Source organism: Schistocerca piceifrons, chromosome 5 (genome assembly GCF_021461385.2).
Source record: "Schistocerca piceifrons isolate TAMUIC-IGC-003096 chromosome 5, iqSchPice1.1, whole genome shotgun sequence".
NCBI classification, from domain to species: Eukaryota; Metazoa; Arthropoda; class Insecta; order Orthoptera; family Acrididae; genus Schistocerca; species Schistocerca piceifrons.
Window position 1 is genome coordinate 261,615,622 of NC_060142.1, and position 269,721 is coordinate 261,885,342.

General features: G+C 41.8%; 3 protein-coding genes and 1 non-coding gene across 7 annotated transcripts; 2 read left to right on the top strand and 2 right to left on the bottom strand.

The window, feature by feature from the left end:
* Positions 1-4,972: 4,972 nt before the first annotated feature.
* Positions 4,973-6,466, bottom strand: LOC124798289 (tRNA (guanine-N(7)-)-methyltransferase non-catalytic subunit wdr4). The gene has a single exon (XM_047261616.1). It carries the CDS (start codon positions 6,288-6,290, stop codon positions 5,091-5,093), a length of 1,200 nt encoding a protein of 399 aa, XP_047117572.1. The 5' UTR covers positions 6,291-6,466; the 3' UTR covers positions 4,973-5,090.
* A 530-nt stretch (positions 6,467-6,996) lies between these two features.
* Positions 6,997-197,565, top strand: LOC124797962 (protein enabled). Of its 4 annotated transcripts, XM_047261120.1 has the most exons (11): positions 6,997-7,386; positions 153,326-153,388; positions 157,920-158,085; positions 161,404-161,559; positions 165,730-165,842; positions 172,151-172,252; positions 185,689-185,780; positions 188,677-189,140; positions 193,633-193,800; positions 194,529-194,784; positions 194,981-197,565. In XM_047261120.1, the coding sequence occupies exons 1-11, from the start codon at positions 7,382-7,384 to the stop codon at positions 195,007-195,009; spliced, it is 1,614 nt and encodes a 537-aa protein (XP_047117076.1). In that variant the 5' UTR covers positions 6,997-7,381; the 3' UTR covers positions 195,010-197,565. The 4 variants fall into 4 exon arrangements, with proteins under 4 accessions (XP_047117076.1, XP_047117079.1, XP_047117078.1 ...); XM_047261123.1 differs by lacking the exon at positions 172,151-172,252; XM_047261122.1 differs by lacking the exon at positions 153,326-153,388.
* On the top strand, positions 75,356-75,428 carry Trnap-agg. Its single transcript has one exon. It is a non-coding gene; the product is annotated as a tRNA-Pro (tRNA).
* Positions 197,566-219,222: 21,657 nt separating the features above from the next.
* On the bottom strand, positions 219,223-220,651 carry LOC124798933 (dynein axonemal assembly factor 1-like). The gene has a single exon (XM_047262467.1). It carries the CDS (start codon positions 220,649-220,651, stop codon positions 219,290-219,292), a length of 1,362 nt encoding a protein of 453 aa, XP_047118423.1. The 3' UTR covers positions 219,223-219,289.
* Positions 220,652-269,721: the final 49,070 nt, after the last annotated feature.

Here is a 269,721-nt window from a genome sequence, read left to right on the forward strand (position 1 = left end):
CCTGAAATACTTTTTTCCAATGAAACATGGCTTTGTTAATCAGGGTCCATGACATCTCAAAACAATCAATGTTGAAGTTCTGAAAATCCTCGTTAGTGCATCTGCATGATGTGAAAACAGGAGTGTAATCAGCAGTTGATGCAACAGGAATTATAAGACCATAATATCTGACAGATATGCGAACAATACACTGTAATCTTTTTTCAGAGAACTAACAAGTAAAGAAAAGACTTAAAAATTATTTCAAGCATGATAATGCAAAAGCAGACACCCTCAATGTGCCTGTGACAATATTGAGATGTTTTTGATTATACGAACTATCCTTGTAATACTGTCGTAGACCAAAAAAAACATTTTAGGATTAACTTCTCCATCATGCAGACTGCAACAGCCAGGTGTGGTACTGTTGAGCACAGCATCTGAATGTCAGTCAATGCCCAACAGTTTACTTTGTAAGATTAACAATGTTTGGTACTTTTTATTATTGACAATGTAAAGTATTTTACCTCTTGATGGATTTTATGCTACTTAATGCGACAGGTTTAATGTCACAAAGTAAACTGTTTTAAATTCTGTAAGATGTCAATACTTGATGAACAGAGGACTGAAACTGGTTATAATAAAGAATTATTTATTAGCAGCTCTTCATGAAGGAACTATGATGACTCTCTTAATTATTTTGTAAAGTTTCAGTGTGCACAGCTATGTGAGCAGATGTTATTGATACACTAAATGGTGCAATAATTTTCTCAGATTTCTTCCCAATGATGTTCTAAACCTGTTTAATTTATGCCAAACTAAACCCAACATTCCACCTGCCAAGTCCAAGGCACAGCAAGACTGTATGCAGCTATCACAACCTGCCTCCCCATTATTGCTTCCCACATAATGCCACACGTGATCCATATGTGAAACATTTTTACTAACATTTGATGTAGTATGGAGGATGATTTTTAATCTTTCATATATGTTCTTCTCCAGATATGTGCCTCTTCCATTTTTGTTACAACAAACTAGTACACCTAATATCACAGATTATTGCCTCCCTCTAAAGGATTCTATGACAGTGACCTTTAGAAAGGCAAGAAAACCTTGGAGAGTCTTTGATGCTTATAGCATATCCCATGACACGCTGAAGAAGAAAATTTATGAACCCCTAAGCACGGTACATATTAAATATTCATTTTCTAATGATTTTGCAGGCACCATCAGGCACAGTACCCATCTCAATGATAGGTGACACAAGCAAGCACCAATCTGCAGGCTAATGTCCACAACTCCAGGATTTATTGGGTAAATGTGGTGTGTAATGCAAAATTAATTCTGGAGTTACTTTTAACATGATAACCTCTTTCAGGGGAACAGCATTAGTTTTAAGAAATGTTAAAATGTGTGTGAATTCCTAAGGGACCAAACTGCTGAGGTCATCGTTCTCTAGACTTAAACTAACTTACGCTAAGAACAACACACACACCCATGCCTCAGGGAGGACTCGAACCTCCGGTGGGAGGGGCCGTGCAATCCACCACATGGCACGCCAAACTGCGAGGCTAGTTTTAAGACTGCACTACAATACTAGATTTTAAAATGGAGGAACTTCCTTTTCATTGACAAGGGTACATGGCACTAACAGTTGTCATGTTAATAAGGCATTAGATAGTATCTGATAAAAATAAAGAACACCCACAGACTTACATTCAGAGGGCTCCGAACAAACTTATTTATGTGTATAGATAGTTCATCAATCTGTTTTGATGATTGAGTTTTCAAAATATGACACAGATGGCTGTATCTTAAAAAAATAATAATAATGGAGCAAATTAATTGGGCTGTGTTCACTTGGCATGAACACATGAAGTACAAGCAGTAAACTGATACTTTAATGTTTATTTGGTTTACAGATTAAGTTTCTTGGAGCTGCTTATCATTTTTAAGTGTATGTCTGGACTCATTCCACATACTTCAATGTTTTTACTGATAATAGAATGAAAGCTACCAGATGTAATTAACAAAGGAGAAATCTATGAGGGAAAGGACAATCACAGTGAAGTGTAAAAATATGTTGTGGGTCCCTGTTAGTTCAAATTCCTGTTCACAATTTGTGCTATGAACTATTGCATATACTCTATTGATGAGTAAAATCATGTCATCTTAAAGCTGTGGTGAAGATATTGGGGTCAACTGAAAGCTGGGATACCACCTGTTGGCTTTGACTTGTGACATTGTTTTGTGCGACATCATTAAGGAACTCCATGTTTGAAATGGACCGTTTCTGCAGAGGGCATGTTGGAGTAACAGGTGGCATACTCTAGTGTGGACATTTATGATTCAAAGCCGTTTGTGAGTGATGTTAGTGCTGTGTGTTACCGCTGTTTTTTGGGAGTTTGTTTTTGTTCCCCAGTCTGTGAGCTACGTCAGTGTCATCAGTATTGGCTATTGATTTGTTTTCTGTCTTGAAATTATTAGTTCATCTTATTGTTAATGGTTTGGAAACTATTTTTTTGTGTTTTGGTGCATGTGCATACATGCATGCCCTTGCCAAGACCTGTTAGTCACCTGACTTTGGATGGTAAATGTGTTCTTATGTATTTCTCATCTTTATTGCAAGAAGTATAGTTTGTTTCTTAACATGCGTAATTTTCTTTGTGGTGTGGGTATTGAAAAGTATGTCGGAGTAGTTTTTCATGGTTTTGTGGCTGGTGTTGATAACTGAAGTTCATATAAGTTGCGATCAAAATGATACCATTTGAGGGCATTACAGCATACGGTATATGCAGTGTCATGCAACTCTGATGTGGGTATATAAGCAGCAACATGTAAGCAAAGAATTAGTGTGGCATTTGTGTCTTTCAGACATGGGTGCGGTAAATGCAGAAATGTGAACTATGGCAGTATTATTAACAAATGAATCCAACAGGATTCATGTGGTGTTACGTTTTTCTTGGCTGCTGAAGAACAAGAACTGGTAGACATCCACCAGAGACTGAAGAATATTTATGGGGCAGTATGTTTGTCGAAAACCATCATTGTGGAATGGTGTGCGAAGGGGTGCTGCTGCTTCATAATCCAGGTTCTCATATCGTAAATGCTGTAACACAGAGGTTACACCAATTCCGGTGGGAGACACTCACTCAAGCACCTGCCCTATAGTCCTGATCCCTCCTCACGTGATAATCACACCGAACGCCATGAAGGGTCAGTTCCTGTCGCATGAGGAAGTGCAGTAGGCAGTTACAGACTTCTTCAGACAGCAGGACAATGTGTTTTACCAATTGGGTAATTTCAACTTGGTGCATCAGTGGGATAATTGGCTCAATGCTCATGGCCATTTGGCCTGATTGGCATACCGATTCTGGACTATAAGGCCTTCGAACAAAAACTTTTTGATCACCCCTTATACGTAGTAGTTTATAGTGGTGGGCATCATGGAGTGGTTTGTAGTAATTTTGGTCTCTTTAGGTTCTGATAAGAGTTCTGCTAATTCTAAATTCTTGGTATCATGGGCTTCGTTCGAGCTATACAGGTAAATCGAAATTTGTGGCACCAGGTTTTCGAGTTGTACATGGGATCCTGCTATCACTGTCTTTGTTTGAGCTATACAGGTCAAACAAAATTTGCGGTACTGGCTTTTCAAGTTAAATGCGGCACCTGGTATCACTGTCTTAATTTGAGCTAGCACATACAGGTCAAGTGAAATTTGCAAGTTTTCGAGTTGTGTGTGGGTCCTGGTATCACTGTTTTAATTTGAGTTAACATGTGAAGTGAAATGTACCAATAGTTGTCCCCAAGCAACACCCTTTACTTCCTGCAGTTGTCATGTTAATTTCATCCACAATTGAAGTTAAATATTTCCATATTATTGATGTTAATTGTGGGTGTAACAAGTAACATTGTGGTTGCCATACTGAATATGCTTAAAATGAGGTGTCTACCACATTGATGGCGTCACAGTTCAAAACCAATTAGTGGTATCCAAACTTCTGGTAATCCCACATATTGTACAGTTGTAAATATTTAGCAAACAAAATAATGTTCACATTGTGGAACAAGACTGTGTTCTATTCGATGAGGTCGAGTCAACTTCGATGAATAAAATAAAACACAAAACATGTTATGTAGTTATAGTAACATTAATGTAGTTAGCGACGTAGCTTCAGTTATATATATATACATAATTTTTTTAAAGTACTTTTCATACTGATCTGTAGCATAGCCTGCGGTCTAGGTTAGGTTGAAAAGTAACAGCCTGGTTATGAGTTGACAAAGCAGTATTGAACACTTTAACATTCACAGTACTTTCACCCAAGCAAGAAAACAGTATTTCTTTGCAAAACTGAGGAATGTGATAACAATAGTACCTGGTAACAGCATAGGCCTACTACACTTTGTTCCACAGCCATAGCAGTTCGTCTACTTGGGCTGCTCAGTAAAAAGCAGCTGTTACTTCAAATAACAGCCATGGTGATCATTAAACTAACCTGAAAATGGACATGTGCAAATACAAGTACCCTAATGGGAGTTTTCAGTCTGCACATCTTCAACCATCTCACTCACATGAAGCTGACCAAAGTACTGTAAGGTAGTGGCTCTCAAAACAAGGATTTTATGCACAAGATGATCTACTGGCAAAGAGAATGAAAAATATTTTCCTCACTGATGAACTGCAAGCATTTATTGCACTGATTACTACCAGCAAAGTAGTTTGGAAAACAAATGCGGAGACCCAAGGCAGTGTAAAATATATTTGACTGACAATTATTTTTCCAGTGCCATGGCAAGCTGGAACACTTAAAACTGCAATTCTAGAAGGATATTTCTGCATCAATTCATTTTTAATACAGACTTGTAGTGGTAGAGTCTTATCTTAAATGTTATTCCAACAACTGTCTACCAGAGCTTGCATAAATCACTTACAAGAAATCATAGAAATAAGGAAGAAGAATGTTTCCAATAACACATTCAGCACAAATATAACAGGCAAGTATTTAATCAATAGCATCTTACTGTTTAATTAACACTGTTTCACAACATTTCACAAAGTGTGGCCCCTTCACATTTACCTGCATACATTTTAAAATCATCTGAGAAAGCTATAACGATTTATCTGCTAGCCTTTGCCGCTTTCTTTCCTTGTACTCTTGCAGGTCATCAAATCTCCGTTTATGCATGACTGGTTCAATCATTGGTGGTGGTACACTTTTAAACAAATCCCACTTACTGTTAAAAGAATTTGCAAGAAACTCCGATTTACAATCAACAGATTGTCCATTTGGCAAAAATTCTGATGCATTGTCATTATACACGTACACAGAAACAGGGTGTCTTTCGACAGAAGCAAGGCACCACAACTCTCGATTTTCAGTTAGCAAAATATCCCATGGTTCAACATCAAGAGCCAATACATTAAGCAAAACTGAATGCACTGCAGTTATGTTACCTGAAATACTATATAAAATACAACCGCTGAATGTAGCAAGTGTCACAGCTAGTATATTAACACTTTTACTACTCTCCTTGACTGAAAAATGTCTTACTGCCAATGGCTCCTTGGAACCACAATTATCATCAGCTTCACCATTACTTTCTTGGCAGGATTTCATTTTTACATCACTATCACAATATATAATGCCTATCTGCTTTCCTTCTAAGTAATCCCAAAATCTGACTGTCCCATCTCCTGAACCTGAAACCAGAATGTTCCCGTCACCTGGAAAAAATTCTATCCTGGATACAAATTCCTCATGTCCCAAACAGTATGACTGAATGTTATATGCATTTGGGAATCTCGATACTCTTATCTTTTCATCTCTGTCACACGTAACTATAAAATTTTCACACGAAGATATAATCACATCTAATAACATTGAGAGATGTCCCAGTAACAATTGCCCGTTCTCTGTGTTGTTCTGTACAGAAAACAAATATGCATCTCCTGTTTTGTCTGCAACCACAATACCTTGAGCAGTTGGCGTAAATTTTACACTACTTGCTGCTCGGTTCAGTATTCTTACTGACGATAAAGTCCACGACACAGTTCGCCACTGGTACAGTCTTTTGTCACTTGTGCAGGCAGCAAACCAAGTACCACAATCTGAAAGCGATGCGCAAGTGATGCACCTTACTTTGATCTCTTCTTCATTTTCATGACTCTCGTGACACACATGTTGAACACTTTCATTTAATTCTGCAACGTCAATAGTTTTAACTTCATCACAATTTTTAGACGTCAGCACTGTAGAGTCAACTGTTACAACCGTGCATGTTTGGTTCATATGCAACGAGGGCGACATTATCCTTACGATTCAGATTCTTGAATGGGGAAAAATTACCTCATTTTCAGAACTTCAGAATTTTATATTAGCAACCCATCCCTTAACAAAATTAAATAGTTCAAATGTAACAAGTTATGCACTTCACAATCCCGCTCCGTTTACCATTCTTAGCACGTGACTAGCTGACTACTGACTACATAAGCAACCGCACCACAGATGTTGGTTGAGATTGGTGATAAACGTAATATCGAAAGGTATTGTGGAAAAATATTTACGTATGACGACATACCTACCTGGATAGTAATTTTGATTAATTAGGGCACTATATGTTATTTCATATAATAATGTCTAGATCGTGGGAAGCAATTACTGTTCACATTTTTTATTTCAGATTAATGCAAAAGCGTACTGTCATTATTTTCTTTTGTGCACCTGCTACGGTCATCAATAGGAATATGCGTACGCAAAAACGTGATAATCGTTTACTGGATTGTAATTGACTGCTTACTTTACTATTGATTCTCCCTCTGAGTGCTTTTAGTCTTTTAAAGATAATGTTTTATTACCTACCACTACAGAAAAGTAATACTGCATAGTAAAATATTTACTCTTCTATAATTTGGCAGTATCGGAAGTCTGCAAGGTACTTATGATAAAAGACAAACCAAGAGATTATGATAGCTTTCCCCAACACCTCTTTGAAATTAAGTCGATTTTGTGCATTTGTGTTCAAGAGACATGTTTGTGTAACGCGTAAGTACTTCTTTGTGTTTAAGTGAAGAAGTTGTACGGAACAGCGACGTTTCTGAAAGTAAGGCAGCGGTGTGTGGGTAGTGAATGATTTTACGTTATCTTCTCATTGTTCTGCTGGTTGGATACCGGGGAAATTAACCAATCAAACAGAAGAAAGGAATTTAAGGCAAAATGGACCTGGCAGGACAGACGCGAAGAAGGGCGTGATAAATGAGTTTTCAGATGGCGTGTGGTTAAAGAGCTATAGAGTCGCCAATTCGTTTTCTGGGGAAAAGCAGCTGTTCTCTTGTTTCAAACGACTCGCAGATGTTTTGATGCCGTGAATTCTTCTGGAGTATTTATAAAGCCGATCAGATATGAGGTAAGTAAAAAAAAAAAAACATTAGTGACAGTTATGATAAGGACAGTATTTCATTGTGAAAGTGATCAGCAGTTATCATCGCTTACAAGTAGTATATTGATGGCTATATGTGCTAGCAAGGGTTGAACCTTACTAACAGTGTTTTTCGTGAGGTAGATTGTGTCGGCTTGTGTCAGTTCACATTGTGTTACAGGAATGTAAACTTTTTAATTCTGACATGCCTTGCCGCGTCTCATCGTTCTTCATTACAGCAGGCTTATACTGCGTGTGGTAATACAGCACAAAAATGTGACAAGAATGTATCGAGTTGTAGCGGGGCTGATGTGCATAGTGACATCGTACGTTTGCAAGTTTGTGCTTGTAATTGATTTGTAATTTAGACTGTTGATTCACATGGCAGGTCTTCATAGTTTAAGTTCGAAATTAACTAATAAATTAGTATTTCGTAATTTTATCTAAAACTTCGTACAAACTGATTCGTGTCATTGGATATGCTACGTATTATTTAGTGAAAGGGACGAAAAAGCAGCACCAACTTGCAGTACACAATAGGTGCATTGATGTTAAGAGTTGCAGAAATGAAATAGTTTTTCGCCGATCTCTCTTCCATTTCTGACTTTTTTTCTTGTATTACGTACGTATTTTCATGTGATCATGATTGCGGAACGGAAGAGATCAGGGCCATGCATAATGTACTGGCGACACTTTAAATGATTACACATATTTTAAAGTATTGCAAGTTCATTTTATCACATCATCAGATTCCAGCCAGGTTAGCTCATCCTGCATTGTACTGTAAGACAGTAAAAGTACTATAATCTATTTTACCAATCACATTACGTATTTTTTGTATGTAATGGTGGTGGGGAGATTTCTAGAACTGTGAAGTAATAAATGTTGTTCCAAGTTGTACTATTTATTTAAATTTTAAGTGATTCAGATAAATTATCTTAAACGTACAACAGATGCATTTAATTTTGGGACATGTTATTCTAAATCAAAGCAAGTGAGCATTTAGATCAGATTGTTATTTCCAACCCTAAAAGTTTTACAGAAGAACTTCTGTGCAGTTAACATATTGGAAGATAGGTAGTGTGACATTGGAGCTCTGAAGTATGACACTGCATGTAGTCGGTTGTATTTCGTCACCCATGAAAGGGAATGAGAGGGAAAAGCCTGGATATGGGTTCTGTGTGGCATACAAATCTGTTACGTACATAAAATACGTTGCAATACAAATTTGCTTTAGCCGTATGGAAAAAGTAGTCTCTACCTACAGTGCTGTTAGGTGTCACAGAATTCATGTAATGTCATTGACGTGCAAGAACTGTAGTGATTTGCGTATTATAATGTATCTTCACAGTTGTCACCAGTGGCCATTTCAAGGTTTAAAAAGCTTCCTTTCACTTCACTTAAATTAGATACATAAAATAATATAAACTGTCTGTATTGAACTATGGCATTCTATCAAGGATTTAGAGGAAACACATTTCGTTCAACAAAGAGGATCTTTTAAGGATTGGGGGGAAGCCACACACATACACATATTGCTGTGAGTTACCAAGCAATCGAAAATCCAGGGAGAAATAACAGCAATATTATGAAAAGTATAGATTTTAGATTGCTACACACTACATACTGAAGATGTTGAATGACAGACAGGCACAACAAGAAGACTGCTAAATAAGTAAGCTTTCGGCCAAAAGCCTTTTTCTGAATTTGTTGTATGTTGAAACTTCCTGGCAGATTAAAACTGTGTGCCCGACCGAGACTCGAACTCAGGACCTTTGCCTTTCGCGGGCAAGTGCTCTACTAGAGGCGAAAGGCAAAGGTCCTGAGTTCGAGTCTCGGTCGGGCACACAGTTTTAATCTGCCAGGAAGTTTCATATCAGCGCACACTCCGCTGCAGAGTGAAAATCTCATTTTGTTGTATGTTGTCTAATTCAGGAGGTCGTTTTGGCCAAAAGCTTACTTGTTTGGCAGTGTTATTTCTTGTGAGTGTCTGTGACTCAACATCTCTGCTATATGGTGAATAGCAATCTATGCTTTAAATAATACTGCAAGGAAACAAAAATATTACCCTTATGTAGTGTTCCAGTTAATTAGTTGTGAGAGCAGTATAGCATTTAATCAGTGGTAATGGGAAGTACCAGCTTAACACATATTGTTTCTATACCACACTATTTTTATATTTTTTGCTTTATATGTAATTTTTGCCTTTAACTGTGGCACTTGATCCATGTAGTCATAATTATGGACAGAACAAGCTCTTTTTAACGAATCAGATTTCCCTGATAAACTACAGTATTTCCCTAATCAGTGGTCATTTCACTGATGACGTATTTCTAACATGATATAAAAGTTGGTCCAATGCATGAGAGAGTTCTGTCTGTCTAGTAGACCTATTTACAGTGAAAATTACCGTCCAAGAAAACAATCTGAAGTCTCTCTCCCTTATTGCTTGCAATAAGTCTGCTTTCAGAGTTGATCTTATGTGCCGCCTACTTTCTAGTGTTTTGCTCTTTATTGCCAGTGGCATACTTACACTTTTAGTTGAACATTATCTTGCCTTAGGCCAAAAGCCAAATAAATAAAAACGAAACAAAATTGTCAGTCTGTTGGAACTAAAGCACTTGCACCATCTCTTAAACTTTTGTTGTTGCAGGAAATATGATAAGTTTGGGAGTATAATGTTTTTGTCTGAATAGTTGACACCAAAGTGTACGAAGTCTTACTAAAATTTTCACCCAAACCGCGAGGAAAGGCTTGTGTACATAGGGAGCCAGTAGTTTGCTCCTATAATTTTAAAGAGCTGCTCTACAGCGCCTATTCCGAGTAATGCTAAACTGACGAAAATTACTTGAGAATGTCTCTCAAAATGGCACCACACGCATTAACAGTTGCACTGTCACCAACCGCCATGTATGCCCCTGATCTTGCGCCTATTCTCGTAATTGTCTTTTTTTGCTAAGAGAGATGGCTATCTCATAAACGACAGTATCGCCTGCGAATTCTTAGAGCCATCGACATTACTGACTTTCTTATTTGTGTATACAGGAACAGCACTCGACTCTGTTAAATTTTCATGAGGCACACCCAATTGTACCTTTGCATCCTGCGGTGTGTCTGTGTACAGAACAAAATGAGTTGTAACCGACAGAAAGTCTCAATCCAGTAATTGTTTCATAATTCTCCTTTGTTTTAGTTCGCTACTAGTGGAAAACAATAGAGCGATCCTTCTTTCAAATCTTAGGTAATTGCATAGCAGAGGTATAAATCTAAACAAACTAACAATCACCGCTTTGTATCATTTTCATATGAAGTGGATAACAGAAAAGAGTGCTCGCACACTTCAATGCTTGTGGCTGACAACTTTTTTGAACATTAAATTCGTACGCAGTCGCATGTGAACTGTTGCTATATTCCTCACGAATATCGTATTGTTGTTACGTATCTCTATGCAGTACGCCGTCTTTTGTTTGAATCATGCTACATCGCTGTGGTAGTCTTTAAGTCTGTTCTAAAGGTCATCGAGTCATAAAATTCAAAAGAATATCAGTAAATATGAATTGCTGATTTTGGTCACGGTGATACACTCTATGGCGTTCTTCCACACGAATTGTGGATGACAATGTTATTCACTGACGGCTGATATGTTGTGTAGGTACGAAGTAGGAGTCAACGTATGAATCACGCCCTAGGATTTAGCGATCTGCAGGAAAGTGACAGGTTAGATAATGCTAGAAATGAAAACTTATTTGATAATTGTTGTAGCAGTTCAGATGCGACTAGCTTGCGGTTCTTCTTTGCGCCCACATGCTTAATGATGTTGCACGCACATTGGTATAGATAATTCATGTATATTCTGAGCTGCTGCCATTTTAGTATCTAAATTGTTGTTATGAGTACGTTTTTATACTTCAGGATTATTGATTTATATTTTCGTTGGACCCGGTAAAATGTGTTGTTGAAGTCATCATCTTACAAGGATACTGCGTAGGTTGTACTAGAATATCGCTTGCGAACTGAATTCGGCATTCGGATTATGAATGGTGCGTACAATGATCTGTAAATATACGTTATATTACGTATTCTAGTTCTTGTATAGTAATGTATAAATAATAATTCTATAGTATGTGTTAAACAGCACCATTTAATGTTCCTTTTAATTAGGTGCTAAACAGTTTCTTAGGGGAAAAAAAACTACTTCTGTAATGGACTGCCCTCTCAGTTACGTAGATTGTATTTTATTTGCGAAAGTACTGAAAAGAGCGAAAACAATTCACTCGATGGGCTGCTTAGTGGACATCTTTTTTTTTCCCTTTTTTCTGTTACACTGCACCTGTTTTTTCAAGCAATAAGTTGTTTGTATTTTATTGACTATGGGCGTATAATTGCGAAAACATTGAACGGGCAGTAAAAATGCAGCGTTTATAATTGTCATCGAGTTATGACTTGATTGGTCGTTGAATGGATGCATACAATTTATGAATTAGTTTTAAGATTTTTTTAAATGTAACACCCAATGAAGAACTTATGTTCTACCAGTGATGTTGGGTAGCATACATGCACAGTTTCCTGGACACTAAAAGCAACTAATGGACCCTATATTATTGAAGCCACCATATGCTTAGATAGACTGTAAAAAGTGTAGAAGTTAATTCATTCAGAACAAAAACTAGCAGTGTGAATTTGAGCATAATTTCCTTGACGCACTATCGTAAAATGGACTACTGCTGTTGAAATTACCTCACAGTCATCATCAATTTTTTGCGTGGATAGCCGGCCTTTGTGGCCGAGCGGTTCTAGGCGCTTCAGTCTGGAGCCGCGCGACCGCTGCGATCGCGGGTTCGTATCCTACCTCGGGCATGGATGTGTGTGATGTCCTTGGGTAAGGTAGGTTTAAGTAGTTCTAAATTCTAGGGGACTGATGAACTCAGATCTTAAGTCCCATAGAGCTCAGCCATGAAATTGCAGGCTTGCTTGTAACTGGCAATCAGGCGACGAGTTTCTTTGGGAGCATGGTGGGCAGCGATTCATAAGGTCCACATTGTATCGTTGATTCAAGCTGCATCGCGCTATCGTCAGAAGGTTGGAAATTACCAGTCTCTATACCGATTTTCGGTTTGTGTGACTTGGGTTGCAGTCTTTCTGGCAGTGATTTTAATCTCCGGACGATAGCACTCACAGAGGGTTGGTTTTTCCATACCATTATTTTTCGCTAGTTAAATAAATCTATTGTGCCTCCTAGCACGGTGCAAGCCATTCGATTTGACGCCGTTGGATGGGTCGCTTGTCAGTTACGACGCTTATTTGATCCTACAGCTTCGTATTTGGCCTTAAGAGTGAGTGGTCCTCGTTCGAGATCTTATCTTACTACTTGATTTGTCACGAATTATGTATAACGATATCCCCATCGCTTGCCCCTTTCTTCACCATATATTGTGTTCAGCAGTTCGATCACATTTCTTGTCGCAAGCTTTAAGTGAGTCTCAAAATAAACACGCACCAGCAGTAGTAAATAAGTAGTAAAGAGATCTCCAATTTTGCCTTGGCAACGGCAGTTGACACTGAACAGATAACATTTCACCTAACATGACACACACAACACACAGTTCCCAGAATGAGGAGCTTCTGTGAAGTTTGGAAGGTAGGAGACGAGGTACTGGCAGAAGTAAAGCTGTGAGGAAGGGGCGTGAGTCGTGCTTGGGTAGATCAGTTGGTAGAGCACTTGCCCGCGAAAGGAAAGGTCCCGAGTTCGAGTCTCGGTCCGGCACACAGTTTTAATTTGCTAGGAAGTTTCACACACAGTTCATTGCAACCACAAACAAGAGTAGCAGCACCGAAATCAATCATTTTAACGACTCAAAAATATAAGTTCAGAGACATTGGATCCAAATCGAAAGGAGGGCCATTCAGATTGGGGTTTTCTGTGGGATTAAGGCAAAAGAAGAAAGGATCAATTGAAAAGGATGTGGCCGAATTTGTCCACTATCGCCAAATGATCACGTTGTCGACGGGATGAAACCCTGTTTTTTGTGTTGCTGTATGCAGTCAGAAACAGGTTTCCATTATTTTTATAACTGTTTGTTTAAAACTAATTTTAAAGCTGTCAGGAACGTGAAGTTTGGTGTTAACGGCACGCTAATACGTCGGTGTTCGAGTCTGCTCCTCTTTAGGGCAGACCATCACGGATCAGAGTTTCGCCTTCCACACGCAAGTTCTCCAGCTACACATAAGAAACTGTGCCGTGATATACTGGTCTTACGCAAAAATGCTGTTGGCGCCATCTGTGGTAGGAGTCTTTGCAGCTCCAACTTCTGTCATCTGACTTTGTGAAATTTTTTTTCATGTTGTTCGCGGCATAGAATCCACAAGTACAGAGCCAGTTTTAAATTTGCGCCACTGTCACGTTTGTGAACACGCCTAGCGTCTATATAGTGACGTGCAACGTGAACAACCATTCTTTCTCTTTATGCTTCCATAAATGATAGGCACCCAGTTGTTAACCATGAACGTGCAGCACACACGTATTTCTTGCTACAGTCTGTATTTAGGCTGTATGTTCATCTTTGTGAACACGCGGTTTGTGTAAGCCTTTCTAATTGCCAAATAACGTGATATCGTCATTAATCTCTTTTTTATTCTCGAGGAATATCACGGCTGACAGTGCCCTTCTTCGGTAGAGCATAAGTAATATGAAGTGTTGAGGTTCTGAGCTGAACTTCTTTTACTGCGGACATTGAAAACTACTAATACGATCTGTTTATCATGCAGTGTTCACAGATCGACTCCGACAGTGTCACTGGCTGTAATACCTGTATGTTTACTGTCGCGAAGTCACTCACCTATATCTGACACCACATGCGTCATCTACTCAGTTAGAACTCTCTCTCTCTCTCTCTCTCTCTCTCTCTCGTCGCAGATGGCAGATGTTTTGATTATCAAACACCACCCACGGCCCACAGTGTGTATTTGTAAGTAGCTGGTACACAAACGTTTTTTGTCAACCCCATTCAAAGCAGGCAGATGTTCTAGCGTTTGTTTTTGCTCCGCTAATCTGCCAGTTGTTTACGTTGACAATGACTGCCGATTTGCAAACGGGTCCGAAGTTGTGTTATTCCAGAAGTCGCGTTCGTCACGAAGTCCAGCTGAAATATTTTTATTCTTAGATAAACGGCTGTGGACACTTGTTTTCTGTACGTGTTGCGTGCTTTGCATCGTTTCGTGTAATGTTAAACATTTCTTAGGTACGAATTACACTGTAAAAGATCTTTGTTAAATATATTTTATGCAATTTATGGCGTGGTCCTTGCTGTTATAAAAGTTTTGTCAGTGAACTTTGACAGTCTAATAAGGGCCTTACCATGTAAAAACTATTTCCTGTATACGAAATTAATGAATAACACTCGGAACTGCTCCCGTTTCAGCTCCATAACTTTTATTTACTTGTAATCTGTATCGGCGTTCCATTTTATCCGAAAAGCCAATAATGTTACTGTCCTTGGTGTAAAGTCTGAAACCTCAAACTTACTAGTTGATCCATATAGAATTGTTTCACTTCAGTACTTAGTTGGTTGCCGAATTGAGTCACGTACTGGACGTATGAACACAATTATAATATCGGTTAACTAACCCTTCTAGTTAAGCGAGAAATATTCTTACCGATACTGCCGTGTAATTCGAAGGATTTTGTCATCCATGGGTTTGCTAAGGGAAATACGGGGAACTTCAAAACGTAACTTATATCTGTTGTCCCACGCCAAGACAATTTCGCAACAAGAGTGACAAATTGTCAGTAAAAACTACATGTTCTGGGTTTCCTGCAGTTGTGTGTTACTGGTAACACAGGTGCATCACCGTGTGGGAACGAAATTGTACGACCACTGGAAATGTACCCCACGGTTGAACTATGTGAGATAGCAAAATTCTTGTGCGCAAAACGTCTGAATTGCATACACATATGTACTCTGAAATCCTGGGGTTATACGGACCAGATATAATGTCACGTCCAGCCGCAGTGATATGGTGTCAACAATTTTATCAATGCCGCACAGACGTGAGTTGCTGCTGATCGGACAGGAAGAAAAAAGACAACGTCCCCGGGATCGAGGAAATGATTCGCAATTTTCCGATGAGGACGTTCACAAAGTTGTTCTCTAGTGGTTCTGTTAGAACGTTCCGACCGTTTTTTGCAGACTTAGTGACATTGTTGAAAAATGTCAGATATCTGTGTCACTTTGTAATGTAGGGCACGATTCAATAAAAGTTACTTGGCCTGCCATAATAAGGTGTAACTTACTTTTTGAAGTCCCCTCTTTGAAAAATATTCTAATGATATTTTCAGATATAATGATAAAATAACAGATTGAGCTACGGAACATATTCTGCCACCATTCTATTCAATGTAATAGTGATTCTCGCAGTTGCGACTGGACGATTTATTTGATACACAGTGAATACGCCTTCTAATTTACGTTTTCACTCAACACACTTCGGAATCGCGAAATCACTCACACAATAGGTTTTCAATAACTGATAGTAGCACTACTTCTTCCCCGTTGCCAAAAGCAGTTATCTTTAATTGTTCCCGCAGCGTTTTTAACTCCGCACTGATTTACGCTTTAAAGAACACAATTCTTCTGACTTCTCTCATCCACTTGATCAGACAGTTATGTCTTTCAGTTCCACTATTCTACTATTTCCGAAGTCCACACAAAAACAGAAGATACCAATGTCACTGCTCTCCATTTTAACACACATTTTCGGCTCTCCCACTAACCTCTCGTACCTCAACTCTCTCTCTCTCTCTCTCTCTCTCTCTCTCTCTCTCTATCTATCTGTTCTTCATCTCAGAGGTTAGATAGAAGAATTAATTTTATTTTGATGTAAACGCGCAACAGTTTTTGAAATATGCGTGGGCTGTCAGGTTACATCTTATTTTCGAAAATGCGGATAATGTGGACGGAGTGACTTGTTGTGCAGAGAAGAAGCAGAATTATTAGACCGAACATTAGGTCTCTGAGGAGTTTATAGATACTGCGATAAGGAATAGCACAGTAGGCAGTTCGGTTGAAGAGGAATGACATCTCTAAAAAGGGCAACCACAGAGTTTGGAAAGAAAACACAGATACAAAGGAGATAATTGCGAAGAAACCAGGAGTAAAAGAAAATAAAAAATGTTTCAGTTAATCGATGAAAGAATGAAGTACAAGAATGTCCTGGGAAAATCAGGAATATAGAAATAAGTCAGTTAGCAATGGAATAAATACGAAGTGCAGGGAAGGTAAGGTGAAATGTCTGCGTGAAAAATGTGAAGCAATCTAAAAAGAATTGATTGTCGGAGGGTCTGATTCGGCGTACACATAAGTCAAAACAATTTTCTGTGAAATTTAAAGCAAGGGTGGCAACATTAAGAGTGAATTTGGAATTCGAATGTTAAATGTAAATGCGAGAGCGGATAGGTGGAAAAGAGTACATTGAAGGCTTCAGTGAGGGGGAAGACTTGTCAGATTACATGATAGAACAAGAAACAGAAGTCGATAGAGAAGAGAGAGAGCATCCAGTATTAGAATCAGAATTTAAAAGAGCGTTGGAAGACTTAGGATCGAATCGGCCAGGAAGGTTGGATAAAATTTCATCAGAATTTCTAAAATCATTGGGGAATTGGCGACAGAATGACTTATTCATGTTGATGTGTGGAACTTATGAGTCTGCCGATATACCATCTAACTTCCAGAATAATACTATCCACACAACTCCGGAAGTTGCAAGAACCGATAAGTGCAAGAATTATCGCACAATCACCTTAATGCAGTCAAGTTTCTGACAAGAATAATATACAGAAGAAAATAAAATAAAATTGAAGATCTGTTGGATGACGATCATTTTGACTTTAGGAAAGGTAAAGGCACCAGAGCGGCAAGGATTTGTCGGCTTGGAAAAAGCGTTCGATAATGTGAAATGGTGTTCGAAATTCCGAGAAAAATAGGGGTAAGTTATACGGGAAGACGGGTAATATACGATATGTACAAGAGCCAGAGCGGAACAATAATAGTGGAAGATCAAGAACGACGTGCTCAGATTAGAACTAGTGTAACATAGGAATGTAGCCTTTCGTCCCTACTGTTCAACCTATACATCGAAGAAGGAATGACTGAAATAAAGAAAATGGTTCAATAGTGGGATTAAACTTAAAGGTGAAAAGATATCAATGATAAGATTCGCTGGTGACTTTGCCATCCCTAGCGAAAGTGAAGTATTACGGGACCAGCTGAAGGGAATGAACAGCCTAATGAGCACAAATTATGGATTAAGAGTAAACCGAAGAAAGATAAAAGCAAAAGCAGCAGAAATGAGAACAGCGAGAAACTCAACATCGGGATTGGTGATCACGAAGTAGACTAAGTTAAGTAATTTTGCTACCTACGCAGCAAAATAAATCTAGATGGACGGAGCAAGAGGACGTAGAAAGCAGGCTAGCACTGACAAAATGACCAAGAGAAGTCTATTAGTATCAAACATAGGCCTTAATCTGAGGAAGAAATATTTGAGAATATGTGTTTGGAGTGAAATATCAGCTGTGGGAAAACTGGAAAGGAAGAGAATCGGAGCATTTGAGATGTGATGCTAGAGAAGAATGTTGAAAATTAGGTGGACTGATAAGTTAAGGAATTAGGATGTTCTTTGGAGAATCGGCGGGGAAAGCAATACGTGGAAAACATTGACAAGAAGAAGGGACAGTGTGGTAGGTACATCTGTTAAGACATCAGGGAATAACTATCGTTATACTGGAGGGTAAAAACTGTAGAGGAAGACAGAGATTTGAATACATCTAGCAAATAATTAAGGTTGTAGATTGCAAGTGCTACTCATTGTTTATATTCATCTGTATAACTGTTGTTACAACCGGAAGCGCCTGTAGCGCAATAGATTGCAGCAAAATCAAAAAGATGACACCACAGTCGTATCGTTTTCAGGTTTCTTAAGGATCCTGGGAGTTGTGAACTGCTACATTGCAGAACTTTATTCAAGATTTTCTTGTAACCTATAGATATTTACTGAATATCGTCGTTTTCTTTTAAGAACAAAAAATTGCTATATATCTACCGAACAACGTGAAGTTTTCTTGACTCCATTTCCAGTTAAATTACTGATCGTTGAACGTAAGAAACTTGTCTGGTATGCAATACCTGCATTATTTATTTTACCAGATAACCCAGCAAAACTGTAGTCGACGCAAAATCCACACAATCGTGATAATAAATCAACAGAAATATAACTCCTTCCCAACACAGAAGAAGAAAATTCTAAAATTGTTGCTGCATCTAGACCACAAACGGCACATACCTTCAACGCATTCATTTTGAAGCAAAAGTAATTACATTCACAAAAATACTCAAGTATTAGAAAGTAGAGTGAATTGTAAGAAAGTGCGGATAATGAGAGTCCATGCCAAACGGCTGCATGTCAAAAAAGTGCCTCTCATAATGAGAACAGACAACAGGGGTATATCTTCTCGTACATGAAATGTGTTTATATTCTCTTGCTTTCAGCGGAGTAAGCTGCAATTATACACGTATTCGAAAATATTTCTTCACGAGTTAGTTGGAACTTAACGCCATTGAGTCAGTGAGACTCGGCTATTTTTACATTTATTTCACCGTCATTCACGCATCTTGATGATTTACTAATGCTTGGAACGCAAAAATATAGCAACTATTTCGTTAATTGAGTAGAAAAATTATTAAAACCAACATTAATCTTACGGCTGCTTTCTCGCCGCCTGGGGCGCTAGTGTTGTCAGACGGTAACAATTTTCCCAGCAGTGAGGGTAGCGATTGTATGTGTTAGACTGTATCATTAACATTTATATTTTAGATTGATTACGAACTTATCGATTATTCATACATAGAATTATGTGAACTTCGTTACAGCCTACACAGAGTGAGTTCTTTGCAGCGTGGCATAAGATGTAGAAATAAAGTTTGTCAGTTAATAGTAACCAAAAAAGAAAAATGTACTGGGCAGCTAAAACTGGTAACTTCGGTAAGGTCTTACAGTGAAACTTACGGCGAAAAGCGTCAGTAAAGTAGCTGGTTTAGATTGCAGTGAGGTCAGGTTTCACTTGCTTTGAGACATAACAGGCCAGTGTGGCGGCAACTGCGTTGATCCAGCAATCTTGGTATTAACATTTAGTCCTGTTGCGAAAAGTTTCATTGTAAAGAGTAAAAAGCATCCAGCCACTGCCCTACTAATTTTAGAAGTTATTGAGTGCTCTAAAAGTTTTTTTCAGTTGTTAGACACAACTATACGTAACCATCTCTCGGAAGATTTAAATAGTGTTGCGGTTACGCCCAATGAAATGGGGTTATATGGAAGGTAAATGGTATTTTATGGTATTTTGCATAGCGAAGTTGCTGCGCTTTAGTAGCATTGTTGTTACTGTTGCGATCTTCAGTCCGAAGATCAGTTTGATGCAGTTTTCCATCCTGCTCTATCCTCTGCAAACCTCTTCATCACCGAATTACTACTCCAACTTACATCCTTTTGAATTTGATTATTGTATTAATCTCTTGGTGTCCCTTTGCAATTTTTACCTCCTTCTGCCCCCCCCCCCCCCACACACACACACACACACACACACACACACACACACACACACAGAGAGAGAGAGAGAGAGAGAGAGAGAGAGAGAGAGAGAGAGTGAGAGAGTTCCGTGTGGTGATCCCTTGATGTCTCTGAATGAGCCCTGTCAACCGATCCCTTTCTTTTGTCGGTTTGTGTGTCAGAAATTTCTTTCCTCGCCAATCAGTTCAGTACCACCTCATTAGTTACGTGATCTACACATCTAATCATCGGTATTCTTCTATAGCACCACGTTTCTGTTCTTGTCTAAAGTGCTTATTGTCCATGTTTCACTACCATATAAGGCTATATCCCATACAAATATTTTCATGAAAGACTTCTCAGCACTTAAATCTGTATTGAATGTTAACAAGTTTTTCTTTAGAAACACTTTTCTTTCCATTGCCAGTCTACATTTTATATCTTCTCTGCTTCTGCCGTCATCAGTTATTTTGCTGCCCAAATAACAAACCTCATCTACTTTATTTGTCTTGTTTCCTAATCTAATTCCCTAAGCATCACCTGATCTGATCCGGCTACATTACGTTTTCTAGTTCTGCTTTTATTGATGTTTATATTATATCCTCCTTCCAAGACACTGTCCATTCCATTCAACTGCTCTTCCAAGTCCTTTGCTGTCTGTCAGAATTATAATGTCATTGGCAAACATCAAAGTTTTTATTTTCTCTCTCTGAACTTAAATTACAACTTCGGATTTTCTTTAGTTTCGTTTTCTGCTTGCTCAGTGCGCAGCTTGAATAACATTGGGGACATGCTACAACTGTCTCATTCTCTTCTCAATTACTGCTTCCTTTTTAATGCTCTTCAACTCTTATGACTGCCATCTGGTTTCTGTACAAGTTGTGAATATCCCTTCGCTCCCTGTATTTAGTAGCATTACAGAGTGAAAAAGATCTAACTAATATGTTGGCAGGCTGAAAAATTACTTTAAAAAAGCACAAGGAGAGATAGTGAATACATGTTGACGTCAAACGAAGACAATCCCCAGAAAACTAGGAAACTTGAACATGGCTACAGAGAATCAGAAGATGAGATCTAATGTCTTAAGTGGTCAGTTAAGGAGTTGTGTGGTTGGAGGAGTAGGTGGTTGCCGACAGAGAAGGAAATAGAGTTCTACACTGACAATGGAAGCAAAGAGACTCCGCTGGACCAGTAGGCACAAAACGTGAACACACTTGACGAGCAGGCAAAACTATCTACAATCTGTAAATAGGTATGAAAAATTAGGCCGTGAAATATAATCTTATGACCGAGACTTTAATTATGTATCTACTTTACAAAAATCTCTTTCAGGTTTTATGCAAACTTTTTCTGCTATTAATTTTTTTTTTCAAATTTAGTAGTCGGGGTTGCACCATCTAGGTATGCTTCAGCGACGAATAAATTTCTACAGTGAAGAAACAAGGGAGCCAGTATATCCATCGAAGGCTATGAGAAACATTCGCAGTGGAGTATGCACAGCATTCTCAGAAGTAGCGTTGTTCCATACTGGTGTGGATCTTCAACTCATTGCAGGACTGTGGATGCGCATTGTTAAGGAACAGTCGAGCAAGATTCATATACACAAGAAGGTTCGAAACCATTGTAAAGGCAGAGGTGTCTAAAAAGCATCAGAAAGAAATGCAGCTGAAAGTATCAAACCACTGAGAACATGAGGGAACTGGTCAAACAGAAAAAAAATTGCTGTACCAAACAATAGTCGTAACTAAACTGCATAAACTTTGTCGTCGTGTTGGTTTGATGGTGGTGAGCAGGGGGGCACGTGAAGTAGTATGTTTTGACGTTGACGCTGACGTTAGAGGGTGGGACGCTAATATAGACTGCTTACTTCGAAAGATGACCCATTTTTAGAGTGGGTTTTACGATTTTGTGTCTTATTAAAATCTCGTATTTTTTATTTTGTTTTCGTGACAGTTTGCAAAGTTTCCAGGAGGACTTGGACGTTTTTCTTATGAGTATTTTGTTTTCGATCACCTTTGGTACACAGAAAGAAAACTAAAACGCATTGAATAAGGTAAAGAGGCTCTATGTATTGTGTTCTAAATATTGTTGTATCCATATATTTTCCTGACCACATTAATGTCGACGTTTCGCGACGGTTGGATGAAATTTTTTTCACTTCTCGGCAGTGTGGGAAATTTGTCTGCTAAACGTTTGTCAAAAACGTCCGTTATGAAATTTGATTTGGCCATTAATAAACTGTGCTAGTTCCGTAATTCTGGCAACATACTCCCCTTTTAGTGTCGCCGATAGTGTTCATAACCTCAGTTTCACAGTTCGGTATTAGGCAGTGTTACGTTCTCGTTCCGGTTCGTGTGAACACCCCTTCATTTCACAGTAACACTACCTCCCGTTCTGCTGTATTTTCTTGTGAACCGACTTTAAATTTGTCAGTTCATATAAATTACTTAATGCTTTAATACATCCTCTTGTACGTGTATTTGTAATCTATCTTCTGCATAAAAAATATCTGCAGTAAACTGAATACATTAGCGCTACAGCAAACAACTCTGGCTTGCCTAATTGCCTACTGCCTAGATTTCACATCTTGAACGGTTTATGTAATACTTGTCGTGTAGGCTTTATGTGGGACACCCTGCCTATCTCGAAAGAAACCAGTCATGGCTTGTATGAGAGGCTGCAGTGGTCTCCACCGATTGCACTCAAGAGAGCATGTGTGCGCTGCTTACGCAAGATACCACAGTCGGTCCAGCAGGCTGACATTCGCCGGTGCAGCCCTGTTTCGTGTACAAGTCACCAGTCGCGTTCGGTCAGTCGGCTGGCCTGCCCAGAACGGTATTTCCGTTGCTGCGGTCCTTCCGCTGCCTATTATGATGGTACGGGCGCTTCCTGTCACGCCCGCTTTGCGGCCCCATCTGTGTGCCTACCAGTGGCGTGCACACAGGATAACATTGCCAAGGCTGAATGCCTCAGTTACTGTTATTTATACCATTTCGTATCTCATTCATTATAGGGGAGGTGGACGGGGCTAGAGAGAACAATGTGGTGTTGTTTTTTTTTTTTTGCTAGGGTCGTTGTAACAGCGTGAAAGGTAGTTAAGATTTTTGATCGGTAGCGTAGAGTAGAATATTAATTTCTCAACTGATGGCAAGGGTCATTAAGTTAGGGGCATGCTCGAGCAGGAAACAGTATAGATAGAATGCAGCGCAATGCCATATTGTGAAGTGGTACTGTAAGTAGGCAAACGTACAAAGAGGGACGACAGACAGTGGTAGAATGAAGCCGACGACACGTTTCATAATGATGAGAAGCAAAGATGCGACCAACTTTTACGATCACGTGCTGCCAGCGCAGCCGTGTTGTAACGATCCCTGCGAAAATGTATCAGTGCGCGCGCGAAAGTGGGATAAGCCGATAAAGAGTCAGGGTAATACTGAAGGCCGCAGAGTGGAAAATGTACGCCTCAGTAATACTGCAGCCGCTAAATAATGAGACAAGGATCGAAGCTTTCGCTGCTGTGGTGGGTTTGAAAGCGTAGTTCACGACTGAAGAATTTTCAAGAAAAGTTGTCTAGAGTGACAAAGTATGATTCAAACTGAACAGTGCTCTAAACCATAACAATTTTGTGTTGAGCATTTATTGGTAACTACGCATTCACGTGGACAAGAAAGTGAATTGACGGGCGGTGATGTATGGCCATCGCAGTGTTTGATCAGCCCATCCTCCTTTAGGTATAACACTACTCTTCAAACATAGACTTCCGTATCGTTTCAGAACTGTTGGGAGGTAAGTGATTCACGCTCTACCTCCCGCCATGTGGTTGTATGCCCTTAATTGTATGAGGCAGTGCCTGAAAGATGGATAGGTCGAAGTAGTGCTGTTAAGTACGCACCACTCATCATGCCTAAAAACCTCTGCCTTCACTCTTATATGTGGTGACCGTGAAAGATGTAGATTGTTGGCTCAGGACAACTACGCACTACTAGAGCATCCAATCGTCATGTGCTGTTATCGCGCTGTGTGTATTGATAGCCGTAGTTAGCTTAGCAGGTCGGCGGCTTGACACCGCCTAGTCGATGACGGCGGTCGCTTCTAGGTCCCAACCTCTTAATAATAACGCGAGAACGAGATCTAAATTTCTTTTCGCACACCGATTTATATTATGTCATGTAGAAGAGAGAAACAATATTAACGTGAGCAGGCGAGCTACTCTAGTGACTTACTCGTCTTTCTATCGACTGGGATACACTTCTTGCTGTTTCGATGTTATCATTTTAGCGTATTTGTAACAGATCAGGTTTTAACATGTTTGAGCCCAAAACAAGTAGCATGTTGGATAGATCTGGCCATTCTCGTGTCTGGTCCTGGTTGAGCGGAATTACGTGTAACTTTCTTTAAAAATGTGTGGCTATAAAAAATAATTGTCTTACGCGCGAAGACCGGTTTTCAGTTGAACATATTCTCATTTGTTGAATAGCAAAGTACCAATAATAATAATAATAATAATAATAATAATAATAATAATGTAGCCTGTATATTCACAGAATCACGTGACAACATCTGTCCGGAATGCAAGAAATGAAAATCTTTTTACAGTGCATTTTTAATCTAGCATCATATTACTTTTTCCTCACACTGAACTTAATTTTAATGTCTAACACAATTTAATTAATGTTTTATTGTAAACGTGTTCTAACTTTGATTCAGAGACACATCCATTTCAGATGTCGACGTTATTTCATTTATATTCTATGTTGCGTCGGTCTAAGTTGCCGCCAATGGCACATAGTTTTTAGCTTTAATTTCTTATGAAAATCCCCAGAGGTATATAGCAATCTTCTTTGGGAGTTGAGTAACGCTTTGTAACTAGTACTATGTTAATTGTGTTTGTGTTTCGCAGTACTCTTCGCATTTAGTTGTATAATTTCGATAGACCTTTTTAAATAATATTATACAAATATGTCAGGGATTGCATTTCGTTCTGTTTACTGTATTTCCCTTAGGTCAGTTTCCAGCAGTACACGATTCTACTCGTCCTGCTGCCTCGCTCTCCTTTCTCGCATATGTAGCATACCCTTCGACCACTGACAATTCTTTCCTTCGGTTGTTCGATATGCTATTGCTCCATTCCTATCGATGTGGTCGTAAAATGTGTCCCACGAGTTTCTCGTTTATCATTGGATATGCTTTCTGAAGAATTTTGGGGAGAGATCTGGCGACCTTGCTGGTCAAGGTAGGATTTGGCAAGCACGAAAACAAGAAGTAGAAACTCTCGCCATGTGCGGGCGGTCTTTATCTTGCTGAATTGTAAACCCAAGATGGCTTACCATGAATGGCAACAAAACGGGGCGTAGAACATCGTCGACCTACCGCTGTCCGGTAAGGGTACCGTAGAAGACAACCAAAGTGGTCGCGCTATGAAAAGAAATCACACCCTAGACCATCACGAAAAGTCTTTAGCCGTCCTTATGATCTTATTTATTCTGTACGGACCAGTTTCGGCGCTTCAATGTGCCATGTTCAGGCCTTAGTTGATGCTGAATGGGTTATCACGATCCATATATACGTTGCATCAGTAACCAATATAACTGGTTTACGCAGACTATTTGCAACTTTGGTTGGTTGGAGTGCTGATTAGCAGTTACAGATAGTCTGGGTAAACCAGTTATGTTGGCCACTGATGCAGCGTATATATGGATCGTGATAATCCCTTCAGCATCAACTACGGCCTGAAGTTGGCGTATTGAATAAGATCATAAGGACCGCTGTAGGCGTTTCATTTTCTTACAGTAGTGAAACTCCCCAAGACCTCCAGTCAAAGGATGGGCATACAAAAAATCACTGTTGGTTGTCGGGCCATATGGCGGGCCAAAGGTATGACCAGAGACGCTCTGGACATCGGTGGGATACCAACCTGACTGTCGCCCCCCATACGGCCCCAAAGCCGGGAGTGATGGTCTGGGGTGCCGTGTCTTCTCAAAGAAGGACTCCCTTGGTTGTCAACCGCGGCACCCTTACAGCACAGCCGTACCTCGACGATATTCTATGCCCTTCATGGCAATCCATCCTGGGCTTTCATCAAGCTAATGCCTGCCCGCGCAAGACGAGAGTTTCTACCATTTGCTTCGTGCTTGCCAAACCCTGCTTTTGCCAGCAAGGTCGCCTGATCTCTTCCCAATTGAGAAATTTTGGAGCAATATGGGCAGGGCTCTCCAACCATATAACGCGCCAATGACGCGATATCCCTCAGTAGGACATCCAACAACTCTATCAATCAATGCCACGTCGAACAACTGCTTGCTTAAGTGCAAGAGGTGGACCAACGCCTTATCTACTTACTTAATTTATGTAGTTCTTTCTATTGAGTAAATCATCCAATTCTTTTCTGGAATTGTAATGATTTGTCTGTCTTTATATTTACATCACATTACAAATTGTCATCGCATTTGGATAATTCCTTCGTGCTGCATCGGGTCTTTTTTACAGTTACAGACTAAAAATATAGGCAAGAAATAAGAGTAAATTTAAAATTTTGATGTCCAATTGCACCAATTTCAGTTGCTATCCTGTTGGATAAGTGACACAGTTTGCGCCATCTTGCTGCAGTCAGTGCTTGAAGAGCCTCACTATCTAAGCGATTTAGTTTTCACCAAGGGACGTAAGGAAGATTGAAATCAGGAAGTTCGACAATCGTTGGGTTTTCGACCACTTCGATTTCCAGGCAGTCTCCGGGTTGAAAGCACTGGCTATAACAACAAACTCATGGCGTTTCCCCAGGTTGTTTCACGCGTTTTCAGTCGGATTATAGATCCTTGCTGCTTTATAATTTGTGTAGGGAGAGATGGATTCTTCTGCATTCCTGTCCATAACTGAGCGAGATCTTGCGGTGTTCCCGAGTGATATAGCTTAGCACCTGGAGATACTTAACAGATATAAGCAGGAAATTACTAGATAAGCACACTGAAAAAAAAATGGTCACCGACTGGAGACATTAGACTAATATTGTGTAAGACCGCCTGTAACCTTGATAATGGTATCAATTTGGCGAAGAAGAGAACCCACAAGTTTCTTCAGGTACGCCGCATCCAACCGAAGCCGCCATGATTGCATCCCGTAGAACTACCAGATTGATGGAATGTTAATTGCTGCCGGCCGAAGTGGCCGTGCGGTTAAAGGCGCTGCAGTCTGGAACCGCAAGACCGCTACGGTCGCAGGTTCGAATCCTGCCTCGGGCATGGATGTTTGTGATGTCCTTAGATTAGTTAGGTTTAACTAGTTCTAAGTTCTAGGGGACTAATGACCTCAGCAGTTGAGTCCCATAGTGCTCAGAGCCATTTGAACCATTTGTTAATTGCTACGTTTGATTCGCTGTTCCATATAGTCCCAGAAAATTCCTGTGGCATTAAGATCGGATGATGTAGCGGGACAGTCGAGGTGCGATCGTGTGCCTGAGAGTTCGCCATACCAGGTACGTATGTGTGCAACCCTGTGATTACGGGTGTTGTCGTCTTGGAAGACGAGTGTGACCACAGCAAGATCTGCATCGACATGACTACTCTGCAATATATAATTAAGTGCCTAGAAGAGGTTTTATTAAATAGCTTTCACGCTATGGCTCTACCGTTCCACCCTCAAACAGCACACAGGAAAAACGAACACCTGAATCTTTCCGTGCGAGCTCTGATTTGTCGTATTTTTTATTATTATTTTTTCCTTTGGAAATGGCGTCAACAAAATATTATCATTCGGTGGGAGAAAGTCGGAGATTAAAATTTCTTTAAAAGATCTCGCATATGGATGAAAGGGCAGTACTTGGCCACCGAGAATGTCGAAATAAATATCGTTGTTCATGTTCATGTTAATGAGAATGAGAGGCCGCAAGTCACATTACATAAAACACCGTCATAACGCCACAAATCACGTTCGGCTGAACTACACCCACCACATACCGCGGACTAAGCGCCTCATAGGGTCGTCAGTGCGGTCGATGCCTTGCATCGTTTGAAAAGGGTAAAATAGCGAGTCGTCTGCCCACGATTTACGTGCCTCCAGTCATCCACTACCTAGTACAAGACAGCTAGAGAAAATCTGTGACAGCTGTCAACGCTGTTGCCAGTTTCAACTCTGAAGCGCAAACGGCTGCAGGCGAAAATAGTAGTCGACAATAGAAGTGTTGTTGTCGTAGAAATGTACACTGGATTGTAACTGGCTACATTTTTTTATTTTTTATTTATTTTTTCACATTACGCTGGCAACGGGCAGTATTAAAGTAACCCTTCGCACATGTCCACCGATGGTGCATCCTTGCTACGTTAATTTTGACAGCAGGCGAAGAACCTTAGAAAATGACTACAGAATTGTGCTTACATCGTCAAACAGGATATGGAGATCTTTTCTAGAGAAGATTGCATAAAAATTCAATCTATCGCAGACCTCTTCCCCTCCCCCCCTCCAACCGAGTCGTTGTACCAGTATCCGGTGATACACGTCACATGCGGGATAGGCCGCTAAATGGTGTGATGACCGAAAACCATTTGTGACTGTAAACGAAGTTTGTTTTGCAGTAGGCACAGTGAAATTGAAAAATCGTGCACAAGGCAAATTCGACGTTCGTCACACGTGGTCTATGTCGCGGTAATTATTGCTGTCAATGTTTGTACAATCAGGTCATCCTGGTTCTTATAGTGCTCAATAGATTACTTTTTATACTTGGCACAAATATAGATACAGTAATATGAAAGAAATGATTATACTGATTTGGTTGAAATCTATCGTGTATCCTTTTTTTTATTTTCAATGTCCTTACGAAAAAAGTTTTCTCCCTTTTCAGTACAAATGTTAAGTAAATAAAAAAATGAATCATTAAATGCTGATGATTTTCAAACTCGATTTTCTCGAAAAGGGCTGAGAGTTGTCTCTTCGTGTTTACATATGTTTTAGTCCTAATCGTGCCTTACACGCCCTGTCGATGAAATCGGTGTGGAAAAGTTCATACTATCCCCTTGTGAGCCGTCGAAAAAACAAAGGTTAGTGTTGTCGTTCTTAGAGGTTTGGCGTCTGCTACACTTGAAGCTCAGATAACCTATGCAATAAATTATTGTGCGTTTTCACTTTGTCGGTTGCTAAGTGACGCAACCAAAGTAATCCCTTGATATTGCAGTGCTGTTATACCGTAATATATACCGTAAATGTTACCTGCAGATGGTAATTTGCATATTTGTTGGTAAGAGATAATGCTGCAACTTTATCAGTGGGTATTTCCAGACCGATAGTATTGCTGCCAAGTTTCTTCTTGAAATAAATGCGATTTTGGTTCAAATTGGTTAATGCGTGCCATTGTTTGACTGATCACACGGCCTTTGTCTGTTCGCATGCGTGGTGAGTATCACCTCTTTTCGCGAATAGGAATAATGATATTTCGTAGATAGTGTATCGAGGAGTTTTTAGCTAAGACGTCTGTCTATAAAATCACATTATTATATAGTTAATATAAAATTATATATAGTTAATGTATGATTACATTATATAGTCTCACTATTAGTTTGACAATGTAAACTTTCCCGACGTGCGTGTCCGGGAGGCGAAGTTGTCACCTCAGAACCTCCCAGTTAAGACAGCTTCTAATGCGCAGCACTAGCGAGGTGGCGCAGTGATTAGCAGGCTGTACTCGCGTTCCTGAGGACGATGGTTCAAATCCTCGCCCTACCATCCTGATGTAGGTTTTCTATGATATCTTAAATCACTCCAGGCAAATACCGGGATGGTTCTATTGAAAAGGCATGATTGATTTCTTTCCCAATCCTTGTATCAGTCGTCGCTTGTGCTGCGTTTCTAATGGCCTCGATGCCGAGGAGACGTTAAATCCTAATCTTCCTGCCGTCCAACGCGCAGAAAATGTTTGGCGTATTCCTCAGCGCTACGCCGGTGAGTGTCGATAGCCACCGAACCTCTGCCTCTATCCGCGTGTCACTTTGGAGATGACAGCATTTCGTTGAGATGGCACACTTTAAGATTAGCCATTCTACTCTTCTCGTTTTCGCGGGTTCTGTTGTGTTGGTGCGTAGCGTTTGTCCACACGTTTAATAAGTGCAACAGATACACATAATAGAGATTTCATTCATCAATTTGTTCTTACTATTTACAACAGTACGCCAACGCCGGGGTAACTTTTCGGTTCCGCGACGGTAGAAATCACTCGGTTTCGGGGCGAAGAACTCGTCGAGTCGTGTTCGGAGCGTGTTTTCACCCGAAAAGGAAGTTCTTTGAAGGTTGTTCGATAGAGAACAGAAAAGGTGAAAATCTGAGAGCGCAAGATCAGTTGAGTAAGGTGGCTGCGGAAATCCTATATAGAGTTTTTTTGTCAGTGTAGCGGGATGCGGGCGGGCCTTATCGTGAAGTAGCATCATTTCACGCAGTCTTCGTGGTCGTCGTTCTTGGACTGCGCATGGAAGACGTCTCAGTTGTTGAAGTGAATGTCAGCGGTGATGGTTACACCTCAGGAAAACAATTCATAGTACACCGCACCTCCCCTGTTCCACCAGATTTTTAACATATTTTGTTGATCCGCGCAGGTCTTTTTACAGGGATCTGCTGCTTCGTTTGGGCTTAAGCATTTCTTTTTTTCCCCTAATGTTAACATAAAGACACCATTTCTCGTCACCAGTAACGATAGAGGATGGGAGGGGTCGGTGTTGTTCACAAGCCAGTTGATGATGAACAGGCAGTGGTGGACACATGGGCACACGCAGATTTTTTTGGGATTCTTGCTTCGAGCATGTGGTACCCATACACCCGATTTTTGAAGCTTGCCTATTGCATGCAAATGTCGCACGATGGTGGAATTATCGCAGTTCACACGTGATTCTTGCTTCGAGCATGTGGTACCCATACACCCGATTTTTGAAGCTTGCCTATTGCATGCCAATGTCGCACGATGGTGGAATTATCGCGGTTCACACGTTTGCCAGTTCTGGAGTGCATAGACGTGGATTGTTGTGGATTAATGCATTTAAACGATCATCATCAAACCCTGAACGTGGATTGTCATTAATGTCAAAACGAGAACACATTTTTTTGCCGTGCTCTGTGCCTCCGCTACCGCCATCACTATATTGAACTCAAACAGAAGAATATGTCCGAAATGTTCCTATTTCTCCACTTCGCACTCCATATTCTAACGTCCACAGCCGCACTCACTATCTCCAAGTGACAAAAACTCAGATAGCAACAGTGTACTACAAATAAAAACGACAGTCGTTAAATATATCCATAATAACCGGAATACCAACATGCTTAACAAGAGCGCTACGAATAACTTCGATTGGAACGATCACATAGATAATGTTGTGGGTAAAGCAAACCAGACTGCGATTTATTGGTAGAACACTTAGGAAATGCGATAGATCGATTAAAGAGACTGCGTACACCCCGCCCTCTTATGGAGTACTGCTGTGCGGTGTGGGATCCGCATGAATGGAATCGAAGTAGTTCAAAGAAGGGTAGCTCGTTTTGTACTATCGCGAAATAAGGGAGAGAGTGCCATGGATATGATGCGTGAATTAGAGCGGCAATCATTAAAACAAGGCGTTTTTCGTTGCGGCAGAATCTTCTCTTAAAGTTTCGATCACCAGTTCTCTCCACCGAATGCGAAAATATTCTGTTGGCTCCCACCTACATAGCGAGAAATGATCGTCATAGTAAAATCAGGGAAATCAGAGCTCTCACAGAAGTGCTCGTTTTTCCCACGCGCTGTTAGAAAGTGGAACCGTAGAGAAATAGCTTGAAGGTGTGATTCTTGAGTTTCTCCCAGCGTATTTGATTATCAATACGGATCTCCGTACCGGCACGTTCACAGGAGCTCAGACCGTCAGTTCACCTGATGATGGCGACATGTATGATCGCCGAAATATTGTGCCCGTTGGACACTGTAGACCGGCAGTACACCCGTGGATATTTTGATTAGCTTGAAGGTGGGTCGATGGACCGGACCCTCTACCAATCAATTAATTGTGCATTGCAGAGTAATCGTGTAGATGTAGAACTTACGGACCAACCTAATACATAGAGGCCGCGGTTCGTTGCGGGTGGCAGTCGCAGAGTGAGACGCGCGTGTGAGTGGGGTGCGGCGGGCCTGGGGAAGCTGAAGCTCGTGAAGTGATGGTGAGGGTGGCAGGGGGAGGTGCGACAGCGCGTGCCAGCTGTGGGCCGGCGGCTGACTCAGCCCGGCCCGCGCGGTTCGGCTCACCAGGAAGTGCGCTGCGTGGGGCGCGCTGCCTGCTATTCTTGCCGCCGCCACCGCCCCCCTGCCCTACCATACCCTACCCCACCCCACGCCGCTGCCGCTGCCCTCCTGTCGCGGCGCTCCAGCCCCTGCTCCCGTATTTCTGCAAACCTCGAGGGCCGTCTGCATCTTCAGCAGCCCGCTCGTATCTTTACCTGCTCATATCACCAGCACCGGACCTCCACAACTAGCAGCAGCAGAGTGATTTTTCTCTTGGCTGTTGCACGCCACGCAGTAGTAAGCCAAACAGTGTACCAATTTTAATCCTAGAAGGACGAAGTTATTGTAGGTTACATGGAGCACTAACCAAGGACAAAATTTGGCAGTGTTACAATAGGCTAAAAATCTTGTCATACGTGCAGGGTGTACATAAAGTCCGGGAACACTTTCAATTATTTATTGCACAACAACCAAACATTATACAGATATCATACATATGTCATTTAGAAGAGAAACCATGATAGTTTCTTATGTATACCGTCCACAGCGTACTTTGGTAATTTGCCTATAGTCAGCGCTAGTCGCAAACATGGCAAGTTCAGGTGCGGAGTGAGGTGTTTCATGAAATGGCATCCCCGATCTCCAGATCTCATTCCATGTGACTTTTTTCTGTGGGGATATGGCTCTGAGCACTATGGGACTTAACATCTATGGTCATCAGTCCCCTAGAACTACTTAAACCTAACTAACCTAAGGACAGCACACAACACCCAGCCATCACGAGGCAGAGAAAATCCCTGACCCCGCCGGGAATCGAACCCGGGAACCCGGGCGTGGGAAGCGAGAACGCTACCGCACGACCACGAGATGAGGGCTGTGGGGATACATTAAAGATCTGGTGTATGTACCGCCTCTACCACGTGATGTAGCGCAGCTCCGGGAGAGAATACGGGAAGCGACTGCCACAGTCAACGATGCCGTGCTGGGACGGGTATGGCAAGAATTCGATTACCGTATTGACGCCTGCCGGGTCACTTATGGTTCGCATATAGAATGTTTGTAGAAAAAATAAAATAAAATTAAAAAAAATCAGAATTTCTCTTCAAAGTACAATATACCGGGTGATCAAAAAGTCAGTATAAATTTGAAAACTTAATAAACCCCGGAATAATGTAGATAGAGGGATAAAAATTGACACACATGCTTGGAATGACATGGGGTTTTATTAGAACCACCCCATATTGCTAGACGCGTGAAAGATCTCTTGCGGGCGTCGTTTGGTGATGAACGTGTGCTCAGCCGCCACTTTCGTCATGCTTGGCCTCCCGGGTCCCCAGACCTCAGTCCGTGCGATTATTGGCTTTGGGGTTACCTGAAGTCGCAAGTGTATCGTGATCGACCGACATCTCTAGGGATGCTGAAAGACAACATCCGACGCCAATGCCTCACCGTGACTCCGGACATGCTTTACAGTGTCTTCACAACATTATTCCGCGACTACAGCTATTGTTGAGGAGTGATGGTGGACATATTGAGCATTTCCTGTAAAGAACATCATATTTGCTTCGTCTTACTTTGTTATGCTAATTATTGCTATTCTGATCATATGAAGCGCCATCTGTCGGACATTTTTTGAAGTTTTGTATTTTTTTGGTTCTAATAAAACCCCATGTCATTCCAAGCATGTGTGTCAATTTGTACCTCTCTATCTACATTATTCCGTGATTTATTCAGTTGTCAAATTTATACTGACTTCTTGATCACCCGGTATATGACATCTTTACAATGTTTAGTCCTTATGCAATAAATAATTTCAAAGTGTTCTCGGACTTTATGTACACCCTGTATTTATGTAATTGTTTTTCCAATGTGAGATAAGTTTAAAAGTGCCCAGTAACATTATGACTAAAACCGTAATGTTTGGAGGATGTTCAAAAATGTGTTAATTTAATATACCTTTGATCAGAGAAAAATGGTATAACAGGTAGTAGTGGTCAAAACTTAGACAAGGAAAGTTTGTATATTAGAAGGATAAAGTCTGAACTTGAACAACCAGGCTGTCCAAAATTTCTTTGCACTCTTTGATCTAATAACTGAACAATACATTTATGTCCTTGACGGGAAGTTTCAAAAACAGTAATAAAAACACTTGCAGAAATATAGGTTACAGTATCTTGAAAACTTTCAAGAAACACTCTTCAATTGTAGAGAATTGTATGTTGCCCATCCGAAGTAGAGCGCTTCAGTTCACTATATGTATGAAGCTCATAGATAGTAACGAAACTCTTGAAATTACTCATGTTATGTAGTTTTATCGTAATTCATTTGAAAAGAAACATCAGTAAAAGGTGCTACCGTGCAAGTTATTGTAATACGAGGGGCGTTCAATGAGTAATGTCACGAACTTTTTTTTTTTTGAAAGCAGGTTGGTTTTATTCAGGATTCCAATACACCGTATGCCCACTCTTTTGATTAGAAAAGTCGTATCTTTCAACATAATCTTTCTCCGCGACGGCCTTACGTGGACCTTACCGGGAGGGCCTGGATACCCGCATGGTACCACTCTACTGGTCGACGTCGGAGCCAACGCCTTGCTGTATCTCCCCATCGTCCAAGCACTGCTTCCCGCGGAGTAGGAATCGGACCAAACAGATGGAAGTCGGAGAAGGTGCGAGATCTGGCCTGTAGGGTGGATAAGGAATAAAAGTACAGTGAAGTTTTGTTAGCTCCTCTCGCTGCGCAAACTTGTATGAGGCCTTGCATTATCATGAAAAAGGAGAAATTTTTTTGTGGCGACAAACGCGCTGAAGCTCTTTCTCCAATGTCAGGAGGATGTGTCGGCCGGCCGACACGTGGGAGATCGGACAGGTCTGCGCGACTGTGTTGTCATGATGGCAAACGCTTCGCCCAACGACTCAACGTGCTTTTGTTGCCGTAGAAATTCTGCAAGCGCCTATGAAAATCTGCAGTACTCTGGTTTCCGCCAAAAGAAACTCAATGACAGCTCTCTGCTTGGAACCCACGTCCGTTATAGAAGACTTTTTGAAGACTATGAAACTATACGCTCTGAATATTCCTCAATGTTCCATAACAAATCCCGCATTCGTTTCAACCGAAGTTGGCTGGGGGAAAAGAGTGTGCTATTTTTTGAACACCTCTCGTATATGCCCTGAACCAGAAAATTATATGAAATGTATTAAATGTCTCTAAATATCCACCTACTCCCCAAATATCCAAAATACACAAATACATATTCAGTATACACTGATCAGCCAGAACATTGTACTACCGACCTACTGTCGATATAAACCCGTCTAGGAGATAGCAGCGTCACCTGACGAGGAATGACAGACACGCACGGTGAGTGTGCTGTCAGTATGTAGGCTGCGGTCTATCTGAGTTTGATTGTGATGACCCAGAGGCTCGGTACGAGCATTTCGGAAACTGCACGACTCGTCGGGTGTTCGAAGAGTGCCCTGTTAACTGTCTTCAACACGTGGCGAATCCAACGTGAAACCGAGTCCAGACGTCGTGGAGTTGGGCGGCCACCCCTCATAGATGTCGGCTGTCGTAGGCTGAGCAGACTGACAAACGAGGACAGGCGGCGACCTGTGACGGAACTAGCATCAGACTTTAATGCTTGGCAGAGTAAAATTGTGTCTGAACGCACCGAACACTCCTAACGGTGGACCTCTGCAGCCGACGACCTACGTATGTGCCAATGTTGACACCATGAAATCGCCAACTACGACTGAAATGGGAACGTTACCATCGGCACTGGACGCTGGCGCAGTGGCAGACCGTTGAGTGGTCTGATAAATCCCGATCCCTTCATCACCATGGCGATGGGAGAGAACGAATCCGACGTCTTCCAGGGGAACAGCTCCTTGACGCCTGTACTGCGAGTCTGAGACAAGCTGGCAGCGACTCAGTTATGCTCTGGGGAACATTCACGCGGCGATCCGTGCGTCCAGTGGAGCTCGTGCAAGGCACCATGACGGCCAAGGAGTATCCTACACTGGTTGCGCTCTATGTACATCATGACGATCATGTTTCCCGACGGCATTTTTCGACTGTATAACACACCATGTCACAAGGCCAGGAGTGTGACTGAGTGGTTCGAGGATCACGGTGGGGAGTTCCTATTGATGTGCTGCCTACCCCTCACCACCCAACTCGCCAAATGTGAACTCAGTCGCACACATCTCGGCTGTGATTGAACGTGCCGTCAGAGCTCAATGGTCCCCCTCCCCGAAATTTACGGAAATTACGTGACTAGGGTGTGTAGATGCGGTGCCAACATCCTCCAGCTACCTACCAACGCCTCAATGCTTCCAGGCCACAACGCGTCGCCGCTTTTTCCGTGCGAAAGGTGAACAGACGAGCTGTTAGGCAGGTGGTCATAATGTTCTGGCTAATCAGTGTAGATACTGCGATAAAGAGTACCTCGGCAGGCAGTTCAGTTAATGAGGAATGGAGATCTCTATAAGGGGCAGTCGCAGAAGTCGGAGAGGAAAAACATAGGTACAAGGACAGTAACTGCGAAGAAACTATGGGTAACAGAAATATTTCAGCTGATCGACGAAAGAAGGAAGTACAAAAATGTTCAGAGGAATACGGGAATACAAGTCGGAGCAGTGTAAATTTGCGTAGAAATCATGGTTGCACATGTAATGGTCAGTTTTCTTGTCATGCAATAATTTTGTATGGCATGTAATGTTTTTTACATCCTTAACTTCAATCGATTTTACACTAGATTAATTTTATTCAGTCTAGCTGCTTCATTTTTAACGGATGTCTGCTTGATGATTCCAAAATTGGTTGGTATGTTATAGCAAGATTGCGAAATTTTATTCCGGGTAAATAGAGGAGCTGACATCTGACACGAGTTATCCAACTGTGTTGTCGACGCATTATAGGCACCTCCCATTGTGGAAGGGCACTTAAAGTAGTTCACGGTATTGAATTCACGATCCACGCTCTGAAAGGCAGTCGATGAGGGGACAATACTATCTTGAAGTACATTGTGAAATAATCAACACAGTAAAATAATAAATACAGCTGCAAGGAAATTAGCTATAAGTAAGAATACATAAATAACAGATGACTGGCTTGTGGATATAAGGTTGTTTAAGAAAACATTAATGGACTTTGTTTCTTCTGCGACAGCAAAAAGTGTTACTCCATTATTATCAAGCCTGTGTTGCAGTTTTCTCGCCGGTGACATTTGTGCCGGCGTATTTGGTACCTAAATAATGTAGGTACTGCATCTTGTGTCAGTTTCCCATTTTCCGTATTTATAAACTGGTTTGGCTCGAAGTACAGTGAGCAAAACTTCACGTTGTTGTGCAGAGACATCTACTACAGAACGTCATGTCTTCTGCTGCGTACTAGCCCTTTATTGCTCCTTTATAGATAGTTAATCTTCACTAAATGAATGTAGGTTACAGGAAAATCGTGGATAAACTGTCCTATAACGTAACTTTTAATACCTCTGAGTCCACAGTGAACCCAAGAATGACAAATACTATGCCTTCTTTTTGTTACTATTTGCAACTTAATTACGATACTGTTCGCATTCACCGCATATCGTTATTCAACAGTGGCACTTGATGCGCTGCTGTCGTAGTGCATAACAAAAACAAGCTGGAGTCTGCGACAGTATTTAGCCACTACGGACCAAGGGGAGGACTGACGCTATGCCTCCCTACAGTGTAAGAGGGTGAGCGGTTTATTAAGGTTGTGGCATGGCACTGGAAGGATACTCACAATACACTACAACTCCGAGCTAAGTATTCCACCAACAGAACATCCTTTTTGTCCCAGGAAATTGAATCGATTAGTTTTTGGCCGATTTCTGGATGCGAAACTTGTGGGGGTCCATGCTGACGTCATCCATTGTCTGTCCCTTAGTTGCGGGAACGTAGATGTGGAGCCATATACCAATCTGTCACTGATCTATCCTAAAAGTCCTTTGGGCCGAAACAGTTCTGGATGTTTCAACGCGTGCCTTACTCTGTTCATCAAAGGAACAGTTTCCTGCTTTGTCTGCTTTTCATATCCACTTTATTTTCGATAAAATAACTTCCCTGTTTGGGAGCCATTTTTAAGCAGCTGCTTACATATCGGAACAACACGATCGGAATGCAAAGTACAAAGCAACCACTGGTTATAGACACCATAATAAAAAGAGCACGCTCGATGTTTAACCCATTAAAACACAAATGTGTCGGTCACAGTCATGCAATTTCATGGGCGGTGCATGATTGGCCTGTTCTGCAATAAAGTAAAATAACAATTAAAATCAAGTAAATACGGAGAGGAACTGAAGTCGGCAATAGTTGAAAACATCGTTATTGGATACGAGGTCTCGCAACCCATTTTATTACAAGAAATCTTCAATTATTGGCAACTTACCATTTTTACGTATACTTAAATTGTAATTTTTTATTTAGGTTTATTACAAATCAGCCCAACCAAGCTCCATCCATAAAAACCAGGATAGTGCAGTCACTGGTGTGGCCTTGAGTCGCAAGTCGACTAGGCAATGGTTGTCTCACCCGTTCCATCACAACTTTTACTTTCGTAAACAACCACAGAAGGGCACCTCTACAACCCAGATCGCAGACAGCGTGAAGCGGAGATGTTTACAACCTTCCATATTAGTTTCTGCAGCTGAAAAATGATTACATGAGACCTCGAGTGTCCATAATAGAATGACACTTTGTCAAAGCCTGTTGAGCATGTGAACTGATCGTATTGAAATCCGTCCTTGATATTTAGAAGCAATCGTAGATACGCTAAAATTGCTGTGAAGTGCAGTTTTGTCGATGTTTAGCATTGGACATAGGTCTCACCAGACGCTTAAGACCTGGGAAACTGGTGTACCGTGGCTAGGATTGTCGGACGCCACGTAACAGTCTGTATAGTCCGTCAGAATTGATCGCTATACGTCATGTGAAGTCGGTTTCTTTCCTTATCGTAGGTAAACTGAAGATTGATAGTTATTAATAATAGTAACACATCTCTTACGATTTTTGCAACCCTAAAGGTGTACAAATACATAAAATTTATAGTCCTGTCCTCTCTGTTAAGTTCATTATAGATAGTAGATACCCATTATCAGATGGTAACATTAGTATGTTTGTTGATTAAGAAAGAAAGTTGTTTTCGATAGTTAACTTTTTACCCCAGTATTTTTGAGTTTTACTGTGAATGAAGACGTACTTAGTTTGCTCCCCTACTTCCCTTCCTCAGTCTTTACTGACCAGCAGGTAACGTTCAGATGCATGCGAATACTTTCTATATTCAATTTTTTAGGGGTTTTCGACAATGGCTGGTAACACGAGAGAGAAAACATAGTAATTTGAAGGTACAACATACTGGGAGTTTCTAGAATCCAGAACCATTGCATTTTTCAGCTGCAAGAAGAAAAGTGAAGGACGGCGAAAAGTATAGTTGAGATTCTACAATAAATGTTCTAAGTTTCCTGTGCTTAACACGTTCTGGCTTTCTTCAGGCAGATACTGAACTGATGTTTCTGTATATGGCGCGGTGCTGTTTTTGGAGATCAGGATTTTAATTTTCTCGGGAGAGGGTGGGGGACGAGGTAGTAACTGGATACGCCTTATAATAGCAATTATTTCCCTTATTAGGCAAATGGACGAAAAAATTGTTTGGTGTGCTGTGGATGAAAAAAAATTTTTCCTGATTGTGAAATTCGGGCCTAAGTGCACTCAAAAAATCATTTCGGCGTAAGATAGGTCACATGTATCAATTATCGATAGAAGCCTTAAGAATACAGATTAGACCTGCGCTACCCACAACTGACAGATATGAAGTTGGGTATTCGACTGTGACAGTAATAAAAACAAAGGAGATGAAACATCATCTGAGAATGACTTACGACTTGCGGCCAACATCAAACCAAATACACTCCTGGAAATTGAAATAAGAACACCGTGAATTCATTGTCCCAGGAAGGGGAAACTTTATTGACACATTCCTGGGGTCAGATACATCACATGATCACACTGACAGAACCACAGGCACATAGACACAGGCAACAGAGCATGCAGAATGTCGGCACTAGTACAGTGTATATCCACCTTTCGCAGCAACGCAGGCTGCTATTCTCCCATGGAGACGATCGTAGAGATGCTGGATGTAGTCCTGTGGAACGGCTTGCCATGCCATTTCCACCTGGCGCCTCAGTTGGACCAGCGTTCGTGCTGGACGTGCAGACCGCGTGAGACGACGCTTCATCCAGTCCCAAACATTCTCAATGGGGGACAGATCCGGAGATCTTGCTGGCCAGGGTAGTTGACTTACACCTTCTAGAGCACGTTGGGTGGCACGGGATACATGCGGACGTGCATTGTCCTGTTGGAACAGCAAGTTCCCTTGCCGGTCTAGGAATGGTAGAACGATGGGTTCGATGACGGTTTGGATGTACCGTGCACTATTCAGTGCCCCCTCGACGATCACCAGTGGTGTACGGCCAGTGTAGGAGATCGCTCCCCACACCATGATGCCGGGTGTTGGCCCTGTGTGCCTCGGTCGTATGCAGTCCTGATTGTGGCGCTCACCCGCACGGCGCCAAACACGCATACGACCATCATTGGCACCAAGGCAGAAGCGACTCTCATCGCTGAAGACGACACGTCTCCATTCGTCCCTCCATTCACGCCTGTCGCGACACCACTGGAGGCGGGCTGCACGATGTTGAGGCGTGAGCGGAAGACGGCCTAACGGTGTGCGGGACCGTAGCCCAGCTTCATGGAGACGGTTGCGAATGGTCCTCGCCGATACCCCAGGAGCAACAGTGTCCCTAATTTGCTGGGAAGTGGCGGTGCGGTCCCCTACGGCACTGCGTAGGATCCTACGGTCTTGGCGTGCATCCGTGCGTCGCTGCGGTCCGATCCCAGGTCGACGGGCACGTGCACCTTCCGCCGACCACTGGCGACAACATCGATGTACTGTGGAGACCTGACGCCCCACGTGTTGAGCAATTCGGCGGTACGTCCACCCGGCCTCCCGCATGCCCACTATACGCCCTCGCTCAAAGTCCGTCAACTGCACATACGGTTCACGTCCACGCTGTCGCGGCATGCTACCAGTGTTAAAGACTGCGATGGAGCTCCGTATGCCACGGGAAACTGGCTGACACTGACGACGGCGGTGCACAAATGCTGCGCAGCTAGCGCCATTCGACGGCCAACACCGCGGTTCCTGGTGTGTCCGCTGTGCCGTGCGTGTGATCATTGCTTGTTCAGCCCTCTCGCAGTGTCCGGAGCAAGTATGGTGGGTCTGACACACCGGTGTCAATGTGTTCTTTTTTCCATTTCCAGGAGTGTAGAACAGAAAAGATGGTTTTAAATAAACAGTACCGAGCATCTCACTGTCTCGTCAATTCTTGGTTAATCGTGAGGACATAGTACAGGCAACAAAGGACGAATAACCTTACTTAGTAAATTCTGAAAATGACGAATTCAAAGGAGAAACATAATGCTACAGTATTTTGTCCTTGCTTGAAATGTTATGGTCCTGATTCGGTGCGATCTATTGTACTTACACCTTTCAGTGCGTTTCATAATTTTTGCTATCAAAATGTAAAAATATCATGAGCGTTTTTGGGTCACAAGAGTCTCATTATTTGAGAAAAACGTCGATTTTCTGTCGCCTCTCTCAGCTTGGCGTCCCCAGTGGCTGCTTCTGTCGCTAGGGCCTCAAACTAGCCCTGGAAATAGTACATGTTTGTGCCCCAACAATCTCTCTCTCTCTGATGACGTTTTGAAGATATTTGTGAGGAGTTACAAGAACCGTTAAACAGAAGTAATTCACACAAAATTTTAAGGGCCAACTTTAATACAAAATTGAGGGGGAAATTGGAAATGAGTCTTGAGTAGGAAAGTTAAGGCGTTGATACCGGGGGCGAAAGAGAAGTAAGGAGGTCGAAGTTAATTGCGAAATGCTGAAGCTCACAAATCTTGTATTTTAAACAACATTTGAAGAAGTCGGAAGAGGAAGAGGCAGTGGATGATAATTGGCTGATAAAGTATGTATGTCTTATATGTGGCGATTCCAATGAGCGCGACGATATTTCCCACAATAGCAAGGATAGTGCCTCTGTCATATGCGTTCTTGAGAGTGAGTTTCCTGCGACGTCGGATGGGTGCTTGGTGAGAGGGGGAGGGGGGACTGCATACAACGTTCCCACGTGCTCAGAATGTAATAGCAGACGGATGATGGTGTTAGGATTGGTGTCAGAGTACTATAAACAGTGACTCGTTGTGCTCTACACATGTCAGGCTGCAGATGGCAAAACGGTATTGCACACCGAGACAATATTTCTCAAGAGCGAGAAGTTGGATGCCGAGTTAATGGAAAAAGCTTTCCCAACTTAAAAAAAATTAATGGGGAAATTACTACAAAAGTTTATAAGAATCAGCCTTTCTAACCTTTATGGTGATTTTGTTTTCAGCTCGTTTGTAAGGGCCGGTCGGAATATGTAAATGTGACGTTCGTAATTAATGTCAGGTAAGAATATCAAAATCTTAATTGCGGAAGTCTGATGGAAAGCGCGCGTCATTCGCAGCAACTACAGTAAACATCGGCAGCGGATTTAATTTGAAACAAATTCCGCAATCCGCGCACGGAGAGCGAACGACATGATGTACAGATAAATCAGGTAACATGTAACTTTAAGTGTCATACTGCAGATATAAAGGAATGTCTACTGTTCGAAATCGTTCCCATTTGTTTCTTGCATGACACTGCGAAAGAATGCGCTACTGCTGCCTCTTGGGTGCAGAAAGTTCATTTCTTTTGGCGTCCTTTTTATGTACGTGGCCTAGAGTTCTAGTTTGTAGTGACCAAGCCATGGCGGACGTCGTTCAGACCATGGTTCTACGAATATCTTGATTTAGATTAAGCTTATCCGTTACGGATCTTTTAGAATCCGTGACTGTTAACTGAATGTAAATACAAAAAGCTGTAACCGGTTTTCGAGCCTTTTTAGGTTCATCTTGAGAAGGTTTTCTGGAAGTTACATCACTATCTGTAGCATAATGCTAGGTGCTAGCTTGCGACATTATGGGCGGCTTTTTCTGTTAGTGTCCATCTGTCTGCTTCCATATTGACGGGCACTTGGTACATCACACACCTTTATCAAATGTGTATTCATTTACACTGTGATAGTTGTTTTTTTCGATATTTCGGCAATACTTTTCGGTTTTGTTTTTTAAGAAATTTCTAATGCCCGTTTGGAGCACAGCATTGTATGCTAATGAAATCTGGACTGTGAGAACATCGGAACAGAAGAGACGCGAAGCATTTGAGATGTGGTGCTACAGACGAATGTTGAAAATTACGTGGACTGATACGGAATGAGGAGTTCTGCGCAGAATCGGATAGAAAAGGAATATATGGAAAACACTGACAAGAAAAAGGACAGGATGATAGGACATCTGTTAAGACGTCAGGGAATAACTTCCTTGGTACTAGAGGGAGTGTAGATGGTAAAAACAGTAGAGGAAGACAGAGATTGGAATACATCCAGCAAATGACTGAGGACGTAGCTTGCAAATGCTACTCCTGAGATGATGAGGTTGGCGCAAGAGAGGAATACTTCGCGGGCCATACCGTGATCTCTGACAGACGATAAAGAGCCTTGATGTTACATAGTTGTAAATAACGTAAGAGATGTGTTACTAATATTATTAGATTCATATTTAGAGTCTAAGGGATTGGGAGTACTGTATGTGTCAAAGGCAAAACGAGGAGTCACGGGACGTCGGTTGCCCACTGAGGTGACACAAGTCATGGGATACCTTCTAATATAGTGTCGGACCTGCTTTTGTCCGGCCTAGTGCTCAACTCGACGTAGCGTGGACTCAACAAGTCGTTGGAGTTCCCTGCAGAAATATTGAGCCACGCTGCCTCTATAGCTGTCCATAATTGCGAGAGTGTTGCCGGTGTAGGATGTTGTTCACGAACTGACCTCTCGGTTATGTCCTGTAAGTGTTCGATGAAATTCATGTCGGGCGATCTGGGTGGCCAGATCATTCGCTCGAATTGTACAGAACGTTTTTCCAGCCAGTTCGCGAACAATTATGACGCGGTGATATGCGGCATTGTCATCCATACAAATTCCATCGTACTTTGGGAACATGAAGTCCATGAATGGCTGCAAATGGTCTCCAAGTAACCGGACATAACCATTTCCAGTCAGTAGTCGTTCATAAGGACCAGAGGACCCATTCCATTTCGTGTAAACGCAGCCTACAGCGTTATGGAGCCATCACCAGCATCCACAGTGCATTGTTGACATCTTGAATCCATGGCTTCGTGAGGTCTGCGCTATCAGCTCCTACCAACTGAAATCGGGACTCATCTGATCAGGTCACGGTTTTCCAGTGGTCTAGGGCCCAACCGATCTGGTCACGAGACCAGAAGGAGCGCTGCAAGCGATGTCGTGCTGTTAGCAAATGTGCTGGCGTCGGTTTTCTGATGCCATAGACCATTAAAGCCTAATTTCGCTACACTGCCCAAACGGATACGTCCGTCGTACGTCCCACATTAATTTCCGCTGTTATTTCAAGTAGTGTTGTTTGTTAGCACTGACAACTCGACGCAAATACCGTTGTTCTCGGTCGTTAAGTGAAGGCAGTCGGCCACTGCGTTGCTCGTGGCGAGAGGTAATACCTGAAGTCTGGTGTTCTCGTGACACTCTTAACAATGAGGATCTCGGAATATTGATTTCCCTATTTCCGAAATGGAATGTTCCATGCGTCTAGCTCCAACTACCATCTCGCGTTCAAAGCTGTGCGGCCGTAATCACGTGTGACACCTTTTCACAAGAATCACTTGAGTACAAATGACAGCTCTGCTAATACACTGCCCTCTTATACCTTGTGTACGAGATACTACTGCCATCTGTATATGTGCATATCGCTATCCCATGACTTTTTGTCACCTCAGTGTACAACACGCGATGTATGAATGAGCCAGGGGTGAATTCGTAGCATTCCGGAATACTGACTGAGAGGCAGATTGTATGAATGTATTGTCAATAATTGTAACTAGCTTGGTTGTGTATGGCATTTAAAGGGAATTTTTTTTGCATTTTTGTGTTCCTCATTTTCTGAACTTATTTGAAAGTTTTGTACAATAGAAATTGAATTATTGTAAAATACGGATTTAAAAAATTGGGTGTCATTCTACAAATCCGAAAAAGTTTCGGTATTTAACCCTCGTAGGTCCTATCGTATTTCGTCACTTTCAGCTCTGCCGGTGTTTGGTATATGTAAAAATATGCGAAGTTGCTTCATGCTTCCAAGTCGTGCATTCCCTGTATGTAGCGCCTAAGCCATTTCATAGGTCGGAAGAAGACAAACAAATACTACTTCAGTAGCACCTTTTGTAGGAATACACTGTGACAGTCGCGTCAACATTCGAGTTTTTAATAACTTTAGTCAAATAATTGTGTTACCGTTGTAGGATAGGGATTCGGATTGTCCTCATCTTGATAACTGTTTTCCTTTTGCACACAACAGACTTGTAGAAGCTGTGTATGTAACGTTGTATTTTTGAACGTATTAGTTTCTCGTATAATCACTTAGGGTTGAAGCGACCGAATGACCGACTTGATTTGATAAACGTTGTGTTTTCATCGTGATTTCTTCATCTCAGACATTTAGAAATATCTAGCCTCACCCAATTCCATAAATCATGCTGCATTCAAGAGGATACTTCACGGTGCTCCTTATATCAATGTCGGAGCTCCTCTATCGGCATATTCCCGATTTCTTCCTCCTAACAGCAAACCAGTATCGCTGTCACTTTACTCCCAGCTCGTCTCATCCCAATTTTGTTTTTTTCTTGCTTCCATCTCCACTGATTCTCTTTCATTGTGTCTACTGCAAACGTGTTCCTGTTCTTTGCTACTCCCCGGATCTATCAGATTTGATTGTTTCAGGAACTGCTACATGCCGTTCCGTTGATATATCTGTTCGCATCCGAAAGCAGAGGTGTATTCGTTACAACGACCATCATCATCATCATTAGTAGTATGAAAATAATAATGTAAAGAACTGATAACTACCACGAGTTTAAGCGCATCGTTTCCCTTGAAGTGTTAATAACGAAATAAAAACTAATTTAATATTAGTAGTAAGCATAAGTAGTCCATTATCCATTTTGCTGTTGTAGTTGTAACCTCTAATTATGTGTGTTAAGATTTAAGATAGACTTTGAAAGCCATAATCATTCCATGTACAATGTAAAAATAAATAGTTTTGATTTCTTCCCGGCCCTCGGTAGATGGCGCACTTCAGCTGTTACTATCACTGGACTGTGTCATTAAGCGTAAACCACATTACTAACTACACGCTGTTGCTCTAGAATATGCCGATCGTGGGTCCAGACAACGGTGCACGAATTACACTGATAAGATACAGAACTTAACCAAGAATCGGCTGGATTGTTACCTGAACGTTGATATACCGATATGCTGTACTTAGTGTGTGTAACTGGTTCAACTGAACTAGTCGATTGCTTGGCATGCAAAACAGAGTCTGAAAGTGACACGTAAATTGTCTCCTGAAATCTTCCGTAAAATCCATTTTCTTGATCTTTGGTACCAACCAAAGTAATAAGGGATCCAGAGAATGCACTCTCAAAACACACACACACACACACACACACACACACACACACACACACACACACACACACACACACACATCTTCGTTTCATCGAAATATCTTCCCTCTGCCAGAGGTAGTTGCAGGGGGTAGAGAAAAACGTGGAAATATTACAACGTTTCCAGTCATCTCGTGATAGAGAAATATAGGTCTTATATTGTTTTCAACGGAGTCTTGTACTATTCTACCTGCAAAATAGTGGCAAGCTCAGGTAACTATGATGGAGGAAAGAGATCACGCACCCTTGTCTCCAATGTAGACCACAAAGGCTCAATAATATTGAGATCTAGTGACGATGGTAGTGAGAGGAGATGCGACCATGTTAACAATGGCGTCTGTCGTCTTGGAATACAGCATCACCATTTGGGATCAAAAAAATTTTGCCATTGGATGGACCTGATCAGCCAGAACTGTCACATAACCATAACAGAAATGCGACCTCGCAAGGTAAGCGTGGAATACCACGACATGGCTGCCCAGATCGTCACCGAACCCTCGCCATATTTCTCACGTGGCAGCAAGTACACTCTGTTGTAGGCTTGGGACGGCGTACGCTGGACATAAACTCAACCGAAAGTTGGAAACAGTCATCCGACCAATTGACTTTATTCCGTTGGTCCATAGTCTATGTTTCATGGCTCGGTACCACGTTTTCCTGTTACGTGCATTTGCATCACTGATGTATGGTTTTGGAATTCCAGCTCGCCGTGTAATTCCCAGCTTATGGAACACGCTTCTTGTTTTGGTGTTGAAGGGTGACGGGGTTCGCAAGTGCGACATTCAGTTCTGCAGTGACTTTTGCAGCTGTCTTCCTCTTTTTTTCGGTACAATCCTTTTCTATGACAGTTTGTCACGATCATTCAACACACACTTTCATCCGCGCTGTGACATACCTGATGTTTTTCCGCTTTCCCTGTATGTTGTGTAAATCTTCAATATGGTGCTTCTTGAAACACCAAACAGTTCGCGGCTACCGTGGTTACGAAGCACCCACCATACGAATACAAGCAATTTGCCCACGTTCGAATTCATTTAGCTCCGACGTAATGCACTCACAGCTACACAAAATACTATTCTGACTACAACGGACACAATGTATGGAGGACACTGCACAGGTGGTTCGCGGTCAAATACAGCAGTGCAACATCAGGCCTGACTAGCGTCTGCATTTATGTTCAAACATGCATTTCTCGAGATATTTCTATATTTTTGTCCAACTCGTGTGCGCTGTGTCCGTTACACATGATCTGTGACAGAAAGAAAGTATGAATGTGACAGCTTCGGCAGAAGCAATAAAACCTAAAACGAAAGTAAAAAAAGTTCACAACACGAGGCGTGCTAGATTCCTGCGTTTATTGCCGCTCTGCTACGCAAACAGTGTGGCATAGAAGTCGAGGCAGTTTCAGAGGGCAAACGTAGAAAAGATAAGAACAGTGGCTGTAAATTTGCAATAATCTGAAAACGAATGATTGCAGTGTTTACAAGGAAACGAAATAACACTTTGATAAGAGAATACAGTATGTAAGTTAAAAACGATGGAGATACATTATGGATCCTAAGGAAAGTTCTGGCACCTAAATGCAGTGAACAGAATTGTAGCTTTTCAAAAAGGGTCCTGAAAGATATGTGCGATACTTTATGAAAGGGTAGCATTGAAGAAAGGAAACTATACAGGGTACAGATTACACAATTTCAAATGAAAACTGGGTTATTGGGAAATTTGTATTTGTGGGAGCGCACTGCACGTAGCTTTTGAACTGTTGCGATCCACCGTATCAGGTCGCTGTCGATTGAAAGCCTTTGCGATAACATTCAGAATTAGGTACAACTCTCCGTTCAGCATCCTTTTTATTAAAACGTCTTTCCTTCGATCAGCAGTTAATGTTATCACACTGTTCAGGTTCTCATGGCTGCTAAAATGAACTAGTCACAGTTTTAGCTCGATTTTTGCGTGTTTTCAGTTGCCAAGCTGTGACGTTGAGACTTGGCAATTCTTCCCTTGCCTCAAGCGAAAAGTCATGCACTTAGAACTAGAATTATCATTCTGCGGATTACGTTTATGGTCGACAGTTGGTTTAATTCCATTGCACGTCAAATTTTCCTGTAGGCCGATAGTCCTTTCGAGTGTATAGCATATATTTGCCGTAGGATGCTTGGCAAACACCGTGATGAAATGTAAATATATTAAAATACTCTGTCGTGACGTTGATGGGGGTACGCTAATCATGCTTCTGTATCTATATTGTCAGTAACGTCTTGTATAATGTCATACGGTGTTGTGCGAGGTGCTTTCTGCGTCGACGAATGTCTGTGATTTTTTTTAAATTAAGATATTTTCTAACGGGTGCTTTGAACATCACTCATTTAACCATCTTCAGCAAGTATATCTATTGTATAGGACAGAGTAAATTTTAATTTTGTTTAGAAACTCCTTTTCGTTTGTGCTCAACTATCATTCACATGCAGGCATTTGTATAGTTTGATGTCTCAGTTCTGTTGGACACGAACACCAAAGGGGACATCCTAAACGCATTCTCATACCTATGACAGGCGGAATTCGTACTGGCTACACGTGCCTGAATAGCCGAATGTGTTAACGTGCTGCTTCCGGGCTCAGGGAGACGAGCCCGAAAACTGGGCCGGCATACAAGTCCCCTCAGACAGTTGTAACGCAAACATTTAGAACACATCCCACACTTGCTCATAGGATTACCTCGTGGGCGCAGACAGGTGGGATACATTGATTCCATCCTTGTGGTTAAGAGGCTGATGACCATGCGAGTTTAATCCCTTCAACTCTTAATCAACAGCAGCGAATTGGTTACATCCTCTTTACAAGGCATTAATAAGAGACTGTTTTGATAAGTCCGGTTAAAAAAGCAAGGAAAAAATGCTCAAAATTGCTTTCTTTGATGGATAGAGACTTGGTCCAGCGACCCTCCAGCGGGACGGCAACTATAACTTTCTCATTTGATGAAAATTTCTTCCCGCCAAGTAGGGTGAATAGGGTGGTTGAGGAACAAATTCAAAGCCCAATTCATCCACTTTCGCCGTTGTTACCGCTGATGTGTGGCTTGGCGCATTTCCTGATGAAAGAGCACATTATTGCGTGCCAACCTTGATCGTAAGATAGATTTAAGCTGACGCAGGTTTCAGACAATCCAACAGCGACGCATGATGGGGTCCAGTTATGGTTCTGCCTTTTTCCAAATAATCAGTGAGGATTATTCCTTGGGAATAAAAACAAGGAGGGGGGGGGGGGGACCGGGCATCGCCTTACCAGCAGACAAAATGGTCTTGGATCCAGGTTTCATCAAGTCACAAATCGGCGCTAAAGTCTTGCGGATTGCTATTAAACATCAACAGACATTTTGTTGAAATTTGCAGGATTTGCTTTTGGTTGACTGTGAGCAATCGCGGCAACCACCTCTACACAGCTTCTTCAGGATATTATTCACTCGCTCAGTTGAGATGCCTACAAGTCTCACGAATTTTTATTCGGCGGTCATGCGTTGCCATATCACGGATTTTGTCAATGATTTCATGTGTGGTGACCGGAGTTGGAGGGCCGGAGCGCGCTTCGTTTTTTCGGTGCTTGTTCGACAACGTTTAATCTCTTTACTCAAAAAATAAATAGTCTTTAGTTATTGTGCGGAGTCCGCGTAAACATCATTGTGGTCTATTTCTACCCTACCCCAAATTAGTTCGGGTTTGCTTATTAGTTTCTCACATAGATATTTCATTTCGTCTATATCTGATCCTCCTCCTTCTACAATCGTTTTCGTGTTACTGAAACACTAAATAGTGCAAACGATACGTTAATTTCAAGGAAGATATTTCGGAACATTTTGAAATTAAAACAGGAATGAGAAAAGATAATGGACTCCTTATCACCTTTTTCTTTGAAAAACAAAACCGGATGTGGCGAAAACTAAAAACGGTGCTCAGAATCGACGAACCAGTCAAATTAGAAAGAACCAATATTAGGAGAGACTGCTTAGCATTTGCAACCGACCTGGCAATTTCCTGTCACAACATTCGAACAACACGAAACTAAATTCTGAAAGGAACAGCAAAAAAAGTAAATCTCTAACATCTTTTGTCAAGAAAAACGCGTGTCTAACAACAATCTGGCACCCTAAATCTAAAAACTAAGGACAGGAAAAATCGAGAGTTTCTCAGTTCACGTAATTAGGCAAAACTATTCCGAAAGTAGTCCGTAGAAGAATAGTTATGAAATCCACGGCCTTGAAACTTCTACAAGAGATGCCTGAGCAAAAATATATGCAACACCAAACGCACAACACAGTCATGAAATCACAGTATCTTTTTGGGAGCTGAAATACTCATTTAAACAAAGAAAGAGAGACACTGAAGAAACCCAAAAGAGGATCCGTGGTATATTAGGTCGAAAGTTTACCGAAGAAAGGAGCTTATAGACCAAGAACAGAAAAGAAAATTGGAAAGTACGCCAAAGTTTATTCGGATATGAACAAACGTAGCCTGAAATTCTGTGCGCATATTAAAAGAATGGTACCAAACAGATTAACTAGACAGGTTGTGGAATTGCACGAAAGTGGTAGTAAAGCTAAAATTGAAACAATAGAATGGATCGGCGGAATAGAAGACGTGAAGGAAGCTGCGGTAAGTATATGTAGATGGTAACGGAAAGAGAGAGGCAACGAGGCGAACAGGAAGGACACTTTTATTCAAAGACAGTAATTACGTTGAAGACACCGCGATTCTTAAGAATCGCGGTTGCTTGGACATGACAAAAGGCGGAACATGGTTCTTAATAGGGTGTGTTATCACCACGGAAGACAATGCATGCTCTGCAATGTGCTTCCATTCTTCTTACGGTAGTGCGTAGTGCGTTCAATTCCTCCACCAGCGCGAGTAAGTGCCGCAGAATGGTCGTTGATGCATAGGGACGTGCTGTAATATGTTTGCAACGTATCCAATATGTGGTCGATGGAATTTAAGTCGGGGAATGAGAAGGCCAGTCCATTCGCTGAGTGTCCTCTCATTATAAGAGCTGCTCCACCTGCCCTGTTCGCATATTGTCATCTGTACAAAGTAAATCAGAATCGAATGCACCCCTGAAAAGACGCACATGGGGAAGCAACATAGTGTCACAGTCACAGTAACGGTGACCGGTGAATGTGCAGAGTTCAAAGATGTGCAGGTCAGCACGCCCATGCAGCATTATACCTCTCCACACTCTAATCGGTCCACCAAAACGATGATGTTATGACGATAAGTGGAAACACGTAATGCATCCACGAACGCTCAGCTATAACTCCTAACCAGCGTTGTGACCAGCATGGAAGTCTGTTGCAAAGCGTGCATTGCCGTCTGTGCTGATCTCGCGCGCTATTGAGAACCGTTTCCTGTCTTTTGTAACCTCCCTGGGACCGTCATAAATCGCGATTACTGCAGTGTAATTATTATCTTTGAATAAAATTTTGATTTCGTTTGTCTAATTGCCTATTTCTTTCAGTTACCGTATGTACCTACACTTTAGCAGTTCTTTATGTGTGTGGTGCAAGTTTGATCGACCTTAGCAGTGACACAGCACGCGAAAGCTACTTTCGTCTTTAAGTTTCTTACACAAGCGACAAATATTGTTGCGCCTGGAACCTACAACTGCTCTAGAGCGTGGTCAGTAATATCCTCAGTAGATTGCCTGTTTCTGAAACCATATTCAGCTTAATTGAAACTTTCTCTTCGGTGAACATGAAGCCTCTTATTCAGCACTTCGTCAGAAATTTTGCCGAAAACTTGTAGTAGTCAGATGGGGTATAAGATTTTGTCTGGATGGCACCCTTATTGTCTCCCTTTTGCACGATTATGACCTCCGGTGATTTCAAAGTGTTTGGAAATTACCGTTGGGCAAGGAACTCATCGAACAGCCCATATACAGAGGTAACAGTGACTGGCTAATACTTAAAAACGCTGATGGTCTGCAGTACCGCTTTATCATCAACTGTTCGCTGGAGCGTCAGCGTCCTCTGATAGCTGGTGTCTACTTACCTGACCTCTTTGAAAAGTGCTCTCAGTAATTAACGAGATTCTATAATCGCACAATTAAGAAATGATTCTTGTGATATTGCTCTTTTCTTCCTTGGGCTGTTAGTGTGGGTATCGTATTATCAGCGATACAGTATTTTTCATTTGTTTTTTTTTAACTGATAAAAACAGGTCAAATCCTGATTAATTGAAATCAACTTTTATTCATATTATAAAGCTTAAGTCATATGCATTTCGTCGTGTGTTTGTTATTCCAGTTTGTATCAAATACATCAAGCGTGAACACTAGCTTCTCTAGGACGTGGAGAATTCTAATATCTTCACAGCATGGTGATGTGTTTCTATACTTAAATTATGGTGTTTGGTAATGAGCCTGTGTGGGCGTCTAACTCTCTTACACTGAATAAACTAGATCACAATAACAACTCTTTCGTAGTGCTCATATGTTGACTTTCAATAATACTCGTAGGAATAAAACTTTTTATTTATGTTTGGCCTCCATTCATCATTCAGCTAGCTTCTAATACCATACATCTGCTGCCCCCCCCCACTCCCTCCCTCCTGCCTCCCCCACCCCACCCCAACCCTCCCCACCCCCCACACACACACGGCATGTGTACTCTAGAATCTTGAATTATAGTAAAAAATAAGGTGCAACTTTGTATTCTTTCCGCAGTGGCAAATGTATTTTTAGAGTTCGCACAAAATAACTTGGCCGTTGGGCAGGAACGCGTTACCTAAACATTGTGTGATGAACAGGTTGTCAGGTGACGGATACGTGGTTTCGATTTATATATTTTGTACTGTCAGTGTCGTCGTAAGTGGCGTTGTCCCCAACGGTTCATTTTAACCCTTTTTCGGTTTATGAGGCTTCCTTCTAGCCGCACATGGTCAAAGTTGGTTCGCTTTGGTTGATCCTTTTTTTTTATGTAACTACTTCTTTTTCGTTAATGTAGTGAGAAACTACTGACTTTGAACGTCTGTACTTGTTGATTTATTTTTTATTCTGACGTAACCTGTTAAAACGATCGTTTGCAAACTCGCTAGCTGCAACTTACAACTAATACGAAGTACACTTTTTTACGCAAGCTTCAGCTGTCGAACCGCACCTCGCCCTCGCCCACCGCGCGTTGGCCGTTCACAGCAGAGTCCCGTCCCGTCCGCCCCCCCCCCCCCCCCCCCCCCAACTACGAGTGTTGTCACACATACCCGCTGTCTGTGCTAGGTACTGGCGAAGTTATTTTGCGCGCACTTTGTATTACCACAGCATCAGTTGCTAACAGTGTCTAAACACTCCAGTCGAGTGATAGCTCTCACAGCAGCAGTAGCAGCAGCCGCAGCAGCAGCTCATCAGCGTACTGTGAGTTGACACAGCTTCTCATAAAATGCAACTTGATTTACTTGTTGTTTAGCTTCAACTCTTATATTTCGTGCGTGTTCGTGTATTAATCAGGAACGCTTTATTAACTGTGTAGTGCATAGAACCGCTGTCAGCATCGCGCCAAGCATTTGTTTTCTGTTTCAAGAGCCACTTCTTGTTGTTAGAGCCCCCAGTCGGCTGATAGCTCTCATTGCTGCAGTAGCAGCAGCTCCTCATCAGAGTACTGTCAGTTGACACAGCTTCTCATAAAAAGCGACTTACGTTACATTTAGTCAGTCTTCTTTAGCTTTAACTTCTGTATCTCATGTGTGTGTATATACTCGTATTTATCAGACCATGTAGTATGGATAGGAACTATGATTGCAGTGTTCAGATGGGAACCGAATTTGTGACCCTTCGCTCACAACTCCAAGAGGTGTTGGCTTCAGTCACGCAGCTCGAGGCAGTTGCCAATGGGCACCACTGTGGAGAGCCGGGCGGGGCGATCCGAGGGATGTCCAGCACGACTCACGTGTCCCTTGATCGGACCACTAATGTGGCCGCCTAGCGCCCTGCCCGCACTGACGTTGATACCTCACCCATGCTATGGCCGGTAGCGAAAGACTTCTGTTTGTCCGACGAACTGGTATCGGGCGCTATATGTGGCTGACATAATCCCTGAGCCAGATGAAGTCGCTCGCCCTGTTCCAGAGGAACCCTGTCGGCCTGCAATGTTTGGGTATTAACAAATTTCCAGATAAGGAATTGGTGCTTTCAGATGCCATGAAGAGTATAGATTGGAGCCAACTGCATGTGATGGCTCATGTTGGTTCTAACGATGTGTGTCGCTTTAGACTGAAAGAGATTGGTTTTGGGCGGCTAGTTGGAGTAATAAAGATAGCCAGTCTTGGTTGCGAGATGGAGACGGAGCTCAACATCTGTAGCATCGTCGATAGAACCCACTGTGGTCCTTTGGTACGGAGCCTAGTTGAGGGTCTGAATCAGAGGCTCCGACAGTTGTGCGACCGTGTAGGTTGCAGATTCTTCTACTTGCGCCTTAGGGTGGTGAGTTTCCAGGTTCCGCTAAATACACTATGTGATCAAAAGTATCTGGACACATGGCTGAAAATGACTTAAAAGTTCGTGGCGCCCTCCGTCAGTAATATTGGAATTCAGTGTGGTGGGTCCACGCTTAACCTTGATCACAGCTTCCACTCTCTGAGGCATACGTTCAGTCAGGTGCTCGAATGTTTCTTGGAGAATGGCAGCCCATTCTTTACGGAGTGCTGCACTGAGGAGAGGTATCGACGTCGGTCGATGAGGCCTAGCGCGAAGTCGACCTTCCAAAACATCCCAGAGATGCTCTATGGATTCAGGTCAGGACTCTGTGCAGGCCAGTCCATTACAGGGATGTTATTGTCGTGTAACCACTCCGCCACAGGCCGTGCTCGATCGTGTTGAAAGATGCAATCGCCATCCTCGAATTGCTCTTCAACAGTGGGAAGCAAGAAGGTGCTTAAAACATCAATGAAGGCCTGTGCTGTGCTACTGCCACGCAAAACAAGAGGTGCAAGTCCCCTCCACGAAAAACACGACCACACCATAACACCACCACCTCCGAATTTTACTGTTGGCACTACACACGCTGGCAGATGACGTTCACCGGGCATTCGCCATACCGACAGCCTGCTATCGGATCGCCACATTGTATACCGTGATTCGTCACTCCACACGACGTTTTTCCACTGTTCAATCGTCCAATGTTTATGTTCTTAAACCAAACGAGGCGTCGTTTTTGGCATTTACAGGCGTGATGTGTGGCTTATGAGCAGCCGCTCGACCATGAAATCCAAGTTTCCTCACCTACCGCCTAACTGTCATAGTACTTGCAGTGGATCCTGATGCAGTTTGGAAGTCCTGTGTGATGGTCTGGGTAGATGTCTGCCTATTACACATCACGACCCTCTTCAACTGTTGGCGGTCTCTTGTCAGTCAACAGACGAGGACGGCCTGTACGCGTTAGTGCTGTACGTGTCCCTTCATGTTTTTGCTTCACTATCTCATCGGAAACAGTGGACGTAGGAATGTGTAGGAGTGTGAAAATCTCGCGTACACACGTATGACACAAGTGACACCTAGTCACCTGACCACGTTCGGAGTTCGTGAGTTCCGCGGAGCTTCTCTCTCACGATGTCTAATGACTACTGAGGTCGCTGATATGGAATACCTGGCAGTAGGTGGCAGCACAATGCACCTAATATGAAAAACTTATGTTTTTGGTGGTGTCTGGTACTTTTGATTACATAGTGTAGGTGAAGAGTCCACTAGACTCAGCAAGCGACTACACGGGTAGTGGGGACTGAGTGGAGAGGACTGGGCCGTTTTTTTTGTTTTTTTTTTTGTTAGAGGGTCTAGGGAAAGTGCAAGACGAACACAGGAAGAGCGTAAACATAGGAACAATCAGTACTGTTGTTGTAAACTGTCGTAGCTTAGTTGGAAAGAGCCAGAGCTCCAAGCGCTAAAGGAAAGCACTGAATCTCAAGTCGTTATTGTGTACGGAAAACTGGCTAAAAAGCTAAAAATAAGTTCAGCCAAAATTTTTACGAAGGAAGTAACCATGTTCAAAAAGGATAGATTTAGTACAGTTGGTGGTAGTGTGTTTATTGCTGCCAGAAATAGCTTACCTTATAGTGAAATTCCCGCGCTGGATTAGCCGAGCGGTCTAGGGCGCTGCAGTCATGGACTGTGCGGCTGATCCCGGCGGGCGTTCGCGTTCTCCCTCGGGCATAGGTGTGTGTGTTTGTCCTTATGATAATTTATGTTAAGTAGTGTGTAAGCTTATGGACTGATGACCTTAGCAGTTAAGTTCTATAAGATTTCACACACATTTTTTTGTAGTGAAATTGAAGTAAATAGTTCTTGTGATTTGGTATGGGTAGAGGATGTACTGTGCAATCGGAATAAATTAATAATAATTGGTTCCTTTTGCCGATCCTCCTTCCCCCGTCTCAGATGATACGGTTGTTGAACAGTTTAAAGTATCAAATAGGTACCCCACTCACATGCTTATAGTTGGTGGCGATTTCAATCTACTCTCGAAACGTTGGCGAAAATACATGTTTAACGTCGGTGGTATGCATTAAACCGCGTCCGAAAACGTACTGGATCCCTTCTGAGAAAATTATTTCGAACGACTAAGTGAGGTGTTCACTCGAAGTGTGAATGGTTGCGAAAACACGCTTGATCACTTAGCAACAGATAATCCTGACCAGATAAGGAGCACCATGACAGATACAGGGATTAGTGACCACGAAGTTGTAGATTGACTGAATACCGTAACATCCATACCCATCAAAAATAAATGCAGCATACATCTATTTAAAAAAGCAGATAAAAATTCGCTTGACAACTTTGCAAGAGATAGTTTCCATTCCTTTCAATCTGACTGTGTAACCGTAGACCAGATGTGGTTGAAATTCAAGGAAATAGTATCTACGGCAGTTGAGAGATATATACCAAATAAATTAATAAGAGATGCTACTGATCCCTTAAGGTACACCAAATAAGTCAGAATACTGTCGCAGAAGCAACGAAAAAAAGCGTGTCAAATTTTAAAAAAACGCAAAATCCCCAAGATTGACGAAGTTTTACAGAAACTCTAAATTAAACGCAAATTTCAGTGCGAGATGATTTTAAGTTTCCACAACGAAAATCTGTCTCGAAATGTGGCAAAAACCTGAAGACATTCTGAAATGTGGCAAAAACCTGAAGACATTCTGATCGTATGTAATTCATACAAGTAGCAAGACGCAGTCAATACTTTCACTGCACGAAAACAGTGGTATGATGTTGATGACAGTGCCACTAAGGCAGAGTTACTAAAAACGGTTTTCCGAAAATCTCTCACAAAAGATGTCGAAGTAAATATTCCAGAATTCGAATCAAGAACAACTGCCAAAACGAGTTACTTAGAAGTAGATAACCTCGGTGTAGCTAAGTAGCTTAAAATACTTATAGAAATGCAAGGCTTGACGGTTCAGATTGTATACCAGTGGGATTCATGTCTGAATACGCTGGTACAGTAGCTCCATACTTAGCAATTATTTGCAACCGCTCCCTCGTAGAAAGAACCGTACCCAAAGACTGGAAAGTTGCAGAAGTCACGCTAGTACCATAGAAAGGAAATAGAAATAATCCGCTGAATTACAGACCCATATAACGTCGATTTGCAGTAGTATTTTCGAACATATACTGTGTTCAAACATTGTGTCACTTCGAAGAAAACAAATTATTGGACAAACAGCCAACACGGGTTCAGAAAATGTTCTTGTGAAACACAATTAACTCTTTATTCTCACGAAGTCATGAGTGCCACATGGGACGTCAAATTGATCCATATTTTTAGATTTTCAGAAGGTTTTTGACACCATTCCTCACAAGCGACTTCTAATCAAATTGCGTGCCTGTAGAGTTGTGTAACTAGATTCAGGATTTCCTGTCAGAAAGGACACAGTTCGTAATAATTGATGGGAAGTCATCGAGTAAAACAGAAACAATATCTGGCATTCCCCAATAAAGTGTTATAAGTCCTCTATTGTTCCTGATCTACATAAACGATTTGAGAGACAGTGTTAGCAGCCCTCTTAGATTTTTTTGCAGATGATGCTGTCATTTACCGTCATGTAAAGTCATCAGATGATCAAAATGGTTGCAAAATGATTTAGACGAGCTATCTGTATAGTACAGAAAGTGGCAGTTGTCTCTAAATCATGATAGATGTGATGTCACCCACACGAACATTAAAAAGAATCCGCTAAATTTCATAAGCAAATGTGAAATGCTGGCAAATAACCGATGTAACCGCCAGAACGTTAATTGCAAGCATGTAAAGGTGCCGGTTGTCAGCTTGTGGGCTAGAGTTCCACGTCTGTTTCTCTTGGTCGGTCAGTACAAGCACGATTAAGGGTGTTTGTGATTGACGCTGGAGTTGTCGCCCGATCTCCCATATGTGCTCGATTGGAGACAAATTTTGTGCTCGAGGCAACATATTGACACTCCGTAGAACATGTTGGGTTACAACAGCGGTTGTTTTCCTGTTGGAAAAAACTCTATAATGATTTTCCTGAATGGCAGTGCAGCCGTCGAATCACGAGACTGACTCACAGATTGGCAGTCAGAGTGCGTGCGATAATGACAAGAGGGCTCTCGCTGTCATACGAAATCGCAGCCAGACCATAACTCCAGGTGTAGGTCGAGTGCGTAGCACGCCGACAGACTGGTTGCAGATACTCAACTGGCCTCTTGTTGACCGAAACACGGGTATCAGTGTCACCGAGGCAGAACTGGATTTCATCAGAAAACACAACAGACCTTGACCCTTCCCTCCAGTGAGCTCTCACTTCACACCACTGAAGTCGCAAAAGGCGGTGGCTTGGGGTCAGTGGAATGCACGCTGCAGTGTGTTCGGCGCGGAGCTGTCCTTGAAGTAACCGATTTGTAACAGGTCGTTATGTCAATGTGGTGCCAACTGCTGCCCAGATCGCTGCTGCAGATGCAGTACGATGCGCCAGAGGCATACGCCGAACACGACGGTATTCCCTCTCGGTAGGGCCACTTGGCCGTTCGGAGCCCGGTGTTCTTGAGACCGTACATTCTCGTGGTCACCGTTGAAAGAAATCATGTACAGTGGCTACATTCCTGCCAGTCTTTCTGCAGTATCGAGAAGGAACATCCAACTTCGCATAGCCGTATTTCACGACCTCCTACAAAGTCAGTGCGGTGTTAATAGTGTCTTTGTCGCTCTAAAGGCGTTCTTGACTAACATCAACTCACCACGTCCAGTCTCAAAGGTTCCTAACGCTCACGACAGTTACAACGTATATTTAAAGCAAACCTGATTCGCATCCTCGTAGTGGCTCTACTAGCGACAGTCTTCTGCCACTGGCGTGAAATTTGAATACGAGGGTGGTCTGAAAAGTTCTCGGAACGAAATAGAAAAAAATGTACTTACATCACTGAAACTTTTTTATTTTTCAGTGTAGTCTCCTTGTAGATTAATGCACTCGGTCCACGATGTTCCATTGCCTTGATCCCATTATGAAAATCGCTTTCCTACAGGCCTGCAAAATAATTGTCAGCTCCGGCTATCAATTCTTCGTTTGAATTGAATCTTCATCCACCAAGAAAAATTTTCAATTTTGGGAAGAGATGGAAGTTTGACGGAGCCATATCAGAGGAATAAGGCGGACGTGGCAACAATTCATATCTTAGTTCGTGTAATTTTGCCATGGCGACGGCACATGTGTGCAGGCGCGCATTGTCTTGATGGAAGATTGATTTCTTCCTTGCTAAACCTGGCCTTTTTTCGCGTATCTTTTGTTGCAATTTGTCCAGGAGGTTAGCATAGTATTCTCGAGTAATTGTTTGCCCAGTGGAGAGATAATCTACGAACAGAATCCCCTTCGCATCCCAGAACACAGATGTCACGACCTTTCTGGCCGAAGGAATTGTCTTTTCTTTGGGGGCGGAGAATCAGCATGTTTCCACGACTTTGAGTGTTATTTTGTCACTGGTGTATAGTAGTGCACCAGAGTTTCATCTGTGGTCACAAACCAGCGCAAAAAAATTTGTTCGTTTCCCCTAAAACGGGCCAAACGTTGTTCCAATATGTCCATTCTCATGCTTTTTTGATCCAGCGTCAAGACTCGCGGCACCATCTTGCAGATACTTTTTTCATTTCTAATTCGTCAGTTAAAATGTGATACACGCTTTTAGATGACATCTGGCAAGCGTGAGTAATTTCACGCACGTTTAATCGGCGATCCTCCATGACCCTTTTGTGCACTTTTGCAATGATTTCTGGAGTGGTGACACATCTTGGTCGACCACTGCGTGGATCATCATCGAAGTTCTCCCGACCAAATTTAAATTCATCTATTCACTTGGCAACAGTTGAATACGAAGGAGCAGAGTCCCCCAGTGTATTCTGGAAATCGGTATAAATGTCCTTTGCATTCATACCTTTCTTTACGAAGTACTTAATCATTGCTCGAATCTCGATTTTTTCCGTCTTCGCAAATCACTACGCGGGAACAACAACGGAGCCACGTCACCTCCACAGCTCTCTTCCAAGAGCACTGACGTGGCACATGTTCGCAGGTAACAGTCCAGTGAATACCACGTGAACAACTCGTTGCGCTAGCGCTGATCTCTCGTGGTGATTCCGAGAACTTTTAAAATCACTCATGTAACTATTATCATTGATGTAGAAACACGCCTACCAACTTTTCGTTCATGTCGCACTACTTCTCCTTGGTGTTGCATTCTTTTCGGCAGCACATTTCATCATGGATTTGGATGCTTACAATTTCTGTACAAAATACCTAAGGCAGAAACGAAGAATTAGCGTAGCATTTGTGTAAATAATCCCCGAGACTTTTGTAAAATCCTCCTGGCTAGCTTGTGAAGCAGACTCGCCAGGCGTGTGGATTCGATCCGTCTGACTCATCTCCCTGCGTGGAAAGCTGACGCTCGGAGAGTGCTTTACGCCGTAGGGACAGGTCATCCAGTTCCTCATGCTGCTGAGATATAAGTACAAACTTCCACTGAAACCTTGAACGCAGCCGTAAATTCAGTTTTTTACTTTTGCGTCAGATGTTACTTTTGCATCTTTTTTATTATTATTATTATTATTATTATTATTATTCGCGTTGCCTAGTTTCCGATTTTTGTTGTTCTAGTGATAGAGACATTAATGCGATCGAGGCTTTCAAAATCGTAAAATCTGAAGTTTGCTCCGTTAGCTCTCATTAATACAGAAATAATGATATTCATAAACTATTAGATATGCCTATATTCTCTGAAATTCTATAAACTGCACCAACGCAATTACTGGAATGAGCTGAAACCAGACTCACAGTGTCTAATAATTTCCTGGCACAAATATTTTCATACTGTTACCAGTTTACAGTCCAAATAGGCACGGTGCAAAATGCAGTTTCTTTCGTTTATGCGGACAGTTAGCGCCAGAGAATAAACTCATGTTGGAGGGGCTCTACAGTGAGAAAAGATTTCTACTCGATCATCCTCCTTAATGCCTGGCAGGCGTAAGAAAGCGACCTTGAATGCTGGCGCGACAAGTGGCGAGAACCTGTTAGCTTCTGAAAGCAGCCGTGCCCGTTATTTCTTATGAAGCCTAGCATGGGCATGGTGTAACGGGGTTTTATATTTTTGTCAAAACTTTTGTACATAATTTGCCGCCGAGTTAAAATTTCCGTACGTTGTGATATGAGTATCATAGAGACACCATTGACGACACAGCACCTTACTAGTGCTTATTGATTAAATTGTACGCACGCTACTGCAGGTCGTAATGTTTTAGCATTCATTTCACTGAAGCCGTCCTGATGTTATTAGTTTAACATTTCTGTAACTTTAACTGAATTGCCTGTCAGTGCTTGACAGAACACGACGACATAAAAAGTTAAACATTCTGTCGATGTTCTGCAGTTATTACGCGGTTAACATTTATTTTTTGAAAATTACTTATAATCCATGTAAAAATTTGTCACCGAGCTACCTTTAATTGTTGTTTATCATCGGAAATACGAATCATTTAGAGACCTCAGTTTTCACTTGTAAATCACCTATGTTCAAAGTTCTTTGTTTTTTCACGAGTGAGGATCTGCATTTTATATTTTGTCATAGTTCCAAACACAATAATCTCGACGGTACAGGGTTTTATCGAGTATAGTATCGTCACAGAAACATAAAAGAAATTCAGTCATGTATGGCGGCGATATAAAAATGTAGTGCACACGAAACAGTTACTACAATGCCTTTAGTGTAATGTGTGTAAAAGTATGGCCAAGCTTAAGACGCAGATATTTTCCATGAAAAAAGTACACATTACGTAGAAATAATACCGTATTGTAATGCCAACTTTTATACATAAAGAATGTCAGTTGATTTCGTAAAATCTCGTGTACGCCTTTGGGTATCAACTTTGACAGTATTTACGGTATTAGAGATGATGCGGTGCAAACGCAACGAATGAGTAGCAAGGCAGGTTTTTTTATTATTTACGAAATTTAGTAGCACCTGATGACAGGAAGAGGAAAATTATGATTCTGGTGAGGAATAAATAATAATAATAATAATTATTATTATTATTATTATTATTATTGGTTTTAACGTCCCGTCGACGAGGTCATTAGCGAGAACTCATTCAGATTGGACGACATTGAAATGGAAAATGGTCACCGCCTTTTTCAAGGAACTATAACTGCTTTCATCTAAATGACTTAACGAAGAAAGAAAGGAAAAGAACCTAAAATATGAACGAATGAGCGGAGCTTTGAATTCAACTGCTCCCGCGTGCGAATCCAGTTACTCTCCGCGGCACCTCAGTAAACATTCGCCTAAATTACAGACAGATACAACTGAGATTAACAAAACTGTCAATAACGTGTTCATTAAGATGTCAGAAATAAAACCGCAGCCAATTAAGTCGGATCAACTTTCTCACGGCGAGAAGGAATATGTTTTCTGCGTAAGTTCTTGTAAGCCGAGTACCTGGCTGTTACGAGTACTCAGTGCAACTGTTAAAATGGTTGGTTACAGTGACGTATTACAGCGAGCAAATCGACCGACATTTTCGGAGTGCCAGAACAGGGGGAGGGAGCGAGGGGACAGCCAGCGATCGGTCTTTGGTAGATGAGCCGTGGGGAAGCCCACGAGCGACGCACTGCTCGCTGGGGTGACGTTAAGCGCCAGCCTGAGCTGAAGAAAGTGTAGTACGTCTGTGTGGTAAGAACATGCTCACGACGACTAATATTGACTCACTTGTTCTCTCTCCCACTCTCCCTCACACTCCCACTCTCCCTCTCTCCCTCCCTCCCTCTCTCCCTCTCCCACTCTCCCTCCCTCTGTTTCTCGCTCTCCGCATTTTTCTTCCCTTGTCAGCACATCTGGGCTTTCGAGTTAGTGCATTTGTCTTAACGAGGACACAAGGCTTCGTCGGACGCAACAGCTGTTTCACGATGTTACGCTAAAGGACACTATCTACCCTGACTAACCGACGTTGGGCGTATTTGTGTGCATTAACCCCCTCACGCCCCATCTCTCTCTCTCTCTCTCTCTCTCTCTCTCTCTCTCTCTCTCTCTCTCTCTACCCTTGCGACAGTCTTAAACGCTGCCGTTGTTATTATTTAAAGTACCTTTGGTATCTCGTGTCTACAAAGTGCAGTTACCATCTGACGGTTTTCCGTGAATCGACCCAAATATGCATGGTCCTCTGGGTTCTCGAGCAGGATTTAATTAACTATAGGTCGAGAAAATCCCTGTTGTTTTTGACTCACCCTTGGTGCAGAACTCATTTGCAGTTCTCACAGACATTAACGGTTGCTGAGTTTGCCCTTATTCTAGTCACACATTACATGTATCAGAATGGCAAAATATCTGAGAAGTAGTGTAGTACGAGTAAGTGCCGTAATTTTCAGATAGATGCACTCGTATCCTTGTCGAGACCCAAGAGAAAGACAGGCCGCGGTGCGTGCGTCACGAACGTAGGCATGAGTTCGCTCAGCTCAGTAGATGGAACTGCGTTTCTAAACCGTTACTGATAACTGGGTATTATCGAACAAATGAGACTTGCACCTTCTACTGGAATCCACCATTTTGGAATCTTAGAGATTTCTAGTACCACTACAATGATCGAAAGCCCATGGACCGACTCCTAAATTGTTGCGGCTGTACTAGGTACAATAAAACTAAAACCGTGCCAAAATGATCATCGTTTGCATGAGGCACCGCATCTTGTACGAAATGAAGAATGTTAAGCAGAAGAGAATGAATGCTGTAAACAAGCCTGTAGACATCTATGGCGAGCACAGATCTTAAATTATAGCTTAGTGCAAAGTTGTTTTGAAGTAGTAGTAGTAGTAGTTATCAGTAAGACTCCATAGTAGCGAATTCCAGTAGAAGATGCAATTCTAGTTTGTGTGTAAATACCCAATTACGAGTAAATAGGTTTAGAAACGCGGTTCGCCTGCTGAACTGAGCGAGGGCACTCACGCGTACCCTTGTGACGTACGCGCGCGATGCACGCCGCGCCGCGAAGGGCCTCGATCTTTGTATAGTTGCATTGAGATGATGTGCGTTCTAACATCGAATGAACAATGGATTTTTTCTGAAATTGTAATTTGCCAGAACTCTTAAAGTGATCAGCAGCCTGAATATCCGATTAAACACCACCTTACTTCGCTAATCGTCATCCTGTTGGTGGTGTGCCTTTCCGTTTTCCATCACGAGGACACCTGTATTTACTTTCAATCTTACGTGGGAACCGAACCACCTAGGCATTTTTCGCATATGCGCCGCATTACCAAACACAAAACTCATGGCAGGCGCAAAAATGAGAAAAAGAAGGGGTGCAAATAGGCAACGGGCCTTAAACTTTCTATTAATATTGTTCACTTATCCACTTAGCTACCAGGCCCTTAAATTGATATTAGCACTGATTGCTAGGGAAAATGGCCTGTTGCAATGACTATGTTAGTGTACGCCTCAGTAGCCGAGTAGTCAGCGCTACAGGCCTTCATGCGGGGGACCGGTGTTCGATTCCCGGTACTGCCATGGATTTTCCCTCGATGGGAGGACTGAACCGGAATGCGCTCAGCCTCGTGATGCCACCTGGGGAGCTAACCGACTGAGAGGTAGCGGCTCCAACGTCAACAACGGCTGGGAATGTGGCGTGCTGGCCTCTTGCCCCTCCATAGCGCATCCGGTGAGGAATGACTTGGGATGGCATGGCGATCGGTCGGCAATCGTATATTATTCAGGATCTCATCACGGGTTTCCTTTTCTTCATGGTAGTGGTCGTATGTTTCAAGAACGCGCAGACGGTGGGTAAGCATGTCCAAGATCTATGCTCAAACATTTTTCGGGAGGGAAGAGAAAGAAGAGTGTGACACTAGCCTGCGCAGTGCAGTTTAGGTAGTGTACACACACACACACACACACACACACACACACACACACACACACACACACACACAGACAGAGAGAGAGAGAGAGAGAGAGAGAGAGAGAGAGAGAGAGGATATGGGTTGATGAACCTTGAGGAGTGTAGTCGAGACGCGTAAAGGCGGGTCCACACTGAGCGCGCCACGCCGCGCTGCTGCAGCCCGCGCACAGCTGCAACAGAGAGGAGTGCGCGTTCCGCGCCCCGCCGCGCCGCTCCGAGACGCGCACAGTGTTCCAGTTGGAGAGTGCGCATGGTCAGAAGATGGAGCGAGCCGAAGCCCCGTGTAAACTGAGCGCGCGCAAAAGCGCCACTTCCTTTGATGTGCCGACAACAGCCGGAACACTGCGCGGCACGGCGCAGCGCAGCGCGTTTCGCCGTCCACACGGAGCGCGCAGAGCCGCGCACAGCCGTTTTGCGCAGCGCGGCACGGCGCACTCAGTGTGGACCCGCCTTAAGATGATCCCCGACAGCTCGCAGAGCTGTTGCCAATACTGAGGCGTTACCATAGAGACGCTTACAAAACAGCGTTATATTGTTAGTTCAAGTAGCTATGCGAAGCTGCCGCGTCCAGCCCGCTGCAGCTGTCAGGATCAACACTCAACTATAGGTTCAGCAACCTGACTGGACTTTCTTTCCCTTATTCGCTCTGTATCGTACCTTTACTTCACATATGAAGTTTAGTTTAGATGATAGATGACTGTAGGACTATCGTGTGTATTTTTGTTATTGACTATGATGAAGAGAGAGACTGTGATGAAACTCTGTGCCACCGCATGAATAATGTTAAAATGGAAAATGAAGTAGACCTAGACACAGAGTGTGGTGAAACCATGTTTTGGGGTCGGCCAAGTCCTCCATGATGTTCACGGTAGTTCTGCTGGACAACAGTTTGTACTTGATCAACAAACTCAATCAGTAGTGGCCAGTGATTCAAGTAAGAGCTTGTCATCGCTTCGGATACGCCAATTTTTTTTTGGAACCAAGCTATGTGTTTTGTCATCTCTGACGTATTGTCTCGCAGAGATGTCTCCTTTCTTTCCACTTCCTTTTGACTTTTTGTCTCTTCTATAACCTCACTTGCTATCTGTAAGGTTGGGGAAAGAAATCAGTGGTGTAGTGGATTTCGTCTGAAACTACCCTACCAGGTTGGATTAATTGAGAAGGTGATGATTTAACGTAGAGCTCCGCGTTTCGTCACAGGATCGTTTAGTCGGTAAGAGAGCATTACGGAGATGCTCCACAAACTAAAGTGGCAGACGCTACAAGAGAGGTTCATTACAGAAATTCCGGGAGAGTACGTTCCAGGAAGTGTCGGGCATCCTATTACTTCTTCCCACATACGTCTCGCAAACTGACAACGAGAAAATTCGAGAAATATGAGCGGAAACGGAGGTTTACTGACAATCATTCTTCCCATGACATTGGAGCAGGGAGGGGTGGGAGAGGTAGTGTTACGGAAGGTACCCTCCGCCACACACCGTAAGATGGCTTGCAGAGTATAGATGTAGATGTAGATTCAGATATAATTTGAGACCAGCTGCATCAGTGAGATACGTTTTATCGGAAACGACGTCATCGTCGAAGGGTGCGCAACTGTTTGTCACTGTAGAAGACAGAGGTGGTATTTATGTAATTATCGTGACTAAATAACAGCACTGTCTAAAATTATTTACACAATAAAATTAGTTCAATCGTAAATTATCTATGTGATAAACTACGGTATTACAATATACACTAAAGAGCCAAAGAAACTGGTAGAATTGCCAAATGTCGTCTAGGGCCCCTGTGAGCACGCAGAAGTGCCGCCACACGACGTGGCATGGACTCGACTAATGCCTGAAGTAGTGCTGGAGGAAAGTGACACGATGAATCCTGCAGGGCCGTTCATAAATCCGTAGGAGGAAGACGGGGTGGAGATCTCTTCTGAACAGCACGATGCAAGGCATCCCAGATATACTCAATAATGTTCATGTCATGGGAGCTTGGTGCCAAGCGTAAGTGTTTAAACTCAGAGTTTTCCTGGAGCCACTGTGTAGCAATTCTGGACATGTGGGGTGTTGCATTGTCCTGCTGGAATTGCCTAATTCCGTCGGAATGCACAAAGGTTATGAATGGATGCATGTGATCAGACAGGAAGCTTACGTACGTTTCACTAGTCAGAGTTGTATCTAGACGTATTAAGGGTCCCATATCACTCCAACCGCGCACGCCCCACACCATTATAGAGCCTCCACCAGCCTGACATGCAGGGTCCATGGATTCATGAGGTTGTCTCAAAATGGTTCAAATGGCTCTGAGCACTATGGGACTTAACTTCTGAGGTTATCAGTCCCCTAGAACTTAGAACTACTTAAACCTAACTAACCCAAGAACATCACACACATCCATGCCCGAGGCAGGATTCGAACCTGCGATCGTGGCGGTCGCGCGGTTCCAGACTGAAGCGCCTAGAACCGCTCGGCCACTCCGGCCGGCGAGGTTGTCTCCATACCCTTACACGTCCATCCGCTCGGTACAATTTGAAACAAGACTCTTCCGACCAGGCAACATGTTTCCAGTCATCAACAGTCCAATGTCGGTGTTTGGTGGCCCAGGCGAGGCGTAAAGCTTCGTGTCGTGCAGTCATCAAGGATACACGAGTGGGACTTCGGCTCCGATAGCCCATATCGGTAATTTTTCATTGAATGGTTTGCTCGCTGACACTTTTTGAAGGCCCAGCATTGAAATCTGCAGCAATTTGCGAAAGGGTTGTACTTCTGTCCCGTTCAACGATTCTCTTCGGTCGTCGTTGGCCCCGTTCTTGCATAATCTGTTTCCGGCCGCAGCGATGTCGGAGATTCGGTGTTTAACGGATTCCTGATATTCGCGGGACCTCTCGTGAAATGATCGTACAGGAAAATCCCCACTTCATCGATACCTCGGAGATGCTGTGTCCCATCGCTCGTGTGCTGACTATAACACCACGTTTAAATTCACTTGAACCTTGATAATTTACCATTGTAGCAGCAGTAACCGATCTAATAACTGCGCCAGACAGTTGTTGTCTTATATAGGCGTTGCCAACCGCAGCGCCGTGTTCTGCCTGTTTACATATCTCTGTATTTGAAAATGCATCCCTACGCCAATTTCCTTGGCGCTTCAGTGTATAATGGACATACACGTACTGAAAGTAAGAGAAATGGGATCACCTCAGTTGATTGTGTGGCGTGACACATTGGATTAAACGTTGAAATCATAGACCCGCCACGAAATTAAACTATAAGTCTTGAAGGATAATTGTTCCACAATACAGCTTGTCGTTTAATTTTATTTAGGGTTCGGCGTATCCTGTTTTCTTTTTCTCAGCAAGGATTCTTTCAAAGTTAATGTGTTCCTTAGCTTCCCGTGACGCGGCTGAAGAGGAGAAATGCGAGGTAAACCTTTTTTCATATTAGAGTTTCCTGCATACTTCGTCTCCAGTGGTGTTTAAAGAATGTAAATATCCTTTTAAAAAACCATCTGTTACTCCATTTGTGGATTAGCTTTCCTCACAAATTTTACACTTGCTAGCAAGTTCCTGAAGTAACACAAGATCACACACTTTTCTTTATGAGTACTTTTCAGGTTCAGGAGCTGACGATAAAGGCCGATTGCTTCGCACATGAAGTAACTAAACTGTGCATGAAATATGCATTACAGAAGGTGCCACTAATTCTGCATTGTGGACGTACCTAAGGCGATTCGTAAACAGCCGTATTCCTTTGTGCCAGATCTAGGCACCACGGGAGACCGCAACCGCCCCCCCCCCCTCCCCCCAGGCGAACAGATTGGTACGTAGCTGGCAAACGTGCTGCTACCATTTTAAGTTCGAAGATCAAATTTTGAACTTTCACCTTCGATAAAATCAGTGACTCAAAACTACCAAAGCTAGAGACGGAGGTGAACCACTGCGACTTTTCCGAGGCATCTAGAGAGGTTCCCAATCTCTCTTGGATCATTACCCCTGAGTGCAATTAAGAAATTAGCTAGAACCTCAGCTCTTCCCCCCCCCCCCCCTTAGTGTCGTCTGTTGCCACCCCCCTCCCCGACCTCCATCACACTATCACCAATCTTAGCAGCTAACTAAATTCTAGAATGAAAAACTATTTTTGGAACACAGGTTTAAAACAATGAAAGATGAATGATATTGTGCGTGCGCGCGCGCGCTTGTGTGTGTGTGTGTGTGTGTGTGTGTGTGTGTGTGTGTTTTGTGAGAGGACGAATGACGGAAGAAATTCGAGCTGCTTCGCAAGTGGTACGAACTACTAACCATCCACAGTCAGGTACACACCTGTTATAAAATGTACTTCCTCTCTCCATATACTTCTCCTATTCATTGCGGCACTTGCTTGACCTGCAGACCGCAACCCCACTTAAAATGAACCAAGTTGAAAGGTGTGCACTATACTTATTGTAAAAAGACTTCAGACTGTTAACGCTTTGTCTGACCACAGCCACTAGTAGTAATATAATAATAATAATAATAATAATAATAATAATAATATACAGCACTCTAGTAGACCATATGTAGTTGCTGCTGTGTATTGCTGTCAGTTAATTCGTTTATCTGCATGTTGTTGTGGTCTTCAGTCCAGAGAGTTTGATGCAGCTCCCCATGCTACTCTATCCTGTGCAAGCTTCATCATCTCCCAGTACCTACTGCAACCTACATCCTTCTGAATCTGTTTAGTGTATTCATCTCTTGGTCTCCCTCCACTATTTTTACCCTCCACGTTGCCCTCCAATACTAAATTGGTGATCCCTTGACGCCTCAGAACACGTCCTACCAACCGATCCCTTCTTCTAGCCAAGTTGTGCCACAAACTTTTCTCCCCAATCCTATTCAATACCTCCTCATTAGTTATGTGATCTACCCATCTAATCTTCAGCATTCTTCTGAAGCACCGCATTTTGAAAGCTTCTATTCTCTTCTTGTCCAAACTAGTTATCGTCCATGTTTCACTTCCATACATGGCTACGCTCCATACAAATACTTTCAGAAACGATTTCCTGACACTTAAATCTACACTCAATGTTAACAAATTTCTCTTCTTCAAAAACGCTTTCCTTGCCATTGCCAGTCTACATTTTATATCCTCTCTACTTCGACCATCGTCAGTTATTTTGCTCCCCAAATAGCAAAACTTCTGTACTACTTTAAGTGTCTCATTTCCTAATGCAATTCCCTCAGCATCAGCCGACTTAATTCGACTACATTCCATTATCCTCGTTTTGCTTTTGTTGATGTTCCTCTAATATCCTCCTTTCAAGACACTCCATTCCGTTCAACTGCTCTTCTATGTCCTTTGATGTATCTGTCAAAATTACAGTGTCATCGGCAAACCTCAAAGTTTTTCTTCTCCATGGATTTTAATACCTACTCCAATTTTTTCTTTTATTTCCTGCACTGCTTGCTCAGTATACAGATTGAATAACATCGGGGAGAGGCTACAACACTGTCTCACTCCCTTCCCAACAACTGCTTTCCTTTCATGTCCAGAAGCGAGTAATGAAGCAATTTGTGGACTACTGCAGTTACTATGTACAATTTGTAGAAGACATTTTCTTGAGATGTTTAGCGTTCTTTACGTATGTGTCACACTTTTATCATCAGTGATGTACGGGAAAAAGCACAGCATAAGTGTGTAGTGGGTGGAATATGTGAGGTTCCTGTAACCTCCACCACATTAATACTACTGATTGAGAAAAAGTAATTATTGATATCTTATATAATCAATTTTAGTCTCTCACAAAATTGTTATAATAGTAATGATCTTTAGAAAAAAATTAGTATCGTGACTGAAACAGTATTTTTGTGCATCCGTGGGTATCCACAGCCTCGAAGTGTTTAATTAAAGAATACATTGTCCGCTGTAGGATCTATTCTGCTTTATTAAAATCGTGCTTTTAGCTGATTTGAGCCATGAGTCATTGTCAAGCACATTTGCTGTGTGATGTATTACATATCGTGCTCATTGTGTGATGAGCACGATATGTAATACATGTCATAGCAAATGAGCTTGATAATGGCTAACTGCCGAAATTAGCTTATAGCACGTGGACGATAAAACACAATACAGCCTACAACGGCCAACGTATTCTTTTTGAGACAGAATCGAATCGTTTTGTTTTTACCCCTCGTAAAATTTCATTTTATCCTTCAGGTGGTAATTACCGCATGTTGGGAATCACTGGTTTAGGGGAATACTGGGATGGTGCCTTGAAAAAGGTCACGGTCGATTTCCTGCCATGTTTTTGTCAAAGTCTAGCCTGTGGTTTCTATCTGCATCTCCGCTACTCTCTTAACATTTTTTAAAAAAATTACCTGTGCTATATTTATTCGGTAATCAGCATATGCTGACCCACTTACCAAAGACGATGAAGTAAATACTCCAGAATTCGAATGAAGAACAACTGCCAATATGCATAACTTGGATGTATATAACCACAGTGTAGCGAAGCATTTTTAAATCACATAATAAAAGCAAGGCCTCCGGTCCAGATTGTATACCAGTTAGGTTCATTTCGGTGTAGGCTGAGACAATAGTCCATACTTAGCAGTCACATACAACCGCTCACTCGTCGAAAGGTCCGTACGCAAAGACTGGAAAGTTGTACAAGTCGCACCTATACCGTAGAAGGGAAATAAAAGTAATCCCCGTAATTACAGACCTATATAACTCGATTTGCAGTAGTATTTTCAAACAAATATTGTGCTCGAACATTATGAATCACCTCGAAGGAAACGAATTATTGACAAACAACAAACACGGATTCAGAAAAAGTTTCACAGGTCACCGTATTACTAAACAAAGGAGACAGTCCCATCGAGTTGCGTTAGGATTTTTAAATACTGTGTTTGAACGTTATGAATTACCACCAAGAAAACGAACTATTGACAAATAGCCAAAAAGGGATGGAAATATCATTGTAGCTCTTTATTCTCATGAAATGATGAGTGCTACCGACAGGGAACGTCAGATTATTTCCATATTTTTAGATTTCCAGAAGGCTTTTGAAACCATTCCTCACAACCAACTTCTTATCAAATCGCGTGCTTACGGAATACCGTCTCAGTTGTGTAACTGTATTCGTGATTTCTTGTCAGAAAGATCACAGTTTGTAATAACTGACGGGAAGTCATGTGTGGCATTCCCCAAGGAAGCGTTTTGGTCCTCTGCTGTTCCTGAAGATTTAGGAGACAATCTGAGCAGCACTCTTACATTGTCTGCTGATGTTGCTGTCATTTACCGTCTTGTGAAGCCATCGGATGATCAAAGCCAATTACAAAATGAATTAGACACGATATATGTTTGGTGCAAAAAGTGGCAATTGACTCTAAACAACGAAAAGTGTGAAGTCATTCACATGAGTAATAAAAGGAATCTGCTAAATTTCGGTTACATGATAAATCACACAAATCTAAAGGCTGTAAGCTCAACTAAATACTTAGGGATTGCAATTACGAATAAATTAAATTGGAACGATCACATAGATAATGTTGTGGGGAAAGCGAACCAGAGACTGCGATTTATTGGCAGAACACTTAGAAAGTGCAACTGGTCTTCTAAAGAGACTGCCTACACTACGCTTTTCCGCCCTCTTCTGGAGTATTGCTGAGCGGTGTGGCGTTCGCATCGGGTATGATTGACGGAGGACACCGAAAAAGTTCAGAGGACGACAGCTCGTCTTGCATTATTGCGAAAGAAGGAAGAGAGTGCCACGTACATGATATGCGGATTGAAGTGGCAGTCATTAAAACAGAGGCGTTTTTTGTTGCGTTAGGGTCTTCTCATGAAATTTTAATCACTAAATTTCTGCTCTGAATACGAAAATATTTTATTGGCGCCCACCTACACAGGGAGAAATGATCGTCATAATGAAATAAGAAAAATCAGAGCTCGCACGGAAAGATTTAAGTGTTCTTTTTTCCCGCGCGGTATTCGAGAGTGGAACGGCAGAGAAATAACTTGAAGGCAGTTCGATGAACCCCCTACCAGTCACTTAATTGCGAATTGCAGGATAATCACACAGATGTAGATGTCTTCTCTCTTTGATCGTGTGTTTTATGGATAATGGACATATTGAACAGTTGTATCCGACATATTAAAAAGAAAAGTTTTCGACACCTATTGAGGAATTTTGTCATAATTGGGAAATAGGCCAATATCTGAGCTTGACGATCAATTCCGTCCAATCCCTTATGGTATTCAAGGATGCATGTAGTCGTTTTTATTTTTATAAACTGTTTGTATATTTATTCAACCATAACTACACTTTCGTGTTTTGTTGATATCATGTGCATGTCACCCTTGTCTTTTCATTTCAGAGCCAACATGTTATCACAACTTCTCCATGAACATTCTCATTTCTTTAAAGTTTATTTTTGTGTAGTTTGGCATATTTATTTGTGTTTTCGTGGTGTAATTTTAAAAATACGTTAGGCGAGTATTGCCGGTTGACAAGGAATAAAATATACTTATTCAGTATGGATTGTGACAAGTCCATGACAGCACTCTCAGATGCACTGTTATATCTATCGGTTTTGTCCTGGCCAGTATATATTTTGAAACCGTAACAATTACCGGCACTTATCTCACATAGTTTATAGCTTTTATTCCAATTTTCAACGGTGTGCAACTATCTTTAAATTTTATAATTAAATGTTTCCCTGAGACATTTAAGTCTCTTCATTATCTACGACAATGATCGAAGCAGAAGAAATGAATTAAAATTTGTGCTGCAGCCGGGACTCAAACCTGTCTCTTCTTCCTTGCTAAGCAGGTAATGAAGAGGCTTAAATGTCGCAGGGAAACATTTAATTATAAGATCTCCTATGGTACCGGACTTTCCCATTATGTCCAACGTTGTGTTGCTATTCCAATGTCGGAGAGCCCTGGCAGTAGTGACAATGTAAGGGAAAATAAGCAGAAGATATGAATTGAAGTTTATGTTGGGAAGGGCAATCAATTGGTACTTTGTCCAGCAATGTTGACCATTGTACTGCGGTGGTGTAATGGTTAGCATTTCTGCCTAGGAAGCAAGAAGCCCCGGGTTCGAGTCACGGCTGCAGCACAAATTTTAGTTAATTTCTTCTGCTTCGATCATTATCGTATATTTAAGTTTCTTTCCTAATGTCTTTGTCTTAACGAAGCCGGCCAGTACTGTCTCATATTGCAAAAGTGAAGAAAATGTAATTTGTTTAAATCTTTTTAAGACATTACTTAAAAAATTGGCATTTCTACCACTGGTCTTTTAGACCAATTCATGTGGATAGTTAGTATTCTGACTTGAGCCATCAAAATGCACAGTGCAATAATAGGCCTTCGTTTTGTGGAAAGTAACTGGGTACCAAGTGTCATACACTTTTTTTTTCCTTCGTTGTTTATTATCTGACGTGCGAAGAGATTTATTGTTGTAACAAGTATTTCCCACAATTTGACATCAAACATATTAGAAAATCCCTCTAATAATGATGGGTATTCACTTAAATGATTTGAAATAGATACTTTTCTGTCATTGGCTTCAGAATATTTGCTAAAGTTGGTGTATTTTTCGCTTTCCGCCAAATGCATGATACACATGATTTAGATATTGTATTTTGCTCTTCACTATAGTAATTTAAATTTAAGTTTTACCCGCATTCCTTTTCTGCAGTCACGTCGCTATCACTGTATTCTTTATCACTACTTCCACGGAACCCACCTCCCCCCCCCCCTCTCTTGTAAGGCTTAATTAATTTTTTCTTCACAAACAAAGGTACAAAATCACTAGCATGCTTGCTTTGTAACGCAGATTTAACGAATTATGACCAGTTATCGCGGCGTGACGATAACTAAGCTCAGATTGTAACGGATAAGTGTTTGTCTCATGGGTTAGACTCATGGTGTTTGTAACTTGGCTCGACTTTCATTTCCGCGCGTGTGACTCGCGATGTTTACGTTTGCCTCGCACTTGACTTCTGGAGTCTGACGAGATATTCATGTTTGGTCCAAAATTGTTATCACGAGGCAGTCTTGTCAAAGTACGGCAAGCGGTAGTGCGGTTTACCGCTATCTGCCTACGAGCAGTTATGAGGCACCACCATGAGAAGCCAGCGGTTGTACAAGCCTTTTGGAATAGTGCTCGACTTCATGCCGCATTCAGTTCGTGGCTGTAGCGAACGAAGAATGATGCTACTTTACAGTGCGTGCTCGGGACGCACCCTAATCTGCCTTACCTTCGTCTGTCCACCCCTGATGATCTCATCGCTGATGACATTAAACAGTAATCTTTCTTTCTTCAACATCGCTCATTGAAATTGTTGGGTATTACAGGACTGTAACGGAAAATCTTTCACACAACAACATATAATTTTATCTTAACGTGAAAGATTTTTCGTGCTCAAATGTCAAGCTATTTCGGCATTATCTTGGGCAATATTTTCTGCTCTGTAATTCCTTGGATTAAGGCTTCGTATACGATGAAAAATATTTGTATTTATCTCGCTGCTGATAGCTGCGAGTTGATAGTCTGCTCTGACTGGAAATTTCGCTACACACATTCATACATTTTTTATGTTGACTGTCTCGAAGGTACATATTCTGCTTCTTCCGGTAATTTCTAAGAAACTTTCATCATACATAAGAGCATCGTATTATCGTTTCATCTTTCTAAGAGATTTTCAGGTTTCTTTCTTTCTAAGACTTCGTAAAGAATTTTGCCATACTTAGTCATCGTCTCGATAATACTGCGAATTCTTACTTTTAGAATGCAGTCATAGGAGCAAATACCGATGACAAGAATTATTTATTTATATATTTATTTATTACTGTCTAAAACACTTGTCTGTCCTTCTATAATAGGTTTTGGATAGAGGATGCTTATAATTTATTGCATGAGTAGCAGACGCCCCGTGTTCGTTGCATGCCTACTTTTCTTTCTAAGTAGGTACACATATATAAAGCACACAGATTTACACGTACAAAATAAATGAAATACAATATTTTTGTGCATTAAATTACGTTAGGAAAGGTTTATTAAGGTGCTTGAGCGAATAAAATATACTGGGTCTTTCCATTTTCTGTAAAAAGAATTTTCAGTTGTTCCACTCGTGAGCATGCAACATACAATTGACCATGTAAAACAATGGGTCCTCCACATTTAATCCTCACACTTCAAGCGAATGACCTTGTGCTTTTTGGTAGTCATTGAGAATGCAAGGCGAACGGGGGATTGCAGTCGTTAGAAATCAAATGGCATGTAGATAGCTATTGCCGCTTCGATGGCGTCTGCCATCAGTTTTTTGACAGGGAGCCGGGTTCCATTGCACGATCGTGATGGATTAATGTCGCATAAAAGAATTATTGGTGTGCCGACTTTTATTGGTAATCCGTGCGGTGACATGGAAACGATGCCGCTGTCTCTGTTGCAAGGCTGCAGTCCCCGTACCTGCTGCCCTCTGGGTCTTCATTCCGTCCATTGATCTCTTATGTTGCCGTCTGTCAGCAGATGGTGTCACTTGGCATCGCCACTGGTCCTCCCTTCATGGGAACAAGCTCTGGGGAATTGAGCCTCTCTCATCGGCTTGGACGACCTCCTGTCGGCCCTCTCGCCACGAGGAGATCATTTTAGCTGGTTTTTCGTTGGGGACTGCCCTTTTAACCATCGCCATTTGTTAAATGGTGCTCCCCCAACACTGTTGTCTTCAACCTATGACAGTTCGTCATTTCTTGACCGAATGCCCTTTTTTTAAAACCACTTACGTTCTCATTTATGTTTGCCGTCTGAGTTATCGGACGTTTTAGCGAAGGACACTCGGGCTGTCAACCGCGTTTTACTTTTTGTCCGTTTCAGCAATATGGCGACGAACATTTAATCATTAGTTAAAGACATCCGTGTCTCTATGGCATGTTTTATGGACCTTTCCAAGACCGTGTTTGTAGCTGATTTTCCTTACGTCGATTGGCCATAACGTGTAGTCGTTTTCAACTCCCTTTTCCCCCCTTTGTGTTCTATGGTTCTGACGTAGGTGCGTATGACCCTAGTTGTTTTTGCGCCCTAAAACAAAACAAACAATGCTTGGTGGCGCACCAGAAGGGTCCAACGAATGTATAAACTCATTTGACAGTGTAGAATTTCGTCCGCAGACATAGCGACGTCAATCGATTTGTAGGTGTCAGAATCGCCGGCAACTGACTACATTGACGTCCGTGCTTTTTGCTGCTAAAATAGCACGTTCGCAATGCCAATGTAGTTTTTGAATGGATGGAAATTTGTGGGAAAACTTTTTGAATTGATCGATCGATGGAACAATGACACTAAAGTTTAATTTCCATTTAATGTACACTGCCGGAAGAAAAAAAAATGCAACACCACCAAGGAACAGGTCATTTTATTGACATTTGAGTTGATAGGTAGTTAATCATTGTAAGAGGATACAACAAACGCAGACCAAACACACATGTCACGGTACAGGATGCCTAAACAGTCGCATCAATACACAGTGCTACCCCTCTACCGTCAACGCAGAGGGGGTACCCCTCATGCAATCTTTCTTAAAAGTACCGAATGGCATCCTCCGATAGAATATTCGAAGCATCTTGCGCCTTTTGTTGCAATTCGGCAGTGGTTCTTGCACGCCCTGGAGAACGAGTAAGTTCCCATCTCATCGTGTTCCAGTGATGACAGATCTGGTGATCTTACTGGCCAGGCGGTAGCGTGCATCACGAAGAGCACGTTGCGCCACAGCCGTCGTACGTGGACGTACATTGCCTACTGAAACAGCACATCAGCTTCGTGTCGAAGAAATTCCATTAGCACGGGGATCTTACCCCCGCAGGAACACCAAATATGATCGCGATTTTGACCTGATGTCTACACCCCCCCCCCCCCTCCACACACACACACACACACACACACACACACACACACACACACACACGTGCGCGCGCGCGGCATCGGAAGTGTGTGTCGTGAGCGAATGCATTCCAGAATATGCTGTACTCCAGGTCTATGACATACACGTATAAATTTAGTCCATACAGACTGAACCTGCTGTCGTCACTGAAGACAACAGAACGCCAATCCATTCTCCAGTCAAGTCTTTCGCCACACTAGAGTAGCCATACATGGCCGTGTCGTGGTGTCAGTGGTAGCCTTGTCACACATACACGTGATTTTAACAATCGGACCATTCCGACTGGTGTCTGATGACACTGCAGGTGCAACAGATGTCCAGAAGTCTTCCCTGAATGGTATTCGGTCGGTCAACGCTACTCGTACGAAGCGTCGTTTTGACGTGCGTCTGTACTACGCGAACGTCCAGAACTTGGTCCAGACGCAGACCACTGTTGAAAGCAACGACACACAACCGATACAATGTGTCGAACATGTTGAGCAATCCGCCGATACGTCTATCCAACATCCTGGAGTCCCACAATGCGACCCCTTTCAGATAGCTGAAGGTTTTCTACAAGAGTACATACTCGTCGATGGGGCATTGTTTTACCCAGAATGAATCTTGCAAACACAATTTGCCTCTAATCTGAGCACAGTTACTGTCTACAGGGTCAAAACAGACGGTGCACACACAGGCCTCCCGGGCGCAATGTGTCACCAAGGATCGTGACAAATGAATCACACCGAGCGAGGTGGCGTTGTGGTTAGCACACTGGACTCGCATTCGTGAGGGCTTTGGTTCAAACCTGCGTCCGGCCCTCCTGATTTAAGTTTTCCGTAATTTCCCTAAATGGCTTCAGGCAATGCCGGGATCTTTCCTTTGAAGGGGCAAGGCAGACTTCCTTCCCCATCCTTCCCTAATCTGATGGGACCGATGACCTAGCTGTTTGGTCCCCTCTACGAAATCAATCAATCAATCAATCAAATGAACCACCAACACTACAACCCCTCAGAATGCAATCCTTGAGTGCGTTGCTTTTTTCCTTGGCAGTGTCAGTATCAACTGATAGTTCTCCGTTACCAGTGCCGAATAGTTGTCTCGAAAATATGATTGGCGCATTGCGCTGAAGATGTGCGTGCATATTGGTCTTAAATGTTTCTGGACATGCCTCCAAAGATGCGATGCTTTGAGGGAAGTGATGAGTTCATCAGCTGATGTTGATTTTGATATGCATGATACAGACTGTCGTAAATCGTTAGCTCCACTGAATGGGTTTTCATTTGCCAGTAGAACTTGAAGAGTTCGATAAAACGCTTCAAGCGTTTCTTGTATTCATTCATCCAGGGAAATCAGTTTGCTAGTGTCAGATCCTTCGGAAATATTAAATGTTCGCGCTTCGGCAAATTGTATATTCACTGGTAATACGAGCGCTGTTCGTCCACTGTCCAGTGATGTAGCCGCAATATCTGATGGCGCAAGGACTAAAGCGACACTCTTGTGAGAACAAATTTGAGTTGATAGCAAACTGACAAGGAACGTTCTCCTGCGCCAACGGTCGTATAACTGTCTTTTTAGCTCGCCTCTACCACTGGCCATTTGATCTGCAACAAATTATTTGCTTCGACAAATGCACTCAGGTCATCAGCATTGAATTGTTTGTTCTCTCAATAAATATGTATCAAAAAGTTCATACTCAGAACGCTTTGGTGCAACCGTGAAAAGTCGAACAAATGTTTCGTTATTGATGGTTTCGTGGATGCCCCATTTATATCCGCCCTTCACTGAAAATGATGTCCGAAAATGGAATGGTGTTACTGTTGCTAACGTTTCGAATACGGAGTAAAATGTCTTCGCTCAAGTACTCCCTGAATTTTTCCCGCCGATATTTAGGATTGGATGGCGAACATATTGTCAAGATGATAGAGAATTGTGTTCGTATTGGTCGCGGATGACTGCTGACAGAGGCGTCCATCAATGTAATTTCCCAATATTGCCATTTTGGATAAATGAAATTTTTGGCGAGTTTCTCTGTATGTCTGGGATTCTACGCCGCCGATCATTCTCAAATTTGCAAATGCTGTTCGATCTTTTGACATCAATTAGCAGCATTGCCAATCAGTAGACTAATTTCTGAGAAAGTACGTTTGTAGCACACCATTGCATGGTAGGAAACATGGAACAGAAGAGAATCGAAGCATTTGAGATGTGGTGTTGCAGACGAATGTTGAAAATTAGGTAGACTGATAAGGTAAAGAATGAGGAAATTCTGCGCAGAATCGAAGAGGAAAGGAATATCTGGAAACCACTGACAGTTGAAGGGACAGGATGATAGGACATCTGCCAAGACATGAGGGAATGACTTCTTTGGCACTAGGGGGAGCTGCAGAGGGTGAGAACTGTAGAGGAAGACAGAAAATGGAATATATCCAGCAAATAATTGTAGGTTGCAAGTGTTACTCTGAGATGAAGAGCTTGGCACAGGAGAGGAATTCGTAGCGGGCAGCATCAGACGAGTCAGGAGACTGATGACTCAGAAAAAGTCGGCGTTATTTGGTTGCACTTTATAAATATTGCCCAATGCTTCAGCCGAACACAGATTCTTCAACTCGCCTGCCTTGTTTAAGTCGTTGGAATTTTTTCTATGTGGTATTCTTGTAGATCCGCGTATGGTAATGTTTTAGCACATACACCTTCGCAGAGAGCAAAAAAAAAAATACTATCAGTGTTTGTGTGTGCTGGGGCAGTAGCAACATTTCGTGCAACCTCTTCCGTGATATAGAATCTTTGTCCACTTTCAGATTGAACACTGAGGTGAACAGCGTTGAGATGCCGACTGACTTTGCAAACTCTAAATGCGCACCCCGCCTCACTACTGCTGATACATCGACCTGTCTGCAATCGAATAGCTTCATCCGTTCGCGCACCTGGATTATCATTTTTTAATACTGCCATATCGCTGTCCTTGTTGATTTTATGGAATTGCATTACTTCATGTTGTTAAGCGCTTTAAATGTTTATGATAAGAGGCGAATAAGGCACAATCCATTTGTTGTCGATTCCAGTATCGGCATTTCTTATTCTGATTGTAGCTGTGCGACCTCTGTCATCTGATTTACGGTGTATGTCTGGAGGATAGCCGTTATCACCGGTGCGAGCTTCATGAATGAATTCTCTGGGATACTTTTTCGTGCATTTGTTGTCTGCCACGCATGGTTCATAGCAACGAATGGTCCATGCACTGTATTTTCGGTGGTAATATCGAACGGCAGTCGACCTCATTCAAGATCTGGCATTTCTGCACAAATGACGTCATCAGTTTAATCTGAGTGTATTTTCGTTATGCGCCATATTTGAATATAGGCATGAGGAAGGCCTCTCTTGGTCTTTCAATGGAAACATCCAGCATTGAGTTTCAGCGTGAACGTGATGTTTCACAATAAAATCCATCAGTAGCGTGGGTTTTTGGTTAAAAATTCGTGCAGCCAAATCTTGCCGATCGGTTAGAGCCAGACCGGGTAGTAGAAGCTCTTTTATTACTCGCGCAAATGAAGTAGACACTCCGCGCGGTGACTGATGGGAGTTCCTGTAAATGGAAAATTCCTTTACGGTCGCTCTCATCAGCCACCGTGACGAGTGTCAACTTTGTTTGCGCGTATATCTCGTCCCATTCTGGGTTGCATGTGAATGTCATGAAAAAGTCAGCATGCCTTGTGCGTATTCGTTTATTTGTCGCGGACTGCCTGTAAACGTTGTTGGAAGTATGACCATTTTGCCACTGTCGCTGATTCTTCCATCGTTCACAGTCGCATGTCGCAAATGAGAGTTCTCCTCTGAGCGCAACGATTTTAGATTTAATGGAATGAAGAGGAAACGTCATATCGGTTTTCGCATAATTTCTATCACGTATTGGTGAAACAGTTTGATATTCCACAATATAATTTGTTCCATTGTGAGGGATCATTATGCTGTTTGAATAACACTTGGTAGCTGATACTTTTTTATTGCAAGAAGAAATAAAATTAAACAAGCGATAAGGTAAATGTAACTCGGATTTACGAATGCGTGAAGGGTGATCATTTTTTTAAATGATAGAACGCGTGGATAACTGCCGTTTGGCAGCACATTCCTGATATTTCATTGTTGAATTTGTATCCACAGCAGTGCCCACACACCTTACGTATTTTGCCGATGTCTTCGCTCGGTGCATTCTACAACAATGTCGGTTAAGATTAAAGCCTGCATCCAAGATCCAAATGCACAGTTCGGGAGATGGAGTACCTCGTAAACCTTCTGTTTTGAGTCTTACTGTCCATTGCTCTTTTGATTCTGATGCACACAATAGACCAACTCGTAAACGACGTGCTTCATTGCATGCTTGTCGTTTATCTCTTGTTTGAGAAGCTCGTAATCGCTTTTTGTTTCGTGCTCCGCTGATAGAGCAGTCAACTGATGGCGCGTTTAGAAAGCGTGATTATTTTGACGGAGAATGCAACAACCACGGCAAGCAAAGTAACAAGTAATTTAGAATTTAACAGTGTTTAACCCTTTTAGTGCCAAATACGATCTGATCGTGATCCAGATTTTCGGCGAAAAATGCCAGTAACGATCTGATCGTGATGCCTTTCTCATTCATTTTTTCCGTGCTTGAAGGCAAAGTTGTTAGTATTTCCTAGCGAATGAGAAAGGCATCACGATCAGATCGTTACTGGCATTTTTCGCCGAAAATCTGGATCACGATCAGATCGTATTTGGCACTAAAAGGGTTAAACAAACAGCGTCATTTAACCACATTAAAACACAATGTTTTTACAATTTAAACTAATTAATGACTGTCAGCGGTTCGGGCCGCAATGACAAAATTAATTTTTATCTGTTATTATAGGTTGTGTGTCTTGAGCTGCCTGCAATGTAATTAAAAAGAATTACACTAGACGCGTTTCGCTTTTATTTACAAAGCATCTTCTGTTGTATTCTGTAAATTGGATACACACTTTTGTACATTTATTTGATTCTTTTAAGTTAAAAACAGCCTTTTCTTTATTAAGTTGGTCTGCAAGCTACTTACGGTGTTTCTTTACATAGTCTGCACTTTCCCCTTTTGCTAGCAGTGGTTGATGTCGACAGGTTTCATTTCACAACTGCAGTTTTTGGCAACACTCACAACGTGAACGACAACAAACGAATAGGCGTAAACACTTTTGGAGTGATGAATGAAAAACAGTTAAGAAAGTCAATTATAAATAGCGCAGCGCAGGAAATAACGCAAAATGCCAAAAACTGCAGATGTGAAATGAAAACTGTCATCAACCACTGCTAGCAAGAGGGGAAGGTGCAGACTATGTAAAGAAACACCGTAAGTAGCTTGCAGACCAACTTAATAAAGAAAAGGCTGTTTTTAACCTAAAAGAATCAAATAAATGTACAAACGTGTGTATCAAATGGTTCAAGTAGCTCTGAGCATTATGGGACTTATCTTCTGAGGTCATCAGTCCCCCGTGTGTTTCCAATTTACAGAAAACCACAGAAGATGCTTTGTAAATAAATGCGAAATGGTGCAATTCTTTTTAATTACATTGCAGTCAGCTCAAGAAAAATAACCTATAATAACACATGTTAACACTGCTGCGGAAGATGGCCTCACAAACAAACGTGTAACTTTTTTTAAATTTTGGCACAAATTATGGCTCACTGGTATTCTCGACATGGTTAAAATATTACGATATAGCCTAAGATGCAAGGAAGACGACGAACGAACGAACATTCGTTATTACATTGCAGCGTTGGCTTAGTAGCAGTAATAGTAATAGGGGTGATAATAGCAAATGGTGGTGGTGGTGACGACGACGTCGAAAGAGTAGTAAAGATGTTGTGTGTTAGGAGTACATTGAAATACATGTAGGAAAACTAAAAGATCAGTCAATTGTAAATGGATGAAATTTAACAATACGGAGCACTATAAAAATAGTTAAACATGAAACGAACTACCTAAATGCACTGAAGTTTACTAACGTTTTTACACACGAAAGTACATTAGTACCTTTGTTGTCAACTTCTCCTAGCGGTACTAATAGAAGTGTGTACCAAACAATAGCGGCTGGTTTGACTGTTTTTGTTGAAATCTGTAGCTGTTAAAGGACTTCAGGACTAACTGGAAATGTAACCGTAGGAAGTATATCATGTTGTTGCCACCCTGGAGAAAATATTATTTTTCGCGAGTAGATCCACGTTTTCAGCAATATTGTAGTACTGATACTGCAGGTGCGCAGCTGTTGCCTGGGGCGAGTGTCTTTCATGCTTTGTGGTTTGACCACTTCCTGAAACGAATGCGACACGAAGAGTACAGTAGCCATGTAAGTGTAGCGTGTTCCTGGGAAAGGCCGAATGTTTCTTCGCATTTTCTTGGGGGACGTTTTAAGAGTGGTTTATTTTAAAGGTTAACTAGATATTCTCACTGAGAAATACATGAAATTAAGACTATGTCAGTTAGTTCAAACAATAAGTTCTCTTCTCCTGGACATATGTAATTTTTTTTGTCCTTTTTTAGTTTTTGGGCTCTGCGGAAAATGTAATGAGATTGAATGTACGGTTCCGCGGCAGCTGCTGGGCACAGCGCGCGGCGTTATCTGTTGCGGAATTCCATTGTGGAGTTATCTTGCAGACTCGCCGTGGTGCACCTTTCATTACACAGCGGCGTAGCCCCATACCTGTCGGCCTTGCGTGCTGGTTTATTTGTAAAACACCAACTCTCTGCTTGTTGCCAATTAAGGAGTAAATGAAAATCACCGTGTACAGCACAAAACGAATATTTGTGTGCTCTGATACCGTATAACAAGCCGCATGGAATGAAAACAACGAAATCTGACCAATTTCTTGTTTGGAGAGTAAGTGAATTTTTTTATGAAGAAGAAGAAGAAGAAGAAGAAGAAACTAGTGTAAAAGCAGGACGAAATGCGCAGTGAACAATAATCTAGTCACGACAAAGTGCAGTAAAATCAGGTCATGCGCCCTCCACATGAACCTCCATATGGCGCTTCCGCAGTTCCGTCTTTACACGCCGCCTGTTAAACATCCAGTGCTCGCGCCGGCGGTGGTAAGTGCAGTCTCTTGCCGTCTGGCTTTGCAGTGCGTTGCTTTCTGCCGATTGAATTGTTTAAGTACGACACGATATTCAGTTTCATGCTAAGCCTAAAAATAGTTTTATATGGGATTTTTTGGGGGAATGAACCACAATTTGACTGAATAATTGGGGCTTTTACCAGTATGTTTTTCAATCCTTTTTATGTAAATGAGGGACTGGTGCTGCTCAACTGTACATAGAGGGTGTACATAAAGTCCGGGAACACTTTCAATTATTTATTGCACAAGAACCTTTTTTTTTTATACAAACATTCGTTATGCTAACCGTGAGTGACCCGGCAGACGTCAGTACAGTAATCGAATTCTTGCCATACCAGTCCCAGCATGGCATCGTCGTCATTAAGCTTCTGCACTAGCTCCAATTTGAATGGTTTCATAGACTCATTTTGTAGCCGGACACTGTCATTGGAGCCATTTAGAGTTCACGGGATGCACGACACACCGATTTCTTTGGACTTCTTATGAATGTCCCTCGCAGGCGCTCCACATGCACTTCACTCACACTGGGACGTCCGCTTCTCATTGCTGGCCACAAGCGATCCGTCGTAACGAATTTGTTGTGCCAGTGGTAAATGGCCTTCTTTGTTGGTGGCTTCTTACCGTACTTTGTTCTCAACATCCGGTGAACAGCTGTAGCACACTTGTTTTTGTCGAACTCCAACACACAGAAAGCTCTTTCCGCAACTAAACTCTCCATCTTTGCGACTGGGCGCTACAATCGGCAAATTACCAAACTACGCTGTGGCAGTATACCTGAAAAAAACTTTCAGAGTTGCTCTTGAAAATGACATACGTATGTTATCGCTACAATGTTTAGTTCTTGTGCAGTAAATAATTGAAAGTGTTCCCGGACTTAACTCTGTAATATTAGATGCTCATATGTGGTCGGTTTTTGATCGCATTTTCGGTGTTATAGGACGCGTTAGCTGACCATATACTGGTACTCATGGCACCACAAGAACATGTATGTTGTTTTATGCTATTTTATAATTGAGCGAAAAATTGACGACTATGAACGCTAGGTTAACCCATTCTCTTTTGTGGTCAGAAAAGACTTGATTTTATTGCACCTGATGATGCAGCAAAAATGCTGCAAAACCGGCCGTGCTTATAAATAAGTACTTAACAGCTGAAGCGGTTTTATCTTCCGAATGATATTATGAGTTTATGGCTGCCCCTGACTACAAAGTTGTCTGTGCAATATTGTTTTTATTCGATGCTTAGATTGACTATTATTTTTTATTGTAACACTTCATGAAAAAAGTTCCCAGCCCTAATAATGCTCTAACCAAGTTATTAAAACAGACTACATATTACTGGAAGGAATTATTTTGAACATTTCAAATCACTCAATGATTACAGTGCTGAAATGTCTAGCCACAATCGCTCTGTACCCCTGCGAGCCACACTATGTGCCCTTGTAACTTCAGCAGCAGCACTCCGTCTTCAGGCCACAAGTGGCCCATCGGGACCATCCGACCGCCTTGTCTTCCTTGGCTGAAGATGCGGATAGGAGGGGCGTGTGGTCAGCACACCGCTCTCCCGGTCGTTATGGTGGTTTTCTTTGACTGGGGCCGCTACTATTCGGTCGAGTAGCACCTCAGTTGGCATCACGAGGCTGAGTGCACCCCGGAAAATGGCAACAGCGCACTGCGGCCAGGATGGTCTCCCATCCAAGAGTCGGCCACGCCCGACAGCGCTTAACTTCGGTGATCAGACGGGAACCGGTATATCCACTGCGGCAAGGCCGTTGTTCCCTTGTAACTTACATATGCAATAAAGCAAAGTACAGAAAATGGTCGGGCACTTTCTTAAGAATATCGAGAAAAATTCCACGGCTGCAAATACACCACAGGTCAAAAAAAAAAAAAAAAAAAAAAAAAAAAAAAAAAAAAAAAAAAAAAAATGGTTCAAATGGTTCTAAGCACTATGGGACTTAACATCTGAGGTCATCAGTCCGCTAGACTTACAACTACATAAACCTAACTAACCTAAGGACATCACACACATCCATGCCCGAGGCAGGATTCGAACCTGCGACCGTAGCAGCAGTGTGGTTCCGGACTGAAGCGCATAGAACCGCTCGGCCACAGCGGCCGGCACCACAGGTCAGTCGAGGCTATATATGACCGGTATCAATCAGCATTTAAGTTTAGAAGTTGAGTAGTTTTGGATCATTAGCAACTACTACAGAAGTAGCTCTATCGTTAGCCGCCTGAAGCGATCGTGGTGCTAGATATTCCCAAAATATAACTCTCCTAAGTTCATCATTAGGCGTGAATTTTGCAATGAAGAATGATCTGTATCCATATTTTTAAGTCGTGCCCGAATTCTTTCTGTCAATTATGAAACTTGCTTCTTGTGGAGTGGTGGCTGAGTGATTAACTGTTAATTTACAAATTTAGAAGTTACGTGATTATATCCGTTCTCGGCCCAGGAAACATACATGCTGTGTGTTCAGAGAGATTTAGGGGGCTGTGAGCACAATTAAAAGTAGACTTATCTGAACGAGAGATACATCTCATAACAAAAATTACAGCTTTCTTGCTGGTCTCTTTTAAAGTTTCATAACTCTCGTCTAGGGTATGAGTCTCGCATTCACTTGGAAATTTCGTCGTCCCTCGGAAATGTTTAATTTTCTTGGATGTTCAAGAAAAACAGCGAATTATGTCAGAGGAACAGCCTCCATACGCATCTGAGCTGAGTGAACTATTCGTCACAAACCAGTTGTTTACTTGCACAACGTCTGACGTTTGTTTGCTAACGGTAGTGAAAGCGCGCTTAAAACTGATAGTTTTTGTTCTGATAAAGGTTTGGTTATTCTCCGTATATTGTAGTCGCGGAATTTTTATTTCACACTCTTCATGATCGCGCCTCATAATTGCTTTAGGCAAATGGCGATAAACCACGCCCCTTAAGTTCTAAGTGGACAGTACTCTAGGTGTGGCGCATTTAGTGAATATATATAGTACTTTGACAGTAAGGTACTTACATCGTAACCAGGCATGTGTGTCTTATTTGAATCGCGTAGAAATTTTTGTATTGGAATATTTCTTAAATGCAATGTTTTAACCAGGAGAAGTAACCACCTTTTTTGATTTGGACTGGTAAAATTGTATGTGACTCACATAATCAAGCATTTAGTCACGCTCTTACTGCTTGGGCGCTACCAATGCACAAATCAAACTGTGACGGAAGCACACAGACATGTTCTTTATCGACTACGAGGTGTACTGACCTTAACAAAGAGCTTCTCAGTCAACAGGCAGGTCGTTAGTCAATGAGTCACAGAGACAGCTAAGCGGCTAAGAAAGCTTTTGTGCCGCCAACGAGAAGTAGATGTACAGGGTGTTTCAAAAATGACCGGTATATTTGAAACGGCAATAAAAACTAAACGAGCAGCGATAGAAATACACCGTTTGTTGCAATATGCTTGGGACAACAGTACATTTTCAGGCAGACAAACTTTCGAAATTACAGTAGTTACAATTTTCAACAACAGATGGCGCTGCCGTCCGGGAAACTCTATAGTACGATATTTTCCACATATCCACCATGCGTAGCAATAATATGGCGTAGTCTCTGAATGAAATTACCCCAAACCTTTGACAACGTGTCTGGCGGAATGGCTTCACATGCAGATGAGATGTACTGCTTCAGCTGTTCAATGGTTTCTGGATTCTGGCGGTACACCTGGTCTTTCAAGTGTCCTCACAGAAAGAAGTCACAGGGGTTCATGTCTGGCGAATAGGGAGGCCAATCCATGCCGCCTCCTGTATGTTTCGGATAGCCCAAAGCAATCACACGATCATCGAAATATTCATTCAGGAAATTAAAGACGTCGACCGTGCGATGTGGCCGGGCACCATCTTGCATAAACCACGAGGTGTTCGCAGTGTCGTCTAAGGCAGTTTGTACCGCCACAAATTCACGAATAATGTCCAGATAGCGTGATGCAGTAATCGTTTCGGATCTGAAAAATGGGCCAATGATTCCTTTGGAAGAAATGGCGGCCCAGACCAGTACTTTTTGAGGATGCAGGGACGATGGGACTGCAACATGGGGCTTTTCGGTTCCCCATATGCGCCAGTTCTGTTTATTGACGAAGCCGTCCAGGTAAAAATAAGCTTCGTCGGTAAACCAAATGCTGCCCACATGCATATCGCCGTCATCAATCCTGTGCACTATATCGTTAGCGAATGTCTCTCGTGCAGCAATGGTAGCAGCGCTGAGGGGTTGCCGCGTTTGAATTTTGTATGGATAGAGGTGTAAACTCTGGCGCATGAGACGATACGTGGACGTTGGCGTCATTTGGACCGCAGCTGCAACACGGCGAACGGAAACCCGAGGCCGCTGTTGGATCACCTGCTGCACTAGCTGCGCGTTGCCCTCTGTGGTTGCCGTACGCGGTCGCCCTACCTTTCCAGCACGTTCATCCGTCACGTTCCCAGTCCGTTGAAATTTTTCAAACAGATCCTTTATTGTCTCGCTTTTCGGTCCTTTGGTTACATTAAACCTCCGTTGAAAACTTCGTCTTGTTGCAACAACACTGTGTTCTAGGCGGTGGAATTCCAACACCAGAAAAATCCTCTGTTCTAACAAGGGAACCTCGCCATCGCACCCCCCTCAGATTTAGTTATAAGTTGGCACAGTGGATAGGCCTTGAAAAACTGAACACAGATCAATCGAGAAAACAGGAAGAAGTTCTGTGGCACTATGAAAAAAATAAGCAAAACATACAAACTGAGTAGTCCATGCGCAACATATGTAACATCAAGGATAGTATGTGCTCGGCAGCGCCGTGGTCCCGTGGTTAGCGTGAGCAGCTACGGACCGAAAGGTCATTGGTTCAAGTCTTCTCTTGAGCGAAAATTGTACTATCTTTATTTTCGCAAAGTTATGATCTGTCCATTTGTTCATTGACGTCTCTGTTCACTGTGTTTTGCGACCGCACCGCAAAACCGTGCGATTAGTAGACGAAAGGACGTGCCTCTCCAGTGGGAACCTAAAACATTTGATCGCAAGGTCAGAGGTCAACCGATTCCTCCACAGCAAAACACATCTGAAATGTTATATACGACACTGGTGACGGCATGTGCGTCACATGACAGGAATATGTTGTCGACCCACCTAACTTGTACACTTGGCGAATGGGTAAAAAGATTCTTCTACCTTGCCCGATTTAGGTTTTCTTGTGGATGTGATAATCACTCCCAAAAAGGTGATGAAAACATAAGAGTTTGTCACATAAACCGCATCAAATGAATGCAACTGTTTCACAGTCGCACAAATTTCCCTGTTCTCTGTCAAAACATATGTTTTTAACGTTTTCAAATTTTTCCGTGTGTAGACCGTCAAATCCTGCGTATGTCCAAGCAAATCTGAACATGTCCTGGAATTTTGAAGAGCGAAGTTGATTATGTGCGAGTGCCTGAACTTTGATAATTGTCTGAAAATAAAAAATTAAAATTTTCTCGCGAGGGAAGACTTGAACCAGGGACCTCTCGTTCCGTAGCTGCTCACGCTAACCACGGGACCATGGCTTTCACAGCTACGATTGCCCTTAATATTGCCTATCTTCCGCATGGACTACTCAGTTAGGATATTTTGCTTATTTCTTCATAGTTCCACACAACTTCTTCCTGTTTTCTCGATTGATCTGTGTTCAGTTTTTCAAGGCCTATCCACTGTGCCAACTTAACTAAATCTGAGGGGGGTGCGATGGGGAGGTTCCCTTGTAAGGAATAAACCATGTTGTCTACAGCACACTTGCACGTTGTGAACAGCACACGCTTACAGCAGAAAGACGACGTACAGAATGGCGCACCCACAGACTGCGTTGTCTTCTATATCTTTCACATCACTTGCAGCGCCATCTGTTGTTGAAAATTGTAACTACTGTAATTTCGAAAGTTTGTCCGCCTGAAAATGTACTGTTGTCCCAAGCATATTGCAACAAACGGTGTATTTCTATCGCTGCTTGTTTAGTTTTTATTGCCGTTTCAAATATACCGGTCATTTTTGAAACACCCTGTAAGTAAAAGACCTTTTTTCCTTCGTGTTTCGTTGTAAAATAGTTTTTCTTTTATGCAGTTACGAATAGAAAAGCATGAGTGTTAAGAGAGGGGGATAGCTTGTGAGTGAGTCGTAGGGACCTGTTAAGAAATTCTGGCGCTACAGGTGGGTCCTTCGTGACTTAGCCACGTTTCTGCGCCGTCGTCTTTCTGTACTGGCTAGGGCCTCGGCAATTCTACCCGCGTATATTAAGCGGGCTATTTACTAGAAGGTTGTGTAGGGACGTAAGACGCAGACGATCCGAGTAGCATGAATATATTTGCTGCGTATCGTAACGTTTAGCTCAACGGATCCACAAACAAGAAGAAAAATTTCTATTCATAAAAATTGCGTCAAGATGTGGCTGAAGATTTTATTACACCCACCACGAATGAAAATGGAAAGTTCTCTGAAAGGCGCTATATCTCAGGTATAAAATGAACTATTTTGACGTACTCTCCCTTTAGGACAGTGCTTGTCGACGCGAGGTGGTTTCAACCGGGAAATTAGGTTCTGGAAAGTTTGCAAAATACCAGTCTATTGCAACGATAAACCTCGTTATTGAATTCGAAATGTTTTCCAGATGGAAATTTCGTGCCGGCCGCGGTGGTCTCGCGGTTCTAGGCGCTCAGTCCGGAATCGCGTGACTGCTACGGTCGCAGGTTCGAATCCTGTCTCGGGCATGGATGTGCGTCATGTCCTTAGGTTAGTTAGGCTTAAGTAGTTCTAAGTTCTAGGGGACTGATGACCACAGATGTTAAGTCCCATAGTGCTCAGAGCAATTTTTGGAAATTTCGTGGGATGTGAGAACGCCCAGTTCTTGAACATGCAATGCCTTTTCGATGATGCCTTAAATTGGGAACATTGTGTACGTAACGAAGTAAACGAGTCAATGTAATTTGTTGAAAACGGGAAGGAAGGCTAGAGTATGACGCTTTATCCACAGCCAGGTGATTAATGATCTCAAGAAAGAAAATCGGCCATATCTTTTCAGAGAAACCATCTCAGCTTTTGCCTTCATCGTTTAGAGAAACCACGAAAAAACCTAAATATGGATGGCATGAAGAGGTTTGGACCCCTTCTCCCTTCTCCTCCTGAATCCAGTGACATGTTGTCGGCACACGCCACGAGGTGGTTAACGTGATTTCGTGCTCGTCAGCTAAAGGTGTCTGTTCGCCAAATCGAACAAACTCACTCCTCACAGAGCGTACTTTCATGTACATAAAATAAATTATTACAGAAATTGTTTCTATTAATTTCAGAGGAAACTCCTATAACCTTTTAGCAGACGTGAACGGGGGGAAAAAAAATGGACACAGCTGGACCTGAATCCTCCTTAACCAATTGCGCTGTATTGAACATCAGCATTTATCGTTCTTATATTTTACATTAGAAACTTCTAAAGGCTTTAATCACAGAAATGTTATTGACATTTAGTTACAACAAATCCTAACAAGAACGTCACTTTTTAGCGAATTTTCAGTGCCTTGAAATGACTTAGTCTCACAACACGCGCATTACAACGTGAATTAAACTAAATTTGAACATTGTTTAACCACTAGTATGGCGCTTCCCTTTATTTTATTACATACCAGTAACGATTCGTGCCTGAGACATTCAATGTCCTGGTGCTTAGAAACTGCATATATTCAGAGGGTGTAACGTATAACATAAAACCAACCGAATATGGGCTTCTCAACACGCCAGTACTCAAACACGCCAAATACAGTATGGCGCCTTGATTTCTGCTTGTGAAACAGGGAGCGTTCATGCTTTCTTTTGTTTCTGCTTTACGTGGCACGTTGCCGAAACATCGAAGAATTTATTTTGAGTTTCACATGACGAAATGGCTCCTAAACGAAAAATAGCAGGAAGTGACGTCACAAAACTCGTAGAACGCCATGTCAGCGTTAACTAATTTGTCCCGTGTGCTGGCTGACGCCTGTAACAATTGCGCCACCTCTCACTGTTCTTTCTTGAAGAATTGCCATATGATTCAAGTACGTGGCAACTGCAACCGCTGCTAGCATGTAGCTGCTTCGTGCTCAACTCCCCAGACTCCAGTAACTTTTTCGTTTCCGAACTAGGAAGACGACCTTGACATTATGAGGCATTTACGAGCGTCATAAAAAAAACTCGTTATAGGAAAAGGGGCTCTTGACAGATTCAGTGGAAGAATCCTAAAGAGTATTTCTCATCAGGATTTGTAGAGGAAATTGGCGAAGATCCAAAGAAGAGCGACGCTTATCGATATGGGTTCCTTTAGTGAGTGAGAGAGTTTCACGATGATGTCCGTCAAAATCCAGATGCAAGATCTATAAGATAGGATTTGTACATCTCGAGGAAATACGCTGTTAAAATACCGAGTTTGTAATTTTCAAGCCGGCCTGGGTGGCCTAGCGGTTCTAGGCGCTACAGTCTGGAACCGCGCGACCGCTACGGACGCAGCTTCGAATCCTGCCTCGGGCATGGATGTGTGTGATGTCCTTAGGTTAGTTAGGTTTAAGTAGTTCTAAGTTCTAGGGGACTGATGACCTCAGATGTTAAGTCCCATAGTGCTCAGAGCCATTTTTTTGTAATTTTCAAACACAGTATATTTTGCGAAATGACATTAACGAGTGTTACTGCGAATTTGCCAATCGTCTTTCTTCCTGCGATTCGAACATGAAAGCGTGTTGCCGAAAGTGTGAATTGTAATTTCCTTTGTGTTACGGGACGTTTACGGGACACAAGTTAATCAAAATAACTTTCCCCTCGCTGTTTTATATGTCGGCTCTTGCAGAGGCGTGATGTTTTATTTTACGGAGATGGCAGCTGCTCAACAGTGAGACGACAGGAAAGTGGGTATGAAAGTGAGAAAGCTTAAATGCATCGCTCAAATTCTGTGACGTGGAACTGAACTGTGATTGCACATTATCCGCCCTAAACAGCAGTTTTGAAATGCTTCTGAATTCAGCCTTCATTTGCGGCTAAGTCGCAATCTTGTACACCATTTCCTGGCTGATTTTCCGAACGCTCTAGTGATGCCTCGTGCCAATAAAACGAAACTTAAGCGCTCCCTCTTTCGAATTGTAGGCGCTTCATTCAACTACTATTACAAGTTTTTAGAGCAAGACATTCGAAATTTTGTGCAGCTTATAGATATGCCCAGAATATTCGAACTGTTTTGAAAGTTTCACCGCCTCTTGTAAACTACGTAATTGGTGTGGAAACGTAATGTCTACATCGCAGGACGCCGGTAATGCTGTTACATTGCGTAGATGGTGACAACGTAAGTTATATTGAAGCCTTATTCATACTCAGAGCGATGTCACCGAAAAGAAATCAAATGAGCCACCGAATGCTTCGCCGCTGCCTTAACGAGGCACCAATAGTATTTCTGAACTACCATTAACTGTAGTAAGCACACGGCAAATCACCCTTCCCTCTGTGTACTACAAAAATGCCGTGCTTCCGTGTATGTTCGCGAAATGTTTGGGATGTGTCCGTAAGTGTCCGGCTTGTCACTTCCTAATTCCCAGTCTGGAGATTAGTTGGCAGCAATTCTTTTTCTCAATTCCTCTCTTTTCCTTGTTTGTCACATTTCTTCGTGTGAACCTGTTTCTACATCACCTCTGATCTCCCCCGAAGTCTCTCTCGACACCTCTTACCGCATGCATCTGTAGTCGCAAGTTTACGACCCAGACAAGACCATGCTCCAGAAGGCGCCCTTAACTTTTTTGTTAAAGTCTTTGATGTGACAGTATCTTTTCCTTGCAGTAATCCGTCTTTGGCTGTGCACATCTACTTTTTGTGTGGGATAAGTTTTTGCCATCTGATGTGGTTTTATTTCCCAAGTAGTTGATGGTATTCGTATTTACTTGCCTGAGTGTTATTCTGTCTACCGCGATATGTTCGCGGTAGACAGAATAACACTCAGGCAAGTAATTTTGGATTACTTTCTATTAATTTTTATTGCTTACTTCTCTTTTCAAGATACTTCTTGCGAACATATTTTTCATTTTTCTTTTCGTTCTCTTCAATGACAGCTCTGTCATCACGCCAAGAAAACTTCTCGTTTTTTTACGCTATATTAAACTTCTTTCCATATCCTCTTCATATTCGTCGACTCCTTCCTTAATAGACATGTGGAACAACACTGGCCAAAAGTTACATCAGTGACGTATTAATTTCTGTATTTAAGCCTCTCGTTCTTGACCATTGATATTATATATTGTGTTTGTGGGGGAGGGGGGGAGTCTTCAGTTAAATTTGGTTCAGTTTTATTGCGTGTTGGATTTTGTATTATTCGTTTCAATAACGACCTGGGTGACAAACTCAGCGTGCGCTTAGAATGCTACTGGGATTATGAGACATGTAGCAAAATCTTATCGAATTTCTCCAGTTTCATAAGTTTAAAAATATAGTATGTGTCATCACCAAATCATTTGTCCAATCACTTCATGACACCGTGTGTATTGAGCTTTATGTACGTTGCAACCTTGTAATTTACCTGCACAGGTGTTTCATTTTTTCTCCCTCTCTTCAAAATTAACTTCTAAAGTAATGCTTACCATTCAGTAACGCTAGTCTTGTTTTACATTGTACTCTCTCATTTACTGTTTTTTTGTATTTTTCGAAAATGAAATATTCTAGAATTAAATAATTGTGTGTAAAAAAATAATTATCACAAACGAATATTTAAAACTCCTTTCACTGTATGGTGTAGTTTGCTCTTTAGAGTCGTGAAAGTTGATAATTCGTGGTTAGATCTTCCAGAATATTTTATGTTCAAGAGATGAGAGTGAACGTTCACTGTGGGAATTAAATGTAGTCTTCGGCATTAACTGTGCAACGCCTTAAAACTGGGGGTTTCACCGATCAGTTGCAAACGAATATTGTGCTATGAGTAGAATCTCGTGTGACTGCGCCAGCTCCAGTCCGAGGATGTAGATGACCGCCTCACAAAAAGAAGAAATTATACAGGCAGTAATACTGTCCACTGGACCAAGTAAATAATGTGACCTTCTGAAAAGAATTTACGTGTAGACCCAGAGTTCCCGATAATTCTCGGGGAAACCATTATATCGATGCCTTCGTTCCGTCGTTTATTTTTGTTTTTCAGTTACAAATAAAACTGACCAATATTCCTGAATGTATTCGTGAAAAATAATTAGTGAATAACAGGTTAAATCTTTATTCGGGGAGAAATTGTGAACAGTTGTGAAATAAACTGGCAGAATCTTACAGAAATTTACACGAAAGATTCGTAGATAATATTGAAGGCTGACAGTTGGCGCTGAGAATGCGAGTAATGTGGCTAACACAGTAAGACGTACCGGTTGGTAATAACTAAAGAGCAGCTACTCACAGAGGTCCAGTATGGGCAGCGAAACGTGGTAGATATGCTAATGCGTTAATGCGGAACCGGTTTGCGCTGGATAAAAATGGTTCCATTCTTGGGCAACAGGCGCTGTGAATGCAGTAAAGTAGTATAGAAATATTTCCATGCGTAACGGACTAGGTACTGGACGTGGGCATAAAAGATCAAACAAGTGAGAAAGTCGTTATGTTGCTTTTAATGTTAACCACCGCTTTCACAATTTGTTCAATATGAGCAACGAAGACGTCGATGATATGCTGCATCCGTAATCAGCAGTTCATCGCAGCAGTTCCGGTGGAATCTTAGCATCAGGTAGAGACCGAACGCGTTCCTGGTAACAAGGTGGGTTTTTAATTTTTTTTTAATATCCCGAGAGTTACAGAACCAAGAGTCACATGAATTCAGATCAGGTGATCTTGCAGGTCTTGTATCTGAGAAACCTCTGGATATAACACATTCGTGGAAGGTTGCGTTAAGCAGATCTTTTACGGGTCGAGCGACATGAGCTGTTGTCCCATATTGTATGAAAATAATGGTTTTCACACAGTTGCGCTGCCCAAAGAAATTACATGCTACACAAGGAGGAATCGATAAAGTGCAGATATCACTTTTACACCTGATAGGTCCCCTGGTTATATTCTCTTCAAACAAAAACGGACTGAGAATAAAGGTGCTTGGGAATCCACACCACTCAGTTACATATGGCGAGTGCAGGGGCCCGTCGTGTACAACAAGCAGTTTAACAGTACCCCTAATACGGCAGTTGGGTGTATTCACGGCGCCCCGCAGTGTAAATTGTGCCTCGTCACTCCATAGAATATTGCCGGATCACGTCATCAGCTTCGATCCATCTTAGAAACAAAGGTGCAAATTCAAAACGTTACTGCGAATCATGAAGTTTCCGTTGCTGTACCGTCTGGATCTTGTACCAGTACCAGCGTAAAACAGACAGCAAAACTCACGTGCTCCATGGTCGGTTACAGCAACAGAAAAGTAATCGGAAACTTCCACGGGGTTGCGACACCTTCCTCTTCTAGGTGCCACACAACGCTCGTCCGTGTTTCGGAATTTCATCATCTACTTTAAACCATTTAATGACATCCGGCCACTCCTCCGGCCTTTCAGTCAGCGATACTCTCTCTATGCAGCACTATAACTGCTGCCGATCACATCAAACAATTTCACTAACAGCGCACGGTGTCTTTTCTCGAAAGCCATACTGCTCACTAACGCTATGCCTAGTCAAATGACAGCCTGGATGTAATACAGTCATACAGTGTACAGCGCCAGTTTTGCACCTCGTGGCTAAAATTGGAAGTAATTTTTTTCAAGTGTAGATCGGTTCCTCATTAACGCATTAGAATATCTATCAAGTTTGGCTGCCATGCGGTAATTACAGCTCACACTCGAACTCCGTGAGTAGCTGCACTTTAATTATAACCACTCGATAGTTAATCCATCCACTGAACTAATAATATTTTGCTTGCTGTCTGGCACAACCATTTTAACAAGGTTCATTTCTCTAAAAAGCTTGGTCATTGATAGTTGCCCAGAATTTTGGTGCGTCGTGGGTAGTATTTTCATACATCAAATATTTTTTTCCTCATTATGGTGTTTCTAAGGTTTTTAATGTCGTAGACCTTGTGTCCTAACACGGACACGTAACTCAAGGTGCGCATGAAGAGTGAAGACCCTGGAGAAGAAAATATTTGCTCAGCGCCTCGTCGTGCTTTGGTCGCGTCCATCGCACGGCGCTGTGTCAACGGGTCGGTTTGCAAAACGCCAGCGGCATGTCACTGCGGTTTTTGTCCGCTCGTGACAAAACAAGCACACCCAGCTGAAGGCGAGCCGAGCCCTAAATACTGCCGCCGAGGGCCTCATCCCGCTCTGCGCGCAGCTGCTGCTGGGGAACTTCCCGTGTACGGTTCGCCCGGAATTCCGTCGCGAACGCACTGCCCGGATATTTATTGCGATCTCGTTACCAGAAGTGGCGGTACCTACTCTGCGGCAGAGACTTGGACTGAAGAACGACGTGGGAGGGTTTAGGCCGTGTCCAGCTAAGTGGCTGGCAGACTAAAAATCCAAAGGTCCAGGGTGCAATCTTCAGGCCGTGCAAGGATTTCTATTTTTCACTTCTGCGTTTTTCCCCCCTGGCAAAGAGTTGTAAATGCGCAAAAATGTCGAGTTGCACCGTGGTAGGAGTCCTTGTTAAAGTGTAGGTTCCCAATCCCATGTGCTGCTAACGCACATAGTTCAGAGATTTCTGCATGTAATTTGCCTTTATTGTTCTATTTTTCATGAGCGAATATAGTGTGCTTTACACTGAGGCGACAAAACTCATAGGATACCTCCTAATATCGTGTCGGACCTCCTTTTGCCCGGCGTAGTATATAGCAACTCGACCTGTCATGGACTCAACATTTCGCTGGAAGTCTCCTGCAGAAATATTAAGCCATGCTGTCTCTATAGCCATCCAAAATTTAGACAGAGCTGCCAGTGCAAGGTTTTGTACGTGAATTGACCTCTCGATGATGTCCCATAAATGTTCAATGGGATTCAGGTCGGGCAATATGGGTGTCCAGAATGCCCTTCAGACCAATTCGCGAACAATTGTGGCCCGGGGACTTGGAGCATCATCGTCCATAAAAATTCCATCGTTGTTTGGGAACATCACTTCCATGAATGGCTGTAAATGGTCTCCAAGTAGCCGAACATAATCATTTCCACAATTGACAAAGCCTCCAAAATAATGCACAAACTAGCAAGACTCAACACAACTCAGTACAGATTACCTATTAAGACGATAAGGACCTACCACATTGCGACATTTGAATCCATCGCATGCTACGCCGCAAGTGCGTGGGCTCGCAGCCTGAACATAACAGGCAATACAAGACAATTGCAAGGACGAAGTCAACGTAGTGTACTCCTGAAAATGAGCGGAGCTTTCAACACCACATCAGTAGAAGCACTTTGCGTTTTGATGGTGACCTTCCCTATAGACAGAACAATAAGCTATAAAGCTGCACTTTACTGGCTTGAGACGGACAGGCTTGATAAGGTCACCGACATTACAGGAACCAACATTACGAACGAAACACTAAAAAGATTACAACTGAAACATGTCGATCCAAGCTGGGGGATTGTCCATTTCCTGACAGGCCACGGGCCGTAATCGGTACATTTGAACCGCATGGGACTAACTAACGATGAAACATGCGTTTTCGGAGAAAGTGGGATACCAGAGCATGTCACACTGCTATGCAACACGCTTGCTTAAGTGAGACCTATACAGAACGACAGTGAGATCACCAGAATAATACGTAATCCTGATGATTGGAACACAATAAATAGCGTAGCCGAAATTGTATCGAACACACTACATGCAGAATACAAGAAGCAAAACCCATATGGAAGGAAACGTAGACAAGCACAAACAACACAACAAACCATGCGGGAAGACACAAGCACAACCACAGGTTCCGAAACTGAGGAAGGAACCAACACAAAAAATGGTTCAAATGGCTCTAAGCACTATGGGACTTACATCTGAGGTCATCAGTCCCCTAGACTTAGAACTACTTAAACCTAACTAACCTAAGGACATCACACACATCCATGCCAGAGGCAGGATTCGAACCTGCGACCGTAGCGGTCGCGCGGTTCCAGACAGAAGCGCCTAGAACCGTTCGGCCACAGCGCCCGGCGAACCAACACACTAAGTGAACATGCCTCAGAAGGGATCAAAACGTAGGGGACGCAAACCAACAATGCATTACACTGTATGCCACAACACAGATACAAACAATACACCAGGCAGTAACAGTCATAAAACAAACAAACAACCGACCCCACATACTGAGACTCTAGTAATAACGTAACGTCGCTTGGGAGGAGAATGTTCGAAGAACTTCTATTCCGAGGCTCGTACTCCCCAACGACATATTGCAGTAGTATATACTCTTCTCTATTTAAAGGTACAATGAATTAATTTTCTACATCAAATGTATTTTCTATATAAAGTACATATAAAACTAAAAATATAATGTATTAACTTATTTAAAGAATAATGCACTCAAGTAGCAATGAATTACAGTCTTTTTCTACTAACAAATTTACAAGCGTAAGTGTATTTCTCATGTAAAGCTAAAATTCATGTATTCTCTGTATCAAATGCTCAGTCAATCTAAGGTATCACATAGAATATACCGCAACTACCGAGAATAGGACAAACAAACAGCTGCCCTGACTTGCAGCCAATAATATACCAATACACACACACACAGTTTATTTACATAGGCACAAACCATTTTAGATGAGAATAGCACGAGGTTCCACCGAGACTTTCTCACCTGAAATAGGCCATTACCAACCAACACGCTACGTAGGCTATACTACACATCCAGATACAGTACATACTACTAATTGTTTCCACCACACTCGTTGTATTAAATTTTTCTTTGGCATTTGCGTGTGTAAATCGTATTCTCATCAGAAATTTTTATTGGGTTAGATAGAGCAGCAATCAGTCGTAGAATTAAGTTGCTTTAACATGACATTTATAGTCACAACACAGATCATATTTCGACCTGTGTCAGGTCATTATCAATGCAGTGCGGAACTGTAGCAGTTGTTGTTGCTCAAGTGAATGCTTACATTCTACCCATCTTAAATTTCAAGGCGGTCGGTTATTCTAATGGTTGAACTGTGTAAGCATTCACTTGAGCAACAACAACTGCTACAATTCCGCACTGCATTGATAATGACCTGACACAGGTAGAAATCTGATCTGCGTTGTGACTATAAATGTCATCTTAAGCAACTTAATTCTACGACTGATTGCTGCTCTATCTAACTCAGTATAACCACAGTCGTTGCGTGCACCCACCCCATGGAGGGCAACCTGAAGAAATTTTTATATTATGTTCTTTATATTATTTAAAAAAGCTTTAACAACTGCATACCAATAACATTGTAATACTGAGAAGTTTTTGCTGTTGGATTCAGAAGCATTCGACCCATCTTACATTTCAAGGCAGTCGGTTATTCTGTATTATTAATGAAATAAATAAATGATTTCCACTGAATGATAGGTTTCATGTAGTATAAACACAGCCCAGACCATTATGGGGCCACCATCACCTTCCACACTGCCTTGTTGACAACCGGGGTTCATTGCTTAGTGGGGTCTGCGCCACACTCGAACCCTATCAACAATTCTTACCAACTCATCTGACCAGGTCACGGCTTTCCAGTTGTCTATGACTCAACCGATAGGATCACGAGCCCAGGAGAGATGCTGCAGAAATGCCATACTGTTAGTAAAGGCATTCATGTCGATCGTCTGCTCCCAAAGTCCAATAATGCCAAATTTCGCGCATTGTCCTTACGGATACTTTCGTCGCACTTCCGCATTGATTTCTGCGGTTATTGCACGCGGTATCGCTTCTCTGTTAGCATTGACAACTCCAAGCTAACGCCGCTGCTCTCGGTCGGTAACAGAAGGCCGACGGCCACTACGTTGTCCGTGGTGAGAGGTAGTGCCTAATATTTGGTGTTCTCGGCACACTCTTGACTCTGTGTACCTCGGAATATTGAATTCCCCAATGGTTTCCGAAATAAATGTTCCATTCCACGTTCCAAGTCCGTTAATTCCCGTCGTGCGGTCACAATCAAGTCGTAAACATTTTCATATGAATCACCTGACTACAAATGACAGCTCCACAATGCACTGCCGTTATACCTTGTGTACGCGATAATACCAGCATTTCTATATGCGCGTATCGCTGTCCGATGACTTTTGTCACTTCAGTGTACTTCAGATCTGTCTGCCTGTTATTTGTCGTTATTGTTCTATTTTTCATGAACTAATATAGTGTTGTATTATATGTGTCATAGCGATTTCGAAGTATTGGATACTGAATGAAATTTTTAACGTGCTGTTCATAATGGCTTTGAGATACAATATATTCGCTGCGTGCTTATATGTAAGAGGGCCTATGTAACTTCGTCCGTAAGTCTAAGGTAGGAGGAAGGCAAGAGCATACGAGGTGTGATCGAGAAGTAACAGGAATTTTTGTTTTTCTAAGTACACTTATTTCCCCTTCAAAGATATCCGCTTAGATACTGTACAGCTGTGCGAGCGCTTTTTCCAATCCTGGAAGCTCATCTGGAACTCACTTTTCGTTATTGTGTTCAGCTCCTTCAGTGACTGTTTTTATCTCCTCATTGGTGGCAAAACGACGGCCTTTCGCGGTTCTCGTCAGCCTCGGGAATAGTAAGAGTGGCAGAGAGCAAAGTTCGACGAATACGGTGGCTGAGGCCTAATGTTTTTGCTGTTTTACGTCACCTGTTTATTATAACCTTCTTAGAAGTTGTGAATTCTTGTCGATTTCATTCAGCTGTTGCTGAGCGATATCCGAGCGATATCGTTTTTGGTCGAAATTCAACCATTTCGGAACAAACTTTGCTGCTATGGTTTTCATAAGCAAAAATTCGAAAAAATTGCTTGGCATGAGTCAAAGTATATGCCGACATCATCAGGAACATATCTGTTGGTGATTCGGCGATTTTCCAGAACAATTTTGTTTATTTCTTCCATATTGTCGCCATCAACTGATGTTCTAGGGCGCCAGGGCGGTCGTCATGATCAACGTCCACTCTACCCTCTTTGAAACTTTTATACCAGTAGTAAACTCTTGTCGTACTCGTAGTAGATTCGCCAAGAGCCACAGTCAACATTTCGAATGCGGCGCTGCTCTTTATTTCATTTTCAAGCAAAATTTAATTCAAGTTCTTTCATCCATCTTTTTCGTAAGTAAAAATTCGTCGAGCACTCGAAAACACGTCCAACATTTCGACTATCATCGATAAACTAAATTTTCAAAGCAGCTGAAAATGCAAACATACATCAAGAATACACGAGGGTTGAAACTTTGTGGCAACTACTTATTCACAACTGATACAAAAGCGTTACACGTTTCCACCTGTTACTGTCCTTCAAAGTAGTCACCAACGTTGTGTAGAACCCATTGCCAGCGATGTGGAAGGCGTAGTATACCGTTAGCAGAGCCTGTCCTGTTGATGGTGCGAATGGAGCGGCCTAAAGTTATGGTGATTCTCGTGTACGACTGTGATGGTGTTATCCTAACACATTAAGTTCGGGAACTGATGACCTCAGATGTTAAGTCCCATAGTGCTTAGAGGTATTTTGAGCATTACGTTCCTCCACGGCAGACCGTCAATACACAGTATTACTGTTTGTTTTTGGGGCATCACCTGCCGCCAGCTTTGCGAAAAAGGTTGCGACACTTCCTTCAAAACCCACCCATCATTTTGACGACGATGCGCGGGCACATACAGCGCAAGCTGTGGCTGCTCTGTTCGGTCGATGGGACTGGGAAGTACTGTACCATCCACCGTACTCCTTATGACTGATTTGATTCCGAATATGAAGGAGCCACTTCCTGGCATTCGCTTCAGAACTCTTCCAGAGATTCGACAGGCAGTAGACCACTCCATTCGCACCATCAACAGAACAGGTTCTGCTAACGGTATACTACGCCATCTACATCGTTGGCAGCGGGTTCTGCAAGACGCTGGTGACTACTTTGAAGGACAGTAACAGGTGCAAACATGCAACCCTTCTGTATCGGTTGTGAATAAATAGTTGCCACTATATAAGTTCCAACCCTCGTATGTACCAACAAGATAAAAAAAATTGAAAATCGGATGTATAAAGCTGGCGAAATTAAAAAATTGCAGTTACTTTTTGAACACACCTCTTTCCCCGACTGGACCATTCCCAGTAAAGGCACGGTGATGGTCTGACCAACCTAAGGATTGACTAAATCTGTACATTTTCCAAGAAACAATCCCGGCATTTGGCATAAACTATTTTAGGGAAACTATAAAAACCTAAATCTGGACGACCGTACGTGTACTTGAACTGGTAAAAGTGGACGTATTTTTAGGGTTCCCACTTATGAACTTAAGACTGAGGCAGACAGGGCAGTAAACCAGGGGAAGTTAGTGTTGAAAAGCAGCGTAACCCGCCAATACTCGAAGGGAAGAAAGAAGATGGGGTTTAACGGCTCGTCGACATCGAGATCTTTAGAGACGGAACACAAGCTCGGATTGTGCGAAGGATTGTGAAGGAAATCGGTCGTGCCATTTCAAAGGAACTATAGCGGTGTTTGTCTGAAACGATTTAGGGGAATCACGGAAAACCTAAATCTGGGTGGCCGGACGCTGGTTTGGCTCCTGAATGCGAGTCCAGTCTGCTAACTACGGCGCCACGTCGCTCGGTCGCGACGTTGGGAGAGACTCCATTGTCCGATAGTGTACGTATACAACGCTCTTCACCATAATGTACAGTAGACTCCTTGAGCTGCCGGCATCTCGTGGTCGTGCGGTAGCGTTCTCGCTTCCCACGCCCGGGTTCGATTCCCGGCGGGGTCAGGGATTTTCTCTGCCTCGTGATGGCTGGGTGTTGTGTGCTGTCCTTAGGTTAGTTAGGTTTAAGTAGTTCTAAGTTCTAGGGGACTGATGACCATAGCTGTTAAGTCCCATAGTGCTCAGAGCCATTTGAACCCCTTGAGCAAAGAGATGTTCCCAGTGATTGGAAAGGAGCACAGGTCATCCATCTGCAGAAAAGGAAGTAGAACTGATCGTTAGAACTACCGTCCTATGTCACATTAATTTTTAGGTCGTATTCTACGTTGGTACGTGACCTTCCTGGAACAAAATATCCTCCCTCGAAATTCCAAGTGTCTATCAGAGCGAGATTGAAGGTCGAGGATTAGACTACCAACCCGCCGCTCCGTGTTCGATTCTTGCTCGTGGCTTTTTTTTCATTCGATATTTTTTTCGATGTACCTGATAATATTCTGATAATCGGATTACATTTCTTTGCCATTTTTTTAAGTAGAACGTCGGTGGGTATGATTAATAATCAAATAAGTATATATTATAATGTATTCTTTTCATCATGATACATAGTTCAAAATGCACCTAAAGTATATTATTGCGTAATCCTAACTGATCGTCTACTCGTGAGCGTTTTCGCAACGAATGGGGTAACACATATGATAGAAACAGGCAAAACATAAATATTTCTCGCACCATGCGAACACACGAACGAAATTTACCGGATTGACATGTTTTCCGGTACATTGTTGAGGGAAAAATATCTGGTTCAAGCTGTTCAAAACATATCTATCAGATATCAGTTTCTGTGGGTACCAAGCTTATAAAAGCATATCTTGAAAGACAGGCGTGAAGTACTGGTTATGGGCCTATGCATGAATTTTGGTAGCATCCGCCCTATCTTTCAATTCACTGCTCTGCCATGATGTCACATGGTTTTGAAGTTGTGCGATGAAATTTCTTACCTGTCGGAAAAAGTAAATATCACACGGTTGACAAGGAAAAGTACATATCGGTAGTATCACTTCCACGTTGCAGGTCGGTTGAGCATCATCAGTGAAAGTCCCATCTAGCGTGTCATGAATCACGAAGAAAACTTTTTTTTACAGATTGTTTGCAGATGATGCTGTCATTTACCGTCATGTAAAGTCATCAGATGATCAAGACGAACTGCAAAATGATTTAGGCAAGATATCTGTGGGGTGGAAAAAGTGGCAGATTCACTCTGAATCATGAAAAGTATGAATTCATTCACATGAACACTATAAAGAATCCGCTTAATTTCAGTTACACGATAAATCACACTTATCTAAATACTTAGGGATTACAATAACTTTAATTGGAACGATCACGTAGATAATGTTGTGGGGAAAGAAAACCAAAGTCTGCGATTTTTTCGCAGAACACTTAGAAAATGTAACAGGTGTACCAAAGAGACAACTTGCACTACGGTTGTGCGCTCTCTTCTGGACTATTGCTGTGCGGTGTAAAATCCGTATCAGATAAGATTGACGGAGGACATCGAGAATGTTCAGACTAGGGCAGCTCGTTTCGTATTATCACGAAATGAGGGAGAGAGTGCCACGGATATGATACACGAAGTGGACTGGCAGTCATTAAATAAATGTTCAAATGTGTGTGAAATCTTATGGGACTTAACTGCTAAGCTTACTCACTACTTAACCTAAATTATCCTAAGGACAAACACACACACCCATGCCCAAGGGAGGACTCGAACCTCCGCCGGGACCAGCCGCACAGTCCATGACTGCAGCGCCTGAGACCGCACGGCTAATCCCGCGCGGCACAGTCATTAAAACAAAGGCGTTTTTTGCTGCGGCAGGACCTTTTCATGAAATTTCAGTCACCAAAATTTCGCCTCAGAGTGTGAAAGTATTTAGTTGACGACGACCTACATTGGGAGAAATGATCCTCATAATAAAATAAGAAAAATCAGACCTCCCACGGAAAGGTTTAAGTGTTCGTTTTCTCGCGCACTGTTCGAGAGTAGAACGGCAGAGAAGTAGCTCAAAAATGGTTCGATGAAACTTCTGCCAGGCACTTGATTCTGAATTGTTGAGTGATAGTGTACATACACATGTAGAAAATAACTGTCAGTAGTCTACGTATATGTATTTGATTATTAATCACACCTCTCAGTGAAAGAAAGGTATTCCCATTATGGAATGGTATTCCCATTATCAGAATATCATCAGATACACCGAAAAAAGTCGAATGAAAAAAAAAAAAAAACGCAATCAATAATCGAACACGGATAAGTTTGGAAGGTAGGGGATGAGGTACTGGTGGAAGTAAAGCTGTGAGGACGGACGGGCAGCTCAGTCGGTAGTTACATAGAATGATTGGGTATCCAAGATACAGCATGAAACCACATAAACGTTAATAGCTAGGACATTATTATCTTTGGACCTCACATTATTTTAATAAAAAATGTTTGTTTTCAGACGAACTTTTAGCGTTGAAAAAACAATTTCTGTTATCCTCTTTGACCTCTATTTTTATCAGTAATTAGAGTTTCTAGCAAATAGCCAAAACCCATGTCTCTTTATTTTCAATATAGAGGGCCGTTGCAAAATTTGATAAAAATCGGCGACCCAAATGTCAGAACCTCCCCTTGTTAATACGAAACACAACCATGTGTAGGTATCGCTTCACTGCACAAGAGTTTTCTGATGAGGCAGCGCCGGATGGAGTGGCCGAGCGGTTCTAGGCGCTACAGTCTGGAACCGTGCGACCGCCACGATCGCAGGTTCGAATCCTGCCTCGGGTATGGATGTGTGTGATGTCCCTAGGTTAGTTAGGTTTAAGTAGTTCTAAGCCCTAGGGGACTGATGACCTCAGAAGTTGAGTCCCATAGTGCTCAGAGCCATTTGAACCATTTTGATGAGGCAGCCTCCTTGTGCACGTTAGTGTCGACCGCTTTCATTAAGAGGTATAATCTTACGTTAAAGTTTTAACACAGTAAGTCAAGTATTATAGTTACGAATTGTTTGTGTCTTGAGGCAATATAACTTATGGCACGCAAGATACCCAGACTAAATTCATCCAGTATTGAGGATGTGAGCAGTTACCGACTTACAACAACCTTTACACAAAATTTCAGTCCATTTCTAAAATTCTTCTCGCTGAAAGTCCCCACAAAACAAAGAAAGGAAAAAAATTGTCGCTTGCTACATTTTCGAGGGATGTCGTTTTAATTTATTACTTCTTTGCTACTAACTCCAGTTATAACACGTTTTGCAATCAGTATCCACCGATACCACAAAATTTACCAGCATAGTTATATGATTGTACGACACACAGTTCAGGAGGTACGAGATTATAAACATTGAGATGCTTGAAGAACTAGCCTTTCTTAAAACAGAGTTCTATTCTTTGAGGAATCGGGGGTCGTGGAGGTCGTCTAGAACTGATGGTGATTAATAACGAGGTATGTCATTCATTTTCAACAATTAAGAAATGGACAATTGAATTCTGCTTCTTTTGAAGGTGGCCTATTCGAAGGATGTCTTAAAAGTGGCATAACGGATGACATCGACTACTAAAGATATACGAAATAGCTAATAACATAGGCATTCATTTTACATGAAACCATAATTACTACGAAAAGTTTGTGCCAATGTGTGCCACATCTGTCGAATGTAGTCCTAAAGTAGACACAAAAACAAAAATCGAAACAGTATCAGGGCCGTTTTGAAACGAATCGAACTAGTTATGTGCGCCAGTTGTTACGATGAATGAGATGCAGGTCCAACTCTTCCTAACAGAAACGAATTTGTTGTCAAAACAGTGGTTGGGAACCGGTGGTGTTTTGCCAGATATTCTTAAGTCAATTTAACATTACGGAAATGGTAAAGACAGTGTTTTCGGATTGGAAGTCAATATTCTTTTTGATTGCCATTTAAAGCTTAAAGTAGAGAATTGTATTCTGCAACAACTGGTTAAAAAATCCTTTGATGAACCATTAGCCTGCAAAAGGAAGTCATCTCTTTTTAGGAAAATGCACCTTAGCAATTGGGAAACTGATGAATTTGAGTTCGTATTGTTGGAACGTCAATGTATCCCTCAGATTTGGTGTCCTGTGACTACCACTTAAATCCAAAAATTTCTGGATTGAAGATGTGTGCAGTTTAATGGAGATAGAATGACTGCCGTTGACTGGTATTTTGCAGACCTTCCAAAGTCGTTCTTGAGAGAGAGACTTTCCTAATCCGAAGAACGTTTTATAAAACTTTTTGGCGTAAAATTATTACATCTAAAAATAAGTGCGTTTTTCACTTGAAAAATAAAAAATAAACCTGTTTTCTGCAGCCACAATAACTTCTTACATTGCTTGCTGATAATCAGTTGCAGCGGTTATAGAAAATTGCCTTACTGTTAAGTTAGACATTGCTTTTACTTCTCTTACTATTGAGGCAAACTCCCTGATTTCAGTTCAATAAGAAGTTTTCTGTCCAGCGGTATAATTGCTCTGTTATTCCGGAAGTGTGTATTTTCTTCTCTAAGGAATAGTGCGATACTTTCGCGGTGCCAAATCGGGCACACATGTGAAGTAGTCATTACCGTCATTGTTCTGGACGCAAAGTTCATTTTACTGCCTAGTGCAGAAGTTGGTTATCCGATTATATAATTGTATCATATGGATGTTTGTGGAACACATACACCTAGAAAGAAAGTGTCTAGTATTTAAAAAAACTTGTTTTCGTTATTGAGCATCAGTGGCAGGCCTCCATAGCTTCTCTGAAATAGGTTCAGCTGTTGGACGTAAAGGCAGGCACTTTGTAATAGTGGGGACTGACGATTACTCTGAATCGCACATCACTCTGCTATCCCTGCCATACGTCAGTCACGACGATCCAAATCTGACAGTTATGGCACATCCAAGTCGTTGTAGGTGTGAAGAAGGCCGATAAGTTGTGGCAGTAGGAGGAGTGAGAGGAAACAAGTAGGTGGTGGCAGTCGCCGGGTGATCCCGAGTGCCCCCGGCATTAATTGCAGAGCGGCGGTCCGGTCGTTGTCCCGCGTAGCTGGCCTTGCTCTCCTAGCGGCTGCGGCTGCGACTGGCGGCCCTGCTGCAACCACTGCCTGTTCACTTGTGGCTGGCTGAAGCTTCACAGTAGCCGTGTGGAACGAGGAATGTTCGATGATCGTCGATATTCTAAAAGATCGATATATTAGTATCGATACTATAATCTTTGAAATTTTGCAACATCAATACTAAGGGAAAACATCGGCCTCCGATGCTGACCCCCCCTCCTGCCCCCCCCCCTAAAAAAAAGTCGGATTTGTTCCCACTGCCGGTAATGTATTCTTCATTTAAACAAATATTTTTCTGAACATTCCTCATAACAACGCGAGTGCATCACGTAATCGACATGTAAACGTCGTCTTTGACGAGGACGGAGACAAATGTTTTCAAACAAATTGAGAGAGGGACATAAGCTGTTGTTATTAATGCCTTTCATTGTTCATTCTGTTCATGTTTCGTGATGGCAAGTAGTGTAGGCAACACATTTATTCACTACTGGGAAACGAGATATCAAATGTGTAGCACAAGGAAAGAGTAAGTTTCGAACTGCTACAGACACAGTCCTACCATTGTCAACAAAATCCATTAGAAGTCTGGAATCACATAATCGGTACTATAAGGGGCGTTCAAATGAAATCTGGTCACTAGTTGTAAAGTAACGGTAACGATTTTACTAACTCAGAAATGTAGTTATACGCAGTACACGTACTCAAAAATAGTCGCCAAAACTGTTGGCACATTTATCCCATTGCAACACTAGCCGGTCGATTCCATCCGTGAAGAAGCTAGGCGGCTACTGTCTGATCCAAGCCTGGACCCAGTAGCACACTACGTCGTCCGTTGCGAATCGATGTCCGCGAATAGCTTGTTTGAGAGGTCCAAGCACATGAAAGTCACACGGTGAAAGGTGGGGACTATACGGTGGATGTTCCAGCGTTTTCCACCGAAACTGCTGCAATGTCCAGGACGAGCATCGTCTTCCAGTGACTCGCGCCCCTCAAGGAATCTTTTGCGACATTCCACAACAGTTGAACGACTCAGACTGTACTCACCGTACACAGCTTTCATCCGTCGATACGTTTCACGGACTCCTACGCCCCCCGCCGCCAAAAATCGAATAAGTCCTCGTTGTTCCTGCTTACTCGCCTGCATGTTCGGTAGTGGACGGTAACTTGTGTGACCACCTTCTCTTCGGCGTGAAACCACACTGGCGCTATGCAGCAGTAAACGGTGCGTACGTGCCACTCTCTCTTGGCTCCATGGTGCCACATTCCTTGTAAGGCAAAGTTAGACGCACTGGCCAGGTTTCATTTGAATGAACCTCATACCTATTCAAAGTTACAAAAAAATTTCCAAAAATATTTGTGCTTTATAGCCCATTCTCTGCCATATAGGCTGCCCTGCACTACAGTCGTGTTTTGTGGTAATAGTGTACCACTTGCCTATCAACTTGTGGCTGCCTACAAGTCAGGGACAAGAAACTGTTTTCCAACCCCCTGACATTTAGGCGCTGCCATGCGTGACAGGTGGAAGTTGTAGTGGCCTGCCTTATCGAGCCAATACCCAGGGCAGCCTATATGTCATGCGCAAAAACATTATTTCAGCCTGCAGCATGTACTCTGTGCTGCACAACAGGTGTGTTGTGGGAGTAGTATTGGCCTGCTTTATGGACCTCTTTTTGCAATGGCTGCATATGCAGATGGGCATGGCTGGAGGAAGATTGAGATGGATAGAGGAGGGAACAGATAAGGAGAGAGGGGGACACATGGGGATGGGGAGATGGTGGGGGAGGAGATGGACAGAAAGATGGGAGGGGACAGAAAGATGGGAGGGGACAGAAAGATGGGAGGGGACAGAAAGATGGGAGGGGACAGAAAGATGGGAGGGGACAGAAAGATGGGAGGGGACAGAAAGATGGGAGGGGACAGAAAGATGGGATAGGTGACATGGACAAAGGAGAGTGAAGGAGATGAGCAGGGAGGCTGTGTGATGAAGATCAAGAGAGGGGGAGGAAGTGGTGTGTGCATTATGTGTGACATACATGTACGCGGCAAAACCGCAGGAACAGACTAGTTGATAAATCAGTATGGGCTGGTGCAAAATCCATTATCCACTTAGGGAATGCATGTCTCTAGATTGGTCCTACATATGTCGATATGGAGTGTGTGTGGGGTTTTTGAGATGTCAGGCATGTAGGCAGCAATCAGAGCTAACATCATGTGATCGCAGCGGTTGCCACATCTATACTGGCAAGGCAGCATAACATTGCTACGCGATGGCAGTGTCAACTATGTATCTTGATATTTCAGACAGGCCAATAAGTAGGTGTGGACGAAGTTGGCGTTAGGCTGCAGAGCATTACTGGGCAACCACAATATATGCACATTAAATATTTCTGGATCCGTTGAAGCAGTAAATACTCTGATGGTACCCTAAGAGCAACGATTTTGCCCTCCGGTCATTAATCACAGCTATACTGCGCAACAGAACTAAATTTTCACTTTTTCGAAACCCCGTAATTGCATCCCGTTGGGCCGCATAAGTTTCAAATTTGCCTCAAAGGTGCCTACAACCTTCCTCTGTAAGGGTGCAAAATTCTCAGGCTCGGCGACACTTCCTATAGCAAGGTGTCGACACATGCGAAAAAAACGCCACAGCTCAAAAGTTCATGTGAGCTGTAAAGTGATTTAATGGTGTCACGTTGGCACCAAATTTCACTAAAATTTTGCCCCACGCCACCGTGAACGTCTCACACGGTGAGTAGGTTGTCACAGCCCCTCTTACCCACATTTCAACCCTTCCTTTGACGTCTCTACGATGGAGGTCAGAAATGCGACACCTAGCGTTGAAATCGCGCGATTTTCTTACGGGTGGCCGAGGAAAACAGTTCGCAGTGCAGTGAGCAACAGAAAGATGTCCTTGACATCCTTTAACATTGCTGACGCCCTCAGAAGTTTCAACCCTTCTCTAAGGACAGTGTGGGGCTACTTCTCCGTTAAACGCTTTGAAGTGCAGCACTACTCAATATTTGCTCTCTTGTACGGGTTGGAACCACTAGCGACCGTTCAAAACCGTTCGATGAAATATGAACGACATCCGAAGCATCAAAGCTTTTTTCACCCCTCCTGTTTTCCGCCGTGCTTGTGGCGTGATCTTGCGAGAGAGCGACATTAACATTTGCGCAAATAACACGGCAAAGTATCCCTCTAAGACCTCTCAGTTCGGCAACACCCTCTCTGCAACCCAACGTGCTCGCCCCGCTTTAAATCGCTCCTTACGTATGCTCCTAGACATTCTATGGATGTGACTGCTTCCACTGATTCTTCTGCAATCGTATAATCGTACATTAATGGGTCTTTCCGCCTATTGATGTGCAGTACATTATATTTTGTTTATGTTGGGAGTCAATTGTCAATCCTTGGGCGAAGCGTCGCTTCTCTTTTAGGTCTGCCTGCATGTCGCTTCAGTTTTCTAGCGGTGTCACTTACCTGTGTACAAGAGCATTATCGGCAAAAAAAAAAAAATGCCTGGAATATTGGACGTCATCCGTTACATCATTTATATAAGTTATGAAAAGTGATGGACCCGTACCACTGCTTTGTAAACTCCGTCCGAAGAGACCTCGGAAGGCCCAATGGTACCGACCGACCGCCATTTCATCGTCAGCCGGTAAGCGTCAGTGGATACGGATGTTTAGGGGCATGTGGTGCTCACACCGCTCTCCCGGCCGTTGTCAGTTTTACATGACTGGAGCCGCTACTTCGCAGTCAAGTAGTTCCCTAATTGGCGTTACGAAGACCGTGTGCATCCTGCTTTCCAACAGCGCTTGGCAGATGCAGACGGTCACCCATTCAATCGCTAGCCACACCCGACAGCGCTTAACTTCGGTGATCTAGCGGGAACTGGTGTTACCACCACGGAAGGCCGTTGGCTAGTCGAGCATAAAACAGATTCCAAAATTCTGCAACGGAAGGATACCAGAGATTGTGTTTTTTCCCCAATCACTAGAAGCGTATCACTCTTCCAGCTACACTGCTAGAAAAGGAGCAAGTTCTTTCACATACTCTAGAATCGTACAGATATCCCATCGATTCCAGTGGGTCTTCCTCTGTTTATCGATTCCATTGCTTTTCTGACCGTGGTCACTTATTTGTGTTGACGTTAGTGCCATGATTTAAGTGCGAACTCTCAGTAGTCTCACAGGAATTCTCAGTGGAGCGTTTTTGTGAAAAGGCATTCAGTACTTCGGCTTTCTCTTTCTGTCATCTTCCTTTTCGATGTCATTGTGGTCACACAGTGTCTGGCTGCATCACTTCGATCTGTTTACTATTTAACAGAAGACCACAAGTTCTTAGGATTTTCTGTCAAGTTGGTGGATAGAATTTCATTTTCGGATTCACCGAACACTTCGCGCATAGCTTTCGTTTCGCCAGTCTTGTTTCGCTCGTTTTTGTTTGTCTGCGAGCTGCAGTGAAGCTCTCTGTGCTTTCGTACCAGCTTTCTAATACGGCTGTCGAACCACGACGAGTCTTTCCCATCCCTCATAGCTTTGCTCGGCACGTACCAGTTTAAGGAGTATTTGAATCTATGTTCCCTCGTACAAGTTGAACACTTTCAACGAGGTGTTCTTCCACCACGGGAATGATACCACTGCAGAGATATGGATGCGAGAGGCTACGCCTCCGTGAACCAAAATTGAACGAAGGTAGATCTGGTTCAAAATGGTTCAAATGGCTCTAAGCGCTATGGGACTTAACATCTGAGGTCATCAGTCCCCTAGACTTAGAACTACTTAAACTAACTAACCTAAGGACGTCACACACATCCTTGCGTGAGGTAGGATTCGAACCTGCGACCGTAGCAGCAGCGCGGTTCCGGACTGAAGCGCCTAGATCCGCTCGGCTACAGCGGCCGGCGGTAAATCTAGAAAATTTGCTGTGAGTAATAGTACTACCACAAGCAAATCACCGATTATGAAAAGTACAGCTCAGATGTTGTTTCTCGCCTATATTTTATTTCTATAAAATGTGAGAAACTGTGCCTTGTCATTCATTTTTCCGAAACACCTGATCCATCATGCCACATCACACATTAATTAAGGAAAAAGACATTCTTCTCACTGGCCAGCGTGGAGTGTTCTGCGGTTATCGATCGTTATTAGATGTGTTAGAGATTTACTTCCATGTAAATGATCTGGCTTCATCGGAAATGGTATTCGCTAACGTACGTCACAATTTGTGTTTAACCGAAGTTAGAATTCACGTTGTGCGGCACTCTGTTCATTGGGTAGGCTTATATGAAATGGGTACTGTATAAGGTAAGCTGTACACGTGTTTGTGAAACATCACAAAGCGCAAAAAATCGATGTGTGCTAGCTACAGGACTACACTGAACGTCAGTAATATGTTGCTCCTCTGCGACATTTCCTTGGACTCATTTAGATGGAATATGCACCGGAGAGCCTGTTGCTTTCGTACAAAGCGTAGTTATAGAGGTATCGATCATGAAAGCGGCAACGATGTTAATCAAAAGCAGCAAGGGCTCTTATTTAGAAGGCATAAGCAAACACCGTGTCAGCAAATGAACAGTTACTTTTCTTTTTCTTTTTTTTTTTTTCAGTAGACCACTGAACAGCGAATTGTGAAGTTCGGAGCAAGAAGAATTGGTGTGTCTGGGGGGGGGGGGGGGGGGGGGTGAGACAAAAAAGATGCCGCTGCCGAAAAAATGTCAATGATGAAATGTGTTTTGTATCGGAAGATTTCAACGTACGTGGCCATTATTGACCTTTTCTCATGACGCATTCTATAGACGAGATTTTTTTAACAGCAGATATCTTGTTTTACCCACTGGCACCTCGTTATTGTGAAAAATGTTTACAGAATATTCCGTTCATAACTTGAACAACTCGCATAGAGATTCAACAGTCTAGGTAAACTAGACGATTCAGACGCTCAGTTGGTCGTTGATAAAGCGACACATACCGATGTGACCAGCAGCTCAGATAAGGACAGTTCAAACACCACATACAAAACCTTCGTACCCGAGCGTACGAATTATCTACTTCCAGGTCTCTTTGTGTCTTACACTGTTCCATAACCCAGATGCTCAAATTTTAATCATATTCTGTTACATTAGTCTTCACTCTAACGAGGTGATACAGTTGAAACACTGCCTAAAACGTGATCTCGAAAGCTAACGTGGTGGGCGTATTAAATTTTCTTTTGTAAAACACCCTCGATTTCTTATTTCTTCCGTTTTCTATTTATTTTTCTTGGTGACATGCCGCACAGGCAAAGTTCTCAAGTTTTTCTTGAGATCCGTAACGTTACGTTTCGTATATTGCTCAAGTGTAAGCTATCGATCTGCGGGTGACTTAGCGCAAGATAAATACGCTCGGCAATTATTTTCTGGCTTACCGAGTTATTGGACGTTCAGCTGAACTGCTGCTTAGCTTGCATTCCACGTGTGGGTAATGTGACCGAAGTATAACGCCTTGTTTCCTCGTGTAAATATCCATTCCGGCGGTGCAATAAGATGCTTTGTTTACAGGGTTCGATCGGGCGCGAAATGTAAACCACAGTGAAAATCAAGACTGTTTCATTTGCAACATTTAGTTAAACCTTTCATGTGCATAGTTGCCGCACATACTTAGACATTTGTGATGGCGTTGTACCAACTTTCTAATACACTCGTCACAGAAGGCAGCCGTGTGTGGTTTGCGCAAATTCTCTACATTGGTCTGAAGCTTCTTGTCAATGCAAAATGCTCTCCTCATAACGAGCGGTTCATGTGAGCAAAGAGAAGGAAATTGTAGGGTGTGTGATCACACTTCCCATCGAAAACGTTGCAGGAGCGTCTTTGCTGCAGCTTCAGTGTGCGACCGAGCATTATAATGGAGGAGGACAGTTCGTGAGGACAACGTTACTATCCGCATGTTCTGATTTGCCTTTCATAGACGATTTACTCGAATCGCCTGATCCATTCGCTGAGCATGATCATCGGCTGATATTGACTTCCTCCCCTGACCGCCTGTATCATGAACGTCTGTATGCCTGCACTGTTGCCGCATTTTGCCGTCGCGCTTGACAATTACGTTATGTGGACTGCATGAAACGAGGTGGAACCCCGCAGCCCGAAGAAATCCAATGACAGAACGCACTTCTCACTTGGCGGGAACTGTGTTGTTGTAGATATCTTCACGTGCTCACTGTGCAGGCGGAACTGAAAAGTGTGACTTGACGCGATCGACGGGAGTACTAGAGGCACCACACAACACATCTGCCCAATGTTACGTTGGATTTTCACTGTAGTTTTAATTTCGCGACCGATCAGACCGTGAGGGGAAAAAAATGGAGTTGGATTCTGAGCAAGTCGATTCTTTAATCTTATTTAATAAGTGTCGGCGCATTTGTAACATACGGAATCTTTATTGTTGTTGTTGTTTTCAGTCCAGAGACTGGTTTGATGCAGCTCTTCATGCTACTCCATCCTGTGCAAGCTTCTTCATCTCCCAGTACTTATTGCAACCTTCTGAATCTGCTTAGTGTATTCATCTCTTGGTCTCCCTCTACGATTTTTACCCTCCATGCTGTCCTCCCATACTAAATTGGTGATGCCGTGATGCCTCAGAACATGTCCTACCAACCGACCCCTTCTTCTTATCAAGTTGTGCCATAAATTTCTCTTCTCCCCTATTCTATTCAACACCTCATTTGTTATGTGATCCACCCATCAGATCTTCAGCATACTTCTGTAGCACCACATTTCAAAAGCTTCTATTCTCTTCTTGTCCAAACTATTTATCTTCCATGTTTCACTTCCATACATGGCTACACTCCATACAAATACTTTCAGTATCAAATTAGGCTCGTTGAAGTGGAACATTACGGTACCGTGGAAAGGCAGGGGACCGTGCAGTATGTTTATCCGTTTCTGATTTTGTGTAGGAAGCTTCCCTGGAAACTCCTGAGGTGCAAATAGGTTCGTCCCTAAATGATTTGAGATAGTAGTCTACCTCCAAAGGCCGGCCAGTGTGGCCGAGCGGTTCTAGGCGCTTCAGTCTGGAACCGCGCGACCGCTACGGTCGCAGGTTCGAATCCTGCCTCGGGCATGGATGTGTGTGATGTCCTTAGGTTAGTTAGGTTTAAGTAGTTCTAAGTTCTAGGGGACTGATGACCTCAGATGTTAAGTCCCATAGTGCTCAGAGCCATTCACATTCTACCTCCAATGCCGTAGAGGAAGCACAACTGCCTTGGGTACCACATACTGCCTCTCACGGAGTGCATCCTTTATTGGACCAAACAGATGGAAGTTGGAAAGTGCGGTATCTGGGCTGCAGGGTGGATAAGGAAGAGCAGTACAGTGAAGTTTTGTGAGCTCGTCTCGAATGCGCCGACTTCTGTGAGCCCTTGCGTTGTCATAGAGAAGGAAAGTTCGTTTACATTTTTGTGGCGACGACCACACTGAGGTTCTTTCTCCAGTTTCCTGAGAGTAGCAAAATACACTTCCGAGTTGATATTTGCTCTATGAGGGAGGACATGAAACAGAAAGAATCCAGACTGTCGCCGTGACTTAACCGGCTGAGTCTACGGCTTTGAACTTTTTCTTCGGACTCTCCATGGCGCCACTCCATGGATTGCCGTTTTTTCCTGTTCGAAGCGATGAATCCATGTTTCATCGCCTGTGACGATGTTTGACAAAAAAATCGTCACGATCGGCCTGCAAACGCGCAAGCAATTACGCGCGCATTGTCCATCGTTGCCCTTTATGTGGTCATCGGTTAGGTGGCGAGGAACACAGCGGGCGCACAACTCCGAGTATCCCAAATGGTGGACAAATGTGTCAGCACTACCAACGGGGACGTCAGGTTGAGCAGCCGGGTGCTTGATTGTGATCCGTCGACCACCTCGAATGAGTGTGCCTGCACGTCCCAACAATACAGGAGTCGCAGCTGTGAGTGGCCGGCCGGCACGCGGGAGATCGGACAGATTTGCTAGAGGCACCCCTAGGTTCACCGTGCTTTTGTTCACTGTAAGGTCTCTGAAGATATTCTGCAAACACCTGTGTGTATCTGTGATCCTCTGGTTTTCTGTCAAAAGAAACTCTATGACATCTCTTTGCTTGGAACGCACCTTAGTTACTGACGGCATTTTGAAGGCTACGTATAGCGCCGCCACTATCGCCACTTCGTGAAACTATAGGGGTTGAAACGGGAGAATTCCACAATATCCCACAACAAATTCCTCATTTCTTCAACTGAAACTGTCCGACAAAAAAAGTGTTGCCTTACTTATTGAACGCCCCTGGTATTTTTCGATCTTGTCTTGTGAAAAGTTTAATCAAAATCTATCTCAGTGGCAGTGTACTAGAAATATGATTTCACACTCAGTAAGAAGGAAAGAACATCCGAAGCTCCAGCACAACCTCACGAAAAGTAAAATGTTATGTTCTGAACATTGGAAGTAACAAATGAAGACCTATTTGAAGTGACCACCATAATTTTATCGTATCAAGTAAGTGCACAAACTCGAACCATCAGTCTCAGTTGTTTTTGTATAGTGTCTGAACATGATTAGCAATACTACGTGACGTCAATAGTGTACCGATTATTTTACATATTCTGCCTCGTCGTGGGGAATTTTAATCTGACCGTGGTTGGTTGTCAGTAATAGACCAATATTATCGGACGCAATTTTATGGTTCTTTATGTTCTCAGTTTTTTGCCCTTGAGTATTTCGTATATGTATTATCCAATATATCTCCTCTGATTTAGTGATTTTAAGATAATTCTTATACATCTGAAAGCAGAATTGAAATGGCACCAGGACAGCACTCGCAATCGATAAAAACAGTGCTCCTTGGACTACCAAAGGCTTAAGAGGTGTCACGTAGCACAGTAATATCTTAACTTAATCTTCTTAACCGTGTAATTTGCGTATTGTGCTTGAATGAAAAGCTTTGAAGTGAACAAATGCTAGAGTATATAGCAGAAACTACTGGGCAGCGCAGGCAGTGAAGCGCTGATATGTTGTTAAACCGGGACTGCTCACATCGCAGTTTCTGCCCTTGGTCATCACTTCAAGAAATGCAAGCTGTGCCTCTATGCAGGATACACTCCACACATAAGGAAACTTGGACAGTAATCATTAGAATCAAAGGATAACCTGTCCTCTATCATAGCGTGAGTGGTTTATAATGAATCTGAAAGCTGGCGTCGTGTATCGATACATCTATTGATTGAAGGCATTTAGTATGCTTCTGCAAAGATGTGTACCTAAACGTTACAGCATGAGATGTAGACACAAAATGTGTTTATCGCTCTGACTCAGCTAAACATAGTCAAACTTAGCTTCAATGACAGATATGGATACGTAATTTCTTGCCGCTTTAGCAGTTTGATGAACTTAGGCAATCATTGTGGGAAGAAATTGGTGGCGTGATGGCGATCGTGGACGACCGAGTAAACAGTGTCTATCCTCTCGGGCGCTAGTCAAGTGCAGCCGTAGAGATCTTCAATGTCGTTAAGTGAGGGCCATAATGGAACGGCGTCTGGCTAGGTCTGTTCACTTCAAAACAAGAAAGATAGTGCAACGTCCCAGTAAAGTGATATGTGTCGGCGGGCCACAAATAATTCGATTATAATCGAATGAACTCACATTCAGTTAGGTGAATGGCCTCCCATCCTGGTGATAGGGTTTCAGATTGTCATCCGGTCATAATTTGTTGGGTTCTGCGCCCGTTCTCCAAATCACTTCCCGCAAATTTCTCCAGGATGGCTTCTTTGTAATGTACACCGTCGAGGCTCCATGGTTTATTGCACAAGATCTTGCACAGGAGCCTTCCAAGAAAGCTTATCTGACCTCATTCTTACTGAACAGAAATGAAGTGTGAAGGTGGGGTTATCGTGTAAGTTCCGTTATTGTCCCTTCGCCGAAATGTAGGGCACGGACGACAGACAGGAAAGGGCGTGGACGGCGGAGCGGTTGCATGCGGAGGCGGCAGGGCGCATCCCGTGGGAGGCGGGTCACTGGCCGCGACGCTCGGCGCCGCCGTCTCGCCGGCGCGCCGTCCCAGTACTGCGGACATACTAATGGTGGAGTCTCTCCTCGCGTCAGTGGCCGTATACTTACACTATCTGATCAAAAGTATCCGGACACTCTTATCTAATGTGTAATTGACCACGGGATGTCACTAGAGGCTGACCCGCCAGTATAAAAGTAGCCGGGGCGAAGTATTGTTCTCAGTAGAGAAGCAATAACGGGGTAGGAGAGGTCAGCGGCTTCGAACGTCGACTAGTCTTCCATGAGGGACATTTCAACCCATGAAAAGCTGCCAAAGTTAACTGTCGGTATGTGTTTATGTAGAAACGCGAAAGAACAACCGCAACTTAAACCGAGACTAGGTAGATCCCATATATTGATGGACACAGCCTGTCGAGCATTGCAAACGGTGGCTGTTAAAAATCGCATGAAATCAGCGGAAGGAATTAGTCTAGAAATCCTGAGTGTTACCTGCCGTCCAGGTAGCACAGTGACCGTGCGTCGGGGTTAAAAAGAATGGGGTACAATGGTCGAGCAGCTCCTAAGTGACGACGTTTCAGGTGGTGTAAAGAGAGATGCTACTGGACATGGATGATTGGAAACGAGTGATTAGCAGTAGTGAATCACGCTATACCCTGTGACAGTCTGATGTAAGGGTGTGGGTTTAGTGAATGTCTGAGAACGTTATCATCATGCACAGTGCCAACAGTGAAGAGCGGAGAAGGTGGTGTGTCGGTATAAGCATGTTTTTCATGGTTAAGGTGTGATCCCCTTACTGCGCTTAAGGAACTGTCAAACGTGGAAGTACACTACTGGCCATTAAAATTGCTACACCAAGAAGAAATGCAGATGATAAACGGGAATTCATTGGACAAATACATCATACTAGAACTGACATGTGATTTCATTTTCACGCAATTTGGGTGCATAGATCCAGAGAAATCAGTACCCAGAACAACCACCTCTGGCCGTAATAAGGGCCTTGATACACTTGGGCATTGAGTCAAACAGAGCTCGATGGCGTGTACAGGTACAGCTGTCCATGCAGCTTCAACACGATACCACAGTTCATCAAGAGTAGTGGCTGGCGTATTGTGACGAGCCACTTGATCGACCACCATTGACCAGACGTTTTCAATTGGTGAGAGATCTGGAGAATGTGCTGGCCAGGGCAGCAGTCGAACATTTTCTGTATTCAGAAAGGACCGTACAGCCTGCACCATGCGGTCGTGCATTATCCTGCTGAAATGTAGGGTTTCGCAGGGATCGAATGAAGGGCAGAGCCACGGGTCGTAACACATCTGAAATGTAACGTCCACTGCTCTTAAAGTGCCGTCAGTGCGAACAAGAGGTGACTGAGACGTGTAACCAATGGCACCCCATACCATCACGCCGGATGATACGCCAGTATGGCGATGACGAATACACGCTTCCAATGTGCGTTCACAGCGATGTCGCCAAACACGGATGCGACCATCATGATCCTGTAAACAGAACCTGGATTCATCCGAAAAATGACGTTTTGCCATTAGTGCGCCCAGGTTCGTCGTTGAGTACACCATCGCAGGCGCTCCTGTCTGTGATGCAGCGTCAAGGGTAACCGCAGCCATGGTCTACGAGCTGATAGTCCTTGCTGCTGCAAACGTCGTCGAACTGTTCGTGCAGATGGTTGTCGTCTTGCAAACGTGCGCATCTGTTGACTCAGGGATAGAGACGTGGCTGCATGATCCGTTACAACCACGCGGATAAGATGCCTATCATCTCGACTGCTAGTGATACGAGGCCGTTGAGATCCAGCACGGCGTTCCGTATTACCCTCCTGAACCCACCGATTCCATATTCTGCTAACAGTCATTGGATCTCGACCAACGCGAGCAGCAATGTCGCCATACGATAAACTGCAATCGCGATAGGCTACAATTCGACCTTTATCAAAGTCGGAAACGTGATGGTACGCATTTCACCTCCTTACACGAGGCATTACAACAACGTTTCACCAGGCAACGCCGGTCAACTGCTGTTTGTGTTTGAGAAATCGGCTGGAAACTTTCCTCATGTCAGCACGTTGTAGGTACCTCAACCGGCGCCAACACTGTGTGAATGCTCTGAAAAGCTAATCATTTGCATATCACAGCATCTTCTTCCTGTCGGTTAAATTTCGCGTCTGTAGCACGTCATCTTCGTGGTGTGGCAATTTTAATGGTCAGTAGTGTTTATGCGTACAGTAGAGGAAGAATTCGGAGACGATGACTGATTGTATTAGAATGACAGTGCACCCTGTCATAATGCAGCATCTGTGAGGCAGTGATTTGTCGACAGTAACGTTTCTGAAATGGACTGACCCGAATCCAGTATAACACGCCTGGGATGAAATAGAACGTTGACTTCGCTGCGGGCCCCAGAGCCCGACATCGCTTTTTTTTCCGGCTCTTGAAGAAGAATGGATTGCCATTGGTCCGCAGACAATGACATCTGTGTAAGACTACAGGCATTAGTAGCCGTTATCATTGAACGTAAAATCTTCTAGCGTGTTAGGCCACGTCAGTTACACTTCAGTTTCTTGTAAACGATCGACGTTTAGATCCCTTTGCTGTAATTTTCAGGATCTTATGGTGTTCACGGTTGGTTGAACACAGCTACATTTTATCTTCGTTCACATACACCATTGGAAGTGTCCCCAGCAGAGTTCAAGGGTGAACATACACTCTTGGAAATGGAAAAAAGAACACACTGACACCGGTGTGTCAGACCCACCATACTTGCTCCGGACACTGCGAGAGGGCTGTACAAGCAATGATCACACGCACGGCACAGCGGACACACCAGGAACCGCGGTGTTGGCCGTCGAATGGCGCTAGCTGCGCAGCATTTGTGCACCGCCGCCGTCAGTGTCAGCCAGTTTGCCGTGGCATACGGAGCTCCATCGCAGTCTTTAACACTGGTAGCATGCCGCGACAGCGTGGACGTGAACCGTATGTGCAGTTGACGGACTTTGAGCGAGGGCGTATAGTGGGCATGCGGGAGGCCGGGTGGACGTACCGCCGAATTGCTCAACACGTGGGTCGTGAGGTCTCCACAGTACATCGATGTTGTCGCCAGTGGTCGGCGGAAGGTGCACGTGCCCGTCGACCTGGGACCGGACCGCAGCGACGCACGGATGCACGCCAAGACCGTAGGATCCTACGCAGTGCCGTAGGGGACCGCACCGCCACTTCCCAGCAAATTAGGGACACTGTTGCTCCTGGGGTATCGGCGAGGACCATTCGCAACCGTCTCCATGAAGCTGGGCTACGGTCCCGCACACCGTTAGACCGTCTTCCGCTCACGCCCCAACATCGTGCAGCCCGCCTCCAGTGGTGTCGCGACAGGCGTGAATGGAGGGACGAATGGAGACGTGTCGTCTTCAGCGATGAGAGTCGCTTCTGCCTTGGTGCCAATGATGGTCGTATGCGTGTTTGGCGCCGTGCAGGTAAGCGCCACAATCAGGACTGCATACGACCGAGGCACACAGGGCCAACACCCGGCATCATGGTGTGGGGAGCGATCTCCTACACTGGCCGTACACCACTGGTGATCGTCGAGGGGACACTGAATAGTGCACGGTACATCCAAACCGTCATCGAACCCATCGTTCTACCATTCCTAGACCGGCAAGGGAACTTGCTGTTCCAACAGGACAATGCACGTCCGCATGTATCCCGTGCCACCCAACGTGCTCTAGAAGGTGTAAGTCAACTACCCTGGCCAGCAAGATCTCCGGATCTGTCCCCCATTGAGCATGTTTGGGACTGGATGAAGCGTCGTCTCACGCGGTCTGCACGTCCAGCACGAACGCTGGTCCAACTGAGGCGCCAGGTGGAAATGGCATGGCAAGCCGTTCCACAGGACTACATTCAGCATATCTACGATCGTCTCCATGGGAGAATAGCAGCCTGCATTGCTGCGAAAGGTGGATATACACTGTACTAGTGCCGACATTGTGCATGCTCTGTTGCCTGTGTCTATGTGCCTGTGGTTCTGTCAGTGTGATCATGTGATGTATCTGACCCCAGGAATGTGTCAATAAAGTTTCCCCTTCCTGGGACAATGAATTCACGGTGTTCTTATTTCAATTTCCAGGAGTATCTCCTCTAATAGGTGTCCTGAATCTTTTTATCAGTTTAAATACCACACACACACACACACACACACACACACACACACACAAAGTTTTGCAGCACCTCGTTTCCGAGAGTTCCGGAACCTCTACAGAAAATTGGAATTGAGATCAACATAAACATAATTTCCGCCCTTTCCATTGCTCATGTAAACCACACATTACATGTTGTACCGCCATACAGTGAGACCTTCAGAGGTAGTGATGCAGATTGCTTTACACACCGGTACCTCTAATACCCATAGCACGTCCTCTTGCATTGATGCATGCCTGTATCCGTCGTGGCATACTATCCACAAGTTCATCAAGGCACTGTTGGTCCGGATTGTCCCACTCCCTCAGAGTGGCTGGTGGGTCACGTCGTCCATAAATAGCCCTTTTCAATCCATCCCAGGCATGTTCGATAGGGTTCATGTGTGGCCACTCTAGTCGAGCGATGTCGTTATTCTGAAGGAAGTCATTCACAGGATGTCCGCGATGGGGGCGCGAATTGTCGTCCATGAAGACGAATGCCTCGCCAATATGCTGCCGATGGCGTTGCACTGTCGGTCGGAGGATGGTATTCACGTATCGCACAGCCGTTACGGCGCCTTCCATGACCACCATTGGCGGATGTCGGCCCCACATAATGCCCTCACCTTGCTGCACTCGCTGGACCGTGTGTCTAAGGCATTCACCTTGACCGGGTTTCCTCCAAACAAGTCTCCGACGATTGTCTGGTTGAAGGCATATCCGACACTCATCGGTGAAGAGAACGTGATGCCAATCCTGAGCGGTCCATTCGGCATGTTGTTGGGCCCATCTGTACCGCGCTGCATGGTACCGTGTTTGCAAAGCTGGACCTAGCCGTGGACGTCGGGAGTGAAGTTGCGCATCATGCAACCTATTGCGCACAGTTTGAGTCTTCATACGACGTCCTGTGGTTGCACGAGAAGTATTATTCAACATGGTGGCGTTGCTGTCAGTATTCCTCCGGCCATAATCTGTAGGTAGTGGTCATCTACAGAAGTAGTAGCCCTTGAGCGGCCTGAGCGAGGCATGTCATCGACAGTTCCTGTCTCTGTGTTTCCTCCATATCCGAACAACACCGCTTTGGTCCACTCCGAGACGCCTGGACACTTCCCTTGTTGAAAGCCCTTCCTTGCACAGAGTAACAATGCGGACGCGATCGAACCGCGGTAGTGACCGTTCAGGCGTGGTTCAGGCGTGGTTGAACTACAGACAACAGGAGCCGTGTACCTCCTTCCTGGTGGAATGACTGGACCTGATCGGCTGTCGGACTCGCTCCGTCTAATAGGCGCTGCTCGTGCATGGTTGTGTACATCTTTGGGCGTTTTTAGTGACATCGCCGAACAGTCAAAGGGACTGTGTCAGTGATAAAATATCCACAGTCAACGTCTATCTTCAGGAATTCTGGGAACCAGGTTGATGCAAAACTTTTTTTGATGTGTGTATATGTCGGCGAGTGACGCTTCTACTGTCGGCGGCAAGAGCTTATACCCAATATCAAAGCTTAGGGGAGGAGGTGGAGGACTCATTAATTTTTTAAAAGCGGGAGTGGTGGAGGAAACGAAACACAATTTCGTAGAAAATAAAACCCAAAAGTATCGGAAACTTATGTTTATTAATCAATATATCTGCTAATGATACCATTTTATATATAGGATTAAAAATTACAACGTCCAGAGAGATAGGACAGAACGAAACTTTACATTCTGTGCATATACGGTGTAATAGAAAGAAGGTCGATCATGTGAGGTATATACAGGGGCGAATTTTGGCTGGGCACGCTCAACTGAACCTGGATGACAGATGTCATTTCATGCTGCTTCAACTCTGTGGATAAGTTCATCAGTAATAATGGGTAGTTGATGGTAGATGCCAGTCTCTCGGCAATCCGTAACCAGATACTTCCAATTGGTGAGGTCTGCAGCATATGCTAGTCACGATAACACCGTAACATCGTCAGTATCGAAGTACGTATGGACACCACGGACAGCTCTCAGAGTAGCACTTGCAACCTACGTCCTCAGTTACTTGCTGGGTGTATTCCAATATCTGTCTTCCTTCATAGTTTTTTGCTCTCTATAGCTCCCTCTAGTACCATAGAAGTCATTCCCTGATGTCTTAACAGCTATCCTATCATCCTGTCCCTTTTTCTTGTCAGTGTTTTCCACACATCCCTTTCCTCTCAGATTCTGCCCGCAACCTCGTCATTCGTTACCTCAACAGGCCACTTAATTTTCTACACTCACCCGTAGCGCCACATCTCAAATGTTTCGATTATTTTCTGCTCCGGTTTTCCCACCGTCCATGATTCACTACCATGCAATGCTGCCCTCCAAAAGTACATTCTCAGGAATTTCTTTGTCAAATTAAGACCTATGTTTCATACTAGTACACTTCTCTTGAGCACGTATGCCCTTTTTGCCAGTACTAGTCTACTTTTTATGTCGTCCTCGCTCCGTTCGTCAAGTATTACTTTGCTGCCTAGGCAGCAGAATTCCTTAACTTCGAGTGCTTTATGATCCCTAATTCTGATTTTAAGTTTCTCACTGTTGTCACTTCTGCTACTTGTCATTACTTTCGTCTTTCTTAGCTTTATTCTCAATCCATATTCTGTACTCATTAGACAGACTGTTCATTCCATTCAACACATTCTGTAATTCTTATTCAATTTCACTGAGGGTAGCAATGTCATCGGCGAATCTTAACATGAGATCATTTCACCTTGCATTTTAATCCCATTCTTGAACTCTTGTTTTTTCCCGACATTGCTTCTTCGTGTATAGATTGAACAAAAGGGGCAAAAGACTACATCCTTGAAACTTCCTGGCAGATTAAAACTGTGTACCGGATCGAGACTCGAACTCCGGACCTTTGCCTTCCGCGGGCAAGTGCTCTACCAACTGAGCTACCCAAGCACGACTCACGCCCCCTCCTCACAGCTTTAATTCTGCCAGTACCTCGTCTCCTATCTTCCTAACTTCGCAGAAGCTCTCCTGCATACCTTGCATAACTAGAACTCCTGGAAGAAAGGATGTTGCGAAGACATGGCTCAGCCACCTCCAAGGGGATGTTTCCAGAATGAGGTTTTCACTCTGCAGTGGAGTGTGCGCTGATATGAAACTACCTCGCAAATTAAAACTGTGCCCTCATAGAGGTCCTCAGTATAGTCTTTCCACCTACCCGCTCTCTCTTTTGCATTCAGCAGTTGAATTCCCATTACGCTCTTAATCTTACCACCCTTGTTTTTAATTTCACTGAAGGCTGATTTTTCTTTTATATATGCGGAGTCAGTCCTTCCCACAATCATTTCTTTTTCAATTTCTTCGCATTTTTCATGTGGCGATATCTCCTTAGTTTCCATGCACATCCAGTTTATTTCACCCCTAAGTGACTTGTCTTCCCGTATTCCTGATATTCTGAACATATTTGTACGTCCTTCTTTCGTCGATTAGCTGAAATATGTTTTCTGTTATCCATAGTTTCTTCGCAGTTACCTTCCTTCTATCTACGTTTTTCCTCTCCGACTTCTGTGACTGCCCTTTCTAGAGATCTCCATTCGTCTTCAACTGAACTGCCTGCTGAGCTATTCCTTATCGCAGTATTTACACTGATCAGCCAGAACTTTATGACCAGCTAACTAATAGCCGTTATGTCCACCTTTGGCACTGATAACAGCGGCGACGCGTCGTAGTATGGAAGCAGTTAGGCCTTGGTAGGTCGCCGAAGGGAGTTAGCACCACATATGCGCATACAAGTCACCTAATTCCGGGAAGGGGGCGTGGCAATTAGCTCTGGCGCCACACTCAATCACATGCGCGATGTGTACGATCGGGTTCAGGACTGGCGACTTGGGAGGGGGGACAGAACATCAATTGGAACTCGCCACTGTGTTCCTCGAACCATTCCATCACACTCCTGATCTTGCGACTAAGCACATTATCTTGTCGAAAAGTGCACTACCGCCGGGAAACATGATCGTCATGAATGGGTGTGCGTGGTCTGCAACCAGTGTACGATACTTCTTGGGCGTCATGATGCCTTGAAGAGTTCCATTGGACCCATGGATGCCCATATGAATGTTGCCCAGAACATCAGGGAGCCGCCGCCAGCTTGTCTCCGTTCTGCCTACAGGTGTAAAGGAACTGTTCCCCTGGAAGAGAACGGATTCGCTCTCTCCCAACGGCATGATGAAGAAGGTATCAGGATTCATCAGATCTTACAACACTGTGCCACTGTGACAACGTCCAGTGCCGTTGATCACGTGTCCATTTATATCGTATTTGGTGATGTCTTGGTGTGAAAATTGGCACATACGTAGGTCGTCGGCTGCGGAGGCCTATCGTTAGAAGTGCTCGGTACACTGTGAGTTCGCACACACTTGTACTCTGCCCGGCATTAGAATCTGATGTTAGCTCCGTCACAGTTCGCCGCCTGTCCTGTTTTACCAGTCTGCCCAGTACCACGCCCGACATCTGTAATGAGGTTGGCCGCCCAACCCCTCCACGTCTGCACGTGGTGTCAACTTGGTCTTGCTATGTGTTGAAAGACACTCACAACAGTACTCCTCGAACACCCGACAAGTATTGCAGTAGACGAAATGCTCGTGTCGAGCCTCTGGGCCATCACAATCTGCCCTAGGTCAAACTCGGATAGATCACAGGCCTTCCCTATTCTACACATGGGACAGCATGTCTGACTAGCTGTCATTCCTAGTCAGGTAACGCTGTTATCTCGTGGACGGGTTTATACTTATTGTAGGTCGGAGTTAATAATGTTCTGGCTGATCAGTGTACAACCTCACAGAACTTCAAGTGTATCTCTTCATTTCTTCGTACTTCCGTGTCCCACTTTTTTGCGCCTTGATTCTTCCTGAGTAGTCTATTAAACTTCAGGCTTCTCTTCTTCACTACTAAAGTATGATATGAGTCTCTATCTGCCCTGGGTACGGCTTACAATCCAATATGTGATTCCGTAATCTCTGCCTGACTATGATGTAATGTAACTGAAATCTTCTTGTATCTCCCGGCCTTTCCCAAGTATACCACCACCTCTTGTGGTTAATGAACAGAGTATTCGCTATTGCCACGTGAAATTAATTGCAGAACTCAATTTGTCTTTCTCTTCTGTCGTTCGTACTACCAATTCCATACTCTCCCGCAGCCCATTCTTCTGCTCCTTCCCCTATAACCGCATACCAATCCCCCATGACTGTTAGATTTTCATCTCACTTTATGCACTAAATTACCCGATCAATATCTTCACATACTTTGTCTCTTATCTTCTGCTAACGGCGTCGGCCTGTATACCTGAACTGTTGTCGATTCTGAAGAGAACTGCCCCATCACCGAACTGTTCGCAGTATCTCAGTCTCTGCCCTACAGCCCTATTCATAAAGAATCCTACTGCCGTTATGTAGTGCTGTTGACATCCGAAAATCGCCTGACCAGAAAAACTTTTCTTCATTTATTTCTCTTCACTGGCCCCCATTACATTATATCTAGATTGAACTTTAGCATTTCCCTTTTCAGATTTTCTAGCTACCCTACAATGTTCAAGCTTAAGACCTTACATGCCCTGACTGGTAGAACATTATCCTTTCGTTGGTTATTCTGTACTTTCGTTGGTTATTCTGTACTTTCGTTGGTTATTCTGTACTTTCGTTGGTTATTCTGTACTTTCGTTGGTTATTCTGTACTTTCGTTGGTTATTCTATCTTTTTCTCTTGGCCGCCTTCCACTAGGCAGTCCCCTGTGGGAGATCCGAATGGGGAACTAGATCGGAATATTTTGCCAATGAAGAGGCCATCATGACACTTTCTCATATACGGGCCATATGCCCTGTGGATACATGTTGTGTGTCTTTAATCCAGTGGTTTCCATTGTCTTCTGCGACCTCATGCTGTTGATCGTTGCTGATTATTCCGACTTTTAGGGGCAGTTTCCCCACCCCAATGGTAAGGGAGTGTCCTGAACCTCTGTCCGCTCATCCGCCGTCTTCAAGGCCGTTGGCAGAATGAGAGTGACTTCATATTCCGAAAGTCTCAGACCGTCGAGTTTTGTTCAAAACTTAAGTAATAGCTAGGTTCGAACTCGGGTCCGGGGACGTTTTGATTACTAATAAAAGATGCTACCGAAGACCACGGATAAACTCGACCGGCAGCAAGAAATCAAAAATGTAACGATTCTGTCCAGATTACCACCTCTAGGAAACAGTACACCGAACTCGGTCTCGTCTTATAAGATGAAGTGCTGCCTCTTCTGTTTCCAGTGAGGCCCTTTGGCCATTTGTAGCCGCGCGTAGCTACTGAGCCAAGGGAAGCGACGACGGTGGGCCTAAAACTATTAGAATTTGTGTGTTCAGCTCATAACCTCTTGTAATAATCTCGTTTCAGAACACACTATTTTGTAGTGTATTTACTGGCAATGACAAAAACGTTCAACCTTGGAAACAAGCTGACTGTGTGACGCTAGACGCTGCTGACGCCACACTGCACCACTTACGAAGTTAACCCATACACATAATTTACTTTAGCACGGAATGAGTAGAAATATCTAGAAATTCCGTGGAATTAAGCACCTGTTTTATAGAGTATTTAATTCCGTATTTAGAGACACACTTTATACGTAAATTACAGAAAATACCAAAACAGCAGTGATATGATGGAGAATGAACAGTTGACACTAATGTTGAATATGAACATGTTGTTACTACAATAGTACTGCAAAAAAATACTGCGTGAAACCTGTGCCCCTGCTATCCCCTTGCGTCATCTGTGCACAGCAGAACAACTTGGTTGAAAGCCGTTGAGGAATCGCTTGCTCTTTGGTATGGGACGGAGAGAGTTTTTTCCCTTCCTGAGAGTGTGGCAACAATTTCCAACCACAGTACGGTATGCGGGAGGTCAGCCAAGGGCTGTGCCATTTGCTTTCGAAGGAAGAGGCTCTTTCTTTAGCCCTGGAAGGGTGACACCTTGGAGTTCTGTGTACATGTAGATTCATGAGTTCATCATATTCGCAGATAAACGCTTGTTTACCCTGAAACGTATTTTGATTTCGTGAACAGCAGAAACCCTTACCATTCATCGAACACCAATGAAAGAACGGCGCACTCTGATAATGGAAAGGTGTATCTTAAGGTTGTGCACAGACCGCCAGATCTCATCCTCGTGTTGGTGTTAACTGTAAGTATTAGAGAGATGACGAACATAGTTATGTAAGCCTTTAGTACTTGTTGATTTTGCCCTACAAGACGACAGCGCTTTATCGCTTTTGGGAGGATATTTTCAGCAGCAAACAATGTAGCCTAGGGCTCGTTCTCCCGAATCGAACGCACCCATGGAACATAAGCTGCATGCTCTCTGGAAGCGTGTTGCTACTCAGTGCGTCACCAGATCCTTGCTGCACCGAGATAGATTTTCAAGTTTGACGTTCGATAAGAGCCTTTACAGACCATTAACGGCTTCCGTATTAATGTTACTTCGCCATATCTGGCATATTCATGTTTTTTTTTATATATCAAACATTGTCTAAGTTCTAAAATAACTTAGTAGAAACAGTAAAGCTGTCCTTAGCTAGAAAGTTGGTTTGAATATCGCAGTACTCTACTAGGAGCCCGTACGTCTAACCGCACTGTCTGACGCTCTGCTACCCGATCGGGAAGGCGTGCCGGTCCCCGGCACGAATCCGCCCGGCGGAGTAATGTCGAGGTCCGGTGTGCCGGCCAGCCTGTGGATGGTTTTTAGGCGGTTTACCACCTGCCTCGGCGAATGCGGGCTGGTTCCCCTTATTCCACCTCAGCTACACTATGTCGGCGATTGCTGCGCAAACACTGTCTCCACGTGCATGTACACCATAATTACTCTACCACGCAAACATTTGGGGTCGCACTCGTCTGGTATGAGTCGTTCCGGGAGGAGGAGGAGGAGGGAGGGGGGGCGAACCGCACAATAACCCTGGTTTCGGTGTGGAGCGGCGGTGAGGTGGGTGGACTGCTGTGGCATGTTGTGGGGCTGTGAACGACTTAGGGCTACGGCGGGACGAAGCCTCTCCGCCGTTACTAGGTCCCCGGTTCAATACACGATACGCGCTCTTATTAGAAACTGTCCTGTTAGAGGTGGTTGTACTCTCCGATCTTTGAACTGGCTGAACAATCCAGTTATAGGGATGGGAAAAACCTACCGGCTAAAACCAATACCGGTATTTTAGTTCTTAATAACCGGTATTTTTCGGTATTTGTTTGGTCTCAGTTATAAAAGGTGTGTGTTTATTTTGTACTCATAACCAGTATTTAAAAAAAATCAGTTAGCCATTGCAGAAGTACTAAAATTTTTTGTTTTTAAATAAACTTTTTTTTTTAGAAATGAGTAGTTTTTATTCGTAAAATTAGCATTGATTTGATATATTGGGTTATTACAGAAGATGGGGATAGCGATCAGTGCTATTTTAATAACAATGCCGACAGAAACGAACAACAAACACATGGCATAAGACTTGCTGAGACAACAAGGCCCCTGTTGCTGTGTGTCGTGGCTTAAGGTACGCGGGTGTATGTCCAGTGTGCAAGGCTTGGACCCCACCTGGTCTATACGGTTATTTAGCAGTTACTGCAGTGAAGTACAATGCTTCATTTCCTTTAAAAGGCTGAAGATTTGTTTGCCATTTCTATAAAATACGAAAAGAGGAAGTAAGTTTACGGTATCAGTGTGTGTGTGGGGGGGGGGGAGGGGAGGGAGAGAGAGAGAGAGAGAGAGAGAGAGAGAGAGAGAGAGAGAGAGAGAGAGAGGGGGGGGGGGGGGGAGAGAGAGAGAGATTTTAGTTTTTAGTTTTCCGTGGTTTCCTTCCACATTATTGCCTAATCCGAGTTCGTCCTGAATCTCTAATGACCTCACTGCCGACGGGATGTTACAGTCTGATCTTTTTTCGTTCCCTTTGACGCACAGCTTAATTCTCACAGAGTGATAACTAAAATGAACTAAAAACTCAACAAGAACAAAAATAGACAGCAGCTGATCGCCTGCCTGCGTCTCCGTAATATACGGAACTGAAGGCTACAGCTTTCAGAATGAAATCCTCACTCTGCAGCTGAGTGTGCACTGATTTGAAACTTCGTGGCGGATTAAAACTGTGTGCCGGCCCGAGACTCGAACTCGGGACCTTTGCCTTTCGAGGGCAAGTGCTCTACCAACCGAGTTACCCAAGCACGACTCGAGACCCGTCCTTCCGGCTTCAATTCTGCCCGTACCTCGTCTCCTACCTTCTAAACTTCACAGAAGTTTTCCTGCGAAACTTGCAGGACTAGCATCACTGGAAGAAAGGATATTGCGGAGACATGGCTTAGTCACAGCTTGGGGGATGTTTCCAGAACGAAATTGTGAGGACGGGTCGTGGGTCGTGCTTTGGTAGCTCAGTTGGTAGAGCACTTGCCACGCGAGGCAAAGGTCCCGAATACGAGTTTCGGTCCGGCACACAGTTCTAATCTGCCAGGAAGTTTCGGCTACAGCTTTCCTCACTTGGCTGTGAATTGTATCTACTGGTTTCACTCCCCGTTTTTCTCAAGAGGAAGCAGTGTGCTCACTTTTTAACCCCCAACACAATAAAATAAAGCTTGTGCTGAAGCAAGTTCCTTGAGTTCGGGAAAGCGCACACTTGGTTGTTGACTTCGAAACCAACCTAAATGTAATGCCAGTGTTGCTATCGTACAATATTGTTTTATGTCGGAATTATTTTATTGTCACGGTTAATTAGTAATTACAGTTATCACCATTATTTGAGATGTCACTGGAATGCAAATTGTATGATATTTGAGGATAAACTCCGGTCTCCAGCCGGGTGACGTCACTGAAATACCGCGACGTTTCGAAGGGTGTCATATTCATCATCCTCTCAACTTGTGGATTCTTTACCTGTGCGTTTAAGCTAAAGAAATCTTTGGATGTGGCTCTTTTGGATCGTGCTGCAAGAATTTCTAACGATCTACCTTGTTAATAAGGTATGCAGTAAGAAGTTTTTGCATTGGAAGCAAAAGCGTAATTTTCACAAACGATAGATGCACACCGTGTGCCACTGATAAGCGCATATTGTACAATATCGAAGTAATCATTGGCTTTGCCTCCTTGCAGATCCATAACATTATTTCTTCTTCCTTTTCAGCCACACTGAGTCAGCCAGCGCGGTTTGTCTGGAACTTTTCTCTTTACGTAGAGACGTAAGCTATTTGAGATACTGTTATCTCTTCCGAGAGGCTTTACTCATCGATACATGGAAGTTGAGCAATACTCGATGACACGAGCATTTAATTTTCTTTGTTGATTTGTCAGACGTAAGTTGTGACAGATGTGGGCGTGAACGTTATCTGCTTATTTGTATGTCAGTGCAATGTTTACCGAGAAACTACAAGGTGGGAACGCTAGACGTACTTAGCGTTCGTTGGCACCATGTGAAGAGGCTTTGTAAAGGTATACTTACAGCTCTGAAACACACTTCCGCTGATATCGTTCTTTCATTCATAGCGTGGTGATGAGGTGGCGGTGGATAAACTAAAATTACTATTTGGAAGGACCGTAATGCAAATCCTCTTCCGTCCAGCATGATTTAGATTTTCCAACGTAACCGAAAACCCCGTGATTCTTAAACAAGCCATGGCCTAACCCAAAATCCCGTGATTCTTAAACAAGCCATGGCCTATGTTGTTTACTGTTCTGCCCGATTTTAGCTAGCACTCTGTGGGAATTAATCTGTGCGTCGACGGGAACTAAGAAGATTAGACTGTAACATCCCGTCGACAATGAGGTCATTAGAGATGCAGGACAGCTCTACACGTAAATAGGACGATATGGACTACCTGGCAGTAGATGGCAGCACAATGCACCTAATATGAAAAACGTATGTTTTTGGGGGTATCCGGATACTTTTGATCACATAGTGTAAGTTGAAGCCTCATCTAACCAAACGTACGATCTGCCATTTGTCAACGGCTGCATTGCTCAAACGTCCGATGTTGTAAGGCCACCGGGAGCAGGCTTTACTTGCTTACGAGAGTATTTCAAAAATAAAGTTACATATTGTTATGGAAGGCCAGTGCTGTATTATACTAAAAAGTGAAACAGACACACGACACAATTTTTCTTCATAGTCACCGTCTCTGTAAACAACAGTTGGAACGTTGTACCAATCGTTCAGTTCCTCGGCGATGAAATCCGCTCTTTGGCCCCGAAACCAATCGGGAACCGCTGTGTGAACGTCCTTATCATCGGAAGATCTGCGATTCTGCGAATTGGTTCCTCGATTCCATGGACGTTGTCATCTGTGGTCGATGTCGATGGTTTTTCTTGCCGAGCAGCTGCGGCATTGGTCAAATTGTTGACACTATTTCACTACGACAGGACGCGACATTGCATTTGGCCCCTTTGCCCCCAGAATTTCACGGTTAATCCGTGTACAATTTAGACGTTTTGCTCTCAAAAATCTTTCCGTTCCACATATTTCCACTGTGGACAACGTTTCCCGTTTATGCGCAATTTCAGTCGCACGCTGTAACGCGCCTGTTCAACTGTACCGGAGCTAAACTGCGTCTGCTGGAAACCTGCAACATCTACCCTCTCCTGACAGTGCACAACTCTTGTTGCGCAATGGTGTTAGCGAAGAACGATATGTACAACTTTGTGAAATTCGCTCGTATTATTATGTATTTTGTTGTTCTAGCAAGAATTGAACAGTGACAAACTAAAGCATCGAAACTCCATTGTACAATAGCTGCCGTAAACAGTAAGGTATAGATTTAGTTCAGCTTTAAGTACTTTCGAAAGGGTATTCAATTTGTAATTTACTTACCATAGTTGTATGTTACATTTACCCGACCTGATAGCCGAGCGCGTTAATGCATCGCTTTCGGGATTCGGGGGCCTAGCTTTTTTAGACGGTTTTCCACGTCCAACTAGGTTACCGCGCTGTTACCCACTCAGATACAGGCTACACAAACATTTAGAAGCTGTTCTCACATCTGAACACGAGACATATCCTTCTAGACGCAGACATATGGGAATTCTGTCCGGGGTGAGGGCAGGAAGGGCATCCGACCACCAACTGTCAATAATATTTCCATAACCTGCATGGGATGAGTCGGAAGGAAAGGTACATGCTGTGAGGAGTGATAGTATGGGTGATTCTGAACAAAACAACTTCAAATGAATGTATGCCCTGTACTTAATCGTATCCTATATACAGCTGAAAATAATGGGCGTCAGTCGCATGTCGTCCTTCAGCATTCACATGTGCATACAATCAAAGCGACAGAAGCTTTACTGGCCATTTAAATTTGCACTCCACACAGTACCTCACTGAAACGTCTGGACATTAGATTGGTCGCCGTGGAGTCATTTCTTGGTCACCCAAGTCACCGGATCTTACCCATTAGATTACTGTTTGTCGGGTTAGCTTAAGAGCGTAGTCTACAAGTGGAAAATGGACACAGAGGAGGAACCTCTCGCTCGTATTTTACATGCATGGTTCAAGTGAATGACCACACGAATGAGCTCAGACCAGCATCACAGCAGCTGCCTACAACAGCTGCAAAATGCACCGCAATTGACGATGGACTTTTTTGTTCAGTTTGATGCAACAGTAATGAAAATTACGTCAGATGTAGTTGGTAGCTTGAGGAAGAAGTACTTGTTTTTGTTTTTGCGCCGAGTACTTTAACATAAAATTGGCGAGAGGTAGATATAGACCATGCAGGGGTCTCAGGTAATGTGACTGTTGAAGACCAGAGGTTGTAAATCAAGATCGAAACCTTATGCGGCAAAAACCCGACGGAAATCGGCAGCGCGTTAAGTGAAGTTTGTGGTGAGTTTACAGTGAAACGCCGTACAGTTTCACGTTGGGTTAATCGCTTTCGTGGTGATCGTATGAGCATAGACAATAATCCAAGACCCGGAAGACCAAAAACTTCAACAGATGAACGTAGTTTGAAACTCGTGACAGATACTCTTGAAGATCGTATTGCGAGTTGTGAGGAATCTGAAGCCACGGGAATTCTCCCGATATCAATATTCGGTATTCTGACAAATGACTTACACAAGAGAGAGATTTCTGCGAGATGGGTCCCACACTGACTGCTGAAGAGAAGCAGAAACGCCTGAGCATTGCAACCTTGCTCAAACGACGAATCGACCGCGAAGGTCAAGGATTCTTGTGTCAGATTGTCGCTATTGAGGAAACGTGAATTAGAGACTTTGAACCAGAGTTGAAATCACAGTCCAATGAGCGAGAGCTCTAGATTCTTCACGTTGAAAAAAATTTCGCCGCGCTCAGTCAAAACTCAAGCAAATGACGGTTTTTGCTTATGATCGCCTAGGAATCATCATGACAGACAATTGCCACAGCAGTGTATAATTGTAACTTCAGGCAAAACCTGCACAGAAAAATGCACAAAACCCGACCTCAGTTGCTCGAGGTTGGCCAATCATTCTCCACGACAATGCTCGCCCGCATATCGGTAATGTTGCAGCCCAAAAACTGTGCGAATAAGGATGGGAAGCGTTGCGTCATCCTGTGTGCAGCCCGGACGTGAGTTCGCCAGACTTCGACTTGCTCCCGAAATTGAATAAAACCTTTACGTGGACTTTATCTTTCTCTGTAAGAGCTATCACCGTTACCCGAGCCATTCGACAGATGAGCAGAAGTGATGTCCTGGATGGAATAATGGAGCTTAAACTGTAAAAGGCAAGGAAGAGGAAGCAGAAGGAGGATGGTATATTTAATTTGTTGTGTGCGATATTTCTTGTCAAACGTAGACTAGATACGAAATTATGAAATTTGGTTTATTTGTTAATCTGCGTGGAAAAAACTGCAGGAAGAAATTTTCACGAAGGGGAGGCGCGGGCGCATTGGAAGATCTGCCGTGTTTCGCGCGATCACGTCGGTTTGGTTGTTTGTGGAATGGTGCATCTCCACCCCAGTTTGAAACTTTCCTGATCATTTGTTTTGTTCTAAAAGCCGCCCACGTAGCCTAAAGAGCGGTGGTAAGACTTCCTTTAGTTTTTATACGGTCGGGAACGTGGCGCTGAAGTGCAAGATTCTGGATGTGTAGTGGTGGACCACGGCTCGGACCCGCGGCGGCAGGTGGGGCGTCGGCGCTGGGCGCGGGCTGCCATCTGGGTGGCGCGGCTGATCGATAGCAAGGCAGCGCGAGCGGGCGCGCCCGCGCCGACACCGCCAGGCGTAACCTACTGCCGGCGGCCGGCCGAGGAACCGGCTCAAAACCTCACGCCTTCCCACTCACGTTGTGTTTAAAACAACCGCTTTACACTGAGCTGACAAGTCACGGGACAGCGACATGCACATATACAGATGACGGTATCAGGTATAAAACTGTAGTGCACGGTGGGGCTGTCATTTGCACTCAGGTGATCCCTGTGAAACGATTTCCGACGTGACTATCGCCGCCCAACGGGGATTAACAGACTTTGAACACACGCATGCGACATTCTATTTCGGAAATCATTAGGAAATTCAGTATCCTGAGGTCCACAGGGTAATACCAAATTTCAGGCATTAGGTCTCACCATGGACAACGCAGTGGCGAGTAGCCTTCACTTTTTTTAACGACCGAGAGCACCGGCGTTAGCGTCAGTGCTAACAGACGAGCAACACTTCGTTAAATGACCGCAGAAATCAGTGTGGGACATACGTCGAACGTAGCCGTTAGGACAATGCAGCGAAATTTGGCGTTAATAGGCTATGGTAGCAGAAGATCGACGCGAGTTCCTTTCGCTAACAGCACGGCATGGGCTGCAGCGCCTTTGCTGGGTTCGTGACGCTATCAATTGGACACTAGATGACTGCAAAACTGTGGTGTGGTCAGATGAGTTCGCTTCACTTGGTAAGAGCTGATGCTATTAAGAAGTGTGACGCAGATCCTACGAAGCCATGGACCTAAGTTGTCAACAAGCCACTGTGCTTGCTGTCGATGGCTCCATAACGGTGTGAGCTGTGTATACATGGAATGGTCCGGGTCCTCAGGTCCAACTGAACAGATCATTGACTCGAAATGTTTATGTTCGGCTACTTGCAGACCATTTGCCGCCGTTCGTGGACTTCATGTTCCAAAACGTGCCACTGGGCCACAGTTTTACACGATTGGTTTGAAGAACATTATGGACAGTTGGAACAAATGATTTGGCCACCCGGGTGGCCCAACATGAACCACATCTAATATTTATGGGACACAATCCAGAGTTTAGTTCGTGCACAAAGTCCTGCACCGGCAACACTTCCGCAATTGTGGACAGCTATAGAGGCAGCGTGGCTCAATGTTTCTGCAGGGGACTTACATGCCACGTCGAGATACTGCACTACGCCGGGCAAAAGGTGGTTTGATACGACCTTAGGAGGTATCGCATGACTTTTTTCACCTTTGAGGTCGATCGATTTGTGCAACATTTATTACGACTGGTCATACAGTTTTAATTACCACCTCCAAAAAATCGACCTGTGATTGTGTTTCCGAATGGTGGAGAACGTATTGGAGATCGTGGTTGTAGAAGTCGGCATTTCGGCTCTTCAGTACAGCTTGTACCTCGAGAACCAACTCGCTGTCTTTCTGGAAATGCTTCCCAGGCAGTGTTGAGTAGAGAAGGAAGTCGCTAGTTGACATGTTGGGAGAAATTGGGGGAGGGGTGGGACAAGGGAAAATTTAAAAGCACAAAGCAGCAGCAGCAGCTTGTATGACTACCCCATGCAGAAAGAGCTGGAGCGTTCTGGAACAAAAACACCCTCTTGGACAGTTTCCCCACAATGCCTCATCTTGACATCCGTAACCCGTCAGAGGCTTACGGTAGTGCGCTCCTGCGTCGGTTTCTCCTGTAACGAGCATAATCTGTTAGCACCACACCACAAGTATAATCTGTTAGCACCACACCACAGCGGGCTCAAACACCCGGCATTACCTTGTCACTGTGCAGCTGGTCCCGGCAGAGGTTCAAGTCCTCCCTCGAGCATGGGTGTGTGTGTGTTTGTCCTTAAGATAATTTAGGTTAAGTAGTGTGTAAGCTTAGGGACTGATGACCTTAGCAGTTAAGTCCCATAAGATTTCACACACATTTTAACGTACACATCACCTTGTCGGATCTCAAATTACATACTCACATGATTAAATCCAGGGTATCTGACGAGTTATGAACCGATGCTGCAGAATATTCACAAAGACTTTATATTAAAATTCCCATAATTCAGGGCGGAAACAGAAAGTTAAAAATCTGCTGTAGAAGAAGAACGAACAATTGAGCACAGCCTCATGGATATAAAAAAAAGTCAACAAAAATGGGAAGTTAATAATCCTCGAAGTGGACAGACAGGGAATATACTATATAAGGCTTATTCACTTTGATGGCACACACAACTTTATATTTGATCATGTTTGTAGTTTTATCGCTTATTTCCATGCTTCTATTTTTCCATTTTTTTATTGTTAACTGTAGTAGCGGTAGTTAAATAACATCTGTTTTGAAAGCTACAGTTTTTGAATTTGTCAGATAAAGTTTATTCTAGGCCATTATATGACTAGATGAACGTGGAAAATCTTCCAAAATCGCCCTCAAATTGGGCGTTAGAATTGATCTGCAACGGATGAACTAATTTCAATCTCAAGTTTGTCAAATTATTGTGCAGTCATACCAACATGATTCTAGAATTAGACTGACTGCAGATGGCACTGATTTGCATCCAATGAAATTCAAGAGGGTCTCGGTTCATGGAGTCTGCAGTTTAGTATAATAGCAATCAGTCATTGCTAGAAAATCATGAAAATACTGTAATAAATAAAAGGCCTTTATCCCGATACCAGGAAGGGGGCCAGTTGCCCCCTCTTTGCAGACGCCAGTGGTTGGGTCTTCAGCTTTTTTGGCGATGGAAAATCCACGAGTTTCCTCTGTTTATTTTGGTGCTCTGTCCTGGCATCACAGCAATAACCCAGCGCAAATTATTTGTGGCAGGCAGCTAAAGAAGTCATCTCCATTGGCCCCACACAGCCACAGCATTACCACTTTTGCCTCACTTTGGAAGTTTTGAAAGTCCGTCGCATAATCCAGCGGCCAGCGACCTTTGTCATGTTCAAAGCATGCAGAAGTGGTGACATGCCACTTCTTTCTTGGTCACTCAAACTGGTTTGACCACACTGGAAGCGACTGTGCATCCTAATCAGTGGCTTCTGATGGTGCATTATTGCTGCACACTTGCACAAACTCATTGTTTTGTATGACTTCGTACACAATGATAAGGAGAGGTGAGCTAAAGAGTGGTGTGGCAACTGTCATAGGAAAGCCGGACAGGAGTAGAAATGATTAACGAACAAGTTAACACGAAAGATTTACTTAACTTGTATTCCTCTAAGTGAACGAAGGTTCATTACAAATAATGCAGCAAGAAACAGATTCCATCCATTTCAATATCAACAGCAAAGAGGCTCCGTAAAGTAAGCATGAAAGATGGAATCGGAGCCATGACTGGGCCGCGTCTGCATAGGGCCACTTGTCATCCTATACTGTGGTAGCAGAGGATGCTCATAGTCAAGAGCCGCTGGAGACGTGACCCAGCTGGCACACACCATTTGGTCTGCCAGGCCCGGCATGACCACTGTCGGCATCTAACAGAAACTTGCAATTCTGTTACCAACTGTAGAATGTCGGTGGCTTGGTATCAATATATAACACACTCAGTGGCATTATTCCTCTTCAAATTGAGTGGATTACCACACGATACCAATGCGTACAGCAACCGGAGACAGTAGCCATGCATGTATGAATTGTGCTTGCGTGAATGGTTGTTTTTTTGTGTGTGTGTGTGTGTGTGTGTGTGTGTGTGTGTGTGTGTGTGTGTGTGTGTGTGTGTGTGTGTGTTTTCTATTTCAAAGGACTTCTTTGCTGGAAGCGAAAATGTTTAGCCAGCTTTTCATTGTGCTTCCTCTGTGTGGTGAGTAGCAATCTGTCCTTTTCATAATACTCTCTAAAACAAAAATAAACAAAGCACCACAAGGAATTACGAGAGTGGGATGGAAATAGGCAGATGTGACATACATGTACATACAAACAAATGATAAAAAAATTCAGAATAATAGGGTGTTTTCTTCAAGAGAGAGAGAACTTCACAAATTGAGCAAGTCAATAACGTGTTGGTTCACCTCTGGCCCCTATGGAAGCAATTATTCAGTTTAGCATTGATTGATCGAGTTGTTTTATGCCCACCTGTGGAATATCTTGCCAAATTTTGCCCAATTGGTGCATTATAGCATCAGATTCCAGTGCTTATTGGGGGGCCCTGCCCATAGTGCTTCAAACATTCTCAATTGGGGAGAGATCTGACGGCCTTGGTGGTTAAGGTACGGTTTGGCAAGCATGAAGACAAACAATAGAAACTCTCGCTGTTTGCAGGTGGACATTATCATGGTGAAATGTAAGCTCAAGATGAGGCAAGGAAGGGCAGCAAAACGGCAACTAGAGTATTCGCAGTGTACTACTGTGCTGTGAGGATGCCCCAGACGACAACCAAAAGAACCCTGATATGATATGAAATGGCCCCTAGACCATACCTCCTGGTTGTCGCACCATATGCCGAGTGACAGTCAGGTCGGTATCCCACCCCTGTCGGGGATGTCTCAAAAAACATCTTCGCTGGTCACTGGGGCTCAGTTCTAAGCAGAACTCATCACTGCAGACAGTTCTGTTCCAGTCAATGAGATTCCAGGCCAAATATACCCAATTCAACTGCAAATGGGCTTTTTAGTATACAGAGGTCAATGGTTGTCAGCACCAGGGATGCTGTGAGCTCAGCCCCCTTTCTGTGAGCCACCTATTAATGGTCCTTGTGGTCACAGAAGCACCAGTTGCATGTTGGATCGATGATGATGATGTATCCAGGACTCTGAGTGCTTCTCTCAAGTTTGCACAGCCCTCATATTCTGTCGTCTCTCTAGGTCGACCGCTTCCATTCCTGCCAACGTCATCCAATTGTGGCATCACTCCTATTCAAATGTCGAGTGATTCGCTGATGACTCCAACTGCCTTCTTTGAGCCCAACTTCATGTCCTCTATCAGGTGTGGACATCTGCGTATATTGCTCACGTGCCTGTCCGTGAGGCATAGTTACTATCCAGCTGAATACACGGAGTGAAATTCGCAAAAAATATCTTTATATCAACATGTACTCTGTTGACTATCCTCACCAGCTGTGCGGTGAAATTGCGTTACAGTGTCACACATTTATCCATCAGCTGTCAAAGTTAACAGTTTTGCATTTTCTGTTGATACCTGTATGAATATCATTTGTGACCAGCTTGATAACTCCTTTGTAATGTGCTTTATTATTCCAGTCTGATCACAAATGAATTCTTTAGACGATGACCGGTTTCAGTCTGTAATGACCATCTGAAGATCTTTTTTATACCATGTCCTACAGTAATACGGCCATAATGGCATCGTCAAAACATATAAATATAATCAGCATAGTATCGTCACAGATTTAAAATATGGTGTAGAATAGGCCACATCGTCCACATAGTGATTATTGCCAACTAGCTACTCAAATGTGTTGTAATGTGTTTGTTTTTTTCTTAGTGTGTATTATTCCATCCTGGACTTTCCATTGTTAGATCCTCAGTTTTCTTTTCTCCTTCTGTATATTATTCTTGTTGGTAACTCGGATGCATGAGATGTTAACCTGATTTTGCAACAGTTTCCACATTTATCTCCCTTTGAAATCTTTCGGATTGTAGGGGTGTTAGTCTTGTAAAAGTTCAGTGATATGTCTCCAGTTGCAAAGATTTACACATCAACTAGAATAATGACTTGGTTGCCAATTTCTTCAATAACTTTAGATTTTACAAAGTAATGTTATCCAGTCCTTCTGACATGTTTGATCGTAAGTCTTCCAAGACACTGTTGAAATCTAACTAATATGGGGTCGCCTGTATCTTCCAAGTTGACGTCTATTTTTTCTTCCATCTTCTCAGCAAGCAGTTCCTTGTGGCCCTCAATGTTTCAGATTATCCATCTCTCCTCTGCTTTTAGTGGGGGTATTTGACTTGATTTTTTAATGCTGATGCCTTTGCATATAATTTCACATTAGTTCTGCTGCTAAAGAAATAGGTTTGTGATTTCATGACACAGCTCCGGGTACAGTTGCTACTAGTCATTGTCCTGTACGTGTTCTGTTTCTCCTCAAACTGATACTGATTTGATACAAGTATTGGGGCAACATGCAAGTTCAGTTGGCGAAGAGATTTGTTTGTTTGTTCTTTTGTCCCCCCCCCCCCCCTCTCTCTCTCTCTCTCTCTCTCTCTCTCTCTCTCTCTCTCTCTCTCTCTCTCTCTCTCTCTCTCTCTCTCTCTCTCTTGAGGAGGGAGTGAAACTTTGTACTCACTCTCACGGGGAACTCAAGTAGTATGTAAAGCTGGATGGTCAGAGAACGATTTGGACTTTCAAACTTCCGAATGAGAGTGCAGTGTTTTACCTCGCTCAATATCGACCTAGGAGACTATCGTGCAGCTGCATATGAACACCATTTGTGAAATGGAGGAGAGTACCACCCCGTAAAATGGGAGTTTATCATGTTATTCCTCAGAACAAATACTGGTCTCTCACTATTTAAAAGTATTTAAAGATATCTTTCGCCTCTAATTGTGTGAGAATGAAATGACCAACAGTGGTAAATGGTGTAATCCAGTATCATACATATCTTCCAAAATGATCATCAGAGATATAGTCAATATGGATACAAATGTGTTGTAAGAAAACTGCCATTTGAAGCACATCATATAACAGTTCCGGTCACTTCTAAATGCCATCCCTCAGCCACAGTGTTGGGGACAAGTGTTGGATTTGCGTTTTATATATATAAATTAATAGACTGATTCCGCAAGACCCCCAGTAACTTTTGCGGGAGCCTGGTATCATGCTGTTAGTAGCAGCATTGACCACCCTTCTTCTTGCATGAGAACACACGTTGTTGTAAGCAGCTAGTGGACAATTTTTAACTGAACGATCATTGTGTATCTGAACTCAAATTCATGTCTCCGCCCTCCTTTACACATAATGCAATTCCCAAAACTAAAATTGCACAACGATCTTGAGTATCTTTCACACTTCTGCACTGTTAGTTGACTGGTAAAAAGAAAAAGCACATTAAAGGAAACCTGTGGATCTGTTGTCTATGAATGTAATGACTACAAACAAAGATGATGTAACTTACCAAACGAAAGCGTTGGCACATTGATAGACACATAAACACAAACACACACACAAAATTCAAGCTTTCGCAATCAACCGTTGCTTCATCAGGAAAGAGGGAAGGAGAGGGAAAGACGAAAGGATGTGGGTTTTAAGGGAGAGGGTAAGAAGTCATTCCAATCCCAGGAGCGGAAAGACTTACCTTAGGGGGGAAAAAAGGATAGGTATAACTCGCGCGCGCGCGCCCACCCACACACACACACACACACACACACACACACACACACACACACACACACACACACAAGCAGACATTGCCGGGATGGTTCCTTTGAAAGGGCACAGCTGATTTTCTACCCCATCCTTGACACAATCTGAGCTTGTGCTCCATCTGTAATGATCTCTCTGTCGACAGGACGTTAAACCCAATCTCTTCCTTCCTTTTAGTGTTCGAGAGGATGGTGGTTCACATCCCTTCCTCTGCGATTTTTCCTCTAAATCGTTCATGGCGAATGTTTAGGTGGTACCTTCGAAAGGGCACAGCCAATTTCCTTCCCCATCCTTCCTAAATCCGAATTTATTTTCAGTTTCTAATGACTTTGGCCTTGTGATTAAATTTGTTTTACTCTGCTGGATAGCTGCATATGTTAGCATGCTGCTTCCGGGATTTGGAAGACAGAGTTCACAGGTCGAATCCGCCAGGCAGATTAACTGTGAGGGCCTATGTGCCAGGCAGCCTGGATATGCTCTTTCGTTTGTTTCTGACTAGGCGAGTACCGGGCCGATGCCCGCATTCTGCCTGTGTTCCATGTTTCGCAAACACTTCCAAAACCGTTCACATACTTTCAAGTGGCATTACACTAGATGCAGACAGAGGGATTACATGTTCCATTCTGGAGAAGGGGAGCGTGGGCATGGAGGGCATCTGGGCACCCTCTACCACAAACTTTCATTATCCAATTCAGATCAACGTGCCAACCATGTGAAGATATGGGATAAGGCCAGGAAAAAGAAAGGTGACTATACTGCAGATTACCCGACTTTTGGCTAATGCAAGTAGCCCAGATTGGCAATGGCTAATCTAATGGACTATATTACCCTTTAGTTTCCATCTGCAAACTAATTGTGATTGTGATATTTTGGCAGATATTGTATGGATGTGTAAGTGGGTTGTTGACCGTCATGGCTCTACATTTAGTTTATATGAAATGACAGAGCTTCGGCATTCTTTGTCATGATAACAGTGTTAAAAGGGAGGAAGCCAGAAAATTAACAATAATGATGCCAATAGAATTTGTGTGCTAATGAAGACTAGTGACTGTGATAGCTCACTAGGCTTATTAAAGCCTAAATTCTAGGACCAACCATGTATTGAACCTTAAATCTTCTGCATTGTAATCTAACACTTAACCACACAACCACCAAACCAAAATCATTATAAAGTAATGGATGTTGTTAATAAAAAAAGACTGATCATCGTGCATTTATCAAGCGCCAGATGAACATGTTTGGACAGTGATTGATTATTACGAGTGTGTGGTCAGGTAAATGGTGGAAAAATCTACAACTATGTGAGCTGGTAATTGCTGGAAAATAATTTTTTCAAGTTATTCAGAGTTTAACACAGTATAAAAGTGTAGATGCTACAATGTGTTGAAGAAAAAATATGTATGACAAAGGGTTTTACATTTGTGGTTTTCTTTTAAAAAATCCCTCTTAAACTGAAACAGCTTTTTTACAGAAATATGTGCACAAAATGTCATAATTCTAGCATTCATCGAATCTGAGGAAAAGGTACATAAACATTAAAAAACAAACTTCTCAGGAAACACAGTTTAAAGTTCTACCTAACTCTTTTCCTTATGTCATTTCTTCAGAAGGCACCATATTTGTACTCTGGGTCGTCTTTCCCTTCAAGGCTTCTCTTCTGGTTTCTTGTTGTCTGTCATCTTTCCTTTACCAGATCTTCAACTGACTTTTCAGCTGCAGAGACGTGCTGTAAATCTATTTTTATCAGAATGTCTTTATTAAAATTTCCTATCTTGAAGCCCATTCTTTCTAATACCTTCATCCTCCCCATGTTCCCATCATTAAATACAAAAACTGCACCATAAGTTGAAATTCTGATAACTGTAGCAGATGCAAATGTGTTTTTATGGCATCGTTTCCATATGCATGAATTTAGAGACTCATTTGGATTTTGGGTTTTGCCATGAACACACTTTTTGAGAAGTGCAGGATCGGCCAGAAACCTGTAAGTGGGCTTGACAATATCCAGGATATTATTTGGAAGCCTCTCCTTGTGAATGTAGGGGTTGCTATCCGTCTGAGCTTGTAGATATTTACACCAGCTAATGTGGCACAGATTATGAATGGGGTGTTCATCTGTTGACAACATGTGGAAATCAGTAGCCCATACTGCACTTTTCATGTCATTTACACTGGATAGGTACTATCTGATAGCTTTGCGAAAATACACTTGAAGAGAGTCTGTCATCTTCTTTTGAGTCTTCTGGATGTGACCTATAAATTCATTTCTCAATTGAGAGTTCTCCATAAGGTTTGCTCTCACTCACAGACTTGAATGCACTGGAGTCACCATTCCCAAGATATTTCACATATCTGACACTACATTCCTTGACAGATTTCTTAAAAATAATTTGCATACCAGCTCCTAGCTGCTATCATACTGTCCTCACACAAGTCAGAAATTATGTTTTCCAGTACACAGTTTTTTTGTGTAAGTCTCAGATGTGGCGCTAGCATATTCATTATTCCACACAATAAAGTTCCCTTTTCTCTCCCAACTCCAGTGCACCTCAATCCATAGGTAAACCTCATATTAGCTTCATAGTACCAGTTTCCACATTTAGAAGTTTTGAATGAGCTATCAGCATCGCATTTTTTGTACACAATATGAAAATTGGCCGCCAAGCCTACTCCCTTACTATCATGTATAATCTGAATGTTATCACTACCACACGTCTTACAAACACAAGAAAATTTCACTGCTGCAGTCAATAATTCAAGATCAATTAATCTAAATCCAATGTACCGAGATTCATTACTGTAGTATGCACCATTCACCTCACCAGTTTTTCGCTTGGAGCTGCTAGGAGACGAGTTCACATTTTCAGCTGATATTCTTACTTCAAACATGGCCTCATTGCTGGTTGGTCGTTGTTTCTCACGTTTTCCATTCACTAACTTATGCTTAGTCATAAACAATGCATCTAGTTGGTTATTGTTTATAAGATATGGAACAGAGTCAAATATGATCTATAAAACCAAAGATTATGTATCATGGCCTTCTAGATGTATCCCGCGCATTTTTGGTTGAAAGTAATACACAGAATCATTGTTCACTGAGCTGGTATTGAAGAGCCGCTTCAAAACGTGGACGTGGCAGGGAGGCTGCATCACACTTTTAATTAATTTTCAGGCACTTTGGATGCGATTTCAACATTGAAACTTTGGGAACTTATTGTCCATGAGTTATACTAACAAATAAAAAATAAATCGAAAATTGACATTTTTGGTCAATTTCATGAACGTCCCCCTTAAGAGACATTTCATTGGAGTTAGTTTATATTTCTGACCCTTTGTATTTTTATTGTGCAAATTATCTGAAATATTATTCATAATTTAAGTTTTGCTTAAAGTATTTAACAACTATATCCACAGGGCAATAACTCATTTTCCATAAAAATTGTAGTTTACATTATTGTGGACAGTATTTTTGACAAAATATGTAGCACTGTCTTCCTACATATAATACTGTACTTCACTAATAGAAAAAAAGGTCATGAAAGAGTAGGCTGGAGCATATCTTGTAGGACCATAGTAACTATGTGATTTGCTGTGTAAATACAACAGTTCAACTTTTTTGAAGGTCAGGTCTTGCTTTCTGAAGGAAGGTATATTTTAGCACACCAGTTTAACAACTGGTGATACATTTCCTTTGAATAGTTAAGTTTAAAAAATCAAGGTTTCTCAGCACTGTAATTACTTAATCTTATTCAAAAATATGTTTTTTTTTACACATTTTCAGTACAAATGATACAAGAAAATGGCTTCTTTCTTGCATATACTTCTCTTAAAAATTCAAATTCACAGATTCATCTAATTCTGGCAAAATTAAAAAGGTAAATAAGACATTTTGACAGCAACCGTACTGTCACCAAATATAACAGCAGGCATAACTGGAAGCAGATATGAAGGGGCATGTGGTCAGCACACTTCACCTGGTCAGTGTCAATTTATGAGTCTGGTACTACTACTCGGTTTGCCTCTCAATGGCTTGAGTGCAGTTGCTTGCCAACAGTGCTCAGTGAGTCCAGACAATCACCCGTCCAAGTGCTAGCCAACCCCGTCAGCACTTAACTTCAGTGATTTGATAGGAACTAATGTTACCATTGCAGCAAGGTCGTTGGCTGCTTCCATTATCACTTTGTTTCTACTGCTTAGAAAAATGCTAAATATGAACAATTGCATGTTGATGTAAATTACATAACTTCCATGAATTTGTGTACACTGCATAGATGACGGGTGGTGGGAGTGGATGGGACAAGAGGGGGTACTTGGCCCTCCGCCCGTGTGAAATCTGGAGTACAGAGTTTTCATACATTACACTTCTGATAACAAATAGCGACCAGTTCTCTTGAATGTAATAACTTTTCGCTTGTGTATAAAATTTAGTTCCTGTAGTGTCACACTTCTCGAAAGTGACTAACTTGTCTATATGAAAAACAGCAGCAAAATTTCTTTGGATACTCGTGGAACTCTTTAGGTTGACAGGTGGAAACATTGCTATAATAACTTTGTACTACTGCCAGTACAATGGCATAAGCCGAAATATCAGATGATGATAGTATAACCTTCTCTCAAATTGCAGCAGACACTAAATGCATTGTATGAAGCTGTAATGGATATTAAGGTTTTCCATTGAAGTTGTGTCACATGATGATATAGTGATACTCATTGTGTCAGTGGTTTTGTATTCAGTTCTAGTGTGTTGCCCGTCAAATGTTGGTGAACTGTAAGAATAGGCATTTGTCTGGGTCTGCAGTGTTTATCAGTGCTCTTTTCATTTTATAATGATTGAACCATATGTGGTTGTCTTCGTATACAGCTAAAATACTGCTGGAATCATTGTTGTCATATCTGTAAAAATATGAGTATCAAGCAAATTCAGCCAGCGCTTTTTTTTTCCTTTTGTTAAAAGTAATTATTTGTTACCAGTTCAGTTTCTCCTAGTCTTTGTAGGGCATAACAGACAGTGATAGTGTGGTATAGTTGGTAACACTTTGTATTTTGATAAATTTTGGTTACTGTAATATACTCAGATGTTGGTTGGGGTGGGTGCAGAGGGAATTTCAGTGGAATAAGGAAAACCTTCGTGTAGCCCCAATAATTGTTGTTGTGGCTTAATGAAAAGGTTAAGGTAATTCTTCACAATTCTATTTTGCATTAGTAAAATGTAAATTCTTTTTTTGTCTCCATTAGAAGATGCTATCCTGTTGCGTAACCTTCAGATTTGAGACTTAAAAAGTGATTCAGTTGAATTGTGTGCTTTAAATCTAGTAGGTTCTTTCACTTCCAGTACTATAGCTGACTTTCTATTTAAGCTGTTATCTGTTCTCAGTTCCACGTGTCGTTCTGCAGACCAGATTCAGGTTACCTCTCAGGCACAGGAAGTGCGAAAAAGGTAGCTACTGGGCTGGCTTGCTTCATATTCTGTTAGATTTGTGGCATGTTTCTTTCATAAACTGTTTTACTTTATAAATATCTTGCATCTGTGACTTTACTGTAACAGTGTTGGGTAGTGCAGCAGTAAACCTAGTTCCATTAAATTTTGGCACCCTTGGGTTTCATGTAAATTCTTTTCCTCGTTTAATTTCGTCTAGGATAGGAATGCAACACAACAAATAAAATTTTAATTATTAGAGCCTTTTGTGTACTTACAAGTGATAGAAAATGCAAGCATAATTTTTTCTATATAAACATTGCCATTGTAATTTCAAAATCATATTATCCAGGTATCCAAAATCTCATATCTTTTGTTTCAATCATTGAAAAGTACTGTATAAAATGTAGTCATTTAAATTAGTAAAAATACTTTTTTCACCATGTAATTGGGCTTCAGTTGTGCTCCTGTTCACATGAATGTTTTATCTAGTGAATGATGTAGTGTGCATGATATCACTGTAATATCTAGCCATCCTCTTCCTACTTCTAATGGACACTAACAAAGAGGGTAATAGCAGAGAATTAATTCCACGTATTTCCTCCTTCTAACTCTTCTTACCCAATGTATATAAACATGAGAAGTTGTGGAAACAGTGAGTACAGTTATTCACTCTTGATCCTTCTGTTTTGAATTCTATCAAAGAATGCCGAATACTGAATAGACCACGAGAACAGAACTAGCACTAAGTTACAGTGGGATTTGAATTGCAGTTAAAATAACAAATTTAGAAAGATTATCACATGTATCCCCATGGTCACTAAATCAGTGCTGTCTGAGCGTAAGAAAATAATATTCATATGGCTTAGGTACTGGACATACGTAACCAACCTAATTTTTTGCCTACATTGCCGTAAGTACTGTTCTACATAGTTGCTTTGCCTTGTCATGTGACAGAAAATCAATTATGGTAAATATAGAGAACGTGCTTGTCGGTGGGGTTACTCACATGCATCACTTTCGCTTTATACAGGGTGTTTATAAATGAATATGGGGGTTTTAACGCTTTATGATATTTATTATATTAAACTTACAATTATAAATGATATGTCAAATGAAGCAGCAACTCAAACAGTTTTACCAAGAACCTTATAAATGTTCAATGTGAGCACCATGTGTCACACGGCACACGTCAAGTCCATAGCTGAGTTCTTTCCAAAGTTGATAAGTCCGTCTTCAGTGATTGTAGCAACAGCTGCTTCAAACCAGTTTCTTAATTCAGGGAGGTCTGCTGGTAGCAGAGGCACGTACACACGATCCTCGATGAAGCCCCAAAGGAAAAAACTGCATGGCGTTAGGTCGGGTGAACATGGAGGCCTTGCAAAGCAAGCCCTGTGATTGGGCCCCTTGCAGCTTATCCAGCACTTGAGTTGCTCTTTCATTTGACATGTCATTTATAACTGTGAGTTTAATGTATGAGCTGCAGCAGTATTTGTTTAACAGTGACTTGGAAACTCTTAGTGCATTCCAGTTACGGCAGTAATGAGGAATAGTGTGGGACTTTCTTTCCCAGCATTACAACATGTAATCTCAATGGGTAGCATTTCCCAAAGTTGTGGATTTTAAATTTGCTTCCATTATTCTAAAAGCATAGTGTGTAGTCGTTTCCAAACTTTTCCATGACTTTTGTCAGTTACCAATGATAATGATGCAAGCCCAAACTGGGAAAAACAGCCAAAGACTGTTACACCACTTTCACCTAATTTCACTGTCAGTACAACACACACTGGTGAATATAAATTGCCAGGCATCCACCAGGGTCACATCTCATCCGAGTGACGCACCATATAACCTTCCTTTTACTAAATCATCATCTCCTACTTCTCACATTAGGACTGTTATTGTTACCACCAATGTAAGCAGTTTTGGCCATTCTTGTGGTCAGTGACTTCTGGGCAGCAGAACAGCTTTAAAAAAAAGTACTGTTGCCTCTTTAAAGATTTTTTTTTTTTTGTCAAATATTTATGTACGTCAGTTGCTTCATGTAGTTTGTTTAATAGTTTTGACAGCCCGTATCAGGTAATTTTAAAGCCTTCTCCAATATTGATTGGGGTAGTGCTTCTCTGACATTTCCACTCCCAAGTAACATCACTAATGTTTCTTTGACACGGTCACTTCTCGTCTATAGTAGTTTAATTTGTAGTGCAGGCTTCAATCCACTAAGCTGACAATGAATTTCTCTCTGTATGCACTGTGTAATGACAACATGGTGACCTGGTGTCTGTGAAATATAATAATCTAACTTCATTAGGAAAACGATAAAGATTGCTACTCACCACATAGAGGGGTCATTCTGTTGCAGACAGGCTCAATGAAAATGATCGCTAAAATGTTTGTTTTCTACTTTGGAAGGAGTCTTGTCTGAAAACTCAAACACACATTCACACAAACACAACTCGCGGACACATGGCCACTGTCTCTTGGCACTGAGGCCCAAATCCCTTAACAGTAATCTCTCACAGAATGTTTAGATTGTATACAATGTTTATTACCCATTTCATTCAGAGATAGGGGAAGACAGAAATTGACATACACTCTGCAAACAATTGAGGACATAGGATGCAAGTGCTACTGTGAGATGAAGAGGTTGGCACTGTAGAGGAATTCATGGCTGGCCACATCAAACCAATCAGAAGATAATGACTCGGAAAAAATTCAAAAGTGCCCAGTCCATGTATGTGCTGCAATTTTCATGCACAACAAAGACCTGACTTTATTATTTACTACTGAATATCTAATAATGCTTTTTGAATACCTAAATAAATTGTTGTATATCTTCACACAGCTTTCTTGCTTTTTTAAGCAATCTGATTGATAGGATTGTTTTAGGTCATAGAGTATCCTAGATAGCCATGTCCTGTCAAATTTATTTGTTGTTCTATGTACAGGATTGTAATATAGGCATCTAGCGGAGGTATCAGTGATCAGTATTGACCATGGGCCACTCAGTCCGGAAACCAAGTGAAGATAAATATGAAAGTGTCACAGCTGTAGAAAATTGAATTTGTAATATGAACAGGGCCCCTCAGGTTTCTCAAATTGACATAATGTTGTAAATCTTCTCAAATGAATTTTGGAATGGACTGTTAAAGAAGTACAACAGATTGCTTCTTCTGTCCATCCGAAACTGATATAATACTTTGTGATGTTGGTGATTTAACATTATACCACACTGTGGAGTCAGTCACTTCTCAGCAATAGTAACACGAATGATGTTAGTATTCTTTGATTAACACAGGTTTGAACTGATAAATATTATGAAGAATAAATCTTCTGGTGTAAATCATTACATGTCTTTGTGATAGAAGAGAGATGAGACTATACTTATATCACAGTTATTTCACAGAGTTTCAAGTGTAGGGGTTTATGCTCACACGTTGTTGTTGATCTTCAGGCTTCTCTTCTTTACACTGTACAGTAACTGCCTCTAGTATGCAAAGATTGTGTCTTCACTTTTGGTGCTTGCCATCTCTTTATCTCGCCAGGAAGAGGATATGTCTAAACCTCCGGCTCTTTATCATCAGAGTTCACACAGCAGAAAACAGAGCAGACAGACTTGCTGTCAAATTCTCATACCCACAACAGTTCTCCAGTGTTACTTGTGTACTGTTCACAGACTAATGTTGGATGTTTATTTGTTTGCTTTCAAATGTCTGTAATAGAGATAGTATTCTTGGTTAACAGTTTAGTAGTGGTTAGTGTGAAGTAATGTGCTGTGTGTGATTTCTATCCATACTGCACGCGCAATCTACAGACATGAGCAGTCAAAGTAATAGTGAGTGGGAAGACTATTGGGCATGGCAAGTTTTATAGTATTTTGAGTTTATATTTTAGTATCTTAAATAATTGTATCTTATTGTGGTTGTCTGCATGTTTACCATTGACAGTAAATCGTAAAATGTTGCTTGTAGCATGCTTAATCTGACATCTCTGTTAAATCTGTCTTATCTATTTGTAGACATTTTTTGGAAGCTGCATAGCTTTTAATATAAAGATTATTAGTTACTTGAATTGTTGTTGAAGTGCTTGGTCATATAGTTTCTTTTCCCTTTTTAAATTTTGTGAAGTTTGCTCTTACTTTTCACTCAAATATGGTCTAAAATTTTCGTTGTTATCTGACTACTTCATCTCACATTATTATTGATATGTGGTCCTTGAGGATGAATGAAATTAGTTAATGTAGTCATCAACTGGTACCTTTTCACGTGGATAAGAAGAGTTTAAACTTTATTTCATATACACACACAAAATTGTAATGGTGTGCTTCCTTCTTTTCTCCTCTCATAATTATCATCATCATCATCATCTATTACCTTGCCTGTTAAAGAAATTGTATTAGATGTTTAACAACAGGTAAAAAATAAATGTGTGTTAATAGCATTGTTATGTTCGATTAGATAAGTTTAAGGATCTCTTATTGTTTTCAGCATTTAGTGTACGACAGAGCAACTACACATGTGGATGTTGCCAATGGCTTTTGCTTTTGTTTCAGTGAACTCAGCATAGCATCAGCACGGGCATCGGTTATGGTGTATGATGACATCAATAAAAAATGGATTCCAAGTGGAACATCATCTGGTTTGTCAAAGGTTCATATTTACCAGCATCAAGTGAACAACACATTTAGAGTAGTTGGTCGCAAACTACAAGATCATGAGGTATATGTTCATAATATTTGTAATGTCAATAATTTTAAAGATTAAGGTGTGTTTTTAATTTTTCCTCTTCTGGTTGCTGATATCTTAAACGAAAAGTTCAGTGACATCATCCTCACTTTACAATATCTTAGCGACAATCCATTTACAAATTTGCAAATAATAGAACACAGCAATCAGTTGACCTCTTTTTTATTTATTTATTTATTTTATTTTATATTCCCAGTTGTGATTTGCCAGTATAATAACTGCTTATTGTCATCTTGTGAGCTACCAAACATAATATTCTTGCCACTGTACGTTTTGTGGTACATTGTACTTCTGTTTCGTCTCATACAGTAACTTGTAATGTCTGCATCTATTTCTGTGTTATGGAAAAATTTTCTTTCATGACTCTTTTTAATTTAGCTGTCCCTGCTTTTTTTATATAATTTTATGAGTATGCTTGTTGATGTTGACTTAGATACCATTGATGCATTAAACCATTAATCCTCTTTTCTACCCATCTCTTATTAACAGATAACTTCACCTTTAGCACTGTTAGTTTCCTTATTTTTATTTTTTTTCCCTGTGGCTTAGACAGTAGATTAACTATTATTTCTGTACATCATTAGTAAAACTGCTTCATTTTATGGTCTTGAAGTTCCAATTTCTACCTTTTCTGGTTTCTTGAAAAAGACTGAGTAGATCGAATGCAGTTGTCATCCCAGCTCTGTGTTGTACGACTTAGTAGTTTTGTGATGCAAAGGCCTGAGTGTTGATCATGAGCATTTGGAGAAATTAGTCCAAGAGAGGGGTCAAGATTCTAAAAGAGAGTGTGTGTGTGTGTGTGTGTGTGTGTGTGTGTGTGTGTGTTACAGAGGGGGGGGGGGGGGGGGTGAGAGAGAGGGAGAGAGAGAGAGATTTTTGAAACTGTTTTATCGTAATTTTTCAGATGTGTGCAGTGGACAGATGTCATGTCATGTGATGATCTATCAACTGATTTTTTTTTTTTACTGCTATAATTTACCTTCTATAAAATTATTTTGTTGGGAAGATAACATCATGCAGTGCAGGGCCTATTTTTCCCTTTTATGGACTGTTTGTTTTTTCTTTTGTGGCTATGTCACTCAAATAAAACACAGCACACTCATGTCTTTAAAACCAAAATTGCGGTGCCTTGCAGTCCTCACTTTCCGCTTATCTATTGACACTGATACCCTTCTTTATATCCCAGAATAAAAACGGTCTTGGTTGTGAAATTATTTAATATCAGTGATGCAATTCACCCTTTTGGGGCGACATCAGATTGTGTAAAAGTAGTTGGATACTTAACCCATGCATCATAAAGCCATATAAAATGGAAAATGGACTCAACAGTAACTGGATATGTTGGTTGCATCCATTCTTCCATTTTATGTGACTCTATGATAGATGGGTTACATATCCAGCTATCTTTACGCTATCTATCTGATGATGTCCCAAAAGGCTGAAATGCATCATTGATAGTGAATAATTTCGCAACCAAGACTGTTTTTATTCTGGAATAACTTGAAACTGGTTGCTGTAGCACCCTACCATGATAGAATAGAATAATTTTCCCCTTCTTTTTAGTAACATTTAATTTGTAATTTAAAATCTATAAAGACTTCAATCCTGATTTTGATGACTCTCAAAAGTTTGATGACTCTCAAACGATTCTTTACTCAGTTATTCTGTTTTGGTTTGAGCTCATTATCTGTCTGAGTAAATAACTTCCATATTACTTATTTTCTTTTGTGTTACAGCAAAATCTGCATCATGTTGAAGGAATTAGAACTCTGTTTCATTAACCCATTCCCATCCCTCCCCATTGATCGTGTATGGCCATAGCCGCATTATTGTGAAATTCTTATTCTGATCAAGACTTGAATCGCTATAAACTGATACATACAAAGTAATAGATCTGTGAGAAGAGGCACCCTCCCACAGTGACCAACAGCAATTTTCATATGCCTCAAGAAGCAAAATAAACTATGTAATAATGTCTTGGCACACAACATTGATCATTATAGTTTCAGTGAAAATATGGCCCACTATTTGATGCTGCAGTATGGCACGGCACTGCATCCACCAATTTTCTGACAATGGGGGGTGTTTTCCTGAAAGATGTGTGGGCTTTCGGTTATCAAATTCTTGTATTTTGACTCTTCACATATCCACTAAGGTGAACTCGTACATCACCAGTGAAGAAAACATATCAAGTACTGTGATTCCATAGATGTCAACAAATGACCAAAACCATATAGCCCACAGTATGCTAGATGGTTTTCTTTATCTGCAACTTTAATTCCTGCACACTGAGAGCAAGATATGTGTGAAATTTTAATTTCTGCTTAGCTTTTTCACAACTACATTATGAAATCTGAGGTTGGACAGATAATCTCCTGAATATTTTGGAAGGTGAATACAGTATCATATCAGTCACCTTTGCCAGTTTGTTGTCTGCCAAGATAATTGGTTGACTGCTGCTTGTCTTGTCTTCAACTGTTGAGTATACTGGAAATTGATGATGTTCATTATTGTTAAATTGTTCAGCACTGTGGTATCTGGATATTTCCATTGAGGTGTGTTTACAACATGTGCATATGCTTTATTGGCAAAATACTGTTCAACAGTGAATATTTGTTGTTCATGGGAAAAGTGCACGTCACACATGCATTTTGGGCATATATAGATGTGATTTGTGGACATCATGGAAAGTAGTCTTTGCAGAGATCACTTGTCCAGATGTGAAAATAAATTCCTTTCTGCTGCTGAGCAAAACTTTATTCATCAGTTAGTTCCATTAATAAACATTCCCTTTTCTCTTCTTGGTTTTATTTCCACTATTAACATCACTAGTTACATTAGCTCAAACACTTGGTTGAACAGCTATACTGCAGTCATTACCAAAACAACAAGTGTCGCTTTTTAGTACTGCAACAGTGTGGCTTCATACTCTGCTTATGGCTGGGTCCTCCTCCTATTCAAGTAAGGAAACACTGGAAACAAGTGCTTCAAAATAAAGTTTGACGTGGAATTTAGTAGAGAAAAATATTAATATGATGATCTGTATCCTGATCATGAATAGAGTCAGGGTATATGCGGTGTGCTATTTTTTATCATTGTTTGAGATGAGCCCTTTTGCTTAACTCTCAAATGGACTACTGTTGTCTTGTATCTTGCAGTATTGCTGTGTAAGGCATTCATTTTGATTTTCTATTCATTAATAAATTGTCTAGTCATTTACCCCTCTCACATACTTTGTGTAAATGCTTAACTTAACAAATAAAGTGCACTGTATCTTTTTTGTTTCTATAGGTTGTTATTAACTGTGCCATTCTGAAAGGTCTGAAGTACAATCAAGCAACTGCAACATTCCATCAATGGAGGGACAATAAACAAGTGTATGGACTGAACTTCAGCAGTAAAGAAGATGCTGATTCATTTGCAAGAGCTATGGCTCATGCCCTAGATGTAAGTCACTACATAAGTAAATGATATCATTGTTTACCTTGCTGATACATATTAATTACACTACACACTTAATTATATTCATAATAAGAAAATCAGAGATAAACAATTAAAATAAATCCAGTTAATTTTGCTTAAAATCTGAGCTCAGCGAGTTTGGACAAGTAAAACATACACAAACACACACACACACACACACACACACACACACACACACAAATCTTGTTTGGAGTTATTTGCACCACCAATAACCTTTTTTTTGTGACAAAATTTTGTCGCTCCAAGCTATTAGGAGTTACCAGAAAACTCACATGGAGTTAGTTATGGGGAACAGATGAGTGCTCTTCTGTTCCCTGTATGGGGAGCTCCTATCATTGATCTGAGCCTCAGGACTATGATAGAATTTCATGTGAAGGGTATGAACTACATCTCTAGGCTTTTGTCTTGTCAATGCATATCAACTCCCCCCTCGACTTTGATGGCAGTGTCTGACAAGGATTGTAGGATTCAATTTAGATCACAATAGCGCTTTAATCATTGTTCTAGTTGCTAGACCTAACACAGTATAAATCCATACTACGTTGCCTAGGTCTTAGCTTACGGAAGAGTGTCTGGCATTTCATGTTCATGCTCCTTATCCCAGATGTCCAAAACCCATATGCATGCCAGCTGTATTGCTTCTTCAGTTCTGGTAACAAGTATGTTTGGTGTAGCCATTCTCAGTATTGTCAGGTTGAAATGAAAGCAAACTATTCATTGTTTTTTCAACAGTGGATCAGGAGAAAGGCATAAAACCTGTTGTATCTTGATTTGCTGTGTTGTATACAAATAGCATTACACGCAGTAATGTCCCGGTCTCCCTGTCAGGCAGCAGTGTTTATCAAGAACAGATCTGCTAATGCCTTATTAAAATGTTCTGTGAGGTCATTTGTCTGCTGGTGGTAGGCAGTTGTCTTCATGCAAACAGTTCTGCATCGTGAAAGTACTTAAGACACCGGTCTTGTCTTGAAAACTTTGCATGATCAGAGATTATTACACATGATGCTTCACACTTACAAATTATGTCTTCTATAGGAAACCTGCTTATTTTTGAAAATTTGGCACTCGTATAGTTTTGGTGACTGCATAAGGAGTGAGATAGTGCACACTATTATTCATTTATACTATTTGTCGATTTTGGAAACCTCCACCAGATACCATTTCCAATCCGATGAAATGGAGCAACTGCAGGGCGAATTGATACCTGATATTGTGGGGGTAACGGAGACACGTGCTTTGGTCGCTGAAATTCCCTCCAGTGGCTTACACAGTCACTGACAGACCAGTAAAGATCTGGCCAAGGATACTTCCTTCTAATTTTATAAAGGGTTTCTGCATATCCCAGATGATCTGATGTCGGAGCATTGTGAAAATATTTCAATATGAATGGCCGTAAATGAGCTGCTATGACAAATCATTTTTGGCCCATTGAGTCATAATTTCTTTTATACAATGTGCCACACATTACCTTCTATTCTGCTTTGATGGCTATTCTTTCTCTAAGATGTCTGTGGTCTTCAGTAAAGCTGTTATTCCCTTTGTTCAGAGGCATTGTTAGTTGGGGCAGCAGTGTGACATTACTAGCACTGTAATGTTCCTCCACTCGATTCTATCAAAAATGTCTTTATCCTCCTGTTTGTGTCCATATGTTCGTGTCCATTTTTGTCTACTACTTTGAAAATCATCTTTATGAAGCTTTAGTGCCCATCTTGCCAGTTGTCTTGATTGGGGGCCATTAGGCATAAAAAAGTGACCCGTCACAGTAGTGAATGGTCTGCTGTATAAATAGGGTCGAAACTTACTGATTGCCCAAACAACTGCAAGACACTCTTTATCTGTTGTGGAATAACTCTTCTCAGACTGGGAGAGTACTCTAGAGGTGTAAGTAATTAGTGTTTCAGTGCCTTCCTGGATTTGTACTAGAAATACACCTATCCCAGAACCACAGCATTGGAGCATTACTCCATTGCAGTGTTCTCATCCAAAAGTACGAGTGGTGAACATGTCAGTGCCTCTTTAAGGATACAGAAATCTTTCTTGCACCTCATTCCAATAAATTTTGCGCCTCCCTGCTGCAGTTCATGTAGTGGCCATGCTTTGTGACTGAAATTCTTTATGAAGTGTCTGTAAGAGCACCTTCCAAGGAAACCTCTCACATCATGAAAATACTTAGGAGTTAGAAATTCTGTTGTGACTTTTCCTTTCCTTTTCCTTCCCATTAACTAATAGCATAAGACTTTCTCAATTTTTTGGGGTAATGAACAGGCAATTTTCTTGGAATTGGGCAGAGAAGTGTATCATGGATGCATTTCAACACAGTTATAAAACAGCTTAACTGCTCCTCAAATAGCTTTGAGAAAGCAAGAATGTCATCTAGGTAGTAAAAACGCATTATCCATTTACAGTCTTAAGGCAGTTAGTCCATTGTTCGTTCAAAGGTGGTTTGAGCATTGCACAAACCACATAGCTTAACTTGGAACATGCTAAGGCGGTTAGGTGTTATGAAAATCTTCACCATTGAGAAGTGTGTGTGTGTGTGTGTGTGTGTGTGTGTGTGTGTGTGTGTGTAACTGATGAAATATTTTTCTTGGAAATAACATCTCCATAGGTATACTTTTTATTTATGTTTATTTATTTCTTTGTTCACTATCCCTTTTGAGGTTGCAACCCCATTCACAGGCCGTCTGCCACATCAGCCTAGCTGTAGTGCAGTCAGGCATTACCATTCCCCATAGTGTGAGTGCCAGTAGTCAGTCTGCATATCCATAATAGAAAAATACTTTGCTCTCTCAGACATTTCCAAGGTGTCATCAATTTATGCCAATGGGTATACATACTTTTTGGTGATTTTTTTTCAGCTACCACTAATCAACATAAAAATGGCATGTGCTGTGTTTCATCTTTGTGAGGGCCAAAGAGTCTCTTAGGGCTGGAGGGCTGAATCGTGTACTCTCACAGTATCTTCTCAACTTTTTTCAGTGGAAGACAACTATATAAATACTGACTGATGGCTTGAGGGGGGCCCGGGGGGATGGTCCTCAGTGTTTGGTATATGATATAGTGTTTCACATTGGATTGTGTGTTCTTCCTTGTCTCCGATCCATGTTTTAATGTGCCCAAAATTGATGAAAAATGGCCAACAAACACTGACTGTTCCTTGGTAGAACTTGGAAGTAAAGGAAGCTGTATAATAAATTCCTCCAGTGGGCTGTCTAATGGCAGTGTAGCATGGTTCTTCACTGATGGCACTGAGGTGATTTTCCAGGGCTGTTTGTATTTGGCTTCCTTCTCAAGAAGGTGACAGTTTTTGCATAGCCGTTTTGGAGACAAGGCACTGATGACGTCAGAGGTAAAAATGTCATATAGAAGCCAGGCTTGGGGTACCAGTTATAACAACATAACTAAACAGTGGAAAATCCGAGGTAGAATAAGGACAGTATTAGGCAAAAGGTTAGATTGCTACTCAGCTTAAAGCGGACAGATTGCAGATAGGCACAACAAAAAGACTGCCAAACAAGTAAGCTTTCAGCCAGAAAGGCCTTCAATGGAATTCGAGACACACACACACACACACACACACACACACACACACACACACACACACACACTTACATGCAAATGCAACTCACACACTCAAGTACTTCACACTAAAAATGCATTTAAAGATCACGCATAAAAGCGCATGTGGAGTTATTGCCTATGGCAGCAGACAATGCTCCTGTTTATACATACATAGAATGTTCTGCTAAATTATAATATTCCATAAATAAGTAAATTCCAGAAAATTCTAGAAATGAAAAATGATTGCAGATGGCTGAAATCAAACTTCTGACCCACACATTGCCAGCTAGTAATTGCAGTAACTACATCATAGCAGGCAACACACAACACATAGCAATAAAATATGGAGGTCCTAAGTAAAAGCCTATGTCAGATGAATATCAATTTTGATGACTTTGTTTTTAGTTTACTCTATTTTGTGGACAAAACTTAGGTTTTAAATATTAGGTTTCAGCCTGGTCTGTTTGGTAAATTGTTTTCTTGTTTCATTAATAACATAGTTCTGACAAATATATATAAAATGGAGCATCTTCTACTTCAATAGTAAGACTTTCTTGTGTAATGATTTTCCAGATCCTAGGTAACGCTCTGTCTAGGTCTCTAGGACAGCCTCCTTCTGTCTCAAGCACACAACCAATCTACCAAGTCTCCAGTAATGGGCAATATGAGGAGGACATGGGATACAGGTAGGACTGTTTCTTTGTGTGTCTTATCTTGGTTTGTCTTTTGATGTGTTAGGTTAAAGTGCAATCTTTTATAATGCAGTCACTTCACTTGAGTTCTGTTAAGCAATATGTACTTTGTTTCTTGTTGATCAAAAGGATTGATTTTGGCACATTGTTCAGTGTGATATAGATCTGTAGAATTTTCTAGTCAGAATAAAAATTGTTGCAAACATATATGCTCCAGGTTCAATCATTGCCCAGTTATGTATATTTCACATGCTGTATATGTTTCATACAGAAATTATAACAACAATAATTAATTGAGGAAAGCACTGGATTTCTCATTTTTGCTGAAAAGAAATTTTTGTTCAGTACCTAAATGTTGTTGATGCTCTATTCTTACTGTGTGATATTTCAAACTGGAAACTAAATACAGGCCTTTTTTTTGTCTGTTGTGTATTTACTGTGTCATCCAACTGTGCAACAGGTCCCAGAAACTGCTACAGTTTTGCACAAATTCAGTTTTAATAGGAGTACCTTAAAACACTGCAGAACCAGCCAGCCTGAAAGGTGGCAGCACATTGGACTTGCAAAAATCAGTTAACTGATTGATAACATGACATGTATACAATTTCCTGTACAGAGCAAAAATAGTGCTTAAATTTCTTCACATTCACTCGTTAATTAAAGAGCTTAACCCACATTTGTAATACCAACAGAGGGGGGTCATATAGGAGAATAATGTGATCAAGTATACTTTATACTTTCTATGAAAAATCCTTGCTGCTTTTTTTTCTGTTCAGCCCTCTTATAGGTAATTAAAAGTATAATATATGTTGCAGGTGAACTTCATTTGTAGCTGACACAGTAAAGTAGATACCCATGTTTCTTGAAAAACTATAAACCATCCTCAACTTGAAACTGAAAGAAGTAGAGATAATCATTTTTGAGTACTCGCAGTTCACAAATTGGCATTTTTGATGGTTCCTAAATACAGTCATGGGCCACATGGAAACAGGTGTTATTCACCTTCAGTTAACATTCAAGTTGTGATAGTGTGTGCCATTGTGATTTACTAGTATATCAGTAATTGGGAATGATTTTCTCCTGGCAATAACAGTTCTACAGCTATACTTATTACTTCTTATTTCTCTGTTTGTTACTAGTTTTGGGTTGCAGCTATGATACCATGTTCCTATGTAAAAATAGTACACGAAGAGGGAGTCTCAGATAAAATTTTTTTTGTATTGTGTTAAAATGTCATAATATTACTCTTAATTTATGTAATACATCATAGGACATTAATCCCTACAAAACCTAAAATATACGTTCGATAATTTATTACTTTGACTTCTATCCTTATTGTAGATAAAGTTGATTCTCCATATGTCTCCAGGAAAACATAATTAAATTCCACCTAAAATACCAGGTGTAGAAGAATGAAACTGGAATTTGCTTGCAATAATTACACATCTGTTGGTGGAAACTGATAAATAATACTTTATTCTAAACAACCTCCACTGATATTTATACATTTCTCCCACCTCTCTGGCAGGCTGTGAATGCTACATCAAAAAAGCAGATCTTCTTTTGAAGCGAACCAGTCAGCGAGCCATTTTCGTATATTTTCATATGAATTGAAGCATTGTTCAGTGAGAGAATGTCCCAGTGATGGAAATAGGTGATAAACGGATGGAGCTAAGTCTGGAGAAAAGCTGCATGACATAGTATTTCCCAACTGAACGCCTTGATGTTTCCCAGACCAGTTCTGCTGTGTGTCATGGGGTGTTATCATGGAGCAATGTGACTTTGTGTTGCCTTTTTCTGTATTCAGGTCATTTTTCATGTAATGCTTGATTTAAATGAATCATTTGCTATTGTTAGCGATTGGTGTTATGGTTTCATCATGTTTTAGCAACTCATAATAGATGACACCCTTCTGATCCCACCAAACACAGAGCATGTCTTCTTTCCAAAGTGATTTGGTCTTGCAGTGGACGTTGATGATTTGCCCGGATTCACCAATGATTTACGATGCTTTGGATTCTCAAAATACATCCATTTTTCGTCACCTGTCACCATTTAATGGAGAAGCAACTTTCTTTTGTATCTGGCGAGCAGCATTTCACAAGTGATCTTTTGATTTGCTTGCTGTCTTTATTCAGTTCATGTAGAACCCATTTTCCCATTTTCTGCACCTTTCCCATAGCTTTCAACTGAAGAGAAATGGCTTTCTGCATCACATTCAATTGTTCCACAAATTCCTGTTTGAGTTTGAGTATCATCTTCTCCAACAAGGCCGGCAATTCGTTGTCTTTGAAGTGTTTCGGTGGTTTCCCGCGCTTGTCGTTTCTCACATCAAAATCACTACTTTTAAATTTTTTGAACCACTCAAACCACTGTTTTTCCGAAGAGCATGTTCACTGAAAGCTTCGACAAGTGTTCGATGCGATGCTGCAGCAGTTTTCTTCAAATGATAACAGAGAACCAATGCTGTCTGCAAATAGTAGTTTGTAGGCACAAAACTAGACATTTTTACAGGTTTGAAACGGATGCCAATATATGGAATTTGGGTTACTGTGTGTTGACATTCATCATCAGCTGTTAACAGGAAGCAGATGGTGGCACAGCAGACACAGTCTCACAGGCCCTACACTGATGGCTAGCACCTTCTATAAAGAAATTCTGGTTTCATACTTTTACACCTGGTATAGTTTAAGTTCCAGATAGCTACATAATCTGGCCAGCATAGTAATAAAATAGGAATGGTGAACTGCCAATAAGGATTAATAATAGTAGTAAAATTGACAAGCAGGAATAATGACAACACACCATATAGTCTAAATAAAAAAAAAAAAGTATAATCAGCATACATTGTTCAGAGCAAAGCTTCTCTCATAGATGTCCATTTGGCACAAATACAAAATTGTAGAGAGCATCTTAATCCAAGCTAAACATCAAATGTTCAACAGCATATTATGGAAAGAAGTGTGGTTAGTACATTTAGAGGTGCAACATCTTGTTGTACTTTGTACCAAGAATGTAAGTATTTCAATGCTTGGCAGGGCAAAATGTACATTATTCAAACAAGGCATACAAGGCAATGCACTCCCAAGACTCTAATGTCTAGCCAGCCAGATAATGTTTCTGTAACACCTCCATTTGATGAGCTGCAGTGGCTTGATGACTGGAATTCAAATTAGTGACTGGTTGCACAATGTACCCACATAAGTCATGATTATTATTACTTAAATATCTCATTACAATTTTCATGTCATATAACACCTATTACATTACTCTTGAAGTGTGTGATAGTGAGGGGATTAAAAAATAATTACTTGTGACTAGCTATTCATGTACCAAGGTTTTCGTGTTCTTCATTAGATTAGAAAAACTTTCCGTCCAGTGCTCATATCGCTGCCCTTGTTACAGTAAAAATTTCTAGTTGCAAGAACTGGAGAGTAGGGCGTATGTTGAAGGAATTCAAATTCCGTATGCATTATGACAGCATTAGATGAATGGGCAGTATAACAGCACAGCACAAAAGCAACTGAATGAAGATCTCCATCTGCTGATAGCAGTATGATGACATTAAATGTTCTGTCTTACTCATGTAGTCTTCAGCCATTACTGATCTTTCATCCCCATGTTTGAATACAAAAGTTTGAGAGTCTTAATGACAAGCTAAGGTGTTACTGCCCACTCACTTTTCTGACTAGTGCTGGTACACTTAAGTTCCATCTCCTATGATGATAGTTAATAGGAATTTAGTACTTTCAACCTATAAATAACACAAAAGTTGCTCATAGCAATCATACTCTTGATTTTCCTTTCTGTTGTATACTCAGCCAACATGGTACCCAAATAACAACACTTTGAAAGACTTCAGACCTTGTGGGCAATATGATGTACCAAACTCACTATATCATACATTTATGTCTGTACGTGCATGACAAACTGCTAATTTTCTTTGAAAATACATTCCACCGCCGCTCAGTATGCCTAATCATGTTCTGAGGTAACAGACACATAGGTAAAGTAATTTTTTTTTAACTTACGACACCACTTAAAAACTTATTGTAGCCATACTGCAGGCCCATTCTGTGGCTGACTTGCTGTGTTTTACATTTTAAGAACACAGAAAGAGTTCACCAGATCATAACACCCCTTTTAGTGCATAATATCTATGTAATCGTCATTCTTGCAGAGCCTCTGCGTCTTTATATGGTGTTCCTGCACATTTTTGCCATCTGTCACCTCAGTTTTTCTGTTCATGAGCATTACTACTGCCAACTTTAGAAATTCTTAACACACATTCTTTATCTCACTTTTAACATTTTCCTTTTGTCCATCTCCATAAGCAGTGTTCAGCTTTCCTAGGTTCTTTTTATTATACGTATGGTATGAATGGGTTGTAAGTGTGTGGTTTCATATTTCTTATCAAATTTGGTAAACCAGCTTAATATCTGTATGTTCTTAGTGCACTGTATTATAAAAGGATTGTTGGGTTGAGATTTGAGCCAGGTACTAGATAGTATTCAAAAATAAAACACACAGTACAGAAGCTGCATATAACTGACTCAACAATCTGACAAATTTAATGATTCATTTATATGTTATAGTCCTCTACTGTTTTTATTCCACACCCTTTCTGCTCCACCTCTCACATTGGAATATAATGGGTTTATAATTTTGCACACACATCTTAATGAATTTAAAGTACAGTAGCGATAATTATAACAAAGTAAATTAAAAGTGGTTAGATTTAAGTGGGGCATATGTAACAAGATGATGTTACATACGTTCTTCACACACTACTTATTAAAATGTAAAATTTAATATATATATATATAACATACACACAAAATTCAAGCTTTCGCAACAAACTGTTCCCTCATCAGGAAAGAGGGAAGGAGAGGGAAAGACGAAAGGATGTGGGTTTTAAGGGAGAGGGTAAGGAGTCATTCCAATCCCGGGAGCGGAAAGACTTACCTTAGGGGGAAAAAAGGACGGGTATACACTCGCGCGCACACACACACACACACACACACACACACACACACACACACACACACATATCCATCCACACATATACAGACACAAGCAGACATATGTCTGCAGAAATATGTCTGCTTGTGTCTGTATATGTGTGGATGGATATGTGTGTGTGTGTGTGTGTGTGTGTGTGTGTGTGTGCGAGTGTATACCCGTCCTTTTTTCCCCCTAAGGTAAGTCTTTCCGCTCCCGGGATTGGAATGACTCCTTACCCTCTCCCTTAAAACCCACATCCTTTCGTCTTTCCCTCTCCTTCCCTCTTTCCTGATGAGGCAACAGTTTGTTGCGAAAGCTTGAATTTTGTGTGTATGTTTGTGTTTGTTTGTGTGTCTGTCGACCTGCCAGCACTTTCATTTGGTAAGTCACATCATCTTTGTTTTTAGATATATTTTTCCTACGTGGAATGTTTCCCTCTATTATAACTATATATATATATATATATATATATATATATATATATATATATATATCTGTGTGTGTGTGTGTGTGTCAAAGAATATATTATGTATGGTGAAATGAAATGATGATTAGTTACTAAAATATGTTCACTAAAAAAAAAGGTGGGTTTTATGCTACACATCTGCAATAAGAGAAACTAATGGGTTTGCAGTGCTCCACTGTCCCTATCCCTTGATCCTCCTCCTCCTCCTCCTCCTCCTCCTCCTCTTCTTCTTCCACCACCACCTCCTCCTCCTCTCCCTCCCCCCCCCCCCACCCCCCCACCCCTCGTACTCTATCATTGTGCTCAGCTCTCCTACCAATATGCTTTCCTTTCTGTGTAATATATCTAATCCTCCCCCTATACTTCCTTGCCAACTCCTCCATTGCTTGTACCTCACTACATCTCCCACATCCAGCCTGCCCCATCCCACCACTCTCCTATTCTCAAACTCACCTACTACCAACCTACCTCTCCTAAGCTCCGTCTCGCCTCGCGCCCTGCCTCCCACCCAAGCTCCGTCTCACCTCATGCCTTGCCTCCCACCCAAGCTCCGTCTCGCTTCCCTCTGGATGTCCTCACATCCTGCTTCCTACCCTTGGTCTCCCCCCACTACCACCACCACTACTACTACCACCACCGACCATCTCCTATCTCTCTCTGTCTCCTATACTGTTTGTCATTTTGTGCGTGCAAGTGAGAGGACAAGCTGTATAAGTTCTTTTAAATTTATTGTATGAAGTAATTATGATACTGTGTATGCTGCAAACAAATATTTACAGCAACACTGCCAAGAATATTGTGAAGATAAAAAATTGGAATGGTATTATTGCAGTAAGACGCTATGCCTTCCTCGAGTGTCCCTTCATCAACAGATGCCATGCAGTGTTGCAATAGCATCACGAATCCCAAGTCCTGGCGGGGGGACCAGTTCGAGGTATGAGCTTAATGCTCAAGGTATAATTGGGTACATTGGACATAATAGCTAACAAAAAGGTGTGGGCATACGTTTACAATAGATACTTTAGTATTAAATTATAGCTGGCAATGGTTGGTGGTATTTAAACTAACCACATTTGAGATTTCTGCGTATCACTAATATCAGCAGTAACAAAATGCTTTCCAACAAGAATTTTGCATTGCCCATCGTCACACAATATTTTCTGGTAGTGACCTGAGCAGTCAGTATTTTCATTATCCAAGGTGTTCCTGCTCAGTAGTAGCTGCACCCATGTGTTAATGACTGAATAAAAGAGAGAGTACTTCCATTCCCTGAAACTGGGACTACTGGGGCCAACCCGATGTTGCAGCAGAAGATACTGAACCTTCAGCTTTTGCACCCTGTTCTAAAAACATGGCCCCTGGTTGTGAGTGACGGATTACTTCTCACATTTTCTCTCGCTTTCTTACTTCTATAATTTTCTTAATTGTCTTTTTGTTTCAATTCTTGCTGTAAGCTCATATTCGGTGTCTGTTGTATTTATTTTTGGTAAGATTATGATCTGTAATGCATTTTTTCCCCACACTTAACCTTTTGATTTAATATTTTATTTGCATTTTTTATTAAATACTCTCTCTAGACTTTCTAGACAGCAGAAGAGTAAATCTAGAATTCTAGAAGCTCTATTTAATATCCTCATTTTTTTTCCAGCAAGGTCACCATTTGATGTTGTATTAGTGTGTATTGTCTACATTTATGAATTATTTGATCTTCCAGTTATTGTAGTTTTAATATTTCAAGAATCTTCGGATATATTAATGTCATTTGTATAAATGATATATAAAAATATCAGACATTTTTACTCTAAATTTGCAACAGTTTGAATGAACTCCAGCAGGAATTCATAAAATGCAGCTATAATATGAGAAGTTACACCTCTCCCTTTCAGTTGCCTATGCCTTGATGCCAGGAAACCACTACTTGCAAGATGTTTAAATAGATGAGTCCCACAAGGACAGTCAGTACACTTTGTTAAAAAAAAAAAATAATGCTCAGTTACAAAATATCCTGTCTCCTACACACACACAGTTTGAGTCTAACACACTCAGAAATCGTACTGTAAGGCAGGAAAGGACACAATGTAACAAGTCATCACCTGCAGTGTAAAGGGAGAGTGATGTAAATTATTCTTCAATTATGTGTTAATGTTTGCTAAACTAGATAGTTTAGTGTCACAGAATACAGAAAAGAGGTGCAGTGAAACTTATCACATTGCAAGTCAAACATTCCATCAGGATGATTAGTTGATTGTTTTGAATTTAAGGGACTAAACAATGACGTCATCAGTGCCATTCCATCAGAACAAAAGATTTTAGTATGAAGAAACTATGATAGCGTTCTTCCCAAGTCTGTACCTGAAGCACCATACTGCTGCCAGACATTAAAGGCAACACTAACAAAAAGTAAATATGTGTGTGTGTGTGTGTGTGTGTGTGTGTGTGTGTGTGTGTGACACACCAGTTCAGACATGAATTTTTTGAGTGAATACTAAATCTCCACTATACTTTCCAGAAGTTCACCAATGATGATGCCATTAAAACAATTTGTATTTTTGATTAGTCTCAAGAAGTTAGGAATAAAATTTTCTGAAGAAGTCTCTTAAAAAAAAAAAGGGGGAGGTTGTCTTTTTTATTCAGGGTCATCTTTACATAGGTAGATACTGTAGGTGACAAAATGTCTGTATGTGTGAAACAATTTTTTTTTTTTTCTCCTTCTCCCGTGAAAAATGGAGCTTCTAAAATTAATTTTTCTTGGCAAATGTGGATTAATGGAAGCTATAGAAGAGACATAATATGTTAATGGACATTCTGTTGTGGAAACAATTGCCAAAACTGCATATCAGTAGGGTATGAGCTGCTGCTCGCTTTCCACTTCAAATTCACTCTCTCACACAAATCTGCAGATGGGTATATTTTAGAGTGGTGTACTTAAAGCAGATAAAGAGTGATAAGCCAGTAGCACAAAAGCTTTTAGTGTGTGTCTGTGTGTAAAGCTTTTAGTGTGTGCCTGTGTGTCGCGTATCAATCGGAAACTAAGGTGCTGATTTTGAATTCCACATTTCCATACTGCGGCTTGCAACATGGGAATAATTCAAAGTGAAATGGATTATAAAACACAAATGTACATATGTGGCAGAGCTTCAAACAGCTGTGCAAATTTCTTAATTTGTGGACACAAGTTTCGAGACACTCATTTGATCAAGCTATATATGAACCATGCATGGCATGTGTCTTTTGTTTTATACCAGTTATGAGGATGATGTATATGCATATGTTATTCACTTGAATATGAGCAAAACTCAAAACAGGCTAGTAGTGCCCCAGAGATCAAATGAATGATAATTTTTGGTTATGGACATCAAGGAATCATATCAGCCCAACATTCATGTGGAACAAGTCTTACAGCAACTTTTCATCATGACTTGATATTTAATCTTTACAGGAAAAGCTTCCATAACTCAAAATTTAACGTTTATTTTCTATGGCAACATAACTTGTAACACACTGAAAATGCCTTGACCAAAAAGCCGTGCCAATATATTCGTGAAGTCTGATCTCGTACTTTCTTCAATCTTGTTAAAATGCAACCAGACGTCAACTTATTACCAAAGAGGAAACAACAAATACCTGCACTTTGTTTTCCTTCTCTGGAAGAGTTTTGTGCTACTGTTATGCAAATCATCCAAAGAATGAGCAGTCATGGTGTCCTGAATGAAATAGCAAAATAAATATGTAGATAATAAAGACACTGTTATACATGTAGCTCCTTTCTATAGTGAGTTGCTTAAGAACTTGCAGGTATGTCAACGAATTGGAAAGTTGTAAAAGAATGCATAAACTGCTTTGCCAAGCTAGCATATTTTATGCTGGTCTTAAGCTTTGTTTCTCATCATTTAGTGTTTATATGTTCAACATCTACTACTTCATTTACGTACATATTCTGCAAGCCACTATATGTTGTATGGTGGAAAGTACCTTATACCTCTGCTAGTCATTTCCTTTCATGTTCACTTGCAAATAAAGAGAGGGAAAAACGACTGTCTGTATGCCTCTGTACCAGCCCTAATTTCTCCTATTTTAATGATCAGACATCATTTTGCGAGATTTTCATTGGTAGCAGTAGAATCATACTGCAGTCAACTTAAAATCATGATTCTCTAAATTTTCTCAATTTTGTTTTGCAAAAAGAATGTAGTCATCCATCCAGGGATTTCCATTTGATTTCACAAAACATTTCTGTAATACTCATTTGTTGAGTGATCATAAAAGTAACAAATCTAGCAGCGTGCCTCTGAATTGCTTCAATGTTTGGGTTGCATTAGTGTTCTGTTCATGACCTCCTGTACAGATGAACCACACTTTCCTAAAATTCTCCTACCAAAGTAAACCATTCACCTTCCAACCATCCTCACATGCTTGTTTAATTTCACATCACTTTGCAATGTTACACCTAGATGTTTAATTGATGTGCCAGTGCCAAGCAGCACACTACTAATGTTGTATTTGAACATTATTTACTGTTTTTCCTACTCATCTGCAGTAATTTAAATTTTTCTACGTTTTGAGCTAGCTGCCATTCATCATACCAACTAGAAATTTTATCTAAGTCATCTTGTACCCTCTCACTGTCACTCAGTGATGACCCTTTCCTGTACCCCAAAGCACCATCAGCAAACAGCCACAGAATGCTAGTCACCCTGTCCATCAGATCATTCATGTGTACATGTTGAATCACTTAACTTGTACCGCAAATATTGTGGAAATGAAAGTGCTCGAGATGCGTGGTTTACGCAGAGTGAAGGATAGTCAGGGACTTGTTAGCCAGTAAACAGAATGTAACAATAACTGTAAAGTGTATTTTTTGTGTAAACACATACTTTTTTAAAGGGAACAAGGCCTTCTGATATTAACAAACTAAAAGTATGGTAAATTGTGTCAGTGGTGTTTGTTGCAGGATTCTAGTGCGAGTTGTTTACAAAATAACGTATTCTGAAAAGTGCGCACACTGATACTTGTACAATACACACCAAAGAACAACACAAGTGCATACATTAGTTACGTGGATTCTGAACAGTAACAAGACAACTGCTCATCACAGGATGTGTTCAAAATGACCACTGGCAGTGGAAATACACCCTTCCACCTGATATGGAATGACTGATCCACACTTGTTAGAATTTCAATGGAGATGTCTGAGCAGGCTGCAGTAATACGTTGTTGAATGTCATTGGCTTTAGTTGGTATGTCCTTGTAGACAGTATCTTTCAGCTTTCCCCACAGGAAAAAAATCTACAGGTGTCAAATCTGAGGAACAGTTTGGTCAAAGTAAAGGTCCTCCGTATCCAATCCTAAGATTTGGAAACAATTACTGAAGACATGCTGTAGTACTTCGCACAGTATGGGCTGGACAGCCATCATGTCTGTACCACAGTTTCTTCCTAGTCTGCTAAGAAATGTCTTCTAGAACCCATGGAAGAAGATGGCTCTGTTAGGAGGCTACGATACTTTTGCACTTTCGGTGTTCCACCTATGAAACATGGGCCTATGAGCTGATGGTTCACTATCCTGCATCACACGTTTACACACAATGGACGCTGATGTTTCACCTGACGTAGCCAACAGGGATTGTCAGCAAACCAATAGTACATGTTTTGGTGGTTTACCTGGCCACAATTGGTAAATGTGGCTTCGTCATTAAACAAGATACATGATACTCTGGAGTATCTTGTCTTAATGCCCATATACAGAAGTTAACAAGATTCTCATAATCGTTCCCTGCAGCTCTTGATGGAGAGAGACCTAATTGCAGTGGAACCACTGTTGATGGAGAATGCATCGAACACTTGCCTGACTCATACCACTTCCTCGTGGTTGAAGATAATAACTGCTGAGACATCTGTTCGAATATCTTGCCACATGCACCATACTAGAATGAACTTCATTCTTCCTACACTCTCCATACACTATGAGCATGTTGGTTTTTCACACACACACACACACACACACACACACACACACACACACACACACACACACACACACAAAGTGACTAGGAAGCTGCAATGCTCTCAAGTATTATTACAATCTGTTTGTTGGCTAACAATATGAGCCCCTGACTACCAACTCAATCTGTGAAAAGCCACACTTCGGTACCACTTTCCATTTCCGCATTGTTTGTGGTGCAAGTTTTAGGTGATTCACCCTGCGTAGAGAAGAAGAGCAGTCCTATCGCACTTCCTTGGGGCACTTCTGATAATATCATTGTCTCTGATGAACACTTGCCATTGAGGATGATGTACTGCGTTTATTACTTAAGAAGTCTTCGAGCCACACACATATCTTTTCCGTATCATTTAATGATATGTCTGCAGTGGGGCACCATGTCAAATGCTTCCCAGAAATCTAGCAATATGGGATCACCTATTGTGCTTCATCCATGGTTCACAGGATACTGTGTCAGAAAATGGCAACCTGAAAATTTCACTTGAGTGATGCTTTCTGCATCTGTGCTGATTTATGGATAGAAACTTTCCGTTCTCAGGAAAATTTATTGTATTTGAACAGAGAAAATGTTAATGAATTCTGCAGCAAACCAATGTTACGGGTATTGGTCTATAAATTTATGGGCCCACACTTTTTTCCACTTGCATGGGACTTCGTGCTATGTGAGAGATTCACAATAAATGCAAGCTAAATAAGGTGCCAGTGCCATAGAGGACAGAGTTGTTGTTAGAGTCTTCAGTCCAGAGGCTGGTTTGATGCAGCTCTCCATGCTACTCTATCCTGTGCAAGCCTCTTGATCTTCGAGTAGCTACTGCAGCCTACATCCTTCTGAATCTGCTTTGTGTATTCATCTCTTGGTCTCCCTCTACCATTTTTACCCTCCACACTTCCCTCCAATACTAAATTGGTGATCCCTTTATGCCTCAGAACATGTCCTACTAACTTAGCCCTTCTTCTAGTCAAGTTGTGCCACAAATTCCTCTTCTCCCAAACTCTATACAATACCTCCTCCTGAGTTACGTGGTCTACCAATCTAATCTTCAGCATTCTTCTGTAGCACCACATTTCGAAAACTTCTATACTCTTCTTGTCTAAATTAGTTAGCATCCATGATTCACTTCCGTACATGACTACACTGCGTACAAATTCTTTGAGAAACTTAACTCTGTACTCGATGTTAACGACTTTCTCTTCTTCAGAAACACTTTCCTTGCCATAGCCAGTCTTCATTTTATATCCTACCGACTTCTACAGTCATCATTATTTTGCTTCCCAAATAGGGAAACTCATCTACTGCTTTAAGTGTCTCATTTCCTACTCTAATTCCCTCAGCATCACCTGATTTTATTTCACCACAGTCCATTATCTTCATTTTGCTTTTGTTGATGTTCATGTTACATCCTTCTTTCAAAACACTGTCCATTCCGTTCAGCTGGTCTTCCAGGTCCTTTGCTGTCTCTGACAGAATTACAATGTCATCGGCAAACCTCAAAGTTTTTATTTCTTCTCCATGGATTTTGATTCCTACTCAAAATTCTTGCTCAGTATACAGATTGAATATCACTGGGGATAGGCTACAATCCTGTCTCACTCCCTTCCCAACCAGTGCTTTCCTTTCATGCCCCTCGACTCTTATAACTGCCATCTGGTTTCTATAGAAATTGTAAATAGCCTTTCGCTCCCTGTTTTTTATGTTTTTTACCCCTGCCACCTTCAGAATTTGAAAGAGAGTATTCCAGTCAACATTGTCATAACCTTTCTCTAAGTATACAAATACTAGAAATATGGGTTTGCATTTTCTTAACCTATCTTCTAAGATAAGTCGTAGGATCGGTATTGCCTCATGTGTTCCAACATTTCTACGGAATCCAAACTGATATTCTCCGAGATCGGCTTCCACCAGTTTTTCCATTCGTCTGTAAAGAATTCATGTTAGTATTTTGCAGCCATGACTTATTAAACTGATAGTTCGATAATTTTCACATCTGTCAACACCTGCTTTCTTTGGGATTGGAATCACTATATTCTTCATGAAGTCTGAGGGTATTTTGCCTGTCTCATACATTTTGTTTACCATATGGTAGAGTTTTGTCAGGACCGGCTCTCCCAAGGCTGTCAGTAGTTTTTATGGAATGTTGTCTACTCCTGGGGCCTTGTTTCGACTCTGGTCTTTCAGTGCTCTGTCAAACTCTTCACGCAGTATCTCCCATTTCATCTTCATCTACATCCTCTTCATTTCCATAATATTATCCTAAAGTACATCGCCCTTGTATAGATAGAACCTCTATCTACTCCTTCCACCGTTCTGCTTTCCCTTCTTGGCTTAGAACAGGATTTCCATCTGGGCTCTTGATATTCATGCAAGTGGTTCTCTTTTCTCCAAAGGTCTCTTTTTTTTTCTATTTTCGTGTAGGCAGTATCTATCTTACCCTTAGTGAGATATGCCTCTATATCCTTACATTTGTCCTCTAGCCATCCCTGCTTAGCCATTTTGCACTTCCTGTCAATCTCATTTTTTAGACGGTTGTATTCCTTTTTGCGTGCTTCATTTACTGCATTTTTATATTTCCTCCTTTCATCAATTAAATTCAATGTCACTTCTGTTACCCATGTGTTTCTACTAGCCCTTGTCTTTTTACCTACTTGATCCTCTGCTGCCTTCACTATTTCGTCTCTCAAAGCTACCCATTCTTTTTGTGCTATATCTCTTTTACAAGTTCTTGTCAGTCGTTCCCTATTGCTCTCTCCGAAACTCTCTACAACCTCAGGTTCTTTCAATTTATCCAGAACCCATTTCCTGAAATTCCTGCATTTTTGCAGTTTCCTTAGTTGTAATCTACAGTTCATAACCAATAAATCGTGGCCAGAGTCCACATCTCCCCCTGGAAATGTCTTACAGTTTAAAACATGGTCCCTAAATATCTGTCTTACCATTATATCATTTGTCTGAAACCTTCCAGTGTCTCCAGGTCTCTTTCACATATACAACCTTCTTTCATGATCCTTAAACCAAGTGTTAACTACGATTAAGTAATGCTCTGTACAAAATTGTACCAGGCGGCTTCCTCTTTCGTTCCTTACCCCCAGTCCATATTCACCTACTAGTCTTCCTTCTCTTCTTTTTCCTACAATCAAATTCCAGTCCCCCATGACTATTAAATTTTTGTCTCCTTTAACTATCTGAATAACTTCTTTTATCGCATCATACATTTCTTCAATCACTTCAACATTTGCAGAGCTAGTTGGCATACAAACTTGTACCACTATGGTAGGTGTGGGCTTCATATTTATCTTGCCTACAGTAATGCATTCACCATGCTGTTTGTAATAGTTTACCCACACTCCTGTTTTTTCATTCATTATTACACCCACTCCTGTATTACCCCTATTTGATTTTGTATTTGGAACCCTGTATTCACCTGACAAGAGGTCTTGTTCCTCTTGCCACTGAACTTCACTAATTCCCACTATATCTAACTTAAACCTATCCATTTCCCTTTTTAAATTTTCTAACCTACCTGCCCAATTAAGGGATCTGACATTCCACACTCTGATCCGTAGGATGCCAGTTTTGTTTCTGCTGACATCCTCCTAAGTAGTCCCCACCTGGGGTTCCGAATGTGGGACTATTTTATCTCTGGAATGTTTTACCCAAGAGGGTGCTATCATCATTTAACCTTACGTTAAAGCTGCATATCCTTGGGAGAAAGTACGGCTGTAGTTTCGCCTTGCTTTCAGCCGTTCACAGTACCAGCACAGCAAAGCCATTTTTGTTGATGTTTTGAGGCCAGATCAGTCAGTCATCCAGACTGTTGCCCCTGAAACTACTGAAAAGGCTGCTGCCCCCTCTTCAGGAACCACACATTTGTCTGGCCTCTCAACAGATACCCCCTCCATTGTGCTTGCACCTATGGTACGGCTGTCACTCAGGCACGCAAGCCTCCACACCATGGTTTATGGAGGGGAGAGGATTCTATCCGGACTTAGCGACTTATTTGTTTTCAACTCTTCCAGTTTATTTTTGAACAATTGCTGTTGGGAATATTTGCAAAAGATGTTATTTTAAGATGTCGTGCAATGTCTCAAAATAAATCTTTTGCGAATATGCCCAACAGCAACTGCACATGAGATTGTATGTTTCTCTTGTATAACTTATTTGTATGAGCTTTCCTAAGCTTATTTTGTCTGATGATGATTACTCAAAATTTGTCAAAATAAAGTTTTTAGCGATCAAGATGTTTCCATGGAATTAGTTCCATGGAATTAGCTCGTGGCAGACCTCATCAGTTGGGTGGAAGTAAATGATGTCCACTCATAGTTTAAGTAGGATGCTAACAACTGCTTACCTGCTCTTTCTATCATAAATACTCTCCTAGCTTTCTCAGTGGATTTATTAACTTCACCAAAACTCAGACCCATGTATTCCATCTCACGAATAAACAAGTAGCTGAAACCCTTCAAATCATCTGGGAGGAATTTCTCTTGTACACTGTCTGACTCCAAAATATCTGCAAGTGACTCTGGACAGTATGCTTACTTATAAGAAGCTCTGTTTATTGAACATGAAACGAAAAGTGTCTGTCAGGAATAACATAGTGCACAAACTGACAGGTACTGCATGGGAGAGCTCACCCAAGCACCATGAAAACTAACAACCTAGCGCTGTGTACTCGTTTAAAACCTACGCCGTATATAAACTCCCCTGGCATAGCCCTTCCTGAAATTAGGTGTGAGATAGCTGCTAAAGAGATTCTTGTGAACTGCTAGAGCTCTTACAGGAAAATAACAGCAAGCAAGGGCCACAAAGTGGTGAGGAACTGTCAACATTTGGAGAACTGGATGGTTTCAAAGAAAGAGCTTCCTCCTGGTCATTCTGAGAAGTGGACAAGATGGAAAGCGCTCAACAGACTATGTTCCAATACCTCAAGATACAAGATCAACCTATAAAAGTGGGGTCTTTCTGTGGACTCAGTTTTTTGCAATTGTGGTGCTATGCAGTCTCTCAACCTTCTACTGCAATCTTCATCCACATGCACAATGAGAGACCTCATGAGGGTGACACCAAATGCGCACAATATGGCCAATTTCTATTTGACCATTGTTTAAACTGATGTCAGTGATTGATTTTCTTTAGTTGATTATATACTTTGGACTTCTTACATTATAATAAATAAAATCATGATCATTAATGTGTGTTGCTGTATGACACAGTCAGTAAGGTCAGGACTGTTTGTAACTACAAATGTAAAATACTTCCATTCTGTGTGGGAATTTTTTGAGCAATTATTGTGAATCGAACCTGTTACCTCCACATCAACTGCCGATAAATCTATCCACCAGACCAGGGAGTCTGTGCATACTGTCCTTAAATATATGATGGAAAAAGTCAGATATCTTTATTCCGGCTAAGATATTGGATTTCCAAATTTTTGCTTAGCAGCTTGTCTCGAGAAGGACCTTCTCTTTCTGCTCTTTATTCCTAGTGCTTTCCAGGTAGCTCTATCACTGTCCTCAACTGACTTAAAAGTTGGTTGTGACACTAGGAAATCATCTCTGAATTTCTGCAGTATCTTCCTACACACTTCTCCTGATAGTAATTCTCCAAAATTCTTCCAATAAAATATTTCATTCAGTCAACTCGCCCCTTCCAGATGTTTGGTATATTATCTTGATACATGTGAGAATCTATGTGTGTACATGTGTGCAAATACACTTAAGTGCAAGACATATTTCAAGATTTAATAGTGTTGCCAATGGATTTGTAGAGATGGCTTTCTTTTGTATTATATTTAAAGATCTCTCTCTCTCTCTCTCTCTCTCTCTCTCTCTCACTCACTCTCTCACTTTAAATTAATTGGGATAATCACTGGAGAACTAAGCTACACTGACGTTCCTAGTTGCCTGAGACAAGTCTTAACAAGGTATCTGAGTATACCTTTCAGTATCTTACATAATTTAATTTTGTTAATGAATTTGAACGAAAGTTTAATGTCACTGTTTACTATCACCAAACCCATACCTTTTTTTTATAACCTTTCGTCGGAAGCTGCTGGTTGCAGTTAGCACCACTCCATGACCAGTAATAATTGAATTCCTTCCCTAAAGTCTGACTACATAGGTTAATTATTATTTGACCTCTCTGTAGCTAATAGTACCACTGATGTGGTAATTGGTAGGTTCAGGCCTCATTAGTTTATAGCCTGACCTAGCTATTTAAGCATGTAAGACAGAAGTGCTGAACAGTTGCTCTGTTGACTAGCACTAGTTGTGTGTGTGTGGCTTCTAAATGATTTGTCACATCAGGATACCTGTGCAGTTAAGTATTATGTATAAAATTAAAGTTCCTTTGACATCTTCATAGTGCAATTTTTATAGCCTGGCTTTATTGAAATTTAATGTTTGTGAATAAATTTTGTTGTTTTGACATTTATAAAGTAAGTATGTATATATTTAGGTTCCACATTTTCATTTTTCTTTTGTAGACCTCTATGTATGGAGGACTGAAATGCCTTAAAAATAATCAATTAAACACCATGCGATTCAAGAACCATTCTCTCGTCAAGAATTGTAATAATGAAATTTCAGATAGTACATAATAAACAGAAATGAGGAAAGGCAACTATTCACAAGTAACTAATTGACGCATGGTGCATAAAGGTCCCAATATTTTTTTCTACTTTTACATCTCTCTTAATAAAAAGATGCAAATATATTTTTAAAAATATGCACCAAGAAAATTGTAGTTGCTTAATTAAGGTGGAGGCATTGTGAATAAAAATTTAAAAAAAATTCCGTTTTACTTGTGGGAATACTGTTGCATTTTGGTGCGTGTGTTTTGAGGAAGTCACACACACATAAAAAGAAAGAGTAAAAATATATGTAAGATATACCATATGTGTGTATGTTTCAACTCTACGTGTAACTTTAAATTTCAGAAGTTTGTAAAATTTATTAATGAAAATTGAAATGTAGGAAATTTGTGTTCATAAAAGGGTTTCTTCTCTGTCATAATTTGTGAATGTATCCACATTTTTCCTTAACAGAATAAGAGACATTTTGCTTTGATGCAGTTTGTATGCAAATGAGTCTTTGTTGTTGACCTTTTAAGAAATACACATGGTCTATGTTCATGGTAATTATGGTCTTTGCAAATGTTTGACAAGAACAGAATCTTACAAATATTTGATGCTGATGTGGAGTCCTGGTTTACTGAACTGAACAGTGATAAGTTTACAAGCCACATTGAACAAAAAATATATTGTCGCAGTTTTGTTACATTCTCATTAGCTGAGATAAAAGTCGCCAAGAACGAGTTTTGGTTATTTGAAGTCTAAAAATGCAAGTCCTCAATGATATGAGCAGTAAAACTCCATAGAACGACAGCTACAGAGAACAAACAATACAATAAGTAGCACTCAGTATTAGCTGACATGGCACAAAATCACATTTGTAGCACAGGAACGAGTGCAGTCTGTTGCTGGCGGCATAACTCCCTTATTCTTTGCTGTTGCCATATGACTCATTACTGGCAGGCTGGTCGTGTAGTCACAGTCCTGGCAGTGGTCGGTGAAGTTCAAGTGCACCTGGGATCTCATATGGTTTGTTTGAATCTTCCTGACAGTGAGACCAGAATTTAATATGCAGAAACTGTAATTTCAGATAAAGTAACTGGCACTTGCTTCAAGAAACTATCTGCATATCACAAGATCTGAAGGGAAACTATAGAACTCTGTTAAAACATTATACCTGCTTAACAGAACAGTTAAGATAGGCATTGAAAAAGGACAAGAAAACATTTGTGACAAGAAATGTAAGTAAAAGTAGGGTTTCCCATTTCACATGATGGTGTTATTCTACTTCCTTCAGTTGCAGTTGTTGTATCCTTGCCTCATTTGGGCAGTCTCTCTCTCTCTCTCTCTCTCTCTCTCTCTCTCTCTCTCTCTCTCTCTCTCTCTCTCTCTCTCCATATCTCTCTCTCTCTCTCTCTCTCTCTCTCTCTCAAAATAGATCAAGTGTTTAGCTTTTGGATCATTAGTATTTTACATATATAGACCAAAGGTAAACATGTAAAAAATTCATAAGGGGGTTGTTAAAGGAAAAGTCCATTTGTGCTGTGAATCAGGAAGAGGTATGTATACTACATATAAGGACCAAAAAGCAATGGTGAGCTATAATCCATTGTTTGTGAAGATGATTTCAACAATTACTGTGAAAGGATTAGGGAGTTAGAAAGCTTTTTACTTAAGATTTAGAAGATATGTGTAATAAGCACAGAAATTCATTTTTGAAACCTGTTGCCTTTTGTTCTGTTACTGATATATGTTCATGAGCAGTGATTATAATGACAGCCAGATAAAATTTTCTTGACAGGACAATGACAAGGGAAGATGTAGCAATCATTCAAGAAAGAAGAATGTCAACACAACAGCCACAACAAGAACAGCAACAACAACGACAACAGCGTAAGTGTTACTAATTCTTTATTTTTGTTTGGAATGGCATTGCAGATGATTGTTTTGAGTACCTCAGAGCATGACACCGCTGGCTGTTCAGATTGCATCGATCACAGTCTGTGTAGTAATAGAAGACCTTAAATCACATGTCTTGCTCTGCCCTTTTAAAATAGCCATTGTGACTTCTTCATTTGTATGTGTGTGTGTGTGTGTGTGTGTGTGTGTGTGTGTGTGTGTGTGTGTGTGTGTGTTTTACATGATGCACACAGAATAGCACATCTGGGCCATATATGGAGCTGGAGTGTTGATAGTGCTTCATCATGAGAGAGAGAGAGAGAGAGAGAGAGAGAGAGAGAGAGAGAGAGAGAGAGAGAGAGAGAGGGGGGGGGGGGGAGGTGTGTGGTACATTGGTAAGACACTGGACTTGCATTTGAGAGGACAGTGGCTCAAATACTGATCTAGCCATCCAGGATGATTTTTGTGAAATAAACACGGCCAAATTCTTTCCCCAGCCTTAGCGTTTATTCCTTTTCCAGTGATTCTGTGTGTTAAACCCTAATCATTCTTCCATTCTGCACAAGGGAAGTGAACCAAGTTACACATATGCAGACAAAGCTACATTTTATTGAATGGGCATGAAAGGTCATTAGCAAAATTGTTCATTTTATGAGGGTAAGGTAGTTGATCTGGTAATGATAAACTGTTTAGTGTAGGTCAAAATGGTCCATATTTTTTGACAGTCCCCTTTTTGGTCAGTGTGTTTTGTCCAACCTTTTCCTGTGAGTAGTTTCCATGCCTGAAACTGAGTTGTTTGATGGTTGGGAAATAACCACCCTTGGATTGCATAAACTTGTCATCAGACTCAGATCTTATTTTAGCCACAATATTCTTTAGTTTGGGTAGGTAGACATCAGAAAATCCCAAATCTGTTGAATAGGGTGGGCTTAGATCAAACTGTACTCTGCAGTGAGACATTTCTAAAACTTCTTGACAGAATAAAGTTGTTACTGAACTGGGACTGGATCTTTATCCTTGCCTTTGTGGGTTTTGCTTTTTCCAGCTGAGCCATTTAGGCACAACTCACAACTCACAACCCACATTCACCGAGTCAGTTCTGCCAGTACCCCTCAGTTTTCTTTTTGCCCATGTACTATTTGGCAGTGGGCTGTGTGTTGCTTTAGATACACTTTACTTGTGAAAGATTTGCATAAATGTTTTATTTTAAAAACAGTTTATAAACTATTGTGTTTTGACCTTCTGGAGATTTGGATGTAGTGCAATGGAACAACTGTCTTGTGCATAACATTCGTTGAGAGGTATTCCCAAATTCATTTACAGTATGTCAGTCATAAAAATATTTATATTGGATTAATATTATGTTGACCTGGTGACGATAAGCTTGTACACAAGCTCAAGATTGGAGAAGAAAATTGGCGACTACTTTCAAAGGAATAATCGTGATATTTGCTTTAAGTGACACTGGGAAATCACAGAAAACATAAAGCTAAATGAAAAACTGGAGATTTGAACCAGCTGTCTCCTGAACGTGAGCCCAGTGTCTTAAGACTGCACAAGTTCGCTAATTTGAATGTACAGTATCTACTCAGAAACAATAACATTGTTTTATGAAGGCCTTATTGTAGGTGAAATTCAATGTATCTTTCCGTACTGATACATTGATGCAACTGAATTTCATGTAAATCGTCAGAAGTGCTTTACACAACTCACATGAAATTCGCATTTAAAGAGGACCACCTGCTAGTTTTGCTTATACATTTTCCCAACAAAGTTGAAGACGTGTAAGAAAACAGACACATGAATCACTTAAGTGCATATCTGCAGAAATCATTTAAATAAAAATTTCATATTATTTTGTTTTGATAACTTTCTTGATAGTTTCTGATGTTGTGTATTCTTTTTATGAAGTTCTTAACTATTTATTTTTATGATATCTCCAGCACAGTGCACATGCAGAGTGCAAGTAGATCAAAATGTGCAGTATGTGAAGTTTTACTTTAATGAGTTTTTTCTGCAGAAACTACAAATATTAAGCACCAGCGAGTAATTAAGCCATAGACCTCTTCCAGCTGGTTGATTGCTGTCTGTAAGGCGATATAAGGAGCGATCTATGATCGTGGGACATGGGATGAGCATGTCACCAATCCCTACAATCATTATTGCCAGTAGATGAACCCTGAGGATGCTGCTGCTTCTTTATTTGGCCTCATGAGGCCTAATGGACACTTTTCCAGATCTCTCTAATTCAGGAGAAATCTGAGGATGTACCGAGAATCAAATGTGGGTTTTTCTGCACTGAAGCCAGTGACACTAACCATTTGGCTATGCAGGAGGTCAAGTAGTAAGATCCAAACAAAAAGAGGAAAACAACTGCAGTTTAATTTTCTGGAGCACTGTCGTGTGTTGCCAGTCCCTGATGATTTTACCCATTATTTATAAATATCTTTAAAAATGACATTATGTAACACTGTAAGCTGCAGTTAAAGATAATCTTTAATATTTTAATGCTTTTGGAAGAAGCTTGTGGTGTTGCATGATATTATTTCTGAAGCTCATCAAAGCTGTAGAACACAACAGACATTAAATATTTTGGATATATGAATATGTTCATTATGCTTTTCACAAACAGTTTCATACATCAGTGTAACACACCTAAAATTAGAAAAAATACTTTCTTTATAATGGGTATGTGACACCAGATGCAGACACGTTTTGTAGTCTCAGTGCAGCCTTTTGGGTTTCCATTAAAATAATTTATATACCGATAAGATCTAATGTGGACATAAAATATTTAGAGGAAGTTTACTTATTCCATTAGAAATGTTTATTGTAGATTAATTATGTTGTCTTTAATATTGTACTATTCACACGTTTTCAACCTCAACAGTTGTTGGTGGCGGCTCTTCACCAGGAAGCTCATCACCCAGTAGCACTGGTGGGCCGCCTCCTTGTCAACCACCACAGCCCCCACATCCTCCTGGGTCTGGTCTTCCTCCGGGTCACCATAGGGCATCATCTGCGCCGCCGGCTCCTCAGCCCCAACCACCTCAGGTGGCTCTCCAACAGCAGACGCCTCCCGGTGGTGCTCCACCAATTACGACTGTTGGCGGCCCACCTGCACCTCCCCCGGCACCACCTGCTCCCCCCGCACCACCGTGTCCTCCATGGCTGGGTGGTGGTTTACCTTCCTCAAATGTGCCGCCAGCTCCTCCTGCACCCAGTGCGGCACCACCTCCACCACCACCACCTCCAGCTCCAAATGTCACACGATCTTCTAGCAATGATGGGCAAGAACAGGGATCGTCTCTTGCTGCCCAGCTTCAAAGTGCTAAGCTACGCCGTTCGAGCAAGGTAATTTATCATCTTGAAAGATTAGCTGAAGCTTATTGTTCATTTTAAGTCTGTTTTCATTTATGTGATGCTGTGTAGGGAAGGAAAAAATGCTGCATTTCATCAAGTTGCCCAACTTACATTTTTATATCTCAAGTGCTGAAATCTGTATTTTTCTCATAGGAACAACTTCATAGTTAGTGCTCCTACTAGAGGTATTAATATTTAAAATACGGTTTACAGTATCAAATGACTTAATTTGTAATATGTTTCTGCTTGGTGCTTTCTTCAGACTATGTACCCAAAGACAGACAGCACCTATTTTCACCTTCACCCTTTGCCAATAGTGACAGAACAGTAACCTACATACAGTCCTCTCAGTTATGTACCCTATACAGGCATATTTAGGAATCTATCTTCCTACACTACAAAAGAAAGGTTTTTTTGTCCACAAAGGCATAACCTTATCTATTTAGACAGCTGAACAACCCCTTAATCTCTTGCTCATCATGCATCTCTCTCTCTCTCTCTCTCTCTCTCTCACACACACACACACACACACACACACACACACACACACACACAACCTACCTAGCCCCCCAACCCACCCCCCCCCCCAGCCCCCCACCCCACCTCCCCTGTGCTGTCACCTCTTGAGCCCTTCATCATTGTCTGGATATGATTTTTAACTTTTAAACAGAAAAAAATTTAATTTCTGTTCATCTACATCAGTTCTGAAGTGCTTCATTAATAACTTTCACATGTCAGTTGCATTTGGATATGAGTACAGGCACTGTCGCAAAATGTGTTAAGGAAATTAAGTTCGTGCACACCTTGAACTGAGACAAACACACTATGATAGCATTCTAATTGAATGAATGTCTTCAGTTTTTGTCAAAGCTGTAGTGGACCCACGTGTTTGTAATAACATACTAAAACCTTTAGATTTTTGTAGGTATTACTCAGTTTGTTCCTGTTTTGTAGCATATTTCATTAATAAGTATAAAGTGCTAAAATCAAGTCATTCTGTTTGGAACACACTATATGTTCGCGGAGTAACACACTCTTTATTTGGGGATGGTGCCTACAAACTCATACGACTTGGATTTGATTCACTTTTCAATTTCTAGTTGTTTTGTTCTCCTTTGATGGAACTCTCAAAAAGGAGTTCTCTTATATCTTAACACAAAACACAAAAACCCCAAACAAAAACAGTATACACACATATTTCTTGAAGTTTCCCTGGCAAATCGAATATTCCTCCATATTTTAGCCATACATCTGGGATCTTGCTTATTCTTGTTCAAATATTTCAGCTGACAACCTTACAGCCATTCCCAAGCTGAATCGCAAGATTTTTAAATAACTTAACACAATTCTGTGAATTAAAGCTGCAAGTATCAGAGGTAATACTGTTGATAACAAGTGTGTCAGTTGTAAGTCAAATTTTATATGTCCAATAGAAAAACAAAGTACCGGTATGAAATGAGCGTTAAGATACAAATGTGTCGATAGGAAACATTTGTTGTGAACGAGCCTTTTTTGTATGATATCTGTCAAAGATATTTAGTATACATCAAGTCATGGAACAAACAACATCATATGTTTTCATCGTGTTAACAATGTCGAATTTTATACCAGAAAGTGATGATTTGCAGATAGCATTAATTTCTTGTTTTCATTTGAAAAAAAAAAGTGCTGCATGCAAGAGTCGCATCGAATGCTTGTCGAGGCATATGGTGGTCATGCTCTATCAGAAGCAACATCCAAAAGATGGTTTCAACGGTTCAGAAATAATGATTTTGATGTAAGAAATGAAGAACGTGGAAGTCCACCAAAAAAGTTCGAAGACGCCGAATTGCAAGCAATATTGGATGAAGACGATACTTTGCGTCAGAAGCAAATGGCAGCAATGCTAAATGTTGCACAACAAACAATTTCTGACCGTTTGAAAGCTATGGGAAAGATCCAAAAGTGTGGAAAATGGGTGGCACATGAATTGAATGAAAGACAGATGGAAAACCGAAAAACCATTTGTCAAATTTTGCTTCAAAGACATAAAAGAAAATCAATTTTGCATCGAATTGTTACTGGTGATGAAAATTGGATTTATTTTAAGAATCCTAAACGGGAAAAATCGTGTGTTAATCCTGGACAACCATCAACATCGACTGCAAAACCAGATCAATTCGGCAAGAAGACAGTGCTCTGTGTTTGGTGGGATCAGAAAGGTGTGGTGTCTCATGAGCTTCTAAAACCCAGTGAAACTGTGAACACTAATCACTACAGACAACAAATGATTAATTTTAACTATGCATTGATCGAAAAAAGACCAGAATGGGCCAGAAGACATGGCAAAGTAATTTTTTTACACGACAATGCACCTGCACACAAAGCAAAACTGGTTCAGGATACAATCAAAACACTTGGCTGGGAGCTGCTACCCCACCCGCCGTATTCACCCGATTTGGCCCCTTCCAACTAACTACCATTTGTTTTCATCAATGGGACACGCATTGGCTGAGGAACACTTCGATTCCTACGAAGAAGTCGAAAATTGGGTGTCTGATTCGTTTGCTTCAAAAGATGAACATTTCTGTTCCCACATGGTGTCCACAAATTGCCAGAAAGGTGGTCAATATGTATAGAAAGCAATGGTCAGTGCTTTCAATAAAATGTTTTTACTTTTCAATTCAAAATTAGTGTTTCATTTTCACAAAAAAAAAACGGTCCACTGAGAGCGCAAACATGAAATGAGGGGTTTCCATAGTTTTTCGAGCTGGGAAACCTCATGTCTTTGTATCAAGTTGTTTGCCAATTGTATATCCATAGCTTCCTTGACCAGTAAGTCCAAATAGTATGAGGCTCTGGCCAATATCTTACTTGCTTATAATCCATGGAGTGGATGCAGAGTTATTGGGCTTTAAGAGGTTGGTGTATTGCTAGTGTTCAAAGCAACAATCTTGTGCAGTGTGTATTGTTTGTCATATGTAACTTTTACCACACTCTCAACGAATTACATATGTACCCAGCCTTCCTAAAAGCAGCTCATCTTTCACAAATCCCAGAAAAGCTGCCGTCTTGGCCAGTGGAAGGAAGATCACATCCACTTTATGCTTCTTTATTATTCACGCACTTTACAAAAACATTTCCCACATATGCTAGAAAGGCCATACACTTCTCTCTTCTTGATTAAACAGCCAACCGGTTGTACAAAAATATTAGGTACATTGACCTAGGTTTCAACACCGACTAGGGGTGTCTTCCTCAGAATGAACAGTTGCTAAATACTATATAATAATACATAAAAATAAGGTACAACAAAAACACATTAAACAAGATGACAATTTTCATGATGCACAGTGTTTACTGACATGCAATTACGTTGCTAAAAAGCAATAGTCAGAATTTTCAGCAGCTATGCTGAATTCAAAGGTAAAACAAAATGTTGCTCAAAACTCTGACTATTGCTTTTTAGCAATGTAATTTAACGAAAGTAACATTTGTGTGCCATGAAAATTGTCCTCTTGGTTAATGTGTTTCTTGTCATTCTTGGTTAATGTGTTTCTTGTCATTCTTGGTTAAAGTGTTTCTTGTCATTCTTGGTTAATGTGTTTCTTGTCATTCTTGGTTAATGTGTTTCTTGTCATTCTTGGTTAATGTGTTTCTTGTCATTCTTGGTTAATGTGTTTCTTGTCATTCTTGGTTAATGTGTTTCTTGTCATTCTTGGTTAATGTGTTTCTTGTCATTCTTGGTTAATGTGTTTCTTGTCATTCTTGGTTAATGTGTTTTATGTCATACCTTATTTTATATGTATTATTTTATAGTATTTAGCAGCTGTACATTATGAGGAAGACACCCCTAATAGGTGTTGAAACCTAGATCAATGTACCTAAAATTTTTGTGCAACAGGTTTGCTGTTTAATCAAGAAGAGAGAAGTGTATAGCCTTTCTAGCATATGTGGGAAAGCCCGAGCTGTCAAATTCATAGGCACTTATGTTGACTGTTCCACCACTGGCTGGTTAAAGGCAGTATAACTTCCTAAGTATGTATGTGTCGGCAAATAGAAATTGCCAATTTTTTGTACCTATTAAGTTTTGAGCATAATGTGTACGAGTAAAGTTTGTTGATTTATGAGTGTTAACATCAATTCAACATTATCTGTAACAGATCCCTTGTCATAACCTATGCGTATATAGTGAAAAAAATTGTGATAGAGACCTGTCCTGTTTACAAGAGGTACTCGAATTCCTCACTCCCCACATCCTTTGAAACTCATTGAAATCGGAGGGATATATATTGCCATTCCAGTCTTGAGATGTCTAGTTAGCAAGAAACATTAATTTATTGCCTGACACATATTTATTATAGGTAGAGGCACTAACGTCCTTTTAAGTTGCTTAGAAGAGGGCAGCCCTGGCATGGTTTGTCAGCAGTGATCAAACTTTGTTTTTACAGAATAGTTTTTCTTGGCAGAGTAAAAGATCAGAGTCGTTTACTTCTGTTAACAGCAATCAGCTGAAAACAGTGGATCAAGTACCAGTAGCAGTGGTAGCAGTAACTATGGAACTATTGGGCGCAGTGGCATGGCCAGCATGACTAGTATGATGGATGAGATGGCAAAGACACTGGCTCGCCGCAGGAAAGCTGTTGAGAAGAAAGAGCCTGCAGAAGCACAGGTACATTGGGACACATAATGTAAATGGGATATCTCTTGTAATGAAGTGTGGAATATCATAGCAGAAATAATAATAATAATAATAATAATAATAATAATAATAATAATAATAATCATCGGGGACATGTGTTAATAATGAACTTCTTTTCCATTTGTATGTTATATTGTTTCTAGTGACAATGAGAGGTAATGGAAATGATTTTTATTTCACCTACCTCATTTAATTATTGTGTGTAAGTTGAATAGCAAATTTCAACAGGATTGAAGTGATAGCACAACTAGTATCCAACATTTCTTGTGTGCATACTGCCATGCTATTGGTGTAATAGAGTAAAAATAATAATAAAAAACCTTTTCTTGCCAGTTTGGTGGATACTATGACATAGGAACTAGTTCTGACTGCGCCATGGGAATAATTGATACAATTTTCAGTTGAGTAGGTAAGGTTTGAACTTCAGATAGGAAGCAGGGGCTTGTGGGGAGAAAAGAAATAAACAGCAGACATAAAATTCATCTAATGAGTACAGAATTGTTGATTGAACTTTTTATCCTCATGCTGTGCAAGGCACATCAAGGCACATGTTCATTTTCTTAGCTATATCACTAGTTGTCTTTGAGAAGGGATGTGTGTGTGTGTGTGTGTGTGTGTGTGTGTGTGTGTGTGTGTGTGTGTGTGTGTGTGTGTTTGTAGTATAAATCCTGGTTATATACATACAAAAATATTTTCAGGATAGTGATGCTAGTCAGGACAAAAAGTCATGGGACAAAAGTGCTGGCAATGGAAAGTTTGCCAATGGTTCTGGGTCAGAATCACCGAAGCCTTCTAGAAAACGCTTTGGATCCTCTTCAGAAGAACAAGGAATGAAAGTTAATGGCATACAAGAAGGCACAGGCACTGGCTGCACTGACCTAGAGAGCTTGAAACAAGAAATACTCAGAGAAATGAAGAAGGAAATGAACAAAATGAAACAAGATATAATAGATGGTAAGATCAGCATTCCACATATATGCAGATTAGTTCTCTCTCTCTCTCTCCTCTTCTCTCCTCTTCTCTCCCCCCTCCCCCCCCCCCCCTCCACCCCAAATGCAAATGGTTAACACATGACGATGTAATTGATTTTAATTACTAAAGTTAACAGTATGTATAAAACATAAAGCTGTTACTTTTTTTAATGTTTCAGCTTTGAGACAGGAGCTAAACAGAAGATAATGGCCGCTACTTACAAAGTCTCCAAGTTCCTAAGCCAGGTCGTTTGGTGCTCCCTTCTCTTCCACACCCTTTGTCGATTTGGCTTTTTGCGGCCTATGTCGCAGAGTTAATCACTGTTTTTTGGTATGTGGCCAACATATGTTGGAGGAAGAGGCAGTTGTATCATTTCTCTACAGGCTCAGTGCTGTTCCCCCATACTCCAGCCATATAAATTCCAAGTGATTAGTAATATATGTAAAAGTGGAAAATATTTAATGGTGATAATATTCAGTCTGCTGCAGTATGAGAAACAATTTCAGTCAAACTTGCATACTATTTACTTTCCATATTTTTTAAATAAAGTATTTGTTTACATTTCAGTACTGATATTTATTTTTAATGTGAATAAATGTATTGTAACATTCACTGTGTGTTTTGGTTGTATCATGGATTTTCTGCTTCAGTGGGAACATGTGTCTGATATTTACTCTTTTTTTGTAGACTGTTGAAATCTCATTGCAAATAAATGTTGTGGGATGTGGCACGTATGTTCATACTTCAAAAAAGAAAAAAATAGAATTGTTTCTTAAAAAACAAAAAAAGAGCAACTGAAATAATTAAATGCTTGCAGGGTTATATCAGGTTTGTCCATTGCCACTCAACCTAGATTAAGGCAGTGGTCAGCATTGCATCTGTCCACAATCAGTAAGCACCATTGCAGTGTCACTACTACAGATTGGTTTCATTGTAGCAAATATTATATATTAATGTTGCCATGCTCCTCTCTCTGCCTGTGTGCGCGTGTGTGTGTGTGTGTGTGTGTGTGTGTGTGTGTGTGTGTGTGTGTGTGTGTGTGTTGATGAAAGCAGAGGGGAGGATTGGTGTATTTCATCCAGTATTCATTGTTTTTTATGTAACTGCCCCAAAAGACTTGTGAAGATGGGTATCTTTCACACCTACAAAACAGCACAAGCTTGTTTTCTGAAATTTGTACAGTAGTATTACAGAATATTCAATGATCTCACTATGTTTTATGTGAGTTGACTGTTGGCTGAGTACATATAGCCTTGATTGTGAAATAAGTATCACCAAAAAATTTTGCGCATACTCAACAGTAGCTTCCTCTTGATACTGTCTGTTAAGACATATAAATAAATAAATATATATATATATGATCATCAGTGTTTATAAGTAAATATGTTTGCTGGATAAATGTGTAAAGGATAATTTACTGAAAAGATAATGTAAAATTTCGAATTTTACTGTGTGAGTGTGTGTAAAAGATATAGTTATGGATTTACAGCCATTTTTACAGTCACTATTAGGCAACCATACTGCAGCTGGATCATTTCTGTTGATAAATACCTCTGCATATTCATTACATTGTACAAACAAAAATAATACTTCTGGAGCAGTTTCAGGCCTTTAATTTATTCCTTGCAGGTTCCAAGGAACTACTCAGAAGATATATAAGAGAAAATGGCTGTAGCTTTGTTTGTACTGTATAGGTGTGTGTAAATGTGCTGTATTAACTGTCTAAGATGACAATTGGGCTCTTGCAGTTTAAGTTGATGCTGTTTTTATTGCAATTTATTCATAGTGCAGTCAGTGTATATGTGTGAGTGTGTGTATATAATATAATATGGTTTTGACAGGCAGCAATCAGGCGCATGGATTTATTTGCATTTATTTAACAGTGTTTACATTTAGGTACATAAGTGTATTATATAAACAGCAGCATTATTTAAAACTAAAGGACATTCCGGAGAGAGCAGTCATTCCTTAGTGATGTCCAGAGTCATAGGAATTTGTATTGACATGGAACTGAAAACATTTGAAAATAAAAAGTTTTTGAAGTGATCAGTTATTACATTTAGACTAATCATGAAATTTATTTATTTTATATAGCATTGTAACTGATTATAATATGCTCAAGAATTTACTGTGGTACATGCCTTGTGAAAATATTACAAACCTATTTGATACCAATCCCCATTTTTCAGTTAAGGGCTGATTGTTTTACTTTTGTATAACAACATACTGTAGTTTGTAAACACGTGTAGCATATAATTTCTATGAATATTGTTTGAATTATAAAAACCCAAACTGTTTCGTTTCAGTATTATTAAAAATAAAAAAAACCACACAAGACAGACAAAATTAAGAAGTACCACTAGCTACAAAAAATTGCCACCAAATGACTGTGCTTCCAGCAGGTGTCTCCTGTGGTAAGTCTTGGTGGTTGTCAGCACACAAATTTTTGTACGATATATATTCTAATTTCTGTGAGTCAGTAACATTTCTCAGAGGATAAAGTGATTTGTGTTATGTCACCCTGTGATTTGAGAATGTTTCTTTAAGCACAAAGGAAGTTGTAGAAAATCATTTTTGATATCTCTTCTATATTTGTAAAAAATAATGTTTTAATTGAAACATCTAAGACATTTAGAAATTGTTTTTAATATTATTTGTTAATATATTTATTTTACTTTTTTGTTAATACCTGTAATTTATGCCAAATATATTTTGACTGTGTGAAATATTCTTGGACTGTATATTTGTAGCAGTGTTCTTTGTTTATATGCAAACTTTATTAAATAAAGTCAGATCAGTAGACAAATGTACAAGATTATTTCATCTACCCAGCAGACTTTTTCATGTGGGGCTGATGCAGTCTTAGATTGCTTACCCTCAGTTATTGTTCTTACTTGATGTAATAAATATCTCTTGAATATTTTTTTTTATTTTATATATATATATTTTTAATAATATGTACATGAAAAATCTTTTTTTTTTTTTAGTTGGGGCCAATTGGTTCAGATGTCTTTCGAATGGGAAATTGAAGTAGAGATTAACAGCCAAAATTCTTTTAATCTACATTGTTTGTAATTGCCTAGCAAGATTGAAGGAGTGAGGGTTGACTTCTTCTTCTTCTTCTTCTTCTTCTCTCTCTCTCTCTCTCTCTCTCTCTCTCTCTCTCTCTCTCTCTCTTTTTCCAGCTCTCTGCTATTTGTATTTCAGAAATAAAAAGCAATGTTCATAGATCTGCCCTCTGCTTGCTCAGTATCTGGAGATATTAGTAAATGCCTACAGAAATGTTGAAAGACTTTCCCAATTGTCAACAGAGGTTATACACATTCTGTTTCTTTGTATGCTAACAGACAATTTGAAGAATTTAGGAGAATTGTTATAAACACTATTAACATATCCCACTGAAGAATCCAAATAAATCAAGTCTTCCTGATTATATCTGGATGCTCATTATGATCTGAGGAACAAGACCAGTGTTGTGGCACAGACTCAGTTTTCAGTGACTGAGAGTCTGTCAAAATAAGGGTGTTGTAGAGGCTAATGCAGGCTGTTCCATCTGTGCCTCTTGGGGCATGGGTGCCTGCAAACACTTGCAGAGCAGTAAACAGGCAGACACAGATGGCAGGCTTTTCAGTGCAGTCAGATGCACCAGCACCACTCACTGATGTCACAAAACACTGAAGTTACTTAATTATGACCCTTCAAGGGAAGGGTCTACTGATTACAGACTTGCAGGATGAAATTAATGCATTCATGGACAAGCTGATTCTATTTGAAGGGCATTTTGGTGCAGGAAACATAACTCTTTTTTTAAATGCTTTTCAACTCCACAATTACCTCCAGGCACCTATTTCATGGTTTATCAACAAAACATTGTGCAACTTCAACAGAGTTTTGAGACAAGTCAAAACCTGCGTAGCCTACACAGGATGGTGACTTGTCTGAAAACTTGGGAATTCTCAGGGAAATTGAACTTATAGGAAAAAATTGGGGATTCTGAAATACTAAAGAAATTCTGAGAGACCAGGGAGAACTGAAATGCCCGTTGACAGAAAGAATTGTGATAAATCACTTTTTTTACAAATCACTCTGAGACTTTCCTTTGGAAACAATCAGTTATGAGGGCACGTAAGGAAAGGTGAAGTGCATTGCATGTTGTCATGTCTTGTTTGTTGTCTGATTGTGGCTGCTTCTGGTGCACTTGCCGATCTGGGGAATTTTGTTATTGTTCACAAGTTCTTGGCCTCAAAGTCCATTTCCCACGGCATGATTGTATGTTTGTGGTTGCAATAGAATGTGATGTATGACTGAAGATCGGAAAGTAAAGCGCAATAATTTTGTTACCAAAAAGTTTAATAGATAACAAAACAAAAAAAGTTACTTATGAACTTATATGTGTCACCTACTTTTCTACATAGTCACAAAATGAAAGTCCTAAGGCACAAGGTCCAGACTGTGTGGTGGATGACAGAGCGTCTCCCACTCAAATTTGGCAATTTTCTCATGAACAGGAGCAGCAACATGAGGGCGAGCATTGTCGTGAAGAAGTTTGGCACTTTCAGTGTTAATGCTGTGACGTTTGTCACAAAGGGCACAACGCAACTTAACCAAAGTTTTAATGTAGGCTGCAGCATTCACAGAGGTCTGGCATTCACCATAGTTCCCCAAAACATCCCATGCATACCCCAGAGCACACTGTCACATGTGCTTTCCTAGCAGATTGAATCACTTAGAATTTTTGTCTTGCTGAGGAATCAGCATATCTCCATTCCATAGAGGCCTGCTTGCTTTCAGGCATATAGGTATACACACATGACTCACCACCAGTGATGAGTCCTTTCAGAAAGTCATGCACTTTAGTGGCATAAGACGTTAAGTGATCCAAGCTTGTCATTATTCGACGGCCCTTGTGGTTGTCTATCAGGTTCATAGACAACCAGCGAGTCCTAAGAGTCCTAACTTTACAAAATTTCACCATGTCATGAACGTTATTGTACACTGCACCATAGGAAATGCTGAATTACGGTGATGATTTTCACACCTGGCCATTCAAAATTGCTGCCTCAATGGATCCAACATTCTGCAGGGTTGCAGCTGTTACTGGTCGCCAGGTGTGCGGCAAATCGCTAAGGTTCACGTGGCCCTCTTAGACGAATGCACATCACCTGGTGATATTGTTTCAGTCCATACAGTCATCCCCATATATGCCACACGTGTCCCTGTGAATTTCACTTGGTTTATGCCCTTTGGCCCACAAATATCGAACTACTCTTCACAAGTGGATCACGGTAACGTGAGCTTCATGTTTGTTTCATAGTTTAGGCTTCCCTCGCTAGAGCTACACGTGAAAACAAAATGTCCTCTGTAGCGCTAACTTCAAACTATAGCATCACAAAATTTTGACATTTCAGCTGCAATAATAGAGGAGACCCTCCCCATGAACCTTGCTGTTGGTGGGGAGGCTTGTGTGCTTCAGCGATACAGATAGCCGTACCGTAGGTGCAACCACAATGACGGGGTATCTGTTGAGAGGACAGGCAAACGTGTGGTTCCTGAAGAGGGGCAGCAGCCTTTTCAGTAGTTGCAGGGGCAACAGTCTGGTTGATTGACTGATGTGGCCCTGTAACACTAACCAAAACTGCATTTTTGTGCTGGTACTGCGAACGGCTGAAAGCAAGGGGAAACTACAGCCGTATTTTTTCCCAAGGGCATGCAGCTTTACTGTATGGTTAAATGATGATGGCGTCCTCTTGGGTAAAATATTCCGGAGGTAAAATAGTCCCCATTCGGATCTCCGGGCGGGGACTACTCAGGAGGACTTCGTTATCAGGAGAAAGAAAACTGGTGTTCTACAGATTGCAGCATGGAATGTCAGATCCCTTAATCGGGCAGGTAGGTTAGAAAATATAAAAAGAGAAATGGATAGATTAATGTTGGATATAGTGGGAATTAGTGAAGTTCAGGTGGAACAAGACTTCTGGTCAGGTGAATACAGGGTTATAATTACAAAATCAAATAGGGGTAATGCAGGAGTAGGCTTGATAATGAATAGGAATGCGGGTAAGGGGCTTGTTGACTGGAATACTCTCTTTCAAATTCGGAAGGTGGCAGGGGTAAAATACAGGGAGTGAAAGGCTATTTACAATTTGTACAGAAACCAGATGGCAGTTATAAGAGTCGAGGGGTATGAAAAGGAAGCAGTGGTTGGGAAGGGAGTGAGACAGGGTTGTAGCCTGTCCCTGATGTTATTCAATCTGTTTATTGAGCAAGCATTAAAGGAAACAAAAGAAAAATTTGGAGTAGGAATTAAGCTCCACGGAGAAGAAATAAAAACTTTGAGGTTCGCCGATGACATTGTAATTCTGTCAGAGACAGCAAAGAACCTGGAGGAGCAGTTGAATGGAATGGACAATGTCTTGAAAGTAGGATATAAGATGAACATCAACAAAAGCAAAACGAAGATAATGGAATGTAGTCAAGTTAATTCGGGTGATGCTGATGGAATTAATTATGAAATGAGACACTTAAAGTAGTAATTGAGTTTTGCTATTTGGGGAGCAAAACAACTAATGATGGTCGAAGTAGAGAGGATATAAAATGTAGACTGGCAATGAGAAGGAAAGCACTTCTGAAGAAGAGAAATTTGTTAACATCGGGTACAGAGTTACTTGTCAGGAAATAATTTCTGAAAGTATTTGTATGGAGTGTAGCCATGAATGGAAGTGAAATGTGGATGATAAATAGTTTAGACAAGAAGAGAATAGAAGCTTTTGAAATATGGTGCTACAGAAGAATGCTGAAGATTAGCTGGGTAGATCACATAGCTAACGAGGAGGTATTGAACAGAACTGGGGAGAAGAGAAATTTGTCGCACAGCTTGACTAGAAGAAGGGATTGGTTGGTAGGACATGTTCTGAGACATCAAGGGATCACCAATTTAGTATTGGAGGACAGTGTGGAGGGTAAAAATTGTAGATGAGACCAAGAGATGAATACACTAAACAGATTCAGAAGGATGTAGGTTGCAGTAAGTACTGGGAGATGAAGAAGCTTGCACAGGATAGAGTAGCATGGAGAGCTGCATCAAACCAGTCTCCGGACTGAAGACCATAATAATAACAACAACAACTAGAGGAGGACAAAATTATTGTGCATTACTTTCCGAACCTCCCTCATATATGTGATAATTTGTTGCGTAAATGTGAATTCATCTTTTGCTCAGATGTGAAAGTGGAGTTTTCAATTTTGTAACAAATATAAATGTTTGAGCACAAATTTTGTCTATCAGCAGTAAGATTCAGGCTTCATTTTGTTTTTATGAGGCAATAACTATAATGTGAAGAGCACACAGTTCGCAATGTGGTGATTCGCTGTTATCCCACAATGAGCCAGGATGATAATGGGTGACAGTATAAAAACTAGTAAAGTAAAACTTACTCTCACATACAACAAAAGTTAGTAAAGGGGAATTTGAAAATTGGGCCTGAAGAAATTTGGAATTCTCAGGGATATCTATTGATGAAATAGTGTTTCCAACTTGCAAGAAAGTGAATTGAAACAATTTAGCACTTCCTTTTTTCAGTTGCACCAGATGTTGTACCTTTCTTTTGCTTAGCCAATGTTAACTCAACAGCTAGTATTGCTCTGTGCAAAGTGTTCAACTATCAATGCACAGTCCATTTGTTCACCCTTGCCCACAGGTGCTCAGCTGCCTGGTTGCTCATCAGCTGTTTGCCCAGGTTTACATTTAAACAAAGAATCTAGTGCCCATATTCCTCAGATCTCACCAAGTGCCTTCTCAGTCAGTTAGAGAATATACGTTTCTTGAAACGCCTGACACAGATGCCACAAAATAAATGCACTTCAAACGGCTGCAGCCAGTAGCAGGAGATTAAACTTTGGTATAGATAGCATTGTATCATCAAAATACCTCAGTTCAAGAAGTGACAAAGCAAGGTAGCACAGTGGTTAAAGCATTGTGATTAACATTCAAAAGTAGTGGTACTGAAATATCATTCTGGTCGTACAGATTTTGTTATGTGCTTTCTCCTAAATTGATTAAAGTTAATGTTGGAATGATTCCATTGAAAAAGACATTGTTTATAATCTTCCCCATTCATCTCCAATCTCAGTCATCTAAATATCTTCTGGAATAACGTAATCACCACCTCAACTTAACACCCAGAAATATATTATCAATCACATTGAGGAAACTTTAAGTTATCACAGTGCATTAAATTAGTGTGTGCTTACAATGTTGGACTAATGATGTTTTTAGCAGAAATACGTATTAACTGAAATTGTCATCTAATAGTTGAATTGAAGGAAGGTAGATAGGTCCTCAACTACACCATCCTGGTACCCTGGTGGCAATTCACAGAACTTATTCAATATTTTTACCCTGCAGCTGATTAATTTTATTATAATATTGGATTCTTTTACAAGCAGAAAATACTGACACTAGGTTGGCAGGCTTCTTATAAACAGGTATATACTGTGTGGACAACATGATAGCACCTCAGTACATTAGATCATCAGATGATGTCTCAGTTTGATGTCGAAATGTTGTACCACTTTGACTTGAACTTACAGTATAATACCAAAGAATTTTGCTTTTGAGATGCGTGCTAGGAAAGATCCCCATCTCACGTGGTGCTTTATCAGATTCAAAATGTACTGCTGGATCTCTAAAACAAATATCCTGTGCTGTAAGTGAGCTATGTGCAAGATTTGTCAGGTCATGGACTTCGTTGCAGAGATTGACTCCACCTCCACCTCTACCTCATCACCTTTCGTCACATGCAGTTTCTCTATTCTAGACAGTTTTAGAAGCACCTCTTGCCTCATATAGCTTTCTTAACTGCATGACCATTTTTTATTTGACACTATGTTTCATAATGACTATTTTTTAGTAATACCCAAATGCTCTTATCGAACATAACTTACTAACACCATGGATTTACTGGGACAACCACAATGGATTTTGCCTGTTATAGTGACTGAATTTTTCATGTGTCCAGTTATTTTATAATATAAGATATTATGAAGAAACTTTTAAAGATGTACTATACTTTTTTGGATGCCATTTTGGCACAAAAAAAGGAACATTTGGTGTCAGTACTCGTCACATGTACCTTGTTTAAGGAACACAAAACAGTTTTAACCTCACAGAAATATTCTTCATATTGTGTAACCATTAACATAGAGTTGAAAGTGAATGAGAAGGCAAAGACAAATTTGTAATGCAAAAAATGTTAAATCATTGTCTACTAATTAGTGAGTGTAAAAATACTTTTTTTATATGGAAACAAAAAGAGCTAACCTGTATATGGGCTTTTACCAGTTCCAGCGACATGATGTAAACTATGAGCAAGACACATCAGAAGAACGATTTAGAAGGGAAAAACTTCTACAAAATTTCAATAATAGAGGAAGTAGATCAATGAGATAACATACATTATCTTAGCATCTCTCACTTTGTCCCAAGAAAGCTAATAAATCATTGAAAAGATTTTGCTTAAGTAAAATGATTTACTTAGTTAACTATTTTTATATTAACCTGGCAGTAGTGTGTAGGTATGTGATACACCCCTTATGACTAATTTCTATAAATTAGTTACTGGATGACATGTTACACCGCTTTGTGGTTCTAGGCAGCTGCTACGAGATGTCAGTAGAGTGGTAAAATTGTGTTTTTGTAACATTAATTGCGAATAGGACTTTGTGAGATGCTACTGGAACAAGTTTGAGTATGTTAGTGCTTGTAAAAGCCCAATACACCACTATCATCCGATAAGAAGAAAAAGTTGAGGTAGCTATTTCATTGCATTTTTGTGCGTATTTTGCATGTGTGTGTGTGTGTGTGTGTGTGTGTGTGTGTGTGTGTATTTTATGGGCCAGAAGGGGCAAAATGTGAGCAATGATTGTGCAAGTACTTGATTAGGTGTCAACTGATTCCAATGATGGAGATAAAGAGGATGCTATTATTGTCAGTGATCACGGCACATCATCAGAGCAGGAAGGAGAAGAAAATGATAAAAGATGAAGCCAGTGATTAGTTTTTACATCGGAAAAGAAGGAATGACTAAATGGAGAAAAGAATTTTCACAGCTAATGTTAGAAAAAAGTTGCATATTATTACCCATCTTCAAGGCGACATTGGTAATGCCAAACAACATGCTACACCATTAAAGTGTTGCAATGTTTTTATATTTTCTGATAATATTGAAGAAATTGTTATGTTTACAAATAAGCTCATAGGGAGTCGGAGAGAAAGATGTACTCACAAGAGAACATCAAAAACTTATAACGGAGCACAAAATGAGGGCATTATGCCCCTGCATTTAGCAGCAACCCATAAAGCAAACTGATTGAATTTGAAATGACTTCGGACGTCTCATGGAACTGGGATCAAGTTTTTTTGGGCTAGTGTATCCCTCCAAAGATTCAGATTACTCTTGCAGTTTTGATGACTTGAGCAGCCAGGAAGAAACCAGAAACATTGGTTCCAATTGAAAATTTTCTATACCAGTGACAAATATTGTGACTGGTATATGACTAATAATTAATATCCCACTTTATTATTGCTACTGTATACTAATAATATACAATAATATTAATCCATAATAATAATAATTTACAGTAGATAAAACCATTAATTTAAAATATTCAAATTATGTAAAAAAACTAGGTCAAGAAAAAGACAATTCACGTAAATTACTTATTATGAGTAAAATGGAAATTGGTGATGAAAATGATGGATAGGAGTGAAATATACGTTTTGAAATGATTGTCCTGGGTGCAATAGTGTATGTTAAAATCAATAAGTAAAATCATTTTCCCGTAGAATTAAAATTATTAAACTTGGTTTTAATAAACATTTTATGAAGGTTGTTTTAATGTAGTGTTCACCTTTAAAAGGATGGAAAACGATATGCATTTTGTTTATAAAGCTAGGATCTAATTCTTAAAAATACACGTTGGAGTTGTTATTTATGACTATCTCTGTTACTCAACAGTCAGTGTTTACAACAGCCAGATAGAAGGCTTCTGTTTGATCAACCATACTGTTGACGATATTTCAGAGACTGGATCATTGGGACAGGGTCCATGCAGCCTAATGAGGACAGTTCAGCAAGGGAAGTAGCTGCTGTAGTTTTGAAAGCTGACGGTAATGACCAGAACAGCTGTGAGAACACAGTTGTCCAATACTCCCATTCAGCAGCCAGTATGTTGTTACATGATCAAATTGGAGCCTAAAAACTGTCTTCAGTTGATATTGCTTGTCCATAGTTAGTGTTGTGTTACACAGTTTTTCCCTCAATAGCAATTAACAACTATCAAAGGTTTTTATCTGATATACCTGTAAAGTTTTGGAACCAGGCTAAGTAGGGCTGGAGCTACAATTCAGTGATAAATGTATTGTAACCATACTTGTGTGGAAATTCAAACTATCACGCTCTTTTGCTTATCCTCTGCTGCTTTGTTTACTTCATCATCAACAGAACATTCACCATACAAAATAAGAGTTGCCACAAGTTCTGGAAATCAAGGGAATTTCAAATGTGACAGGGAAATATCTGGGAAATTTTGAAAAACACTGTAAAAATCTCGTTTTTTTCCTCTCAGTGGATGAAATGGTTTGTTTACTGAGATGTCATGCATCGTCGTTGGCAGGGAACAGCTGAGAACGTGCACTGCTTTCCTGCTCTCTCATCCTTACTGCTCCTCCACCTCCTACCACTCGCCTCAGCTTGCAGTCTGTCCTGCCACCACTTCTTGCTCCTAACCTAGCAGTTGCTGAGGAGAGGCAGGGATGCATGAGGAGTGGTTTGTTTGGATCTGATTCTCAGAGATTGTTGACGCAGTGGCGGTCATATGTGCATGAGTTGTGCCTGAATGATCATGTGAATGTGTGTGCGTTGTCGTTTTCTGACAAAGGCTGTGGCTGAAAATTTAGTTGTGAGAGTGTGACTGTCTTTTCTACATGCCTCTATGCAGCTCATCTTTATGGTGAGTTGCTACCTATTCTCATTAGTATTGATTCTCAGAGTACTTGCGCAAGTTATCTGTTGCATGGATTGTCACCACAGTCTCATTTCATCAACATGGCATCTGTGACACATGAATAGCTGGCTACACGAGTGAATTTCCGCGAAGGGCCAAAACGGCAGGCCATTTCTGCGGGTGTCCCTAATGGATCGGGCCTGCCAATTTGAAGCCCTTCATTTCTCACTAAAGAGCAGGCCCTGCCCTTCAGATCTAGTTCACGAATCTGCGCGGAGGCCAGGTCTGTTTGTGTGTGGCATAATGCGGCAGATTTTTGAGGTTTATCCATGGATCCAGGACCGACGTGCTCCTTGGCAGGCCACAGGCCACGGGTGATGGATTTCAGAAACAGCAACTTTCTCACCACAAGTGCATTGTACAGTGCGGCATTTTATAGACATTTTATTTGTAGTAGTACATTTTGACATTTCGGATGTAGTTTATGTATTAGAAAGTATGGGTGATAAGAAGAAGAAATTTGGGGCAGTCCCTGGCGGTTTGTATGCTATGCACTCATATATTTCTCAAATCACACAATACCTGCAAAAATAATAGACATAACACGGTGGGTAATAACAGACAATAATGAACACAGTAAAACCAACATTTCATTGGCGGTCACCTACAGTGTTGGTTTACACAACTCTTCACTGCCTTATACACTTCTTTCAAGAGGCCTACTTTTTTTCTGAGGTTATTTCTGAAATCATTGAAGGTATTTTCACTCTGTCTTGCAACTCCAAGGAAATGCTTGTTTTTGTCACCAGATGCATTTTGTTTTATTGAAGTAATATTAACAGTAGTGGTCTTAGTGAAATGACTTCCATTGTCCATCTAAAAACAGTTCATTACATAAGATGTTGATGTTAGTACTTAAGATTTTTGCTCATGCTGGAGAGAGATACAGAAGTTCTTACATTTTTTTGTCAACTTATACGTCTACTTACCCTTGTAATCTTAAAATCTGTCAGGGAAAAATGCTACAACTTGTCTGAAAATTAGGGAAGTATCAGGAAATTTCACATGGGGAAACTTGTGGTAACCCTGAAACCGATCCTAGTAGAATATCACAGTTTTTGCATTGTGTTCATTGAAACTCATATGCTGATTACTACAGCACCAAAGAGACATAACAATTGCAGTGTTTGCTTGCTTTGGTGCTTGTTCTCTCCCTTTCTCTTTTGTTGCCTCCAGTGCAAACACTTGTTTGTAGGTACAAGTGAATAGTAGTGAACAAACTGTTCTGTGAATATGTTCATTCATTTGTGTTCACTTCCATTTAGTCAGATGTAAACAGGGCTTAACAGAAACTAGACTTTATGGTGTGCTTTGAGATACTATTGATGTAAGTATGTACACAAAAACATATAAGATATAACACGAATTTCTTTATAAAATAATAATTTGAGATTTCTGGCTTGCAGTCCATTATACGTTTTTTCATCACTCTTAAGAGCCATGTTTGCGTGTGAGGAAAATCAGTACTTCGTTGGTTACAAAGCATCATAAAAGTACAGAGAAAACACCCATGTACTTGATGCTGAGAGGGGGTGAACATGAAAATTCTGTGTGATCAAGCAAGTTTTTGCTGCTGGTGTACTAAGTTGTACTGATACTGCACCTGCTGCATACAATAACTAGGGGGAGCTCAGGGGTAAAGACAATAGTGTGATATTTTGGCTTCCATTGTATTGGATGGTGGGAATGCAACTGTCACACGCTTTGCAGTTATGAATAAACTGGACTCTGACTGTAAGGATGGTTGTTAATTTCTTTATTGCAGAATTAAGTTTGGGTCTACCACTCCCGTCTTCAAATGCACCTTATGTGGTTGGATGTATATATTATAAGGTGCAACTGAAGATAGAATCAGTAGTCCTAAAATCGATATGCAATAAATAAATTAAAAAACATACTTGCAGCCAGAGGACAATTTATTTACGATTGCAACACATTATTTTGATGTTAGAGATCAACTACATTTAGGTTTTGATTTTTCTTTAATTAGATCATACTACATTAACACCTGTAAAAATCGCAATACAGAATACCTGAAATGAATCAAAATTCTGATTGTGTGTAAAAGAGTGTACCAGCAATGAGTGTTTAATGCAGAGGTAACATGAAATTAAGCAGCAATACACTGATGTGACAAAAGTCATGGGATAGCAATAGGCACATGTACAGAGGGTGATAATATTGTGCCGACAAGGCATGAAAGTGCAGTGCATTGGCAGAGCTGTCATTTGTACTAAGGTGGTTCATGTGGAAAGATTTCTGACATGATTACGGCCACGTAACAGGAATTAACAGACTTTAAATGTGGAGCAGAAGTTGGAGCTGGATGCTTGGGGCATTCCATTTCGAAGATTGTGAGGGCAGTGCAGTAAAATTTGTTTTTAATGACAACAGACACAAGTGCCTTTGCTAACAGCACAACATTGCCTACAGCTTCTCTCCTGTGCTCGTGACCATATCAGTGGACCCTAGATGACTGGAAAACTGAGGCCTGGTCTCATGAGTCCCACTTTTACTTGGTTTAAGAGGTGATGGTAGGGTTAAAGTGTTCGCAGACCCCATGAAGCCATGCACCCAAGTTGTCAACAAGGCACAGAGCAAGCGGGCGGTGGTGGCACCACGATGGTGTGGGCTGTGTTTACATACGATGAACTGGGTCCTCTGGTCCAACTGAACCAATCATTGACTGGAAATGGTTATGTTCGGCTACTTGGAGAACATCTGAAGCTATTCGAGGTCTTAATGTACCCAAACAACAAGGGAATTTTTATGGACAATAATGTGCTGTTTCACTGTACCACAATTGTTTGCGATTAGTTAGAAGAGCATTCTGGACAATTCGAGCAAATGATTTGGCCACTCAGATCGCCCGGCATGGATCCTATCAAACATTTATGGGACTTAATTGAGAGGTCAGTTCATGCACTAAATCCTGCATTGGCAACCCATTCGCAAGTATGCACAGCTATAGAGGCAGCATGGCTCAGTATCTCTGCAGGGTCTTCCAACAACTTGTAGAATCCATGCCACATTGAGCTGCTGTGCTACTCTGTGCAATAGGAGGCCTGACATGATATCAGAAGCTATCCCATGACTTTCGTCACCTCAGTATATGATTCATAAGCCTAAAAAGGTACCAAAATTAGTTTTTGTTGAGTGTGTCCTACGGCTTTGATAAATCATAGAAATGACACAATGTAATGCTCCTGATAATTTATTTTTAATTGTATGGCCAGTTTCTGTCAGAGATCATTTTCCGCTACCTGTTGTATAACAAAATGGGTACAGGACAATTTTCATGCAAAAGGACATCTGAAAATTATAGAAAAATACAAGGAGAACTTAAGTTAATAGAAAATGTCTGCTTGTGTCTGTGTATGTGCGGATGGATATGTGTGTGTGTGTGCGAGTGTATACCTGTCCTTTTTCCCCCTAAGGTAAGTCTTTCTGCTCCCGGGATTGGGATGACTCCTTACCCTCTCCCTTAAAACCCACATCCTTTCGTCTTTCCCTCTCCTTCCCTCTTTCCTGATGAAGCAACCGTTTGTTGCGGAAGCTTGAATTTTGTGTGTTTGTTGTGTGTCTATCAACCTGCCAGCGCTTTTGTTTGGTAAGTCTCATCATCTTTGTTTTTAGATATATTTTTCCCATGTGGAATGTTTCCCTCTATTATAAAAGTTTTACTTATGTAGATATCGTAAAACAAATGTCAAAATATAATATTTGTAAATTTATTTTTTTTTTTTTTATTATGCAGACATAGATGCATGGAATGTCAAAGACACAACTATCCAGAGAATATATAAAATAAAACAACAAAGAATTGCCATTATGACTAGCATTATCTTTGTAATAAAATATCACAAATTTTATTATTATTATTTATAAATATTATATTTTGACATTTATTTTATGATATATATTATAAAGCAGCTTCACATGTTACAATATGTAATTTCTATGGTAAAAAGGTGCATCATTAGTATGTGAGTGAATCTGAACTGGGCTGATCCCAGGAAATGAATTTTTATCATATTGTGTCATTCAGTGTGTACAGGAAATTGTGCAGTTACAATAGCTGTGCAAATGTGGAACCAGTGGTGGTAGAATTGTACATAGCAATGAGTGTGTACTGGATTCAAATAGTTGAGTGTACTTTCTCAAGATGGAACTACCACATAAATGTAGGGGTCAAGATATCTGTAATAGAATAGGATGTGGAAGAATAATTATTGAACGGTTTAACTCATCTTAAGAATCTGATTACTTACAAAACTTGAGCAACCTAATTTTAATGTTGTTCATGTGTACAGAAGTGCAGACAGAATAGGACTGGGGCTAATTATACTGTTACACTAAGTACCATCACCCACACGCAGTAAGGTAGCATGTGGTATAAAAGTGTACATATAAAAGTGTATGTGAATCAAACCACACATTCAGTATATTGCTTTCCCTTATTGTTTGACATTTAGAATGGAAATGCATTAAATAAATGTAAATAATAATGTGCATGGGCAATAATGATGCATGAGAAAAAAAAAATATTCATCAATTTAAATCTGATCTGTATACAGCCCTCAAAAGGCTATAAAGGCAAATAAGATCTTCCCACAAACACATAACTTGAAAATAAATAGGGGAAGAGCAGCCTTGGCATTGTTAAAATTAATAATTTGCAAATAACTGTTTTCACTGAACCATTATCCTCAATCATACATTATGCTACAAACAGTGGAACACAATATTTGGAGATGCTTTTCTTAGCAGTAAATGCTACCAAAGTTGCTCGATACTTAATTAAATACAAAGATATTTATAATTGTTGCACTTTCCCTTATGTAACTAAGCAAGAAAGGGGGAAATAGGAACCACACATCAACATGAAATATCCACTTTATGACATAAAACTGACAGTCCTGGTTTTGATAGAAAGTTTGTCAATGTACCTGCTAGCTGATCTTCAGTTGAAATATGCTGAATGTCTGACGGGTCTCCTATCACTTTCTCCCAAATAAAAAACTGCCTTGTTAACGCATTTTGTGCAATGACAGATTTCAGGATCCTATGTGTCTCTCTGTTGCTTTATCATCAGCCTTAAGGATTGGAACTTCTATCAGCTTTCTCATACCCCCAAAAAGTCTATACAGATAAATTATTTCCTTTGCAACTTTTGTTGCAACTGATAATGCTGCTTCAGTAGTAGACTTGACAGTCATTGCCCGTCTTTGGCTACGCCAGGAAACAGTTCCGCCTGCAAGTGTAATAAGAAGACTAGATACCGACCGATCACTTTTGTTGCACCCCCTAAGTCCATATCACTATTAATCTAATATGCCACTGCCCAAATCTGGACAATAGATTCTATACTCCTGGAAATGGAAAAAAGAACACATTGACACCGGTGTGTCAGACCCACCATACTTGCTCCGGACACTGCGAGAGGGCTGTACAAGCAATGATCACACGCACGGCACAGCGGACACACCAGGAACCGCGGTGTTGGCCGTCGAATGGCGCTAGCTGCGCAGCATTTGTGCACCGCCGCCGTCAGTGTCAGCCAGTTTGCCGTGGCATACGGAGCTCCATCGCAGTCTTTAACACTGGTAGCATGCCGCGACAGCGTGGACGTGAACCGTATGTGCAGTTGACGGACTTTGAGCGAGGGCGTATAGTGGGCATGCGGGAGGCCGGGTGGACGTACCGCCGAATTGCTCAACACGTGGGGCGTGAGGTCTCCACAGTACATCGATGTTGTCGCCAGTGGTCGGCGGAAGGTGCATGTGCCCGTCGACCTGGGACCAAACCGCAGCGACGCACGGATGCACGCCAAGACCGTAGGATCCTACGCAGTGCCGTAGGGGACCGCACCGCCACTTCCCAGCAAATTAGGGACACTGTTGCTCCTGGGGTATCGGCGAGGACCATTCGCAACCGTCTCCATGAAGCTGGGCTACGGTCTCGCACACCGTTAGGCCGTCTTCCGCTCACGCCTCAACATCGTGCAGCCCGCCTCCAGTGGTGTCGCAACAGGCGTGAATGGAGGGACGAATGGAGACGTGTCGTCTTCAGCGATGAGAGTCGCTTCTGCCTTGGTGCCAATGATGGTCGTATGCGTGTTTGGCGCCGTGCAGGTGAGCGCCACAATCAGGACTGCATACGACCGAGGCACACAGGGCCAACACCCGGCATCATGGTGTGGGGAGCGATCTCCTACACTGGCCGTACACCACTGGTGATCGTCGAGGGGACACTGAATAGTGCACGGTACATCCAAACCGTCATCGAACCCATCGTTCTACCATTCCTAGACCGGCAAGGGAACTTGCTGTTCCAACAGGACAATGCACGTCCACATGTATCCCGTGCCACCCAACGTGCTCTAGAAGGTGTAAGTCAACTACCCTGGCCAGCAAGATCTCCGGATCTGTCCCCCATTGAGCATGTTTGGGACTGGATGAAGCGTCGTCTCACGCGGTCTGCACGTCCAGCACGAACGCTGGTCCAACTGAGGCGCCAGGTGGAAATGGCATGGCAAGCCGTTTCACAGGACTACATCCAGCATCTCTACGATCGTCTCCATGGGAGAATAGCAGCCTGCATTGCTGCGAAAGGTGGATATACACTGTACTAGTGCCGACATTGTGCATGCTCTGTTGCCTGTGTCTATGTGCCTGTGGTTCTGGCAGTGTGATCATGTGATGTATCTGACCCCAGGAATGTGTCAATAAAGTTTCCCCTTCCTGGGACAATGAATTCACGGTGTTCTTATTTCAATTTCCAGGAGTGTACATATGTCACATGAACCTACTTCATACTGAAATACTCTTATAGTCACAATACATCTTCTGTTGATGCCGAGTCAAGTGTTCTAGACAGGAAGCTCACACTGTAAGTCAAATCAGATCTCGTTCCAAGCATCAGGTACATCACTGTTCCAACTGCTTTTCAATAAGGAAAATTACACCTCTCTCCAACCTTTGCTTTGTAATGCATGTGATTTCTTTGCAATAGTTGTTGAGGCAGTTTTGTGCTCTTGAAAAACTGAAACACTTCAGAATCTTTCTTACATTAGCCTATTGATTCATCTCAACTGCACCATCATCAAAGCATATCTCAAACCCAAAAAAGTACAATGCTGGTTTCACAGTGAACTTAAATTCAGTTTTCACCTATTCAATGAACTTTCTGGAATAAAGCTGATCACTCACCATAACTAACCCATCATGTAGGTTACATAAAAAGTGACTAACAGTGTCTTATCACATTCTTCTTTGCTTTATAAGCACAGATCTGCATCATTTACCTCGAAACTTGCTGACGAGAGAAATGCTCCAAAAGGTTTACTCCAACATCTCTGTGCTTGCTTAAATATATACAGACTTAAAACTTCACCTTAATTTACAAACTCTCCCTGTCCTCACCATGTCGTCCTAGCTGCTGCGTATATAGGGTGTTTGACTATTAGAGGTACAAATGAAAAAGGTGAGCGAAAGACAATGAAATAAGTAAATAATCTTAATAAGCATAGGCCATAAACAAATGGTTATGAATGATATGTGAACACCTTATAACCGACTCCCTGAGGATATGCACTTGAGGATAAACACGTTATTACAAGTGTTCTACATGGGAACTATTATTATGAAGGCGGGCTTTACCACATACTCTTTGATGGCCGTACACATTCAATAATCTCAGGCTTTTTCCGAATGCATTGACAGCCATCCACAATGCATTCCTGGTGTTCATTGACACTATCAACAGCACTGAAATAAACTGCTGCTTTTAACTGTTCCCACACACAAAAGTCCATTGGCTTCAAGTCAGAGGACCCATGAGGCCATGGTGTTTGCAAGCCATGACCAATACACTTGTTGTCAAAACTCTTTACCAGTATTTAAGTATCCTGAAAAATGTTAAAATCAAATTACTGTTTATGTGATTGTTTATTTCGTATGCTAGCCCCTTTCGTTTGTAACTATAACAGTCAAACACACTGTTTAGTTCTAATTGTAGTCCCTGGAACAACAAAGCTGTAGACATATCAGACTGTATTAAATGCATCTTCTCAGCTGCAGCAACATTTAACATTTCAGTAATTGGACTGAAAGTTTCACTGTAGTCTACACCATAGTATTGATTAAACCTCTTGATGACAAATCTTGTTTTAGATTTCTCAAAACTTCCATTTAGATTAGTCTTTACATAAAAAAACTGTCTTGCATTGTATGGCTCCTTCTCCTTTTGGTAGAACAATTAATTGTAGTGACTTCATTTCATTTTCCCTAACTTTGCTTCCAGCAAACAGTTTGTGTACTACTGACATCTTCTTCATATGACTCTGGATCTCTTTCAATGAGCTTTACAAAGTCATTTAGCCATGAAGACTTAATGTTAGACATTTTCACAGTAGTCAATGAGTCGGGATAAACAGGTCTTCTTTTGTGTTAACAGCACTGGCATGTTCAATTCATCACACTCTTCTTTGTCTGAGTATCTCTTCCTTAACATCTTGAGCTGTGTACTTTCCGCGGTTATTTTGTTCAACTCTGTGCAATGGTAATTTGCCCTGTTCTTCATTACTTCCCATGTCAGAAGCTTTCATGAACTTGCGACTGTACTTGTGAAGAGTTCAGGCCAATTCTGTCTTGTGTTCACTCACTGCCAACCTTGGTGGTCAAACAATACTGTGTACAGTAACTCATTGTTGAATGCTATGTATAATTTCACTGTGCTGTCTGAGTAGTTCAAGGCAGAATGAATGACAGAGCAGGTCCTGCCTAACATAGACATTTCGATTGTTTCTCAGAAAAGCAGCTCATTGCAAGCAGTAAAGGTAATTGTTCAGTATGAAGTGTGAAGTGCACATGAGATAGTGTACTGCGTGAGTCAGGTGGACCCTTACGTCTCCACACCAGTCAGGTGTGGATCCGATGTGAAGGGGTGGGAATAGTCATGTCTCCACCCCCCCACCCCCCACACACACAAAATGTTGGTAGAGGCATTTATGTTTTTCCATATACCAGTTTTCAAGAATCACAGGTAACTTTAGGAGAATATCGTAATATTAAAATTTGAGTCTCAAATATGGCAAAGAATTCTACAACTTAACCCTTTCTTCAGCTGTGGGGGATATAATTGCCAGTAACTGTATTTCTTTACCGTGTTTAGGAGAATTTGTCACACCACTTCCGTACACTTGTGGCATCTAGTGGTAAGTCCACTGCACCATCCGCAACGTTTGTTTGTTATGAAATATAGCTTTTAAGGCTGTGAAAAATACAGATTCCACCAAATAACAATGTTTAAAATGTTCTTGGGAAGTATGCTTAGCATCAAAGTAGTTTCTCTAAGGGACTTGGGAGTTTCTGTTTGTCTTGTGATCACTACTACTGTTGTCGGAACACATTTTGTTTTGCAGTATACATTCTTGTGACTTGTATCTGTTCACGTCTTTATTGTGTGACACACACAGTTTCTAGGATTCGTTCACATTGTAGTACGTAAATTTTAATATTGTAACAAATATCATCATTTATTGTTCATTACCTTTTCTAGTGAAAATGTTGAAAAAGCAAGTCTACCCAAAGAAATACATCCCAGAAGAAGCATTGGAATTGCTATTTTCACTACTTAGTGATCCTTAGGATTCTGAAACAAAGTAATGTAGTTACAGAAGATGAATTCATTTCAGATATTGTGCAGGACTGTGATGCATGTTTAGTTCCACAGCCTGATATCAACAGTAGTGTAAAACAGTTCCCGTGCTATGGACATTGAGGTTTCTAGTGGTGGTACCATAAGTAAATAGAAGAGGAATGGCCAGATAACACAGCTATTTTCAACTTGCTTGACACTGATATACTAGGAGATGTGTTCTACAAAAGCTTGAGATGAGAACACAAAATACACATGCTGCTTCTGCAGAGTACCCATTTGTACCAAACTGTGCTTCTCCCAGTTTCATGAGAAAAAAACTGTGATAATAATTTGAACATTTGTTTGGGAAAGAAATCTAACATGTTTATAGGCTCCAAATTGTTAACACCAAATATAAATCACTTGTAAATATGAAATGTAAATATATTTGAAATAAAGTTAAAACACAAGTTCTGTTTCTTATTCTTTATATGTAATACTGAGACACATCATCTGACAAAAGGAGAGTAGGAAATCCATTTACCATCACCATTTTTGGTCCTAAACCACAAAAATAAAATTATCAAAACATAAATATAGTCAATTCATCATAATTCTAATAACATACCATAAAAATTATTTGCTGAGTTTCTATAAAAAATGTACTGCAAAGGGTTAAGAGCTATGTTTAACACAGAGTAGTATTCAGTTGCTTGTGTGAGTGTCTGCCAGCTAGGTAAAGGTGCCATTTCACAGGCTGACTTGCTGCCAACAACAAATCGGACACGGTTCGTGAGTCCAAAGATAGAATTCGGAAACTGCAGAAAACTGAGTAAGGGAAGACAGAAATGAAAAACCCCTCCACTAAGGAAAATAACAAAAGAAAAACTGACTTCCCAAACATAGGAGGAAATTATTAAGAATATGGGCATTCCACTCATTTAATCACAGTCTGCACTGTTGACAATCATAGTGCTTAGTGAAATACTGACAACTTAAGTGCACACTTTGATTTTATATATTGTAAATTAAGACTTTTAAGTTGTGGAAGTTTGTGGTTATTAGTTCTTAAACTAACTATGGTGATACTTTTGCTTCTCAAATTCTCAGACATATGCTTTCTTTACCTACATTTTTTAGATTGCAATTTCTATGCTAGAGCAATGTACTTTTCGCTGATGTAAACAAATTATTTTTAGATTTTTTTATTGTTGTCACAATTAAAATAACTCACATTTGCAGCATGTTAAAATTAGGAATGACAGCGAGTTACATTTGGTGGTGTGGGATGAGGGGAGGTGACAGACAGAGTAACATACTAGTGACCCCTGCCCTGAACCAAATTGTAGATCTGCACATGACTTCAGCTTTCTCCCCACTTGGAACATGTTTCCTCTGCATCACATAACACTTTGTCCACAAAATCAAGGAACAGTTTATAGAGTGGACATCCCCTGCCTTATACAATGGCTACTTTTAAAGTAAAATTTGCTTTATTTCTTCTATATACATTAATACTTCCATTAATAGTATATTCTCAATGAAATTCCAAACAGAACCTTTCTATAAAATGTGACGTAACTATCACTTTTTTTTTGTCACTTTTATTAGAATATCACCATTTATTTAAAAATGACAAGTCAATTTCTGAGTTTTAATTTTGACTGTCACACACAATATTGATTGTAATGCTCTTGTAAACCTATGAATTGCCATAATTTGATAGGATTCAGGAAGACAACATTTCTTGGAACTCGTCTGTCATGACAAAGGTAAATGAAATTGAACGGTATATATAGTAAAAAAAAAGATAGCTATATAAATTATTGAAAAAAGCTTCTGAAAAAAATGATGCAACAAGAAGAAAATGAGTTTCTTGTTTTATGTTACCACTGACTGTCTGTAATGTAAAAATCTGCAGATTGTGTAAAATTAGTATACTGACCAATTTAAAGAAGAAATGATAACCAATATTCTGGTGTGGTCTAAACTGAATCATAAATACCAGGCAACAAGAATTTCTTAATTGTGACACATACTGATTACCACACAAAAATGTTCACTTATGTTCCTTCCTAACAACAGTTGTCAAATTATATTCAGATCTTCACAAACTAGCAAAAGAAGATAGTCACTCAGCAAAGTTGGAATAAAGAGAAACATTCAGTACGAGTCACTGGCTGTGACCACAGACTTACGAAATGAGTGACAAATGACATAAACAACATGACTATAATGTGATATCAGAGCTACATATCAGGTTGTGACCACAACCATATTACACTAGTTTCATGGTCTTGGCTTTGCCAACTCTTAACCAAATTGTCAAATTCCAAGTTAACCTAGACCTCGGGCTGAGCTACGGACTGATTTGTCACCACAACCAGATTATTTCGCTTTCACACTCCAACAACAAAACTGAGAATATAAGCTCCCAAAATGTGACCTCACAAGAGCGACTAATATTCCACTGCTGGTCATAGCCGAAAACTCATATTGAATATCCTTCTCGACCACAAAAGCTTACAACAGTAGATAGTTAAAAGGTAGTTACGGCTAAAAAAAAAAAAAAAAAAAAAAAAAAAAAGAAAGCTAACTTCCATTTAAAGCACGTGTAAGTGAATTATTCAATGCCGTTTAATATGTTCGTCATAGTAGTTTATTGCAAGCAGTCATACATGACAAAATAACAAAAAAAGGTCACATGCTTGTTAAATAAATATCTATTGCAAACTAAACGTAGTTTAGGCGTTATAATTTAAAATTATTCCTGTAATTTGTTTTAGTTAAAGTATCCGCCAGTGTCGCTGGCTGGTTGTGATGCTCCCTCGCCTTCAGTTAACTCCACAATGAGCGGACGATTGGCGCGTACTGACATATAACATTCAACGTCATCTGATACTTGTAGTGTGTCACTCGAAGATCTAATCTCGAAATCTTCACCATTACAAGTAAGAGTCTCGTTAGTGATATTTACAGAACACTCGTTTGCCACTTCTAACATTTCACGGTGAGGTACATGCACTGCTGGACTTTCAGGCCTTTCCGTATTTATTATTTCCTTTTCACTACGATTTGTACATTTTGTTTCGATTATTTCCTTGCTCAACGTTGATGCCTCATGAGTGTTTGCCTGTGAACTTTTTTCTTCTTGGTCAGATATGCCTTGATTTAAAAAAACTGTATTGTCTTCAGCATCATCTAATTCCGCCGCAGAGTCTGAGCTATCTCTGTCACCAACACAATTCATATTGTTGTCTTCAGAGGCGCAACTGACGGCTTCCGACTGTTCCGCAAAGAATCCATCTAATTTCATTTCGTCCTTTACGTCTGAATAATTCTGAAGCAGACTTTCCCTCAGCCTCGTTAAGCCCAAAGTACTCTGGCGTAATTTCTCGTATTCTTCTGCTTCATATTTCTCTCTAACTCGTCTTTCCGCTTCAGGTCCTTGTTTATGCCATGCTTCTGCGCATAACCGGTCTTTTTCAAAAATTGGTCGGTCATCTAAATACTGCAGATTTTTACAGCTCACAGTTACAGTCTTTCTATATGGTGATATCATCTTCACCACAGGATTTCCGGTCAAAGTCAATACTCGCAAATTTTCCATTTCATAAAAAACATTCATAGCTTCCTTATCATCAATTTGATTAAAAGAAATATCCAGGACGGAGAGTTTCTTACACTTCCTTAAAATTTCAATATCTACACTCGTCTGCAATTTGTTGTGGCTTACATTCAGAGTATTAAGAGATGTTAAGTGTTCTAAATTCTCGAGTTTTGATATACAATTGTGACTCAACACTAATGTATCTAAATGAAATAAAACATCCAAATTTTCAATCTTCTTAATCAAATTATGATGCAAATACAAACATCTGAGTTCTTTCTGGTTATCCAGGTTTTCTATTTTACGTATGCCGTTGCACTCTAACCACAAACACTTTAAACCTGTGTATTCTTCGAGATTTTCAATTTTGCTGAACCCTTTATAATGTAGATACAACACGTCGTTGAGGTACGGCGTTGAATATAAATCGAGCTTCTTGCATAGATCACGAAGAAATTTTTTCGTGATTCTGCCGAACTTGTCTCTTTCGCCTCCGTGTGCATCAATATTTGTTGCTGCAGCTGCGTCCGTCATATTTCGTGCTTGGTAGTCATCCACTGGCAACACTCTTCTATCTTTTACTGCTCAGAGCGCACTGTTGACAACGCGCGACGTGTTACCATACCAACAGACAAAAGCGTTCACAATCCGAAAGGCTGCACTCGTAACTTGGAAACTTTGTCGTGTGCATTCTACACAGATTATATAAAAAGAGTAATGCAAATGTATTACAATTTTTCCGAATACATCAGTATCGAAATGAAAGAAAACCAAACGTGCTGCAACATTGATTTTGCAGCTGAAAATTCTTAGAAAAGAATGGAAAAACGACGCTTCCAAGTTCTCAAAGGCATATCCAGAGTTTCAACAGCCGTCATTTATCAGGGCATGTACTTTCGTGAGCACATGCATTAACGACAGAGAGAGCAATTCTGTTAAAGAGAGTCTTGCTGTCCCTGCGTACCGACTACGTGGATGCACCGGGGCTCGAGCACCCACAAACATAATCTTATTCTTAGTTTGATAAAAACAAAATAAAATAACTATTCTTCACTTGCCATTATAAAAAAGTAATGCACTATTAAAACACTGAGATGCAATTTCAAATTTCTGACTTCTAAAGCATATCTATAATTTCCAATGCGATAGGGTCCGCAGCGGCGATGAATTTTTTTGAATGATTTCTTGATGTCTTCTTCTTTATTTCCTGTACGTTGTACAGTTTACGCCATTTTCAAGTATGTTACGGATGATTTTTTGGTAAAAGATTGTCATATACGTCGTTGCTCCTATGACATCATGTTATGCTCATAAATTAGTTCCAGGTGTTCAAGCAAAGCTTTGCAACAACTGCTCGAAAGTAACGCGTTCCTAAAACAGCGTGAACACCTGGAAGTACTGGTCCACCCTTAGCCTTGACGACAGCTTCCACTCTCGCAGGCACACGTTCAATCAGGTTTCTTGGGGAACGGCAGCCCATTCTTCACGGAGTGCTGCACTGAGGATGTCAGTCGGTGAGGCCTAGCAAGAAGTCGGCTTTCGAAAATATCTCAAAGGTGTTCTATAGGATTCAAGTCAGGGATCTGTGCAGGACAGTCCATTACAGGGATCTCATTGTCGTGTAACTGCTCCGCCACAGGTCGGGCATGATGAACAGGTGCTCGATCATGTTGAAAGATGCAGTCGCCCTCCCCGAATTGCTCTTCAACAGTGGGAAGCAAGAAGGTGCTTAAAACATCAATGTAGGCCTATGGTGAGATAGTGCCACGCAAAACAACAAGGGGTGCAAGCCCCCTTCATGAAAAACATGACCATACCATAACACCACCGCCTTCGAATTTTACTATTGGCACTATACACGCTGGCAGACGACGTTCACCGGGCGTTCGCCATACCCACACAACATTTTTCCACTGTTCAATCGTCCAATGTTTACGCTCCTTACACAAGCGAGGCGTCGTTTGGCATTTGCAGGCATGATGTGTGGCTTACGAGCAGCCGCTCGACCATGAAATCCAAGTTTTCTCACCTCCCACCTAACTGTCAGTTGCAGTGGATCCTGATGCAGTGTGGAATTACTGTGTGATGGTCTGGATAGATGTCGGCCTATTAGATATTACAACGCTCTTCAACTGTTGGCGGTCTCTGTCAGTCAACATACGAGATAGGCCTGTACGCTTTTGTGCTGTACGTGTCCCTTCACGTTTCCACTTCAGTATCACATCGGATACAGTGGAACTAGGGATGTTTAGGAGTGTGGAAATCTCGCGTACAGACGTATGACACAAGTGACATCCAATCACCTGGCCACGTTCGAAGTCTGAGTTCCGCGGAGCGCCCCATTCTACTCTCTCACAATGTCTAACGACTACTGAGGTCGCTGATATCGAGTGCATGGCAGTAGGTGGAAGCACATGCACCTAATACGAAAAACGTATGTTTCTGGGGGTGGCCGGATACTTTTGATCACATAGTGCAACAAGTATAGTTAAAATCATCCGAGCAAACTTCGCAAATTCTGTGACCATTTCGCGCATGGGAGCACTACTAAAAATATTTGCAGTGTGTAACAAGTTGGCCAGTTACACTTCCTTCGTTCTGCACACATCTAGAAACTTATCCCTAAGAAATTTTAGCTTGTCATTATTAAAGTATGCCCCACAGAACTGCAGGATTCGATCAGCACCAATTTGACCAGTAGCAAAAGCTTCAAGTTGTGAAATAAGTTCCAGAACCACTGAGTCAAATCTATGATTTAGCGAATCCACGGCCTCATCAGTTATTTAAAAAAAATGTTTGCCTGTACATTTTCTCTGGCGTTTGATACGTATGAGTATCACATTACCTTCGTCGTATCGTTTTGGCATTTTCCTTTTTCTAGGCACAATTGGTTCATACTTGTTAAGCTGTTCCACTTTCCTAATGGTTTCATTCCACAAGTCAAAAAATATATCCTTTCGTGAAGCTAAACTTGCAGACAAAGTTTCCAGCAATGTTTTGATTTCCTGGCATGACAACGATTTCTACTGAAAAAAAGAATGACGTTTCTCAATCCTGCGGAAAAGTGGAATTCACTTTTTCAAGGAAACAACAAATCTGAATCAACGCATGTTTGAAACATCTATCTATCTATCTATCTATCTATCTGACCGACTTCACTTTTCTTACAGATCTTCCAATAATTTCACGAGAAAATCATAATTCCGACGATTTTAGTGATTTTATGCTGACATACCACCTCGTAGGGCAGAATGGTCGCAAAGTCAGTCTGTGAACGTTTCTTACAACGCCATCCTCGTTGTTTTCTTGTAGCGATTGAAACATCGGTAGCCTCTTTGGCGAATGTCTTACAAATGATATTATTTCACGAAGAATCACCAAGATGTCTCGCACTTTGCATCGCATCTTATACTACCAACATAACATTGACCACGATATTATTTTATGTCGAGGGATAAACGACGCCGTCCGGAGTAGCCGAGCGGTTCTAGGGGCTACAGTCAGGAGCCGCGCGACCGCTACGGTCGCAGGTTCGAATCCTGCCTCGGGCATGGATGTGTGTGATGTCCTTAGGTTAGTTAGGTTTAAGTAGTTCTAAGTTCTAGGGGACTTATGACCACAGCAGTTGAGTCCCATAGTGCTCAGAGCCATTTACCTTGCCGTTGGAGGGGAGGCTTGCGTGCCTCAGCGATACAGCTGGCCGTGCCGTAGGTGCAACCACAACGGAGGGGTATCTGTTGAGAGGCCAGACAAACGTGTGGTTCCTGAAGAGGGGCAGCAACCTTTTCAGTAGTTGCAGGGGCAACAGTCTGGATGATTGACTGATCTGGCCTTGTAACATTAACCAAAACGGCCTTGCTGTGCTGGTACTGCGAACGGCTGAAAGCAAGGGGAAACTACAGCCGTAATTTTTCCCGAGGGCATACAGCTTTGCTGTATGATAAAATGATGATGGCGTCCTCTTGGGTAAAATATTCCGGAGGTAAAATAGTCCCCCATTCGGATCTCCGGGCGGGGGCTACTCAAGAGGACGTCGTTATCAGGTGAAAGAAAACCGGCGTTCTACGAATCGGAGCATGGAATGTCAGATCCCTTAACCGGGCAGGTAGGTTAGAAAATTTAAAAAGGGAAATGGATAGGTTAAAGTTAGATATAGTGTGTATTAGTGAAGTTCGGTGGCAGGAGGAACAAGATTTGTGGTCAGGTGACCTCAGTGTTATAAACACAAAATCAAATAGGGGTAATGCAGGAGTAGGTTTAATAATGAATAGGAAAATAGGAATGCGAGTAAGCTACTACAAACAGCATAGTGAACGCATTATTGTGGCCAAGATAGACACAAAGCCCATGCCTACTACAGTAGTACAAGTTTATATGGCAACTAGCTCTGCAGATGATGAAGAAATTGATGAAATGTATGATGAGATAAAAGAAGTTATTCAGGTAGTGAAGGGAGACGAAAATTTAATAGTCATGGGTGACTGGAATTCGAGAGTAGGAAAAGGGAGAGAAGGAAACATAGTAGATGAACATGGATTGGGGCTAAGAAATGAAAGAGGAAGCCGTCTGGTAGAATTTTGCACAGAGCATAATTTAATCATAGCTAACACTTGGTTCAAGAATCATAAAACAAGGTTGTATACATGGAAGAATCCTGGAGATACTAGAAGATATCGGATAGATTATATAATGGTAAGACAGAGATTTAGGAACCAGGTTTTAAATTGTAAGACATTTCCAGGGGCAGATGTGGACTCTGACCACAATCTATTGGTTATGAGCTGTAGATCAAAACTGAAGAAACTACAAGAAGGTGCTAATTTAAGGAGATGGGACCTGGATAAACTGAAAGAACCAGCGGTTGTAGAGAGTTTCAGGGAGAGCATAAGGGAACAATTGACAGGAATGGGGGAAAGAAATACAGTAGAAGAAGAATGGGTAGCTCTGAGGGATGAAGTAGTGAAGGCAGCAGACGATCAAGTAGGTAAAAAGACGAGGGCTAATAGAAACCCTTGGGTAACAGGAGAAATATTGAATTTAGTTGATGAAAGGAGAAAACATAAAAATGAAGTAAATGAAGCAGGCAAAAAGAAATACAAACGTCTCAAAAACGAGATCGACAGGAAGTGCAAAGTGGCTAAGCAGGGATGGCTAGAGGACAAATGTAAGGATGTAGAGGCTTATCCCACTAGGGGTAAGATAGATACTGCCTACAGGAAAATTAAAGAGACCTTTGGAGAGAAGAGAACCACTTCTTTGAATATCAAGAGCTCAGATGGAAACCCAGTTCTAAGCAAAGAAGGGAAGGCAGAAAGGTGGAAGGACTATATAGAGGGCTTATACAAGGGCGATGTACTTGAGGACAATATTATGGAAATGGAAGAGGATGTAGATGAAGACGAAATGGGAGATAGGATACTGCGTGAAGAGTTTGACAGAGCACTGAAAGACCTGAGTCGAAACAAGGCCCCGGGAGTAGACAACATTCCATTAGAACTACTGACGGCCTTGGGAGAGCCAGTCATGACAAAACTCTACCATCTGGTGAGCAAGATATATGAGACAGGCGAAATACCCTCAGACTTCAAGAAGAATATAATAATTCCAATCCCAAAGAAAGCAGGTGTTGACAGATGTGAAAATTACCGAACTATCAGTTTAATAAGTCACAGCTGCAAAATACTAACGCGAATTCTTTACAGACGAATGGAAAAACTTGTAGTAGCGGACCTCGGGGAAGATCAGTTTGGATTTCGTAGAACTGTTGGAACACGTGAAGCAATACTAACGTTACGATTTATCTTAGAAGAAAGATTAAGAAAAGGCAAACCTACGTTTCTAGCATTTGTAGACTTAGAGAAAGCTTTTGACAATGTTAATTGGAATACTCTCTTTCAAATTCTGAAGGTGGCAGGGGTAAAATACAGGGAGCGAAAGGCTATTTACAATTTGTACAGAAACCAGATGGCAGTTATAAGAGTCGAGGGGCATGAAAGGGAAGCAGTGGTTGGGAAGGGAGTGAGACAGGGTTGTAGCCTCTCCCCGTTGTTATTCAATCTGTATATTGAGCAAGCAGTAAAGGAAACAAAAGAAAAATTCGGAGTAGGTGTTAAAGTCTGTGGAGAAGAAATAAAAACGTTGAGGTTCGCCGATGACATTGTAATTCTGTCAGAGACAGCAAAGGACTTGGAAGAGGAGTTGAACGGAATCGACAGTGTCTTGAAAGGAGGATATAAGATGAACATCAACAAAAGCAAAACGAGGATAATGGAATGTAGTCAAATTAAATCGGGTGATGCTGAGGGAATTAGATTAGGAAATGAGACACTTAAAGTAGTAAAGGAGTTTTGCTATTTAGGGAGTAAAATAACTGATGATGGTCGAAGTAGAGAGGGTATAAAATGTAGACTGGCAATGGCAAGGAAAGCGTTTCTGAAGAAGAGAAATTTGTTAACATCGAGTATAGATTTAAGTGTCAGGAAGTCGTTTCTGAAAGTATTTGTTTGGAGTGTAGCCATGTATGGAAGTGAAACATGGACGATAAATAGTTTGGACAAGAAGAGAATAGAAGCTTTCGAAACGTGGTGCTAGAGAAGAATGCTGAAGATTAGATGGGTAGATCACATAACTAATGAGGAGGTATTGAAAATAATTGGGGAGAAGAGGAGTTTGTGGCACAACTTGACAAAAAGAAGGGACCTGTTGGTAGGACATGTGTTGAGGCATCAAGGGATCACCAATTTAGCATTGGAGGGCAGCGTGGAGGGTAAAAATCGTAGAGGGAGACCAAGAGATGAATACAGTAAGCAGATTCAGAAGGATGTAGGTTGCAGTAAGTAGTGGGAGATGAAGACGCTTGCACAGGATAGAGTAGCATGGAGAGCTGCATCAAACCAGTCTCAGGACTGAAGACCACAACAACAACGTTTTGCTGCACATAGCTGGATAACAACGAGGTAATTTCATTCAGTATATCATGAGAAACGCATATACATATATCAAGTTCGCTGCAGCCAAGTGGTCAAATCAGGAGCACCATCTGTTCTAAGCAGCAGCAACTCACAAAAACATTTGATGCTTCATCGGTATGACCACAGATTACTATTCCTTGCTTACTTGAAAACTGGCGGGACGTTATCTTTAAAATCGCCTTGTGTGCATTTTTCATATCTTCTAATTTATGGCGTACACTTTTCAGAAATTCTGAGACATTCAATTTCCTTTTGCTTCTGGGAAAATCCATTTCGAATAAATGCATTACACGATTCCTTGTCTGCAGAAGTAGCAACTGCCGACGGAAGCACTATACTGGAATCAAAAGCGCTTTTACACACACTACAGAACACTTCGTTCAATTCTTTGACGTAGTAAATCAGAGGAAATGTGTCTTTCCATCCTTCACGGTACGACTTGCCTGACAGCTTCTTGATACTTGTTGCTGTTGTACCACAGGAAGTGGCAGAAGATACATTCTCAGGTTTCTTGCTTTTTGAATGAAGCCGGTTTTCACTATTGCGGTGTTAGTAATATCCACCTGTGGTGATGACGACAGCGACTAAGAAACTGTTCGAATTCGAAAGTATGTATTGAAGCAATACTCACTATTGCGTTTCAGCTTTCAAAATGGCTCTGAGCACTATGGGACTCAACTGCTGAGGTCATTAGTCCCCTAGAACTTAGAACTAGTTAAACCTAACTAACCTAAGGACATCACAAACATCCATGCCCGAGGCAGGATTCGAACCTGCGACCGTAGCGGTCTTGAGGTTCCAGACTGCAGCGCCTTTAACCGCACGGCGCGTTTCAGCTTTCCACGCGCTTCCAGTAATTACGCAACTTTTGAAAACTGAAAATTTTACTCAGCGAAGAGCTTATGCTCAACGCATCCCGTCGGTACGGAAGTACAATTCAGACTACATGAAAACTATTTCACTGAAATCATAGGCCACACTGTTGTTATGTTTAAAAAAAATAGCTATTGAGGTAGTCTGTAACAATTGGCTTCCTTGTATCTCGGATTATTCTTTGCTATTGCTCAATACTGGCAAGCAGATATTTTAAAACAATTGTTGACAAATGGTCTGCGCGTATTGTAGCGTGTCACTTGTAAGGTGACATGAAAGCAAGCTGAAAAGACGGGATTCCATTCACAGTATAGTGTGACTATTATTCTGGGCCTGGCCAGTGGAAGAATATTTATTTTATTTTGTTTTTATCAGACTAAGAATAAGATTATGTTAGTGGGTGCTCGAGCCCCGGTGCATCCACGTAGTCGGCACGCATGGGCAGCAAGACTCTCTTTAACAGAATTGTTTTCTCTGTCGTTAATGCATATGCTCACGAAAGTACATGCCCTGGTAAATGACGGCTGTTGAAACTCTGGATACGTCTTTGAGAACTTGGAAGCGTCATTTTTCCATTCTTTTCTAAGAATTTTCAGCTGCAAAATCAATGTTGCAGCACTTTCGGTTTTCTTTAATTTCGATACTGATGTATTCACGTTTTTGCGTTTTGGAAGGCAAACAAGATCTTCCTTTGCGCTCGGTAGCACGGCATTCCGTAGTGCCAGCCTTGTGCCTTCTAGATTGTTAGGATCTTCCGATGTTGTGTGATGTTCTGCAATTTTTTCGTGGTAGCGCTGTCTCACTGCTACATCTTTTAATTTTTCCTTCTCAAACCAGACCATCCTTACCACATTATTTCACCATTTGGTGGACAGTTTCAGATTTAGTTTGGCTACAACCAAAAAGTGGACGGAGTTCATATCTGCCCGGCGGAAGGTTTGTACATGTTCGACACTTCCATGATGCCTTTGGTCAACAAGAACATGATCGATCTGGTTCTTCGTACTTCCATCTGGGGACATCCAGGTAACCTTCTGCACTTCTTTACGTGCGAATACGTGCTTCTGATGGTCATTCCCATTGTTTCAGCGAAGTTAATTAACATGACACCGTTCTCATTGCTTTTTTCATGGCTACTATCAGGGCCAATTGTTGGGCGATACTCCTTTTCTCTTCCCACTTTGGCATTGAAATCTCTATTACCAGCTGGATTGAATGCCTAGGTAGTCCATCTACTAAATTTCCTAGCTCGAGATAGAAATTGTTCTTTGTTTCTTCGTCAGCATCCCCTGATGGGGCATGACAGTTGACTAAGCAGATCTTGTATGATTTAGCATTTAATGTCATCTAGCAGATGCGGTCATTTACTGGGGACCATTTCTTGACACCCGATAGCAAATCCAACATGGACAGCAAATCCAACTCCTGAAGTGCACGCTTGACTCAGCTCGTTGCTGTTGAGGAGCGTGTGCGTATCTCCAATCTTCACGACTCCATGAGGCAGTCTTGTTTCTCTAATTGCTGTCACTAGGCATTGTTATTTATCGAGTACTTCTCCAAATTATTTCATTCCACCAGTCATGACTGACTGTACATTCCATGTTCCAGTTCTAAATCCAGAGAACCCATTCACATATCCAGTTTTGTCAACGTTTTGATCCATCCGGTTCCTTTTGTCTTTTTCTTTAACCAAGTTCTTTTTTTTGTGCAGAAGTGGAGCATTGGCCCACCTTCTAACCCTCCTCCTTTCTGATTCGGACTTGGGACCGGCACTGATGGAGTTACATAATGCCACATGGTGACAACATTTGAAAGTAGATAAGTGTCTTATCTGTTATTTCCTGCAAGGTGGATTGCATACTTAGTTTTTTTTTTCATTTTACAGGCTTCTTGGATCTAGAGGTAAGTGTAGGACAAAATATTCTCCCATGGACGCGAAAAATGTTGTTTCATGTGTTTTGGAGAAAGAATGGTCTGCGTACAAGGCATCTAAAACTTACAGAGTGCCTTACATGACATTTCAAGATCGACTGAAGGTTACACCTTCTGTTGCAGAAACTGTTCAATAAGTAAAAAAGGGGAGACCATTTATTTTTCTGGTGGAACAAGAGACTAAACTGGCAAGTTACATCATACGAATACAAGAGTTTGGTTTCGGGTTAACTGCCACAGATGTACGAAAAGAGGCATTTCAATTGTCAACCCTAAATGCTGATAAGAAAACTCTTTCAATTCAGACAAGGGTATTGCATTACGGGATTGGTGGGTTGGTGACAAAAAAAGATACGGGCTTGTAATGCAGCAAAATGAAAACATGTCTATGAATAGGGCTTTTGCGTCCACAGAAGAAAAAATGGATGGTTTTACGGCAGTTTTGAGCAGGAACCAGACAAGACAGGATTACGTAACAACCCAGAAAGAATTTGGAATGTCGATGATATTGGGTTCAGTTTTGTTCCAAAAGCCTCAAAAGTGGTTAGTCCCAAAGGTGCAAGCATGGAAATGCAGCAGACAACTGCTGAAAGAGGTGAGACAACCACAGATCTTTTCATCATAAATGCTGCTGGAAGAAGTGGTCCAAATCTAATTTTGAAGAGGATGCGTCTTGCTGCTGATATTCAGAAAAGTGCTCCACCTAAATGTCTCGTGACTGTCTCCAAAAACTGGTGGATTGATTCTGAAATCTTCATGACGTTGCTTCACCATTATCTGCCACTTTTCCTTCCACGAGACCAATAATGTTAACTACGGGTTCTCACTACTTAACTACGGGTTCTCACTACAGCCATCTGTCTGCTGAAGCATTTCAGTTCAGCAAGGAAAATGGGTTTTGTTTTGTTACTTTTCTCGGTCACACTACACACTTGCTGCAACCCTTGAACGTTGGAATATTTGGACCACTCAAGGAATCATGAAGGTCAAAAGTTTAACGTCACCTCAAGACGAAGGGCTGTAAACCAAAGCGACAGGACTTTGTTCCTCTCCTCAAGGAAGTTTTAACTGAAACCTTGTCACTCTTGAAGATCGTCTCTGCTTTCGCCAAGACTGTTATTCATCCTTTGAACAGGACCTCAATTCCAGGCTCTGCTTTGAAACTTAGCGAGGTGCTTCATGAAGTGGAAAGAGAACTTCCAGCCCTAGCTGCCAATGCAGGACTTCTCCCAACCGTGTCTGCTCCTGGCCCAGTTGTCAATTCTGAAATTCCTACGATAAATTCAGCTACAGTTCCAAACATAAACACGGGAATTCTTACTGCAGTTCATCCTTTCTGTCGGACGCAGAAAAGGAGAAGTGACACACAAGGAGCACGGTTGTTCTGCAAAGAGAACTCCACTGCTGCCCTTACTATTGTGTGACAAGAAAATGGCTCTAAGCACTATGGAACTTAACGTCTGAGATCATCAGTCCCCTAGACTTAGAACTACTTAAACCTAACTAACCTAAGGACATCACACACAGCCACGCCCGAGGCAGTATTCGAACCTGCGATCGTAGCAGCAGTGCAGTTCCGGACTGAAGCACCTAGAACCGCTCGGCTACAGCAACTGGCCTGCGCGACAAGAAAACTAGCTACAACTACCAAGGGACTCCAAAAGGAGACGAATTGAAAAGAGTGACTAGGCACAGGCATCCACTTCAGGGACAAGACCAAAGCCTCAGGAGACAATGCCAACAAGTGATTTGTGCACTTTTTTGCTCTGGACATTTTAAGGACGATGTTCCAGAAGAAAACTGGATAGAATGCCTACAGTGTGACCAGCGGTTTCATTTCAAATGTCAAAACTTGGTAGACCCTGAATGGGACTTTAAATGCTTAGGGTGTAATGCAGACAATGACAAAAATCCATCCCTGCTTTTTTGTGATGCATCACGAATTTATCCGAGTGGTATCACGAAATTACCCGAGTTCACATACCATTCTGGAAAAGAAAAAGCATATTTGTATTCCTATCACACTAGTCCTAAAATAAACTCTTGCCTTATTTGAATATTACAATCCCTCATCTTTCACCTTTCTTAGCCTTGATACTGTATTTACTTCTTTGGAATCGTAGAAGTCATTAGACCTCAGCATCACGAAATTAACAAAGTTTGCTTTACCACAGAAAGGTGGATGGCAGTAGTGGGATAGAGTTTGTATGGCCCCACTATCCATTGTTGGCAGATATATCCAAGATGGCGGTCATGATGTCATCCAAGATGGCGAATTTAGGCGGAAAAAAGGTCAATTGAGCTACCTCCACTATCCTAACCCCGCTCTCTTCCCCCAGAAAAATGGCAGATGTTCAAATTTCAACAGGATAATGCATCACACCATGATTATCTCTACTAACCTAAGAAAATGGCGGGAAGATAGGTCAATTGGGCTGCTCCCACTAACCTAAGTCATCCGACCGCCACCTCATCCTATGAACTGGCACCAAGTTTGAATTTTGCCAGGAGGATAGGTCAATTGGGGTATCTCTACTAACCTAAGAAAATGGCAGGAAGATGGGTCGCCTTCAATAACCTGAGTCATCTGACTGCCACCTGCTCCTAGGAACTGGCGCCAAGTTAGAATTTTGGCGGTAAAGAAAGGTCACTTGGTCTATCTCTACTAACCTAAAAAAATGGCGGAAAGAAAGGACATTTGGGCTACCTCCAGTAACTTATATCACCCAACTGCCACATCTTCCTAGGGATTGGTGGGGAGAGGACTCGAACTGTGTTTGACATAAGTCTTTATTATTTTGCGTGCACTATTTTATTTAAATTAGAGGCACTACCGCCAACCAGTGTGTTTTCCACGACGTCCAGAATCCAACTGACCTAGTACACAGTATCATCACCAGAGGGCGCTGTTGTCGATTCTGTGACGTAATCCAAGATGGCAGCCATGATGTCAGCTGATGACGCAAGTATCGTTATCCAAAATGGCGGCAAACAGTGTGTTCACTACGAGCTACACAGTACACAGTACTACCACCAGAGACACTGTCGTGACATAATCCAAGAATATGGGGGAAATGGCGTAAACAGCGTGGTTGCCATGGGGTTCGGAGTCCAACTAACCTAGTACACAGTACTGCCACCAGAGAGTGCTGTCATCCATTCCGTAATGTAACCCAAGACGGCGGTCTGGGGTGGGGGAAAATGGTGGGAAAACGACTCTGCCTGTGCTGGACATAAGTCTTTATTTTGCAGGCAGTGTCTCCACCACAGGCTCTAGACTCCAACTGACCTAGTACACAGGACAGCCACCAGAGGGTGCTGTCATCCCTCCTGTGATATAATCCAAGAGGGTGGTCTGGAGGGGGAAAATGGCGCGAAAATGACTGGAGAGAGCAGGGAAGGAGTGTACTTTATTTATTTTGGAACAGTGTATTTAGGGATGCAGTATATTTATCACACTGATACAAAACACATGCTTGGGGTCACGCCACACAGCCCACAGAGCTGTAAACTACTCCTAAATAATGCTCTGCAGACATGCAAACAACTCCTAATTTACCGAAATAGTTTCAGTACAGACATGCAGATTCCTCTTAAATAACGCAGTTCACTGATGTGTAGACACACTCAGTACTAGTATATTGTCCTAATAATGCATAGCGAAGCCTACAGACCTACTTGCAAAATAATGCAACAGACACGCAAACAATGTACACAGACACCGCACACCACCCCCTGTCCATTGGACTGCACTGGAAGCTACCGCACACGCTCCCAGAAGTCAGCATGCACCCACAAAGTGACGCACACGTCACGTTCGGGTCCCGCACACATGAGGCGGTGACATCCCTTTCATACTTGCTACCTGAGAAATTCCTCTTGAAATATGTGTTCACCTAGGCACCGTTGCTGATGCGAGCATATGGGAGCGAAGACCCATTTACATAGCACAGACGCTCCAAGGTGAGCCGCGCAAGAGTGTGTTTGCTGCTGCTGGTGTGAACCCTCCCTCAATCCGTGGTCCGGCGAAGACCTAATTGCTGAGCGACACTGCAGAAATCTGTTCCAGAATAGCACAAGCTGCTTTCTCCCTAATGATTCTGATGCACCATGTGTGACATGTGGCTGATGCATCACTATGCATAGCTACATATCATCACAAGCGCATCTAGCAATGTTCTCAATGTTATACTGAAGCCACACGACTAATAACCAGGTTGAACTCTAGTAAATTGCATAGTGTCCCAGAAATACTTAACGTCCACTTTTGTAGTTGTTTTCATGATGTCTCAGCTTGTATGCACGGAAATTCTTGCCCTAATAGAACCTATTTACAAAAATAGCACAGAATAACATCGAATGCAGTCTTCCTAGCTGTCTTAATATGGCACCCCATCCATCACACATTACCCCTCCTGCTTTCCCATACACAAACGTTCTCACCACTATGTAGAGTGTCCCATACCGCTGCACAAAGGATATCTTGTGAATGAATGGGGGATTACGACTGGCTCTTGTAGAATTTACCCGCCAAATTACTGATGCTGTCAGTGTGGAAGCACCATCTGCCTTTTCTTTCTGCAGACGAGACTTTCAGCAGCAAAAAACTATTTTACCATGATCGCCATATTGCAGCGACAACTAAACCTCGCAATGTGTCATACATATCGTCAAATATGGAAAGACTCTTACTCAATTACACTGCCCTCCCACTTAGAGTGTGAAACCGATCTCCAACCCAGCAATATATCACTGCGTACCATGTCGATGTAATAAACATACAATTCGCTTCCTACGCAATTACAAAAATCGCCCCTTTTACATCATTTGTACATATACCGCGAAGACAGACAACACTGTAGATACACTCGCGGCACTAGATTGTTCCCTACGAGGTCAGGGGTCATCCACTCCCAACGTTTGACCAGAGCACCCTCAGTGGGCCGAAGTCACTCTCAGAACTGTTTTACAAATTCTGGCTCGTTCCCCCTCGACACAAATGCTTTATTGTTTCTGGTCCGGACCTGCTTCCCTGATTGCTTTTTTCTACACCCATCTCCAGACTCAGGGACTACAAGAACAAATATATTTTCACGTGGTTCGCACACAGCAGTATCCTACCAATCGTACACACAACATAATTCCGAAGATGCAGACTCGGAATGATTTCTCAACAAACCTGAAACTTTAGGTAGGTGGAGCATGCTCTAGACCACAGAGTAACTAGAAACTTACCTCATCTGTGAAAACCTTTATGTGAGAATTGTCAGCCATTCGCGACACATGCATATATACAGACATACAGGAAACAGAGCAAACGCTCTCCAAATGTGAAGGTGACTGGTCACAATCGAGTACAGTGCTATGCTACACCTCCTGATCTGTGCATTTGGGCTAGGTGTTGGCAGCTGTGCTACATTTACCAGCAATTTTAGAACACAGAACGAGAGGTTATGTCATGATCACGTAGATATAACCGACATAGAAAATCGATAGAATTGCGAAAAATAACGTGCAAATAGCTATAAATTTACCAAACATACACCCAAATGCGAGGAACTTGAGGAAGTACTTGCGTATCTTCTGGTTTGCGAAGAAAAATTTATACGTGGGGACGAGTATGCGGCAGCAAGAGTAATCGGAGAAAACGTCGACATGGAAGTGAAGAGAATCGGGGAAGCAGTCGATTTTTTCTCCATCAAGACAGCATTATACTGTTGTGTCTATTGACGTGTCACTGATACACGCGATTGCCTACTGTATTTGACGCTTTTCAGGAAGACCAAGAACCATCTGCCTTAAACCTTACATGCATCTGTGTTAAAGGCTAATGGAGAGTGGATGTGGTGATCGATTGAGATGGAGCTATAACGAAGTTCGATTTAATGATAGACTGATGATGCATTCTAGAGAGGTGTGAATTTGCTGCAGGTGAATTTTTCCACTGTTCTGTCAGGATGCATCAGTCGCGTGACATAGCTTGCATTCGACTCATATACAGCCATGTGTTCTGTATGTGGTTTAAAGCACTGTCTACTTGCGATCGTTAACTGTAGACCTCGGTCATCAGAAGACTTCCATCTCATGTGTGATAAAAAGAGGCACATTCCTCTAAACGAACTATGATATATGTGATGTACTCCATCCCCCTGTCGCTTCTTGGGTGTAAAATAAAGACTTCAGCTTCATAACTAAGTTAGTGATAGGTACTTGTGAGGCGCTGCAATCCCCATGTATACATTTGCCTGAAATATGTGCTGTTTACAGATGTAGTGATGGAGTGACTTGTAATTTTCACATGTTGGACGCTGCTGCTATGTGTTTATCTGTTTCCTTGTAAGAGGTATTCGCCGTTACTAACGATCATTTTATGTAGGCCTTATGCAGGCGTTGTATAGGGCTGATGCAGGCATAGTATAATTTCCGAACCGTGATCAAATGTGAACAGTGGGTGCTATACATCTCCAGAATGCTATATTGTACTGTATCCAACAGAGACAACCTTTTAAGGAAGTAGTTTTTTCGTTTTGCGGTTCGATAACATAGTTTATTGTAGAGAAACCAGGAAGAAGGATGTATGTCCTGTGCTTGAAATATATTTCTTACATTGGAATATTAAAAGCGCTACATTTCGTACGACTGATAGGTCGGAAATGCTGGCGATCTAGCATTATAACCTGTTTTAAGTGCAGACTGTCGTAGCCTTATAGTGCATGTGTTTATGTTCTCTCTTACCAGTACCTTCCAGGTACCGATTCTAAACTCTAGAACAATACTTCAGAGTTGATAGGTTGGTTGATTTACATAAAAATGCGTCGAACTCCATCTGCCTGGAGCTCCATCGCGCATAAAAATCATTCGTTTCTTGTTCCTCTTAACCATTTGCTATTAAATCACGACACTTTGAAATCTGTTACTATACATCGCTAAGGAGTGCTAACCTCCATGACATGGGTGCGTCTCGAGAAATCTTGTGCACTTGGATGGGTGAGGACTCGGACAGCTCCATTCATTCACGAGACGTGGAGTGTAGCGGCCTACTTCTGGTCGGTTGCAGATTAATTCGGTAACGGTGCTGCAGGGCGGGTTGGTCAATGACAGTGTGATGAGGGTCTTTCACTCTCTAATTTTACCTTAAGACAGCGAGAATGGTCTGCGACACTCACATGAAGAGAGATAATCGTAAATTAAGCATTATGCTCGAGGTGTTAGAAATATGTAGAGTGCTGTTTGATATACTGTGATTGCATATGTGTTCGAAAATTAACGTTGAATGGACATACTGCGCAGTCATCTATCCACATTCGAAATGCTAGTCGCAAAATGGAGAAGGGGTGATTTAGCTATGATACTGAAATTGGGAAACATGCTGTCACATCATTGGTTGGTGTTGAAATTACTGTAAAATTGCTAAAATTGTTTGCATTATCAACTGTGATGCTTATTATTAGAGTACATCGATGGTGTCTATTCTATCGCCGGCCTGGGTGGACGAGCGGTTCTAGGCGCTACAGTCGGGAACCGCGCGACCACTACGGTCGCAGGTTCGAATCCTGCCTTGGGCATGGATGTGAGTGATGTCCTTAGGTTAGTTAGGTTTAAGTAGTTCTAAGTTCTAGGGGACTGATGACCTCAGATGTTAAGTCCCATAGCGCTCAGAGCCATTTGAACCATTTTCTATTCCATCCCATTCATGCACTGGCACGCTGTTGGTTAACACATAATGATTGACAGATACCGCTTGTTTGAGTTGGAGAGAGAGAATTGGTGGATGAACAGCACCTTCTGGGATGGGTAGCACTCAAACAGTGATCACGTACATGACTGCAATATGATGAATCAGTCGAAATAGAACGTAGAGTCATCAACTATTCTGTGACTATGACAGATGAGTTTAAATGTAGAGCTCGTGGATCACTTTAGTACTGTAGTTTTGAAACTCTCTACAATGCCACAAAAACTCACCCAATTTGCTTACATTGTAAGTCTCTTTTATTTAAAATCATCCAATGTGTGTGGCATGTTATGGTATCGGCAGTAACAATATGATTTACACTGTGTGGCGTGGACCAGAACACCTTATTGTCAGTTTAGAACCTGATATAGACCTCGAAGTCGTGGCAGAAAAACAAAATGAGTGAACAAAGCATGTTACAGCAGAAAAAGATAATGTTTCAAACAACGAGACAGGGCCACAGGGAGTGTCTCTTGCGATTTACGGTATAGTCCATGGGATACGATCATCCTCCTACAGTACAGATGATGAAACTTTAAACTGGCCCCTGGAGTGGCTCAATACCTGTATATTTAACAGGATCGTCCCACACCAGCAGTTTGAAGTGTAAATTCAGTGATTAGGAATGCTAGGAGGGATGCACACTGTGCTATTCTGGGATGCATTGCAAAATCTCTCCCTGCACACTGGACCGCACCGCAGCTAGCGTCATCGCGCGAGCCACGGCGCCTAGGTGAGTTCTATATCGGACGAAGTGAGTGGAGCTTCTATAGTTCTTAATTTTCCTGTGTTGGAGGGTAGAGAATAATGATGACACCATGTCGGGCTGATAGATTTGCATGGACACAAATCTGCTTTGGAGTGTAGTATCTGTATCTACACTCCTGGAAATTGAAATAAGAACACCGTGAATTAATTGTCCCAGGAAGGGGAAACTTTATTGACACATTCCTGGGGTCAGATACATCACATGATCACACTGACAGAACCACAGGCACATAGACACAGGCAACAGAGCATGCACAATGTCGGCACTAGTACAGTGTATATCCACCTTTCGCAGCAATGCAGGCTGCTATTCTCCCATGGAGACGATCGTAGAGATGCTGGATGTAGTCCTGTGGAACGGCTTGCCATGCCATTTCCACCTGGCGCCTCAGTTGGACCAGCGTTCGTGCTGGACGTGCAGACCGCGTGAGACGACGCTTCATCCAGTCCCAAACATGCTCAATGGGGGACAGATCCGGAGATCTTGCTGGCCAGGGTAGTTGACTTACACCTTCTAGAGCACGTTGGGTGGCACAGGATACATGCGGACGTGCATTGTCCTGTTGGCACAGCAAGTTCCCTTGCCGGTCTAGGAATGGTAGAACGATGGGTTCGCTGACGGTTTGGATGTACCGTGCACTATTCAGTGTCCCCTCGACGATCACCAGTGGTGTACGGCCAGTGTAGGAGATCGCTCCCCACACCATGATGCCGGGTGTTGGCCCTGTGTGGCTCGGTCGTATGCAGTCCTGATTGTGGCGCTCACCTGCACGGCGCCAAACACGCATACGACCATCATTGGCACCAAGGCAGAAGCGACTCTCATCGCTGAAGACGAGACGTCTCCATTCGTCCCTCCATTCGCGCCTGTCGCGACACCACTGGAGGCGGGCTGCACGATGTTGGGGCGTGAGCGGAAGACGGCCTAACGGTGTGCGGGACCGTAGCCCAGCTTCATGGAGACGGTTGCGAATGGTCCTCGCCGATACCCCAGGAGCAACAGTGTCCCTAATTTGCTGGGAAGTGGCGGTGCGGTCCCCTACGGCACTGCGTAGGATCCTACGGTCTTGGCGTGCATCCGTGCGCGCTGCGGTCCGGTCCCAGGTCGACGGGCACGTGCACCTTCCGCCGACCACTGGCGACAACATCGATGTACTGTGGAGACCTCACGTCCCACGTGTTGAGCAATTCGGCGGTACGTCCACCCGGCCTCCCGCATGCCCACTATACGCCCTCGCTCAAAGTCCGTCAACTGCACATACGGTTCACGTCCACGCTGTCGCGGCATGCTACCAGTGTTAAAGACTGCGATGGAGCTCCGTATGCCACGGCAAACTGGCTGACACTGACGGCGGCGGTGCACAAATGCTGCGCAGCTAGCGCCATTCGACAGCCAACACCGCGGTTCCTGGTGTGTCCGCTGTGCCGTGCGTGTGATCATTGCTTGTACAGCCCTCTCGCAGTGTCCGGAGCAAGTATGGTGGGTCTGACACACCGGTGTCAATGTGTTCTTTTTTCCATTTCCAGGAGTGTAGTTTGGAGACACACCACAATGCTCCCATTTCCACTGAATGGTCAAAACACGGTCCTGTTACACTAACATGTGTCACTTGTGTCATACGTCTCTATGCGAGATTTCTACACTCCTAATCATCCCTAGGTCCACTGTTTCTGATGTGCCAATGTGATAGTGAAGTGGAAACATGAAGGAACAAAAAAATGGTTCAAATGGTTCTGAGCACTATGGGAGTTAACATCTGAGGTCATCAGTCTCCTAGACTTAGAACTACTTAAACCTAACTAACCTAAGGACATCACACACACCCATGCCCGAGGCAGGATTCGAACCTGCGACTGTAGCAGCAGCGCGGTCATGAAGGAACACATGCAGCACAAAAGCGTACAAGCCAACCTCGTCTATTGACTGACAGAGACCGCCGACAGTTGAAGAGGGTTGTAATAGGCATACATCCATCCAGACCATCACACAGGAGTTCCAAACTGCATCAGGATCCACTGAAAATACTATGACAGTTAGGCGGGAGGTAAGGAAACTTGGATTTCATGGTCGTGTGGCTGCTCATGAGCCACACATCACGCCGGTAAATGCCAAACGACGCCTCGATGGTGTAAGGAGCGTAAATATTGGACGATTGAACAGTGGAAAAGCGTTGTGTGGAGTTTCAAGTCACGGTACACAATGTGGCGGTCCGATGGCAGGGTGTGGGTATGGCGAATGCCCGGTGAACATTTCCTGCCAGCATGTGTAGAGCCAACCATAAAATTCGGAGGCTGTGGTTTTATGGTGTGGTCGTGTTTTTCATGGAGGGGGCTTCCACCACTTGTTGTTTTGCCTGACACTATCACAGCACAGGCCTACATTGATCTTTTAAGCACCTCCTTCCTTCCTATTACTGAAGAGAAATCAGGGGATGGCGATTGCATCTTTCAATACGATTGAGCACTGTTCATAATCCACGGCCTGTGCGGACTGGTTACACGGCAATAACATCTTTGTAAAGGACTGGCCTGCACAGAGTCCTGACCTGAATCCTATAGAACACCTGTGGGATGTTTTGGAATGCCGACTTCGTGCCAGGCCTCATCGACTGACACTGATACCTCTCCTCAGTGCAGCGCTCCGTGAAGAACGGACTTCCAATCCCCGAGAAACCTTCCAGCACCTGATTGAACGTATGCCTGCCAGAGTGGAAGCTGTCATCAAGGCTAAGGGTGGGCCAACACTATTGAATTCCAGCATTACCGACGGAGGGCACCACGAACTTGTAAGTCATTTTCAGCCAGGTCCGGTTACTTTTGATCACATAGTGTATATGTATGTCGAAAACCATGGAGGCATTATATTCGCTTGTCAACAGGGCGCCATTTAGGCAGCTGGTGTTTGCATTCTCAAGCAGAAGAAAGAATGAAGTACAGCCTCTGACACCTTTGTAACAGTCTTTCACTGGCAAACTATACATGTCCAATCATATGCGTCCATTTGTTTGTCTGTAGCGTTATATCCCCAAGAAGACAATGTGCCATCACATCGCTCCCCAACTATCACAGAAAGGTTTGAAGAACATGCTACGGTCATATAGGGTGACTGTGTAGCCCCAAGATCACGAGATTCCAATTCTACTGAGCCCATCTGGGATGCCATTTAACAAAATTTGAGCTCCTTAGATCGAGTGCCGACCAGTTTCTGTCAGCTGCAAGCAGTGGCTGAGTGTTCGTGGATCAGGATGCCTACCCCAAAACTTTTGGTGTCTTGCAGTGTCCATGCTATGATGCATCTGCTGTCATCAGCATAAAAGGAGGTTCTACATACTGTTTGGTTGATCTCAGTTATACAAGAACTCATGGGTTAATTTGCTACGGGCTGAGCGAGTGCAACCTTAAACATAAAAGGAATGCAAGTGCATAAAATATTTGTTGGTTGGGTGTTCGTAGTAAATAAATATAGCAGATGGAAAAAATATGGAAACACCAAAAACAAACACTTTACTACGCCTATTACAGTGTAGGAAACCCGTTGGCATTTAAAAGAGCTTCCAGTAATCTCGGAATGGACAAATACAGGTCCTGCATGGTTTTCGAGGGAATCTTATACCATTCTTCCTGCAAAATAGTGGCAAGTTCAGGTAAAAATGATGAATGTGGATTGCGATTACATATCCTTCTATCCAAAGAAGGCACAATACTACTGAGATCTGGTTACTGTGATGAATGGGACAGATGCAACAGTTCATCCTCATGCTTACAAAACCAGTCATGTACGATGCGAGTAGTGTGAACATGGGCCTTGTCGTCTTGGAAAACATTATCACCATCAGGGGACAAACATTGTGCCATGGGATCGACCTGATCAGCCAAAATTATCACATAATCCTCGGCTGTAATGCGAACTTGCAGAGAAACCATGAAACCCATGGAACACCACGATATTACTGCCCAGATCATCATCGAATCCCCACCATGTTTCACTTTTGGGACGTAACCTCGTCCAGAAGTTCGAAGCAGTGTGAAACAAGGCTCATCCGAACATGACTCTTCCATTGCTCCATAATCCTGGATTTTTGGCTTCTGCACTATGATTTCTTGTTACGGGAATTTGCATCACTGATGAGTGGTTTTGGAATTTCAGATCGTCCAGAAATTCCCTGCTTCTGGAGCTTCCTTCGTGTTGTTTTGGTGGTGACAGGGTTCACGAGAGCGTCATTCAGTTATGCAGTGATTTTTGCAGATGCCGTCTTCTTGTTTATAGCCACAATCCTCGACAATGACCATCTGTCAGATCTCTGAACACACACATCCGACTGCATTGTGACATAAAGGATGATGTTCTTATGCTTTCCTTGTATGTGGTATAGATCTTCTATAGACTGCCTCTTGAGACGCCGAACACTTCCGCTGCCTTGTTTAAGGAAGTACCCACCATATGAGCACCAAAAGTTTAGCTACGTTCGCATTCACATAGCTCTGACATGAAGGACTAACTGAAATTAGATTCATTACGAACCCCTCAGATAAGTTAACTGCTGTCGATCACAACAGTACACATTGCTGCATGTGATACAGAAGTTTCCTGTTCTCACCAATCTCTCTGTTAGTCACCAGAAACACGCCAAATGATCTTGCCATTGTTTTGCAGGTAGAATGGTATAAGTCTCAGATAAAAGTTGCAAACTTAAAACAAGATCAGAAAGTCAAACTGTTTATATATATCCGCCTAATAATCATATCATCATCAGATCGCTCCTCTTGATTGCGGACTTGCACCATTGCGTGTTATGTAGTGTGGAAGAGCTGGCACTACTTGCTTTATTTAGCACTAATGCCCAAACTTATCTAATTTCATCATTCTTACTTCCTACTGAAATTATTTTTGTTTTTATGAATTACTATGGCCTTTCTGTATACATCCCCGCATAATAACGAATTGTTCTTTCGTGATATAACTGAGTGTGTTTATGTGTGAAAGAGAGCCTTTGGTTGCGAGCGGCGTTTGAATGGCGCGCGCTCCAAACGTAAGACTCTGGCCGCAGTGCCACAGATCCTAGTGAGAGGTCGGCTCTTCGACCATAGATATTGGATCTATGGTCGAAGGGTCGACTGCAGCGCTGGAACCGTCCGTGCGCTACTTTGTGTCGGCCCCGTTTCAGCGTGCGCTGAGCACTGTCCAGTGGCTGCGCCATGCGGATCTGTCAAGTTGAAATAACACGGATGTGACGTCAGCTCAGCCGTTGAACGCATAATGGCAGCCAACTATTGTTTGAGCTTGCGTTCATACAAAGCAAACGGTTACTCCTACAACGAAGGACGATGCGTCATATGAAGAGGGGAGCACCACGATTGTGCCAGTGTACAATTCTTATTTGTAATCATTGTTTACAAAAAGATACAGCATCGAGAAGTTTTTCCTGTAATCGCCAATCAGAAGAAGTATAATAATTCCTTTACTAATTAATGTACAACGAATATCATCAATAAATTTGTAGCTCTCGGCGAAGTCCTTCGACTAATACATTGACACGATTAATGGCATAATTAACTCAGCAGTAAGATACAATTTTAATTGGTCTGTAATTGAAAATTGATGTAAAATCTACCACATAAAAGTACACATGCAGCAAGGCAGTATGCTTTGGTGGAGGTTTAACACATAAATTACTATCATTAGCGATTAAGATTTATAATTTTTATTGTATGTTTGTTTGTTTATAATTTTGCATCGCCCATAACTAATGAACTATTAAAGATCTGTAAATTCTAAGTAGTGCAAAGAAAAGAACAGTAAAAATCCGTTACGGAAGTGGTGCCATGTTAATAGCTGTAATAAAATTTAATGGCACAAAGTGAAAGAACTCTTTCAGAGCATTGCAACGATGTTTGCAATACTCAACTTTAATTATTGCTCGAATTATTACATATACAACTTAATTTCAGCGCGCAGCTAATGGCGCACTCAAATCATTCGTAAGAACCTCATTAACTGACGTGTACAGGAATTTCGCGGAGAGCGTGAACTGAGGCTATATAAGGGCGTTCTTCTTTGAAAGTCGGCCGTACGAATACCAAATGGTGTCTTTTGGTCTGTGCACTTCTGTAGAGGCGTTTGTACGGGCAGTGAATCATGTCCTGGACAAGCTCTATTATGTCACCACTTTCGTGGCAACACAACATAGCAAGAGCACTGTAGCCGATTGGAGGAAGTATTCTCTGGGCTCAGAAAGAAAGGGACGAAATTAAAATTGAAGAAATGCACTTTCGTTAAAAGCTGAAATGGACTTTTTAGGACATTGACCGTCGGCAGAAGGCATTACTCCTAAAACTGGCAGTCTTGCGGCGATTGCAGAGTGTGCAACTCCCCGGAATGGAAAACAACCAAAATCGTTTCTAGAAAAGCGTTAATACTACTGCAAATTCGTGAGCAATTAATGTTGAAACTCTCCAACTCTGTCTAGGCGTCTGAAAAAAAATTGTGTCATGCCTGTGGACGAAGGACTGTGACGACAGTTTCAGGGTTATAGAAGACAGTTTGTGCCACAGTTAAGTTCTGTACTGCCCAGGCATAATGCTACCTTTTTGCATGTATGTTAGTCACAGACAATTTGAATTTTGGCGTGGGTGCGGCGTTGTTCTAGAGTGTAGAAGTGGAGGGATCACGGAATATCGGGCAATTTCATTTGCCAGTCGCATGCTATCTAAGCAGTAGCGGGTCTATGTGATTTCCGAAAAGAAACTCCTGGCGATAGTATGGGGTTTCACGAAATTCCGGGTGTACCTAGACGAACGCGGAACGGTCGCGTTAACCGACCATTAAGCACTTAGCTTCCTACAAAATGCAAGCTGCTGAATGAAAGGGTGATCGGATGGGCTCTGTTTCTTCAGCAGTTTCAGTATACAGTGGAATACATAAAAGGAGCCGACTATAGCGTTGCAGACGCTTTGTCGCGGCTGCCGTTAGGCAAAGAATACTATTAGGAACGCGACGGCACAGCAGAATACTGTGGTATGCATATGAAGGGAGTTGCGGGCGAAAAGGAGATTCGAGGAATCTGCAAAGATATGCGGAGGATACAGAATGCAGATCCGGATCTCAAGCTGGTTAAGACACTGTTTGCCGGCCTCTTGTGACCGAGCGGTTCTAGGCGCTTCAGTCTGGAACCGCGCAACCGCTACGGTCGCAGGTTCGAACCCTGCCGTGGGCATCGATGTGTGTGACGTCCTTAAGGTAGGTTTAAGTAGTTCTAAGTTCTAGGCGACTGATGACCTCAGAAGTTGAGTCCCACAGTGCTCAGAGCCATTTTTGTGAAGTCCTATAGTGCTCAGAGCCATTTGAACCAAGACACTGTTTGGTACTAAGGGAAGTGAGAAGTTGCAATGCTTCTACAAAGTTTACAAAGGAGTTTTGTTTCGGAGAAAGAATAAGGCAGGGAGGAATGGAAGCTCTGTTCCCTGAAACAGCATTTGGGATCTTTCATTTAGTATATCCATCTCAGTCATGAGCGCTACGGGTCGCAGAAATGCCTGGAGGTGCTTCAGGATTATGCCCTGTTCAAGAACGTGGCAAAGAGAGTGAGGCAGTGGCTCAGTGTTTGTGATCGTTGGCAGCTGGGAAAGCGTGGTACTGTGGCGGATCAGGCAAAGATGCAGGGCGTTATACCTGATAAAGCTCAAAACATACTTGCGACTGACGTTTTCGGACCTCTTCACTCAGGTCGTGGGGTCTAAAATAAGTACTGCTGATGGTTGACGTACTTTCCAAATACGTGAAACTGTACACTATGAAGAAGACCACCTGCAAAATAATGCGAAATAAGGTAGAAAACGATTACTTTTCCGAGGTAGCAAAGCCTAAGGCCAGATTGCCAGACAGTGGGTCGCAGTTTGTGTTATGGGCAGACTTAAATACTGAAGCAGGTATTAAACGTGTGCGGAGATTGGTGAGCAACCCAGCTGAAAATCCGGTCGAACGTTATAGGAGAGGATTGGGTAGGCTTGCGACAACATATTGCTGACATTCAAAGTGGACCGGGCATGATACCGACGTTTGAGAACGCATGAATAGAGTCAAAAGTTGCGCCACTGGATTCACTCCGCATGAAGTAATCATGCGTGAGAGACCGGCGAACCTGTTGACACCAGTAATGCATTTCCCACCAGGATAGCAAATCTCTCCTCGGGAACTTGAGGCAAAAATAAAGCAACATATGGAAAAGAAGGCCAAGGGAAGGCAAAGATGGCTGTGTGATACAAACTGAGAGACATGGTGCTCGTCAAGGCGAAGGAGATATCCTGTGAACTTGACACAGAAATAAAGAAACCATTTGAGTTGTACCTTGGACCTAATGTGATTACGGAGTGCCCGCACCCGAATGCTTATTGTTTAACTTATCCAATTCCAGGGGAACTTCTGAAACTAATATAAACGAAATATGATCGTACATTCAGAGGCGAGCAGTGGTTCGTATTCTGAAGCGTGTTCATTGTATTTTCATTATGTTTGTGTGTAGATAGTTGTTCAGTTTTGGGTTTTTTTTGTTTTGTATGTACGTTTATTGTGGGGGGATGGTATTCAAGTAAATCCTGTGGATTAATTCGGGTCTGTGTCTGACAGTGTGTGGTCTGATATTTTCGTGTCGTGTTTAAATTTCGTATGGAGACAGCTGATATGACGATTTATTTGTTTGGTTGATTGCTTGCAATGATTGAGGCAAAGATCCCGTTCTCTGACTTGTGCAGTGTTGTGGTTGTTCTTTGTGAGTGAAGACACTGATCTCAGCATGAAGCAAAAAACTGTAATCGCATGCCTTATTCTCGGCACCACACTCCGCTTGTCTTTGTTTTTGTCCTAATGAGTTCCCTGCTGTGTATGATCTGCCAAGAGTGGAACTCTCACAACCTCACCTATGGGGTCACGTTTGTATTAAGGGATCAAGTAGCTAATGGGTCGTGTTAGTTTCTTTTGTAGAAAATGAAATCGCTGACTAGTTGCAAGGAGCTTCGCGACAATGTTGTCTCCACTGAGCTTGCTGTCACTGGAGAAAGGGCTTATACCGTGAGCAGTTCGTCTCCGCAAGTGCTGTCGAGTGAGTGTGATGTGTAAACTGTGCCACGAATTTAATTGAATGGACAAATGAGAGCAAATTGCGGAGTATCACTAACATCAGACTGAATGAAAGCCGCACGTAACACCAAAAAACTGTTTTTTACTATTTTGTTATTTTCCATCAGCTCAGACTGGAGCACAAGATGGTTCAAATGGCTCTGAGCACTATGGGACTCAACTTCTGAGGTCATCAGTCGCCTAGAACTTAGAACTAATTAAACCTAACTAACCTAATGATATCACACACATCCATGCCCGAGGCAGGATTCGAACCTGTGACCGTAGCGGTCGCTCGGTTCCAGACTGTAGCGCCTAGAACCGCGTGGCCACTCCGGCCGGATGGAGCACAAGAACTGTGTAATCTAATGGGACAACTGACATGATATTTAGCTGGTTTTAATTTGCGTTCGCACAGAAACTATTACACAAACACTTGGTTTATGTATTCTGTTTATATTGTAAATATGTTGTTTGTCTAGGTTTAAGATATTACTTTGAGAAATTGGTACATATTTAGACTAAGATGACAAATACACACTGTACACTCTGACCCTGACAACGCACAAATGTTACACTTTCACGTTTATTTGTTGATATTTTAGTTGCAGACTACTGTACGAGTATCTTCGACAAATCTTGTAATTCTTCGTGCTGCTTCCCTTATCTCGAACAATAGGATAAGCGGAGATATTGTGACGCGACGGATTGTGTTTATGTGTGAAAGAGACGCTTTGGTTGCGAGCTGCATTTGAATGGAGCACGCTCCATGACGTTGAGACGCCGCGGTACCGGCTGGGCTTGTGTGCAGTCCTCTGCAGCGCTATATTGGTCCGCGCGTTAACTTGTGTCGACCCTGTTTCTCAGTGCGTTGACAACTGTCCACTGGCTGCGCCATGCGTTTCTGTCAAAGTTGAAATAACGTGGACGTGACGTCAGCTCAGCCGTTGAACGCATAATGGCAGCTCACTATTGTTCGCGTTTGAGTTCATACAAAGCAAGCTGTTAATCATACTACGGAAGACGCTCAGCCATTGAACGCATAATGGCAGCTCACTATTGTTGGCGTTTGAGTTCATACAAAACAAGCTGTTTATCATACTACGGAAGACGATACGTCATATGAAAGAAGAGAGTACCCCGATTCTACCAGTGTGCAGATCTTCTTTGTTATCATTGTGTATAAGAAGATACAACATCGAGAAGTTTTCCTGTAACCGCTAATCAGAAACGTACAATAATTTCTTTACTAACTAATGTACAACGAAGATCAGACAACCCATTTGTAGTTCTCGTCGAGGTACTTAGAATGGTACATTCACATGATTTAGGCGTAATTAAATGAGTAGTGAGATACATTTTAATTGGAATTTAATTCAAAATTGATAAAAAAATCTATCGCAAAACAAGTACACATGCAGCAAGGCAGTATACATTGGCGGATGTCGTAATAAATAAATTACAATCATTAGTTCTTAAGATCTATGATTTTTATTGTATGCTTCTTTCTTTGTTCATCGTTTTGCATATTTTCGTCCATAACTAAGGAACTATTAAAGATATGATGTAGAGAGTGGCCGGATGTCATAATAAATACATTACAATCATTGGTTCTTAAGATCTATGGTTTTTATTGTATGTTTCCTTCTTTCTTGATCGTTTTGCATATTTTCGTCCATAGCTAAGGAACTATTAAAGATATGATGTAGAGAGTGGCCGGATGTCGTAATAAATAAATTACAATCATTGGTTCTTAAGATCTATGGTTTTTATTGTGTGTTTCTTTCTTTATCGTTCTGCATATTTTCGTCCATAACTAAGGAACTATTTGACATGTCGCTCATACATGTCGCGATACATGTATCCCAGTGTAAACGTACCTTTACAGATATGATGTAGAGAGTGGCCATGGTACCGGCTGGGCCTGTGTGTGCAGTTCTCTGCAGCGCTGAATTTCGTCCGTGCGCTAATTTGTGTCGTCCCTGTTTCTCAGTGTGCAGACGACTGTCCACTGGGCACTGACTGCGCCATGTGTTTCTGTCAAAGTTGAAAGAACACGGACGTGACGTCAACTCAGTTGTTGGACGCATAATAGCAGCTCACCTTGTTCGCGTTTTGCGTTCATACAAAGTAAGCTGTTAATCGTACAATGGAGGACGATACGTCATATGAAAGAGAGGAGCACCACGATTCTGCCAGTGTGCAGATCTTCTTTGTTATTATTGAATATAAAAGGATACAACATCGAGAAGTTTTCCCGTAACCGCTAATCAGAAACAGTATAATAATTTCTCTACTAACTAATGTATAACGAAGATCAGACAATCTATTTGTTGCTCTCGTCGATGTGCTTCGACCGGTACATTCACACAATTTACGGCGTGATTAATTGAGTAGTGAGATACATTTTAATTGGAATTTAATTGAAAATTGATAAAAAAAACTATCTCAAAACAAGTGTACATGCAGTAAGGCAGTATGCAATGGCGGAGGTCATAACACACAAATAACAATCATTAGTTACTAAGATTTATGATTTTTATTGTCTGTTTCTTTGTTTGTTAATAGTTTTGAGTATTTTCCTCCATAACTAACGAACTATTAAAGATATGTAAATTCTGAACACTGCAACGAAAAGAGCAGTAAAAATCTGTTACGTAAGTTGTGCCGAATTAATAGTTGTAATAATACTTAACTGCACAAAATGAAAGAACCCTTTTTGAACATTACAACGAAGTTTACAGTTACTCAGCTTTAATTATTGGACAAACTATTACCCATAAGACTTAATACATCATTTTAGACTAGAGCGTGCAGCTATTGGCGTAGTCAAGTCAGTCGTAATTACTCTTTATAAAATGTTGTCAGTGAGGCTTGTGAAACTGCAAACTTCATTAGTGACGTATACAAGAATTTCGTGAAGGGATGTTGAATCGAAGCTATACACGGTGACTCAGGAGGAAAGGTACATGTTTTGAGGGGTGATAGTATTAGTGATTCTGAACAAAAAAACTTCATATGGACGTATACCCTATTCCGAATGCTTTTCCAAGATAGAACACATTTAATATCACTTTAGTACTTTTTTCTTGAATAAGTCGAAAACCGAACCCTCCAGCGAAAACATGTTGCAGTACAAAATTAGACTATATAAAATTTCCTACAAAAAAGGTTCTATTCATTTTTTTCTCTCAAAGTTTGTGCGAAGAGAGCACGAGAATATTGAAAAACTCTCTCGACGCGCGTACGCTGTAGCTTACGTAGTTTTTGTAGGCCAAATTGAGGTAGCATGTTGAGACGAACAGTTTGACACGGGGCACTTGTATCAAGTCGGGAAACTACCTCAAATTGGGCTACAAAAACTATGCAAGCTACAGCGCATGCGCGTCGCGCGAGTGCTTCAACATTCTGGCGCTCTCTTCGCACAAACCATTAGTTCTAGAGAAAAAAAAAAATGAATAGGACCTTTTTTGTCGGAAATTTAATATAGTTCAATTTTGTACTGCGACACGTTTTCGCTGGAGGGTGCGGTTTTCAAGTTATTGAAGAAAAACGTGCAAAAGTGATATTAAATGTGTTCTATCTCGGAAACCATTCGGGATAGGACAAACGTCTATATGAAGTTTATTTTTTTGTCCAGAATCACTAATACTATCACCCCTCAAAGCATGTACCTTTCCTCCTGGCTCACCCTGTATAAGGGCGACTGTCATCATGATATGGGAAGAAAGCAGCACGACCTGGTTGGGGCTGCACCTGTGCTGGTCGGGAGTGTTCAGTGTGAGCTCGCTGAAACATCTCGGTCAGAGTGAGCAGTGACTCCAGACCGCGGAAGCTTTTACCGTTGGACTAGTAGCGGAATTTAAGAAATGCAGGAGTCTGATCATTTTTTGCCAGGTGACCGTCTGCACTTGCGATTCTCGTAAGCGGGTTTCGGGCTCTGTTTCTGAACAACACTTAAGATGGACTTTGTCTCAGTTATACCTGTGATGCACTATAATGATTTTTGGTACAAATTGGCACTTAGAATTTACCGTCGTGCGTCAGTCTGATTGTAATTAGGTGCGAGTTAGTCTGCGGTATATTCTTCTTTAATTATTAGAAGTGAACATAGCGAATGTTTTGCAGCAATTTCTTAGTTTATTAAATTTTATACAGCCAGCTTACATGCCGTGTATTGGGCGGTCGAGTCGCTTTTAAGCACTTACTGAGATAGTTGGTTTCACCAGTCTTTAATTTTGTGTGAAAATTTTAAGGACAATAAAGTTTTATTAGTGAAAATTGAAATATTGTAGTTGCTGTATTACGGTATATTGTTAATTTTTTCTTGTTGACCATCTAACTACAACTGAATGAAACACGATTTTCGTGCCATTTTCGCCTGGAAATAACATCCGACAGTCGGCAACACATAGCATCAAAACAAGTTTTCAGTTCCTAGTGCTGTGAAGTGTGGAAAACAAAAACCCAAATGGCAGTTATAAGCAGAAGAACAGTGCCAAAAACGGAACTAAAGCATAACATGTAGAAAATAATCCACGAAAGCTTTAAGAATTTTAAAATACGTATTACTACGCCATAGAAAAACCAGCCACCGGAACTGTTTATAACCTGTATATACATTGTCCCAAAACTAAACCCATTGCATTATCTAGTACTGGCGATTTATCTGTGTTGCAAAATTGCTCTTGTGTTCTTTAAGGCTGTGTTTGCCAAATATTTGAACGTGTATGATTTTGTTTGACGTGTTTGTCAAACAGAGAGTGTGCTTGAAATTTTGATTGACGGAAAACTTGATAAAATAGCAGACGTTGCTTGTGTCGATGTTTGACACACGTTTAATGAAAAATTCTTTTATTACAGTTTACCTCCCTGCATTGCGAATTTCCACAACTATGGAAAATCATTAATGATATAAACAAAATAGCACTGGCAATTACCAAAATGGTTGCAGTGTAGCATCTTTCCTAGCCATATATATTGCGCAAGAAGAGGTTAAGAAGAAAAATCAATATTTTACGCATGTCATACAAGCGAGAGTGCAATGAAATTTTAAAAAAGATCGTAGGTCTCCGGTTCTTCCAGGACGATATGGGCTATATGTTCCTACAGTGTGATATACTTTAATGAACTGCCATTAGTGGACCTAGTAGAAAACACTAAATTTTACCCATACTTGTGTCTTCTTTTCCAGTGTCAGGGTGAATTCACTCCAAACAAGTTATTAAAAGCTGCACTGTCCATCCGCAGAAGGTTCGTGTAATCCTCATGTTATGAGTATAAAATTTGCTTTAACAGGTTTTCATGTGTACATTTTCCCTCTCATTTTAAGGCATTCCCCGCACCAACGTCTTGTTTTCCCCCTTCTTCTTCTTCTTCAGACACAGTACCAAAGGCACTGTTAGAAGTGCTTTATGTCCATTTGTAGTCATTCCCACTATCAAATATCAAAATACAGCATACACGAAAAGCATCTGCTTAAAATGTAATATTAAACTGACAAACTTTGTTGGTACATGTATGGATTTGTTTGACACATCCGTGACAAAATAAGAGCGAATATGACAAACAAGTTTTCTCTTTTATGGGGCCTTAACAAGCTATTAAAAGTTTCATTGTCCATTCGAAGGAAGTTGACGTAGTAATCGGTTTCTGAGAGTATTATTTCCTTTAGCAGAGTTAATGGCTAAATCTCTCTCTCATTTTAAGCCATTTGCTGTACCAGCGTCTTGTTTTCTTTGTCTTCTTTAAACACAGCGCCATAGTCAATGCTAGAAATGCTTTGTCTGCATTTGTGGCTACTCTCACTACTGTCAAAGTACTCAAGGACATGAACAGCGTCTTCTTGAAAGTGAGGTCAAACTAATCAACTTTGTTAGTACGTGTACGGGGTTGTTTGAAAAAATTCATGGCTACATATGGGCGAATTTGGCAAATACAGTTTGCTCGTTTACAGGAGCCTTGCATCCTGGAGATAACACTAATTTCAGTAACCACATATAAAGGGCACTCAAACGAAACCACAGTCTGACGTACAATAGTAATGTAATAGTCACGACACCGTATGTTTTTTGTTATTCACTGCGATAGTAGGGCGCCAAGTGGCCATCAAGCGACGCTTTTAAATGCACGAGTGCGAATACTATCGCTTATATTGATTTTTAACATAGTTTATACAACAGAAAGCGCATGTAGTACATTAGAAATCGACAATAACGAAAAAGTTCCAACACCTTTGTCATTGCTTAGTGTCCTAAGGACCCTGAGACATATGAAACAGCACTTTATAGGGCAAGGAAGGAAGGCCACACAGCAGTCAGTCGCAATCCCATTATTTTTTATTATTATTGCAAATCTAGTATTCGGCCATAAATAGCCATCTTCAGTGCATTTGAATTAAAATTCGACAGACTCTCCGTATGTTCTTAAAGGTGTATAGGCAGAAGGAAACTGAGCCGGTTGCAAATGGAATTGTAAGTGATTGCTGTGTGTCTCTCCTTCCTTATAGCCTACAGTCGCTGAGCACAACGGTTCCTTATGGAATCAAAGTTAAGGACAGTTAATTTTCGATTCTGTTGTAACGTACAGATATTTACTGAAGAATGTCGTTCTTCTTTAATAACAAAAAATGCTAGGGAACACCAGAAGACCTGACATTTTGCAGAAAGACGTCGTATATCTCTCTAACAATGTGAGGTTTTATTCGCTACATTTTCAAATGGTTCAAATGGCTCTGAGCACTATGCGATTTAACTTCTGAGGTCATCAGTCGCTTAGAACTTAGAACTAATTAAACCTAACTAACCTAAGGACATCACACATATGCATGCCAGAGGCAGGATTCGAACCTGCGACCGTAGCGGTCGCTTGGCTCCATACTGTAGCGCCTAAAACCGCACGGCCACTGCGGCCGGCTGCTACATTTTCATCCAAATCAGTTAGCGACTGCGTGTGGAACGTAGGAAACCTGTACAGAATGTAATACCTACCTTATTTAAGATATACAATAGTTCACCACACCTGTAGCTGAAGGGAAAGCCACATAGACGTGATAATATAACGTGAAACGAAATAAGTCTGTTTCCTAACACAATAGAAACCAGTTGCACAATAGGTGCTACATCTGAACCCAACTGGGAAGAAACTTCAACATATTCGCTTTTGAAGCATAAGATATTGCATTTACAAAAATATTTGTGTATTAGAAAGTCGAGTGAAATGTAAAAATAGGCGAATCATTAAACTCCATAAAAACTTTTACGTGTCAAGAGAAGTCCCTATCATAATGAGAACAAACACGAACAGAAATATATTCTTCTCAAGCTAGAAATATGTGTTTATATGCCCTTCTTTTCAGTGGAGTAGGCTGCAGTTATGAAGATATTCGAAAGTAGTTGTTCATGAGTAAGTTGTAGTTTAGGTCGTTGAAGCAGTGAGATTTGGCTGTTTTTCATTTCTTTCACGATAATTTATGTGTCTTGGTAATTTATTAATGCATGAAACGCAAAATGTAACAACTATTTCGTTAATTAACCCTAGGTCCACTAAGGGGGGGGGGGGGGGGGGGGGGGGAATTGCCCGCAGTATTTGTTTTATTTGTGTAATATACCTATTTGTTGAAGTGAAGAAGCGAGAATTTAGGTGGTTGTAGAAAAATATCCAGAGTATGTGCTATCATGGTTTTATAATTTTTGTGAATTATTTCAATCTGCCTATTATATTTAAGTGCGGGCAGTTTTTGCCCCCCCCCCCCCCCCTCAGACATCGATGAGACAACTTTTCTCATTAAAATATTTCTCAATATGGGAGAAATAAATGCAGTTTCTGACTGTTGGTACCGCTGTATTGTGTTGCCATTGTTTTGAAATAAATCTCCTTTGTTGTTTGAGCAGTTGTACATCACTCGCAGTTCTAATAGCGTCTCGTCAGTATCAGAGGCTTCTCACAGATGAAGATGTGTCAGCTGTAGTACATGAAGCAAGTGAAGGTGATGAAAGTGGTCCAGAAGAAGATGATACGGTTGTGACATAAGAGTGTGACACAGCAACTGAAAATGAGTCAAGTTCATGGAGTTCATCCCCTGATGAACAGCATGCAGCTGCTTCCAGCATCATTGTTACAGCAAAAAGCGATAGGGAATGTATTACAGCGCCACCAAGGCAAGTACGCAGGTCAGTCCAAAATATAATGAATTTTCGTGAAGGTTTGACTCATGAAGGCTTGACCTCTAGTGAGTCAGAATCTTCCAAAAAGCTTATAACTCCCGAAATAATGAAGATTATCGTGGACTATACAAACCAAGAAGCTCGTAATAATAACTTAAAACTTACAACCATAGAAGAATTGTACGGCTTCATTGGTGTTTTGATACTCATGGGCACAAATAATGACAATAGACTGCATCTTGAAGATTTATGGAGGAAAGTACTGGGAAAGAGTATCTACACTCCTGGAAATGGAAAAAAGAACACATTGACACCGGTGTGTCAGACCCACCATACTTGCTCCGGACACTGCGAGAGGGCTGTACAAGCAATGATCACACGCACGGCACAGCGGACACACCAGGAACCGCGGTGTTGGCCGTCGAATGGCGCTAGCTGCGCGGCATTTGTGCACCGCCGCCGTCAGTGTCAGCCAGTTTGCCGTGGCATACGGAGCTCCATCGCAGTCTTTAACACTGGTAGCATGCCGCGACAGCGTGGACGTGAACCGTATGTGCAGTTGACGGACTTTGAGCGAGGGCGTATAGTGGGCATGCGGGAGGCCGGGTGGACGTACCGCCGAATTGCTCAACACGTGGGGCGTGAGGTCTCCACAGTACATCGATGTTGTCGCCAGTGGTCGGCGGAAGGTGCACGTGCCCTTCGACCTGGGACCGGACCGCAGCGACGCACGGATGCACGCCAAGACCGTAGGATCCTACGCAGTGCCGTAGGGGACCGCACCGCCACTTCCCAGCAAATTAGGGACACTGTTGCTCCTGGGGTATCGGCGAGGACCATTCGCAACCGTCTCCATGAAGCTGGGCTACGGTCCCGCACACCGTTAGGCCGTCTTCCGCTCACGCCCCAACATCGTGCAGCCCGCCTCCAGTGGTGTCGCGACAGGCGTGAATGAAGGGACGAATGGAGACGTGTCGTCTTCAGCGATGAGAGTCGCTTCTGCCTTGGTGCCAATGATGGTCGTATGCGTGTTTGGCGCCGTGCAGGTGAGCGCCACAATCAGGACTGCATACGACCGAGGCACACAGGGCCAACTCCCGGCATCATGGTGTGGGGAGCGATCTCCTACACTGGCCGTACACCACTGGTGATCGTCGAGGGGACACTGAATAGTGCACGGTACATCCAAACCGTCATCGAACCCATCGTTCTACCATTCCTAGACCGGCAAGGGAACTTGCTGTTCCAACAGGACAATGCACGTCCGCATGTATCCCGTGCCACCCAACGTGCTCTAGAAGGTGTAAGTCAACTACCCTGGCCAGCAAGATCTCCGGATCTGTCCCCCATTGAGCATGTTTGGGACTGGATGAAGTGGCGTCTCACGCGGTCTGCACGTCCAGCACGAACGCTGGTCCAACTGAGGCGCCAGGTGGAAATGGCATGGCAAGCCGTTCCACAGGACTACATCCAGCATCTCTACGATCGTCTCCATGGGAGAATAGCAGCCTGCATTGCTGCGAAAGGTGGATATACACTGTACTAGTGCCGACATTGTGCATGCTCTGTTGCCTGTGTCTATGTGCCTGTGGTTCTGTCAGTGTGATCATGTGATGTATCTGACCCCAGGAATGTGTCAATAAAGTTTCCCCTTCCTGGGACAATGAATTCACGGTGTTCTTATTTCAATTTCCAGGAGTGTACATAGCTACAATGAGTCGTATTCGATGTGGAGAACCAAATCCTGTCTCATCAGTAGATTGATTCATACAGTTTACAGATGCTTCTCATCAGTTGGAACTGGGTATAAGATAACTGAGATCCCCACCAACGCTGTATACCTCCCAGTAACAGTTCAGACATAAGACTAAATGGAGCTGCGAATTGTGGATCAGGATAACCAACTCATCGACTTTCTTAGTGAGAAAATCATTGTACCAGCTACCAACAGTGACCTCGAATGTGCAGAGATCTGGAAGTGACAGCGACCTACAACTGGCCAGGACCTGCTGTGGACCCACTCCGATCTCTCAGCGAGAACAAAGACCCAGCTTTGCTGGGAGACTGGAAGTAGCAGCTACCTTCAAACAGCCGGGACTCACAGCAGCTTCCCAGCGTCCTCGTATTGTCAACAAAGACAGGACTGGCGTTAGCTGTAAAACCAAAGTGTACAACGCACAGTGCATCAGACATGCACGACGCGACGCACTTGCACTGTGGCTGCCGAAGCATGCGGACGCTCTGTGCTGGCGCTGCCGAGGCTAACCCTTTGCTCGTGATTTTGTAGCGACCTTTCGTGCGGGTTCCCGCAGTTGGCTACTCGCCTTGCGTGTTCTCGCTCACCAGCGTTCTTCCAGAATCGACATCAGCCTGCAAGGGCCTTTAGGGACTCGGGTGGCAAAAGCCACGTGACGTGACCCCATATCAAAGAAAGCAAAAATTATCGTCGCTTTCTAAAAAAACAAAGTTGTCGTGTCGGGGGCCACGACATGGAGGAGGAGCTGAAACGAGATGATCGCTCCTGTGAGACGCAGGGTGTGGCAGATGATGTCCAAGAGAGGTTTCCGGACGAAGGCAGCGTCTGACCCCCCCACCACCGACGAAGACGGCGAGCGAGAGTGATGCGCGCGGCCTCCGGATGGACGTGGAAATTTCCGCGAACGTTCGGCGCCGCGCCCGCACACTCTCAGGACGGAGACGACGCATCGAGCCGCCGATCCCCCAGACAAAGGAGGAAATTGCCTCCGCTATCGCCAGGCTGACCCTAAAGGAGAGTTGCATCTACATGCAACGTTTGGCCATGGGTACAGAAGAGGACAGAGACTCCGGTCCAACTTGGTACCCGTGGGTCGCGACATCCAAACGCACGTCGCAGCCGCCACGACAGCTGCCACGCCAGCAATCGCACCAGCCGCGACGGCTACAGAAGGGGTAGCAATCATTTCACGCTAAGTGAGGAAAGTCCTACGTCAACGTGACGTAGGCAAGGGTCATCATGAGTTTCACGAGTTGTCCTATCGACTGTTGTGTGCATTCTGTATACATCGACTGTTGTGTGCGTCTTGAATCTGCACTGTTCATAGTTCTTAGTTGATGTACAACATGAAGGCAAAATTTAATGGAACTAGATGGTTTAATATTTCCAGCAACATTCGGAATTTCTTTGAACTTCAGTTTCTCAGTTTAACGTTTCTGCCCACATGAATTATGTACAATTCATTGGCTTTTATAAAAATACGACACTCTTTAATATCTCCCTATTTCACGTTTTTATCCACATGATTGATGCACGATTAATCGGACTAAAATATGCCCAAACACTTTCGTTATGGTTATGATTCCTTCATTCAGATATTCGTTATGTTCATGAAACACACAATAACATCCCACCTTCTTTGGATTGCAGCTTAATAATTAATTATTTCACTTTTCTATCCACACGATTTATGCACGGTTCATCGGATTTTTTTAAAAAAAAATTGACTAAAAGCTTTTTCTTTACTTTCGCTATGGTTCCTACGTTCAGACATTCATTATGTTCCTGAAACACATAATACCATCCCAAATTGTTGGGATTACAGCTTAATAATTAATTCAACTGGGATGAGCGTAACAGATAACTCCTGTCACTTATTTTGTACACATGTATTTACATTTAGCTTTGACGTTATCGGTACAATCGCAAAGATCGATATACGCACTCATGTAGTCGATTTAGGTTATTTACGTCCCGATGACGTAGAATTACGTCACTATGACGTAGGGTTCTCCTCATCTAGCGTGAGAGGAATGCTACCCCTACAGAAGCCGCCACGCCATGGCCAACGTCCAGTCTGGCAACACCGGACAAGCCCGCAGAGGTCGAGCAATCCTCGGGGAAGCGGCCAGCCGCGGCCGTAGAGGACACTCCCTCCCCCAAGGAAAGTTCCGGTCGCGCCAGGCGGAAGAAGAGGAGGATGCAGAGGTGGGCCAAACGGTTATTCTCGAGTAACCGTTATCACGGTTGCAGTTATTCTTTGATAACCGTTATCAATAACTGTCAAGTTATTTTTCACTACCGATAATCGAATACTCCGACGGGGTTACAGTTAAATAACGACATAGTTGGAATCCATCAGTTTAGTTATCAGTATAACTGCGATTAGCGCGAAATGGCAGGAATGTCGTATGAGTCGTGTCATAACCTTAGCTAATTAACTCTGGGTACATTTCAATTATTATTAGAACAATTATTGGTGTTGCATATGATATTTATGCAGATTATCGGTCGCTATTAGAAATATTATCCTCGCAGCTGCAACAGAAAGTACGCAGAAATTCACCGCAGCTCTGTCTAAGTAAAATGTTAACAATGTGCGTTTTCAAGTATGAAGTAATATGTAAACTGAATACTATAGGTTAAATTCGAAGCTTAATTTCTTGTGCTGCTCACTTAATAGAACAAGTGTACAGCCTTGTAATACAACAACAAAATATACGTAATGTGACAGATTCGTTTACTTCTGTCCTGTACAAGATAGATCTATTGGGGAAAGTGTGAGTACGCTAATCTAAGTTTTATGTGAGATTTGGAAAACTGCTCGATTTCTCCGGCTACAGCATGTGTACAACATATGAAGACATGCAGATCGAAAAGGTTGACAGTGTTTTCTGGGACTACAACTCGATAATAAATTCAGTTGGGAAGGGCATACCACAGAACTGATGAAGCGAAACAAGTCTGTATTTAGCTACAGTGAAAATGATGTCCGGTTCGAGGAACTTCATATTCTAGCCACTGCTTCCTAGTATATTTATTCCTTAATGAAATTTGTTGCAACTATTTCCAACCAATACTCAATACATAATGTCAATATTAGAAATACGAACAGCAGTCTACATAAAGACCTAAAATCACTTACCTTGGCCCAAAAAGAGATCCAATATTCAGGAACACGCATTTTCAATAAACTGCCAGCAAGTCAGCAACCATTAAAAACTTGGTTTCAGATTTTCACCTGTCCCCATTGGTATATATCAACGCCTGATAGCAGCTGAAGGTATTGATATAATTCTAATTTCGTTCTAGACGGCTGCAGATCATCAATGATGTCTGTACTTTCGGACATGTCCGAAAGAACAGACACCATATCCATATAAGTATAACATCCTATCTCGTTCTACATAGAAACAAAAACTTCCGAGATGGCTGCAATATGCATCTTAAAGTTAGATTACTGTTGGCGGTGCCCACAGCGTGAGTATTACGGAAATGTGAAGAAGATGTGATAAGTGAAACAACTCTACAGGGTGTTCCATGTTTGGCTTGAACAGCAGTATGTCTCCTCCATCATGACATTATTAAAAGGCGTAACATAAAATATGTAAATAGCACATGATGACTACTTACAGGTGACAGGAGCAGCAATATGCTTTTGATATCCAATGCAGATGGCTCGCATGTCATGTGCGCTTGCACACTCATGCACCAAGAAATTTTTAATTTCACCACGAAATTCGTTGAAGCTATAAAATAAGTAGATGTTTCTTATTTTCAGAATTTAGTTCTTTGTGCAGCTCACATGTGATAAGGCTAAGGTTTCTGGCATGCAGCAATGAAACTGAACGTTTGAAGATTCCCTGAATGAGCTAGTACTGACTTGTTTGCAAAAGCACACATGCATTTTTGCCCATTTGGAAATACGAAATGCTTGGAGTTAGCAAAAGTACCTACCTGCTGACTAAACCAAACAATAGGTAAAAGCGAGCAGCCACAAGCAGCAGTAAGTCAATGATGCATACTGCAGGAGGCAGACATCTTACTCAGAGTAAGAAAACTTTTCTTGTGCTTTGGAAGGATGATATTTTCTTTTTTTTTAAGCGTGAGATTGCTCCTTGCTGTGTTTTCTTTTTCAGAAAAATAAGCTTCGTCCTCTTTGATTGGCAACGATTCCACACCACAGAAAATCAGTTTGATCTGAATGAACTTGCTTTTGAGATGTTGGATTGTGCTCACTGTAGTGTAATTGCATCTGTCGATTTTATTCTACATTGCACAGTGCTGTACTATGAGCCACATTCTTCAATAAAATCGTTGATGGAAAATTTCAGCTTCGCTGGTGTGTCTTTCTGCTGTGTCATTGGAAATCTGACTGAATGATTTACTCTCAGTTATACCATCGGAATGGCATGTCTTCATGAAGGGTTTGTAGAAAGTGAAATGAATAAAGGACTTGTTTTTGCCAGAATATGATGAGCAAAATATAGAGTCAAGGGTTGCCCCTCACTTCCTGCATTCCAGTCAAAACACATGTTGTCTAATACAAACCAGGGAGTGATAATTTAAATGTGAAGTTGTTGTTTGAGCAGGGCTGCAGTTGTCACTTGTGAGGTATTCCATTAGACGCCAAGAAGCTGAGTGGATCTTGTTGCTGAACAAAGAAAGAAATGTTGTGTTTTATAATAATTTTATATGTAGAATACTTGTTTTGTTTTCCCCCTCCATCTGTAATTTTTTTTATTGTTAATGCCTCGTTCCATTATGATCTTGTGTAATCAGCATGTAAGATGAAGAAGTGAACAGTAATTGATATGTACTCCAAATATGCATAAGTTGTTGCTCCAGAAATAGTAGAACTGATATTGAGACTACAAATGTACCTAGAAAGGTATACATTAAACTTAGTAATAGGACTCTGACTTATTTGCAAAAAAGAGTTCGATAAGGATCATTTCTAGCAGCTGATGCAAAATCACTACTCATCGTTTTACACTTTGAAAGCCCCAGTTGTAGAGCGACTCAATACAACTTTTAAGAGCAAAGATGTAAAAATTTTGACAGTGCAAGATTCTTTCAGATGCACTACCGGAAAAAATAGTATACACGGAAAGCCAACATCGATTTTGGTCCCATGATGGCATCGGCCACCTGTGGATAGTTAAAGTACTGATAATGGTTTCAGCACTGTCTGCCAACAGACAGCATAGTGACATAGCTACCAGAGCGCCATTTTTGTCTACCGTTAACAGGGAATGCTCACAGCTAGAAGGCTCAAAGTGGTGCAAATATGTGAAGCAAGCAGGCAACCATGCCATGGAGAGACACTCGTACTTCCTGCAGCCAGCTGAGTGAGGCTGAAAAGGGTTCAAATTGTGGCATTCCGAGTGGCAGGTTGCTCATTTCAGAGAACTGTCACACAAGGACTACGCAGCTGAGTGTGTTGCGTCAGTTGTGGAACGGTGCTGGTATCAGTGGTCACGTGAACGTTCTCACACCTGTACTTGAGGTTCTGGACGTGTACGCAACACAGGCGTCCCCAGGATCGTCGTACTGTAAGGGCCCAATACCAGATCGTACAACTACCACAGAACAGACAAGAGGGCTTGTAAGCTAAGATGTGTCAACACAAACTGTTGCAAACCGGTTATTAGCAGTGAGACTATGGGCACACACACACATCTAGCCCATCGGCCACACATGAGATAGCATAGATGTGCATGGCTCGACTGATGCTGTCAGAGGATCACTTACAAGATGGAATGGCACGTCCTGATCTTTAGTGATGAAAGCAGATTCTATCTGCATGCAGATGATGGTCACTTGCAAGTACGGCATAGGCCTGGTGAGCGCTGTCTCACAGACTGGCCCCACCATAGGCCTTATAGTCTGGGATTGTGATAAGCTACAACTCTAGTTCACCTTTGATGTTTCTGGAGGGAACGCTAACCACTGCTTGGTATATGCAGAATGTTACTGCACCTGTTCTTTTGCTATTCTTGCAGCAGAAAGCTGACGTATTGTTCCAACAAGCTAATGCTCGCCTACAAACTGCCGGTGAAACTCAACATGCTCTGCTAGTCCTGCAACAACTTCCCTGGCCAGCACTTGTCTGCCATAGAACAGTGTGGGATATGATGGAACCAACAAATTTTGCAGAACTACATGAACATGTCAAGCAGGCATAGCAGAACACATCTCAGGACAGATTCGCCATCTGTATGGTCGACTGGATGTCAGAGTCAGTGCCTACATTGCTGGCTATGGAGGCTACACCATGTACTAATATGGGTGTTTCAGCACAGGTCATTACCTGGTTCCTCAGAACTGCTTGTGCTACTGATTCGTAAATGTAATCTTTTCATGTACTCCATATGCACTGTCGCAACAATAAATCTTGAGTGAATTGGAGACCGCTAAAAGAGTGTACTAATTTTTTTCCGGCAGTGTAGATTAACATTGCACAAGATATAGTGAGACAGTAAAATCAGACAAATGATAGAACTTATTAATATGAAACTTGTTAATGTGATATGCAGTAATGGGTAATGCCAATTACACTACTTGCCATTAAAATTGCTACACCACGAAGATCACATGCTACAGACGCGAAATTTAACCGACAGGAAGTAGATGCTGTGATATGCAAATGATTAGCTTTTCAGAGCATTCACACAAGGTTGGCGCCAGTGGCGACACCTACAACGTGCTGACACGAGGAAAGTTTCCAACCGATTTCTCATGCATAAACAGCAGTTGACCGGCGTTGCCTGGTGAAAGGTTGTTGTGATGCCTCGTGTTAGGAGGCGAAATGCTTACCATCACGTTTCCGACTTTGAAAAAGGTCGGATTGAAGCCTATCGCGATTGCGGTTTATCGTATCGCGACATTGCTGCTCGCGTTGGTCGAGATCCAATGACTGTTAGCGGAATATGTAATCGGTGGGTTCGGGAGGGTAACAGGGAACGCCGTGCTGGATCCCAACGGCCTCGTATCACTAGCAGTCGAGATGACAGGCATCTTATCCGCATGGCTGTAACGGATCGTGCAGGCGCGTCTCGATCCCTGAGTCAACAGATGGGGACGTTTGCAAGACAACAACCATCCGCACGAACAGTTCGACGACGTTTGCAGCAGCATGGACGATCAGCTCTGAGACCATGGCTGCGGTTACCCTTGACGCTGCATCACAGACAGGAGCGCCTGCGATGGTGTACTCAACGACGAACCTGGGTGCACGAATGGCAAAACGTCATTTTTTCGGATGAATCCAGGTTCTGTTTGCAGCATCATGATGGTCGCATCCGTGTTTGACAACATCGCGCTGAACGCACATTGGAAGTGTGTATTCGTCATCGCCATACTGGCGTATCACCCAGCGTGATGATATAGGGTGCCATTGGTTACACGTCTTGGTCACCTCTTGTTCGCACTGACTGTACTTTGAACAGTGGACGTTACATTTCAGATGTGTTACGACCTGTGGCTCTACCCTTCGTTCGATCCCTGCGAGACCATACATTTCAGCAGGATAATGCAAGACCGCATGTTGCAGGTCCTATATGGGCCTTTCTGGATACAGAATATGTTCGACTGCTGCCCTGGCCAGCACATTCTCCAGATCTCTCACCAATTGAAAACGTCTGGTGGCCGAGCAACTGGCTTGTCACAATACGCCAGTCACTACTCTTGATGAACTGTGGTATCGTGTTGAAGCTGCATGGGCAGCTGTACCTGTACACGCCATCCAGGCTCTGTTTGACTCAATGCCCAGGCGTATCAAGGCCGTTATTACGGCCAGAGGTGGTTGTTCTGGGTACTGATTTCTCAGGATCTTTGCACCCAAATTGAGTGAAAATGTGATCACATGTCAGTTCTAGTATAATGTATTTGTCCAATGAGTACCCGTTTACCATCTGCATTTCTTCTTGGTGTAGCAATTTTAATGGCTAGTAGTGTATCGTCAACCATTCAGTATGTTAATTCTATCAAACTGTCATGTAGTCTCCAGTTATGAGAGAGCATAAGTTCTCCTTATCCGTAGAGTATGACAAAGTTTTCTACTCCAAGATAAAGTTTTCTTACCCACGCATGGACTCACTACGATGTTTGGTTGACTCCGAAAAGCAGTTGGAACCGGATAGTTTGAAAGTGTAGCTACTGTACAAAATCAAAAAGTTGTCATCATGTTTGTAGCTTTAACTGTCTCAGTTTCCAATAAAATGCTAATAATTCTGTGAAATATTGCTTAAAATAACATAAAAAGTCTTTGGCTCTGAGATGGGTACTTATACATCTCGAACATAGATCTGTAAAAAAATGATAAAATGCAATTTCGATACCGTAAGCTGCTGGCTCGTCTATAGGCAGTAGCCCCTGCATCACGTATCTCACATCACGTAACTCCTGCAGCTGCTGACTTGACATAGCTTTGCAGATATGTGCAATATCTAATGCTAAGATAAAGTAGTCAACTAGTCAACATTTTCTCTACCTTGCTCATTCAGCCAAAAGACTTGAAACGTGTGCATAATAATGTTATGTAGAAGAAGGTGTAATTAGATGAATGACGAACACTAACTTCACTCAACGAAGATTTATTCAGCATACAAGAGCGCGAAGCGAACTGCCTCGGGCCAGAACACATACAGTAAATATTCAGCTACAGAACATTCCAGTACAACGATTCTTGCCATTTGTGGGTACTTCTAGAATGTACACGAACCGAATACAGAAATTAAAAGTTTAGAGTTCTGCTGAATTTTGAACTGACGACCCTACATGCAACAGTTTAGTATCATAACCACCACACCACGGTGCTACTCAGCTTCTGCTGCGACATCGCTCCCTCCTTAAGCGAACAGCATCTCGGTGTTACGTCGTCCTAGTCTGGGAACGAGTCATCGGTCCCGCATACTCCAACTCCCGGTGACTGATGCTCGCCCTGGCGGTGATCGTCTTACAAGGGAACCTCCCCATCGCACCCCCCCTCAAATTTAGTTATAAGTTGGCACAGTGGATAGGCCTTGAAACACTGAACACAGATCAATCGAGAAGACAGGAAGAAGTTGTGTGGAACTATGAAAAAATAAGCAAAATACACAAACTGAGTAGTCCATGCGCAAAATAGACAATATCAAGGATACTCTGAGCTCAGGAGCGCCGTGGTCGCTTGGTTAGCGTGAGCAGTGCGGAACGAGAGGTCTTTGGTTCAAATCTTCCGTCGAGTGAATAGTTTAATTTTTTATTTTCAGACAATCATCACCACACGTACTGTTTATCAACAAATGTAGGAAATAATCATACAAATGTTCGACAATCGTTCGATTCCTTAAGGAACTTTCCGATTCCTTACCGTTCGGAAAATATTCATTGACCTTTTTATTGAAGTCGCGAGCTATATTTGCTGGATTCATATTGGCCACGGAATACATCTCACGTATTTAATGCACTCTCGTCCAAAGTAGTGAACAGTCAACTGCCAGCCAGGGAGCCTGGTTAGCAGGAATACTCTCTCTTCCGTGCGCTGTAGTCGACTGACGTCGTGTGTTTCGATGTATGTTTAGGTGTAGCGTCCCCATACTACGGCGCAGTTACCTCGCATCGGACGGACAGATAATAATTGTCTGAAAATAAAAAATTAAACTTTTCTCTCGAGGGAAGATTTGAACCAAGGACCTCTTGTTCCGCAGCTGCTCACGCTAACCACACGGCCACGGCACGATTGAGATCACATTATCCTTGATGTTGCCTATCTTGCACATGGACTCTGAGTTTGTACATTTCGCTTTTTTTTCGTAGTTCCACACAACTTCTTCCTGTTTTCTCTATTGATCTGTGTTCAGTTTTTCAAGGCCTATCCACTGTGCCAACTTATAACTAAATCTGAGGGGCGTGCGATGGGGAGGTTCCCTAGTTAGAACTTTTTTTGCCGCTACGCTCTTCGTCACCTTTCCGCTTGTTGCCTGTCGCTGGAGCTTCCAATTTACCCTGGGTGGCAGGATCCTTGTAAAGCTTCATTCGAAGGACCGTATCTCTGATCTTTCGTCGTCTTGCGTCGGGGTCGAAATCTTCAACTTCTTAAGTAAGATCAGACAACGGTCTTACAACCTTATAAGGTCCAAAGAAGCGTCTGAGGAGCTGCTCAGAGAGACCAACGGGAGTGAAGACTCAGACGAGGTCACCAGGCTAGTAGACAACAGGGCGGTGTCTCGCGTCATACCCTCGGCGGTCGTTTTCTTGAGCCTGCAGCGTGCGGAGTCGAGCTAACTGCCGAGCTTCCTCAGCTCTGGTTAACACCTGGCCGATGTAGTCGTCGTCTACGTCATCAAGATGTAACGGAAACACAGTGCCCATCGTTGTAGTCGCCTCACGCCCATGCACCAGGATCCTGTTGTGTCTCGTTTGGCGGTGTTGTAGGCAAACGTCACGAAAAGTAGCACCTCATCCCAGTTGCTCTGCTCAACATTGACGAACATTGATAGAATATCGGTCAAGGTCTTATTAAGGCGTTCAGTAAGCCCGTTAGTTTTCGGATGGTAGGCAGTCGTCATGTGATGAGTAATGTTGCACCGACGGTTTCTCTCTGTCACAAGATTCGATTGAAAAACTTTCCCTCGATCCGTAATTAACGACCTTGGGGCACCGTGTTTTAATACAATGTCTTCCACCATGAATTTGGCTACCTCGAATGCTTCGGCTGTTTTCACGGCTTTTGTAATGGCATAGCGTGTCAGATAATCAGTGAAAATAATAATCCATCTATTGCCATTAACAGACGTTGGAAATCGTTGGAGGAGGTCAATCCCAAACATGCTGGAAAGGCGTTTCGACTGGTGGAATTGGTATGAGTGGGCCAGGTGGGTTTTTGAGGAACTGCCTTCCTCCTCTGTCACTCTTGACAGTGGGACACATAGTGACGGACATTCCTAAATAAACTTGGCCACAAAACTCTATTGCGGAATCTATCGTAGGTCTTAATAAATCCTAAATGTCCGGCCTCAGGCGTGTCATGGAATTTCTGTAGAACATCTAAGCGCATGTGTTTAGGAATCACTGGTAGCCACCTCTTTCCAAACGGATCAAAGTTTTTCTTGCAAAATAATTCATTAACTACTTTAAATTGTCCTTTTACATCCTCTGACCGATATAAGGCAAGCATAATTTGAGATATCTTGGCGTCCTTCTTCTGCTCAGCAGAGAGATCCTGGAGTGCAGAGGGACAGTCACTATCTTCATCAAAGTCTTGATGGTCTTGCACAGGGTTTCTTGAGAGACAGTCGGCATCTTGGTATTTTCTTCCACTTTCGTACACTATGGTAATGTCATACTCTTGAAGACGTAGTGCCCACCTGGCGAGTCGTCCTGTTGGATCCTTAAGACTTGTCAGCCAATAAATTGAATGATGATCTGTAACAACTGTGAATATCCTTCCATAGAGATACTGCCGAAATTTGCACATGGCCCAGATCACAGCAAGACATTTTCTTTCTGTAGTTGAGTAGTTTCTCTCGACTTTTGTAAGTGTCCGAGAAGCAAAGGCTATAACCTTCTCTTTTCCATCCGAAATTTGCACCAGAACAGCACCGATACGATACCCACTGGCATCTGGGTGTAGTTCTGTAAGTGCTCTCTCATCATACAGACAAAGTACGGGGTCAGTCGTCAGAGCTTTTCACAGCACTTCGAAAGAATCTTGTTGAGCACCACCCCAGATAAATTTAGCATCAGATTTTAACATCTCTTGGAGTGGCATGGTTTTGATACAAAAGTCTTTGATAAAACGACGGTAATAAGAACATTATCCGTGGAGGCTTCTCACATCTCTAATACTTTTAGGAATAGGAAATTCCGTTATAGATCTCACCTTTTCTGGGTCTGGCCGCACACCTTCGTTTGACACAAGATGTCCAAGTGTTTTGATTTCTTTTACTGCAAAGAGACACTTTCTTGGATTAAGTTTCAGTCCGGCTTGTAGGAGACAGTTATGAACGGCCCTCAGTCTTTTTATACGTTCATCAAATGTCTCTGAGAACACTATAATGTCATCTAAATAACAAAGACACATCGTCCACTTCAGGTGACGTAGATGATTATTCATCATCCGTTCAAAAGTTGCTGGTGCATTACACAAACCAAACAAGCTCTCAGGGGTGACGAATTCAGTTTTCTCACGATCAGACTCATATACTTCGATTTGATAGTATCCCGAATACATGTCCATGGTTGAGAAATACTTAGCCCCCTTCAGACAATCTAGTGTATCGTCAATTCGTGGAAGAGGGTAAACGTC

Coding starts and splice junctions, on each gene's coding strand:
- LOC124798289 (XM_047261616.1), bottom strand. CDS start 6,290: ATGTCGCCCTCGTTGCATATGAACCAAACATGCACGGTTGTAACAGTT.
- LOC124797962 (XM_047261120.1), top strand. Junction 161,560..165,729: donor CTATGGCTCATGCCCTAGAT/GTAAGTCACTAC, acceptor ATGATTTTCCAG/ATCCTAGGTAACGCTCTGTC. Junction 194,785..194,980: donor GAAACAAGATATAATAGATG/GTAAGATCAGCA, acceptor TTAATGTTTCAG/CTTTGAGACAGGAGCTAAAC.
- LOC124798933 (XM_047262467.1), bottom strand. CDS start 220,651: ATGACGGACGCAGCTGCAGCAACAAATATTGATGCACACGGAGGCGAA.